The sequence below is a fragment of the Trichomycterus rosablanca genome, chromosome 24 (genome assembly GCF_030014385.1).
Source record: "Trichomycterus rosablanca isolate fTriRos1 chromosome 24, fTriRos1.hap1, whole genome shotgun sequence".
Taxonomy (NCBI): Eukaryota; Metazoa; Chordata; class Actinopteri; order Siluriformes; family Trichomycteridae; genus Trichomycterus; species Trichomycterus rosablanca.
This window is the reverse complement of record NC_086011.1, coordinates 12,147,086-12,435,443: the sequence shown is the minus strand read 5'-3', so window position 1 is coordinate 12,435,443 and position 288,358 is coordinate 12,147,086. Positions and strand designations below refer to the sequence as shown.

The 288,358-nt window shown below is 39.5% G+C and overlaps 2 protein-coding genes across 3 annotated transcripts; both read left to right on the top strand.

Annotated features, from left to right (window-relative positions):
* Positions 1 to 81,901: 81,901 nt before the first annotated feature.
* kaznb (kazrin, periplakin interacting protein b) lies at positions 81,902 to 247,479 on the top strand. 2 transcript variants are annotated; one of them, XM_062986213.1, is made up of 8 exons: positions 81,902 to 82,329; positions 182,191 to 182,298; positions 224,557 to 224,745; positions 233,833 to 233,969; positions 234,906 to 235,076; positions 237,607 to 237,787; positions 243,252 to 243,385; positions 246,333 to 247,479. In XM_062986213.1, exons 1-8 carry the CDS (start codon positions 82,167 to 82,169, stop codon positions 246,504 to 246,506), a joined length of 1,257 nt encoding a protein of 418 aa, XP_062842283.1. In that variant the 5' UTR covers positions 81,902 to 82,166; the 3' UTR covers positions 246,507 to 247,479. The 2 variants fall into 2 exon arrangements, with proteins under 2 accessions (XP_062842283.1, XP_062842284.1); XM_062986214.1 differs by lacking the exons at positions 81,902 to 82,329; positions 182,191 to 182,298 and adding an exon at positions 190,335 to 190,557.
* Positions 247,480 to 274,267: 26,788 nt separating this feature from the next.
* On the top strand, positions 274,268 to 276,858 carry tmem51b (transmembrane protein 51b). The gene is made up of 2 exons (XM_062987021.1): positions 274,268 to 274,659; positions 276,367 to 276,858. Exons 1-2 carry the CDS (start codon positions 274,268 to 274,270, stop codon positions 276,791 to 276,793), a joined length of 819 nt encoding a protein of 272 aa, XP_062843091.1. The 3' UTR covers positions 276,794 to 276,858.
* The last annotated feature ends 11,500 nt before the right edge of the window (positions 276,859 to 288,358 follow it).

Genomic DNA, 288,358 nt, shown 5'->3' with positions numbered 1-288,358 from the left:
GCTCCTCGGGGCCGTAACCTTCCCAATCCACCAGGTATTGGGTGCTACCCTGCACTCTCCTGCTATCCAGGAGGCGGCGAACCGTAAATGCAGGGGCACCCTGGATGATACGAGGGGCGGGAGGTTGTGGGAGGGGTAAAGCTCCCCCGCTCGCGAACGGGCGAAGTTGGGAGACGTGGAAGGTTGGATGCGCCTTCATCCTGGGAGGCAGCTCCAACCTATATGTCACCGGGTTAATCCGTCTGACTACCTTGAACGGACCAACGTACCTCGGTGCCAGCTTGTGAGTGGTACCTTTGACGGGGAGATCCCTCGTCGATACGAGGACACGTTGGCCCGGCCGGAACGTCAGAGCCGGCTGTCGCCTGCGGTCAGCATTGCGCTTCATGGAGCGCTGAGAGGTCAAAAGGGCCTGTCTTGCCTTCCGCCAGGCGACGCGGCAGCGACGGACATGTTGCTGCACAGACGGCACCGCCACCTCTTGTTCCTGATCAGGAAACAGTGGAGGGGGATAGCCGTACTGTGCCTCAAAAGGTGACATACCCAATGCGGCATGGTGCAGGGTATTGTGGGCAAATTCAGCCCACAATAATTTATCCGCCCAGGTGGCTGGATTCCCTGCGGTAAGGCACCGAAGCATCTTGCCTAGGTCTTGGATAACCCGCTCCGATTGCCCGTTGGACTCGGGGTGATAACCCGAGGATAAGCTGGCCGTCGCGCCCAGGAGTTGGCAAAAGGCTCGCCAGCACTGGCTGATAAACTGCGGGCCCCGATCCGACACAATGTCGGACGGAACCCCATGTGCTCTCACCACATGTTGCAGAACAGCCTGTGCTGTGGCCATCGCGGACGGGAGCTTGGGCATCGGGACGAAGAGGCAAGATTTAGTGAACCGGTCAACGATCACCAGCACCACCGTAAATCCCCTGGACCTTGGCAACCCTGTGACAAAGTCCAGAGCCAGGTGGGACCATGGTCTCGAAGGTACTGGTAATGGATGGAGGAGTCCACGCGGACGCTCTCTTGTGCTCTTGTTAGTAGCACAGACAGTGCAGGTTCGGACTAGGTCCTTGACCTGCTCCTCCATCCCCGGCCACCAGAATTTTCGGCGCAGTAACACCAGGGTCTTAGAGACTCCTGGATGTGCCGCAAATGGGGACGCGTGAGCCCATTCAAACACCTGACGGCGGACTGTTGATGGAACAAACAGCCGGTCAGGTGGACCTCCACCTGGGTCTGGGTCAACTATATGCGCGTCCCGAACTGTCTTAAATATACCCCACGTAATTGGGGCCGCAATCTGGCTCGGGGGGATAATAGGACCGGGCTCACCCACTGGTCTGGTTGAATCCCACTGCCTGGAAAGAGCATCAGGCTTGGTGTTCTTCGACCCTGGCCTATAGGACAGGGTGAAGTGGAACCGACCAAAGAATAGAGACCAGCGGGCCTGGCGAGAGTTCATCCGCTTCGCCTGCTGGATAAACGACAGATTCTTATGGTCTGTCCAAACAAGGAAGGGATGTTTCGCCCCCTCGAGCCAGTGTCGCCATTCATCAAGTGCCAACTTGATGGCCAAAAGTTCCTTGTCACCAACGGGGTAGTTGCGTTCGGCAGGGGTCAGCCGGTGGGAGAAGAAAGCACAAGGGTGGAGCTTCTTTTCCGGGCCCACTCTCTGGGACAAGATTGCCCCTACTCCGATATCTGAGGCGTCCACTTCAACTATGAAGGGCTCCTCGGGATCGGGCAACTGCAACACTGGGGCGGTTGTCAAGAGAGTTCTAAGCCTATCAAAGGCTTGTTGAGCTTGCACCGACCAAGTGAACGGACCCTTCCCCGTTAGTGCCGTCAAGGGGGCGGCGACCGTGCTAAAGTCCCGAATGAATCGCCTAAAAAAGTTTGCAAAGCCCAGAAATCTTTGCACCTGGCGAACGGAACTAGGAGTTGGCCAGTCCTCCACTGCCTTTATTTTAGCCGGAGCCATCTGCAGAGCACCTTGGGAAATTATGAACCCCAAAAAGGAGACTGATGGGGCGTGGAAGACGGACTTCTCCAGCTTGACGAATAGATGGTGATCGAGCAGAAGCTGGAGAACCCGACGGACGTGCCTGACATGTTCCTCGATGGATCGGCTAAAAATTAGGATATCGTCTAAGTAAACATAGACGTATCTGTCAAGGGCCTCCCGCAAGGCCTCATTGATAAAGCGTTGGAAGACCGCGGGGGCATTCATTAACCCAAAGGGCATCACCAGGTATTCATAGTGTCCCGTGGGCGTAATGAACGCAGTCTTCCATTCATCCCCTCGCCGGATACGGATCAAGTTATATGCGCTGCGTAGATCCAGCTTCGTAAAAATAGAAGCCCGCTGAAGAGCTTCAAAAGCTGTGGCCATCAGCGGCAGCGGATAACGATCCTTAACCGTTATAGCGTTCAGACCTCGATAATCGATACAGGGGCGCAGAGTTCCATCCTTCTTTCCCACAAAGAAGAATCCCGCCCCGGCAGGGGAGGACGAGGGTCGGATGAACCCCTGATCGAGCGCTCCCCTGACATACTCCTCCATAGCAATCCTCTCCGGTCCCGACAGGGAGAAGAGGCGCCCCCTAGGAGGAGAGATGCCGGGAAGCAAATTGATGGCGCAATCGAAAGGTCTGTGTGGGGGTAAATCCCGCGCCCGGGACTTACTAAATACCTCCTGTAGGTCATGGTACACGGGAGGCACCCGGGTCAAATCAGGGGTTGCCTCTACGGATGTTGCTGGGGCCGATGACATGCTTGCTGGCAACAAACAGGCATCTTGGCACCGCGTTCCCCAAGCAAAGATTGACCCGGTTTGCCAATCGATCTGGGGATTGTGCTTCTTAAGCCATGAGTGCCCCAGTACCACTAGGAGCTGAGGAACTTGGGTCACTAAGAAGGTGACCCGTTCCTCATGACTCCCCAAACGCATCATGAGAGGACACGTTTGAAACGTAATTGGACTACCGGCCACCGCCCGGTCGTCCACGGCGTGAACCGCAATGGGGACTCGCAATGGCTGGAGCTCAATCCCCAACCCATGCACCAAGTTATGGTCGATAAAGTTTTCCACCGCACCTGAATCAACACAGACTTTGAGATCGGTGGACCCGGACTCCCAGCGCAACGATGCGCTGAGGAATAGGCCTTGCCCAGGGATGGTTGCATGGCTCGCCCTCGACTCCCTGCCACGAGAACAGCCTACTCGTTTAACCGAGGGCGGACTCTCGTGGAGGGGTCGGATGGACGCTGGGCGGCCCCCCGGGTTGACCCAAGTTGCATGGGTTCCGGGTCCTGATCTCCCGACACGGCGCGGGGCTGACCTTGCGGCCGAAAAGAGGGTTGGTGGGGCCCTCGCTCTCGCGCACGTTGTCGGAGTCGGGTGTCAATGGAGGTAGCCAGGAGATAGAAGGCATTCAGAGAGGTGGGAAGCTCTCGAGTAGCCAGCTCGTCCTTAATCCTTTCTCCAAGACCGCGGTGGAAAATAGCAACTAATGCTCCCTCGTCCCAACCGCACTCAGCCGCCAGAGTGCGAAACTCGATTACAAAATCGGCGACAGAGCGCCCCCCCTGGGACAACTCGAGTAAGCGCGGACCCGCCTCTCTTCCCCCGGTGGGGTGAAAAAAGGTATCCTTGAGGGCTTCCCTGAAAGCGGACTCAGACGCACACTCAGGGGCGTTCTGCTCCCACAGGGCTGTAGCCCACTCCAAGGCCTTACCGGTGAGCAGAGAAATGATAAACGCCACCTTGGAGCGCTCGGAGGGGAAGCGGGACGGCTGTAGCTCGAATGTGAGGGAGCATTGTAGGAGGAAGCCTCGACATTTTTTCGCCTCCCCTGAAAAACGCTCGGGGGGCGAAATGGAGGTCTCAACTCCTACAGGGGGAGCTGGAGGAGGTGATGGTAGGGGAGGGGGGCTGGGAGGACGCGGACCAGCCACCAGGTTCGACAGCAGCTGGGCGATGTCGGCCACCCGCTGAGTCAACTCAGTTAACGCCAGCTCGTGCCTCCCTAGAGCAGCCCCCTGGTGACGGAGGGCGTCTACCAGGGGCGGGTTCTCCGCTGGGTCCATCGTGGTCGCACCTTTCTGTTATGAGTAGCGGAGAGGGAGGACCCAAGACGCGGAGATAAGAAAAAATAAAGATTCTTTATTTTAATAAATGACAACAAAACAAGAAATAACATAAAACAATTCGGGAACCCCGAACGCTGCCGAAGACTCTGGCTCTGAAAAGAAAAGAGAAACAAAAACCGGAACCAACTTGTAATGGGAGCGAGCCACGAACCCTGGTCGCTGGCACGCCGTCCCAAGACCGTAGCGCCTCGCTACGGCAAAGCTGCAGAAAGAAACCACGCCGGCGCTAAAACGAGGCACCGCGCTCAGCCGAGCTCGGGGAAAAACCCACGAGGCAAAAACCAAAACAAAGAAAAAGGAACGGAGAAACTAAACGGCTAAACGGTGCTGTCACCAGCGCAGCTGGGAAGTGACCGTATACAAAAAAACTAGTTCGCAATAACGTAGCGAACTCCAGACGCGAACCCTGGTCGCTCCGGTGGAGGCGCGGCTCATAAGGGAAGCGCCAATGACGCTACAAAGATCCCCGAGCCGGAAAGCGCTATAAAGCACGGGGAAGCGAATCCCCGGCGTTAGCTTTAGCCGACAGCTAGACGGCAAAAGCCGGAGAGAAAGTCCCAGCGTTAGGACTGCACCCAGTCGCACCAGCCACTTTACGCAAACCCTCTCTAGTACCTCGGGCCTCCTGACCCTACTCCTCCAACCGCCTACGGCGCCTGGAGGTACCCACTAAACTGAAGGAAAGAAAGCGGCTGGAGCAATGCAGCCAAACACCGGCATGAGAACAAAAGGTGCGACGCCGGCACACTGGCGACGCCCACTTATATAGTAAGCGCGCAGGTGCCGGTCGTTCGCCCTAATCAGCGGGCTTCCTATATGAAGCCACGCTGCTCTTTGTTCTGTAATGTCTGCGACGCCGAGGACAGGTGGTAAGTCCGTCAGACGCCGCAGACCCCCTAACAGTGCTCCTGCTAATTCTTTTCAGTGCTTTCAACCATTCGCCCTACATTACCCATAAAGAGTGCCCTTTTCTACTTGTTTTGTGGTAGTCTGGGAACACGCTTTATCACAAATGGTGGCAGCGGAACTTTTTTTTTTTTTTTTTTTTTAACCCACGGGGCACATAAATGACAACCAAGCAGAGAGCTCAGGGAGCCACTACAATGAGGTAATGGCTCCCAAGAAACCCCCAGTCACACAAGCTCATCCGGATAGCTGCAAGGAGGAGGAATGTGAACCGTCCTCAGCACAAGGACCCGACCGAAGTGCAACGGAGATCTCTAACCTGCGGCAAATGCTCCAGGACTTCATCGATATTTAGCATCGGAAAGATGGAGAGCAGCAGAAAGAAGCAACGAGGCAGGATCAGAGGTGGCGCTCGCTACAGCACCAGTTCGGGCTTCTACAGGAGGAGGTACGGAAAGTTCAAAGGGGAATGCAGCAGGAACCGGAAGCGCAACAATCCACAACAACAGCAGCAGCAGCGCGGACGAGGATATACAAACCCGTTGCAGCAGCGGAGTTTACATACGAAACGGAGGGAGAGCACATAAGAACAGCGCCGATGGCATGGCCAAGGCTCCCACAGCTGAAAGACACCGATGATATCGAACACTATTTTGTAATGTTCGAGCGGCTAGCACTAGCGGCTAGGTGGCCGAGAGCGGATTGGGCTTTCCATCTTGTCCCGCTGCTCGAGGGAAAAGCGAGAGCAGCGTATGTCGCTATGAGCACGGAAGACATAAATGACTTTAATGCAGTGAAAGAGGCTATTCTTAAGAAATTTGAAATTAACCCAGAAACTTACAGGCAGCGTTTCCGCAAGAACAGTGTTTTGAAGGGCGAAACACCAAAGGAACTTTTTACAAGACTTGCTGGACTGTACGAGAGGTGGATGCGGCCAACTGAAAAATCAAAAGAAGAAATAGGACAGGCCATCGTGCTGGAGCAGTTCCTGGACATGATCAATCCTGAACTGAAGAGCTGGATAATGGAACGCAGCCCGGCTTCACCTCGACAGGCAGTGGAAATGGCAGAAGCCTTTATTTCAGCTCGACGGGCAGACAGAGACTTTCACCTTGGAAAACCAGACTTCACCAAACAAGCCAGTAAGTTTGAAAAGCGTGATTATGGCGGTGGTTTGGGTCAGCATAGGTTATCTAACACGCAGTGGCGTAATAGCAGTAAAACTCCAGCCGAAAAGCCAAAAATCTGATGTTTTAGCTGCAACCAAATAGGGCACAGAAGTAGTGAATGCCAAAATCCACCTACTAGCTCTAGTCAACTTTGTTACGTCCCTAGGAAAGAAAATTTGTTCACTACACATGAGAATAGTGATGAAACTACAGTGCTGGTTAAAATAAAAGGCAAACAGTACAAAGCTTTGATAGACACTGGGGCAAGTCAAACTTTAGTTACCCAGTCATGCCTAGAAAGCCTCCAGTACAATCTGACAGGGAAATTAAGGGTTACATGCATTCATGGTGACGAACAGGTCTATCCAACAACAGAAATTAACATCTCAATTAAGGGACAAACTTACCTGGTAAAAGTAGGAATAATTCAGAATGCTCCGTATGCGGTGATACTAGGTAGAGATATTCCTATTCTGGTTGACCTGCTAAACAAAAAACAAACAAGCAAAGCTGAGGTTATGGTTGTAACTAGGCAGCAAGCTAAACGTACAACTAAAGAGACCGTCGAAATGCTAAAAGAACTACCCTATGCTGTAGCGCTTAAACAGAAAAAGTCCAAAACGGAGAAAAGAAAAGACAAAGTTATAGGAACTAAAGTAAGTGAAAATCTGCAACATCCAGCTATTGATAATATCAGCTTACCCACTAACTTTGAACAACTCCAGAGTCAGGATGAGACACTAAAACCACTTTTTACTAAAAGCAAACCTTACAGTGACAGCAGTGACGAAGGTTGCCACTTAGCTGTTAAAGAAAACAAATTGTACAGAGTCTCTGACCAGGGAGAGCAGCTTGTACTCCCACTAGGTCTTAGAGAAGAAGTACTCAAAATGGGTCATGCAGCTCCTTGGGCAGGTCATTTTGGCCAAGCCAGAACCTTTAGTCGAATTGCGCAAAGGTTCTACTGGCCAGGCCAGTACGGAGATGTGATCGAATTTTGCAAAAATTGCCCAGAATGTCAGCTTACATCAGCTCAAAAAAAGTCAGACAGGGTACCTATGGTGAATATGCCTATAATTGATGTACCTTTTTCACGCATAGCTATGGATGTGGTAGGGCCATTACCTAGAACCAAAAATGGCAACCGATATATCTTGGTTATAGTAGACTATGCTACAAAATATCCAGAGGCATTCGCACTCAAAAAAGTTAAAACTCGCCAGGTTGTCAATGCTCTAATCCAGCTAATTTCCAGGGTAGGCATCCCAAAAGAAATTTTGACAGATCAGGGCACAAATTTCACCTCAAAACAGATAAAAGATGTGTACAGCTTATTAGGCATTAAAGGTATCCATACCACCCCACAAACGGATGGCCTTGTAGAGCGCTTCAACAAGACACTGAAACAGACTCTGAAGAAATTTGTAAACAGCAATGGAACAGACTGGGACATGTGGTTACCCTATGTTCTGTTTGGGTATCGGGAGGTACCACAAGCTTCCACCGGCTTTTCCCCATTCGAGCTTCTTTATGGACGACAGGTTAGAGGCCCTCTGGACGTCTTAAAGGAAGCCTGGGAGGGAGAAAACAGAGAGCAGAAGCTGAACATTTTAACCTATGTTTTAAAGATGAGAGAGAAACTGAGCCAGCTGACTGAGACTGTCCATGCAAACATGGAGAAAGCACAAGAACAACAAAAGCACTGGTATGACAAGGTGGCGAGGAAAAGAGTTCTGCAGCCAGGACAGAAGGCACTGATCCTCCTACCCACCGGTGACACCGGACTTTTGGCCAAATGGCAGGGTCCATATGTTGTACACCGACGGATCGGAGAAACCACATATGAACTGCACACACCAGACCGGAGGAAGAAGTTCATGCGCTTCCACATAAACATGCTGAGGCCGTGGAGTGAACTGGATGCCACATGCTCAGAACAACTGTGGATAAGGGCGGTGGATGATGAAGAGGAGGTGATGGAGCAGTACTTCCCCACAGAAAGCGGAGGTGCAGTTCTCCCACTGGTATCTCACCTCACTGCGCGGCAGCAAAAAGAGCTACTTCAGGTAGTTCCAGCAAGGCTCTTCTCGGAGGAACCAGGGCGGACAACAGTGACCCAGCACAACATCAGACTCACCAAGGAGGAGCCGATTCGACAAACCACCTGCAGGGTGCCAGCGCGACTTGTTCCTAACCTGAAAAAGGAGGTAGAGGAGATGCTGAGGATGGGGGTCATTGAACCATCGGACAGTGAATGGTGCAGCCCTGTCGTCCTAGTTCCAAAGAAGGATGGAGCGCTACGTTTCTGCATAGATTTTTCAAAGCTAAATGCTGTGTCAGCATTCGATCCCTACCCTATGCCACGGGCAGATGAACTTATAGAGAGGTTGGGAAAGGCCAAGTTTTTGTCCACACTGGACCTGTGCAAAGGGTACTGGCAGGTGCCACTCAGCAAGTCCGCCATGAAATTGACAGCGTTCAGAACACCGTCCGGACTATACCATTTCCGTACAATGCCTTTTGGATTACATGGAGCCGCAGCAACCTTTCAGAGGTTGATGGACAAGGTCCTCAAGGACACTGAAAACTTCACGGCAGCCTATATCGACGATGTCGTTATTTTTAGTGCATCTTGGGAGGAACACCTGAAACATCTAAACGTCGTCCTGAAGAAGATCGATGAAGCTGGCCTTACTGCAAACCCAAATAAGTGTCATCTTGCCCAGAAGGAGGTCTCATACCTGGGTTACATCCTGGGTGGTGGACAAATACGGCCACAAGTTCACAAGGTGGAGGCTGTGAGAGCGACACCACAACCTACAACAAAGAGGAGGGTACGCTCGTTTTTGGGTCTTGTGGGATGGTACCGCAGGTTCATCCCCAATTTTTCGACCAAGGCAGCTCCACTGACAGACTTAACAAAGAAAGACATGCCACAGAGAATCAAGTGGACTGAGAACTGTGACCATGCTTTTAATGAACTTAAAAATGCAATGTGTGGGAAACCAGTTTTAGCCAGCCCAGACTTTGACAAACCCTGGGTTGTTCAGACGGATGCGTCAGGATTGGGGTTGGGCGCGGTCTTATTACAGGAGGAGGGCGAGGATCGGAGGCCCATCCTGTACATAAGCAGGAAGCTGTTTCCAAGAGAGGTCAGGTATTCCACCATAGAGAAAGAGGCCCTTGCCATCAAATGGGCCCTGGACTCGTTGAGGTATTACTTAATCGGGAAAGACTTTCTCTTAGAGACTGATCACAGGGCTTTGCAGTGGATCAGACGGATGAAAGATTCCAATGCCAGAATCACACGTTGGTACCTGTCACTACAGCCCTTTCGTTTTGACATTCAGTATAAAAAAGGTTCCCAAAATGTAACTGCTGATTTTCTGTCTCGCCACTGGGATGGTGTCGAGCTTATGGAGGGGGGTGTGTAATGATGTAAGGTACCCTGACACATTACCAACATGGACTGTAAAGTAAACACTCACCTGTTGTATTCTGGCACTGCTCACACTCACCAGTGGGGTCCTAAAAGAGTACTATGGGAAAACTCCCTAGCTTTACTTACCTGGGTGAGTCCATACTCTGTAGAAGGGGAGGGGTGAAGAACCTGTAAAAGAAAAGAAATGTTAGATAAGCATTTGCTGTAAATATTGGAAATGTTGTTACTGAATGGGTTTGAGTATTGTTTGTAACTCATAACATTTCGCCATATTTGATGCTCTGTGAACTAGATATTTATTTTTTATATATTTTGTCTTTACCTGTATGAGGTATGGTATGATCCAGGGGAGGAGCTACCTGTTTAAATACAGCTCTGGAAGAGGGGTAAGGGGGTTCTTTTTTTTTCCTGGAGAAAAGGCTAAAAGCTATGCTAGGCCTGTGACTTGTATACCTCAATGAATGGGACTGAAGTGACTTTGCAGTCACAAGTCTGTTTCCTCTGGTGGTAGAGGTTGAGTTTTCTTATTTTTTTTCTTTCATAGCGCGCTTGTAAATATTTTGATTGTTGTGGCTAAAAATAAAGGTGACGGGGGAAAAGAACAACTTCTGTGCTCCTGCTAATTCTTTTCAGTGCTTTCAACCATTCGCCCTACATTACCCATAAAGAGTGCCCTTTTCTACTTGTTTTGTGGTAGTCTGGGAACACGCTTTATCACAGGTGTTTTGCACTTGTATTCTGTGTTGCACCCTGGTCCTGAAGGAACGTTGTTTCGTTTCAGTATATACTTGTACAGTGGGGCCAAAAAGTATTTAGTCAGCCACTGATTGTGCAAGTTCTCCTACTTAGAAAGATCAGAGAGGTCTGTAATTTTCATCATAGGTACACTTCAACTATGAGAGACAAAATTAGAAAAAAAAATCCAGGAAATCACATTGTAGGATTTTTAAATAATTTATTTGTAAATTATGGTGGAAAATAAGTATTTGGTCAATAACAAAAGTTCAACTCAATACTTTGTAACATAACCTTTGTTGGCAATGACAGAGGTCAAACATTTCCTGTAAGTCTTCACCAGGTTTGCACACACTGTAGCTGGTATTTTGGCCCATTCCTCCATGCAGATCTCCTCTAGAGCAGTGATGTTTTGGGGCTGTCGCTGGGCAACACGGACTCCACAAATTTTCCCTGGGGTTGAGGTCTGGAGACTGGCTAGGCCACTCCAGGACCTTAAAATGCTTTTTACGGAGCCAATCCTTCGTTGCCCGAGCGGTGTGTTTGGGATCATTGTCATGCTGGAAGACCCAGCCACGTTCCATCTTCAATGCTCTCACTGATGGAAGGAGGTTTTGGCTTAAAATCTCACGATACATGGCCCCGTTCATTCTTCCCTTAACACGGATCAGTCGTCCTGTCCTCTTTGCAGAAAAACAGCCCCAAAGCATGATGTTTCCACCCCCATGCTTCACAGTAGGTATGGTGTTTACTCAGCATTTTTCTTCCTCTAAACACGACGAGTTGAGTTTTTACCAAAAAGTTCCATTTTGGTTTCATCTGACCACATTATATTCTCCCAATCCTCTTCTGGATCATCCATAAGCTCTCTGTCAAACTTCAGATGGGCCTGGACATGTACTGGCTTAAGCAGGGGGACACGCCTGGCACTGCAGGATTTGAGTCCCTCTCGGTGTAGTGTGTTACTGATGGTAGCCTTTGTTACTTTGGCCCCAGCTCTCTGCAGGTCATTCATCAGGTCCCTCCGTGTAGTTCTGGGATATTTTGCTCACAGTTCTAAGATCATTTTGACCCCACGGGATCCAGGGAGATTATCAATGGTCTTGTATGTCTTTCATTTTCTTACAATTGCTCCCACAGTTGATTTATTCACACCAACCTGCTTGCCTATTGTAGATTCACTCTTCCCAGCCTGGTGCAGGTCTACAATTTTCTTCCTGGTGTCCTTCGACAGCTCTTTGGTCTTGGCCATGGTTGACTGTTTGAGGCTGTGGACAGGTGTCTTGTATACAGATAACGATGTCAAACCGGTGCCATTAATACAGGTAATGAGTGGAGGACAGAAGAGCTTCTTAAAGAATAAGTTACAGGTCTGTGAGAGCCAGAAATCTTGCTTGTTTGTTATTGACCAAATACTTAAGTTACAGGTCTGTGAGAGCCAGAAATCTTGCTTGTTTGTTATTGACCAAATACTTATTTTCCACCATAATTTACAAATAAATTCTTTAAAAATCCTACAATGTGATGTTCTGGATTTTTTTTTCTCATTTTGTCTCTCATAGTTGAAGTGTACCTATGATGAAAATTACAGACCTCTCTCATCTTTCTAAGTAAGAGAACTTGCACAATCAGTGGCTGACTAAATACTTTTTGGCCCCACTGTATATGGATGAAGTGACAATAAAGCCTCTCTTGAATTCTTGAACAGTAGTATAACCTATACAATGTGTAGCATAGGAGAATGAACAATACAATTAGGTGAAGTTTATTATAAAACAAACATCAAACAGCCTAATTCCAAGGGTTCATTCAAAAACAATGTCAAGTATAAAGGCAAGGGTCAGTTTACTAGCGGTGGTAATAGCCAGACAACCAGTTCCAAAACTAGATCCAAATACACAGTCAAACAAACAGTCCAAGATCTACAGTATATGATATGTACACATATAACGCAAGGTAATAAGGCTCAGAACCTGCACAAAGTTGGCAGGTCTTCACAATGAGTATATGAACACATAGTCCTTTTATAGGAAGTATACAGGAGGTCATGTGTTCTGAATTAAATAAGCAGAAAAGCCAGGTATGACAGCCCACGTCACAAAATCATCATAGGGCTTGGTCACAATGGTTTCCAGTCTTGCCCTACATGAAATTCTCAGTATTCCTAAATCTTTTCACAGTATTATGTATAGTAGATGGTAAAAAGTCAACATTATCTGCAATTGTTAGTTGAGAAATTTTTTTATTCAACTGATTGATCATTGTCTTACAAATCTTGGCACAAAGTGGTAAGCCACAACCCATCTTTGCTTGCAAGGACTGAGCCTTTGCTGGATTCTCGCCTTTTATATACCAATTTACCTGTATATTGTAAGACTGAATATTTTATACACATTCTCTTTTATTTTGCCCCATCCTAATTTACCTCCCAATCGATTCGAATGGAGGAGCAAGACTGATGCATGCCCACTACGACACGTGTGCAGTAGCCAACTGCATCTTTTCACCTGCACAAAGCAAGTTCATGTGCAGATCAGCTTTGTGTACGGAGAGCCCAGTGGCGATTTCTCTAAGACTGCAAGGGAAGCTCAGCTTCCCCTAAAATGTCAAAAATTAAATGGTCAAATATGTACAGTTGTGTTAACATTTCATTGACTACAAATGCGTTAGAACATGTTCATCTCGAAGATGAGTTCGTTCAGAATCAGCTACTTATCACAAATCGACTGACTCGATTTTGTTAACTTCTCATACATTCCCGCAGCATCAATGCATTTGCCCGTAGAAGCTGAGCGTCTATTCACTTCAATGGGACTGCATGAAATTTTTTCATTGCTTCGAAACTCGCCGGTCATTGGATAAATGCCACGATTTTGTCCCGCCCCCGGACGCTGAGCGTCTCTGGAGGTGAATGGAGCTGTGGGAGGGTCTGGACGCTGAGCTTCTGCAAGATGATTGGAGGATCAGTCGAAAGGCTGAATCCCGTTTTGATTGACAGCTATTTTGAGATCTACACCATCACTGGGAGCTTCAGTCCCATCGCGGATTTTGCGAGTGAAGTCGAAAGACAAACTGCAACCCATTTCAGGCCATTTTCTTGAAAAGGAACGGAGGGCAGAATTTATGTATAAATAAATTGACAAATTTTATGATGTAAGCCGACAATGAGCTTCCCCTCTTTGAAAGACCAGCAGCCGCCACTGGGAGAGCCACACCCCGATCAATGCATTATTTCTCGACTCTGTGCAGGTGCCATCAATCAGCCAGCAGAGGTCGTAATCGCATCAGTTATGAGGAGTCTCTATCCGGCTTCCCACCCTGTATGAACAACAGCTAATCGTTGTTCATGTAGCCGCCCAGCCCAGCTGGATGGCAGAGCGGAGTTTCAAACCGACAAGTTCAAAATGCCAGCTCTGGTGTGCTAGCGTGTTTTACCGCTGCACCACCTGAGTGTCCCAGCTTTTTCAAGTGTGTTACAGGCATCAAATTTACAATTTGTTTACAACCCCAAATCAGAAAAAAGTTGGGACAGCATAGAAAATGCTAATAAAATATAAATATAAAAAAGTAAATGTAAGGAACACTGCATTTTTATTTTATTTGCATTTTCCATACTGTCCCGACCTTTTCTGATTTGGGGTTGTATATTTACACAATACAATCAAGTTTGACAGCCGAAACATAGTTTCAAAAGAATAACCAAATCACAGATTATTTTACTGCATTTTACAAAAAATTTACTAAAAATGTCTGTAGAAATAACCTCAGGTTGTACATCTTCCATTCAAGATTTTGCAGATAAAGATTTTATGTCATGTCTGTATAATTGAGCCATTTTTCTGTCCAAGTCCAATTAAAATCAGGTACTGGCTAAATTTTAAAGCTTAACAATGAAAAACACTATTTAAAGAAATGATCAGATGACAACACATATCCTTACTGTGCACTTAACAGAATCAAACCACATCGAGCAGTAGTAAACTACACAACAATTTGCATTAAGAATTTAGAAATAACCTAGCTTTTTTTTTTTCAACATGTCACTTTTTAATAAATGGTTTCTTATAAATACAGACTTAATTACAACATAGTGACCTACTAGTCTACTTGACAATAAACATATGTATTAAATTCATAGCTCATTATATTAATTTGTAGCATTTTAGTTGTGTTGCCTGATAAATGGTCTCAGTAATGAGACAAAGTGATCTAAGGTTCGTAATTATTTAGTCACATCACAGACGTGCTTGATTAATAACACGTCTTGTCTCTATTTTCAAAGAATGTTTCTGCCGACCAGCGTCATTGATTAAGGGAAAGAAAATTACTGAAAGGCTGTTGCTTTCAAGTGCTCTGAAATTGTTAGCTTGCAGTCAGCCTTTCTTTCAGATCTGAAATGGCTCATGCTGGTAATAACATGCATTTGTAAAAATATTTAAAGATGACACCAGAAAGCATTGATGGCATGAATCAAGTTGCTTATTATCTCACAAATTGGCTGATTTTTTCAGGAATATTAATCCTTCAGCAATTGCTGATAAAATAGAGTTTGCATGGAAATATGATTTTTAAAGAGAAAAATACTGATGGCTTTAAATACAGTATGAAAGCTAAATACAATGACAGAATGTTTTATATTTCTGCATGTTTATACACAGTCGACTATTATGACCACCAGCTAATGTCCAGGGTAACTGTCGTGTGCAGCACAGACAGCAGCTAGAAGGGGCTGGGAGTAACTCAATAAGGACCTGGTAGGTGGCCACAAGTATCTGGAGCCATGATGACTGCTGTGCATCCCACAGCTGCTGGAGGTTACGTGGGGGAGAATCCATAGAGCAAACACGAGGATCGAGGTGGTCCTACAGATGCTCAATTGGATTCAGATCTGGGGAATTAGGGGGCCATAGTCAGACATTTATAGCCGTGTGACATGTCGCATTGTCAGGCTGGAAGATTCTATCCGCCCCAGGGAATACAATTTTACCCATGACATCAATGAGGGATATACTGTATGTGCAGACAGCCTATCACACACCTTATATACCCACCAAGCCAGCTCACGAAACATGACCTCCTTCATGAGCTTCATGAGTCTAATGTAGGAAATGGTCATGATAATGTGACTCACTTTGTAGTTCTGCAATTATTGACTGAAGTCCAACGGTTTCTCTACATACTGTTTTAGCCTAATTTCGGCCTGTTCTTCTATGGTCAGGACCACCAGAGGACCACCACATAGCAGGTATTATTTGGGTGGTGGGTCATTCTCAGCACTGCAGTAACTGACATGGTGGTAGTGTGTTAGTGTGTGTTGTGCTGGTATTAGGGGATCAGACACAGCAGGGCTGCAGGAGTTTTTAAATATCGTGGTCCACCTTGTAGATGTAAAGTCAGAGACGATTGCTCATTTTGAGTTTGAGTTTGCTGTTTGAGTTGGTCATCTTCCAGACCTTCATCAGTGGTCACAGGACGCTGCCCACTGGGTGCTGTTTGCTGGATATTTTTGGTTGGTGGACTATTCTCAGTCCAGCAGTGACAGTGAGGTGTTTAAAAATTCCATCAGTGCTGCTGTGTCTGATCCACTCATACCAGCACAACACACACTAACACACCACCACCATGTCAGTGTCACTGCAGTGCTGAGAATGACCCATACCCAAATAAGCAGCATGAAAGAGGGCTAACAAAGCATGTAGAGAAACAGATGGACTACAGTCAGTAATTGTAGAACCACAAAGTGCTTCTATACGGTAAGTGGAGCTGATAATATGGACAGTGTGTGTAGAAACAAGGAGGTGGTTTTAATGTTATGGCTGATCGTGTATGTATACTAACATTATTAGTTATAATTAGTTATATAACATAATTTAACTCTGTGGCATTGATTCCTAACTGGTGATTTACTTATGTCTAGATAAATAAGGCTTGTTTGACTTCATCTATAAAAAAACATTGAACAGTGGTCTCTTAAGGTAAAGAAAAAAACCATGTCCTCTAATGCAAACAGAGAAGTTGACAGGATAGTCAGATAAAATCCAAGAAATACCATAAATGAACGAATTAATGAATTAATTAATGAATGACAAGTCTTCCATAAATTAGAGGCTGCTGGAACATGGGTAATACTGTCCACTGCCAGGTATATTTACATTGCCATGAGCCTAAAAGCCATGCAAAAACAAAGTTACATTATAATATACTTTTACCACTACAAAATTATCTATTATTATCTAAAATAATATTTTGTGTATACATTTTGATCAAGCATACATGCAGAAAATTCACAATAAATGTAATAATGTGAAGTATAAACCCCCTTTTTTCTTTTATTACATATTTGCTGCACTTCTTTGCTGCAATTTCTGGGTGGGAGCATTGGTAACTTGCACACCTGTGAATGCACCACTAATGCTGAGAGGTACATTTCTAAACAACATATGCTACTGTGCATAAAGTATCTTATTTAGGGAAATCCATATTAAATAATGATTTTATTAATGGGACACCAAGTCTTACTAAGATATTAGCTCCAATAGAGATGGCATGTCGTAGCATGTGGACTAATTGCATGCAATGCACATATTGTCTCTTTCGTAGCTGAGGAGGGACAGTACAAATGCCCTCTTAAAGTACAGTCAAACTTCGGTTTTTGTATGCCCCTATTTTCGTATGATTCGGTTTTCGTCGACTTTCGTCTGGTTTTTTCTACCTCGAGTTTCGAACTCTGACTCGGTTTTCGTTAAACCGTACCGATCGCGTTCGGCCATTTCCCATGTGACTCGGTACGGGCCAACCTAAACAAAGACTCGCGCAGCCATATCGGGGTATCCCTCTGCCTTCCTCGCCACCTTCCATACGCCAACAGGACTCCTCAATAAAGGTAAATGTGATGTTAAATGTTAATTTATCCATTTCATTACTTATTTATAATCATTTATCATTGTTTTCTGTATTTAAAACTACATTTATTCTCTATAAAATTTATTTTTTGTTAATATTTTTGCCTTTCAGGAACGCATTAACTGTATTTACTTTATTCCTTATGGGAATTATTGTTTCGGTTTTTGTATGTTTCGACTTTCGAACGGCCTTCTCGAACGGATTTTCGACGAAAACCGAGGTACCACTGTACTCATCATCAGTTGCAAAAGGCTAAAAATGCTGGAATTTGATAAATTGTTTGCAAATAAAAGACCTTCCAATTCCTTACTAGTTGCAGATCCATAGGAAAAACTACAGCATCATCCACCTTCCTCCCTATTTAAAACTATGTGTAGATGTGTAGGTGGCCATGCACCACTGGGGTTGTCAGAGTGGACCAGAGACTCTGCAGGAAACTATGAAGGAACAATATTCTTATCACTGTCTGTCAGATCCACAGTTCCCAGCAGTAAATTGCTCAGAAACACAACCTGCCTGAACTACAATACATGAAGAAAGCCTGAAGATACATGACTCCAAAGGCTTAGGAATACTGACCAGAGCCCATACCTAGTAGATCTTGGCAAATGAATGATGGTCCATTATCAATATTGAAAACGTACATAGGGTGAATGACATTTTTCCGAAGGTCAGTTCTGACCGCATTTTAGAAATAGGGGCTTGGTCCTGTGTATAACCGGTTAGATCAGGGGTGCCCAATACTTTGATCGCGATCAACCAGTTGATCGCACAGTGCATGCTGGAAGGTTGCGCCTCACTCAAACAGTCCAACGTGATTGACATAAAATAAGGCCACTGTTTTTTTCAATTTGCGGTTTGTTACTATAGCTACTCCTCAGCCCACCTAAAGCACTGCTAATCTAGAAAGTTTTCATTCATCAGTAGCCAGAATGTGGCTTTGAACAGCGCTTTCAAAATTTTTGTTTGCTTGATCCGATTGCAACAATCATGTGCTTTCCATTTGGTAATACAGCTGAAGCTGATGTGCTGGCTTAAAAAACTGCGCTGTTGTTTCATGTGGACCCATCTGCTCTTGAAGATGAAAGTTTAACCCTACAATCTGACATTCATATGATTAATAACATGACAATTTTGGAACTTGCTGGTTGAGGAAAAATATCCAAACATAAGAAAATGTGCCACATATTTGACAGCATTTTTTGAATCAACCTACTTGTGTGAATCAGCTTTTTTTGAAAATAATTACATCTAAATATTATTCCACCATTACTGATGAACACTTGGAACACTGCTTGAGAATTGGCAATAGCAGCTATTGTCCAGACTACATAAACCTGGCTGAAACAATTCAGTGCAAATCATCAGAATAAGGTTAGTGTGATTTTTCAGTTGCTTGCCCTGTTATGCTGAATATCAATATAGGCAACCGAAGCGCATTTAAAAAAGCTTCAAAGCTTTTTTGATAAATGATGAGGCCAACCTTTTATAAAATTAGATTGCGATGATGTGTCAAATGACAACAGTAGATCTCAAGCCACGAAAGTATGGACACCCCTGGGTTACATCACAAGTACATTCCTCAACCTTTAACCACTTGCCCACAAGGTTAGAAGCTTTGAACAGCTTCTTTGAACAGACTCTTAGAACACAAGGATATTTCAGCCCCAGTATCTAGCAGTGCTTTACAGGTTATTCTCCCTCAAGTGTAACATTAGTGTAAATCTTGTTAGCTTTCTTGTAGGGTTCTGAATTAGCAGAAGTTATAGGGTGGGACACTGTTTGTCCATTGTCCATTTCTCAAGGACTATTCTCCATACCAACTAACACTGTCGAATTTAGAAAAAGGAGAAATGGTATAAAGTGTGATGTCTCCTATCTTTTAACTCTACCTAATTGTTGCCTAACTGTCTGTCTGAACAGATTAGCCCAGTACTGCTTTGCATCTTGCCCCTTTTCTTTCTTTAGTTCGTACTTTGTCCTAATCCTTTTTTGCTTTAAAATTTTAAAATCTCTTCTACCCTTAAAATTCTTTTTCATTTCTGTAAAGAATTTACCATTTTTTAGTTTGCTGGCTGGTTAGGGTGAGTGCTATACAGTTGTCACAAAATGTCCTTAAATGTCCTGTTTCCTTTCTGAGGAGGGTTTTCTGGGGGAAGTTCTGCCCCTTCTAGTTGGAAACTATTAACTTGACATTGCTCATTGCTACCACTGTACCCTGTTGGACTTGGTTCATACTGGGTTTCCCATATCTTAGTAGCCAATTTTTTTGGAAGCTGGGCATTGACAAAAAGTGGGACAGGTACAAATTATTAAGAAAGGGATCCTTAAACCTGATATTTTACTCTATAACTGGGTAGTTCTGGCTGGCTAGACCTTCTTGAGCTGATCATAAAACACTAGTGGAGGCTCATATCTTGATGAATATGTAAGGCGGATGCAAATGCAGAGGCAGGGTGTTGAAATACAAAATATTCAGCCCTGAGGGCATGGCAGAGCAAATCATATGAACAGCATGATCTAAAAAATCATGCAGTCCTCTGATGTTTGTTTTACGGAGAAGGAGAATTTTGCTTGCTGTATCAGAAATCAGTGAGACAAAGCACAGTCCAGATCTTTAAGATAAAGCTCAATGTTGCTATTGGGGAACTCGGAGATGAAATGCTTTATATTGCAAAAGAGCTCTCGCAACTGATGCAGTACCTTATATGATGTCACACAAAAACTTGTGGGTTTGCGGTTTGGACTAGGCTCTTTATCCCATACAGAGCAAGTGAGGGATACTGCTTTGTTAGCAACCACTGCTGTAAACAAAAGGGGCTGGGAGGAATGTAGTGCTCACAGCTTCTGCCCCTGGCACTGTGATCCACTGATGGATTTGAATTTTCTTGTAATAGTTTCATCACTCTCTACTTTGGGTAAGCTTATTGTCCTGTGTGGTCCATACCTATAAAGCCTATCTTAAGCTAAAGATGTCTGTTCTGGGTACTACCAGTTGGGTGTTCTCCCTTTTTAGCTTTTTTAGCCTTCCTTAAACCTAGAATTTAATTCCGCTTTCTCCTGCTGTCATTCTTATGTAGCTGGTGACATTCTGCTAGATCCTACTCTAACTCCTGCACTGCATCACCCATTTGTTTTTTTAGTGAACTCATGTCTTCTTCCTACCTAGTCACAGCTTCCTGCAGCTGTAAAGAGGCAAACGTAACTACCTGATACCTGTTTTAAGTGTGCTAACTTCTCTTGTTGAAGCTAAGTTTGTTCCTTGAGCTGACTGACCTTTTCTTGAAACATTCTAGTAGTATCCTTCTTTTCTTGAACTTTTCTTATGACTTCATCTCTAGCCTTTTCAGCCCTGTTCAAAAGGTCATTTGTGTTCTCAAATTTCTTTAAAAACCTTAGCTGAGAAGCAAAACATAAAGCTGTACTTGACAGACGCTTAATAAGAGTTGATTCTTAAAGTTTCTGTTCAAAACACCTTAGTGATCAATTTATTAGTGATGGTGTTAATAGCATTAAAACCTAGCCCAGCAAGGATGTTCGTATAAACAGGGTCTGAATCAAGAGTCTAATCAATAACATCTGCGGTGAGGTCATTTGTAGTAAAATGACATTAACCCTACTTGCTATTACAATCAAATCAAATCAAGGTTTATTTGTCACATACATAGTCATACACAGTACAAATGGCAGTGAAATGCTTTTGTGACTGCTCCTCCACAGTAGTTAAAAAATCTACAAAATAGTTAAAATATATATTATACAAAAAAATATAGAATGTTTTTAAATGTAAGAATGTAGAAACATTAGAAAAATTAACAATATAATTAAAAAGAGCAATTAAAGTGAACAAGTGTGTAAAGTGACAAGTAGTGCAGAAACTGTGCAACATAATGCTATACAGATGTGATTAATACACAAATACCAATCTATACATATACATACATTTACGTATATATAAAAACTGTATACACGCATATACTTACATACACATACATATGTCCATATATATACACATATATATGCATATAAATTAGTGCAAGTTGTGTAAATTAGTCCTAAATGCTATTTTTGTTGAGGACTCGAATAGCTTGTGGGAAAAAGCTTCTTCTCATCCTCCCCAATTTGGCTTTTAAAACAAGAAAACGCTTCCCAGACCGTAACAAAGAAAACAGTCCATTACTGGGATGACTGAGGTCCTTTACTATCCTCCTGGCCCTTGTCCAGCACCGTTTCCTGTATATGGACTGCAGGTCAGGAAGCTCAGTCCGGATTATGCGCTCAGCTGAACGCACCACCCTCTGGAGAGCCTGCCTATCCTGCTTGGTGCTGTTTCCGAACCAGGTTGTGATGTTTCCCGTTATGATGGATTTAATGGTGCAGGTGTAGAAGTTACGAAGCACCTTGGATGGTAGTTTGAAGTCCCTTAAGCGTCTGAGGTGATAAAGACGCTGACGGGCCTTCTTTGCCAGCGCAGTGGTGTGGCAAGACCATGACAGTTCCTCAGAGATGTGAACTCCAAGGTACTTGAAACTGTCTACTTTTTTGACTGCGGTGCCACTGATCATAAAAGGGTGGTAGTTCCTCTCCTGCTTTATGCTGCAGTCCACTATCAGCTCCTTTGTCTTGCTGACGTGAAGGAGGAGATTGTTATCCTGGCACCAGTCCTCCAGGTGTTTAATCTCCTCTAGGTAGGCCCTCTCATCTTTGTTAGAGATCAGGCCCACCACAACAGTGTCGTCAGCAAACTTGACAATGGTGGTAGAGCTGGAAGTGGCCACACAGTCATATGTGTACAGTGAGTACAGCAGGAGGCTCAGGACACAGCCCTGGGGGGCGCCAGTGCTAAGGGTGAGTGTGGGTGAGATGTGTTTTTAACTGGTTAACCTATTAAACTCCTGAGCGATGTATTTGACAGTATTATTTAGTGAAGAACAAAACCCGACTCATTTTGTGTTTGTTTTGTGTACACACCCCGCTTGTCTCTGTCTCTTGTTTCTGATTTGTCACTATGTAATTACTCCAGCTGTTCCCCATGTCTGTTTTGATTAGCATGTTCATATATACCCCTGTGTTAATAACCTCCCTGGTTAATCATTAAATGTTTATGAATGTAAGTTATTGGTAGTATCTGTGAATTAGAACCTCTTTATGTTTATTCTGGCTCCTCTCATGATGATGCCTTGCTCTGCTTTGTTTGTTTGTGCTAACGTTGTCACTGTCCATGCTTGTTATGTCCAAGCTCTGCTGTCTGTTCTGTTCTAGCTTAGCATAGCCATATGCTTAGTTATTAGCATTTGTGTTAGCAGTTCTTGTTTGCCTAAGTTAGTAGTTAGATTAGTTTTAGTTGAGAGATCTGTTATATGTTTGGAGTTAGTTTACCATTTAGCCATTAGCATAGCATTAGCCTGGTCTTTGCTCTCCTGTTATTGTTTTAATAGTGTTTTGTTTTCTAGAACATCTCTAAATGTGTCTGACCCCATCCTTGTGCCCAGTGTTACAAGCTGGTGTTTCTGGGTTGAGCTACCAATCCAATCACTTTATTTTCCCCCAAAAAGAGACAACTGTGAAGACTTAACATCATAAACAGATCATGGTTGGGGTGTTTTGTACATTCACAAAACTTACATGTTTTAAGCATGTTATTACTGTACTTTTGACATGACCTAGTTGCTGGGCTCTTTGTGGCTTAAGGGCGTGTGTGGACCCAGAAACCCCAACTGGTCATCTGACCAATTAGTAGCTACTTACAAAGAAAGGTGCAACAAGGACTAAAGTTTCCCTTAGTATAAGATGAAACTTTAAGTTTCTGACTGTTCCCACATCAATCTCAGTTAATTGCATCATCAAACGTCAGGACTCGTACATCTTCTCTCAGTCCCTGACTAAGGACTCGTCTTGATAATGTAAATATAATGCTTTCAGCATATTTTTTGGCATCCTTTTGATGTTTGCATGGTAGTGTTTTGCTAAATGAAAATGTACAATTTGTACCATTTTAGTAGACAAATGCAGAACTCGGCAGAGAGGTTGTTCCAAACATCTTGGAGAATTAATTACAGATCTGTGGATGTTGACCTGCTCAGATCTTTGTCTCTTTATTTATTCTAGACGACTTTCTTTTTTTTTGCATTTTCCCCCAGTTTTCCTCCCAATCTAGTCATATCCAATTACTTGATTGCATTATGCTTCCTCTCTACTGATGTTGACCTCCACTCTGACTGAGGAGAGCCAGGACATCCCTCTCCGACGTGTGCAGTAGCCGACTTCATTTTTTCCCTTGCATGACGTAAGTGTGGAATTAAAGGACTTTGTGTACAGAGAGACACACCCTGAACACACATTATCCCTCGTCTCTGTGCAGGCGCCATCAATTAGCCAGCAGAGGTCATTTTTGCATCAGTTATAAGGAATCCCCTTTGGCAACAAGCCAATCATTGTTTGTGTAAACGCTCAGCCTGGCGGTAGTAGAGCTGAGCGCCAAACATGGTGTGCTAGCGTGTTTTACAGCTGGACCGCTTGAGAGCCACACCAAAACAGACTTGATGTTGGGGTCAGGGCTTTGTGGGGGCCATATTACTACTTTTGGGACTCCTTTATGCTGAAAACAGTTCTTAATCACATTGGCTGTATGTTTGAGGTTGTTCTTCCGCAGAATACGTTTGGAGCCAGTCATATGCCTCCCCTGATGGTATTGCGTGATGGATAAGTATCTACCTGTATTTCTCAGCATTGAGGACAGCATGAATCATGACCAAATCCCCAACTTAATTTGCTGAAATGCAGCCCCAAACAAACAAAAAACCTCCACCATGCGTCACTGCACTGTTATTGTACTACTCTCAAGCCCTTTGGCAAACAAACTGCCTTCTGTTACAGCCAAGTACTTCAAATTTTGACTCATCAATTCAGAGCACCTGCTGCCATTTTTTTTGCACCCCAGTTCCTTTGTTTTTGTGCATAGTTGAGTCGCTTGGCCTTGTTTTCATGTCAAAGTTATGTCTTTCTGGCCCCAGTTTTTCCATAAAGACCACTTCTGGCCAGACTTCTCAGAAGAGTAGATGGGTATAACTGGGTCCCACTGGTTTTTGCCACTTCTGAGCTGATGGCACTGCCAGATTTCAAAGGAAAGTAAACATGAGGTCAAGTTTTCCTCACTGCGTCTACAGTCCTCAGTGTTGCCTGTTTCTTTGTGCTTCTTCAAAAGAGCTTGAACAGCACATCAGTCTGCTTTGAAATCTTAGTCTAGGAGAGACCTTGTTGATGCAGTGTAACTACTTGTGTCTTGTTGCTGTGCTCAGTCCTGCCATGGTGTATGACCTGTGACATGAAACTGTTTTCCACAACCTCACTTTTGTAGCAGAGTTTGGCTGTTCCTCACCCAGTTTTAAGCTTCCTACACAGCTGTTTCTGTTTCAGTAAATGACTGTGTTTCAACCTACATATTAAAACGATCATTATCACCTGTTTGGTATAATTGGTTAATCATACACTTGACTATAATCCTACAAAATCCCTGACTCTGTGCAAGTGTACCTAAAATAATTGATGCTGTTTCGAAGGCAAAGATGGTCACACTAAATATTTATTTGATTTAATTTCTCTTTTGTTCATTCACTTTGCATTTTGTTTATTGACAACTACAAACACTTATTTTTCTATTTTATATATATTCTATGCAGCAAGTTAGGGAAAAAAATGCAAAAATCATTTTAAGCATCCAGGAAATGTCTAGTCCTTTATAAACAATGATAGGTTCAGACTTGCCACTTCAGAACCACTCACCGCATCAGTGAATAATCCAGTGATTTAAAAACAATGTTCAATGGTCGATTGTTATTTTTGGTATTTTAAGTTTTATTCTTCATAATGTCATTAAAATATGTAGGGAATCCAGAAAAAATCTTGGTGCATAAAGGACAAGACTTTAAAACTTTTGATGGCACTGCATTAAAAACCAACGCACTTCGAGGAGAAATTTGTACACTTAAACTTGATGTTCCCTTAAATTTGACGTGTTAAGCCTTAATTTTTTTAAATTTAATTTTAAATTAACAATAAACAGCCGCTTTGTTCAGTGCTTGACTTGAGCCGTGCGGTGAAACGTCATCAAAGACAAATAACAATCAAATCCACTCTGTGTTCCCTCTCTGTATCAACTTGTGTTATAGCGGGGGATTCTTAAAAATTGTGAGAATAAGCTTTTCTGGATCTAAAACACTTATCGTAAAATAATAATGCTTAACATGGATTAATGTATTAAAAGAACGACACAGGAACACTAAACTTCTCTTAATTATTACTGCTCATAAGTTCTCTTTACTAATACAATTCCTAGCTTGTTGTTTTAGTACACTAAGTCTATATATAACACTGAAATAACATTGAAAAACAGTTAAATATATAAAAATACGGGCCGCTCAGGTGGCGCAACTGTAAAAACACATGCTGGAACCAGAGCTGGGATCTCGAATACATCGTCAAAGTGCAGGTGATAAGATGCATACCGGTGCCCACGTGTTGAAGGCCCCGTGGGTTAGCTTCGTTCTCCTCAATCAGAGCAGGGATTGCATTGGTGGAGAGGAAGCATGACACAAGCGGGCAATTAGATGCGCTAAAAGGGAGAAAAAGGGGAGAAAATGCATAAACAAAAAAAATATATATAAAAAATATATACAAATACAATAAAACCTGCACTTTATCTCTACATTTCTTTATTGTTTTCTTACGCTTCTTAATCGTGGATGCTTGCCCTGGGAATACCGTATTCCGTTCAGTAAAGGAGCATTCACATGCGAAGCAGAAGTTATTTTGTTGCTTCTTATGTGAATGCGCCTTTACTGAACGGAGTACTGTATTCCAAGAGCAAGCATCCACGATTAGGAAGCATGAGAAAACAAATAAAGTAAAGGTAAAGTGCAGGTTGTGTTGTATTTTATATAGATTTTTACCTGTTTTTCAATTGTATTTTTGTGTTTTTTATATTATATTTGTGTTATTTTCAGTCTATAAGTGTCAAAAATAATCCCATTATTTACATTAGCCTAAAATATATGCAGGGACCATGGAACGCATTAACAGGTTTCCCATACATCCTTATGAGAAAAACAAAACCTTAAAACTCAACATCTTTTAAATTCAACGCCAGTCCCAGAACCAATTAACATCGAGTTTCAAGGTACCACTGTATTTGGCCAAACATTTGTTAAGACTAAGTTAAGCATTATGCACAGTTTAAGCCATATGATGGCAGGTTAATTAGAGCAACTAACATTGGCGTGTGTGTGTCTGTGTGTGTTTGCCCGTTTGTCCTGTGATGGACTGAGGACCTGCCTAGGGTGTTTCCTACCTTCACCCGTTGAATCGGACCCACTGCAACCCTGACTATAATGTAGTGTTAAAACACACTAAATGGAAGAAGCCTTATAACCACACCAGAAATGCTGCAGACTCATCTGGGCTTGAAATAGACTGATGCACAATGGGAAACATGTATTTTTGCCTGAAAATACCCTTTTTCTGATTGTATAATAATTAGGTGTTCTTCATGACACCATCAAGCTTCAAAACCCAGGGTCTGTCATGGTAAGAGGTTGTATTATTGCTTAACGCATGAGTATAAGAAAGATATGATGCATTTAGATTATGTATTTACCAGGGATGTCAATGCTTATTTCAACAAGACAATCCCAAGCCACGTTCTGCATGTGTAACCATTGCCACTTAATAGTTTGACACTCCATCAAGAATTGCAATTTGAAACTATATCACACAAAGAAAAAAAATACAGAGATTCTGTGCAGAAATGCCTCTGAGTTCTCTGGACCTAAACTCATCTATCTCAGTTGGACAGAAAGACATGAGAAAATGTGTGCTGTGGTCAGATGAGTTCATGTTTCAGCTTGTTTTTGGGGAAAAAAAGGACTACACTGTTATCAGTGCAAGACACCTGTTAAAGTATTGGGGGCATCAAGCTTTTTCTTTCACAGAAGTCCATGTTTTTTTTAGCAAGACAATGCCAAGACTCATTCTGCATTCACTACAACAGTGTGGCTTCAAAGAAAATACTAAATACAATTTTGTTAGTGAGAATATTGTACTGTTGTCAGTTAAAAAAAAGAAAGGAAATTGTTTGGAGAAAAATGGCTGTGTATATGAACCTTTATACTTCAAGGAAACACCAAAACCACCATGAAGTATGAAGGTTACTTTGGGGCATTGCAAATAATCAAAGAAATATACACCAGTCAGGCATAACATTAAGACACAGCAGTGCTGATGGAGTTTTTAAACACCTCACTGTCACTGCTGGACTGAGAATAGTCCACCAACCAAATATATCCAGCCAACAGCGCTCTGTGGGCAGCGTCCTGTGACCACTGATGAAGGTCTAGAAGATGACCAACTCAAACAGCAGCAATAGATGAGCGATCGTCTCTGACTTTACATCTACAAGGTGGACCAACTAGGTAGGAGTGTCTAATAGAGTGGACATTGAGTGGACACGGTATTTAAAAAAAAAAACTCCAGCAGCGCTGATGTGTCTGATCCACTCATACCAGCACAACACACACTAACACACCACCACCATGTCATTGTCACTGCAGTGCTGAGAATCATCCACCACCTAAATAATACCTGCTCTGTGGTGGTCCTGTGGGGGTCCTGACCATTGAAGAACAGGGTTAAAGCAGGACTAAAAAAGTATGTAAAGAAACAGATGGACTACAGTCAGTAATTGTAGAACTACAAAGTGCTTTTGTAGGTGGTTTTAATATTATGCCTGATCGGTGTATACAATACAAAGTGGATGGCACAGTGGCTCAGTGGGTAGCACTGTTGACCTGAACAGTTGCACACCTTTACTCATACTTTGGACCATTTTAATAGCTTTTTAATTGGCCTGACGGCATGTTTGTGGGCTTATGGGAGGTAACCACATGCAGACACAACGCAGAACAGACCCTGGCCGCTCGGCCTGGGAATCGAACCCAGGCTCTTTTTGCTGTGAGGCAACAGCACTACCCACTGTGTCAATGTGTTGCTCTTGTAAATGAAAACAAAAATAGATTTGCACTGTTTAGAAATGTTTTAGTCAATTAGTGAGCCGACGTGATGCCGAAGTGTTTTGTGTTTCATGTTTTTGTTTACTAATTACACTTACTAACACTGCTGACAGTTTCTTACAAGAGGGAAACAATGTTTCTCACAGAGAGAACAAAAATGTCATCCTGTGATATTTCTCACAATTGGCTTCACACATGCCATCTGGGATGTTAAGTGTGTGCTGCTACTATTACTGAAAATACTGTTGTTTTTAAATTATAGTTCAGGTCAAAAGTCATAGAAAGAAACTCAAACAACATTTTATGGCGCACTTGACATTTAAATAAATTTTGCAACTAATAATTTCAGTAACTATAGTCGCCTTGATTTGTCATATTTACATACACTGATCAGCCATAACATTAAAACCACCTCCTTGTTTCTACACTCACTGTCCATCTTATCAGCTCCACTTACCATATAGAAGCACTTTGTAGTTCTACAATTACTGACTGTAGTCCATCTGTTTCTCTACATACCTTTTTAGCCTGCTTTCACCCTGTTCTTCAGTGGTCAAGACCCCACAGGACCACCACAGAGTAGGTATTATTTAGGTGGTGGATGATTCTCAGCACTACAGTGACACTCACATGGTGGTGGTGTGTTAGTGTGTGTTGTGCTGGTATGAGTGGATCAGACACAGCAGCACTGCTGGAGTTTTTAAATACCGTGTCCACTCACCGTCCACTCTATTAGACACTCCTACCTAGTTGGTCCATCTTGTAGATGTAAAGTCAGAGACGATCGCTCATCTATTGCTGCTGTTTGAGTTGGTCATCTTCGAGACCTTCATCAGTGGCCACAGGACGCTGTTGGTTGAATATATTTTTGGTTGGTGGACTATTCTCAGTCCAGCAGTGACAGTGAGGTCAGCAGTGGAGGGTAGTATTGGTAGAGGTGAAGTGTAATGCAATCAAGGTGATTGGATATGACTAAAGTAGGGAGAAAAATTTGGGGGGAAATTGCAAAAAAAATAAAAATCTTAGCTTCGGACCAGGGTTTCTCTCAGCATAAGGTAATGTTTTGAGTCTAGTGGGTTAAAATCCAGGCTCTGTTATGCAGCCACTGTTGGGCCCTTGAGCAAGGTCCTTAATCCTCAATGGCTGACCCTGTGCTTTGATATGCGGAAATAGAAATTAATTGTACTGTACACATGTATATTTATGACAAATAAAGGTATTCTATTATATTCTTCTTTTTTAATAAGCATGATTTTATTAAGATTTCTATTTTGGACCCAGTATTTTTTTAGAATATTTTCACAATCAGCTTAAAAAATCACTTAAACTAAGTTAGGCAAAGAAACATGTGTTACAAGTATTTGGTCACAGATAAATAACTTAATGAAACATTTTGTCTTTAACTGTATTTCTTTTAACTAGAAGTCTGGCACAGCGCCATATAATATACGTGGATCTGGTGCCTCCCAGAAACGCAGGTTGCAGGACAGAAACAGCCTTGACAAGGCACAGTCAATTACTCACTCAAAAGTAGGAAGAATTTACAGCAACTGATTCACCCTCATGTGGCCATTGGAAAAGCATGCACCTGGCACAAATCCACCTACTGTAAAATTTTGGCAGGTGGAAGGAAATTCGTGTATCTGGAAGAAATCCATGAATTTCAGTAATAATTTCAGTAACTATAGTCGCCTTGATTTGTCATAGTTACATACACTGATCAGCCATAACATTAAAACCACCTTCTTGTTTCTACACTCACTGTCCATTTAATCAGCTCCACTTACCATATAGAAGCACTTTGTAGTTCTACAATTACTGACTGTAGTCCATCTGTTTCTCTTCATACTTTGTTAGCCCCCTTTCATGCTATTCTTTAAAGATCAGGACCACCACAGAGTAGGTATTATTTGGGTGGTGGATCATTCTTAGCACTGCAGTGACACTGACATGGTGGTGGTGTGTTAGTGTGTGTTGTGCTGGTATGAGTGGATCAGACACAGCAGTGCTGCTGGAGTTTTTAAATACTGTGTCCACTCACTGTCCACTCTATTAGACACTCCTACCTAGTTGGTCCACCTTGTATATGTAAAGTCAGAGACGATCGCTCATCTATTGCTGCAGTTTGAGTTGGTCATCTTCTAGACCTTCATCAGTGGTCATGAGACACTGCCCACAGGGCGCTGTTGGCTGGTTATTTTTGGTTGGTGGACTATTCTCAGTCCAGCAGTGACAGTGAGGTCTTTAAAAAACTCCTGGGGTCAGAGAACAGGGTCAGCCATTGTATGGCGCTTCTGGAGCCGAGAGCATTAAAGGCCTTGCTCAAGGGACCAACAGTGGCTGCATAGCAGAGCCAGGATTCAAACATACATTATTTCGAATGGTAATCCACACCTCTACCCACTAGGATATCACTGTCCCACTGTTCAATATTGTGAGAAAAATATGGCATAGCGACTGGTAAGCTGTGAAGTAGGGAGACCGGGTTTGCATTTTAAATTGCAATCCCACATTTGCTCATCCTGGAATTGCTTGTTGTGGCTTCGTAGCTATTGAATGAAGTTTTATGCAGACTTTGATTGAAGCACAAGCAGTTTCATTAACTCATTTCCCATTTTTTTTCTTCTCACGTCTTCAGATGATTATCATTGCCAGAGCTTTCTTATTTTACACTAAAATACATTTCAATGTGCATGTGAATACACTGACAATACTGCCAGTCAATATTGTCAATATTGTTTTTAAGTTTGCTGCTCAGTGGTTCAGTGTATCATGTGAATGGCATAAATGCCACAGTGAGCAGCAATATGCACCCATCCTCACAGTGAATAAAGTGTCACAAGTCATAACATTTAATCCTGAGTATTATTAAATATGGTTTGTTCCATTGCACATTATTGTTCTTAGTGTTGGTGGTCGTGCTTACTGACTTTAATCTGTCTGTACTATGCAGTGAGGTGCACTGAAGAGATGAACCTGTATGTTTACAACAGATATTTCAAGGGCCCAACAGTCACTGCATAACAGAGCCAGGATTCAAACCCACAACATTCAGAATGGTAATCCACAGCTCTACCCACTAGGATATCACTCTCCCACTTTTCCATTGCAACTGGTAAGCTGTGAAATATAAAGACCCGGTTTGCATTTTAAATTGCAATCCCACGTTTGCTCATCCTGGAATTGCTTGTTGTGGCTTCGTAGCTCTTGAATGAAATTTTATGCAGACTTTGATTGAAGCACAAGCAGTTTCATTAACTCATTTCCCATTTTTTTTCTTCTTAGTCTTCAAAGGATTATCATTGCCAGAGCTTTCTTATTTTACACTAAAATACATTTCAAAAATACTGCCAGTCAATATTGTCAATATTGTTTTTAAGTTTGCTGCTCAGTGGTTCAGTGTATCATGTGAAAGGCGTAAATGCCACAGTGAGCAGCAATATGCACATATCCTAACAGTGAATGAAGTGTAACAGGTCATAACATTAAATCCTGAACATTATTAAACAGCCCCGGTTCTGGACTGCTTTGCTTGGGGGGGCAGTAAAACCTAATGAGGGGGCATGTTGATAGTCATGTTTTTGAAGCCAGAAATATATTCAAGGCTTGATTTGTGCATGAATGATGACAGCCAAGCTATTGATACTGGCTTAAAGTGATGTATGAGGTAAAGAAATAAAAATGCATGTTTTCGAACTTAAACTTAAAACCCAATGATTAAAAAATACATGTTGATTATGTAAATGGAGAAAAAAGATTATCTAATTGTATTTCATTTTAATACGCCCCCTTAATTAAATTGCCATTACTAATAGAACAACTCTATTTCTTGAAAGGCTTTAATACAAATTTAAGTCAAAGCTGACAAATGTACCTACACACAGACTGAGAATATTCAAACGTGGAAATAGGAATGAGTGAGAATATTTATATTATTGGGAAATTAAAATATAAAGAAAACAAAAGAATACTAATTCTGTAAAAAAAAAGTGTTTACCAGTATACCTGCCTCTCGCTCACACTAACAGAACATATACTGCCGAACTGAACTGTTTGGGGCAGTCTGCCGATTTTTATATGACTCAAAGAGCCAATCAGGAATAAGCAAGGAAATATCTTCACACTGTAAAACAAAATGCATTTTTGTGATTGGTTCAGAGATAATTTTAAAAATAGCCGTTGCTTGCATTGTGCTTGGGGGGGCAAAGACACAATTTGGGGGGGCAATGCCCCCCTCACCCCCCCCCCCCCCCCCCTAGCGCCGGCCCTGTTATTAAATATGGTTTGTTCCATTGCACATTATTGTTCTTAGTGTTGTTAGTCACGCTTACTGCCATTTCTCTGTCTGTACTATGCAGTGAGGTGCACTGAAGAGATGAACCTGTAATGGACACAACACAGTAACTCCCCCCACCCCCAGCCTCTCTTCCCCCTGGACAGGATGTCAGTCTATTTGTAGTTGATTTAAAGTTTGAAGAAGTAGAAGTAAACTTGAATGGCAGTTGTTAGCCGAGTCCATTCCTTCGGTGATGTTGCAGACAGAAAACGAACACAATGCAGAGGACCACTGTTCCAGAGCACAAAACACTTATCTTGTGAAAGCAGCCTGATGAAGACAAATTATTTGGAAAGAACATCCAGTGCTTTGGTTTGCCATTTATAATTAGCTCTACATGACATTTAAATAGATGCATTATGCAAATGCAATTATCTTACATTATAGTATTTGTTAAACGCATTTAGAAAGAAAATATTGTATGTTTAGGATTGTGAGTATTTATTGGCTGTCACTAGCCCTGACAAATGCTGTAGCGCTCTTAAATATTGTACGCTTAGTCATCAGGCAGCAATGGTTTAAATGGGTCCACCTTAAAATAGTAATCAATCAATTCAAATAGTGATGCATGAGTATTTGCAAAAAATGTCTTTTAATTAAAAAAATTTTTTTTAATGAAGTAAGGGACTACTCCGGTGTTCAGTTTGCACAATTACTTGAGATATTGTGCAGAAAAAGCAACTTAAGTTGAATATGTTGTATATGAGTTTAAGTCCTGTATGCCGCCAGCAATTAAAGATTTATGCCACTTCTGCCTACTTAACAAAAACATTTGTTCTCAACCAGTGTTCAGTCTTGCTTTATTTTTTATTTATTATTATCTGTATCTAAAATTTTACCAGTTATCACACATATTTTTGCATGGTCTCATTGCTAAAAGCTCTATTCAAAACTGGATTCAAACCCTGGATTCCAGAGGTATCTAAATAATCTAAATATTTATCTAAATAAATAGATAGTTGGATGGATGGATGGATGGTTTCAATTTTATTGTCATTGCTAGCATTAACCAGAAGTGCAAATAGTAGTACTGAGCAAAAAATACAATAAGAAATAGCGATAAACTTAGTTATTTATGATTAATATGACAATTATATCTACAGTATATACATATATGGTGTTATGTTTATATAATTATAGGCAAATGTAAATAAGAATATGGACCATATAAAAATAATATGAATACTACCAATAATAAGTATGAATACATTTACATTTTCGGCATTTAGCAGATGCTCTTATCCAGAGCGACTTACAGAAGTGCTTCCATAGTAAACATTACCTTACTCTAGTTTAGGTAGACAACAGTCCAAGAATATAAATCTGCTGAAACCCTGTTAAAACCAATTTTTTAAAATAAGAGCATTAGTAAGTAAGTACATGTCAGTTTAGTAAGTAGGTGGGTTTTTAATTGTCTTTTGAAGACAGCAAGAGACTCAGATGTTCAGACAGACAGAGGAGGTTCATTCCACCACTTGGGTGCAAGTACAGAGAAAAGCCTTGATGCTTGTCCTCCTCAAGGATCAAGTCGAATGAGACTAGTGGCTCGGAGGTTGCATGGTGCAAAGCAGGGTTTGATTGGACCTCGAAGGTAGCTTGGGGCTGGTCCATTTTTGGCTTTGTAGGCGAGCATCTGTGTTTTAAACTGTATGCGTGCAGCTACAGGAAGCCAGTGAAGAGAACGCAGCAGTGGGATGATGTGGCAGTGTTTTGGCTGGTTAAAAACCAGGCGAGCAGCTGCATTTTGAATGAGTTGTAAGGGTTTAATAGTGGACATAGGAGCACCTGCCAGGAGGGAGTTGCAGTAGTCCAACTGTGAGATTACAAGTGACTGGACAAGAATCTTAGTGGCTTCCATGGAGAGAAATGGCTGAATCTTCCTGATGTTGTAAAGGAGGAATCGGCACGATCTTGTCATGTTGGCTACATGAGAAGAGAAAGTCAGCTGGTTATCCAGGACAACACCAAGGCTCCTTACATTATCAGACGGTCTGATTTGAGAGTCATTAAGAGAGATGACTAGGTCCTGAGTTGGAGATTGATCTCCAGGAATAAGTAACAGCTTGGTCTGGGATTAAGTTTTAGATGATGAGCTGACATCCATTGTGAGATATCTTGCAGACATGCTGATTTGTGTGTCTGAAGGAGGAATTGACAGAATGAGTTGAGTATCATCTGCATAGGAGTGGTAAGTAAAGTCATTGGAAGCTATGACCTTACCCAGAGAGCGGGTGTAGATAGAGAATAGAAGTGGGACAAGTACAGATCCCTGAGGAACACCGGTTGAGAGAGTGCATAGTAAATAAGTAAATGTAGAGTCAAAGTGTAAAATGTGCAAATATGTTTGAGGTATATACATTTCATTTTAAATTTAGAATCATAATTAGTCAGTCACTTATCTGTTTTCTTAGTGTGACAACTGGTAGTTAGGATGTTTAGTTTTCAGTAAAATGTAGTAAAGTTTGCTTATTTACAGAAACCAGTGGTGGTTGTAGCCTATGGTTAAGGTACTGGATTAGTAATCAGTAAGATTGCCACTATGGGCCCTTGAGAAAGAACCCTTTTACAGTTCTTTAGTCATAGGAAAATGTAACTGTAATGTAAAATTGATCACTATTAGAAAAGTTTACATTAGCAACATAAACCAAATACTGGGCAAAAATACAGGTACCACATTCAGATTACTCATTATTCAAATATGGCAGATTAAGATAATTAAAGTATGCTGTCTTCATGAGTATCTAGGTAATTAGAATACTGTGCTTACTGAATCAATTTCTGAAATACATGTAATAAATCTAACTAAATAGACCACTTTGTTCTGAATAAATAGAGGTGGCATTCATTTATTGTCTGTTGGACCATCTAAACTAGGCTTTAACCAATATAGGGCTGCGGCGGGTCTGATTCAGGCCAGTCAATTTTATTAAAATGTATGTTTATATTTAAACTTGGGCGGCACGGTGACTCGGTGGGTAGCACTGTCACCTCACAGCAAGAACGTCCTAGGTTCGATTCCTGGGAGGAGCGGTCTAGGTCCTTTCAGTGTGGAGTTTGCATGTTTTCCCAGTGTCCATCTGGATTTCCTCTGGGAGCTCTGCTTTTCTTCTCACAGTCCAAAGACATGCAGCAAGGTAAACTGGAGATACTATAATTGCCCTTAGACACACCGATCAGCCACAACATTAAAACCACCTCTTTGTTTCTACACTCACTGTCCATTTAATCAGCTCCACTTACCATATAGAAGCACTTTGAAGTTCTACAATTACAGGCTGTAGTCCATCTATTTCTCTACATACTTTCACCCTGTTCTTCAATGGTCAGGACCCCCACAGGACCACTACAGAGCAGGTATTATTTAGTTGGTGGATCATTCTCAGCACTGCAGTGACTCTGACATGGTGGTGGTGTGTTAATGTTTGTTGTGCTGGTATGGTGGATCAGACACAGCCGTGCTGATGGAGTTTTTAAATACTGTCCACTCACTGTCCACTCTATTAGACACTTCTACTTAGTTGGTCCACCTTGTAGATGTAAAGTCAGAGACAATCGCTCATCTATTGCTGCTGTTTGAGTTGGTCATCTTCTAGACCTTTATCGGTGGTCACAGGACGCTGCCTACAGGGCGCTGTTGGCTGGATATATTTTTGGTTGGTGGACTACTCTCAGTCAAGCAGTGACAGTGAGGTGTTTAAAAACTCCAGCAGCGCTGCTGTGTCTTATTCACTCATACCAGCACAACACACACTAACACAACACCACCATGTCAGTGTCACTGCAGTGCGGAGAATGATCCACCACACAAATAATACTTACTCTGTAGTGGTCCTGTGGGGGTCCTGACCATTGAAGAACAGCATGAAAGGGGGCTAACAAAGCATGCAGATAAACAGATGGACTTTAGTAATTGTATGGTCAGTAATTGTAGAACTACAAAGTGCTTCTATATGGTAAGTGGCGCTGATAAAATGGACAGTGAGTGTAGAAACTAGGAGGTGGTTTTAATGTTATGGCTGATAACATTAAAACCTGTGTCTGTTTTGTGATAGTATGTGTGTGTGTTAAGGTGTGAATATGTTTGTCTGTCTGTTTTGTAATAGACTGGCGCCCTCCCAGGGTGTTTCTGTGTGCCTTGCACCCATTGAGAGCTGGGATAGGCTCCAGCACCCCCTGTGACACTGATTAGGATAAGCGGCTTAGAGAGTGAGTGAGTGAGTGAGTGAGTGATAATTTGTCAGTATTAATTAAGCTTTTACAAAGTTTCATCCTAATAGTGCAGTTGTGCCCATGCCCTTGCTAAGTATTTCACAGATCAGTGGAATACAGTAATTTTTATGTTACTCAAAGTTAAGATCAGGGCTCTGACTGGGCTACTTAAGGACATCACATTTCTTCATTTTGAATCTATCCATTGTTGTTTTGTTAATGTTCTTTACCTGAGATCTCTCTGTACTGTGGGTTATTTGTGCATCAATCCTGATCAGGCTGCAAATCCATCACAATGTGCATTTGAGATGGTGTTATTGCTGATGTGCATTGATTGCTGCAATTTAGTGAGAGCTGGTGTCACAGTAGCTATTCTAACTGATTACACTTCTAGTTCAGGAAGTACATATACATGTGCTACATTATATATTGAATTTACCATTTTCCCCCACTTCTTTACGATGGACCAAAACTCCAGTGCCTTTGAACTGGTCCTAAATCCCTTTTCTTTTGTAGTCATGTTAAAAGTATTTCCATTCAAATAAAGCATTAAAGAACATTATTAAAAACAGCTCATCTACCTGATGTCTGGTACAAGTTCTCACTATCCACAAGGTACTTGGCAAGCTAATGTGTTGCATAATATAAAGCTAGACTTACAATCCCAAATCAGAAAAAGTTGGGACAGCATGGACAACGCAAATAATAAAAAAAAACACAGAGTTTCTTACATTGACTTTTATTTCATTACAGACAGGATGAACAAGAGATATTTCATGTTTTATCTGGTCAACTTAATTTCATTTATTAATAAACATCAATTCCTGCATTTCAGGCCTGTAACACATTCCAAAAAAAGTTGGAACAGTAAAGCATTTACCACTTTGTTATGTTGCCATTCCTTTTCACCACACTTAAAAAACGTTTTGGCACCGAGGATACTAAGCGATTTAGTGTTTTAGATTTTATTTTGTTTCAAAATTCTCCACTCATTCTCTATCGAGGACATTATCTTTCTTCCGCAGCCATGTCTTGAATGGAGGTATAATAACAAATAAAATGATATTGAGCAGACAAAACATAACATATGTTGGGTTCAAACTGTCTGAAATCAAATAAAAGTCAAAGTAAATGTAATGAACACTGCATTTTTATTTTATGTGCATTTTCCACACTGTCCCAACTTTTCCTAATTTGTGGTTGTACAATTACAAATAACATCCTGTGATAAATGGCTTCTGCGTTTTTCTGTAAATTGTATGTAGTACACATGGTTTTACAGAGCAGCTAAAAGAAACAAAACAAAAACAGAGACAATGAAATACAAAAATAGTCCAGGGGTCTGAGTACTGTTTTAAGGCACTTCATGTACCTGCATTTACAGAAGTGGTGTTATGTAGTTGTATTTGGTCAGGCACATTAACTCCTTTTTGAATTCCAAACAATGCAAAAAGGGATGTAGGTTATTATTCAGTTTGGTAAATTTGAAGTTGATTATGCAGTCATTTGATACTCCAAAAGTTCATTTAGCATTCAGCACTGATATGTAAACATCAGTTATGTGCATGCATTTAAAAAGTCATTAGAAAACTTTCATATCATTTGCTAGTCAGCAAGACCTCACCAAACAGCTTTATAATACCATATTTAATAGTTAGAAATCTACTCTGAGACACTGGTAAGCCAATAATAAAATATCCTATTACAATTCATACTCAGTATTACATAAGGTTTGAGCTCTATTTCTGACGAAATTTATTACTGCTGGTTGACAAGATCAGAGCAACTCCTTTTTTAGGGATTAAGAACATTTGCATAACTAGGATATTTACTTGTCTAAGTCTTAACAAATTGAATGTGATGGATGTACATTTTTATCTTTTAAAAGATTGAGCTAATCTCTCTGTGGTACTGATAATTAGTAAGTGAATTTTGGATAAGGTGTAAATAAATGGCTTTCTTCAAAAACCTAGGCAAGTCAAGTCAATTTTATTTGTATAGCACTTTTTACAATAGACATTGTCTCAAAGCAACTTTACAGACTCCAGGTCCTGTTGGTCCAACAGACCAAAAACCCTCTGTTGAGCAAGCCGAGGGTGACAGTGGCAAGAAAAAACTCCCTTAAAAATACAGGAATAAACCTTGAGAGGAACCAGACTCAGCAGGAACCCCCATCCTCCTTGGGCAGCCTGGAGGACAATTGAGCAGAATCAACACAAATCATACATACACAAAATTAAATTGAACTAAAAGTTATATCTAGTTCTTCATTATTCAGTCCAGTTTGTGATAAAGTCCGTAGAGAGTTCTTGACATTTTTTGGTGCAAACAAGCCATGTTCACGTCAAATCTAGCAGGAGCAGTATTGCTGGCACGGCAGTCTCGACAACCTCAGGTGGGTAAACAGGTTTCCTTCAAAACCACCTCAGGGTAAAACAACTGAAAACCTATTATCCCCACACACATAAACAAGAAAATTGTGTTATTTGCCATAATGTTAGTTTAATAATCATTTAATAATTATGATAACCCCTAGTAACTGCTTTAACAGATCAGGTTTGCTATGGTACTAACTAGCTCACTAGCACCAGTAAGCATTTTTAAAAGACTGCCACTTTCTTTTGATTTAAAGAGGTTTAGAATGCATTTAAATATTAATAAATATGTCATTTCATCAGAATACAGATACATTGTCATTGTACAAGGACAATGAGATTTAGTGTGCTCTACTTAGGAAATAGAATATATAGTGCAATGCTTCATTTTTACATATGGACAAGCATGAAAATATATAAGTGTGCAAATGAGAATATGAGGTAGTAATAAAGGATCCTTGTAATAGAAGGTTCCCGGTTTCCATATAAGGTGTCAGAATCAGAATCACTTTATTTTGCCAAGTATATTACACATACGAGGAACTTGTTTTGGTGATGTACATAATTATAATGTCCTGTGCAATAGTACCAAGACAATTAAGCAATGGCATTAGCAATGCCATCAACCATGTAGCTGCTCCGAATACTATTAAACTGAATAGCACAGACCAAGCAATCACACCAACGCCAAAGCACTACACTATGGGTACTACCAAACCACAGAAATCTGCTGCTCTCTAAAGCAAAATATATTTTATTTTAAATATATATTTTTAAAAGGTAATAATAAAGTCATGATAATACGTAGGTCAATGTTACTTCAGAAACCATCATTCCATAGCATAGGAGCAGTTATTTATAGCCATACAGGCTATTTATTTGAAATAGCCAATTTCTTTACTAAAAATAAATCCATTAATATGGTAGTTTTGGTGTGTTAGTAGCGGATTTTATGGCTAAATAATAGTAAACTACAGGCCAATGATGGTGAAATATGTGTACATGTGTTTACACAGAATAAGCAGCAAAAATTATTTGACAGAAGAGAGGAGACACTTGTGTAGCATTGGTAATCCTTTGATTTGGTCAAATCAAAGTCAGAACACAGGCAGGCATTTATCATGAGCAAATCCATGATCAGAGAAATCCAGAGAACATGAAATGGTCGAACTCAAAAACCCCATACAAAGAAAACAAAGAATCTAGACAGAAGGAACAGGGATTAGGCATCGGAACAGGCACAGAACATAGAAACTAGGAACACAGGTAAACAGATTGTATGCTTTATAATGGCATTACTCTAAACAAATGAAGAACAGGTGTAGACAATGAACAGGTGACAAACCAAAGACAAGTGGACGTGACTGGGCATGGAAACGAGCATAAAACTAAAACAAAATGAATGTGACTTGTTGCCATTCCCATAGGGGAGACCAGACAGGATGTTACAGAACCCCTCTATAATGTGCAGCTCCTGATGCACATGATGAATGAGATAATGAGGCCTCTGGGCATAATGTCTTTGCTGGCTAGGTAAAATAAAGGCAATTTTTGCCTCATAAACAACAAATTGACCTGAACAGCCAAAGTCAGCAATCACCAACTTGCTGTGTATTTTATGGGGCTGAATATTTAGAGAAAGCTGGCAAGCTGACAAATCTCAAGATCACAGTGTAGTAGTGTTCAGAACACAGGCAAAGAGGGTTATTAAGGGCAAATCCATAACTAAAGTCTAGAGACTTAGTGTCCAAATCAGACATGATACCAAGAAAACAAAGAAACAAAAATAAAAGTCACAGAAGCAAGGAACAGGAACTAGACAATGGAAGAGACACAGAAACTAAAGACACAGGTAAATGCTGTACGCTCTAGAATGACAATAGCCAGCCAAGAAAAACCAAAACCAAGGTCGTAGCCATGAATTAAACATTGGGGAGGACCAAATCTATTGGGATTGGGGGGAATGGGGGCACATTCTAAAACATTCCTGCCATATTAACAACTAATAAAAACACTGACAGATGCTATATATATACCGATCAGCCATAACATTAAAACCACCTCCTTGTTTCTACACACATTGTCTATTTTATCAGCTTCACTTACCATATAGAAGCACTTTGTAGTTTTACGGACTGTAGTCCATCTGTTTCTCTACATGCTTTGTTAGCCCCCTTTCATGCTGTTCTTCAATGGTCAGGACTCTCCCAGGACCACTACAGAGTAGGTATTATTTAGTAGGTGGGTCATTCTCAGCACTGCAGTGACACTGACATGGTGGTGGTGTGTTACTGCGTGTTTTGCTGGTATGAGTGGTTAAGACACAGCAGTGCTGATTGAGTTTTTAAACACCTCACTGTCCCTGCTCGACTGAGAATAGTCCACCAACCAAAAATATTCAGCCAACAGCGCCCCATGGGCAGCATTCTGTGACCACTGATGAAGGTCTAGAAGATGACCAACTCAAACAGATGCAGTAGATAAGCAATCGTATCTGACTTTACATCTACAGGGTGGTCCACCACCTAAATAATACCTGCTCTGTGGTGGTCCTGTGGGAGTCCTGATCATTAAAGAACAGGGTGAAAGCAGGCTAAAAAAGCATGCAGAGAAACAGATGGACTACAGTCAGTAATTGTAAGTGCTTCTATATGGTAAGTGGAGCTGATAAAATGGACAGTGAGTGTAGAAACAAGGAGGTGGTTTTAATGTTATGGCTGATCTATACAGTGTATCACAAAAGTGAGTACACCCCTCACATTTCTGCAAATATTTCATTATATCTTTTCATGGGACAACACTATAGACATGAAACTTGGATATAACTTAGAGTAGTCAGTGTACAGCTTGTATAGCAGTGTAGATTTACTGTCTTCTGAAAATAACTCAACACACAGCCATTAATGTCTAAATAGCTGGCAACATAAGTGAGTACACCCCACAGTGAACATGTCCAAATTGTGCCCAAATGTGTCGTTGTCCCTTCCTGGTGTCATATGTCAAGGTCCCAGGTGTAAATGGGGAGCAGGGCTGTTAAATTTGGTGTTTTGGGTACAATTCTCTCATACTGGCCACTGGATATTCAACATGGCACCTCATGGCAAAGAACTCTCTGAGGATGTGAGAAATAGAATTGTTGCTCTCCACAAAGATGGCCTGGGCTATAAGAAGATTGCTAACACCCTGAAACTGAGCTACAGCATGGTGGCCAAGGTCATACAGCGGTTTTCCAGGACAGGTTCCACTCGGAACAGGCTTCGCCAGGGTCGACCAAAGAAGTTGAGTCCACGTGTTCGGCGTCATATCCAGAGGTTGGCTTTAAAAAATAGACACATGAGTGCTGCCAGCATTGCTGCAGAGGTTGAAGACGTTGAAGGTCAGCCTGTCAGTGCTCAGACCATACGCTGCACACTGCATCAACTCGGTCTGCATGGTCGTCATCCCAGAAGGAAGCTGACGCACAAGAAAGCCCGCAAACAGTTTGCTGAAGACAAGCAGTCCAAGAACATGGATTACTGGAATGCCCTGTGGTCTGACGAGACCAAGATAAACTTGTTTGGCTCAGATGGTGTCCAGCATGTGTGGCGGCGCCCTGGTGAGAAGTACCAAGACAACTGTATCTTGCCTACAGTCAAGCATGGTGGTGGTAGCATCATGGTCTTGGGCTGCATGAGTGTTGCTGGCACTGGGGAGCTGCAGTTCATTGAGGGAAACATGAATTCCAACATGTACTGTGACATTCTGAAACAGAGCATGATCCCCTCCATTCGAAAACTGGGCCTCATGGCAGTTTTCCAACAGGATAACGACCCCAAACACAACCTCCAAGATGACAACTGCCTTGCTGAGGAAGCTGAAGGTAAAGGTGATGGACTAAACCCAATTGAGCACCTGTAGCGCATCCTCAAGTGGAAGGTGGAGGAGTTCAAGGTGTCTAACATCCACCAGCTCCGTGATGTCATCATGGAGGAGTGGAAGAGGATTCCAGTAGCAACCTGTGCAGCTCTGGTGAATTCCATGCCCAGGAGGGTTAAGGCAGTGCTGGATAATAATGGTGGTCACACAAACTATTGACACTTTGGGCACAATTTGGACATGTTCACTGTGGGGTGTACTCACTTATGTTGCCAGCCATTTAGACATTAATGGCTGTGTGTTGAGTTATTTTCAGAAGACAGTAAATCTACACTGCTATACAAGTTGTACACTGACTACTCTAAGTTATATCCAAGTTTTATTTCTATAGTGTTGTCCCATGAAAAGATATAATAAAATATTTGCAGAAATGTGAGGGGTGTACTCACTTTTGTGATACACTGTATATATATATATATATATATATATTGTGATTAAGGCCTTGACCAAAATGTACTTATACAAACACTTATCAGGAGAACAATAAGGAAATAGGGTGTGGACAATGAACAGATGAATAAAAGCAAGAAGCACTGAAAGGGCATGGGCACAGACTTGAAGACCAAAACAAAATGCATGTGGACTGTTGCTATGGTAATAGGGGTATAGAAGAAATAAATGAGGATGCTACAGAACTCCCTCTTAACGCATGGCTCTTTACGTGCATAATGAGATTGACTAAGGGGTTCTGGGGCAGAATGTCTTTGCCAGCCAGAACAACTAGACATGGAGATCAGGAACACAAAAACAATGCTATGTTACAAAAGTATTAATCATCACTGTCCACACCTCAGAAGAACAGCAAATTTGTCATCCATTTGTACATTTTGCCTCTCAAAGTGATTTGTTTATGAAATACTTTATAACATATACATATTTCTTGTCTTTAATAAAGCAGGGCATCACTGAAACACCTCCAGATTTGTAGTTTGAACTATAAATGATTAATTTGTATTTTCTAAAACCCTAAATCAGAAAAAGTTAGGACAGTAAGGAAGAAAATGCAGAGTTTCTTACATTTCATAGACTCTTATTTGATTGCAGACAGTATGAAGACAATATATTTTATGTTTTGTCTGGTCAGCTTAATTTCATTTGTTAACAACATTCATTCCTGCATTTCAGGCCTGCAACACATTTTATTCTTCTCCCAACACTTAAAAGATATTTTGGTACAGAGGATACTGAGCGATGAAGTGTTTTAGGTTTCACTTTGTTTCATTCTTCCTGCAAGCATGTTTTAAGATGTACAACAGGATTGCAGGCAGCACACGGAGTCCAAGACCTTGAATGCTGATTCATCTGATCACAATACACATTTCCACTGTGTGATGGTCCATCCTAGATGCCTCCAAGACCAGAGAAGACGACACCGCTTCTGGACATGGTTAACATAAGTTTTAAGTGGCATTTGTGCATGTAACTCTGTATTGTAGTGCTTGACAAAGGTTTGCCAAAGTAATCCTTTGCCCATGTGGTTATATCAGCTGTTGCTGAGTGGCGGTTCTTGATGCAGTGCCTCCTGAGGGATCGAAGATCACGGGCATTCAGCTTAAGCTTGCGCCCTTGACCTACTGGATACATAGATTTAGTTGTTTACTTCATTAATAGCCCTAAACTGCCACATCCCAACTTTACTTGAAGGTGTTGCAGACCTTAAATACAGAAATGGAGGTAAATTAACAAATGAAATGTTGACCAGTCAAAATATCTTGGGTTCATACTGTCTGCAATTAAATAAAATGTAAGAAACACTGCAGTTTTTATTTACTGTGCCAATTTTCTTCTGATTTACAGTTGTATTACAGTTTAGTCCTCAAATTCAGAGAGCTCTACAAATGTTTGTAGGAGGCAGTGACTGTGTAACTAAATGAAAGACCTGAATTCATTGATTAAAATGTGTTTCCTTTTTTTTGTTTAAATAGTGTTTCTTCTTACCAGAAATCATAAATTGAGATTAAACATTATACTATTTTATTAGACAGTTACAAGCTTTAGCTCCAGATCCACAAAGAATATTGTATTAAATACAATCCCACTAGAAGCATCAATGGTCAATACACAATCTAGTATTTTACAGTGTTGTGACGATATAAGAGTTGAAATGAAACTCACACCATTGTGCTCTCTCTCTTTTTCTCTTTCTCTCTCTCTCTTTTTCTTCCTCTCTTATGGAGCTTGTGAGGTGATAGACCAATGGTTGACTTGTTTGATACTTCATTTTTAGCTGCTGCATACTTGAGGAAGCATGGTGTCTGTAGTTGGTCATGTTGTTATTCTTCCCATCCTGAGGGAACTGAATGTTTCTTACACAATTTCTACTTCACCCACCACAGTAATCTTGGGAGGTCCCAGACCCACAAATGGGAGCCCACAAGAGCTGTGGCAAAGATGAAACAAGAGTTTATCAAAAGATTGGGATTATGGCTTTCTACCACAAATATGTTTGTTATGCAGAGTCCAGTTACAAACAAAGCCAAATGTTTGTGCAAAGAGTAACCAGAATAAAACAATGCTGTTTCTTACAAACATATTTGTGATTTCCTCAAAACTATGTGGACGGCCTAACATTACATCCATATGTGCTTGTTGATCTAATCTCATTTCGAAACTACAAGCATTAAAATAGAGTTTGTCACTCTTTGCTGCTATATAAACCTTAACTATTCTTTAGTGAGACTGGACACCAGTGGGCTGGAATTCCAGTTTTTTCCACACTGTTGTACTTTTTCTAAACCATTGTTATGAATCTTGATTTGTGTGTAGTAGATTGTCAGCCTAAATCAAGAAAGAGTTAAGTTGAAAAGTAAAGTAAACTTTTTCTAAATTATTACTACAAATTGTAAACACACAATTCTTCTACATATTATGGATGCTGTAGCTCAAAATTCTTCTTGATAAAAGCTAAGCAGCTTAGTCCAACCTATTAAAAAAGATGTAATTTATTTTTAAGCAATTGTGACTGTGACTGCCACTCCAGAATCTTCCAGAACTTCTTCTAAAACCTTTGAGGTCTTTGAAGTATGCTTGGGATCATTATCCTGTTGAAAGGTTCAATGACACCCAAGCTTCATCTTCCTCACAGAAGGCATGACTTTTGTTCTAGAATATCCTCATATTTGATTAAATCAATCTTGCCCTTCACACGCTGCAGATTTTCAGTGCCAGAGGAAGCAAAGCAGCCCCAAAGTATGACTGAGCCACTGGCAGTTTTACTGTAGGCAGGGTGTTCTTTTCAGCATATGCTTCATTCTATCTCCTCCAGACATACTGCTGATCCATTGATCAGTAGAGTTCTATTGTATCTATGTATTGGATTTTGGGCATGGACAACTTGTCTGCTGCTACCAAATCTTGCTTTTGAGGACTTTTGACCACCTGCCTCCTTAGGAGTTCTTTCTGTTACATTAATTCAGTACACTTGCTATCTCTTTGTATCCTTTTTGTTGTTGCAAGGCAATTATCTTTTCTCTTAACTTTTTAGACAACTCTCATGACTTACCTAAATTTCTAACACCTCTAAATTTTGCTGATAAACCTAATATGCAATGAGCCATAAAGGTAAGCTTTTTAAGCTGGTGTTTCTTTTCAAAATTAAAGGCTTCATCCTTCATTGTTCCCAGTCTGTTCATAATTATGCCCTACTGCTTAATGACTATGCTGTGGTTTTTCCTAATGGTTTTCACCTCACAGTAAATGCACTAAACAGTTGACCAGGGCAGTTCTCGTAGTGGATTTGCCTGAAATAAATACTAACTTTATTATCTGCTACTTGACCTTGTTCTTATGACCCCCCCCATCTTAAAAGTTTTAAGAATCAGGTTATTTTTGCATTTTAGAATGAATCCCTTTTTACTCACACAAAATACAACCCAATACAAAATTTTAAAAACAATGTACCTCAAAGAAAGATTGGAAGGGATTTGCATATTTCTCCCTCTACAGTGCATAATATCATTAAACGATTTAAGGAATCGGAAGGAATTTCAGTGCACAAAGGGCAAGATTGCAAGCTTAAGCTGAACGCCTGTAATCTTCGATTCCTCAGACGGCATTTCATCAAGAACCGCCACTCAACAATAGCTGATATAACCACATGGGCAAGGGATTACTTTGGAAAACCTTTGTCAAGCACTACAATATGGAGTTACATGCACAAATGCTACAAAAAATTTTACTGTGCAAAAAAAAGCCTTATGTTAACCATGTCCAGAAGCGGTGTCGACTTCTTTGGGCTCTGAGACATCTAGGATGGACCATCACACAGTGGAAACGTGTATTGTGGTCAGATGAATCAGCATTCTATTTTTTTTTTGGAAAAAATAGACGCCGTGTGCTCCAGACCAAAGACAAAAAGGACCATCCAGACTGTTATCAGCAACAAGTCCTAAAGCCAGGGTCTGTCATGGTATGGGGCTGTGTCAGCGCCCTTGGCAAAGGTCATTTACACTTCTGTGATGGCAGCATTTATGCAGAAACATACATTGAGATCTTAGAGCAACATATGCTGCCTTCAAAACGTCATCTTTTCCAAGGACGTTCGTGCGTTTTTCAAAAAGACAATGCAAAACCACATGCTGTACACAATACAAAGGCATGGCTGCGGAAGAAGAGGGTACAGGTACTGGACTGGCCTGCCTGCAGTCCTGACCTGTCCCCAATAGCAAATGTGTGGAGAATTTTGAAATAAAAAAAGCGACAACGACAACCCCGTACTGTTGCAGATCTTAACTCTGTTAACATCTTAATCTCTACACGTTAACTACATTAACATCTTAATCTCTACACGTTAACTACATTAACATCTTAATCTCTACATGTGTATGTAGGACGAATTTGACAAAATAAAACCTGAAACACTACATCGCTTGGTATCCTCGGTGCCAAAACATATTTTAAGTGTGGTGAAAAGGAATGGCAACATTACAAAGTGGTAAATGCTTTACTGTCTCAACTTTTTTTGGAATGTGTTGCAGGCCTGAAATGCAGGAATGGATGTTTATTAATAAATGAAGTTGAGCAGACAAAACATGAAATATCTCAGGTTCATCCTGTCTACAATCAAATAAAAGTCAAAGTAAATGTAAGAAAAGTATTTCTTTTCCACTCATTTGGCATGGCAATAGTTATTTTTTATTCCAGTTACTTTTTGACACCTAATGCAGTATGATAGTAATAAGAATAGTGTTTTTTATACTTTCTTAAATTATATTTTGTTTAAGTAATAATTCAGTACCTTGTTAGGTACAAGGTGTGCTTGTGTTGGGATTCAATAGACAATGGAATAGACTGGCTGCCATAAATGTAAAATATTATATTTAACATTTTAAAATTATTTTAAGATATTCTACAGTACATTTGAAATGTATCTGCCCTGAACTGCATATTTATTGATGTTGTTTTTCGTTGACCCCTAGGTTGAGAACCAGCAGGTATAACCTGCTAAATAATTAATGAGCTTTATATTTTGTGAATAATGCCAATGTTCAATATGTAAGCAACTGAGCAACTGTGGGCAAACAAATACCCACAAATACCACTACACATGCTCCGTTTATTTTGAGGAGTACCATATAGTACCAAGAGCACCATATTAGAAGAATTAGATTTTTCTTGAATAAAAAAAGTTGATTTTGATGTATGTGGTAACAATCTCCTGCTATATGAAGTAAAACACCATTTGAAATAAATTTGATAGAAGACATGATATTGTAGAACAGGGATGTTTACTTATGTTAGCTCACAGTGACAGAATTGATTACTGATTACTGAATGAATACATTTCTGTTAATGTAATGCTGATTAGCCTAATTCAGTATCCTCAGCAAGAGGACAACAATGCTCCAATCAGGCCTAATATACACTGATCAGCCATAATATTAAAACCACCTTCTTGTTTTTATACTCATTGTCCATTTTATCTGCTCCACTTACCATATCGAAGCACTTTGTAGTTCTACAATTACTGACTGTAGTCTATCTGTTTCTCTCCATGCTTTTTTAGCCTGCTTTCACCCTGTTCGTCAGGAACCCCACAGGACCACTACAGAGCAGGTATTATTTAGGTGGTTGATGATCTCAGCACTGCAAGTGGGTAGCACTGTTGCCCCACAGCAAGAAGGTCCTGGGTTCAATCCCCAGGTGGGGTGGTCCGGGTCCTTTCTGTGTGGAGTTTGCATGTTCTCCCCGTGTCCGCGTGGGTTTCCTCCGGGTGCTCCGGTTTCCTCCCACAATCCAAAGACATGCAAGGTGAATTGGAGATACTAAATTGTCCATGACTGTGTTTGATATAACCTTGTGAACTGATGAATCTTCTGTAATGAGTAACTACCGTTCCTGTCATGAATGTAACCAAAGTGTAAAACATGACGTTAAAATCCTAATAAACAAACAAACAAACAGCACTGCAGTGACAATGACATGATGGTGGTTTGTTAGTGTGTGTTGTGCTGGTATGAGTGGCTCAGACACAGCAGCGCTGCTGGAGTTTTTAAATACTGTGTCCACTCACTGTCCACTCTATTAGACACTCCTACCTAGTTGGTCCACCTTGTAGATGTAAAGTCAGAGACGATCGCTCATCTATTGCTGCTGTTTGAGTTGGTCATCTTCGAAGACCTTCATCAGTGGTCACAGGACGCTGCCCACGGGGTGGTGTTGGCTGGATATTTTTGGTTGGTGGACTATTCTCAGTCCAGCAGTGACAGTGAGGTGTTTAAAAACTCCATCAGCATTGCTGTGTCTGATCCACTCATACCAGCACAACACACACTAACACACCACCACCATGTCATTGTCACTGCAGTGCTGAGAATGATCCACCATGCAAATAATACCTTCTCTGTAGTGGTCCTGGGAGAGTCCTGACCATTAAAGAACAGCATGAAAGGGGGCTAACAAAGCATGCAGATAAACAGATGGACTACAGTCAGTAATTGTAGAACTACAAAGTGCTTCTATATGGTAAGTGGAGCTAATAAAATGGACAATGAGTGTAGAAACAAGGAGATGGTTTTAATGTTATGACTGATCAGTGTATTTATGGCATCCTACAGACCTGCAGTTTCTGCCACAAATTAAATTTTGTAATGTTTTCTGTATTTATACTGTACTGGTAAGTATTTCTATTCACCCTATTATACTTTCATCAACCACTCTATCCTGGTTGCGATGGGTCCAGTTCCACTGGGAAACATTGAATTTAAGAAAGGAATACCCCTGACAAGGCACTATCCATCAAAAGTCTTTAGCTATACCTTCCTTTCCCAGACATAGCCAATAATGTTTGTGTAAACGCTCAGCCGGTTGGTCGTTATGTCTGCGTAATAGACTGCTGCACCACACAAGTGTTTGAATTTCATAAAGTTAACAATTTGTCATTGTAATATATTTATAAATATACTTTAGTATAATTTAAAACGCAGAATAATGGTGCAATTTATATTAACAGATCCGTTTCTCAATATTTTTTACAAATCAGTTTTAATACATCTAGTCCTACAAGGTGTCATGGATTCAGCCCCTCTTTGCTCTGGAGCAGGTTCAGTGTCTAGGTGCCACGTCCCTCTCTCCGGGAGCACTCACAGTCTCCAGCCAATGTCCCTTTTTTATTGATTCCCTGCTAATCACCCAGAGACATATAAGGAGGCAACATTGGAAACATTCTTTGGAGACTATTTTGCTTTTGAACTTGGTTTGTCTGTCAGTTTGCCTGTTTGCTTTTGCCTTGTTTTTTTTGTTTATTTAGTTTGCCCTGTTTGCCCTGTTTGTTTTGTTTGTCCTGTCTGTCTTAGTCTAGTTCTAGTTTAGCTTTGTTCATGTTTGTTTAGTGATTATGTCTTGTACCGTGTTGTTAGCTTAGCTTAGGGTTTAGGTTCCTGTTTCGTGTTTAGCATTCAAATACATTTCAAATGATGATCATTAAGCAACATCACTATTATTCAAATCCAAATATTGTAATTGCTCATAGTCTGATGTGGCTATTCAGACACAATTAATTAAAAATTGGAATATACATTTAATCAATTCACTTATTAGAAGTTGAGGTTATGTTTCTTCTTAAATTTGCCTTAAGAAAAGATCTTTCACTTGTTCCTAAATTTTAAGGTCACATATGTTTTGTATTCTAACTGGATTGAACCCTGAGCTGATGGGATTTTGTAACTGAAGACAATAATTTGTCACCTAGTGCAGAACATCCACCACATGTCATCACACAGAGTGCTGTTAAAGTGCTGTCATTTGGCTTCAAGTCTTTTCTGACTTGTTTAACTGTCTATTTGTTCTCACTTGAAGGACAACTGACTGGCCACTATGACTCCACAATTGTCGTGTTCGTAAGATGCTCAGGCTGGATCTTCTGAATCAAGGGAGCTGAGTGCATAGATCAGTTTATAGTAATGTGTTCAAATGCAGTAATAGCAAACTGGTCAATAACATTCTAAAGTCCAAACACATTTACCCAATTAGGCAATTTAGAATGTGTATTACACATCCCCTATAGCAGAGGTGTCAAATTCAATCACAGAAGGGGCCAAAATTGAAAACATGGTCTATGTTGCAGGCCAAACAAAATAAACATTTATTCAACAATTTAAAACTTAAACAACAGACTACAATTGCTTCTCAAAAAATAAATTCAAAAATTTAAATAATAAAAATTAGCAAATAAAATATCATATAATGAAAAAATACAAATTTACATAATTGTGTTTTTCATTAACAATACCTTCCAGCAAATGACAATATTTCAAACATGAACAAGCTGATGAAAAATTGCAATTTTTCAAATTAATGAAAAGTGCAAAAAAGTGCAAAAAAAATGTAAACCAGGTTTTTGTACTTCTTATGTTATATTCTTTAATTACAGCCACATTAGCTCCGCAAACAAGGCACACCGGTTTACCTCCAACGTCAACAAACATGTACTCTGCTTCCCACCTGTTATTAAAGCCCCGGTTTTCAAAGTCCACTTTTCGTTTGGCCATTGTCTGGGGTGGCTATCTTAAATGTCACTGTATAGGAGCTGACCCATGCATTCACTGCTGAGAACTGTTGCGTGTGTGTCATTATAGCAACAGGGAGGAGGGGCTGGCGCTGCACGGCAAATGTTGCGGTGCTTTGTGGGATTTGTAGTATGAGTGGCGTGAGTGTGATTTACTGGCGGGCCATTGATAACAGACATTTGAAACTATCTCGTGAGCCGAACATACTTGTATCACGGGCCGCATGCGGCCAGCGGGCTTGAGTTTGACATGTCTGCCCTATAGGATTGCAGGAGAATGGTACATTCTCTGCTGGACATTCCAAGTAATAGAATTAATGTGGTCCCAGTTTACATCCTTGTTTTTCCTCCAAGACCCTGAAGGACTTCATAGCCATTTAGCATCAGATGTACTATAACATTATGGTTATATTACAGATTAAACTAATGATCATTCTCAGCACTGCAGTGACACTGGTGGTGTGTTAGTGTGCTGGTATGAGAGAATAAAAGTTTTTAAACACCTCACTGTCACTGCTGGACTGAGAATAGTCCACCAACCAAAAACATCCAGCCAACTGCGCCCCATGGGCAGTGTCCTGTGACCACTGATGAAGGTCTAGAAGATGACCAACTCAAACAGCAGCAATAGATGAGCGATCGTCTCTGACTTTACATCTACAAGGTGAAGCAACTTGGTAGGAGTGTCTAATAGAGTGGACAGTGAGTGGACACAGTATTGAAAAACTCCAGCAGTGCTGCTGTGTCTGATCCACTCATACCAGCACAACATGCACTAACACACAATCACCATGTCAGTGTCACTGCAGTGCTGAAAATGATCAGGTCAGGGCTTTGTAATGACCACTCCATCACCTTCACTTTGCCAATTTGCTACACTTTGGAAGTATTCTCGGTGTCATTGTGCTTTTGGAAGACCCATTTGCCCTCAAGTTTTAACTTCCTTGCTGATGTCATGCCATCTATTTTGTGAGGTGTACCAGTCCCCTTTGCAGTGAAGCACCCCCACAACATAAAGTTGCCACCCGTGCTACTTTTTCCTTCCTTCATGTGACCAAACGATGTGTTTCATCATTTTTGTGTCCCCATGTGCAGTTGCAGACTCTAACCTGGCTTTTTAATGGTGGTTTTGGAGCAGTAGCGTCTTCCTTACTGAACAGCCTTTCAGGTCATGTTAATATAGGACACATTTTATTGTTAGTATAGACATTTTCTCTATATTTCCTCATGTTCCCTCCAGCATTTTCTAAAAGGCCATTTGTTGTTGGTCCCACTGGGTTTAATCTTGCATAATATTGTTTGAACAGATAAATGTGGTACCTTCAGGCGTTTGCTCCCAAGGATGTACCAGATGTGTGAAGGTCCACAATTCTTTTTCTGATGTTTTTACTTCTCCCATGTTTTTACTTCTCCACTTTGTTCAGCGCTTGGCTTAAGCGGTGCGGTAAAATGCCATCAAAGTGCACCACGACACAAATATGCATTTGTGTGAAATAACCATTAAATCCACTCTGAAGGCATCCACATACATCTATGTTTAGCTGTATTGTCCTCACTGTTTCACTTTTAAATTTAGCTGGGGGTGCAAAGAAATGGTGAGAATCAGCTTTTCCGGAAAAGTCTAAAACACTTATTGTGAAAAATGCTTAATGTGTAGTAAAAGAATGACATAGGAACTCTGAACTTCTCTCAGTTATTACTGGTCATAAGTTCTGTTCTGTTTAAGTACAATAATTCACTGGGTCAAAGTTCAATCAGGTGAACTTTGAGCACCACTGGAAACCCAACACGGCAAAAGTGTGTGGTGCGCCCCACTATGGCACAGCAAGCACAAAAGCATTTTTGCTGCTTCTCATGTAAATGCACCCTAAGCTTTTTTGGATACACTATTATTAGTAGTAGTAGTATAGTGGTACCTTGAAACTCGACGTCAATTGGTTGTGGGAGTGGCGTCGAATTTTAAAGACATTGAGTTTCAAGGTATTTTTTCCCATAACGATGTTAATAAACCTGTTAATGAGTCTATAGTCAACATGGAACTGCTGTTATTTCCTGTGGAGTGTGACGTGCACAAAGCTTAATGTGACTTATTGTACTAAAATGAGCAAGAAATGTCATTAGTGGAGAGCACTTATGAGCCGTAATAATTAAGAGAAGTTTAGTGTTTCTAGGTCGTTCTTTTAATACATTAAGTCACATCAAGCTTTTAGACTCTGAAAGTGTGTTAGACTCTGAAAAGCTGATTCTCACAATCTCTCAGCACCCCGAGCTGTAGCACAAGTTTGAAAGTGAAACAGGAGGAAAATCCAGCTAAACACAGATACATGTGGAACTTTCAGAGTGAATTTGATGGTTATTGCGCACAAATGCAGATTCGTCTCATATTCGCACTTTGATGACGTATTACAGCACCGCTCAAGCTGAGCGCTGAACAAAACAGCGGTTCATTGTTAATTTAAAATTAAATAAATAAATAGAAAAAAAACTGAGCATGTTGAGTTTAAGGGTACAAATTTCTCCACAAAGTGCGTCGAGTTTTAAAGATTCCGAGTTTAGGGAATGTTGAGTTACAAGGTATATGGAGGTGGAGCAGGGTTCAAATCCCCAGCGGTGCTTTGGGCCAGTCAATAGCAATGCTTTACAAGCATACAGACATGATTGGCTGTGTCATGTCTTCAAGGCCCTGTAATAAATTGTCCTGTCCAAGGTGTGTTACTGCATTGTGCCCAGTGATTTTGGGAAAACCGGATCCATGCAATCCTGACCAGGATAAAGCAATGGTAAACATTAAAATATAAAACGGTTTACTTAAGTGACCCTTAATTGACATAAGGCTGGCATTTTTTCCATGACTCTACACTCGATCACTTAAAATTATAACAAGCCGACAATCTGCCGACGGATTGGCACATGACTCGGTTATGGAATCATGTCCTTCTGCCTTCTCAAACATGGATGCACAGATGATTGATGTATCAGTTCCTCTGCACCTTGTTGAGCATTCTTTAAATCTATGTGGTAGTATTTCTTTTTGTTTTCATTGCTCACTCACAGACTTGCCAGCTTATCGGCTGGCAACCTGCTTTTCTGAAATTGTGATGCCTGGTTTGGTCAAGTTCAGTTTTCTGCTGGCCTGGGGTTTGACTAAATTTTTTAAAGAATAAAAAAAAAAAAAAGCTAAAATTATGTTTTTACTTTGTCATTAAAAGTAATTAATTCACAACCTAATAAAGCTGAAACATTAAATCTATTGTTCTTATAATGTTTTTAATTTATAACTGATCAAAAAAGATTTGCAAATCGTTGCTGATGATTTATTATTTATGTTTTTTTCTTTTACTTTCATCTTGACTTGCTTGTTTGTATTTCATATCACCTTGTGGCATTAACCAAATAATATGATCTACTAAAAGGCGGCAAAAATCAAAACCAAAATAAATATTTTGGTCTTGTCAAAAACTATTTGCTCAGGTAGTGCAGCAGTAAAGCGCGCTAGCACACCAGAGCTGGGATTTCAAATACATTGTATAGAATCTCAGCTTTGCCATCTGGCTGGGCTGGGCGGCCACATGAACAATGATTGGCTGTTGTTCAGGGTGGGATGAGCCGGACCAGGGTTCCTCATAACTGGTGCAATTACGACCTCTGCTGGCTGATTGATGGTGTCTGCACAGAGACGAGGGATAATGTGGGCAGGGTGTGGCTCTCCGTGCACAAGGTTGATCTGCATCAACCTTGCAGTCGGCTGCCGCACACCTGTTGGAGGGGGCTTGTGTCAGTTCGCTCTCCTCAATCGGGGCGGGGGTCAGCACCAGTAGAGAGGAAGCATAATGCAATTGGGTAAAAATTGGACATGCTAAAAAAAAAAAAAAGGGAGAAAAAGCGAGAAAATGCATGAAAAAAACCTTTGATGCCTTTTTCTTCCTTTAAAGTGCAACAATTTTCTCTTTAATTTAAAATTAATATTCATGTTTTGTTTTTGTTTCAATGTTATTGTTTTTATGATCATATTAATTTCATTTTGGGTTGTGGTTTCTTTTAATCTTGTTTTAAGTATTGTCTCCAGTCTGTTTTACCCATGATTGATTATTTTAAATGTTTTTTTCTGAGTTTTATTCATGCACTAGCATGATTTTAAAAATGACCCTGAAGGATCAGTGTTCGAAATATCAAAAAACCCTTGCCTGGAGTAAAAGAGTATGTTTGGCCTAGCTTTAATTTTCACTTTGTAGAGTTTATGACGGGCGGCACGGTGGCTCGGTGGATCTCTCACAGCATGAAGGTCCAGACGGGGCGGTTTGCATGTTCTCCCCGTGTCTGCATGGGTGTCCTCTGGGAGCTCCCGTTTCCTTCCACAGTTTAAAAACATGCAGTCAGGTTAATTGGAGACTGCCTGGAGAATTGCCCTATAGGTGAATGTGTGTGTGTGTGTGTGTGTGTATGTGTGTCTGCCCTGCGATGGACTGGAGCCCCATCCAGAGTGTTACTGTGTGCCTTGCACCCATTGAAAAGCTGGCATAGGCTCAAGCACTCCAGACCCCCGCGACCACAGTTTTTCTTTAACTGTATTAAACCTAACAGAATATAAAAGACTGTAAAAAATAACACATATTCAAAAAACAATAACAAATATAAAGGTTAATAAGACAAATTTTGTGTAATACTATCCAGTTTTGGTTGTGGTAGAAATTCAAAAACAGTATGCCCCAATACAGGGGTTCACTTCTCATACTTTATTCCAACAGCATGTATACTTACAGGTTTCCATTCTTTATCTGGCCATCTTGGGTTCCCCTGGTATGCCTGGCCTGCTTATGACACCAACAGTGGGAGCGCTGTATTACATGATGCAGGACGCCCACAGCCGAAACCGTAATAAGGGTTAAAACAGGATTACTGGTTGAATTGTTTCAGTAGAGAGATGTGTTTGAAATGATGTGGCAAATATCGCATTTTGTGTTTGAGTCATAATGAGTTTGTAAAGTTATTATTTTCATTAAGTGTGTTGTTTATAGTGAACTTTGAGTTCATTTTCCTAATAAAAGGGCTAATTCCTCAAAAGTAAAAGAGTGTTATATTTCCTTACTCCACAATATACCATACTTAAGGTATGATCATTCATGCATGAGCTGTACTGTTTTCTTTGTACATTTTTTATTGTTTTTAGTTTAGCTTTCCACCACTATCTTTTTGGTTGCTTTTCTGATTGGGCTTACCTGTGTTTTTCTTGCAGTTCGTGTGTTTGAGGGAGTGAAGTACCCTTGTCTAGAAGCCATGCACCTTTGGTGCACTCCCCCTAGTGGTATAGGCACTGGCATCATAAATCATTCAAGTGTTCGTGCTTATTACAAAGAATATATCTATTTCCATCCAAATCTCCATATTACTGTCTTGCTCATAACTCACTGTTGCTATTTGTATTTTTAATGTAAAGGTTTATGTAAAGGTTTAAAAATTTAAACTAACTTATTACATTGTTTTGTATTTATTACAAATGCTATTTTTATTTTAGACAAAGAATAAAAAATAAAAAATAAAAAATAGTTTTTTCAGACATGGCAACACCTACTTTTTTTTTTTTACTAATAGGAGCTACAAAATATATAATATTTTCAAAAACATTACCAGGAAGCATCTGGTCTATAATATGGCTGACATCCATAATGAATCCTGCTCTTCTTGAGCTTTTAAATGCTATATAACTTGCCCTGATTGGACTGCTGCAACAGTATTCTTCTCCCTGCTGCCCTATAGAGAAGTGTTCAGAGAGCTCCTTTCTCATTCATCACTTCTACAAGACTTTAAACGGTCTTTATTGCTAAGCACTCCTTAAAAACTGTTGATCAAAAACCATAAAAATGTGATGTCTAGCTAATTAAGAACGCGTGTAACATTTTACCTATTGTGTGTGTGTGTGTGTGTGTGTGTGTGTTTACTGCTTTAAGAATAAATATATTTCATGATAATTCAATGATTTAACTTTGTCTGGTTAAAGGCTTGTATCATTTTTATTGAAGCCATGCATAATGTCTAATATTGTGAATACTGTATTTTTAAAAAGGGTAAAAACTGGCAGGTTTAAACTGTTGCACTAAAGAAGTAAGCTTTTATTTTCTAGTCTTGTATCTCTTTTGTAGTTTTTCTTAGCCGGTGTTGCTAGTTTATTTATATGTTACATTTACCAGGCAACACAATGCGCAGTGGTCAGCTAGAAGGGCTAGTTTTGCAGCCAGGGTCCTATCTGTGTGGAGTTCAAGTCCAAAGACATGCAGTCAGTCCAAGTGGAGCTATTAAAAATGGTCCTAAATCTGAGTGTGTATGTGTGTGTGTCCTTCCTGTGATGTACTGGCAACCTGGCGACCTTTTCTGACTTTTGCCCAATAAATCAGACCCATGGCGACCCTTACCATAAAGCTGTAGCAAAGTAAACAGTGAATGACTGGTAGTGACCATGATTTTTTTCTACTACTACTAAGAATAATAATAATCATCATCATCATATTGCTGACTATATTTTCTGTAAATTTCAAATGGCAATATGTCTTAACAGTACATTTATGTATAAACAATAACAATTCCCCCAGATAAAAATCATGTAATATTATTTATTTATAATTTAAGATTATTGTTTAATTATTTTTAACCACCATTTTTAAAAATGAGATTAAAAATAGACTAACCAGGGTTTTATTTATCAACTTAATTTATTTTAAGCATTCATGTCAACAACTCCAGACTTGACTCTTAGGTCTATCTGGAAATCAGGGAATAATCTTGTCGCAGTGGGTTCAAATTACCAGACAAAAGGTAGAAAACATCCCGGACAGGTCGCCAGTCCATCACAGGGCAAACACACACTTACAAAAGGCAATTTTAGTAGCACTTATTAGCCTGACTGCATGACTCCTCACAGAAAAGACCCAGACCACTCCACCTGGGAAATGAACCCAGGACCTTCTTGCTGTGAGGTGACAGTGCTACACACCGAGCCACTGTGCCTCCCCCAAACTAAAGTGGAGGACTTCAATAAAACATTGAAACTGTAGACGTTCAGAAAATAAAGCCATGTAGCATTTATTAAGCAGCTTTGCAACCAAGTTAATAAAATATTTCTTATAGCTTCTTATAGCAACACTGTTTATATCCAAGTGTCAATATATTAATTAACAAGTAATAATTAAGATCTTCTTACCATCAGTACTGCTTTTTCTATAATTCTATGCTTTAATGTAAATCTTATTGTTGGTTGCTTTTTAATTTAGTTTTGTTTTTGTATCTAAATGGTGCTTTGAACTGAATTTCTAAATGTATTCAACATGTATATGTATGTATAGTTTAAATAAAAACATGCAGAAATAATATAAATAGGCATAAATATGAGTTGCCACTTATCATTTTATCATTTTGTTTACTAGTCAAGTCAAGTCAACTTTATTTATATAGCGCTTTTTACAATAGACATTGTCTCAAAGCAACTTTACAAAATCCAGGACCAACAGATACAAAAAACCCCTGTTGAGCAAGCCGAGGGCGACTGTGGCAAGGAAAAACTCCCTGAAAATTACAGGAAGAAACCTTGAGAGGAACCAGACTCAGCAGGGCCCATCCTTCTTGGGTGGCCAGGAGGATACTTTAAATAAATACACGATTTACACAGAGCATACGAACACAGAATTAAATGATCTAAAAGTTATAACTGGTAATAAATAGATAAATAATAATAGAGTTGTTCTTCGGTGTAGTCTTCAATAATGTCTGTAGTGATTTCTTGTCATTCTTGGTGCAATTACTCCAGACCAGTCACATCCAGCAGGAGCAGCATAGTTGTCACGGCAGTCTCGACTTTAATCCTTAACCTCGGCGGGTAAACAGGTTTCCATCAGAACACCTTTGGAGTAAAACAACAAAGAATGTAGTTAATAATGTACAATGCTAGTTGAGTAAAACAGTTTTACAGAGAGTTTTAGACTCCGGCAGCCCTAATTATTACAGCATAACTAAAAGGGAGAGCGAGCAGGTAACAAGGTCATGAAGGCTTTCACAGGACATCAGCGCCCACCTCTCCTACCCAAACCGGAGTGATTGGACAAGAGAGGCAGAACGACAGCAACCCAACATCCCTGATCACCACAAGTTTCTATGACCAAGAACCCCCAAGCTCTGCGCCTTTGTCTATACTAATCAAAAGCCTGAGAAAATAAATATGTTTTCAGTCTAGACTTAAACATTGAGACTGTGTCCGAATCCCGAATAGAGGCAGGAAGATTATTCCAGAGTTGTGGAGCTTTGTAAGAAAATGCTCTTCCACCAGCTGTGGTCTTTTTAATTTTAGGAACTATAAGTAACCCTGCATCTTGTAAACGAAGTGGACGCGCTGGATTGTAGTGATTAATAAGTTCACTCAGATACTGTGGAGCCAGACCATGTAGCGCTTTATAGGTTAGTAAAAGTATTTTGTAATCAATGCGTAATTTAACTGGCAGCCAGTGTAGAGATGATAGAACAGGACTGATATGATCAAATTTTTTAGTTCTAGTTAGCACTCGAGCTGCTGCATTTTGAACTAACTGGAGTTTGTTTATGGATCTACCAGAGCATCCAGTTAGAAGAGCATTACAATATAATAAAGTTATAAACGCATGGATCAGTTTTTCAGCGTCATTAACAGATAGTATATTTTTTATTTTAGAGATATTACGCAAATGATAGAAAGCAACTCTAGTAATATTATTAATGTGTGTATCAAAGGAAAGATCTGAATCTATTGTGACACCCAAGTTTTTTACATCTGGGCTAGGAGTAACAGAGAAAGTGTTTAGGTTTAGCACCAGGTTAGACAACTTGTCTCTTGCAGCTTTAGAGCCAACAAGTAAAACTTCAGTTTTATCTGAATTAAGTAAAAGAAAATTACACGACATCCAGTTTTTTATGTCGTTTACACAATCTTCTATCTTACTGATTGTGTCAGTATCATTTGGTTTGGCTGATATATACAGCTGTGTGTCATCTGCATAGCAGTGAAATTTTATGCCATGTTTATGAATAATTTCACCTAGTGGAAGCATATAGAGTGTAAATAATAGCGGTCCAAGTACCGACCCCTGTGGAACACCACACTTTACTTTTGTAGTTTCCGAGCATTTATTATTTACATAAACAAATTGCGAGCGGTCAGTCAGATATGATTGAAACCAAGAGAGTGCGAGTCCTTTAACACCTACTGTATTTTCTAGCCTCTCCAGTAAAATGTTATGATCGACCGTATCAAACGCTGCGCTAAGATCTAATAGAACAAGAAAAGAGACACATCCATTATCAGAAGACATTAACAACTCGTTAACTACTCTAATTAATGCGGTTTCGGTACTATGATTGGGTCTAAATCCTGATTGAAATTTTTCATGAATACAATTTTCATTCAAATAAGAGCATAACTGTTTGGAAACGACTTTTTCTAATATTTTAGAGACAAAAGGAAGGTTTGAAATTGGCCTATAATTAGCTAGTACATGTGGATCAAGATTAGGTTTTTTAATCAGGGGTTTAATAACGACACTTTTAAACAATTTAGGTACGTACCCAAGGCTAAGGGATGCATTATTGATTAATGTAAGCAGGGGCTCTACAATAGCTGGGAGTAAATCTTTAAGTAAACGAGTTGGAACAGGATCGAGTATACACGATGATGACTTCGATGATTTAATCAACATAGTTAGTTCATTTTGGGAGATTGGATTAAAGGAATTTAGTTGGATTAACTTGTTACTATTATCACCAATGCTGCTCGGAGTGAGTCCATACTTAACATTGGCAAGTGACACACTTTGACTCTGAAGTCGTATTTTTTCTATCTTGTCATTAAAGAATTTTTAAAAATCATCGCTGGTACAGTCAGGCGGTATATTAGATTCAGTTTCATTGACGTTTTTAGTTAATTTGGACACTGTCTCGAAAAGGAATCTGGGATTGTTTTTATTTTTCTCTATTAGGGACGAATAATATAAAGATTTAGCTTTTATAAGGGCATGTTTATACTCAGTTAGAGCATCTTTCCAAGCAATCTTATACACCTCCAGTGTAGTGTGACGCCACTTGCCTCCCACGTGGGGTGTTTACCATCCCGCTTCAAAAGACCAGGCCTTCCCTCAAAGGTGGACCAGTTATCTACAAAATCAATGCAGTTTTCTGAGCACCATTTAGACATCCAGCGGTTCAGCGACAACAACCTGCTGTAGGTTTCGCCACTGGGTCGAATCGGTAAGGGGCCAGAGCACACTACTGCCTCAGACATCGACCTAGCTAACTCACACACCTCTTTAACATTACTCTTAGTAACCTCAGACTGCCGTAAACGAACATCATTAGTGCCGACGTGGATAACAATCTTCGAAAATCTACGATTAGCATTAGCCAGCACTTTCAGATTTGCTCTGATGTCAGGCGCCCTGGCCCCCGGAATACAAGTGACTATGGTTGCTGGTGTCTCTATGGGGGTTGCAATACGCACGTGTCGGAGCTGAGAATCTCCTATAACCAGAGCACTTACATTAACAGGCTTCTCAGCGGGTGGCTCACTGAGTGGGGAAAACCTGTTGGACACGTGCAACTGAGATGTCGGTGCTTTGCCCTACGACTATGTCGCCGAGATGTCACCCAGTCGCCCCGCTGTGAGGGCTCTAATGCCGGAGTCTGGGGTTCTATACCTGAACTGCTGGCATTCGGGACTGCTACAGCTGAATCTAAGCCCTCACTAGTAGTAGTCTGTTCTAAAGCCCGAATGCACCCTTCTAACACTGAGATCTTCTCCGTCAGACTAACAACTAATCTACACTTATCACATATAAAGTTATCACTAAACACGGAGAAGGAATAACTGAACATGTTGCACTCGGAACATGGATATAAAGCTCCTGCTGGGGCCATAATAACAGAGAAATGTACTTAGCTTTAGAAGATGAGTTGAAGTTGATGAGTTGATGTTTATGTTGGTTTCACCGGCGCTTCTGCTGGTAGTCACAGAAAACCGGCTTTAATTCCGGACGAAACAGGCGATGATGAGCTGGAATACAAAAACCAACAACCAAACAACACAAACGCGCTTCGTTCGGATAAAACGGCTGTAATTCTAAAGGAAAACGGTGTTTATGCGCTCATGTACAAAACAAATAAACAAAACGCGGTTCCTACAGACAGAAAACGGTTTTAACTCCCCACAAAACAAAGATGTTTAAGCGCTGAACTACAAAAACAAACAAACACAAACGCGCTTTGTTTCCGACAAAACCGGCTGTAATTCTAAAGGAAAACGGTGTTTATGCGCTGGTGTACAAAACAAATAAACAGAACGCGCTTCCTACGAACAGAAAACGGCTTTAACTCTCCACAAAGTAAATATGTTTAAGATATACAAAATATCTAAAATACAAAAACAAACACAAACGTGCTTCGTGCGGACAGAAAGAGGTTTTAATTCTGGATGAATAATATGTTTATGCGCTGAATTACAAAACAAACTAAAACCGGCTTCGTTCGGATGCCGGTAGCAGAAGTTTTCACAAGCACGGATTTACGTTAGTAAACAAGCGTAAACACAAGCGCTTTTTTACGATAGACAAAATAACACTCTATATCAACTACACGCGAAAGATTAACGTTTAAAACATACGTATATAAAAAGTTATTTAGCTAATGGCTAACTATTGCACTTAATGCGTTAGCTAGCTAACAAACCTGAAAAATAGCGAACTCTTAGATAGTTTTCTGACAAGTACTCTAACATTAACTACGCTGGTTAAAGCACAAAGCAATGTTAAAATTTACTGTAATAACGCTGCTCATCACGGCTGCAAGGCGTTTCACCATGTTGCTGGCGTGAAACCATAACTCTGCTTTGTAGTGTCTGCGTACTACATGCACCACTTAGAGAAATATAAATTCTTCATTTTTTTAAGTTCTTTGCAGCTGTGGCCAACAACTAGATTAATTGAAGATTATTAGTAGAACTATAATATAATATTATACACTGAATGATCACTGGATTAGGAACACCCGGCAGGTGGCATATGATCACTGATAAAATGCCCCCAATTGGTGGTTATGTCACAATCAGCTCTCATATAAGGTGTTGAGCTGTTAACTGCACTGCAGAAAGCAATATTTACCAGCTACTAGCAAATGGAGCGACTTGAGTGACTTTGACCACGAACAGATAGTGCCAAAGCTTCAGCAACAGCTGCGCTAGTGGGCTGTTCCCATACTGTGGTATTAAGGGTGTACCAAGAGTGAAGCACCCGTCAACAAACATCAAGCCGAAGGTCACACAGCGGCCGACCAACTAGGGTTAATCTGGGAGGAAGTGTCAAGACTGGTATCACAGCAACAGTGCCACAGTGGAACAGCTCACACAAGTGCGTATGGAGGATGTTCGCCACCTTAAGGAGTCTGTTCGCCACCATAAGGAGTCTCTTCCCTGACATCTACATGCTGTAATTAATCAAAAAGGTGGACCAACTCGTTAATAGCCAGGTGTTCCTAATTCAGTGATCGTTCAGTGTAATAAACACCAATCAGCCATAACATTAAAACCACCTCCTTGTTTCTACACTCACTGTTCATTTTATCAGCTCCACTTACCACATAGAAGCACTTTGTAGCTCTACAATTACTGACTGTATTCCATCTGTTTCTCTACATACCTTTTTAGCCTGCTCTCACCCTGTTCTTCAATGGTCAGAACACCCACAGAGCAGGTATTATTTAGGTGGTGGATCATTCTCAGCACTGCAGTGACACTGACATGGTGGTGGTGTGTTAGTGTGTGTTGTGCTGGTATGAGTGGCTCAGACACAGCAGCGCTGCTGGAGTTTTTAAATACCGTGTCCACTCACTGTCCACTCTATTAGACTACCTAGTTGCTTCACCTTGTAGATGTAAAGTCAGAGACAATCGGTTGTCTGTTGCTGCTGTTTGAGTTGGTCATCTTCTAGCCCTTCATCAGTGGTCACAGGACGCTGCCCATGGGGCGCTGTTGGCTGGATATTTTTGGTTGGTGGACTATTCTCAGCTCAGCAGTGACAGTGAGGTGTTTAAAAACTCCATCAGCATTGCTGTGTCTTATCCACTCACACCAGCACAACACACACTAACACACCACCACCATGTCAGTGTCACTGCAGTGCTGAGAATGATCCACCACCTAAATAATACCTACTCTGTAGTGGTCCTGGGACAGTCCTGGCCACTGAAGAACAGGGTGAAAGCAGGCTAAAAAAGTATGTAAAAAAAGTAACTGATGGACTACAGTCAGTAATTGTAGAACTACAAAGTGCTCCTATATAGTAAGTTGAGCTGATAATATGGACAGTAACTGTAAAAACATGGAGGTGGTCATAATGTTGTGCCTAATAAGATCATAAATCAAACATAGAAAATGTTGAGCCACAACAGATGTAGTGTTATTATGAAATGCAGGAGAAACTAAGAGATTTACTTAGTTCTGCTTCATCGCATTTAGCAATCTTCAGGTCTTCAGTCAACATCTGTCTTTTTTCCCTTTTTCAGTCTTTATACTGAAACTTTTCAGCACTTCGGATGAACCCAATCTAAGAGGCTAGAGCTCCTTGTCCATCCTCTTTATCACAGAAGACCAATTACTCATGTCAGTGGCAGTAATAGCTTTGAGTTCCCATGTGAATCTGGCAGAGGGAGAATATTACTGGTGCATTCAGTCTTTTCAAATGTTCTTAACCAGCTCACAGCCCATTATAACCCACCTGTCATCTGCATCCCATATCACACTAAACCTGGCTGCCTGCTGTCTTACTGACGGCACAGAAAATCGAAAAGATTTATGTGCTATTACTCCAGCTTGAGCATTTGGCTTTGGAGCCATAATGCCAAGAGCTTACAAATGGCATTCTATATTTAATTAAACATCCAGTAGAGGGCAAACCAAACAGTAATGTGCCATTTAAAGCAGTGTTTGGTTTGTAAATCAAGTTTTGACTGATTGAATGAAATGGCAGAATCTGCATGAATGCAAGTTGTTTTGCCAAGTAAGAGGCTGCTGATCTGTATACCTTCTCAAATTAAAATCAGTTAGCATTTATATGGAGGATTTAATCAGAGTGATGGTTCGGGTTTGTAAATGCCAACAGGCTTCACGAAGTGAAAGTGTTCCTTGCAGACTTTCCTCCCAGGTGCTTCCAGCTGCGGTAGATTGTCGTGATACTTAAGTTTCCAGTATCTGATCCTGATAAAGTGCACAGCATATCATGCATTTGAGAAGTAAGAATGATAGAAAGCCACAATCCAGTCACTATTATCAGACAGCTATACCACCCCCTGTTAAGCAGCACAAAGACTGAAGATACGAAAGGTGAAGCAGAAGTTCCATATTAAACTACAGTTCCAAATCAGAAAAAGTTGGGACAGCATGGAAAATGCAAATAATACATTTAAATTTTTTACATTTACTTTTATTTTATTGCAGACGAACCTGAGATATTTCATGTTTTGTCTGGTCAACTTTATTACATCCATTCCTGCATTTCAGACCTGCAACACATTCCAAAAAAGTTGGGACAGTAAAGCATGTACCACTTTGTAATGTTGCCATTCCTTTTTTACCACACTTAAGACATTTTTTTCCAAAAAAGACCTGGAATGCTGATTCATCTGACCACAATACACGTTTCCACTGTGTGATGGTCCATCCTAGATGCCTCCGAGCCCAGAGAAGTCGACACGACTTCTGGACGTGGTTAACATAAAGCTTTTTTTTTGCACAGTAAAGTTTTAAGTGGCATTTGTGCATGTAACTCTGTATTGTAGTGCTTGACAAAGGTTTACCAAAGTAATCCCTCAACCATGTGGTTACATCAGCTATTGTTGAGTGGCGGTTCTTGATGCAGTGCCGTCTGAGGGATCGAAGATCATGGGCGTTCAGCTTAAGCATGTGCCCTTGGCCTTTATGCACTGAAATTCTTCCTGATTCCTTGAACGGTTTAATGATATTATGCATTGTAGAGGGAGAAATATGCAATTCCTTTACAATTTTTCTTTGAGGTTCATTGTTTTTTAACATTACATTAATTTTTTCACACATTTGTTGACAAACTGGAGATCCTCTGGCCATCTTTGCTCATCAAAGACTCAGCCTTTCCTGGATGCTGCTTTTTACTGTCATCTGTTGACATCACATGTTTGGGATCACATTATTATTTAGTTCTTTCACCTCATTACTAGCCCTAAAATGCCTCGGTCCCAACTTTTTTTGGAATGTGTTGCAGGTCTGAAATGCAGGAATGGAGGTATATTAACAAATGAAATGAAGTTGAGCAGATACAACATGAAATAAATATATATGAAGTAAATGTAATGAACACTGCATTTCTATTTTGTTTGCATTTTCCATACTGTCCCAACTTTTTCTGATTTGGGGTTGTAAATGTTTGGTTCTGATTTTAATTGTGTCTAAAACATACTGTACATTGTAATAATATTCAATATTTTTCCCTAAAGCAATGTTTAAGTTTACCTATACTAATATTTTATTTAGAGTGAAATCAAAACGTATTTAGACCCCTCGACATTTTGCCATTTTAAAATCATTATATTTAATCACAATTAAATTAAAAACCTGTGTATTTACAAAAGTATGCTGACCCTTTATTGAATACTTTGTAGAGAACACTTACAGCTGCAAGTCTTTTTGGATTTGTCTCCACTAGCTTTGCAAACCTGAAAACTGGGCTGTTTAACCCATTCTAAGAACCCTCTCAGGCTCTGTCAGAGTGTATGGTATGCATCAGTGAACTGCCATTTTTGGTATCTTTACAGATGTTTAATGGGTTTTAAGTCTGGGGTTTGGGTGGACTGTTTCACATTCAGACACTTGTACCAAAGCTATTGTTGAGTTGTTTTTGCTGTATGCTTCAGGTCATTGTCATGCTGGAAGGTGAACTGTTCCCCATTCAAAGTTTGTTTCAGAAATGGTATAGTAGCAGCCAGATGATATGCAGTGCCAGATTTTTTTGCCAGAAATAGTCCTTGCTGTTCAACTGTCATTGCATCAGCCCAGATAATCTATCCCCTATACACCGATCAGCCATAACATTAAAACCACCTCCTTGTTTCTACACCACTGTCCATTTTATCAGCTCCACTTACCATATAGAAGCACTTTAAAGTTCTACAATTACTGACTGTAGTCCATCAGTTTCTCTACATACTTTTTTAGCCTGCTTTCACCCTGTTCTTCAATGGTCAGGACCCCCACAGGACCACCACAGAGCATGTATTATTTAGGTGGTGGATCATTCTCAGCACTGCAGTGATGGTGGTGTGTTAGTGTGTGTTGTGCTGGTATGAGTGGATCAGACACAGCAGCACTGCTGGAGTTTTTAAATACCATGTCCACTCTAGTTGGTCCACCTTGTAGATGTAAAGTCAAAGACGATCGCTCATCTATTGCTGCTGTTTGAGTTGGTCTTCTAGACCTTTATCAGTGTTCACAGGACGCTGCCCATGGGGCACTGTTGGCTGGATGTTTTTGGTTGGTGGACTATTCTCAGTCCAGCAGTGACAGTGAGGTGTTTAAAAACTCCATCAGCACTGCTGTGTCTTATCCACTCATACCAGCACAACACACACTAACACACCACCACCATGTCAGTGTCACTGCAGTGCTGAGAATGATCCACCACCTAAATAATACCTGCTCTGTAGTGGTCCTGGGAGAGTCCTGACCATTGAAGAACAGCATGAAAGGAGGCTAACAAAGCATGCAGAAAAACAGATGGACTACAGTCAGTAATTGTAGAACTACAAAGTGCTTTTATATGGTAAGTGGAGCTGATAAAATGGACAGTGAGTGTAGAAACAAGGAAGTGGTTTTAATGTTATGGCTGATCGGTATATGTTGCCAGAGTCCTTTACATGCCATTTAACAAACTCCAAGTGGGCTGTCATATGCCTTTTACTCAACAGTAGTTTTCCTCTTGCCACTATGCCATAAAAACATGATTTATAGAGTGCTGCATTGATGGTTGTTTGCCAAGGCCTTCTTGCCTAGATGTCCAATTTGGTTTGACAGCTTATTCTAGAAAGGTTCAAGGTTGTGCCAAGCTTTATTCATTTCAAATTTCATTGTTGAGGCCACTGTGGTCCAGGAAACACTCAAAGTGATTGTTTGGATATTGTTTTATATTCATGCCTTGATGTAATGCCTTACCACAGTATGATCACATGGATCCACAGGGAGTTCTTTGTGCTTAAATTGTGTTCCAACAATGCAGTGTTAATTTTAGACACAGATGTGTACCTTTACAGACTGTGTCCAATGAATTTTAATTGTAAGACTAGTTGAGTTCTATACATATTTTAAGTAAAATTCAAACAAATACATAGCAGCTGATCACAATTTACAGTAAAGTGTTTAATTATGTTTGTAAACATACAATTTCAGTTTCACTTTTTTATGCATTTTGTCCCTTTTTCTTCCGATTTTAGCACATCCAATTTTACCCAATTTTGTTATGCTTACTCTCCTCTGTAGCTGACCCCTGCCCTGATTGAGAAGAGCGAGACTTGTCACACACCCTCTCCGACATGTGCGCAGTAGCCGACTGCATCTTTTCACCTGCACGAGGAGAGTTCATATGCCGATCAGCTTTGTGCACGGAGAGCCACAACCTGATCAACGCATTATTCCTCGACTCTGTGCAGACGCCATCAACCAGCCAGTAGAGGTCGCTATTGCATCAGTTATGAGAAGTCCCTATCCAGCTTATTCTACTCTTTGAACAACAGCCAATCTTTGTTCATGCATCCGCCCAGCCCAGCCGAATGGCAGAGCTGAGTTTCGATACGATGTATTTGAAATCCCAGCTCTGATGTGCTAGCATGTTTTACCGCTGTGCCACCTGAGCGGCATAGTTTTTGCTTTTTAATACATTTGATTTATTATTATTTATTAGGATTTTAACGTTATGTTTTACTCTTTTGGTTACATTCATGACAAAAACAAAGTTACTCGTTACACAAGATTCATAAGTTCAAGTTTAATGTCAAACACAGTCATGGACAATTTTGTATCTCTAATTCACCTCACTTTCATGTTTTTGGACTGTGGGAGGAAACCGGAGCTCCCAGAGAAAATCCACACAGACACGGGGAGAACATGCAAACTCCACACAGAAAGGACCCGGACTGCCCCACCCCCCAGGACCTTCTTGCTGTGAGGCGACAGTGCTACCCACTGAGCCGCATAATACATTTTTACATTGTCATTATTGTTGGTGAAGTGTGGCTTGATGGGTAAAAATGACATTTAGGTTGTAACCCATTGGTGGACTGTGTAGCTGGGGGGGGGGGGGGGGGGGTGCTTTCTTATTAAGTCTGTACCTGGGGTTTTTGTGTTTACAGTCTTGTATAGTGCACTGATTCTGCTCCAGTGAGGCATTCACTGGTCTTTCATATTTCTGAGCCATGCTTTGGGCTGTGGGTTATGGATTGGTTTGGTTTTATTACTTTTAAAGAAGTAAATTACTTCTAAGGTATTTCAGGTGTGGGGTTACACCTCTCACCTCTGTCTCGTGGTGCTCACCACCCCCTGACATGTTTAAGTAGGAATGTGTTGTAGGTATTAGATTACAATTGAAAAAATCTGTATGAAGAATTACTTAAAACATGTTTTTATCTTTCTTTTTTAATTACACACCTGTTTTTTTGTTTGCATTGGAACGGCACATGGGTAGCACTGTCGTTTCACAGCAAGAAGGTCCTGGGTTCAGTTCCCAGATGAAGTGTCTTAGGTCATTTCTGTGTGAAATTTGCTTTTCCTCCTGTGTATTTGTGGATTTCCTCTAGAACAGGGGCGCCCACACTTTCGAGATCTACTATTTCAGTCAACAGGTCTTTGCGATCTACTTTTAAAAAATGTTGGCCTCATCATTTTTCAAAAAAGCTTTGACACTTTTTTAAATGCGCTTCAGTTGTCTGTATTGATATTCAGCATTTACAGGGCAAGCGAATGGAAAATCACACTAACCTTATTCTGATGGTTTGCACTGAATGGTTTCAGAATCAGAATCAGAATACTTTATTGATCCCAGAGGGAAATTGCAGTTCGTACAGTAGCACCCATTTATGTAGAAAGAATAAACACTCTACTAGCTTAAAACAAAGAAAAAAGAAGAAAAATTGCAAATAGAAGTTAAAAAGTTATTTACACATGATTAAATAATTAACAAGCTTGCATTATTAGTATTGCACATATGAATACTGAATATTGCACTGAATATTGCACAGGTGAACCATAGTGTCACACATTAAGGGAGGAATTATAGAGTTTGATGGCCACAGGTAGAAAAGACTTCCGCCAGGTTTATGTAGTCTGGACAATAGCTGCTGATGCCAATTCTCAGGCAGGCTTCCAAGTGTTCATCAGTAAGGGTGGACCCATATTTAGACTTAATTATTTTCATGTGGGAAAAGGCTGATTCACACAAGTAGGTTGATCCAAAAATGCTGTCAAATATGTGGCACATATTTATGTTTGGATATTTTTCCTCAACCAGCAAGTTCCAAAATTGTCCAGCAGAGGCTCTTGACTTCATATGAATGTCAGATTGTAGGGTTAAAATGGTCTTGCCCGAATCGAACTGTTTTTGTTTTTTGTGCTTGGTTGCGTACTCATCTTCACAAACAGTGTTGGTTACAAAAGGAAAAATGCAAAAAAGGCACAAACAGGCTACTGATGAGTGAAAACTTTCTAGATTAGCAGTGCTTTAGGTGGGCTGAGGCATAGCTGTGGTAACAAGTAGCAAATTAAACAAACAGTGACCACGATTTGACCTGTTGACCTGTTTGAATGAGATGCGATCTACCAGCGTGCAGATCGCAATCGACGTATTGGGAACCCCTGCTCTAGAAGCTCCGGTTCCTCCTGCCGTGGAGATTGGCGGCGTGGCTTTGGTTATGTCCGTCTACCTTCCCAAATTGGTCTAGCAGATGGGGCATTAATTTGCTCTAGGTGGGACTGTTTTTATTCATCACGGTTTGTCCCTAACAGATTTGCCGGCTCCTTTGTCAGCAACCTGCTTACTCTGGTTATTCGGTTGTCTCTTTCTGAATACTCAGTTTGCATTGCACCACCCTAAATGAGCAAGCTGCCCCAGAGTCACGTGAGGGTATCTTTAGAGTGGGGTTACCTTTAGGGTTTCCTCTTTCTCAGAGAACAGGGTTGTGTCACACATGGCTGAAGTAGCCATGTGTGTCATGACTTGACAACCAGTTGCCAGTTCTTTTCTATCCTTTTTCTCAGTTGCAGGCTGTGGATGGTTTGTGTCATTCATATATTACTATGTTATTGTTATTTTGACCACCTCCTTAATTTTCCTTAGCCCCATTTTCTGTTAGTAGATTTTTAACTACAGTATTATTCTTTCTTGGTTACTTGGTGCTTCGGTGGCAAGGCGCAACCCACCCTATTACAGTAACATAAACAGATGTGTGTTCTTCCTTGTCGCTCAGGCAATGCTTTGATGAATTGCCATGATGATGCAGAGTCATGGTAGCAAGTCAGAGGAGGAAGCAGTGTTTTTGCACCCTCTGTGAACACATTAGCTTGTTTCTAGGAAACCCTACTATACAGAGGATTTGAGGGTAATTATCCACCTGCTTATCTGAACATTTATTTGAGCATTTACAAACAGTAGCTTACAAAAAAATAGAATTTTTTATGTTATTTAATTCCCAAAAAGTAGTATGCTAAACACATATGCACAGAGAAATTTTAAAATGTTATTTTTTTTAGAAGTTGGGACTGTATGGAAAATATATTATTTTATTCCTTTATGTTTATTTAGTCAAAACTTTATTTGTTAATATAAATTCATTCCTATATGTATATATTTTAATAGAGAGACTGAGAAATATTTACAACCCCAAATCAGGAAAAAGTTGGGACAGTATAGAAAATGCAAATAAAATAAAAATGCTCCTTACATTTACTTTGGCTTTTATTTAATCGCAGATTGTTTGAACTCAAGATATTTCATGTTTTGTCTGCTTAATTTCTTTTCATTTGTTAATATACCTCCATTCCTGCATTTCAGGCCTGCAAACATTCCAAAAACGTTTGAATGGGATCCATTTAGGGCTGGTAATTAGGTGGAAAAACTAAATAATGATGTGATTCCAAACAGGTGATGTCAACAAGTGATTGTAATCATGGTTTGGTACAAAAGCAGCATCCAGGAAAGGCTGAGTCTTTGATAAGCTAAGATGGCAAGAGGATCTCCAGTTTGTCAACAGATGCATGAGAAAATTATTGAAATGTTTATAAACGGATTTGCATATTTCTCCCTCTACAGTGCATAATATCATTAAATGATTCAAGGAATCGGGAGGAATTTCAATGCGTAAAGGGCAAAGGTGCAAGCTTAAGCTGAACGCCTGTGATCTTCGATCCCTCAGAGGACATAGATCAAGAACCGCCACTCAACAATAGCTGATATAACCACATGGGTGAGGGATTACATGCACAAATGCAACTTACAACTTTACTGTGCAAAAAAGAAGCCTTATGTTACCTATGTCCAGAAGCAGCGTCGACTTCTCTGGGCTCAGAGGCATCTAGGATGGACCATCACACAGTGGAAATGTGTGGTCAGATGAATCAGCATTCCAGGTCTTTTTTGGAAAAAATGGATGCCGTGTACTCCGGACCAAAGAAGAAAAGGACCATCCAGACTGCTATCAGCAACAACTCCAAAAGCCAGGGTCTGTCATGGTATGGGGCTGTGTCAGTGCCCTTGGCAAAGGTAATTTACACTTCTGTGATGGCGGCATTAATGTAGAAAAGTACATTGAGATCTTAGAGCAACATATGCTGCCTTCAAGATGTCATCTTTTCCAGGGACGACCATGCATTTTTCAACAAGACAATGCAAAACCACATGCTGCACACATTACAAAGGCATGGCTGCGGAAAAAGAGGGTACAGGTACTGGACTGACCTGCCTGCAGTCCTGACCTGTCCCCAATAGAGAATTTTGAAATGAAAAATGCGACAACGACGACCCCGTACTGTTGCACATCTTAAGACATGTTTGCAGGAAGAATGGGACAAAATAAAACCTGAAACACTAAATCACTTGGTCTCCTCGGTGCCAAAACGTCTTTTAAGTGTAGTGAAAAGGAATGGCAACATTACAAAGTGGTAAAACTTTTTTGGGAATTTTTCTGAAATGCAGGAATGAATGTTTATTAATAAATTAAATGAAGTTGAGCAAATAAAACATAAAATATCTCAGGTTCATCCTGTCTGCAATCAAATAAAAGTCAAAGTAAATGTAAGAAACTCTGTTTTTTTATTATTTGCATTTTCCATGCTTTCCCAACTTCTTCTAATTTGGGGTTGTATATATGATCATTTTCCCAAAATAGAAACAACAATAACTAATTACTAGGAGGCCTACTGCTGGAGTTTGGGTCACTAGGCGTGTACCTTGGATTGTTGCATTGCTGCATTTAGTACTGCTTAACCTGACTAAACCTTCCTTTTTATTACTTGGTTTTTTAAAACTTGATAAGGCCTCTTGCACTATTTATATTTTATATACTGTAGCTTTATTATACAGTATATCTAATGTCTAGAGTCAGTATGATATATAGCAGTCCAACTACTAAAGAGTAACATTTCTCTGTGTACAACTGCAAGGAAATTAGGGATTTACCCATCTGCATTACATAACATTTATAAAAGATTCACATAATCGCGAGAGCAAAGAGCAAAGCCAAAAATCAATATGAGATGCCCATCACCTGCAATCCCTCAGGTGGCACTGCATTTAAAGCTGTTGTGCTTCTGTAATAAATATAACCCTTCGAAAAACCCTGGTCAGTAAACACAGCTTGTCACTGCATTAACAAACACAATTCAAGAATCTACTACACAAAATACACACATATAAACAACATCCACTGCAAATGTTTCTGGTCTGAAGCTCATCTGAGGACTGATTAAAAGTTGAAACGTGTCCTGTGGTCTGGCAAGTTTCAAAAGACGGTGTATGCCATGGTATGAGGGTATGTTAGCGCCAGTCATATCGTAACTAGGCATCTGTAAAGCATCATTAATGCTGATGGGTAAAAACACATTTGGAACAACATATGCTGCAATCTAGACAACATCTTTTTATGAACATCCCTGGTTGTTTTAGCATGACAATGCACATGTTGCAACAGAGAGTGTGGATGCTAAACTGGCTTTACTGCGGTTTAGACCTGTATCCCACTGAAAACATAATGTGCATTAAAACATGATACACCGATCAGCCATAACATTGAAACCACCTCCTTGTTTCTACACACTGACCATTTTATCAGCTCCACTTACCATATAAAAGCACTTTGTAGTTCTACAATTACTGACTGTAGTCCATCTGTTTCTCTACATACTTTTTTTAGCCTGTTTTCATCCTGACTCTCTCAGGACCACTTTTAAATACCGTGTCCACTCACCGTCCACTCTATTAGACACTCCTACCTAGTTGGTCCACCTTGTAGATATAAAGTTATCTATTGCTGCTGTTTGAGTTGGTCATCTTCTAGACCTTCATCAGTGGTCACAAGACGCTGCCCACGGGACGCTGTTGGCTGGATATTTTTGGTTGGTGGACTATTCTCAGTCCAGCAGTGACAGTGAGAAACTCCATCAGCACCTGGTGTCTAGTGTCTTATCCACTCATACCAGCACAACACCCTACTCTGTGGTCCTGTGGGGGTTCTGACCATTGAAGAACAGGGTGAAAGGGGGCTAACAAAGCATGCAGAGAAACAGCTGGACTACAGTCAGTAATTAAGCACCCAGACTATTTAGCAGGTTAATTGTTATTTTTTAAAATAATGGGAAAAATGTTTATGACTTTAACAAATATTGTCCCGAAATACAAATAGTGTTCCCAAACTAGAATGTTCTTGAAATGAAAGAGTGGGTGGAGCAGTCCGGGTACTTTAATTGTGGAGTTTGCATGTTCTCCACATGTCTGTGTGGGTTTCCTCTGGGAGCTCCGGTTTCCTCCCAAGGTATACTGAAGTCCCCCTTAGTATGTGTGGTATCTCTTTGCACTACACATTCAAAAGCTAAGGTATAAGAGAAAGAAAATTATGGAATGTCATTCTACAAATTATTTATTTCAAATTTGTGGTGATGGCTCTTAAACAGGTATTTACCATGACAATGCCTCTGTGTAAAAAGCAATGTAAATAAAATATGGTATCCTGAGTTAACTAGGTAGCTAACGCCCTTGAAACTTTCTGCTTGCTTTTCTACATTTAGCCACTACAGTACAGTACAGTGTATAACTGAAGTTTGTGGGAAAAGCCCTTTGTTCAACACATGCCTGCAGCTTTATACTCTAAAACACCACAAACACCCACTGTCTCCAACATGTGAGGAGGCCAAGTTGGCAGAAAAATGATTTTCTCACAGTCTGGAGATAAAAAACTTATAAACAGTAGGCCATTGCTATTACATCATCATTTATATGCATGGATCAGTGGACAAAACAGATTTTAGTTTACCATGGATGAGTCAATATTTAATTAACCCACCCGGTCATAGTGACAGTTTATCAATATGCTGTTTTGAGTGCACATATGGAGCCTTTTTTAATTATAGCCTTTTCATACAGAATCAGTGACTAAACCAACAAATTACAACAAACATGTTAAGGATTAGCCAGTATGAGACAAAGAAGTGACTGTTCGATTTATGCTGTTATTTAAAACTACTGTATATCCAACAGCTAATAGTTGATTTTACTTGTGAGTGGAGCTACAGATATGGGTGCTGATTTCTTATTCACCCTAACCCACCCATAGTGCGCATGTGGCAGTTTTGTTTACAGATGCATCCAGAAAATTTGCAGACCTAGTTAATTATGTGTAATACTAGTAAATCTAGATATTTCAGCTACATTTAATGGTAACTGCTACATACTAAAAGACATACACTGATCAGCCATAACATTAAAACCACCTCCTTGTTTCTACACTCACTGTTCATTTTATCAGCTCCACTTATCATATAGGAGCACTTTGTAGCTCTACAATTACTGACTGTAGTCCATCTGTTTCTCTACATATCTTTTTTACCTGCTTTCACAGGACCACCACAGAGCAGGTATTATTTGGGTGGTGGATCATTCTCAGCACTGCAGTGACAATGACATGGTGCTGCTGTGTTAGTGTGTGTTGTGCTGGTATGAGTGGATCAGACACAGCAGCGCTGCTGGAGTTTTTAAATAGTGTCCACTCACTGTCCACTCTATTAGACACTCCTACCTAGTTGGTCCACCTTGTAGATGTAAAGTCAGAGACGATCACTCATATATTGCTGCTGTTTGAGTTGGTCAACTTCTAGACCTTCATCAGTGGTCACAGGATGCTGCCCATGGAGCGCTGTTGGCTGGATATTTTTGGTTGGTGGACTATTCTCAGCTCAGCAGTGACAGTGATGTGTTTAAAAACTCCATCAGCACTGCTGTGTCTTATCCACTCATACCAGCACAACACACACTAACACACCACCACCATATCAGTGTCACTGCAGTGCTGAGAATGACCCACCGCCCAAATAATACCTACTCTGTGATGGTCCTGTGGGGGTCCTGACCATTGAAGAACAATGTAAAAGGGGGCTAACAAAGCATGCAGAGAAACAGATGAACTACAGTCAGAAATTGTAGAACTACAAAGTGCTTCTATATGGTAAGTGGAGCTGATAAAATAAACATTGAGTGTAGAAACAATGAGGTGGTTTTAATGTTATGGCTGATCAGTGTATTCTCAGTATAGTCTAGCCTTGACAGTGCAATGGGTCATACTAACCACTTGTTGTAATGTTACCATTCCCTCTCACAACACTTAAAAGACGTTTTGGCACAGAGGATACCAAGCAATAAAGTGTTTCAGGTGTTATTTTGTCCCATTCTAACTGCAAACATGTCTTAAAGTGTGTAACAGTACAGGGTTGTAGTCTCAATTGTTTTAAAATTCTCCACACTTTCTTTAAGGACAGGTCAGGATTGCAGGCAGGCCAGTCCGGTACCCGTACCCTCTTCTTCCTCAATCATGCCTTTGTAATGTGTGCAGCATGTGGTTTTGCATTGTCTTGTTAAAAAAATGCATGGGCATCCTTGGAAAAGATGACGTCTTGAAGGCAGCACATGTTGCTCTTAAATCTCAATGTACTTTCCTGCATTAATGCTGCCATCACAGAAGTGTAAATGACCTTTGCCAAGGGCACTGACATAACACCATACAATAACAGACCCTGGCTCTGGATTTGTTGCTGACAACAGTCTGAATGGTACTTTCTGTCTTTGGTCCTGAGCACTCAGCGTCCATTTTTTCCAAAAAAGACCTGTAATGCTGATTCATCAGACCACAGTACATGTTTCCACTGTGTGATGATCCATTTTAGATGCCTCTGAGCCCAGAGAAAACGGGCGTTCAGCTTAAGCTTGCACCCTTGGCCTTTATGCACTGAAATTCCTCCAGATTCTTTGAATCAATTAATGATATTATGCACTGTAGAGGGAGAAATATGCAAATCTTTCTTCAAGGTACATTGTTTTTAAACATTTCAAGGCAGCACATGTTGCTCATAAATTGCAATGTACTTTCCTACATTAATGCTGCCATCACAGAAGTGTAAATTACTATTGCCAAGGGCACTGGCACAACCCCATACCATAACAGACTCTGGCTATTGGATTTGTTGCTGACAACAGTCTGGATGGTCCTTTTTATCTTTGGTTCAGAGCACAAAAATGGTCTAGATGGAATACTGATTTGTCTTCCATAGATACTTCTTTTGTACCAAATCATACTTACTTGTTGACATCACCTGTTTAAAATTACATAATTATTTAGTGTTTTTTAAAGTCATTGCTAGACCTAAATTGCCCTGTCCCAACTTTTTTTGAAAAGTGTTGCAGACAAAACATGAAACATCATTGATGCTGTCTGCAATGAAATAAAAGTCAAAGTAAATGTAAGAAACACTATTACTGTCCCAACTTTATTTGATTTGAAGTTAAACAAAGTACAAGTTGATTGGTTAAAGCATTGGGGTTCTTTTCTTTGAACTTTTGTCAGTTAAATAAAGATTCAAGATAATTTACAAATCATTGATTCTTTTTTACTGCATTTCACTAAACATCACAACTTTTCTGGAAATTGTGTTTGTAGATGGTTTAGTTCCAGTAAAGGGAAAAGCAGGAAGCAATGTCACATAAGAAAACAGCTTGCTAAGATAAAAAAAAGTGATGAACTGGATTGCCTGCAAGCTAGAGTTTATTGACCCACATTAGTGGTGCCCTTCATTAATGCTCTCTGAGCTAAAGGAAAGCAAATATCTGTGGTAATGTTTTAAAATGTAATGTGAATCATTCATAGAATAGGTTGTATAACAGTAAAGGGGATCAGCTTCATCTTAATGCCTGTGGTTTTAAAACTAAACTGTCACCAATGTAAAAATATGATCTGACCATATAGGATACTCAATGCTGCTATTTTTAGCTTCACATTTATACCGTTAAATCAAAACGTGCTTTATTGGTCTTACATTTGTTAAATGGGAAGGCTATTAAAATACAATGTACTCAATGTCCTGTTTACGGGATCAGTTTGCGTTTTTATTTTACAATCCCCCAAAAAGTTGGGACAGTATGGAAAATGCAAATAAAACAAAAAAGGCAGTTTTTATTACATTTACTTTTACTTTTATTTGATTGCAGACAGTTTGAACCCAAGATATTTCATGTGTTGTCTGCTCAGCTTAATTTCATTTATTAATATACCTACATTCCTGCATTTCAGGCCTGCAACACATTCCAAAAAAAGTTGGGACGGGGACAATTTAGAGCTAGTAATGAGGTGAAAAAACTAAATAATTATGTGATTTCAAACAGGTGATGTCAACAGGTGATTGTAATCATAGTTTGGTACAAAAACAGCATCCAGGAAAGGCTGAGTCTTTGATGAGCAAACATGGCCGGAGCATCTCCAGTTTGTCAACAAATGTGTGTGAAAATGATTGTATTGATGATGATAGTATTAGTTTAAAAACAACGTACATCAAAGAAAGATTGGATGGGATTTGCATATTTCTCTGTCTACAGTGCATATTGTGCATACTGGACTGGCCTGCCTGCAGTCCTGACCTGTCTCCAATAGAGAAGGTGTGGAGAATTAAAAAATCGTCTTTTAAGTGTGGTGAAAAGGAATGGTAGCATTACAAAGTGGTAAATGCTTTACTGTCCCAACTTTTTCTAGAATGTGTTGCAGGCCTGAAATGCAGGAATGGATGTTTATTAATAAATGAAATGAAGTTGAGCAGACAAAACATGAAATATCTCAGGTTCATCCTGTCTGCAATCAAATAAAAGTCAAAGTAAATTTGTATTTGCATTTTCCATGCTGTCCCAACTTTTTTTGGGGTTGTATTTTTTACCCAATATAATTATTATATGAGCAAGCTTAGAGAGCACACACAAATGACTTTTAGTCGTCACTTTTAGATACATTGAACGGTTTGTATATGAGGCTTTATTCTCTGAATACAGATAAAATATCCTTAGTGCTGGAATATGATAAGCTGTTTACTCATCTTGTAGCGTGATGGCAAAATTTGCCCCACTGTCTCATCTTGCTGTACTCACCAGGGAACGACAAAGCCCATTTCCCACAGTTTGCAGCCTGGTGAGTGTAACAAGCATTGAAGTATAAACAGCCACTGTTGAGTTGTGTCTGCATATGAGGGAGAATTTTTATGGATGATTTCATGGTCTGAAATGTTTTCATTACAAAGCGTGGAAGTGGAATATTCTCACAGATAAAGTGAATAGTAAAGTAAAGCATTTGTAGCTAGAAGGGGTCTAGATATGCAGTGTTTGAGCGTGCTTGAAAAGGAAAAGCTTTAAACATTTTACCCTGTAGAGATTGATTAGTTGCAATATAATTGTCTTAACATCCTGTCTCTATAGAGCTGTTCCAAAAGGCAGCTGCTGTGTCCACTGCAGTGTTTATACTGTACGTCCTTTCTTTCTCTCTGTCTCTCTCCCCCTTTCTCTTTTTCTTTTTTTTTCTTCTTTTTTTTGTTTCCCTGACCAACCCACCCCCATCCCAAACCTCCGGAGTGGGGGAGTATTTTCCGGGGACAAAGAGACTGAATATATAATGAACAGTGAGGCAAAAGGGTCAGAGTAAACGTTGTTTGTGAACACAAATAAGGGAATTTAACCTAACCAATAATAGACATGCCATTCTGACAGCTGTTTGGCACAGAGATTTTTGTTGCAGCTTAGCTCTTTAATTACAACAGATAACTACATGAGAAATCTGGCCTCATTCTCTTCCCCTGAGCAGATTACTTGTGCTGTACAAACTGTTTAGGGATCTGGAAAGCAAAGTCAAAGGTTTGGCAAGTTTTAGGCATGCTGAATGTTAGTTTCCTCCCCCTTTCCCCCCTTCAGCTTTGGAGCACATGGTATGTTCCGTTTAAGAGCAAGCATGTCATCTAATACTGCACTAGGTCCCCTTCAGAGCAGCTGCTGAAAAGGGAGCTGGAACTCTCGATCTCTCTCTGGTTCTGTCTCTCGGGTTCTGGCTATTTTTTCTCACGCACACTTTTTCTTCTCATGCGCAATTTCTCAGCCATTACACACACATTAACACACTCACACACACATGCACAACAGGTAGAAGCCGGCTGTTTTACCCAGGCAGAACACAGCAAGGAAAAGAGAAAGCTTTCTCCTGGAATTGTCTGACTGCGCTTTAAACGGCAAGAAGGGGGGAAAGGGGCACTTTGTCGCCCCTGCTGCATTTGACACCATGCTTCTCTGTGTGGACTGGCTGTTCTTCAGGGCAAGATCTTGAAGATGATGGAGGACAATAAACAGCTGGCACAGCGCATAGACGGTGCCGTCAACTCGGCCAGCCAGGAGGTGACGAACTTACGCTCGGAGCTTACAGCCACCAGTCGCAGACTTGCTGAGCTCGGAGCAAACAGCACTAGTGGAGTCAAAAACAACCACCAGCACGGTAAGGCTGCTTTAACTTCTTTAAGATGCACAGTGTGTAAAGTTTAGGAGCTAAAAGGAGGTGTCATGTGCCCAGTAACATTTTAAAGTGTGGAATAATTAATCTTGCCGTGTTTCCTGGGTTACCTGTAGGGGAAAGGCAGTATGCAGCAGTGCTTTGGGGATAAACAGAGAAATTGAATCTAGCCAGCCAGGGATTTATAGATTTGTTATCACTTTACTGACTCTGCAGAGGAAGATTAAAAACATGTGCATAAGTTTAGAACATCCTGCTAGTCTTGTTGTACCAGAAGCTGTTGTTAGTTTTTTTCTACTGTTACAAGTGTTATAAGGTTGCATGTGCATCTACATGTAATTCATCTCTAAATCAATTTAAATAATGTGTGTCTCTCTGCTTCCATTCTTGTATTGTTAATGAACTGTTTAGTGTGTGAAACACATCTTTACTTACTTAACTGCTGGTTTTGGCAGCTAATGGCATGTGTTAAGTCCCTTGAGCCTTCGCCTCACAGACCTGAGTGTTTAAGTATGTTGACAGCGTGAGAAACCTGCAGGTGTCATTAGCAGTGCCTCTGAATTGGATAGTGTGTGCTTTTAGCCCTCTCTTACTTTACGCAGACTTGTTTGGTTCTTTTACTTATTATTTCGTTTCATTTTGACCACTTTAATTTGTAATTCTTGTAATATTCAAATATTTTTCAATTTTCATTTGCCAATTCACCCACCATTAATCCATCTGTTAAGGGAAGACACCAGAGTTAGAGTTACATCTTTTACACCTGGGGCCAAATTAAAACTGTAAAATTAATTTTAATAAAATACTAATGGTTTTTACAAAACCTACTCTTATGTGTTATATTTTAGCCATTATCTAATTAAAATTGTTAATTTTTAATGTTTAAACTATATTATAATTAGACTCCCCAACCTCTTGAATACGTACACCTATCCTGTAGGTGCATTCGTTGGCTGCACTATTTGAATTGGTGTCATTGGACTTTTATCCACCCATTGATCTACCATTAATCCATCTGTTAAGGGAAGACACTCTAGGTAGACTTACATCTTTTAGAACTGAAGCCAAATTAAAATTGTAAAATTAATTCCAATAAAATTCCAATGTTTTAAAAGTTTAACAAAAAGTATTTTTGTGTTACATTTTGGCCATTATCTAATTAAAATTGTAAATGTTTAATATTTAAAACTATATTATAATTCTTGAACATGTACATTTATCCTGTAGGTGCATTTATTGGCCATTCTCTGAGCTGCAACTACCCTCTTTACCCCATATGGGACACCCTAGGGTCTACAGAAAGAGAGAGGCTGCACTGTTTAAATTGTTGTCATTAACATTTTTACAACTGGAATCAAAAATTATAATCAAAATTATAATTTTTAATATTTACAACTATAATTATTCAAATTAGACTCACCAACCACTTGAATATGTATATTTATCCTGTAGGTGCATTCGTTGGCCATTCTCTGAGCTACAATTTCCCTCTTTACCCCATCTGAGACACCCTAGGGTCTACAGAAAGAGAGAGGCTGCACTGTTTAAATTGGTGTCATTAGCAGCTCAGCTCAGCTTCCCCTAAAATGTCAAAAATTAAATGGTCAAATATGTACAGCTGTGTTTACATTTCACTGACTACAAATGCGTTAGAACACGTTCATCTCGAAGACGAGTTTGTTCAGAATCAGCTACTTATCACAAATCGACTGACTCGAACTTCTCATACATTCCCGTAGCTCAATGCATTTGCCCGCAGAAGCTGAGCGTCTCTTCACTTCTATGGGGCTGCATGGGAGGGTTTTTTTCATTGCTTCGAAACTCGTCGGTCATTGGATAAATGCCACGATTTTGTCCCGCCCCCGGACGCTGAGCGTCTCTGGGGGTGAATGGAGCTGTGGGTGGGTCTGGATGCTGAGCTTATGCAAGATGATTGGAGGATCAGTCGAAAGGCTGAATCCCGTTTTTGATTGACAGCTATCACTTGAAGCTTCAGTCCCATCGCGGATTTTGCGAGTGAAGTCGAAAGACAAACTGCAACCCATTTCAGGCCATTTTCTTGAAAAGGAACAGAGGGCAGAATTTATATATAAATAAATTGACAAATCTTATGATGTAAGCCGACACTGAGCTTCCCCTGTTTGAAAGACCAGCAGCCGCCACTGCATCTGGGAACCTTCTAGGATGCTAGGATATATGTTCGGACCATTCTCAGCATTTCATGGACACTTGGTAGTAGTGTGTACACTAACTCGGTAGTAGATTTACACTAACTGGAAACTCTGGAAGCACTTACTCTGTAAGCACACGTCATAGGTGTTTAGTTAAAGACTGCAGCTTTTTTCTTCATACAAAGTGTGTACAACCTGTACTAACCTTTTAGTGGACAGTTTTCGTTCAAATTACATTGTTGGCTTTATTTTTTAGTTGGAAATCTATCTTCCTCCCATCATGACACTTACGTTTTTATATTCCCAGTGATTCAATTGTACCTAATACTCAACATTGGCAACCTGACAGAAGTTGGGCTTCAACCAGCAAACTTCCAATTACTAATACAGTGGCTTATGTGCTGAGCTACAGCTGCCCTAGTGCATCACACACCATGTCAAATAATATTGCATCATCACACCAACACCACTATATCTGACTGTACATTGTAGGTTCATATTCTGGAATGTTGTATTATGGAGTTATTATTATATTAGCTTTGCATTAAATGCAATGAAATCCATGTTGTCCAAAAAGTTCTACCTTATATTCATCAGTGTACAGCACAGAACATTATTCCAAATGCTTGGGGTCATCAATGTGTTTTACTTCATTGTGCACAAAATTTGACCCACTCTTCTTACCAATATTGCTTCAGTGCATTGATGACATTAGCTTTTGCACATCTAACTTAAGATCTCACTGCAGCATCTCAGTGGGGTTATTTTACTCATAGACAATTTACTTTTTTTCTTCTGTAGCCATTGAGATATTTATTTTCTGATCATTGTCCTGTTGCATGACCCAGTTTCAGCTAAGCTCAAACTGTTGAAAAAAATTGTCTCATATTTGTCGCAATTCAGGTATAAAGTTACTGCAAAAAAAAGCCGAAATTATCTACAGGTGATTTATTAGCATGATGTAACCCATATTTTATCCATTGAGGTTCACATACGTTGGTGAGGACTACACAATTGCTTTTTAGGCTGTGATAAATAACAGCATGTTATTGAAGTGCCCTTTTCCCCTATAAATATATATACTGATCAGCCATAACCTTAAAACCACCTCCTTGTTTCTACACTCACTGTGCATTTTATCAGCTCCACTTACCATATAGAAGCACTTTGTAGTTCTATGACTACTGACTGTAGTCCATCTGTTTCTCTGCATGTTTTTTTTTTTTTTAGCTTTCACCTTGTTCTTCAATGGTCAGGACCCCCACAGAGCAGGTATTATTTAGGTGGTGGATCATTCTCAGCACTGCAGTGACAATGACATGGTGGTGGTGTGTTAGTGTGTGTTGTGCTGGTATGAGTTGATCAGACACAGCAGCGCTGATTAAGTTTTTAAATTCCATGTCCACTCACTGTTCACTCTATTAGACACTCCTACCTAGTTGGTCCACCTTGTAGATGTAAAGTCAGAGACGATCACTCATCTGTTGCTGTTGTATGATTTGATCCACCACCCAAATAATACCTACTCTGTAGTGGTCCTGGGAGAGTCCTGACCATTGAAGAACAGGGTGAAAGGGAGCTAACTAAGCATGCAGAGAAACAGATTGACTGCAGTCAGTAATTGTAGAGCTACAAAGTGCTTCTATATCGTAAGTGGAGCTGATAAAATGGACAGTGAGTGTAGAAACAAGGAGGTGGTTTTAATGTTATGGCTGATCAGTGTATGGTTCTGACTCCTGAAAATCCACACATTTAATTATTCCTCCTACAACCTGATAATTTCTAATTTCATTTCATTTTCATGCTTTGTCCTGGTTATGGTTACACTGGTCGTGTTCGACTGGAAAACACCGGGAGCCTGGCAGAAATCCCCTTGACAGGGCACCAATCCATCGTAGGGCTTCAGCCAAAGTCGACATTGCCAATTATGTCTATGCAGATGCTCGGCTGGCCAAAAGCTCTGCTAAGATTTGTATCCAGATCTCAGCAGTGGTAAGCTAGTGTAAGACACTGCTGCACCACTCAAGCAGTAGATAATGATATCTCATAACACATGCAAAGCCTGCGAGACTGTAGGTAATGGATAGTGATATACAAGCAGGAATAAAGCTTGAAGAGAAATATGATTGTACCAGGTGTGGTGGCAAGTTGTTTATTTTTATATTTTCATAATGGCTTGTTGAAGAAGGATTATAAAAAGAATGTAATAGATGCAATTTATCTAAAACATCTGGAGAATGTCGGACATCAGGAAAATAGTAAGTTTTGTCTGTACTGCCTTACCCTAATGAAACAGTTACTGTATATTAATATATTAATACAGTCTATGTGAGATGCTTTTGGACAGTGTTGCAGCCCAGATGTTTGTTTGTTTATTAGGATTTTAACATGTTTTACACTCTTTGGTTACATTCATGACAGGAACAGTAGTTACTCATTACACAAGATTCATCAGTTCACAAGGTTATATTGAACACAGTCATGGACAATTTTGTAACTCCAATTCACCTCACTTGCATGTCTTTGGACTGTGGGAGGAAACCGGAGCACCCCAGGGAAAACCCACACAGACACGGGGAGAACATGCAAACTCCATACAGAAAGGACTAGGACCTCCCCACCTGGGGGTCGAACCCAGGACCTTCTTGCTGTGAGTCGACAGTGCTACCCCAGCCCAGATGATTAAATGGTTTAGAACCACTGCGTTATTGATAAGTGTTTTCAGAACTTGAAGTTAACACCTGTTTGCCCCCAACTTAAATAGAATTTGGCACAGGTATGTAACTGTTAGTTGCTCTTCAACAAAAACAAAGCATGTGTATTAGTATTAATATCATATAAATGTTATAAATGTGCAAATGTAACCAAATAGTCATCATCTATAGCCTTCTGCTCAGAAAAAAAAAAAAAATCTGAGCCATTTCAGTTGCCAGGTTGCCAAGAGCCAGAGAATGCTCTTGCTAGATCTGTTTAAACTAACAAAATAAGCTTTATTTACATATGGTTAATTACATTTGTTAGTGTCTGTGGCTCTATGGGTAGCACTGTGTAGTTTGCATGTTCTCCTCATGTCTGTGTGGGTTTCCTACCACAGTCCAAAGACAGGCAGGTTAACTGAAGCTACTAAAATTGTTAATGTGTTTGTTTTTTTCCCACTTGATGGACTGGCAACCTGACTGGAGTGTTTTCTACCTTTTATATAACATATATAACATAACACAGGGGCAAAATATGGATAAAAAATGAAAAGGTTTGAGAATATTGAAGTTACACTTTATTAAATCATTTCACAATAAGATGAGTTGGTTACCGGTGAGTGTATTATGGTTTGTTTTAGTATTTGCAAGCAAAGATGGATCATGGCTCATCACTGGGTGCCAAATAGTGTTAGAGACTTGTTAATCAATTCAAAAAGGGATTGTAAATAATTTAAACATTGTTATAGTTTGTTTTCTCAAAAAAAATATGTTGTGTTTACTGTGCCAAAAGTGCAAAGGTCAGCATCTGTCATGATTGACACCTCCACCACTGACATTGAGGCGTATACTGGGATTTTAGAGAGACAAATGCTGCCATCAAGGCGACATCTTCTCCCAGAAAGTCCATAATTATTTTCAGAAAGACAATGCCAGACCTTATTCTGAATGCTCTACAACAGCATGGCTGATATACACAGAGTGTGAGTGCTCGACAGGCCTGTCTGCAGTCCAGTGGCGCATCATGAAGAAATAATCAGACCGTGGTGACTACAGACTGTTGAGCAGCTGAAGTCTTGTATAGAACTGTAATAGGCAGCTTGCAAACCTACAACAATTAGTATTCTCAGTTCCCAAATTATAAAAAAAAAAGTCTATAGAATAGAAAATGTTATGTAACACAGTAGCATCTTTGAGGGTGTTGCAGGTGTCAAATTCTGAATTTGTTTATATTTACAAATAAGTTGGTTAGCGAAAACATTAGAGATAATTAACAAATCAATAAATACTTACTTTGTATCGCATCTAAAATGTGCAAACCTTTCCAGAAATGGTGTTTGTTATGCATTTTTATGATGCTGTATTGCATTTACATACTACTTCTACTAAGTGTCTACATATGTGTGTGTGGGGGGAGTTTTTTATTTTTTTTTGTCATGTAGCACAGCAGAGAGCAATTTATACCTAGAGAACTAGTGTGCACAAAACCATGGAATTTCTAGCTAATGCAAATTGACTTTTTAGCTTGTAATCAATTCTTTTTTTAAGCTTAGGGGAGTGCACACAATGTGATCAGTTGCCAAGGAGGGGTCACACAGCTGCTAGTGACCACAACAAATCGGGGGTATTCAACAAGGATTGTATAGCGCTTTTTACAACTGACATTCTCTCAAAGCAACTTTACAGAATCCAGGTCCGACAGATCCAAAACTCATGGAGCAAACCAAGGGCGACAAAGGCAAGAAAAAAGAGAACTCCCTTAAAATTACAGGAAGAAACCTCAGCAGGGACCCTCATCCTCCTTGAGTGGTCTGGAGAATAATTGGGCACCTTAATGTTTAATGTTATCTCATCACTCATAACTTATCAAATCACAAAAATGTATAACTCAATCAAAAGGTGCAACAAAAATAAGGTGTAAACAGCTTCATCAAGATATACTTTATTGCCCAAAGTATTTAGACACCCCTCCAAGTTATTGATTTAGGTTATTTAAACACATTCATTGGTGGCAACAGTTTGGGGTTAGGCCCATAAGAGATATGGTGTGATAAGTCTTGACCCTAACCCTACTGAACTTTAAATGTTGATTGTGATTAAGACTTTCTTGTCCATTTAGCTCTTCACTTCTCAAATGCTCTTTTGACTGAGCAAGCTCACTTTCCCAGAAGAGGAGGGCTGTTATAGTGGCGACAAGTTGGCAACCCTATACTAATGACCATAATTTTGGAATTGAATGTTTACGTAAAAACTTATGTTTACATAAAATTGGCCATTGATTGTTAGTGAGTTGTTGTGTGTAAGCTATTGTTTGCCTCAAGCCTTACCATAAAATGTGTTCTTAAACTGATTATGGTTTACATTAATTTCATTTCACGACTGTCAGTAGTAATTCAAATAAATTAAAAGCCCAGTATAGATAAAGGGGTGCACTGTTAGCTGTTGCAGCCAAACATTTTAATGTCCTTAATAGTGCCAAAAAGGATGTTTCTTTCTAGATTAAGTAGCATTTGAAGCTAATGCTAATGCTAACTCTTCTAACAGTGACTGAAAACTGTACAGGCTCATACAAATGGATCATTCCACTTATGATCATGTAATATATTTTGAGCTAATAATAAATATATTTACTAAATGTCTTATTGTAAAAAAATGAACAACAATAAATTGACTTATTTCTTTATTGTTTATAATTTGAAATGCATAGTGTGTTTACATGCAGATTAGTGAGGTTTTGCTTTAGGTAACTGGTTACAAAACACTGGCTGGTAATCCCTGCATGTTTCCCAGTTAACACTCTAGTTGCTTAGATGTAATAATCTAATGCATCTTTCTTACATGGGACACACTGGCCTGGTCGAGTTAGTGCTGCTGGCCAAGAGTTCAGAACATAATTAAACATGCATTCCTGCCAGAGGGTGTCCATGGGAGCTGCTGTCATAGTATAAACAGCAAGTCTGCCTGCCCTTTTCTAATAAACAGCATTCCACTGGTCATTCCATTGAACAACATAAACTGCCACTATTAATTGGACAGTTTTTTTTTCTTTTTCCTTTTTTGGGTAAAAGAATGTAACATGATGCAATAGTGTGATGTGCAATAAAGTGAAGTTTTCACCCCTTAGTGGCCTGTTTACAAGCTCTTTGTTAGAGTCTTTTTTTAATGTCTTTTGTTCTCTTCTATAAATTAAAAAATATATATATGAATTCTCACCCATAAAAGAATGTATGCATTATATGGAATTAATACTACACTTGATCCTCAGACAGGCTTATAAAGGTTTCCAAAGTTTATACAGTCACAACATTAACACGGTGGTACCAGCTTAGTGCAAAAGAAATATATACTTTTTTATATACTTTACTAGCTAAAAAAGCCAGAATTCTTCACGTTTACCTCTTACAGACCTTAGTAACCTGAGCTAGATTAATAGTAAAGCCACCTCCTAGAATCCTCTACATATTTTCATGTTGATGTCTTTGTCTTTGGGGCACCCCTGCCGGTTCAACTGCTTTTACAATGACATATTTCAATTAAAACCATATGTAGGAATGAGCACTAAAAATATGAGGTATGTTTGTTAAATGGATTATTATAGATGTTTGATCTTGGGGTGAAGGTTTCTTAGGTCATACAGTCCATAATTTTTTGTACTGTATGTTAGACCCATAGACCATAGTAAATGTACTACATTATACTAAGGGAAGTTGTTTAAGTAACTAGTCTTCTCTTGATATTTGCGGGGGCTAGGGGCGCATCCCTTGTGGATGCAGATAACTGTGAATTAGTCTAAGCTTCTTCTAACCCTTCATAGCTCAGTGCTCAACACCCTTCTCCTGATATAACTCTCATTCCTTCTCTGCACATGCCCAAACTCTGGCACGGTGGCTCGGTGGGTAGCACTGTTACCTTACAGTAAGAAGGTCCTGGGTCCGATTCCCAGATGGAGCGGTCCAGGTCCTTTATGCCAATTATGCCCCCTAGATGGCGCCCAGCTGATCGGTGGCAACGCCGAGTTTCGGCACGGTGGCACAGTGGGTAGCACTGTCGCCTCACAGCAAGAAGGTCCGGGTCCTTTCTGTGTGGAGTTTGCATGTCCTCCCCGTGTCTGCATGGATTTCCTCCGGGAGCTCCGGTTTCCTTCCACAATCCAAGAACAGGCAATTGAGGTGAATTGGAGATACTAAATTGTCCGTGACTCTGTTTGACATTAAAATCTTGTGAACTGATGAATCTTTTGTAACCAGTAATTACCTGTTCTGTCATGAATGTAACCAAAGTGTAAAAACATGAGGTTAAAATCCTAATAAATAATTAAGCTGAAGTTTAAATACATATATAAAATGCTTTGGTAAAAACTGAAGTATGTGTGCAATTTTTCACTTTTTAATTAAAAGTTAGGAAATATTCTCACTTATTGACACATTGTGACAAAGTGAAATTTTAAACAGTATTTTCTCAGTGATTAATATTAATCCAGTAAAGAACCATTTTACTGAATTCTGCCCTTTAAATCATATTGTGGTTTAGCATGAGATCATGGTGGCACAGCTGTTTGCATGTTCTCTCTGTGTTTGTCAATGATAGCGTCAAATTTGTTTATAGAGCACATTTAAAACAGCTGTTCACCAAAGTGCTGTACAGTTAACATAGCAAAACCCATAAAACAGGCAATAAAACATCAAAACCAGTTTACCCAAAGGACAAACATCTCTCAAACTGGATCAAAAGCTAAAGAAAAAAAAATGCTTTTTGAGACGGGATTTATAAACAGCCGACTTACAGCTAGTGTAGGGGCCAGCCTAATATACAGAGGCAAGTCATTCCAGAGTTTGGGGGCTGTAACTGAAAAAGCATAATCCCCCTTCTTTTCCAGCCTTGATTTAGTGATAGCCAAAGAGAGCTGGTCAACAGACCTAAGTAATTTTGATTGAATGTATAGTTATAATAGGTCTAAAACATAAGTTGGCGCTAGCCTATTTAACAAACTAAACAATAGAATCTCAAAGATTACCCTGGAATTTACAGGGAGTTATTAAACACATTGCGATAGACAAGTCTGGCCAAAATAAAAGTGTGTATAACCCTTATAAAATCATAGCAAGACCGCAGATAGGAGCCTTAGTTGAAAAAAAATCTAAGTTTGATCACTGAGTTTATCTGTCTTAACATAATATAAAATCACTATTCGTTATCACACCTATATTTTTTTGAGTAGGTGTTACATAGGTGTCCAGAGAATGCAGGGCCATATGATATTTGCATATCATCTGCTTAACAATTAAAGAAAATGCCATATTTTCTAAAAATGGACCCCAATAGGAAAAGAATAAAAAGACAATAAGATTGGCCCAGGAATTGAGCCCTGGGGGAGGTAGGTGCTGAGGCGGATACAAAATTGCCAAGGCTGACAAGGCCCATTTTAACTAAAAGAACTCTGGTTTTTGAACTGGTTTTGTTCTTAGAACCTCTGTGCTTTTTAAAGTGCCAACCCACGTTTCCACCAGTTTTTGGGAGCCAAGGATGCTTTATCAATGGTGGTTGTTGGAGCTGTGTATTCTGACACCTTTCTATCAGAACCAGCATTAACTCCTTCAGCAATTTGAGCTACAGTAGCTCGCCTGTTGGATCGGACCACTCGAGCCAGCCTTCACTGCCCACGTGCATCAATGAACCTGGCCACCCATGACTCTGTCGCCAGTTTCCCACTGTTCCTTCCTTGGACCACTTTTGATAGATATTGACCACTGCGGACCGGGAACACCCCACAAGAGCTGCAGTTTTTGAGATGCTCTGACCCTGTCGTCTAGCTATCATAATTTGGCCCTTGTGAAACTCACTCAAATCCTTACACTTGCCCATTTTTCCTGCTTCTAACACATCAATTTTGAGGATAAAATGTTCACTTGCTGCCTAATATATCCCACCCACTAACAGGTGCTGTAATGAAGAGATAATCATTGTTATTCACTTCACCTGTCAGTGGTCATAATGTTATGCCTGGTTGGTGTAATTAGTGTATAGTTTGTCAGTATTTGAATATGCACACAAAAAGGACATTTATTTAAAACTTTATTTATGTATTTTATGTTGTAAACTTTACAGCCAGTGTTGCTTTCTCTATCCTTTAAAACATAACATGCCCAGGAATGAGGGCACAGTCTGAGCTGAAATATCTAGTATTCTTTGGTTCCATCTGCAAACGAACATTCACAGTTTGGAGGCTTTTTTGTGGAAACGTGCTGAACTGGTTCAAAATCAAATTTGCCAACCGGAACAGAGCCCATTCTACGTCCGCCGAAAAAGGGATAATATCAGAACCATTCAGTGCTCAAGGAGAGAAAAGAGTGTTTAGTGTTTTGTTGTTTTTTTAAGTATATGTTAAGTAATAATTGATAATTAAAGTTTTAGTGCTTTATCATACATTTATTTCCAAACACAGACAAATCCCCCTTTTTCTGAATAGCCATCTATTGTTCTCGGGCTAATGCTGATAACCTGACCTTATCATGCAGGTTCCTTCTCTTTGATCCTCAGAGGATTGGATCATTTCTCTTCATGGATGCCATTCAGGTTCTTGTCCAGTTTTCAGTCATCTAGCTTCATTCTAGTCAGGTCTTTCCATGTCCCCTTTAGACCTCTGCAACTGATTTAAAATGCAGCCTTATGCTTGATTTTCAATTCACCCAATCACTCCACTGCTGCACTTCCTGTACTGGCTTCCTGCAGCTTCCTGCATTAAATTTGTAACAATTATGCTTGTCTACAAATCTAAAAATGTATCAGCTCCTCCTACGTTAAAACACTTGATAAACACCATTCTGATTCTGAGCCTCTTACCCATTGACCTGGACATTGTATGACCCTTTGGCTGTACCTGACTGACAGGACAGTCAGTAGTGATCAGGAATTAAACATAAATAAGTGTATATAATACAACTGCACTGTTTTTTATTTTGTATGTAAGTTCACATGTGCAATGTGAGTTAGCTGTTAGCTGTCACAAATGTCAGCTCACATAAAAAAGACTAAAATGTAAAGTTTTTACCAAGATGTTGACTTTTAAGTATTTATTTAGTAAAGTTTGTGGACAAAATGCTGTGTTTAAGTAATACAATTTACATCTCCATAACGAGACTAAACATGCAAAGCAATACAGGAACTTGACTAATGCAGAGCAGGCACAGACATCTTAAACTTTGCTAGCTAACCTGCAAAAGCAACAAGGACTTTTTACCAAGCTTTACACACAGAAGAAGCTGTCAGGACCAGCTATGTCATAACTAGACTATAAAAAAAGTGCTACTGCCTGTTGCTATTTTGTTCTAAGTTAATTTACTGCTTTTAAAATAAGTTTTTGTTACAACTGCTTCACAATTTTATTGCTTAATTGTAACATTTAATCCTACCAGTAACAGTAAAAAAGTAAAAATAATATTAAGTCGAATTAAATTCACCTTTTTGCTCTGGCCTTTCGCGACAGTCCTAGTTTCTCACATGGCACCTTGAAAAAAACTTAATTGCCCATTGCTGCCCTAGACCTATAAGGCTGGCACATCTTGACCCTCCCCTCTGGAATTAAAATGAACTTTCAAAACAAAGTCTACAAAACAAAGGTCCTGGTCCTTTCTGTGTGGTGTTTGCATGTTGTCCCCGTGTCTGCATGGGTTTCATCCAGGTGCTTAGGTTTTTTCCCACAGTCCAAAAACATGCAGTCAGGTTAATTGGAAATATTGAAGTTCCCCTGTGTGTGTGTGTGTGTGTGTGTGTGTAAATGTGTTTTCCCTGTGATGGACTGGTGTCCTGTTCGGGGTGTTTTCTGCCTTTTGCCCAGTGAATTGTACCCACCGCAACCCTTACTAGGATAAAGTAGTGGTAAAACAGACGACGAATGAATGAACATCTACTGTACTTACTTGTTTTTGCTTATACTGTTTCCTAACAGGGTGCTAGCAGAATTGTGTTGTTGGACTTCTTTCCTATATATAGTAGAATAAAAAAAATTATATTTAAAATGTACTAAAAACACTTTGGGTAAGCATAAGAAAGTGTTAATAGAGAAAAACACAAAGATCATTTGTAACCAGCTATAGATGAGCTGCTAAATGCTGTCAGTGTAAATAAGATTTGGTGGTGAAGGTACTGGACTAGTAAGCAGAAGGTAGCTGGTTCAAGCCTCACAGCTGCCAGGTTGCTGCTGTTGGGCCCTTGAGCAAGGCCCTTAACCCTCAATTGCTCAGACTGTATACTGTAACTGTAATGTAAGTCGCTTTGGATAAAGGCATCTGCTAAATGCCGAAAATGTAAATGTAAATTTCAATTACTTGATAGGGTACACATTTTAATGTGCCGATAGAGGTGTGATGGTAGAGAAGCATCTCTAGTCTGTTAATATTAGAAGTCTGTCCTGGTATGTTATCAGATACCTATGCAGTTCTAAAGTTACGCAAGCACACCTTTCACAGATTTGTTAACAAGTTGTTTTAAGTTTACCTACTAAAAAACATCTGCTATTTTAAAAAGTAACTGGAAATCCAGCACTAGCTACTTTATTAAGCTGGTGTAAAGTGGGTAAACTTGTTATTACCTGACTCTTGTTGTTCTACTTTTTATATGATTTTACATTTACATTTTCAGCATTTAGCAGACGCTCTTATCCAGAGCGACTTACAGAAGTGCTTCTATAGTGAACATTTCATTTCTCAAGTTTAGGTAAACAACAGTCGAAGAACATAAATCTGCTAAAACCTGTTAGAACCAAAGTGCCTTTTTTTTTTTTTTTTGGAAATGGAAAAGAATGGAACAAAATGTTAGTAAATAAGTACAAGTCAGCCTAAGTGATTAGTAAAAAGGTGGGTTTTTAATCGTTTTTTAAAGACAGCAAGAGACTCAGATGTTCGGACAGACAGAGGAAGTTCATTCCACCACTTCGGCGCTAGAACAGAGAACAGCCTTGATGCTTGTCTTCCTCGAGTCCTGGGTGGAGGATCAAGTCGAGCGAGACTAGAGGCTCGGAGGTTGCGTGGTACAGAGCGGGGTTTGATTAGGCCACGAAGGTAGCTTGGGGCTGGTCCATTTTTGGCTTTGTAGGCGAGCGTCAGTGTTTTAAACTGAATGCGTGCAGCTACAGGAAGCCAGTGAAGAGAACGTAGCAGTGGGGTGATGTGGCAGTGTTTGGGCTGGTTAAAAACCAGACGTGCAGCTGCATTTTGAATGAGCTGCAAGGGTTTAATAGTGGACATGGGCGCTCCAGCCAGAAGGGAGTTGCAGTAGTCCAACCGTGAGATTACAAGTGATTGCACCAGAATCTGGGTAGCTTCCCTGGAGAGAAATGGACGAATCTTCCTGATGTTGTACAGGAGGAACCGGCACGATCTTGTCATGTTGGCTATATGAGGAGAGAATGTCAGCTGGTTATCAAGGACAACACCAAGACTTCTTACCTTATCAGATGGTCTGATCTGGGAGTCATCCAGAGAAATGACTAGGTCCTGGGTTGGAGACTGATCTCCAGGAATGAGCAACATCTCTGTCTTGCTGGGATTAAGTTTTAGATGATGAGCCGACATCCATTGTGAGATATCTTGCAGACATGCTGAGATGCGAGCTGAGACTTGCGTGTCTGAAGGAGGAAATGACAGAACGAGCTGAGTGTCATCTGCATAGGAGTGGTAGGAGAAGCCATGGGAGACCTTGCCCAGAGAGCGGGTGTAGATAGAGAAAAGAAGTGGGCCAAGTACAGAGCCCTGAGGAACACCGGTTGAGAGAGTGCATGGGGGAGATATGGATCCCCTCCATGACACTTGGTAGGAGCACCCTTCCAGGTAGGAGGCCATCCATTGCCATGCTGAACCTGTTACTCCAAGGTTGGAGAGAGTGGTCAGGAGAATGCTGTGATTCACTGTGTCGAAGGCTGCAGAGAGGTCAAGAAGAATAAGGACAGATGACAGTTTGGCTGCTTTGGCTGCATGAAGCTTCTTAGTAACAGCTACAAGAGCTGTTTCTGTAGAATGCGCTGCCTTGAAGCCAGACTGGTACGGATCGTGGAGGTCATTCTGAGTGAGAAAGGCAGATAGTTGGTTATAGACAGCACGTTCAAGAATTTTGGATAGAAAAGAGAGGAGTGAGACAGGTCTGTAGTTGTTCATGTCTGTATGTCCCCACCTACCACCACTGTTTGAGACTGTTGCAACAGTTGGGGGTAGATGAGGTTGCTGGCGTTGCTGTTCCTATAATGTGCCCTCTGATGTCTGCAGGGTCTGTGAGATATAAGCACAGGAATGTTTGAGTAGCACATGCTGAGAAAAAAGTTTGATAGATTGAACAATGTCAGAGACTGATAGTACTTACCCAGGTTAGTTTAGATTAGTAGAAAAAAACCTAGTGATAGAGAAGACCAGCCGTCTGTAGCGGAGATTTAATTTTATACTAAGCTTAGCCCTGCCCCTCAATTCACACCTAGGCCTCCAACAATAGGCACCTGAAGCCACTTTAACCAATCAGCAAAACACAGATTAATGCATCAACAGACAATAGTTAAATGCTACTTCAATTCTAGCAATGTTAATAATCAAAGTTACAAAGATAAGAGTCTAGAACAAGTTACAGCAAAAAATATACACTTTAACCAGAAGCTTACCTTACCCAGGAATACAAATGAACACTATAAAAGTTACAAGCACTGATTTTGCTGTAATAAGCCTGTTTAATTGTAAGCTTGTTTTATATATATTTAGAGACAGTGGTAGCCTAGTGGGTAGAGCTTTGGGCTATCAATCGCAAGATTGTTGAGCCCTTGAGCAAGGCCCTTAACCCTGTCTGCTTCAGGGGCGCTTCTTTTTCCACAGATTGAGATCTGGGTTTGAATTTCGACTGGCCAGGCATCTACAGAAACATGATGGCTATGTCTAAAGAGAGAAGCCAAAGTTTCTTTGTGAAACTGAGCCCACTGTGACTCTGACCAGGATAAAGAGTTTGATAAAAATGAAATGAGTAATAGTAATACATCTGGGTACTCGGCTGGTGCAGGGGATAATTATGATAGCCCACTTCCGCTGGAATCCAGGGTTCGAATTATTCTGCTGGTGTAAGTAACGTTTTTAAAAATGTATGAAGTAGAAGGTATTGAAAAAGGTAGAAGGTATTGAAAAATTACCAATATGAATAGTTTGTCTCACCTCTGGACAAGGGTAAAAATAAATAAAAGAGATAAAAGAAATAAGCCTGTTGATACTAAATAAGAATATTATTATATTAGCAAAAAAAGAAAGTATATGAGAAGCTTTAAAACTACGGTTTGTGTGCTTGACCAATTGGCACCACTGAAAGAGAGATGAAAAAGACAGCCAGGTTGGCATCTGTCTCTGTAAAAACTGCTGGCAATAGGAGCCTGTATTGCAAGCAACAGGCTGCTGAGAAAGCATGGGCGCATTATCGCTCCATCTTATTGACAAATTAATCTGCTTACAGACTGTCAATGTTATTTACAAATAAAGTAACTTACTTTCTTTCAACACTGATAATGTAGCAGAATTTTATTGTATATGATGTATAACACTTGAAGGCAGTGTGGAGCCATGTAGCAGAAACCCTTTAATACTTCGTTTACCTGGGAAAAACAAGCTGGCGTCTGGGTTGGCAGATAAGAAAAATTACTGGACTGAGGACTAGTACAAGTTTTTATGTCAAGTTATGTTAAGACCTTTTAAAGCAAGTGAATTAGGTGCCTTCCTGAGGAATCACAAATAATTTTGATCAGAATGAACAAATGGGTGTGGCACGGTGGCTCGGTGGGTAGCACTGTCACCTCACAGCAAGAAGGTCCTGGGTTCAATCCCCAGGCGGGGCGGTCCGGCTCCTTTATGTGTGGAGTTTGCATGTTCTCCCCGTGTCTGCATGGGTTTCCTCCGGGAGCTCCGGTTTCCTCCCACAGTCCAAAAACATGCAGTCAGGTTAAATGGAGACACTGAATTACCCTATAGGTGAATGGGTGTGTGTCTTGTGTGTCTGCCCTGCGATGGACTGACGTCCCGTCCAGGGTGTTACTGTGTGCCTTGCGCCCATTGAAAAGCTGGGATAGGCTCCAGCACCCCCATACAAATGTGACCCTAATTGGATAAGCAGTAGTTAGTGAGTGAACAAACGGATGCATTACTTACATATAAAGTCTTGTCACACATTTTTTTAGCACCAGACTATACTGCTTGGGTTTTAAAGGCTAAATAAGCTTGGTCAGTGAAAGCCTGTACCTCCTGAACAAGAAGAATATGACATTGTGAAGAGGTTGAAATTGAAAAATCTACTACTGTGTTACTCTGGTATGAATCATGGTGGGTCTGAAGTTTATCCTGGAAACCGGGCAGGAATGCAGCCTGGACAGCGTTTACAGTCCACTGTTTTGCACCACCCATGCACTTGCCTTGCTCACATGTAAGGGCAGTTTAAATACTAAATCTACGCTGCCATATATTTTTAGGGGCTGTGAGGCACCTTCAGTAATCACTGCACTGTCCCACTACTACATTTCTTTCATTTTTTTTTACCTGAAAGTTCAGTTTTTCTCGGCTTTCAGAGATTTATTAACATTAAATAACAGTTTATTCTGGTATAGGTTGTTGTGGGTCTGGTGCCTATTCCTAAAACTTTGTGTTTAACTCAGTAATACACTTTAGACAGGGTGGTAGTTATTATTCACACTTATGGACACTTTGTAGCCAAGCTTAATTATTTAATTATAGTTAGTACTAGTAGTAGTAGTTAAAAGTACTAGTTAAAAGCACCACTAGCACACCAGAGCTGACATCTCAATCTCACAAGTTTGAATCACAGCTCTGCTACCGGCAGGATGGGTGCCTACACGGACAATTATTGGCTTGTCTGTTGGGTTTGATGCCGGAGGGGATTCCTCATAAGCAGTGCAGTTATGTCCTCTGCTGGCTGATCGATCGCGCCTGCACAGAGACGGGGGATAATGGGGATCAGTGCGTGACCCTCTTTACACGAGACCAAGCCCCATATAAACTCGTCTTGTGCAGGTGAAAGGATGCAGTCGGCTACTGCACCCGTCTCGGAGGGGGCGTGTGTTAGTCACGACTCGCCTCAGTCAGTTTAATTTTTACCCAGTTGCATTATGCTTCCTCTCTACTGGTGCTGACCCCTGCCCCAATTGAGGAGAGTGAACTGGCACACGCCCCCTCCGACATGTGTGCAGTAGCTGACTGCAACTTACACCTGCACGAGGCAAATTCATATGCGGATCAGCTTTGTGTACAGAGAGACACACCCTAATCGCATTAACCCTCGACTCTGTGCAGGCGCCATCAATCAGCCAGCAGAGGTTGTAATTGCATCAGTTATGAGGTCCCTATACGACTTTTCCCTCCCTGTATGAACCAATTGTTGTCCATATAGCCACCCAGCCCAGTCGGATGGCAGAGCTGAGTTTCGAACCGATGAGTTCGAAATGTCAGCTCTGGTGTGCTAGCATGTTTTACCGCTGCACCACCTGAGCGGCTTGATTTTTAAAACGACATTTTTATTATTATTATTTAGCACAACCTGGATCTCTGCATTTTTCTGTTTTTATCTGTTACCTTATTTGCATAACATTTTATTAAACATGGTTGGCCTTGTGTAAACGTGGAACACTTTTTGAGCAGAGGTTTGGCAAAAGCATCCAGGGTCAGTTAGGTTTTTGGAGATAATTCCACAGTTGAATCAGCATTTAAAGTCATGGTTAATTATGGGATTTGTTAATTATAGGAAAATGTTCAGTACAGATTCGCAGAGTTCTGCAAAATGGGACAGCCACACTGAATGGTTTACATTGTTTGCTTGCTTGAATGAATGATGAAAGTTCCCACTGCTCTTTCCTGAAAGTCTGTGGCTTTCTCTGCATGCTTTAAAAATGAGAATGCAGTGGTGGGCTCTCAGAAGAAAAATACTGACTGGAAGGCCATCTTGCCTTTGGTATGAGATTAAAGTAGACTAAATTATTTACTGTAGAGGCTTTACCCGCTAAAAATAAGTTGGTCAAATTATATGACTGTTGTGTCATTTCAAATAGAGTTGTAAAGAGATTTTTCAGGTTGAGGAGAGCTGTGAGAGATAGCGGTATGAATAGAGAGAAGGGGAATAAGTGTTAGCTTGGAGGAAGTTTCAAGCAGTTGAGGGGATGAAAGTGGACAAGTTTGAATAAATGGGGTCGAGCATGCATTGCAATGGAAAGTGTGGTCTGCTATGTTATATGGCTTGGGGGCAGTGGCACTGACTAAAAGACAGGAGAGGGAGCTGGAGGTGGCAGAGATGCACACATGACCACAATACAAGTTTCCACTGTGTGATGGTCCATCCTAGATGCCTCCGAGCCCAGAGAAGTTGACGCCGCTTCTGTAACATGAGGCTTCTTTTTTGCACAGTGAAGTTTTAAGTCGCATTTGTGCATGTAACTCTGTATTGTAGTGCTTGACAAAGGTTGGCCAAAGTAATCCCTTACCCATGTGGTTATATCAGATATTGTTGAGTGGCGCTTCTTGATGCAGTGCCGTCTGAGGGATTGAAGCTCACGAGCGTTTAGCTTAAACTTGCACCCTTGGCCTTTATGCACTGTCCCAACTTTTTCTGATTTGGGGTTGTATTTGCTGAACATCCTTTTGCTGCCCATTTACTGTAACAGTAAAGCTATTTCTTTTGAGTATGTAATATGACATTTGACAAGAATGAGCTGAAATATTTCAATACAGCTCATACACCCACTTCCTCAATAATGTTTAAAATGCTCTTCAGTTCTAGGCTCAAGTGGGATTCGGTTCATTTAAAAAAGGTGAAAACTTTAAAACTGGGAATATTAAGACAGAGATCATTATTATATTGGATTTGAATTATGTATTAAATTATATTATTTTTACCCCTCACTGAGAGAGGCAGCATGTGGGAGAAAAAGAATAAGAACTTCTAGTTTCATTGTTCTCTCCTTAAGATTACTTATTCTGCTATAAAGTTCCCCTTAAATAATTAAAAAGGATTATTTAATGGTTAAAATTTTAAGCCAATCACATCCAACATGCAAATTATTATTAGAGGATGATTATAAACTGGTCATTGTCGTTGCGCAATAACCATAGTGTCTGCACTGTCTTTCTCTCTTTGTCTCAGCTCTGCTACCGGTCGGCTGGTAGCAATTGGCCACTAGTCTTCTGGGTGCAAAAAGACAGGATTAAAAAAGGGGGTGGGGTCTTTGATGCAGTGTAAGGACTCTGGTTAGTAGCATGAGGCGTCTGTGCAGAACTGAAGGGGCGCAGAGATCAGTACGTGACTCTCCGTGAGTGAGACTGGCCACATGCACGAATCCACGGAAGCATTTGTGTCAGGCAAATATACCCCTCTCAGACGCGATCAGGGTCCCGAGCACCCTTGGGGAAACCCTCATAGACACAGGGAGACCATGCAAACTCCACACAGAAAGGACCTGGACTGCTCTATCTGGGAATTGAACCAAGGACCTTCTTGCTGTGAGGCGACAGTGCTACCCACGAGCCATTGTGTTGCTCAAAATAGTAAAAAATGAATTGACAACTTCGACAAACATTGACAGAAAACCTAAACACCTCGGAAACTACAGACCTCACTTACTTCGTATCGAATCTCAGCTCTGCCATCCGGCTGGGCGGCTGCATGAACAACGATTGCCTGTTGTTCATAGAGTAGGATAAAGCCAAATAGGGACCTCATAACTGATGCAATTCCAACCTCTGCTGGCTGGTTGATGCCGTCTGCACGGGGTCGAGGAATAATGCTGATCAGGGTGTGGCTCGCCATACACAAAGCTGATCTGCATATGAACTCGCCTTGTGCAGGTGAAAAGATGCAGTCGGCTACTGTACACGTGTGACAGTCTCGCTCTCCTCTATCAGGGTCGGGGGTCCTCTGCAGTAGAGAGGAAGCATAATGCAATTGGGTAAAGATTGGATGAGCTAAAATCGGGAGAAAAAGGGGCAAAATGTATTAAAAAAAGGTCAGTGTTTGTGATTTCAGGAATAGAAAGGCATTCGTTGAAAAGCCTTTGCCCCGAACCCTATTTGGAATAAGGTTAACTGACGTGTTAGAAGACATGGCTCAAGATACATATGGTGCAAAGTCTACACTGCAGTTAACCATGAGAAAATTATACAAACAGTCGAACATAGTGGTGGTAGTGTGATGATGTCTGGATACTTACCATATAGAAGCACTTTGTAGTTCTACAATTACTGACTGTAGTCCATCTGTTTCTCTACATACTTTTTAGTCTGCTTTCACCCTGTTATTCAATGGTCAGGACCCCCACAGGACCACCACAGAGCAGATATTATTTGGGTGCTGGATTATTCTCAGCACTGCAGTGACACTGACATGGTGGTGGTGTGTTAGTGTGTGTTGTGCTGGTATGAGTGGATAAGACACAGCAGCGCTGATGGAGTTTTTAAACACCTCACTGTCACTGCTGAACTGAGAATAGTCCACCAACCAAAAATATCCAGCCAACAGCGCTCCATGGGCAGCGTCCTGTGACCACTGATGAAGGTCTAGAAGATGACCAACTCAAACCACAGCAACAGATAAGCGATCGTCTCTGACTTTACATCTACAAGGTGGACTAACAAGGTAGGAGTGTCTAATAGAGTGGACAGTAAGTGGACACAGTATTTAAAAACTCCAGCAGTGCTGCTGTGTCTGATCCACTTATAAGAGCACAACACACAGTAACACACCACCACCATGTCATTGTAACTGCTGTGCTGAGAATGATCCAACACCCAAATAAAACCTACTCTGTGGTGGTCCTGTGGGGGGTTCTGTCCATTGAAGAACAGGGTGAAAGCAGGTTAAAAAAGTATGTAGAGAAATAGATGGACTACAGTCAGTAATTGTAGAACTACAAAGTGCTTTTATATGGTAAGTGGAGCTGATAAAATGGACAGTGAAGGTAGAAACAAGGAGGTGGTTTTAATGTTATGGCTGATCAGTGTAGGTGCACAACTTAAATAAAACGATCACAGCATTACTGCATCAGTTAGCCTTGCTTGAACTTGAAATATGAAAGCTGGGGTCAGCTGTGATCCAGACAGTTTATCCCTCACATGTGGAGAGCAACTCAATCTGTTCACTAACATTTTATTAACCTTGGATGGACTCCAGACACACTGCAGTGTTAATCTGTCTTCCACCAAAAATTATTTCTCTTAGCTCAGCCATTTCTTTTCAGACATGAGATGTTCGAGGTGGAGACAGGAAATTCTATTTTACTCTCCTCAAAATTTGTGTATAATGCCTGACATATGGACTCAATAAACCCCCAGGTGCCCAGCAAGTCTCAGAAATTAGCTGCAGAATGCAAAGTGTCTTGTGTGACTCTAGTCCTCCGAAAAATATGCAGCGTGTCACTCCTTGTTGTTTTATGATGAGGAAGTCCAGGTAGGGAGGCAAGAAAACAGACAGCGGCTCAGTGGGCTATAAAGAGTAGCAAAAAAGGGGTGCACTGTGCACTAAAGTGAGTGAGGGGTGAAAAACAGAAAAACAATTGTCACGCCTCAGCAGCCACTTACACATAATTTATAGATTTATTGGCTGATTGTCTAAAGTCTTTTTTGTGTTGAGTTTACATGTTCTCCCTAATAGATTATATAACATTGGGCTTTAAGAGATTGTCCAACAATAGATTGTTTAACATAGGGATTAAAAATATAATGGATTTTTGAGGGGTTGTGAATTTAAGAAAGAGGACTTCGTTCATGCCTTGTGAGGCTATTCTAGGATCCAAGATTTTTGAGCTGCAATCCATAAACATGAATGTGGAGTATCGGACACGCATTCCATTTTACCCCAGAATTTATATAGTATTTAGTAGATCCTTTAGTACTATCTGCTGGGAATAAATAGTTGAAAGTAATTCTTTAGGGGTGGAAGGCAGTGGGAAATCTTTCTATTTAGGAATAGACTGCAAAGTTGGGTAAAAGAAACTGCCATATAAGTTGTTTGGAAGATCTAATGTGTATAGAGGCAAGTGAGGCATATACACTGATCAGCCATAACATTAAAACCACCTCCTTGTTTCTACACTCACTGTCCATTTTATCAGCTCCACTTACCATATAGAAGCACTTTGTAGTTCTACAATTACTGACTGTAGTCCATCTGTTTCTCTGCGTGCTTTGTTAGCTCCTTTCATGCTGTTCTTCAATGGTCAGGACCCCCAAAGGACCACCACAGAGCAGGTATTATTTAGGTGGTGGATCATTCTCAGCACTGCAGTGACACTGACATGCTGGTGTTGTGTTAGTGTGTGTTGTGCTGGTATAAATGGATAAGACACAGCAGCGATGCTGGAGTTTTTAAACACCTCACTGTCACTGCTGGACTGAGAATAGTCCACCAACCAAAAATATATCCAGCCAACAGCACCCCGTGGGCAGCTTCATGTGACCACTGATGAAGATCTCAAAGATGACCAACTCAAACAGCAGCAATAGATCGTCTCTGACTTTACATCTACAAGGTGGACCAACTAAGTAGGTAATAGAGTGGACAGTGAGTGGACACAATATTTAAAAACTTTGATCCACTCATACCAGCACAACATACACTAACACACCACCACCATGTCATTGTCACTGCAGCGCTGAGAATGATCCACCACCTAAATCCACCACCTAAATAAATGTTTTAAATGTTAATATAAATGCTTTACACTATAGCCCTATAGGTATGCCAACCATTATGTTTTTTCCCCTGGATGCCCTTCATTCATTCATTCACTGATTGTCTAGGGTGTCCCAAAATTCACGCAAGAAGTAATTTTGATAGAGAACACAGGTTTTTAATTAAAAATTGTAAATTTTTAATTGATTCATAAAGTATACAGTATAGGGTTATGTATGGAATAGCATATCGGGTAAATGGCCTCCACGGCTTTGCTGGCACATACGCACTCTTTTGTCGAAATTTTCCATGACCGCTTTGCATAAATGTGGCTGAATTTCGTTGATACAGCGCTCAATTTCCTCCTTCAAGGCGTGGGTGGTCGTGGGCTTGATGGCATAAACCTTAGACTTCAAAAAACCCCATAGAAAAAAGTCCAACGGCGTTAAATCGCATGATCTGGGCGGCCAATTCTGATCACCAAAACGGGAAATTACACGACCAGGAAATGACTCATGCAGTAATTGAATTGTTTCTCGGGCTGTATGGCATGTGGCACCGTCTTGTTGAAACCACATGTCGTCCACATCCATATCTTGCAATTTAGGCACAAAAAACTGGATTATCATGTCGCGATAGCGAGCACCATTAACTGTTATTGCCTGACCAGACGCATTTTCGAAGAAGAATGGTCCGATGATGCCTCCAGCCCAAAATCCGCACCAAACAGTGACACGTTGTGGATGCATTTGTTTCTCAACAATCACTCGTGGATTTTCTGAACCCCAAATGCGACAATTTTGACAATTAATGAAGCCATCAAGATGAAAATGAGCCTCATCGCTGAAGATGACTCTGTTCGAAAAATCGGCATCCACTTGTTGTTGTTCCAAAATCCATTCAACAAACTCTCTTCGCTGTGCGTGGTCAGTAGGCTTCAGTTCTTGACTCAATTGAACTTTGTAAGCATGAAGATTCAAATCTTTCGTGAGAATACGCTGTAGAGAGCTTCTGGAAATGTTCAATTCTTGACCACGGTGCCGAATTGATGTTCCTGGACTCTCAGCAACACTCTCACGAACTGCTTCGATGTTTTGTGTTGAACGACTTGTTGAAGGACGGCCAGAGTGTCTAAGATCACTAATTGATCCAGTCTCCCTGAATTTTTTTTATTAATCTCTTCACAGTTGATGAAGTTAAATCACTATTCCGACTATATTTTGTACGAAAATTGCGAACTGTAGCTGCCAAACCTTCATTATTTTTAAAATATTGCTCAACAATGAAAACGCGTTGTTCTTTCGTGTAGCGCTCCATTTTTAATAACCCTGAACTGTGAGCTGTCACGCTGTCTTTTTTTTTTGTTGGCAACACTGTACCGCACAAATGGCGCCAAATTCAAATCTTGCGTGAATTTTGGGACACCCTTTACTAAGGTTGGTCCAATTCACGATGGGTCCAGTTTTCTGGGCAAAAGACAGGAACACCCTGAACAGGTTGCCAGTCAGGGCCGGCGCTAGGGGGGGGCTGAGGGGGGCATTGCCCGCCCAAATTGTGTCTTTGCCCCCCCAAGCACAATGCAAGCAACGGCTATTTTTTAAATTATCTCTGAACCAATCACAAAAATGCATTTTGTTTTACAGTGTGAAGATATTTCCTTGCTTATTCCTGATTGGCTCTTTGAGTCATATAAAAATCGGCAGACTGCCCCAAACAGTTCAGTTCGGCAGTATATGTTCTGTTAGTGTGAGCGAGAGGCAGGTATACTGGTAAACACTTTTTTTTTACAGAATTAGTATTCTTTTGTTTTCTTTATATTTTAATTTCCCAATAATATAAATATTCTCACTCATTCCTATTTCCACGTTTGAATATTCTCAGTCTGTGTGTAGGTACATTTGTCAGCTTTGACTTAAATTTGTATTAAAGCCTTTCAAGAAATAGAGTTGTTCTATTAGTAATGGCAATTTAATTAAGGGGGCGTATTAAAATGAAATACAATTAGATAATCTTTTTTCTCCATTTACATAATCAACATGTATTTTTTAATCATTGGGTTTTAAGTTTAAGTTCGAAAACATGCATTTTTATTTCTTTACCTCATACATCACTTTAAGCCAGTATCAATAGCTTGGCTGTCATCATTCATGCACAAATCAAGCCTTGAATATATTTCTGGCTTCAAAAACATGACTATCAACATGCCCCCTCATTAGGTTTTACTGCCCCCCCCAAGCAAAGCAGTCCAGAACCGGGGCTGTTGCCAGTCCATTTATTTATTTATTTTCCTTTTCCCTTCCAATCTAGTTTACTCCAGTTACTCAATTGCATTACGCTTCCTCTTTACTGATTCTGACTTGCTGTTATGAGTAATCCCCTCTGGCACCTTACAAACGAGCCAATTATTGTTTGTGTATGCACCCAGCCTGCCGGTAGCATAACTGAGATTCGAACTCACAAGTTTGAGATGTCGTCTCTGTTTTTTAGTTTATTATTGTTATATCAATGATAAATGCTTGCTTTTGACTCTTTAAACATACAGTAGTAAGCATCAAAATTTAATATTACTGAACATATATTGTAACAGTTTTAGATTTGGTACCTGTACACCTATAGGTAAGCACAAATCTTTAGGTAGAAAGGGCAAGGAGTGTGGACAATTGAAGCCTTACTATAAAAAAAAGTCAATAAAGCATAGTACTGCTTTTAACACAGACTGGATTAAAAACAGGCAGTATGCCAAATGGCTAAAACTAAAGTGTGATCTACTTTTTTTTGTGTTGTATGTCCATCTAGAAAAGTCATTAAACTTGAGTGTAAAGAAGCACTGATTGACACAGATGTAGAGAAGGCAAAACAATAACATGGCAATCATGGCTGTAAATGCACTAATTTGTAATGATCAATTACAAAATTAGAGAAAAAGCTAATAGCTAGTCTAGTGCACACTATGCTTTATTCTTACATTTCTTACTTCTCCACCAGTCCACTTCTTTGCACAGAAAACCTCAACTATTTCTCTCTACTCTGCTTGACTTGTTATCTGCAGCCAAGTCCTGCATTATTACTGCCACTATCACTGCCCTTACTACTAGCTGTGAGGGCTATTGCATCCCTGAGGTCTTTTAGAGGGCAAAGGTCAATGATGAAGATTGATGGTACAGCCCAAATCAATACATGATACACACAGATCCCCCTGTTGTGTTTTCTAATGATGATGCAAACTTCTGCCAAACGAATAACACCATCACACAATGAAAACAAATCTTATATTGTATTCTAATTATTCTAATTATTATTAACAATACAAATGTTAATTAAATGGATGGAGTTTAAAAATATTTAAGTGTAAAAAGCATGTACTGTAGTACTGTAGAGACCTAACTTTGCCTCTGGTTTCTGTCTGAAGTGAAGTTTAGCATGTTCTAAGTGTGTGGGTTTGCTTTGTATAGTCTATTGTCCAGAAGGGGAATTGAGTGATTGGGTAGTAAATGTGTGATGGAGTGAATGTTTGTTGAAGTATGATGGACTGGTGTGGATGGATGAAGCTGTGAGTGCTTATTATTGAATAAATTAATGATTTATAATAAATCATCCACCCTGATTAATACTAATGTATTACTTTTTCTGCTGCAGGCAGTGTCACTTATATTAAAGCAGCTTCTTTTTTCAGCTCTAATTTTGTCAATTCTGGGATTACAAATTTCCTTTAAGCTTTAGATGATAGTTAGGGTTTTCTTAACAACTTTGGCAACTTTGGTGGTGGTTAAGGATGCAGTACAATCCAGTCTTTCCTGCTCCAGTATGTTTATTTATGTTCTTCATACATTTCAATTAAATGTTTAAGTGAATCGTTTTGTTTCCTTAAGACATGTATTAAAATGTAATGTTTTTTTTACCTTTACTGTGTAATTGAATTCCTTGCACAAACTAAATATTCTATGTGTGTGAGCTGCAATTTCCCCCACATATATTATTAGAAAAGAACCCAAGTGCAAAAAGCTTGACCGAGCTACAACTATACCGTGACTAATTAGCCACTAACAAAAACATGGAATAATCATAAATAAATAAGGTGGCCAAAATAACAAAAACAAAGTAACAAATGAAGGCACAAAAACATCTGCAACGCAGTAGAGAAAGTGGACAGACAAAGGACAGCACAGATCTGAGAACTGATTGTTACAATATGACTGGCTGCTCTGGCCATCTGCGACATCCCAGTTCTCAGAAAAAAGGAAGGCTAGAGAACCCTAACTGCAATCTAGCTAAACATGAGAGGTCAACCCACTACCATCGAATTGACAAATACATTAACACAAGTAAATACGACAGAATACCAGTCAGTAAAAGTAAAGGTTTTAAAAATTGGTCCCAAGATATTTGTTATTCAAGTTCAAGTTAGAACTCTGAATAAAACATGAAAGAGGGAAATTAAATTACTTGTTTTGATTAATAACTGCTAGCTCTTCTATTTTATTTATGCATTTTCTCCCATTTTCTCCCAATTTAGCATAGTCAATTTGTCTTCCTCTCTGATTGCAGTTAAGGTGGGTCTGTTGCTGCTCACGCCTCCTCCGATCCCTGCGCAACCCTTAGCGGAACACTTTTTCACCTATGCACTCTGCACAGGCACCTCTCTATCTGCCAGTCAGGGTCCTTACACAGCATTTATAGACCCCACCCACATAGTCCGGTCATCCCACCCTAGCAGAACCGTGTCTGCTGTAGGCACTGCTAATTATGCCCTCTAGATGATGCCCAGCCGACCGGTGGCAACGCCGAGTTTCGAACTGAGGAGTTCAGAATCTCAGCGCTGGTGTGCTAGTGGAATATCCCGCTGCGCCACCTGGGCGCCCGCTTTTAAAATAAAAAAGGATTGTTCATTTTTGCATAAATACAAACAATAACCACTTCATAAAAATTTTCTAAATTATGACACTTAAAATTAGAAGTGCTAGAAGACAAAATAATGAACTATGGAGGGCAGGGGGCTCAGAATTTTAAAACACTGGGTATACAACCACCACTACTCCAACACTGACATGAGTAAATCTAATAGATTGAAAAAAAACATGCATTTTTGTAACTAAATACTCATCACAAGAGACGAGAGTGGACAAACACACAGAGATGTTACACATAATTTATTCATCATTACAATAAACAAGACAAAGTTTCACAGGACATAAGACTCACAAACACATGACTTATGCTAACTGCTACTCTAATAACGCCTTTCCACCAAAAGAACTTTGTTCGAGTTTCTTTGAACCTTGGTGTTTTTTAGAGAACCGACCCGCGTTTCTACCAGTTTTTTGTAGCCAAGCATGAAGGTAAAGAGTGTAGATTACCTGTGAGCATTTGTACTGTTGTTACAAATTTTTATTTTTATGGAAAAAGCATGGAAATATTAACTATTGGTAGTAAGATGTTTGTTTTATTGGGATTTTTAACGTCATGTTTTAGTAATAAGAAGATGTAGAGGACAACTGCGTCCCTCGTGTTTGTCGGCATTGTTGCTTTCTTTAGTGCATTCACGTGAGGAGCATTTTGCGCTTTGCTCACTGAGACCCTAGGCGCAACCTGTGCTCAGCGCTTGGCTTGTGCGGTGCGATAAAACAGCACTAAAATGTTCCACGACACGAACATCCATGTGTGAAATAACCATCACGTCCACTTTAAAAGCATCCACATATATCCATGTTTAGCTGTATGTACTTGTGTTGGTTTTACTTGTGTTAAACTTGTGTTATGCAGCTCAGTGTGCTGAGAATCAGCTTCTCGGAAGAGGCGAAGAAGCTTAATGTAGTAAAAGTTGACATAGGAACAATTTTCTCAGTTATTACTGGTTATAAGTGCTTTGTACTGTCTCAATTCCATGGTCGTTGTTGTTGTACAACAAGCAGAGTTCAGCTTTATTTTTCATGTTAAGTGTTGTTCGTACTGTCTGGGTCGCTATGTCATATCAAACAGTTCATCTCATTTGAGGTGCTTTGAAAATATCAGTGGCATACTAGCTCAAAATTAAATCAGGTTAACTTGAAGAAAAGGAAGTGCAGTGTCAAGCTCCATTGGAAACAACGACACAGCAGTGCAAAAGCGGTTTTGCAGCTTCTCTGGTAAAAGCACCCAAATCTCTACAACTTGACATGTCCACAGATGGCATCACGGTTCATGCTGAAAAACCTAGTATTCTGTGGTGTCAGCTGTGAATGCATGTTCTCAGTCTGGAAGCTCTTTTTTGTTGTTGTTGGAAACAGGCTGAACCGGTTCAAAATCAAGTTCACGAACCGGAACGGAGCCCGTTCCGCATCGGTGGAAAAGGGGTATAACCTATGCTAATGCTAATCTAAACACACATGAAACATGACTATCCCTAACCCTTAGCTAAGCCAAACCCCGAAAGCTAACACAAATGCTAATGCTAAACATAAACTAGGCTACAACATAACACTTAATTTTAAGCATGACTCCTAAGCAAGATACTAGACAAGATTCTCTAAACAATATGCAGGATGGGTGATCACTAAACCATCGCTAAACAAGAAACTTACAAAATAGCCTTTATATACTTAGAGCATTTATCCTACCATTAGGTTCAGCTGTGGATCATTAGCTCATCCATCCAATTATCATGAAGGGGCGTCCAAACCACAGAGAGGCTGGATTCGTGACAATTTTACTCGGTCCTTTCCACACTTTAGTCCTACAGCCCTGTTCATTACAAGTCATGGTCACATCTGTATTGCTACTGGGAAACAAAAAAAACTCCATGAACAATAGATGAATTACTAAGAATATATTTATGAACACGACTACTTATCAGCTGTGACTGAATAAGCTAAACAACACTGAACACACTGCTGTTTCTGCATAGCTTTAGGGTTCAGGAGGCTTATGGCTCAATAGATTTGTGAAACCACTGAGATGGGTAATTACAGATAAAGATTTAAAGATGGGGGAAAAGTGTGTTTGGCCGACATTTTGGGGGAGAGATCCGATACTTTGCACTGTAGAAGCAGGGATCAGAGGTCTCAAGTGCTTCCCATGGAAACAGCTCTCTCTTCCCAAACATTCCTTAACTCACAGTTGCTGATAGAACCCCAAGGGGAGAGCTTTTGTGTGTTTCTTGGTAATTAGGCCTCTTGCTTATGCTGAAGCCCACCTCAGGGCTATTGTTTGGACACACAGCTCCACTTACGTTGTGTTGACCACAGGCAGGGTGTGGTTTAGAGAGGCTAAGGATCTGGGTTGAAGATTGTACAGACCTTCTCTGTACAGGGAGAACTGACAGAAAGACCAATAGGTTCAGCAGAGAAAAAAAGAGATGTCTTGTGTGGGTTAGATCTAAAAAGATCTAACAAGAGAGCCTGTGCTTCTTTTTTACTTCCAATCAATATCAAACTCCAGAACTGAGAATATTAAGGACTTTATGTATGTCCAGTTTTTTGACTTGTCAAAAAACCTGCAGTAATTAAATTTAAACAACACACACAAGCACTGCCTTCAAAATTTAAAAGTTTTAGATGGGAAACATTTCTACCACTACCACTACAACTACTACTGTTACTACTACTACTACTACTAATAATAATAATAATAATTATTATTATTATAGTACTGTATTAACTAAAGTTAAATTTGAATTATGCAAAAATCCACAAGTGAAAACCCAGTCCAATAGCAAAATGAATAAATAAATAAAATATATCTAAAACTAACAAATATTGTGTATGTTGCTCCATGATGACTTGGGTAAAACTAAAAAAGGTAATAGAAAATGTGTTTATAGATAAGTACTTAAATCCCACACTGGAAATATGAGAGAATTCTAATAAAATGCATCAAAATACTATAAAAATATATATGTTTTCAAATAAAGCAGTGGGTCACACATATTTGCACCTTTATAAATATTTGATCAAAACTTAATTAAAACGTGTTTTATATTTACATTTAGATTTTCTCTTACTCTTTTCATACACTAGTTTAAATAAACAATATACTGTATATATATACAGTGTATCACAAAAGTGAGTACACCCCTCACATTTCTGCAGATATTTAAGTATATCTTTTCATGGGACAACACTGACAAAATGACACTTTGACACAATGAAAAGTAGTCTGTGTGCAGCTTATATAACAGTGTAAATTTATTCTTCCCTCAAAATAACTCAATATACAGCCATTAATGTCTAAACCACCGGCAACAAAAGTGAGTACACCCCTTAGTGAAAGTTCCTGAAGTGTCAATATTTTGTGTGGCCACCATTATTTCCCAGAACTGTCTTAACTCTCCTGAGCATGGAGTTTACCAGAGCTTCACAGGTTGCCACTGGAATGCTTTTCCATGACGACATCACGGAGCTGGCGGATATTCGAGACTTTGCGCTCCTCCACCTTCCGCTTGAGGATGCCCCAAAGATGTTCTATTGGGTTTAGGTCTGGAGACATGCTTGGCCAGTCCATCACCTTTACCCTCAGCCTCTTCAATAAAGCAGTGGTCGTCTTAGAGGTGTGTTTGGGGTCATTATCATGCTGGAACACTGCCCTGCGACCCAGTTTCCGGAAGGAGGGGATCATGCTCTGCTTCAGTATTTCACAGTACATATTGGAGTTCATGTGTCCCTCAATGAAATGTAACTCCCCAACACCTGCTGCACTCATGCAGCCCCAGACCATGGCATTCCCACCACCATGCTTGACTGTAGGCATGACACACTTATCTTTGTACTCCTCACCTGATTGCCGCCACACATGCTTGAGACCATCTGAACCAAACAAATTAATCTTGGTCTCATCAGACCATAGGACATGGTTCCAGTAATCCATGTCCTTTGTTGACATGTCTTCAGCAAACTGTTTGCGGGCTTTCTTGTGTAGAGACTTCAGAAGAGGCTTCCTTCTGGGGTGACAGCCATGCAGACCAATTTGATGTAGTGTGCGGCGTATGGTCTGAGCACTGACAGGCTGACCCCCCACCTTTTCAATCTCTGCAGCAATGCTGACAGCACTCCTGCGCCTATCTTTCAAAGACAGCAGTTGGATGTGACGCTGAGCATGTGCACTCAGCTTCTTTGGACGACCAACGCAAGGTCTATTCTGAGTGGACCCTGCTCTTTTAAAACGCTGGATGATCTTGGCCACTGTGCTGCAGCTCAGTTTCAGGGTGTTGGCAATCTTCTTGTAGCCATGGCCATCTTCATGTAGCGCAACAATTCATCTTTTAAGATCCTCAGAGAGTTCTTTGCCATGAGGTGCCATGTTGGAACTTTCAGTGACCAGTATGAGAGTGTGAGAGAGCTGTACTACTAAATTGAACACACCTGCTCCCTATGCACACCTGAGACCTAGTAACACTAACAAATCACATGACATTTTGGAGGGAAAATGACAAGCAGTGCTCAATTTGGACATTTAGGGGTGTAGTCTCTTAGGGGTGTACTCACTTTTGTTGCCGGTGGTTTAGACATTAATGGCTGTATATTGAGTTATTTTGAGGGAAGAATAAATTTACACTGTTATATAAGCTGCACACAGACTACTTTTCATTGTGTCAAAGTGTCATTTTGTCAGTGTTGTCCCATGAAAAGATATACTTAAATATCTGCAGAAATGTGAGGGGTGTACTCACTTTTGTGATACACTGTATATATTCTCAGCCTAAGTGCTTAGTAAAGTGGTGAGTCTCTAATCATCTTTTTTTGTACATTTTCTTTCACTTTTCCTCCCAATTTAGTCATATCAAATCACGCGATTGCATTACGCTTCCTCTCTACTAATGTTGGTCTCCACTTTGACTGAGGAGAGCCATGACTAACACATGCCCCCTCTGACACGTGTGCAGTAGCCGACTGCATTTTTTTACCTGCACATGGCGAGTTCATCTGTGAATCAGCTTTGTGTACGGAAAGCCACACCCTGATCCTCATTCTCCCTCGACTGTGTGCAGGCGCCATCAATCCGCCAGCAGAGGTCAGTTATGAGGAGTTTGCATCAGTTATGAGGAATCTTCTCCAGCACCCCCCTTTAAACATCAAGATAATTGTTGTTGCTAAGATTTAAACTGACAAGTTCAAGACGTCAGCTCTGGTGTGCTAGCGTGTTTTACTGCTGCACCACCTGAGTGCCCTCTTTAATCATCTTTTGCAAATGGTGTTAGACTTAGTTTAAGTTAGTTACACCACTTGGGTTCCAGTACAGAAAAGAACCTTGATGCTTGTCTTCCTCAAGTTCTGGGTTGAGGGTCAAGTCGAGCAAGACAATTGGCTCAAATGTTGCGTGGTACAGAGTGGGGTGTAATGAGTTCTGTAAGGTAGCTTGGGATTGGTCTGTTTTTGACTTTGTAGGCGAGCATCATTGTTTTAAATTAAATGCGGGCAACTAAAGAAAGCCAGTAAAAAGAACACAGTAGTGGGGTGAAGAGACAGTGTTTAGGTTGTTTAAAAACAAGGCGAGCAGCTGCATTTTTGAGTTGTTAATGGTTTTATAGTGGACATAGAAGCACCTGTCAGGATGGAGGTGCAGTAGTCCAGCCGTGAGATTACAAGTGACTGGACAAGAATCTGAGTGGCTTCCATGGAGAGAAATGGGCAAATCTTCCTTATGTTTTAGAGGAGGAACCGGCATGCTCTTGTCATGTTGGCCCGTCATGCATATTTATATATAAATCCTATTCTTTCAAATTATTCTCCAGGCCACCCAATTTTAAGGGAGTTCTTCCTTGCCACTGTTGCCCTTGGCTTGCTCAACAGGGGTTTTTGGTCCTGGATTCTGTAAAGTTGCTTTGAGACAATATCCATTGTAGAAAGCGCAATACAAATAAAAAGAACAGAAAAAGAAAGGAGAATAGAAAAGATGCTTGTCTTCCTCTAGTTCTGGATGGAGGATCAAGTCGAGCAAAACAATTGGCTCGAATGTTGCATGGTACAGAGCGGGGTGTAATGAGTTCTCTAAGGTAGCTTGGAATTGGTCAGTTTTTGGCTTTGTAGGCGAGCATCAGTGTTTTAAATTTAATGCATGCAGCTACAGGAAGCCAGTGAAGAGAACGCAGCAGTGGGGTGATGTGGCAGCAGTTAGTTAGACTTGTGAAGGGAAGGGGTCAGATTTCTTTACTCATTTATTAACACATAGAATACACAAATAAATACGTAAATCAGGCAAAAATGTCCACATCTGTTTTTAAACTCTTGGGTTTTTTGTTATTTTTTAAACTATATCGTAACTATTTTCTAATTGAGATTACAAAGTAATTGTATACAAGATTTTAAATATGTCATGGACCAGTATTTTATTTTGTTATTCTGAATACACTCACTCACTCCCTTTCTTAACCGCTTATCCAATTAGGTGTGGCGGAGGGGTGCTGGAGCCTATCCCAACTTTTCAATGAGTGCAAGGCACACAGTAACACCCCGGACCGGGCGCCAGTCCATCGCAGGGCAGACACACACACACACACCCATTTACCTATAGGGCAATTAAGTGTCTCCAATTAACCCGACTGCATGTCTTTGGACTGTGTGAGGAAACCGGAGCTTTCAGAGGAAACCCACGCAGACACAGGGAGAACATGCAAACTTCGTACAGAAAGGACCCAGACTGCCCAGCCTGGGGATTGAACCCAGGACCTTCTTGCTGTGAGGTGACAGTGCTACCCACCGAGCCACAGAACCGTCCTATTCTGAATACATATTGTTTATATCTGTTTATATCTGTGCATGCAGATTTGTGCCATAACTTGAAAATAATTAAACCACAAAGAACCACTGTATAACACAGAAGTACTTGCCACAGTTTTTGTAATACACTACAGAACTCACAGAGATTGATGAAAGAAAGGAGAAGGAGATACATTTCCCCATAATTCATGTGTGGCATGAATCATTAAGAACTTTAAAAGGTAATGTCTGCCCTGGGGCGCTAAATGACCTTTGTAAAATCTCCACTCGAGTAAAGCATTGTGGTCAGAAACAGTTAGTGGAAGTTTTTGGTTTTGCTCTACCAGATTAGGAACAGAGCTTCAGATTCAGTATATTTAGCCGTGATCAGTGGTCATGCTTGACCTTTACTGTACATTTAATGCAGGGCATTTAACACAGTAATCTTCACGGTACATGAGCAGGCAGTCAAGCTTGTTGGTATGACATTTACTGAAGTTAATTTCAACTTGCATTAAGAATAAGAATGAGTATGATTAACACTGGGGTACCCATGCAATGCAGGTAATTGTATTTGGTGATTGGCAGGTGATTGGCAGTCAGTCTGATGTTATCATATGCAAATCTCTCACTGACAGGTTGAAGGATTGCTCAGGTGCTGTGCCGGTCTGGGTAAAAAACAGAGACATCCCAACATGAGAAAAAATAATGTTTGGTAAAAAGATTTGTGGAAGTTTTAGATTCATTGCGTTGTGTTTTCACAAGCACTACACTATATCACTGACTATATTTTACAGAATCAGCTGCACTACATTATTTATCTTTTACAGGATGCTAGGGCCCATTGTTTGCCATACAGTGAGGTAAAATCTGTCATAAACGCATAGAAGAAATACATTTATATACTGATGATAATAAGCTAGACTGCAAGTTTGTAAAGGAGCAGTGCTAATATGAATTGACTACCATAAAAATAGAAAATAAAAATACATTAAAGGTGCTTTTAGTTATTACAAATAGCTAAACATCAAAGTCCTTCTTTGGATTCAGAATTACTGCTGGAACTTATTAAAGCACAAACAATAGACACAATAGACATTTCTGGTTTGATTTTGCATTTCCTCTTACTGTAAAAGACAGTTAACCAATTTAATGTTCTTTAATTTTCATTTTACTTAATGTGATTGTTAAACAATGTTTGTATGGAAAAGCTGGACAATAAAGGCAGGAAGAATATTGATGGCTTCAAACTTGATGGCGAGGGTTCCTTGGGTGATAATAATAATAAGCTATACACCAACCAGGCATAACATTATGACCCCATGACAGTTGACGTAAATCACCATGGCACCTGTTAGTGGGTGGGATATATTAGGCAGCAAGTGAACATTTTATCCTCAAAGTTGATGTGTTAGAAGCAAGCAAAATGAACAAGCGTAAGGATTTGAGCGAGTTTGACGAGGGCCAAATTGTGATGGCTAGACGACTGGGTCAGAGCATCTCCAAAACTGCAGCTCTTGTGGGGTGTTTCCAGTCTGCAGTGGTCAGTATCTATCAAAAGTGGTCCAAGGAAGGAACAGTGGTAAACCGGAGACAGGGTCATGGCTCATTGATGCACGTGGGAAGCGAAGGCTGGTCCGTGTGGTTCTATCCAACAGACGAGCTACTGTAGCTCAATTTGCTAAAGAAGTTAATGCTGGTTTTGATAGAAAGGTGTCAAAATACACAGTGCCTCACAGTTTGTTGCATATGGGGCAGCAAAAGGGGGACTAATACAATATTAGGAAGGTGGTCATAATGTTATTGGTGTATTTATTCAAACTACATTTTACAACATACTTTACAAATAACAGCAATAAAATACAAATTTAGAAATAAGCAATTAAAAGACAAAATAAACTAGAAACATTTAAAAGTGCAAATGCAACATTAAAAGCAGTAAAAACAATACAACTACTTTAAAAGTGCTGTGTTATGTGCGGTGCATGTGTTAAATTTATATTTTTCATAATGATAAGCTAGACTGTAAGTTTGTAAATGAGCAGTGCTAATATGAATTACCTGTTATAAAAATAGAAAATAAAAATGTAAAACAAAAATACACTGATGTGCTTTTAGTTACTGCAAATAGATGAATATGACAGTCCTTCTTTGGCTCCAGAATTACTGCTGGAACTTATTCAAGTACAAACAATGGACATTTCTGGTTTGGTTTGGCATTTATCCTAACTTTAACTTAACACATTACTCTCTTTAATTCTCATTTTACTTAATGTGGTTGTGAAACAATGTTTGTATGGGAAAGCTGGGCAATAAAAAGTGTGACAGGAAGAATATTGATGGCTTTAAACTTTGGTGCTGGTGAAGACTATTTAGGGTACCTTGGATGATAATAATAATAATAAGCTATATTTAGTTTACTTTACTTGCTTTACAAATGACAAGAAATTAAAAAAAGTTTTCTGATATAAGCAATTAATAGACAAAATAAAACGGAAGCATTTAAAAGTGCAAATGCAACATTAAAAGAAGTAAAAGCTAAGAAAAGAACCATTTTAAAACTGCAGTAGAAAATAAAAATGTAAAAACAAAAATACATTAAGTTGCTATTACAAATAGCCAAACATCAATGTCCTCCTTTGGTTTCAGAATTTCTGCTGGAACTTATTCAAGCACAAACAATAGAGAAAATAATCATTTCTCGTTTAATTTTGCATTTTCCCCAACTGTAAAAGACAGTTATCCAAATTAATATTCTTTAATTTTCATTTTACTTAATGTGGTTGTAAAACAATGTTTGGATGGAAAAGCTGGACAATAAAAAGTGTGACAGGAAGAATATTGATGACTTTAAACTTCTGGTACCTTGAATGATTATAATAATAATAATAATAACAACAATAATAATAATAATAATAATGATAATAATAGTAAGCTACATTTAGTTTGACAAAGTGCTTTACAAATGACAAGAATTAAAATAAAAATGTCTGATATATGCAATTAATAGACAAAATAAAATGGAAATATTTAAAGTGCAAATGCAACATTAAAAGAAGTGAAAGCTAAGAAAAAAACATTGTGCAGGTGCATGTGTTAAAATGATATTTTTTTGATAATAAGCTAAACTGCAAGTTTGTAAAGGTGCAGTGATAATATGGAATAACTACCATGACAAAAATAGAAAATAAAATATGTAAAATGGTCACAAAAGAATAAAAACCACAAAAATACATTGAGTTGGATTCAGTTACTAGGAACAGCCAAACATGACAGACCCTTGTTACTAGAATTACTGCTGGAACTTATTCAAGTACAAACAATGGACATTTCTGGTTTGGTTTGGCATTTAACCTAACTGTAACAGACAGTTAACACATTACTCTCTTTAATTTTCATTTTACTTAATGTGGTTGTGAAACAATGTTTGGATGGGAAAGCTGGACAGTAAAAAGTGTGACAGGAAGAATATTTATGGCTTCAAACTTTGGCACTGGCGAAGACTATTTAGGGTACTTTGGATGATAATGATAATGAATAGTAATAATAATAATAATAATAATAATATAATTTGCTTTACAAATGACAAGAATTAAAATATTTTTTTCAATATAAGCAATAAATAGACAAATTAAAATCAAAACATTACAAGTGCAAATGCAACATTTAAAAGAAGTAAACGCTAAAAAATAAAGAACCATTTTAAAAGTGCAGGTGCACATGTTAAAATTATATATTTTTTTTATAGTAAGCTAGACTGCAAGTTTGTAAAGGGGCAGTGATAATATAAAGCAACTACCATGACAAAAATAGAAAAATACATTGAGGTGGATTCAGTTTCTTGTTGGCTTGAACTTATTCAAGTAAATACAATAGACATTTCTGGTTTGGTTTTGTGTTTCTCCTGACCGTAGAATACAGTTAACGAATTCCCCTTTTTAATTTTAATTTTACTTAATGTGGTTGTGAAACAATGTTTGGATGGGAAAGCTGGACAATAAAAATTGTGACAGGAAGTGTAACAAACTTTGGTGCTGGCGAAGACTATTGAGGGAACATTGGGGGCTGATAATAATAATAATAATAAAGAAAAGTGCACCATTGTAATTGCTGGTGCACGTGATAAAATTATATTGTTCAGAATGATAAGCTGCAGGTTTTTAAAAGAACTGTGCTAATATGAATTAACTATCAAACACAAAAATACATTGAGGTGCATTCTGTTACTACAAACATGACAGTCCTTCTTTGGCTTCAGAATAACTGCTGGAACTCATTCAGGCATAAACAATGGACATTCTTGATATCAACCTTTGCCACGCTACTCCTGTTAAAAGCTTTGGACTTCTCTAGGTTTTTCCAGTCTGAGCGGAATCATGAGTCACATTTTGTCATTTTCTATTGATTAATTAATTGTTTTACAGTTTGGACCTAATTAAATATTTTAATATTAGGCCAGGGTGAATTCCATATTGGCATTATAATACATTATAATAATGTGCAAAAGGCTCATAAATTGGCATTAAAATATACAATATAATAAGAGAGATTAACCAACAGCCATCTGGTGGGGAAACAGACAGTGATTGTAAATGATGTTGGCTTTGTTAAATTTTGAATTTCTCTTGTGGTTTACTTTTGCTCTTTTTTTTTTTTAAAAGCAGACAACATGCTAGCCAATTTGAGGGCCAGTTTTTGAGAAATGTGAGTAACTGGAGGACCCAAAGGAATCTCATACAGTATGTACACAGAAAAACACGCCTGTGTGTTCATTCTATAAAATGTGCTGTGTACAGTGAAAGTGAAATAAAAATGTTCATGCATCAGGCTATTATCTATTTTTCATTAGGACACAGGTTCTAAAATACAGGCCCAATGCCCTTGTTTAGGAGACAAAACCTTCTCTCACACACCTGATCCAATTTATCAAGGACTTAATTATCTCATGGACTAAATCTGTTTCTTTGGGAGTAGTGAAAGCTTTAGTGTAATTATGACTGTGCTCTTATCACTCTGAAGGTTACACTGTACACATCAAGGACTCTTTGGGGGGTTTCATGTAATGGCTATTTGTGATGCAGACTCTGTCTAATAAGTGACTTTAGGGCCTTGCTGCCTTCAGTGAGGCCCACAGCTAATCTATGGTTATTAAGGGGGAAAAGTGGAAAGCATGTTTTTTTGTTATTTTTTGCTGTGTTAATGTTATTGTACTATCATTACATTTACAAAATCAGTTGTTTATCAAGATATGGAATATTGGGACTTGTTATACATTTTCAATTATTAGTAACTAATAGTAAATGAAGCCACACGGCTTGTAACATGTTGAATGTGGCCTTGTATTGTTTTGCTGAAACAAGCTGGGGTCTTTGGGGTCTGGCTATGTGGTTAGCACTGTCGCCTCACAGCAAGAAGGTCCTGGGTTCGATCCCCAGGTGGGGCGGTCCGGGTCCTTTCTGTGTGGAGTATGCATGTTCTCCCCGTGTCTGAGTGGGTTTCCTCCGGGAGCTCCGGTTTCCTCCCACAGTCCAAAGACATGCAAGTGAGGTGAATTGGAGATACAATATTGTCCATGACCGTGTTTGACATTAAAAACGAGTAACTACCATTTCTGTCATGAATGTAACCAAAGTGTTAAACATGACGTTAAATTCTTAATAAAACAAATGAACAAACAAACTAATATTAGGCTTCTCACAAGACTTTAAATGATGTCTTTGGGAATGTGTGTCAAATTCAGTCAGAATAACATTTGTATGGCTGGGGAGTGATGAGGGGTCAAGGAAGCCTCAATTTATGTTCTTATTTATTCCAAAGCTGTTCAGTGACAGTGAGGTCAGGGCTCTGTGCAGTCCACTGGAGCGTCTTTAAATCAAGCTTTTCTTTATGTTTTTATAGAGTTTTCTTTGTACACAAGGGCGCAGTAATGCTGGACCAGAAAAGAGCCTTTCCTAAACTGTTGCTGCAAAGTTGGTAGCATATAATGAATGATTTTGTTACACCTATTAGCAATTGTTTTGGCTGAAACACAAGAATTCCGTAATTAGAAGGGGTGTCCCAATACTTTTGTCGATATAGTGTAGATGATTTCAGCTTTGCATAGTCCAGTCTTAACTTGCATTTGTAAATATAATGACAAACTGTTTTTATTGAAAAGGATTATTCAAAGTTACATGGGTTACATGGCCAGGTTACATGGGCTGCTCGGCCACCAGGCGCTTGCTGTCAGACACCATCCCCAGGCTCCAGGGGTAGGTCCTGGTAACCCTCTCCTAGGCAAAGTACACATTGTTCTTTTCTTAGAGTTCATACGGGTGATTATGACTCATGTTTGTCTGGATCTTCACTTCAAACCTGTTCGTCTTGGGTGACCCTACTGGGAGCTCAATGCTCCCGAAGACCTGGAGGTCATTAGACCACACAAGCCTTTCCGCCTCAACAAGAACCAAATCCTGGAAAGTACCCAGAACTTGCTGGAAGGATTCCATGTCCTGGCCTGGGAATGCCTGGGAATCCCACTAGTAGCTGGTTGAAGCTGCAAGGGATAGAGATGCCTGGGAGGCTTTGCTTGCCCTGTTCTAATAATTCTAAATGACACTGGTAACCAATGTCACTGTTTGAGGACAGGTGCGATATGATCCCTTATTTTTGTGTGTGTCAGGGTTTCCGCTGCAGCATTTTGCATTTCCTGCAAGCTGTAAATAGAGCTCTTTGGTAAGTCAGAGAGGAGAGCATTGCAGTAATCTAGACATGAGGACACTAAAGCATGTATACGTTTCTCACCATCAGCCAGTAAGAGCATGTTACAGATTAAAAAATTCTGTTTTACAGATCACTGTCAAAAGTGACACCTAGGTGTTTTCCAAGCTTTGAAAGACAGGGCTTTTAAGTAAGCCAGCACCTCTGCTTTTTGATCAACATTTTCACTGATGAACCATTAGTGGGTGGCAAAGAAGAAAAGAGAATGGGTTTCTGACCAAATCTAACCCTAACCTCTTATTTGAACATCAGATAACCAAGGAGTTCTCTTATTTTAGACACATTATCAGAAGAATCGTTTCATTGAAACAATGACAATTATGCTTAGGAAGTCTTCCTACAAGAGGACGAGGACAGCCAGCAAAGAGATGCATGGATACAATTAGAGGAACAGTGAATAAGGCCATGGGGGGGACTATCGTCACCAGTAGTCAGAATTGACTTGATAGCATTTATCTATTTATAAATGTCCTATCCACAAGCACTTCAGTATAATACAAACTACATATAAAAAATTTTGGATTCCTAATCCAAGTTTTTTGTAATACATCAAAGGCAAATGTTTGTGTTGCCAATGTTTTTATTTCCCATTAAATTGTACAGATTTACCTTGTGTTTATCCTGAGCTACTTACAGTTATGACTGAATACAATTTAAGCAATTGAGGATTTTGCTCAGGGACCCAACAGTGGCAACTTGGTGGTGGTGGGGCTTGAACCAGCAACCTTCTGATTACTAGTCCAGTACCTCAACCACTGAGCTACCAGATGCTGCATTTTGTATAAGATTAACATCAGCATGGGTCTTTTTATCCAAGTTTGTAAAGGATCAACATCACATGTGAATTGAATAATTAAATACCTCATTTATCAGGATTGAAAACATTTGCACTTGAGTGAACATAAGCACTAAATGCAGAACAGAACACTTTAGAAGTTTTTATTAATGGTGCATTTTGCACTGAAGTCATAGAGCTACAGTATATTGGGAAACCTTAGTTGAGATGAGATGTCATCTGCTGACATTTTTGCGTTTTTTTTTTGTGAACATTGACACTCAAAAGCTCTTTATACATCAACTTCACACAGCCAGATGTGACAGGACCCCTTTAAAGGCATTTTGGCATTGTCAAGGCTAAGAGTGGCTGATGTGAACAGCACATAGTGTCCCAGAACTCCTCAGAGACATTTTATGGAACATTTAAACAATCCAGCTAACTTTCACCAGCTACTTTACAAACAATGAACAATTGCACTTCCTTTTCCCAACTGGAAGTACAGCACACACTGGATGTTGAAATACAGAGGTCATGTGGATATGCCTTTTGCCACTAAGCTGCACTGTTATAATGTCCTATCAAACTAAAATGCTGTATAGCCAGAATGAAAAGCTTGTATGCTATACTACTACAACGCTTACTATTCAAAGCACTGTGAGTCAGTGTCAGGATATGTTGTGTAAATCCATTCTTAATCAAATATACTATAAGATCTACACCACTTCTGACTGGCTACTGCAATTGTGAGCTGACAGAGACACAATGTCAGTAAATATTTCACTCTGTCATGTTCCAATATGGCTGTGTTTGGTCTAGAGGGTATGAAAGGAAAAATATGGCCTGATAATTTACAGCTGCAAGCAGAAAAAATGTTTTTCAGAGGCTATGCTTCTGTGCGTGTCATGAAGTGCACTGAACCTTGCCTCGATATGCACACAAAGTATGTAAATACATTCCACTAAGTAGTAGGTTGAGCCATTTTAGTCACAACTACTGCTAACCGGTACAGTTTTAATCAGAAATATGCACCCCCTTATAAATTTTAAATATTTATAGTATTTATAAGTATTATATATTATAGTATTATATATTATATATCAGTTCAATGATACAGCAATTGAACCAAGAATCAAAATATTTATCATGAGTTTAATATAATATTATAACTTTAATATAATGTTATAACTATTGGGAACTCATAACTATTGGTAACTCATTTACCTTGACCTTAAACATGTATTAAAACACCATTGGGGGTACTGGTCAAAAGTTCCAAATGTATGGTGGAGCAGAAAACCTGCCTGGCCATGAAAGAAATTGCAAAATTTCATCCAGAGGCCTTAGAGATCTCATCAGGACAGATAAGAACCTGGGACATAGTTCTATTGAGTGACAAATCAAAACTGAAACTGACTTGTCATCTGGAGCACAAAAGGAGAGGCTTATCAGAAAAATACTATCCCCATGATAAAGCATGAAGATACTGTAGATCAGCAATGATGTGGGGATGTTTTTCTGGGTTCATAGAAATACTAAGGCATTTTAAAGAGAAATGTTATGCCTTCTGTGGTTAAATTGAACCTTGGTGATAATTGACCTTTTTAATAAGACAATAAATCCAAGTGCACTTTTAAATCAACCAAAGCTTGGTTAAGGAATCAGTTATGGAATATCCTGAATTGGCCTTCTCTGTGCTCATTTTTAAATCCCATAGAAAATCTTTGGTGGGATTTAAATAAAGCAGTTGCTGCACAAAAGCCATCAAACCTCAATGAGCTGGAAACGTTTACACAAGATGAATGGGCAGAGAATCCACAAGAGAGGTGCCAGAAGATTGTTGGCACTTAACCAAAATGGGTTATCAAGGCAAAAGGATGTTCCAAGTACAGAGGCTGGGGGTTGAATAAGGCTGAATTCACAGGATAAGCATTTTGCGCTTCTTTCACTGTGAGGCTGGGAGTATATTGCTGCTTATTGAAGTGTTTAAGCCTTTCACTTGATGCAAGGCAAAACCATTTTCTGCCATTTTACTCAGCGGCAAGCTTAAAAACAACATGTACTTTATGTATTTAAAACGAAAAATGTCTGCCAATGGGTGTCATTTGGAAAAGAGTTTATCTGGTATAATGTACAATATACACCGATCAGTCATAATATTAAAACCACCTTCTTGTTTCTACACTCACTGTCCATCTTATCGGCTTCACTTACCATATAGGAGCACTTTGTGGTTCTACAGTTACTGACTGTAGTACATCTGTTTCTCTACATACTTATTTTAGCCTGCTTTCACCCTGTTCATTAATGGTCAGGACTCTCCCAGGACCACCACAGAGCAGGTATTATTTAGGTGGTGGATCATTCTCAGCACTGCAGGGACAATTACATTTTGGTGGTGTGTTAGTGTCTGTTGTGCTGTTATGAGTGGATAAGACACAGCAATGCTGATGGAGTTTTTAAACACCTCACTGTTACTGCTGGACTGAGAATAGGCCACCAACCAAAAATATCCATCTAACAGCGCCCCGTGGGCAGCGCCCTCTGACCACTGATGAAGGTCTAGAAGATGACCAACTCAAACAGCAGCAATAGATGAGCGATCATCTCTGACTTTACATCTACAGGGTGGATCAACAAGGTAGGAGTGTCTAATAGAGTGGACAGTGAGTGGACGTGGTATTTAAAAACTCCAGCAGCGCTGCTGTGTCTGATCCACTTATACCAGCACAACACACACTAACACCACCACCACCATGTCATTGTCACTGCAGTGCTGAGAATCATCTACCACCTGAATAATACCTGCTCTGGGGTGGTCCTGACCATTGAAGAACAGGGTGAAACCAGGCTAAAAAGGTATGTAGAGAAACAGATGGACTACAGTCAGTAATTGTAGAACTACAAAGTGCTTATATATGGTAAGTGGAGCTGATAAAATGGACAGTGAGTGTAGAAACCAGCTACCGCCTTCTCATGTGAATCCGACACTTTGGTTGGTTGTTGTGTTGAGTTGAGCAGCTGAATCCAGACTGATGTGTCCCATTCGTCGTTGCCAACCCCAGCCACTGCACAGGACAACAATCTATTGGTTGTGAAACCTGTCGCAGAAGTAACACAATACCAAAGCAATATGCCGGTTTAGTGGCGTAACACTATGCAGACTCTATAGACATTGGTGGTAAGTGGGCTGCGCCAAAAAGCTGAGTTACATCCCATGTGAAAATGTCTTGTGAGAACAACTGTATTGCTAGAACCAACCTGGCCAATTTAAATGTTATTATTATGAAGTGGAACTATCTAGTAAAAATATCTAGGAACAATTTATTGCTCCTAGATTTATTGCTTCTATCGAGGAGTAATTTATTACTCAGTAATAAATCACTAGATCACAATCTCACAGAACAGGGACACCAAATGTCAAAGCATGTAGGTTGTAAAAATGGCCGGCCTGTTGAAGCATTTGCTGATATATGCAGAACGTTACACTACTGAAATGTATTTTCTTAGATTCTTTATTTTGAAAAAAAAAAATCCAATAGTTTAACTCACTACAGAATAACAAATTGTTGGATCGGATTTTCAAAGCTGAGCAACTGCAATCAAGCCAAAAACCATCATGTGCAATGTCAAGGTTGTGGAAGGTTTTAACTAGTGTGGTCTAGAGCACACTATTATGGGACTGTTTAAAACTAATTTATAGTAAGCATGTTTCTTACTACAGGCTTCCGAACTGCCTCAGGATGCAACCGTATGTGTTGTGATCTTAATTTAATGTGTTTTATGGCCAACTGCAAACAAGTATAAAGCATCTATGCACAAAGCCAAAACTATGGCTAACTAATTTGGTTTAAAGCACACCATCATTAGACTCTGGAACAGTGGTAATGCAGTTTGTGAAGTGATCATGTGAGAACCATGCACAGCATCTGGCAGTTTGGTTGGCTCTATAGAACTGTCATACATTTACATTTACATTTTCAGCATTTAGCAGACGCTTTTATCCAAAGCGACTTACACAGTGAGTGGAACACAACGAGCAATTGAGGGTTAAGGGCCTTGCTCAGGGACCCAACAGTGGCAACTTGGTGGTGGCGGGGCTTGAACCGGCAACCTTCTGTTTACTAGTCCAGTACCTTAACCACTGAGCTATCACTGGCCCCATACATAGTTTCAGATGTTGTTTGGTAAAAGAAGAAAAAATGCTAACCATTTTTATGATTTGGATCGAGTTGCTGAATTCCATTAAAGGAAAACTTAATGCTAAGCTTACAGACATTAAAAGTATTGTGTGCTATCAGCTTTGTGGCAGGTTCCTGCTTGTTTTAGTATGAGTGGTCTATTCACTACTTTTGTACAGATAGATGTCTATGGTTTGGTGTCCATACATGTTTTACAATATTGTTTGTTTTGAGCCATGGACATACATGTTCATTTTTTTGCCTGCTTGATCAGTTCTTAGCTTCACACAGGATAGTTTGTTATGAATACACTATAGACATAACTGATCAGTCATAACATTAAAACCACCTCCTTGTTTCTACACTCACTGTCTATCAGCTCCACTTTTCATATAGAAGCAGCGCTGCTGGAGTTTTTAAATACCGTGTCTACTCACTGTCCACTCTATTAGACACTCCTACCTAGTTGGTTCACCTTGTAGATGTAAAGTCAGAGACGATCGCTCATCCATTGCTGCTGTTTGAGTTGGTCATCTTCTAGACCTTCATCGGTGGTCACAAAACGCTGCCCACAGGGCAGGATGTTTTTGGTTGGTGGTCTATTCTCAGTCCAGCAGTGACAGTGAGGTGTTTAAAAGGTGTTCAGTGTCACTGCTGTGCTGAGAATGACCCACCACCCAGACAATACACGCTCTGTGGTGGTCCTGTGGGTGTCCTGACCATTGAATAACAGCATGAAAGAGAAACAGATGGACTACAGTCAGTAATTGTAGAACTACAAAGCGCTTCTATATGGTAAGTGGAACTGATAAAATGGACAGTGAGTAGAAACAAGGAGGTGTTTTTAATGTTATGGCTGATCAGTGTAATATCTCGGATTAACACAATTAATCAACAGATGTGTAATAAGGAAGAAAGCATACTCACTTATTTATTCAATTCCCTTGTGTTTAATGTATTTTATTTTCTAATTGCAGTTTCCTGCCATTTCCTGATCCTTGTCATGTGCAGATAGATTGTGCTAAGTTAAATGGGAAAATGTTTTTGGCTGTGGGCCATCTTATTTTGACGGTATGGAAGGAAGAAGGTGTGGCATGAAGAGGAGCAGGGTCAAAAAGAGCAGTGGAGAGAGTGAGTCTCACTATTAAAGATAAATGATCTTCTGTTGTGGATACAGTTATATTTAAATACAACCCCAAATCAGAAAAAGTTGGGACAGTATGGAAATGCAAATAAAAAAAAGAACACAGTGTTCCTTACATTTACTTTGACTTTTATTTGATTGCAGACAGTTTGAACCCAAGATATTTCATGTTTTGTCTGCTCAACTTAATTTCATTTGTTAATATACCTCCATTTCAGGCCTGCAACACATTCCAAATAAAACGTTGGGACGGGGGCAATTTAGGGCTAGCAAGCATCCAGGAAAGGAGTCTTTGATGAACAAAGATGGCCTGAGGATCTCCAGTTTGTCAACAAATGTGTGAGAAAATTATTGAAATGTTTAAAAGCAATGTACCTCAAAGGAAGGGATTGCATATTTCTCCTTCTACAGTGAATAATATCATTAAACTATTCAAGGAATCGGGAGGAATTTCAGTGCAGAAAGGCCAAGGGCGCAAGCTTAAGCCGAACGCCCGTGATCTTTGATCCCTCAGACGGCACTGCATCAAGAACCGCCACTCAATAATAGCTGATATACCCACATGGGTAAGGGATTACTTTGGCAAACTTTTGTCAAGCACTACAATATGGAGTTACACGCACAAATGCCGCTTAAAACTTTACTGTGCAGAAAAAGAAGCAATTATGTTAACCCTGTCCATAAACAATGCAAAACCACATGCTGCACACATTACAAAGGCATGGCTTTGGAAGAAGAGGGTACGGGTACTGGACTGGCCTGCCTGCAGTCCTGACCTGTCCCCAATAGAGAATGTGTGGAGAATTTTGAAATGAAAAATGCGACAACCACGACCGTTGGTATCCTCGGTGCCAAAACGTCTTTTAAGTGTGGTGAAAACGAATGGCAACATTACAAAATGCTTTACTGTTCCAACATTTTTTGGAATGTGTTGCAGACCTGAAATGCAGGAATGGATGTTTATTAATAAATGAAATAAAGTTGACCAGACAAAACATGAAATATCTCAGGTTCATCCTGTCTGCAATCAAATAAAAGTCAAAGTAAATGTAAGAAGATGTAAATAACTGTGAGTTTTTTATTATTTGCATTTTCCATACTGTCCCAACTTTTTCTGATTTGGGTTGTACATGTTACTGTATTAAGCATAATTAAGATTTATTTAAAGCTTAATAATATAAAACATGATTATTTGTATGAGATGTTTGCCTACACAGTTTGTCTTTTCAAAATTAATAGTTGGCATTTTTTAGCATTAGGAGAAACTTTTGTCGATTAAGCTTTTTCTACTCTGTTGACCTCTGTATCCTGGTTCCTGTTTGCAAATGTTTGTGTCCAGCTAAAACCGGATGCTGGTCTTTTTTGTATCAATAGCTGTCAGTAGAGCAAAGAGTGTGTCAGAATCTCCTCTTTCTCCCTTACACACACACACACACACACACACACACACAGAGTTTGATGCATAACATGATGCATAATGTGGAGTGTGCAGCTTGCATAATGGGTGCCACACAGCAACTTTGGCCCAAAGTTCAACTTTGTCTGCTTGTTCTTTCATTATGTACTCTGGTTTTCACCACCTACCCAAAACACATGTAAAATGGGCTGGCTACTTCAAAATATGTAAGGCTGTAATGAGTTGGCACCCTGGCCAGGGTGCATTACAGCACCCAGTGTTGTTGAGTGGAACCATACCTATCCTGAGTAGGATAAAATAAGATACATTAGTTCACTGTCCACCAGGCTCTATTCATCATCAATACTGTCACTATAAAGAATTTTTATTATAGATTAAGTTATAAACCCTATTTCCAAAAAAGTTGTGATGTTATATAAAAAGTCTCCTTAATTTTTATTTAACTGACAAAAGTAGAAAGTAAAGAGTTACATGTTTTCACTGATCAACTTTATTGTATTTTGTAAATACAAACACATTTATAATTTGATGCCTGCAACACACTTCAAAAAGTTGGGATGGAGGCAAAATCAGATCAGTGTATATCATATTCAAGTTACAGTGCTTAACAATCAGGTGTTGAACTGGTAACAGGTGAGAAAATCATAATTGTGAATAAAATAAGGATTTACCAGACCAACCACTGTTGAATGTGCATGACCTTTTAGCTCTACGACAGCATTGTATGAGAAACCCTCATGCTGTTGTGATAATGATAGCCACATGGACAATCCTGCAGCATCAAGAAATACAATCTAGAAGAGAAAAAAAGCTGTACATCAGACCGAGCTCATCTCAGATGGACTGCAAGACAGTGGAAATGAAATGTGCTGTGGTCAGATGAGTCTGTGGTACAGCTAGTTGTCAGGAAAAAAGGAATCAAGTTCTCTGTGCCAATAATGAAAAGGACCATCCAGACTATTATCAGAGAAAGGCAGGGGTGTGTTTATGGGTGGGCTAGGGTAGGCATTGTCCATTCAGAGTTAGCAACTCGCACTTGAGTTTGCATACAAATAAACTTTAAATCTGACTTTCAACTCATCCCTAATGACTCCTGACTCAGTTTAAATTTGTCAAAAATAACTTGTGATCCATGAGTGCTTGCATTATCATCCAGGCAGTAGTTCCTGATGTGATGGGTGGGACCAAGTTACCTTGTGACAGCACTTAATATTAGTATGTCAGATAAAAACAGCCGTAGTATGGTTGCCCCTATTTAGAAGTGCATTGCTCTTTGTAGAAATGATTTTTTTAGTTGCAATGAACAGCTTTTAATCTTTGGAGATGACCTGTTTTAACATTGTTATGTGTCCCAATTCTATGGGAGATGTGTTGTGGAGCTGGATATTGCAGTTGTTTAAAATAAATTGATGTTTGCTTGGATTGAGCGTTTTATACTGATTTATTTTGTACTTTTGTGAATAAAGCATAGCCTATTGGTGTGCTTTAAACAGTAAATACTCACCTATATGTTTTGGTTTAACAAACAGCTAGGCCTTGCACATGGAATGGTTTATTAGCATATCTTGCCCTTTTTGGCAGGTGCTAATGGGTGGTATTTTACAGGATCCTGCAGGTTGCTGAGCAAAATCAATCACTGTTTTCTTCTCCTCTACTGTTTTTATGTTTTATTAGTTATCATTTATAATAGGTTTTAAGTAAAATGAGCGAGGTGGTATAAATCAATGTGTATGATTGTTTAATAAAGCAATAAGCCACGAGAGGCCGTACGTTACTGTGATTTTAGCACGGGGATGACGTTTTTGGCACGACGCGAAGCGGAGTGCCTAAAACTTCTTTCCCCGTGCTAAAATCGTAACAGTAACGTACGGTCTCGAGTGGCTTATTGCTTTTATAAAACGGCGGTCAACATAAAATATAATAAATACAACAACGTTTAATTCATAAATGTATTTATTGTGTATAAACTTACAATAAAGCGTTCTTCCGCGACGCAAAATAGTTCGATTAACAGTGTTGCTAGGCAACATGAGGGCGAAAATAACATTAACTTTTCTATTCAGTGGCGTATTAATATGGAATGATGTGAGGTGGTCCTAGGTGTGAGTTTATCAGGGATTTTACAACGGCTTCGAACGCGGCTCAGCCAATCAGATTTTAGAATCGGAACTATCCGTTTTATAATAATGTTTATGAGCAGCAAATGAACCATTAGGACTTAGCCAGAGTGGTGGGGTCGATAGTCATAGTTGGGCTATATCAGTAAGGTGTGTCACCGTAGTCCTGGCCACTATTTTGGCTTGGATTGATGTGTAGTGAATTGCTTTATGTATTTGGGTTAGAGATTTGCTTAGATTGGTAGTTTTCCTGGTTACCAGACCATCAGACCACCATAGATGAATTAATCCCTTTTATTTCCTTACCCACCACCCCATGCTCTGTCCTTTATCCTGAGGCCTATCCAAATTCTACTGCTCTTCTAATCTATTGGTCACTGGCTGTATTTGTTTTGAAGAAAGCACATGTAAGAGCAATTCTATTTAAGGTATTGTGTATTTCATGTACCACATTTGTAATAAACCATTTTTACATTAATTTGCAGTCCTCCAAAATTACTGGCAGAGTGCCTGTGTGAGCGGGGAACCTCTTTTTTGGCCATTCACTAGATCCACATTTCTTTTATTCCCTCTTCTTTAACTGATGGGGATGTAGTAGGCTACAACCCAAAACCTGGTTTTGTCCAGTGCAGTAAGATAAATGTAACATGGCTCTAGCAGTCAAGTCTTTGAGCTTATATCTACTTATATATTAATATCTTATATTAATATTAATATAATAATAAAATAACACTAATAATTATACAAGGTTTTGAGCTGGATATTTTTTGCTGGACCCTTATTACCAATCTATGTCACCTCTTTACACATGAAGTACCGACTTGACTAAATGAACTGCTAAACTTGTTTGGAGCTAGCTGCTCTCAGCAATCCCAGTAAAACTGTTCATATAAGTTAGTATTCTTGTGTAGTTTTACAATGGAGTTGCTCATTTTGCAAACTGCGGGTTTCTTTTAAGTACCAGCTCACTTGCCACTGGTTTAGTGATTAGCCAGCTTGCTAGCCACCTCAAGGATAGTTAAATCTGATTTGTTGCTAGTCGCTGTAGTTGTTTTGCTGGGAAGTTCTAAAATCATTTCTACAGAAGGCTTATGGAATGGAAAGGTGGCTCTGAACACCCCTGAAAACTTGATGCTATAATTGTACTTCTATTGCCCTCTTTTCAGAATTAAACTACGCCCTTGTTTACATAACCTATTTAGGAAAAGCAACATTTTGATATCCTAGTCTTAGCCTCTGGTAAAAGGTACAAGAGCTAACATGTCATCTTATGGGGTGCATCAGTGATTGAAATGTGTGTAAAGTTAGCACAGAGGCATTTATTGGGATTTTAGAGAGACTAAAATGACATGCTGCCATCAAGGTGACGTTATTTTCCAGGAGGGCCATTATTATTTCACTAATATGTTGCCGGATCTCATTCTGTACGCACTACAAAGATGTTGCTTTGTAAACACTGAATGTGTGTGCTTGACTGGCCTGCCTGCAGTCAAGATCTGTCTCCTATTGATGCAGCATACAAAGGAGAATTAGATTATGGTGAACAGGCTGTTGAGCAGCTGATGTCTTGTGTCAAGCAAGAATGGAGAAAAATTCTACTGCTACAATTAGTGTTCTCAGTTCCCAAACCGGGTGGCACGGTGGCTCTGTGGGTAGCACTGTTGCCTCACAGCAAGAAGGTCCTGGGTTCAATCCCCAGACGGGGCGGTCCGGGACTTTTCTGTGCTGAGTTTGCATGTTCTCCCCATGTCTGCTTGGGTTTCCTCCGGGAGCTCCGATTTCCTCCCACAGTCCAAAAAATGTGCAGTCAGGTTAATTGGAGTGAATTGCCCTAAAAGTGTATGTATATGTGTGTGTCTGCCCTGCGATGGACTGGTGCCCTGTCCAGGGTGTTACTGTGTGCCTTGAGCCCATTGAAAAGCTGCCCCCGCTACCCTAATTGGATAAGCAGTTAAGAAAATGACTGAGTGAGTTCCCAAACCATGAAAACAACAACACACCTCTGTCTGAACTTTATTGGAGTGTATTGCAGGCATCAAATTCTAAATGTGTTTATATTTACAAAATACTTTTTAATTGTGTCAGTTTAATAAAGATTCGAGAGAAGTAACAAATCACAGATTCTTTTTTTATTAAATTTTTTTAATTTAAAATTTAGTTTTTAAAATGTACATTAATTTGAATTTATGCATAGTTATTTTATTCAATATAATTTTTTTATTTTTTATTTTTTTGTTTTTTAAATATTTTTTTTCCCAATTTTCATACCAATTACCAGATTGAACTTCGCCTCTACTGCTGCAGGCCTCATTTTGCACTGGCTACAACAGCATGGCCTTATAGACTAAAAATTGCACTGGGCAAACATTATTAATGCCCTAACAAAATTGACAGTGACAGTGATGGGAGTGACATTTGATTAAACTCAATTTGTAAAGACTCCCTCCTAGCAATTTCAGTGAGGTGGTCATGTTCATAAATGGTCTGTAAAGTGCAGGATGACAGAGAAGAGAAAGCAAATCATTGTTCCATTTGACTTTAAAACACGTCTGTGTAATTGTGCAGGTCTTTTAGCTATTCTTACATCTCATACGTTGTGATTTAGATACAGTCAAGCCGGAAAGTCTGCACACCCCTTTCATCTTCTTTTTATTACGTTACGTTACAGACTCATTCTATAATAGATTGAGTTCTTTTTTTACCTCACACATCTACACACAATCACTTCTTCTTCTTCTTTCGGCTTTTCCCTTTTCAGGGGTTGCCACAGTGAGTCATCCTCCTCCATCTCACTCTGTCCACTGCGTCCTCTGTCCTCACCCCAACTACTTCCATGTCCTCTCTAACTGCATCCATATACCTCCTCTTTGGTCTTCCTCTTTGTCTTTTTCCTGGCAGCTGCATATCTAACATCCTTCTACCAATATACCCACTGTCCCTCCTCTGGACATGTCCAAACCATCTCAGTCTGGCCTCTCTAACTTTATCTCCTAGTTGTTTAACCTGTGCTGTACCTCTGATTATCTCATTCCTAACCTTATCCATCCTTGTCACTCCCAAGGAGAACCTCAACATCTTCATTTCTGCCACTTCCAGTTCTTTCTCCTGTCTTTTTGTCAATGCCACTGTCTCCAAACCATACAACATAGCTGGTCTCACCACTGTCTTGTAAACTTTTCCTTTGACCTTTGCTGTCACCCTTTTGTCACAAATCACTCCTGAAACTTTTCTCCATCCACTCCATCCTGCCTGAACTCTCTTCTTGACCTCTTTACCACACTCCCCATTTTCCTGGACAGTCGACCCTAAGTACTTGAAGTCATTCACCTTTGTGACTTCTGCTCCTTGTAGCCTCACTGTTCCACCTGTCTCTCTCCCATTCACACACATGTACTCTGTCTTGCTACGGCTGACTTTCATTCCTCTTCTTTCAAGTGCATATCTCCACCTCTCCAAGTTATCTTCCACCTGTTCCCTGTTCTCACCACAGATCACAATATCATCTGCAAACATCATAGTCCATGGGGATTCCTGCCTGACCTCATCTGTTAGTCGGTCCATCACCAAAGCAAACAAGAAGGGGCTCAGAGCCGATCCTTGATGTAGTCCCACCTCCACCTTGAAGCTATCTGTCACTCCTACAGCACATCTCACCACTGTCCTGCTGTCCTCATACATGTCCTGTACCAGTCTGACATACTTCTCTACTACTCCAGATTTCCTCATACAACACCACAGCTCCTCCCTTGGCACTCTGTCATATGCTTTTTCTAAATCAACAAAGACACAATGAAGTTCTTTCTGACCCTCTCTGTACTTCTCCATCAGCATCCTCAAAGCAAAGATGGCATCTGTGGTACTCTTTCTTGGCATGAAACCATACTGCTGCTCACAAATAGTTACCTCTTGTCTAAGTCTAGCTTCCACAACTCTCTCCCAGATCTTCATTGTGTGGCTCATCAACTTAATTCCCCTGTAGTTGTTACAACTCTGTACATCACCCTTGTTCTTAAAAATGGGCACCAGCACATTTCTCCTCCATTCCTCTGGCATTTTCTCACTCTCAACAATGCCATTGAATAATTGAGTCAAAAACCTCACTGCCATCTCACCTAGACATTTCCATACTTCCACTGGTATGTTATCAGGTCCAACTGCCTTCCCTTTCTTCATCCTCTTCAAAGCTTTCCGAACTTCATTCTCATTGATCTTTCCTACTTCCTGATCCACCGTTCCTATGACCTCTACTCTTCTTTCCCTTTCATTCTCTTCATTCATTAGCTCCTCAAAGTACTCCTTCCATCTTCCCATCACACTCTCCTCACTTGTTAGAACATTACCATTCCTATCTTTGACAAGTCTAACCTGTTGCACATCCTTTCCAGCCTGATTCCTCTGTCTCGCCAATCTATACAAGTCCTTCTCTCCTTCCTTAGTGTCCAACCTCTCATACAACTCCTCATATGCCTTCTGCTTTGCCTTTGCTACCTCTCTTTTTGCCTTACGTTTCATCTCCTTATATTCCTGTCTACTTTCGGCAGTCCTGTCAATGTCCCATTTCTTCTTGGCTAACCTCTTTCTTTGAATCACTTCCTGCACTTCACTATTCCACCACCAGGTTTCCTTATCATCTTTTCTCTGTCCAGATGCCACACCAAGTACCTTCCTACCTGTCTCTCTAATCACTGTTGCTGTAGTAGCCCAGTCATCTGGAAGCTCTTTCTTACCACCCAGAGCCTTTAACAGCTCCTCTCTGAACTCTTCACCACATTCCTCCTTCCTCAGCTTCCACCATTTGGTCTTCTTCTCTGATTTGACACTTTTTCTCTTCTTCATTACAACAGTCATTCTACACACCACCATCCGATGCTGTCTGGCCACACTCTCCCCTGCCACGACCTTACAGTCCCCAATCTCTGTCAGGTTTCCTCTTCTACACAGAATGTAGTCTACTTGTGAACTCCTTCCTCCACTCTTATAGGTCACCCTATGTTCCTCCCGTTTTTGGAAATAAGTGTTGACTACAGCCATTTCCATCCTCTTGGCAAAATCCACCACCATCTGTCCTTCCTGGTTCCTTTCCTTGACACCAAACCTACCCATCACTTCCTCATCTCCTCTGTTTCCTTCACCAACATGTCCATTTAGGTCTGCTCCTATCACCACTCTCTCCTCCCTGGGAATACTCTCTATCACTTCATCTAGATCCTTCCAGAACTTTTCTTTTTCCTCTTTCTCACAACCAACCTGCGGAGCATAGCCACTGACAACATTCAACATCAGACCTTCTACCTCTACCTTCAGACCCATCACCCTATCTGACACTCTTTTCACCTCTACTACGTTCTTTGCTAACTCCTCTTTCAAGACCACCCCTACTCCATTTCTCTTTCTATCCACACCATGGTAAAACAGTTTAAACCCTGCTCCAATGCTGTAAGCCTTGCTGCCCTTCCACTTGGTCTCTTGAACACATAAAACATCTACCTTCCTTCTCTGCATCATGTCAGCCAGCTCTCTACCTTTGCCTGTCATTGTCCCCACATTTAGAGTTGCCACCCTCAGTCCTACACTCTTGACTTTCCTCCTCTCTTTCTGTCTCCTGACACGTTTCCCTCCTCGTGGTCTTCGACTAACAGTAGCACAATTTCCACCGGCACCCTGTTTGTCAACAGCACCAGTGGCGGTCGTTGTTAACCCGGGCCTCGACCGATCCGGTATGGTATCTCTTAGATGAACTCGCATGTTAGTTTTGGCAAGTGTTTTACGTCGGATGCCCTTCCTGACACAACCCTCACCATTTACCCGGGCTTGGGACCGGTTTAAAAGATACACTGGCATGTGTTCCCTAGTGGCTGGTTTCTACACACAATCACTAATAATGTTTAAGTGAAAACAGGGTTTAGAAAATATGCAATTTTATTTTACTGACAAAAATGGTTTATTTAGAGGTTACATATCTGTACACACCCTTAGTATAATACTTGGTTGATGCACCTTTGGCAGCAATTACAGCTTCAAGGCATCTTGGGAAAGAAGCTATGAGCTTGGCACACTTGTTTCTGGACATTTTCACCCATTCCTCTTGACATATTCTTGCAAGCTCCGTCAGGTTGGATGGGGAGCGTCGGTACACAGCCATTTTCAGCTCCTTCTACAGATGTTTGATTGGATTCAGGTCTGGGCTCTGGCTGGGCCACTCAAGGACATTCACAGACTTTCTCCGAAGCCACTCCTTTGTTCTCTTGGCTGTGTGATTCGGGTTGTTGTCATGTTGTAAGGTAAACCTTCGCCCCAGTCTGAGGTCAAGAGCGCTCTGGAGCAGGTTTTCTTAAAGGATCTCGGTGTACTTTCTTAAAGGATCTCGGTGTACTTAGCTGCATTCATCTTTCCCTCTACCAGGACAAGTCGCCCTGGTCCTGCTGCAAAAAAACATCCCCACATCATGATGCTGCCACCACCATGCTTCACTGTAGAGATGGCATTAGCCAGGTGATGAGCGGTGCCTGGTTTCCTCCAGACATGACGCTCGGTATTCAGGCCGAAAAGATTAATTTTGGTTTCATCAGACCTTCTTTCATCACAGAATCTTGTTTCTCATGGTTTGAGAGTCCTCTAGGTGCCTTTTGGAAAAATCCAAGTGGGCTGTCATGTGCCTTTTACTAAGGAGTGGGTTCCGTCTGGCCACTCTACCATAAAGGCGTGATTTGTGGAGTGCTGCCTGGATGGTTGATCTTCTGATAGCTTCTCCCATCTCCACAAGGATACGCTGGAGCTCTGTCAGAGTGATCCTCAGGTTCCTGCTCACCTCCCTGGCCAAGGCCCATCTTCCCAGATCGCTCAGTTTTGCTGGGCGGCCAGGTCCAGGAAGATTTTTGGTGCAATTTTTCTGTATCCTTCTTCAGATCTATGCCTTGACACAATTCTGTTTCTGAGGTCTGCAGATAATTCCTTTGACCCCATGGCTTGAAGTTTGCTCTGATATGCACTGTCAACTGTGGGACCTTATATAGGCAGGTTATTGCAATCCCCAATCCCCTCAGGTGGACTCCAATTAAATTGTAGAAACAACTTAAGCAGTATCATTGAAAACAAAATGCACCTCAGCTCACTTTTGGGTGTCATATCAAAGGGTGTGCACACTTGTGTGCATATATTTCACATTTTGATTTTTAATAAATTAGCACAAATGTCTAAAAAGCTGCTTTCACCTTGTCATTGTGGCTATTTTGTGTAGAATTGTGTGACAAAAAATTAACTCTATTATAGAAAGAGTCTGTAATGTAATAAAACGTGGAGAAGGTGAAAGGGGTATGCAGACTTTCCGGCTTGACTGTATGAATACTGGTTAGAAAGTGTGAACTGTGTGTTTAGGGAAATTCAAATTAAACGAAATTTTAATCCCTGATTTATTTTAAATAGCCTTGGGTTATGCATAGCCTGGTTTTGGATACAAAGCAGATTTTTATTAAATCAGATGTCAGATCTGCTAAATTCACACATGAAGTGTTACCTGACCCAACACAGATCTTGCACGATAATCTAAAAAAGTGGTTTTTAAAGTTTTATGCCTGTGAAGTTTAACTGATTACTCAGCTATTGTCTATATAACGTTGTACCTGGAATCAGCAAATTAAATCGTCATATTGACATCAGAAACACTGGAGTCAGTTATTTCCTAAAACCATAGGAATTAGTGCCTTCACTAACCAAGTTTTCAGCCAGTGAGTTGAGGCAGAAAAATATCTAGGCTAGTGAGAGAGAAGGTGGAGGAAAGCAGTGCATCTGCCATATGCCAGGCTAGGAAATGCTGCAGTCAGTAAAGAGGTAGGGGAGGGGAGGAGAACAAGTCAGATGCAGGATGCAGGACAGAGGATGGATACAGAACAGCAGGCGGATCACTGTTGAGCTGATGCTGGTATAAACGATTGAGCATTCTGTAGTAAGCCACGTGTGACAGCAGGACTCACTTAGCAGCTATAAAGAAGGGTGAAAAAGATGGAGTCTTCTTGGTCCTGGAGCTCTAGCTGCATGCCCTGGCAAATGGATGAGATTGATCTGGTGCATGGTAATTCAAGTTGCTGTTTTCCAATTCTTGTAGTTACAATAAGAAAGCTTGCAATGTTAGCATTAGCATTAGTTGTAATTCATGGAGTTCATGCCACTGGATGTGCATTGTTCAGTTTAAACTTAGACTGATTTAAATTAGACTTAGTGCTGGACTTTTCTGTCTTTTGGTATACGCACAAGACTATGCAATAGGGGCAAGAAATTGGACTTTCTGGTGTGTTCCTGTAACTCCCCAGATTAGAGCTTTCAGACAGTTATGTGAAGCTGTACTTGGTGTATACAATATTGGTGCATTGCTGGAGTGGGGAGAATGAGATTATGTTTAGATGTCACCTTGAGCATGACTTCCTGGCTTCAAGTGTGTACACTACAGACTGGTACTTATCTGCAGATACTGAAGTTGGTATTTAAGGCGGTATGTGTTGTGATGTTCAGGTTAAACACATCTTTATTTTATTTAAAGTATTTCAACTGCATGAAATGTCCTCTTTAGCAATGTTATACAATCTTAACTTATGTCTGCGCCAAGTGATTGAAAAATTATTATACAACCCCAAATCAGAAAAAGTTGGGACAGTATGGAAAATGCAGCTAAAAAAAGGAAGTGTTCCTTACATTTACTTTGACATTTATTTGATTGCAGACAGGATGAATCTGAGATAGTTCATGTTTCGTCTGCTCAACATTTCATTTATTAAGAAACATCCATTCCTGCATTTTAGGCCTGCAACACATTCCAAAAAAAGTTGGGACCGGGGCAGTTTAGTGCTAGTAATGAGGTGAAAAAACTAAATAATGATGTGATTCCAAACAGGTGATGTCAACTGGTGATTGTAATCATGGTTTGTTACAAAAGCAGCATCCAGAAAAGGCTGAGTCTTTGATGAGCAAAGATGATCAGAGGATCTCCAGTTTGTCAACAAATGCGTGAGAAAATGATTGAAATGGTTAAAAACAATATACCTCAAAGAAAGATTGGAAGGGATTTGCATATTTCTCCCTCTACAGTGCATAATATCATTAAACCATTCAATGAATCGGGAGGAATTTAAAGTAAAGGCCAAGGGCGCAAGCTTAAGTTGAAGGCCCGTAATCTTCGATCCCTCAGACGACACTGCATCAAGAACCGCCACTCAACAATAGCTGTTATAACCACATGGGCAAGGAATTACTTTGTCAAACCTTTGTCAAGCACATGCACAAATGCCACTTAAAACTTTACTGTGCAAAAAAGAAGCCTTATGTTAACCATGTCCAGAAGCTGTGACGACTTCTCTGGGCTCAGAGGCATCTAGGATGGACCATCACACAGTGAAAACATGTATTGTGGTCAGATGAATCAGCATTCCAGGTCTTTTTTGGAAAAAATGGATGCTGTGTGCCCCGGACCAAAGACAGAAAGGACCATCCAGACTGTTATCAGCAACTAGTCCAAAAGCCAGGGTCTGTCATGGTATGGGACTGTGTCAGTACCCTTGGCAAAGGTCATTTACACTTCTGTGATGGCAGCATTAATGCAAAAAAGTACATTGAGATCTTAGAGCAACATGTGCTGCCTTCAAGACGTCATCTTTTCCAGGGACATCCATGCATTTTTCAACAAGACAATGCAAAACCACATGCTGCACACATTACAAAGTTATGACTGTGGAAGAAGAGGGTACAGGTACTGGACTGGCCTGCCTGCAGTCCTGACCTGTCCCCAATAAAGACTGTGTGGAGAATTCTGAAAGGAAAAATGCAACGACGACGACCCCATACTGTTGCACATCTTAAGACACATCGTGTTTGCAGGAAGAATGGAACAAAATAAAAGCTGAAACACTAAATCGCTTGGTATCCTCAGTGCCAAAAGTGTGGTGAAAAGGAATGGCTACATTACAAAGTGGAAAATGCTCTACTGTCCCAACTTTTTTGGAATGTGGTGCAGGCCTGAAATGCAGGAATGGATGCTTATCAATAAATGACATGAAGTTGACCAGAGAAAACATGAAATATCTCAGGTTCATCCTGTCTGCAATCAAATAAAAGCCAAAACAAATGTAAGAAACTCTGTGTTTTTATTATTTGCATTTTCCATACTGTCCCAACTTTTTCTGATTTGGGGTTGTATTTTATATTTTATTTGACTACGATGGTATTGGCACTTCTAGGCCAAAAATATTAATAATAATATGTTTTTTGTTAGTAATTATACTAGTCTCAAGACAGAAATATCCAGGACAGGGTGTCAATCTATCGCAGGACTTTGGCACCATCTTTAAAGTTCTCTATCTCTCTAACATGTGTGATTGTAATTTCATATTTAATTCAGTGGACTTAACCTGAGTTTATATTATTCTCCAGATCTGTGCACCTTATAATTGGATCCTAAACTAGTTTTTATGCTTTTTGACTTTATTCTGCTGTGCTTGGTGTATGTAGAAAGCTTATTAAAAATAGCTGATTCATAAATTTACTACACTTGAATGGTAAGAGGGATCTTGAGATCGACTGTAGGTTAGGATGAGCGTCAGCAATAATGTGATCGCATCCTGTTGGATGTATACCAGGCACATGAGGAGGCCCTGAAATCAACCCATGACCTGTTGGAGGGATTGTATCTTCCAGCTGGCCTGGGAACAATAAGGGATATAATAAGGAATAACCGTGACCCAGACATGGATTACATCAGTAATCAGAAGGTTGCTGGTTCAAGCCCCACCACTGCAAAGTCACCACTGTTGGGCCCCTGAGCAAGGCCCTTAACCCCAATTGCTTGCATTATATTCAGTCACAATTGTAAGTCGCTTTGGATAAAAGCATCTGCTTAATGCTGCAAATGTAAATGTTATTTTGGGGGGGTTGGGGGGGGGGGGGGGGTGGCACCAGTGAGTTTGTTGGCCTGCCACCTCTCTATACAGCCTCTGTATTTAACTTTGTTTTGGGTTTTACTGTTGTTTAACTGTGCTCCACTATTATTTGTTCACGAAACGCTACTCAACATTTGTACCTCTAAAAGATTTCTGGGACTGGAATCCTGAGGTGCAGAGTAGCTTTCATTCCCGGCTTCTGTCTCCCTGGTCCAGTGAGGTTTGTCATGATCCCTGCTTTGTTCACAGAATTAAGGGCTGTAGAAAGAGGGGAAAACAAGGAGGCTGTCTAGTGAGGTTAAAGATAATAATAATTTGAGGTTTCCCAGCTTTTGCCATTTGGTTACAATGGTCACAAATCCTGAGCAGTATCTCTTTCCATACCTCAAACCAGTCCACAGCTGGCTTGTACCTGCATCGGGATCCACTGGATCCACTACACAGCTTCAATTACAGCTAAGATTATGTGCCAGAAATAGAGAAGTTAATCCTTGTAATCGTAGAGCGTTGGAGCACACACTGTTACATCAGTTCTGTTCACAATAAGACATTCATATTAAATTACTTTTTTATTTCTTATGATCTGGACCTTCTGTTTTTAACTGAGACCTGTATTACAGCTGGTGACTGTGGAACTTTGGAACTCTGGACCTTTGCCAACAGACTTTGATTTCCTTTTTTATACAGAATACGGGTCAAGTCAGGAGAAGTTGCAGTGGTTTTTAAACAGCGTTTTAGATACATTGGGATGTTTAAAAGTTTTAAGGCTCTGGTTTTTAAAACCTCTGAAACCACATTGAAATTTTAATCACTGAATTTGCTGACTGCTTTGAATGTACCGATGTCTGACAGTTTTACTAATGGGTGATTTTTAATATTTATGTTTGCTGCCCTGCTAAACATCGGGATAATGTTTTTATTCAGCTTTGAATTCTTTTAATTTTATTCAACATATTCATAGACCCACTTATGCAAGGTCATACTTGAGTTGGTGTTTTCAACTAGTTTTGATATCAGCAAATTAGAAACCAAAAAGGTTGGTTATATTCCTTCTTCTGGCTTTTGTGTTTTTAAACTTGTTTAACTTTATTCTTGGTAAAACTGAGAGAATTGGGCCTCATATTTCTTCAGTTACTTTTTCCACAAGGACTGTACTTGGGCCTGTCCTAGGGCAAATTATTAGAAAGTATAGTGTCAGCTTTCATTGTTGTGCTGATGACAATACAGCTCTACCTCCCTATTAGACCCAATGACAAAGCTTCTTTAATGTACCTCAGCAATTGTTTTAAGAACAGTAAGCAGTAGATAGTTGGCAGTGTAACTTGTCACCTACTAACTGGTTTGGAGGGTAAAGAAAAACCTCAGTACACTTTTACAGCAGATATCTTGATGCTCTTAGAGGTGGTCTATTTGAAAATCAGAATTTTTAATTCTGCATTTAGAAATTAAAAAGGTAAAACTGTAGTTAAGGTTTTTAAAATATAGTGGCTATGCTTCTCTTCAGTTGTTATTCAAGTTAACAAACCAGAAAAAGTGATCCCTGAAATGCACTAAAACCTGTAGTAACATATAGGGATGTAACAATGCACCACAAGGCAGTTAAAAATTGGTGCACATGTGCCACGATTTGAATTGGTAATTTATGTAAAATGAATTGATATTCACTTTAAACAGCAGAGGGCACTGGCACTATTCACCTCGCCTGGTTGACATCACTACACAGAGTCGTATGGGATTTTCCAGCCAAATTTATTTATGTGAGGATACTTTCTTTATTTGTATTATTCATTTATTTATATAATGTGGGATTTGTTTTAAAATTTCATTTCAGGTTTTTTACACAAAAAGGGAAATGTGCAGCATTGTTTTGCATAGTTTGTACCTACCTCAGAAATAAAAGTGCATTAATTATTTAGATAAATAAAAGATTTTATTTTATTTTTTAAAGAGAAATAATAAAAGTAAACTTTGTTATAATTTGTCTTCAATTTCATTTTTAAAAAATTGGGAAATTTTTTTATTGTGAGCCCAGTATCGTGAATCGTATCGCATCATGGGTAGAGTGTATCGTTACATCCCTAGTAACATATAGATATAAGGATTACAACAGGTTACCTTTTTCTTATTTAAAGCTAAGAACTGTTTTATCCACAACATAGATTAATAAATTAAATACCGCTTTTGGATACACTTAAGAATTCAAATGAAGCAATTATCAAAGCTGCACAAATGCTTAAATGATGAAGTCTTTTTTAATTATTATTGACTGTAGTGATGTCAGAAAATAATGATTTTCTACTGTTTTAACACTATTTACTTGTATGCTCTAGTAAGTACGTTTCAGATATAGTTCTACCATAGATTTACCATTCTGTTCCATACAGTTAAATACAGTTTATAATTCTGTATTTGCCTAAAGCTCTACTCACACCTTTACCACGTGTCCACAGTAATGACACAGTGAACTCATTTTATACCGTCAACAAGTAAGACGTAAATTTCATTTAATAAAGACGTTTTAATGCGTTTCTGCCCTCTAGTGGTTACATTATTAATTTCTTTAGGAACTCATATCGGTCTTGTTGGTGTTAAGCTTGGGGCGATGAGCTGGCATCCATGATCTGCCAGACATGCCAAGATGTGAGCTAAAACCTAAATGTCGTCAGCATAAATAGGGTGGGAGAAGTAAAAAACAAAATGCAAACTAGTCAGGAAAAAGGAATACAAAATTTAAAACACTGTCAGGACATGAATAACGGCACCCGTTGTTCAGAAATCAGACTAACCTCTAATTAATTAGAAATGAGACTCACCTATCTCCACCTTGTTGGTACTTACATGGATTTAATTAGCCTGTTAATGGTGTCTTTAATGCTTAAAAAGCTAGTCTTGTTCCCTGTTCCCAACAGCAAATACAAGAGCTGTAGGAGCAGTACATAAATGCTATTAGACAGACACAAGCAGTCTAAAGGGTACAAGACATTTCCAAGACAGTTCTTTTAACAGAAAGAAGCTATGTGGAATCGTTACAAACCAAACCTTCCAGCATGTGGTGGAAAGAAGAAAATTAATTAGAGAAACTTACTTAGAAACCACATACAATATCCAAAAAACTTCAGGCTGAACTAGAGACATTTGGAGTGATGGTTTTATATGCTGCACACCAAACAAAACAGGGCTCTGTGGGCGAAGGCCAATGACCCCACTGTTTAAAAAAGGCATAAACAGAGCAACTGAACTCTGACAAATTTTACATAAACAAACCACAATCCTTCTGGAAAAATGTTTTATGGACAGATTAAACAAAACTAGAGCCCTTTGGCAATGCATATCAGCTATACCAGATATAAAGTGCACCCTTCTTACAGTGAAACATGGTGGACGATCTATAATGTTGTGGGGCCACGAAAGCATGGGTACCCCTGCTCTAAGACATTTAAAAAGGATGTCCCTCCAGGTATGAAGCTAGCCACTGCCATGCTTAGTCAGAAATGATGATAGTTGCCTGCTGTGGAGGCAAAAAGCTTTTTAATAACATACACAAGGGCAGTTTTTTAAGGAGCAAACTGGTTCTGATCTTGTTCCAATCTTGGATGTCATATTAATGCTAATAGCTCATAGTCATATACTATTGGCCATAAAGTGTGTCTACACAAAACAAGCATCAAGCATATTTTCAGACTGGGAATGGATCTTTGGCGTTCATGTAGAAAAATGTCACATCAAATTAATGTAAGTTTTCATTGCCATTCAGTCCTTGGCAAGGGTAAGTGGGTAACAGATATCAAATCACAATCAAATCACCCACACACCTTTATTATGCATTAATTAGATCAGCTCTACATTATGGCAACATGGTGTGTGGGTCAGCAATTGAGTAACGGCTGAATCATTTATAAAGGGTTCAGACACAAGCACTCAAACTATACTGTGTATACTTCTGTGCATTTGCCAACAGGTCCATATTAATGCAATATAACTAAAGATAAAGCATTGTGAACTGGCATTAGTGTGTTGGGTCTTAGGAGTATCGAGGGAATGTAACAGGCCTGTCAGTGGCCATAACAAGTCACATGCAGAGTATGTGTGTATGTGTGTATGCCTCTGGTTATTATTAAACATCAGAATCCTACTGGTAAAGTATGCAATTACAATATTGAAGTGTAGTTTTGCAGTGTGATAAAGCAGCAATGCATACAGTAGATATAAAAAGTCGTTTACACATCCCTGTTAAAATGCCAGGCTTTTGTGATGTAAAAACAAGACCAAGATTAATAATTTTAGAACTTTTTTCACCTTTAATGTGATTTATAATCTGTACAATTTAATAAAAACATGAACTGCAATCTTGTAGAGGGAAAATAGAACTAAAACCTTGCTATACAGCACACGCTTTACTAATACTCTATTGAAGCACCTTGTGATTTTATGACACCATTCATCTTTTTATAGCAGTTGTAGCCTAGCAGTTAAGGTATTACACTAGTAATCAAAAGGTTGCTGGTTCAAACCACACCACTGCCCGGTTGCTGCTGTTGGGCCATTGAGCAACGCCCTTAACCCTCAATTGCTCAGACTGTATAATGCTGAAAATGAAAATAGAAATATTTTAAGGGCATGGCCCATCTTGACTTGGCAACTTTTACTTGCAAAAGTGCTCCAAATCTGTTAGATTGCAAGGGCATCTTCTGTGCACAGCCCTCTTTAAGGCCCCCCACAGATTTTAAATTGTATTCAGGTCTGGGCTTTGGCTGGGCCATTCTAAAACTTTGATCTTTTTCTGTTAAAGCCATTCTTTAGTTGATGTTGAGGTATGCTGTGGCTCATTGTTGTTCTCAAAAGGTGAAATTCCTTTTTATCTTCAGCTTTTTAGCAAAGGCCTGAAGGTTTTGTGCCGAAAATAACTGATATTTAAAACTCTTAATAATTCCCTCCACCTTGCCTAAAGACCCAGTTTGAGCTGAGGAAAAACAACCCCAAAGCATAATGCTGCCACCACCATGCTTTATGGGGATGTGGCGTTGTTTTGGTGATGCACAGTGTAGCTTTTGTGCCAAACACAGCTTTTTGAATGATGTTCAACCTTAAATTATGTGGACTCATCAGACCACAAAAAATTTTTCCACATGTTTGATGTTGGTTTTTGCAAAATGTAGCCCGGCTTGGATGTTTTTCTTTGTAAAAACAAAGCTTCTGTCTTGCTACCTTACAGCCCAGACATACCGTATGTAGAATACAGGTTATTGTCTTCACATGTAGCAGACAATCAGTACTTGCGAGAAATCCATGCAGATCGTTTATTGTTGCTGTATGCCTCTTGGCAGCCTTCTGGACTAGTTTTCTTGTCTTTTCATTATTTTTAGAGAAATGTCCAGTTCCTGGTAATTTCACTGTTGTGCCATATTTGTTTCAACAATGAGATCCCTTTGATGCTTAGTGATTTTTTTGCAGTCCATGGTTCTGCTGTTGGATGCAAAAAAAATATCAGGAAAATCTGACTAAAACAGCTCAACTTTTACACTGATCAGCCATAACATTAAAACCACCTCCTTGTTTCTACACTCACTGTCCATTTTATCAGCCAAAAATATCCAGCCAACAGCGCCCCGTGGGCAGCGTCCTGTGACCACTGATTAAGGTCTAGAAGGTGACCAACTCAAACAGCAGCAATAGATGAGCGATCGTCTCTGACTTTACATCTACAAGGTGGACCAACTAGGTAGGAGTGTCTAATAGAGAACAGGGTGGAAGCAGGCAAAAAAAGTATGTAGAGAAATAGATGGACTACAGTCAGTAATTGTAGAACTACAAAGTACTTCTATTTGGTAAGTGGAGTTGATAAAATGGACAGTGAGTGTAGAAACAAGGAGGTGGTTTTAATGTTATGGCTGATCAGTGTATATGGTTTTAATCAGTCACTTGATTGATTTAAATGTGATTGGTTAATTTTCACATCCTCAATTTTAATACTTTTTTTCAATACTTTAAACTGTTCAGCAATTAGCAAATAAGTGCCTTAAAAGAAAAAATAACATGATCTAAATTACACAAAAAGGATTTTCAGTGCTTGAAGTTCATGAGATTACTACCAAAGATAGAAAGCCAAAGGAATTTATAACATTTCAAAAGAAATATTTTATGATTATTGAAACTGATGACCAAATTATGCCAACAAATCTGGAACACCAGAGGCTGGCAGTTTAGAAGAGGTTAGTGTATATCTCATTACCAAAGAAAAGAAACAAGAAGTATGCAAACTATTATAAACTATTTACTATTGTAAACTATTAACTGCCGCAAGGCTTTTGAACGCTTATTATTCTAATAAGTAATCTTAACATTGATCAAGCCACAGTTATGACACAAAATGTACAATCAGACTGAATCCACATTGGCAAAGTAATTAGACAAAGCTGCATCCTGTAACCATTCCTGTTCAACCCAGATGTTGAACAGTTGATAAAAGAAGCAGCAGTGCAGGAAAATGGTCAAGGATTTAAGATTAGTGAAAGGAACATCAATTGCCTTCGATATGTGAATGACAACACTCAAAGGTGGAGAAGTTGTCAAAGTGGTGGACAGCTTTTGCCTACTTGGATCAATTATTAACAGCAAAGGATCCAGCAGTCAGAAAATACAACACAGACTGGCACTTGCAGAGCAAGAATGAATGAACTGGAAAAGATTTTCAGACGTAAAGATTTATCCTTTCAGACAAAGAGTAGGATTATCCAGTGAAAGTTACAGGCAAAGAATATAAGTTAAAGTCAAAGAACAGCAGAGACAGCTGAAACTTGCCAATTCAAATGTCTAAACAATGGGTCTGTATGAAAACCTAGTGAGCTCGCTACATAGACAATATTTTACGCCATCCTACACTCCAGAGATGGCTTTCTGAATTCTTAGATACCTTAAAATGCTGCTTACTGAGGTGTAGGGCTTAAACGATTCCTCGAGAAACTCGAGTAATTCGATTTCTAAAAATCATTGATGCAAATTTTTTGCATCGAAGCGTTGTTTAATCCATACAACTATATACATCTCACAGTGTTTCGCCGGATGACTTTTGCACAACGCGTTCGCGCTATAGGCAGGTGACGTGAAGAAGCCGAGGGTTTAATGAATACTACGTATTTGGATGCGCTCGCCGCTCCCACGTACTGTTCAGTAAAGAAGTATGCGATTTGATCGCGTGGACTGGAAAATGTAGAAACAGAGAGAAAATTGCGAGGGGCAAACATAGGAGACTGGACAGAGAAAATGATAGAAAGTTTTAGATCATTTTAAGCTGAAAACAATGAAAACTCAGTACAACATCCACACCATCAGAGCGTCTTGTTGATACGCTGACTTTTCTTCATTACAACCACCACATGCTTTTTTGATGACTTAGGCAAACACATGTACACGCACACACACGCTAAATCCACCTCATCTGACGGATACAATCCTGACAGAACCTTTTTTTGTGTCGTACAAATTCCACAAAGCATCCCGACAAAACATTAAAGGTTGATGTATTATTGTTTATTATTATTTATGCCTTAGTTTCAGGTTGCCTGTATACATTTTAAAAGTAATTTAAATTTTGATTTATTTGTTTTTGCATTTCAAAAATGTTCTTTTTAAACTGTACAAGGAATAAAAATTTGCAGTTTGTTTTAAGAGACATGTTTTATTTTATCTTTTGTATTTATTTTTGCTCTTTATTAAAGCAAAAGTATTTCTTATCCGATTACTCGATTCATCGCTGGAATAATCGGTAGAATACTTGATTACAAAAATAATCAATAGCTGCAGCCCTACTGAGGTGCCTTAATTCTAAGTGATAATCTGACTGAAAAATGAGGCAGCATCCAAGTCATCCTTAGCGATGAAGGCAATCCCAGCATTTAGAGCAACACAACTTTTTTTACAGAAAAAATAAAAGATACAAATATGCACAGCAACGAACGCAGTTCTTTTCTAATGTAAATTAATTCTTATTGATTTTTAATTTGTATAAAGGTGTACTAGGGTTAGCGGGTTGTCTCGCCTCAGCCCATTGCTTTGAATGGGTCTAAATAATCTGCTTTATAAGTTTAATGTCTTATTAGAATTCTCTCTACTTAGGCAGCTCACTAGGTTTTCAGACAGACCCAATTAAACTGGCGAGACAGGTAGGACTTCAGCAGAAGAATTAAAGATTTTATTACCAGGCCATTGTAATTAATATGTCAACCATCCATAGCATTTAATAAAGTAAGCAGTAATAAGGCTTACTGTCCTGGAATAAACCCCAGAACCTCTCGTATTTTAGCTTGAGACAGTGTGTTGTTTCGAGTGTATACCTGCTTTTCACTCAGGGTATAGAGAAGACCACTTGGTAGATATACACTGACTCGTTTCATTTGAAGAAATGATCGCCCAGTAAAAATAAAGATTTGTTGGTTATGACAGTTCACCGGAGATGCCCTCGGATCCATCATCTTAAAAAGTTTGGCATATACTCTTTAATTTACTGACTCAGACACTCTGTGGAAAGAGGATTAAAATTTAAGCCTATGTACTGTCATTGCGTGCAACTGTTGCTTAGCAACTACAGAGTGGTGTTATAGAGCTGCAGTGTGAAGTGGCATTAGAAACAATGAAGGCTCTTGCTGAATAGGTCAGATTATAGGAAAATATTTTTCGACACTCCATAAAGTATGATTGGCTGTCAAAAGATTCATTCCTTTCTAGTTTCCATTCCTGAACACAACTTTTTAATTTTGTGCTTAATGTGCTGAATCATTTTTGCTATTGTTTAAGTGACATGGTATGAATATGCAGTTTCAATGTGTCTGGTAACTTTCATGATAAATGGACCACATGGTGTTCTGTGGTGTTCATTTCACCCTAATTAACATACTAGGATTTCTAAGTAGTCATAAAAATTGGTCACACTTATCGTTTGTCTTATAAACTATGTTAGCTTACATTTGTTGCAGAAAGCAGCTCTCCAGACAGCTGACATGCCAATCGCTAATAAAATGTCTTGCATTTGTCACAGGTACAAACAAGTGAGATTGTAGTATCAGACTTCTGACTGTGCATATGCACTATATGTCCAAAACTAGTGTAGCATCTTTCACTGGTGTATAGCCTTGGCGTCCTCTTCTTGTTATGATGCAGAGTGAGATCAGTGAGAGATTAGCCAGGCTTGAGCTACTAGACTCTCCTTGGTCATCTTGTGATGGTGTAGACTGACTGAGATTGACATGGGGTCAGGCAGAGGTTAAGTCAAAGACATGACACTGAAGTTTGCGATCCATGGTCTTGGAATGGCCGTCAAATTCTCAACCCACAGATTTTTGTGAGATTTCCAAATGTATACTTCTACTGAATAAAGCGTTTTTAAACCTCCCTTTTTACACTTCCTAAACAGGGCAAATGAAGCAATACTCCAAATCAGAAATAGTTGGGACAGTGTACAGTTTCTTCCAAAAAAGATCTGAAATAGTGATTTGTCTGACCACAATACAAGTTACCACTGTGTGATGGTCCATACCAGATGCCTCAGAGCCCAGAGAACTTAAACCCCACTTCTGAACATTGCTAATATAAGGCTTTTTTTTGCACAGTAATGTTTTAAGTGGCATTTGTGCATGTAACTCTGTATTGTAGTGCTTGACAAAGTTTTGCCAAAGTAATCCCTGGCCCATGTGGTTATATCAGCTATTGATGAATGATGATTCTTCATGCAGTGCCACAGGTATTTAGCTTAGACTTGTGCCCTTGCCCTTTACATACTAAAATTTATCCATTCCTTAAATTGTTTAAAGATATTATACACTGTAGAAAGAGAAATATGCAAATCCTTTCCAATCCTTCTTTGAGGACCATTGTTTTTAAACATTTTATTAATTTTCTCACACCTTTTACAGATCCTCTGTCCATCTATTTTTCAGTAAGACTCAGCCTCTTTTCCTGGATGCTGCTTTTGTTCCAATCAAGATTACAATCACCTGTTGACATTACCTGTTTAAAATCACATCATTAGTTGGTTGTTCACCTTATTACTAGGCCTAGGTAGCCCTCATCCAAACTTTTTTGGAATGTGTTTGCAATAAAATAACAGTCAATGTGAGAAGCACTGCAGTTAAATTAGCATTTTTCATACTGTCCCAACTTTTTCTGATTTGGGGTTGTATAAATGTGGCACAGTGTACACTTAAAAACCTGTGTTAACAGTCATATAAATTACATATTATAAAGCACAGAGCCTTATGAATGTCATGTGAAGTTTGTAGATTGAGATGTATACATTAAAGTGTCTTGGTTCTTTTTTAGCACATTTCTTTTTTTTTTCTATTAGGACTTGGATATTATCACTTCTTCTAAAATGTAGAGAACCCTGCCTTTACGACAGGACACAATAAAGTAGTGATGGTCGAAAAACCTAGGGCATCTGGATAAATCAAGTTGGGTGCACTGGGTGCGTTGGGTGCTTGTTGTACATTCCATTTCAAAACCAAGGGTGTTTTTATAAACCCACTACCCCCATGTGACTACAATGATCCCCAATCTCTCCTTTTCTGGGAAGGCTTTGGGAGTGTGTCTGTTGGATTTCGTTCCATTTCAGTCAATTGTGAATTCAGGCAGTGTTAAATTATATGATGGTTCTTCAAAAAACTCTATTTATTAAGAATTTCAAAAACAAATGACATAACTTTTCTACAGTCACCTTCCGATGCATTTTTCCCAGCGTCGTACAAACTTTTTAATGCCATCAGCAAAAAATGTTTTTGGTTGAGTGCGTAGCCACTGATGCACTGCTGCTTTCACATCATCACATAAAAATCTTCTTCCCCTTAAAGCTTCTTTAAGCAGTACAAAAAGGTGGAACTCAGATGCGATAAATCCGAACTATAAGCTCTCTTCTAGCCAACAAAAATATAAAAGTGTGGAAACTTTTTGAAGATTCCTCGTATGTTCTTGCTTGCAATCAGCCTTCCAATTTACCTGAGGTTGCCTAACAGAATGAACCTTGATTTGGTTACAAGTAGAAAGCTTTGGAATGTGTAAGCCTTTTATGAGTGTGTGATTATCAGCTGTGATTTTAACATCATTATGAAGGAACATGATACAAATTTATTTCATTGTTAGTACTTAAAAGCTTGTGTTGTAAATGCGATAGTTATTTTAATCCCAAAACTGTCCATGTTATTCAAGAGGTGTAAACTGAATGATGTATAATTAATAATAAATAACTTAAGAATGAAGGTGTTGTTTTCTGAAACACCCAGATTTGCATTTGACCTTTTCAGAATATATTTACATATTGCATCATGGACGAAGTGCCTGAGTTGCTTGTCACTCTTTGGAGGGCACATTGATTGTAGGTTTTGAAAGGAGCCATTTTCTGAGGTCTATTAAATGAAATATTCATCCAGGTTTGAGCTTTGCCAGATGCTCTGATGGTCAGTTGTACTGATTAAATCTTGTTTAAATAAAATAGATGCTGAGACCTCTGTAATTAAAGGTGCGCCACTGTTAATTTTAACCAATCACAGCATAACATGGGGCTATTAGTTTTTTTTAATCAAATTAAAATGAAAAATTTTGAAATGTTTTTGTGACTTATCAGCCACATTAGTAATTAAAGAGAAAAAATACTTAAGAATAGACATATAAAAAGTGTAGAAAATTAGAAAATGTAAAATATTTATTACAACCCCAAATCAGAAAAAGTTGGGACAGCATGGAAAATCAAATAAAATGTAGTGTGCCTTACATTTACTTTGACTTTTATTTGATTGCAGACAGTGTCCTCTTCCTGTTATGATATTTCATGTTTTGTCTGCTCAACTTCATTTCATTTGTTAATATACCTCCATTTTAGGCCTGCAACACATTCCAAAAAAAATTAGGTCGGGGGCAATTTAAGGCTAGTAATGAGGTGAAAAAACTAAATAATGTGTATATTAATGTGATTTCAAACAGGTGATGTCAACAGGTGATTGTAATCATGGTTTGGTACAAAAGCAGCATCCAGGAAAGTCTTTGATGAGCAAAGATGACTAGAGGATCTCCAGTTTGTCAACAAATGTGTGAGAAAATTATTGAAATGTTTAAAAACAATGGCCAAAATTGTGAGGACACCTGAGTAATACACGAGTTTGTTGGACATCCAGTTTAAAACAATAATACAGTATATGGACCATTATGTAGACTGCCAGCCCCACATGTTTATTAGCAGCTTTATAATCCTCCACTCTCCTACCTATATGTTTCACAACTCTGTAAGGTGTGACTGTGGGAATGTATTCACATTTAGTTGAGAGCATTTGTAAGGTCAGACTTTCATCTTGGATGACTATTAATCCTAAAGGTGTTTAGAAAGGTTACGGTCAGTGCTCTGTGCTTTACACTAAACTTGACAAAACATGCATTTATGTACATTGATTGTTGCATAAGGCCACTGTTACTACAAAGTTGAAAGCATAAAATGTGTTTTAAATGATTGATTTCATACATGATAACAATGCGTGTGGCCTAAATACAGAAACTCAACAATTACAATACATTTTTGTTGTTTATTCTTTGTTTGAAATCTAGTCCTACTTTCAGTGTTTTAGGTTTTATTAAATGGACCAGTGATTGATGATTTCATCATCTGTTCCTGTCATGTTCTCCCTGTGTCTGTATGGGTTTCCTCAAAGAAATCCACAGCCCAGAGTTCCCCTGTCCATGTGTTTCCTACGTTTTGCACGGTGAATTGTACTCACCCTGACCCTGAATTGGATACAGGGGCTGAAGTCAGGGCTCTGTGCAGGCCACTGAAGCTTTTCTTTATGATTTTATAGAGCTTTCTTTGTGCACAGGGGCACAAGAACGGAAATCATGCTGGAACAGGAATTGGCATTCCCTAAATTGTTGGTGCAAAGGTGGAGGCATATAATTGTTTTAATATAATTGATTTATTATACATGTTAGCAACTGTTGTGGCTGAAACTGTTGTGGTGTCCCAATACTTTTGTCCATATAGTGAATGATTTCTTGTAATTTTGGCTATGTTATTGTTGTGCCTTAAATACGTGATCTTTACATGACAAGTGTGCAGGCACAATCTTTCTTCTCCTTCCATAATGGTGGATCTAATTACTTTTTAATTCTGTCATTAATATACATTGGTCAGTTTTATTGCTTGCTGCTTAACAGACCTTTTTGCAGTGTACCTTCCTTCCGATTGCTTTCATCAATCAAAATGAGTACATCTTTACAAGTGAACACCAGTCATCTCTCTAAGAGATTTTAAACCAAATCCAGGATAGAGGTTGTGTGGGAGATTTATTCTGAGAGATGTATTGTGAAATAAATATTTTAAGAGAGGTATTCACGGTGAGAATGTCCAAGAGAAGTAGTCTGGAAAAGTAGTCTGAGTGAGACAGTCAAAGCTGGTATGAGACAGACTGTATTAAATGCAGTCTGTGATAGACAGTATAAGGGAGGCTGTCTGAAAGACAGTCAAAGAAAGGCAGTCAAGAAGTGGTAGTCAAAAATTGCCAGTCTTAGAAAGTTGTACAGTGGCAGTCTGAGAGAGGAGGTTTAAACAATAAGACAGTAAAACAAAGGCTATCTAAAGTGATCTGAGAGAAGCATGATAAGAGAAAGGGTGAGGAAGATATAATCTAAAAGTGTAATTAAAGCGAGTCTAAGCAAAGCAGTTTTGGAGACACAGGGTCTGTCTGAAAACCTAGTGAACTGCCATTCTGCCCACTGCATACCTAGAAGATTCTAACTGACATCAAACTTTAGAAGGCAGATTATTTAAAAATAATCAAAATAAGGCATCATGGTATGCAGCATTTTTCCCCTTTTTTTCTCCAACCCCCCCCCCCCCCCCCCCCATGTTCTCCCCTAATTTAGTTAATCCAGTTACCCTGATTGCGTTACGCTTCACCTCTACCGATACAACCATTCACTGCTGACTGAGGAGCTTCGCAACTGACACACGCCCCCTCCGCACGGACAGCCACACCCTGATCAGCATTATTCCTCTATTATTCCTAATGTATTAAAAGAACGACACAGGAACACTAAACTTCTCTTAATTATTACTGCTCATGAGTTCTCTCCACTAATGAAAATTTCTCGCTCATTGTTTTAGTACAGTAAGTTTATGTAAAACACTCTAATACAATTGAAAAATGGGTAAAATTAATATAAAAATACAATAGAGCCTACACTTTACCTTTACTTCTATATTGTTTATTTGCGCTTTGTGGATGCTTGCTCTTGGAATACCGTATTCCGTTCAGTAAAGGCGCATTCACAAGGCACAAAACTTATCGTGGAAAAAAATGGAAAAGCGCAAAAGTAACCAAGCATCCACGATTAGGAAGCAAGAAAACAATAAAGAAGTAAAGCTAAAGTGCAGGTTTATTATATGTATTTTTTTATATATATATTTTCTTTATGCATTTTCTCCTCTTTTTTCTCCCCTTTTAAGCGCGTCCAAATGCCCCATTGCGTCATGCTTCCTCTCCACCAATGCCGATCTCTGCTCTGATTGAGGGGAACGAAGCTAACCCATGCCCCCTCCGACACGTGGGCAGCATGCCACATGCATCTTATCACCTACACTTTGATGAGTGCAGTGCAGCCTAAGGGACACACCCTGAGAGCACTCTTTTCTCATCTCTGTGCAGGCGCCAACAATCAGCCAGCAGAGGTCGTAATTGCACCGGTCATGAGAGAGAGACCCTATCCGGCTTAGCCCCGCCCATATGAACAACAGGCCAATCGTTGTTCATGTGGCCGCTCAGCCTCAGCCGGCAAGGCAGAGCTGAGATTCGATACAATGTATTCGAGATCCCAGCTCTTGTTCCAGCGTGTGTTTTTATTGCTATGCCACCTGAGCGGCCAGGTTTATTATATTTTTAACTGTTTTTCAATTGTATTTCAGTGTTTTTATATTATACTTGTGTTATTTTCAGTGTATAAGTGTCAAAAACAACCTCATTATTTTACATTAGTCTAAAATATATGCAGTTCCACAGGACCATGGAACGCATTAACAGGTTTCTTATACATCCTTATGGGAAAAAATACCTCGAAACTCAACGTCTTTTAAACTCAATGCCACTCCCAGAACCAATTAATGTCAAGTTTCAAGGTACCACTGTAGAAGCATTTCTGTTCTTTTATGCTGTGTCATTACTGTACAATTACTGTGTTGGTATTGTTTTTGAAAATGTAAATATGTGCAGGTTAAGGAATTAAATGTGTAAAACTACAAATACAATACCAACATGCTAGGTCAGCTAAAGTACAGTTCCAGTTTTCCAAATTTCCAAAATTTATGTTGCAACTTGTTGTCTTTGTACTTTAATGTGTAAAACAGACTAAATGCACCTGTGCTGTTTTTAGATATAAACTCTCCATAGTTCACATATGACCCTAATTTTTTAAATATGTATTTTTCTCTTATTTTTGACAATTCTGACAATACTTTTTGCAAGAAATGTGTTAATGCGGACGCATTTAAATCAAGCTTAAAGCCACCCTTTTTTTTTTCTTTTTTTTTTACTGAATCGAAAACACTAGTAGAGCTGCAAATTGCTGCAGGTTTGTTCCTATCACGTTTCCTGATTCACACATTGATCAGGGAGCGATATGTTGCTTTCCCCACAGGCTGTTCTAACTAGGGCCATGCTTAATGTCATCAAAGCACTCCATTAAGCCAGGAATGGGAGAAAGATGGTCAGTGATGCAGCCCTTGAGAGTGCTATTGTCACATTTTCAGCAGCCTGTACTTCCACTGGGAGACTGAAAAACAAACAGCTTGGCCTCAGGGCTCTTGTCAGAGTAGATGACTCCTCTTGTCTTCTAAATGCGGCTGATTCTGCAGCTGTAAGGACACTTACAGCATCTCATGGCTACCCTGATGAGCATGTTCTGTTAAATCTGAGATTTCATCCTGAGATGTTCTGTTCTTTTATCTGGTGCCAGTTTACTTTGTCATGTACTTAAATGTTAAAGCTGCCCCCATGTGTAACAACTAACTCTTAATTAGGTGCAGAGAATGCTTTTGAAGTGCAGTTTATGTCACCCTGCACTTTTACCCCCACTAATGGCTAGCTTGGGCACATAAGGAGGGCACATGACAGTACTTTTTCTCATTCTGTTTTTATACCCAGTACTTTCTGTGCCAGTTTACTTAGGTCATGTGCTTAAATGTTAAAGCTGCCCCCATGTGTAACAAGTAACTCTTGATTAGGTGCAGAGAATGCTTTTTAAGTGCAGTTTGTCAATCTGCGCTTTTACCCCCCACTAATGGCTAGCTTGTGCACATAATGAGGGCACATTATAGTACCCTTTGCCATTCTGTTTCTGTTCCTAGTACCTTTTGTGCCAGTTTACTTTGGTCATTTACTTAAATGTTAAAGCTGCCCCCAGGTGTTACAAGTAACTCTTGATTAGGTGCAGAGACTTCTTTTGAGGTGAAGAGAATGCTTTTTATCGAAAGAATACCCTTTAATCTTATACATCTAAACCAATTACCACTGTAAAAAGTCATCAGGGAGGCTGCTATCATACTTCCAGCATGAGAGAGACAGCACAAGGACTATCACGACCACTGCTTTAGCCACAGACATAAGCTGCCTCATCATACAGGCTGCGGATGTAACACGCAAACTCCGTAATATAAATATACAGTAAGCAGCTGGTCCGGATGGCATTACAGGACGGGTTCTTAGAGACTGTGCTGTGGAATTAACTGAGGTATTTACAAACATTTTTAGCCTGTCCTTAACACTGTGCACTGTACTTTCTGTTTTTAAGCAGTGTGTAATAACCAGCCTCAATGACTACAGGCTAGTGGCTCCTACACCAATAACCATTAAGTGCCCAGAGAGACTGGTCCTTAATTTCATTAAGGACGCTCTACCACCAGCAGGTCCACAGATGACGCCATCTTCATTGCCCTTCACACTGTACTGCACCACCTGGAATAACAATGAGATTATGCACAGTTGCTTTGTAGATTTCAGCTCTGTATTTAACACAATCATCCTCAGATGATTGATCATGCCATCTGCCTGTAGATAGTGGACTTGTTAGGAAACTGACCACAATCAAGTAGGATGGACCCTTACTGCTCTATCATCATCTCACTTAGCACAGTTACCCCACAGGGCTGTGATTTAAGCCCTTTCCTGTTCTCTCTGTACACAAATGACATTATACCATGTCATAACACAAACACTGACAGGTGTAACCCCGCACCTGCAATGTTAAAGAGCTAAATCCATTCCCAGAGGATTAACCAAGGCAGAGCAATAAAAAAATATAACTAAAGGAATGCAGAAAATAATAATAATAAGAAGAAGATTAAAAATAATAAAACTTGAGCGATACAAAAGCAAACCAAAGCTGCAGCCCACTACGAAAATACGCAGATGTTTTAATAATTAATTTAAATTTGTTTCATTCCTACACTTGATTTTTAGTGTTGCACTTCGCAAGGTTTGTAGACATATTGGCATATCTTAGTAGTGGGTGTGATTGAAATGTCAAACCCAGGTGACCTTTCTCTCAGATCCTCTGTTTGTGCTCCTGACCCTTAAAGACCAGCTTGAATCATTAGCATCCAGCTGAGCACTGAATAACATTTAGCTCTGTCTCTATATTTAGTGGCTGAGACAGTAAAATGTGGAGAATCATTTAGAACTGGGGGGGGGGGGGGGGGGCATGATTCATAATAGCTTTGTTTTGAAACAGGGACTTGGACAGTTTATGGAGTTTTGGTTTACCAACAGAGGATTGTAGAACATCCAAGTGGGTATAAGTGTGATATAGAGAATTTTTGTTTTTAAAATGTTTTTATATATTTATAAAAGTTGGTGAATCACTCTTTTTTTTGTGTTCTTTTTTAGCATCCAATTTTTTACCCAATTGCGTTAGGCTTTCTCTCTACTGGTGCTGACCCCTGCCCCTGATTGAGGAGAGTAAACTGACACATGTCCCCTCCGATACGTGAGCAGTAGCCGACTAAATTTTTTCACCTGCACCAGCCGAGTTCATATGCGAGTCAACCTTGTGCACAGAGAGCCACACCCTGATCAGCATTATTCCTCTACTCTGTGCAGACGCCATTAACCAGCCAGCAGAGGTTGTAACTGTATCAATTAGGAGGTCCCTATCTGGCTCTCTAACCCTGTATGAACAACAGCCGCCCAGCCCAGCCGGATGGCAGAGCTAAGATTCAATACGAAGTATTGCTATTATTATTGTTATTAGGTGCCAACTTAAATATTCTTTTTTCTTTTTCTTTTGCCCATTGTTTCCAGGTAAAACAGACCCATAATCATGACCCTAACCAGAATAAAAGCAGTGGTAAAAATAAAACTAAAATTGAATGGAAATGGGAATCATTTATTGTAGTTTTGTTAGTTAAATAAAGGTAAAAGCAAATCAAAAAATCACATTCTTCCTTTTACTGCATTCTAAAAAATCTTCTTTGAAAATTTTTATATTGTATAGGTATCCCTAATAAAGTGCTTGATGAGTGCATATACCCAAAATGTATATACATAAAAAGATATACTATTACAGTTATAAGCCAAAACACTATAAACACCCTTTTAATCTGCTATCAGGATGTTATCAGTATGTTCTCTGCCCTGTTATCTTGCGAGGTGGATTTTCCTATAGTGCAACCCTATGCCATCTCTTCCCATTGAAAAAGTACCTTTTTTAGGTGTTAACATGAGTATTTTTTTCTATTTTATTTATGCGTTTTCTCCCATTTTCTCCCAATTTAGCATAGTCAATTGTCTTCCGCTGCTGGGGGATCCCTGATTGCAGTCGAGGTGGGTATATTGCTGCTCACGCCTCCTCCGACCCGCGTGCAGCCCTTAGCCGAACCCTTTTTCACCCATGCATTCTACACAGGCGCCTTTTTATCTGCCAATCAGGGTCCTTACATAGCATTTGAAGACCCCACCCAGATAGTCCGGTCATCCCACCCTAGCAGAAACGTGTCTGCTGCAGGCACTGCCAATTATGCCCCCTAGATGGCGCTCAGCCGTCCGAGGAGTTCTGAATCTCAGCGCTGGTGTGCTAGCGGACTATCCAGGTGTGCTACCTGGGCCACAACATGAGTACTTTTGAAAAGCATATATGCACTGTGTTTCAAAACATACCCCTATCATCATACCACCATTTAATTATATGTCATTGGAGCCACAGTAGCCCTTCTGTTGGTCTTTAACACATGTGATAGCCTTTGTTATTCTCTGTCTGTACACACTGTTGGTCAATTACTGCCTGCTTACTGTGGCCGTCTGTAACCCCCCATAATAAACAATTACTAACAAATCATTTAAATGACATGAATTGACATTGTGTTTGAAAGTTAATGAATCATATAAATCCCCTGGGAATTGTATTTTACAACTTGATTCTTTGAAATGATGGGTTTATTTAATTAAGTGTCTATGTGATTGAAACATGGCTTTTTGAAAGAACACTAACGCTAGATTTTGCTCTACGTCTTAAAAAGTAACTGAATCAGGGGTAAGTAAGTAAAGGAATGGCACCAGACCCATAACAATCCTGACCAGGATGAAGCAGATGAACACAATTCATTTAATCCTAGTTTACTGTTCACTATAATGACAGGTAGGATAGATTGTAGTATGTCATGAACATGAAAGCTTCTGCTTCTGAGTTAACTAGCTGGAACTAGCTTAATTCTCCTCAGCTTTATTTGTGTTCAAGGCTCCCCAGTAAAAGTGCAATGTTATTGCTATTCATTAGTTTGAGTGTTCATTTATATGGCTACATCATGATGATGTATCTGTGGTTTTGCTGATAAGATGTTTAACAGGAGTGTGTCTCTCTGTGTTGGTAAATGATATAGTGTGTGATAAAGTGTGTGTTTTGTGTGTGTGCCAGTAAACTAATTAGCTTATTAACATTCCTTAAAATGATCTAAAGCTTTTTGAAGTTATCTGATGAGCTAATCACATTTTTACGGCACAAACGCAATAAGCCAAGCGTAAAAAAATCAATTTACTTAATTTCATGAAGTAGTTTATTTTTCTGATATAATAATGATTTACTGTAGGTAATAGTGTTACAGCTGAGAGGTTCGGGGATTTATAAGATGTGTCTGTACAGCACATTTGTACCTATAAATCATCTTAAGAGCAGGGTTGGTTGTCTTATGCTTAATAGTGTTTGTAATCATTCTCCTGACAGCTGCATGACTAAAATCACTTTCTACTACACCGATCAACCATAACATTAAAACCACCTCCTTGTTTCTACACTCACTGTTCATTTTATCAGCTCCACTTACCATATAGAAGCACTTTGTAGTTCTACAATTACTGACTGTAGTCCATCTGTTTCTCTGCATGCTTTGTTAGCCCCCTTTCATGCTGTTCTTCAATGGTCAGGACCGCCACAAGACCATCACAGAGCAGGTATTATTTAGGTGGTGGATGATTCTCAGCACTGCAGTGACAATGACATGGTGGTGGTGTGTTAGTGTGTGTTGTGCTGGTATGAGTGGATCAGACACAGCAGCGCTGCTGGAGTTTTTAAATACCATGTCCACTCACTGTCCACTCTATTAGACACTCCTACCTGGTTGGTTCACCTTGTAGATGTAAAGTCAGAGACAATCACTCATCTATTGATGCTGTTTGAGTTGGTCATCTTAGAGACCTTCATCAGTGGTCACAGGGCGCTGTTGGCTGGATATTTTTGGTCGGTGGACTATTTTCAGTTCAGCAGGGACAGTGAGATGTTTAAAAACTTCATCAGCATTGCTGTGTCACCATGTCAGTGTCACTGCAGTGCTGAAAATGATCAACCACCCAAATATTTGATCCTGGGAGAGGTCCTGGGAGAGGTCCTGGGAGAGTCCTGACCATTGAAGAACAGCATGAAAGTAGGCTAACAAAGCATGCAGAGAAACAGATGGACTACCATCAGTAATTGTAGAACTACAAGGAGGTGGTTTTAATGTTATAGCTGATCGGTGTATATAGTTTTTGACTGGCTTAAGGACATGCTGTAAATTTATTTCCACCTACTGTATGTCAGAATATGACCATTAGTGTACAATCTTAATGATCCAGTAACATGTACAGTCACATGTACAAAGGTGTACAGTGTATCACAAAAGTGAGTACACCCCTCACATTTCTGCAGATATTTAAGTATATCTTTTCATGGGACAACACTGACAAAATTACACTTTGACACAATGAAAAGTAGTCTGTGTGCAGCTTATATAACAGTGTAAATTTATTCTTCCCTCAAAATAACTCAATATACAGCCATTAATGTCTAAACCACCGGCAACAAAAGTGAGTACACCCCTAAGAGACTACACCCCTAAATGTCCAAATTGAGCACTGCTTGTCATTTTCCCTCCAAAATGTCATGTGATTTGTTAGTGTTACTAGGTCTCAGGTGTGCATAGGGAGCAGGTGTGTTCAATTTAGTAGTACAGCTCTCACACTCTCTCATACTGGTCACTGAAAGTTCCAACATGGCACCTCATGGCAAAGAACTCTCTGAGGATCTTAAAAAACGAATTGTTGCGCTACATGACGATGGCCAAGGCTACAAGAAGATTGCCAACACCCTGAAACTGAGCTGCAGCACAGTGGCCAAGATCATCCAGCGTTTTAAAAGAGCAGGGTCCACTCAGAACAGACCTCGCGTTGGTCGTCCAAAGAAGCTGAGTGCACGTGCTCAGCGTCACATCCAACTGCTGTCTTTGAAAGATAGGCGCAGGAGTGCTGTCAGCATTGCTGCAGAGATTGAAAAGGTGGGGGGTCAGCCTGTCAGTGCTCAGACCATACGCCACACACTACATCAAATTGGTCTGCATGGCTGTCACCCCAGAAGGAAGCCTTTTCCGAAGTCTCTACACAAGAAAGCCCGCAAACAGTTTGCTGAAGTCATGTCAACAAAGGACATGGATTACTGGAACCATGTCCTATGGTCTAATGAGACCAAGATTAATTTGTTTGGTTCAGATGGTCTCAAGCATGTGTGGCGGCAATCAGGTGAGGAGTACAAAGATAAGTGTGTCATGCCTACAGTCAAGCATGGTGGTGGGAATGCCATGGTCTGGGGCTGCATGAGTGCAGCAGGTGTTGGGGAGTTACATTTCATTGAGGGACACATGAACTCCAATATGTACTGTGAAATACTGAAGCAGAGCATGATCCCCTCCCTCCGGAAACTGGGTCGCAGGGCAGTGTTCCAGCATGATAATGACCCCAAACACACCTCTAAGACGACCACTGCTTCATTGAAGAGGCTGAAGGTAAAGGTGATGGACTGGCCAAGCATGTCTCCAGACCTAAACCCAATAGAACATCTTTGGGGCATCCTCAAGCGGAAGGTGGAGGAGCGCAAAGTCTCGAATATCCGCCAGCTCCGTGATGTCGTCATGGAAGAGTGGAAAAGCATTCCAGTGGCAACCTGTGAAGCTCTGGTAAACTCCATGCCCAGGAGAGTTAAGGCAGTTCTGGGAAATAATGGTGGCCACACAAAATATTGACACTTCAGGAACTTTCACTAAGGGGTGTACTCACTTTTGTTGCTGGTGGTTTAGACATTAATGGCTGTATATTGAGTTATTTTGAGGGAAGAATACATTTACACTGTTATATAAGCTGCACACAGACTACTTTTCATTGTGTCAAAGTGTCATTTTGTCAGTGTTGTCCCATGAAAAGATATACTTAAATATCTGCAGAAATGTGAGGGGTGTACTCACTTTTGTGATACACTGTATGTTAGGATTTTAGAGAGACAAATGTTGCCATCAGGCAGACGTCTTTTGCCTGGGCACCATGCTTATTGCAAAAACACAATGCCAACAGTGTGGCTTTGTAGACACAGAGTGCATATGCTGAACTGTATCCAGTTGAAAATGTATGGTACAATATGAAAAGGGGAATCAGGCACAGACTGTTGAGCAGCTGAGGTCTTGTATCAAGCAAGAATGGACAACAATTCCAATATACCCATTCACATTCATGGTACCTTCACACATATGTGATAATAGTCTAAAATTTCTTCTCTTTAGCTCACCCCACAGGTTTTCTGTTAGGTTTAGATCATGGGACTTAGATTGCCTTGGTAGGAGATTGATTTGTTTTGTTCAGTAAACCACTGTTGTGTTGATAGACATATGTTTTGGATAATTGTTCTCCTTGTAGATCAAATTTTTAAATAACATGATTTTAAATGTCCTGGCATTTCATGAAGTCTATGATGTCATGTATTCTTACAAGGTTCTTGGAGCCTTTGGAGAAAAACAACATTAAACTGTCCACTATATTAACATTAGGCATCAGATTCCACTTAGTTTTCCATTTTACACCAAACTCACCTAGAGTGGTTGGGTCCTTGTCCAGGCAAGTTTGTCACTGTTCCAGTTAATTGAAACTTTTGAAAAATATTTTTCTCCCAATTTTCCTGCCAATCTAGTCGTATCCAATTACCCAATTGCTAATGCTGACTTTTATTCCTGCCGAGACTAACACACGCCCCCCCCTCTGACACATGTGCAGTAGCTGACTGCATCTTTTCACCTGCACCAGGCCGGTTCATATGGGGCTCAGTTTGGCGCATGAAGAGTCACACACTAATCCCATTATCCCTTGTCTTTGTACAGGTGCTATCAATTAGCTGACATCCACCCTACGAACAAGCCAATCATTGTTTGTGTAGGTGCCCAGCCTGACTACTATAGCTGAGGTTCGAACTCACGAGTATGAGATGTCAGCTCTGGTGTGCTAGCGTGTTTTACCGCTGCGCCACCTAAGCGCCAGTTGGAACTTTGTAATTATTGATTTAAATTAAATAATTAAAAATGTTGATCTCTTTATGTAAGTAGGTTTGGTATTTATTTATTTGAATGATGTGTTCTCTTGTCTTTCCCATGTTAAAAAGTGAAGAAGAAAATTTGTCTATACCCAGTAAAAAAGGAAACACTAGATACTGCCATTAACTTAGTAAAGTAGAATTATATTTTAAAAAACCAACATGTGCCATAATTATTGATACATCTAAAAATTCTTAGAAACAAAATGTATCTGACGCATTTTTTATTTATTTCTTAATGAGTTTTTTTGTATTAATTAATCTGTCAGTGTAAGATTAAGCTAATTCACCAAAAATAACTTTTTAAAACCCTTTTACTCAGCTTTACCAGTGGCACAAATAAGTGTGGATGGGTACTCAAACTTGTAGTCATTTATGTGTGCTGATCAGTTGTATACATAACGCTGACTGACAGCACAAGACTCATTACAGACTTGTTCCTGCTGCTGCTCCCTGCCAGGTCGCTCCACACTGCTTAATTACTGACCTTTATGCTTCCACACATGTTCTATCAAACTCTCTAATGAGCTGATACATTAGCACCTTTCGTGTCTCTGGACAGATTCAGTGTTCTAAAATCCTAAAACTATATAAATGCATACTTCTAGAAAATGATCTTTTAGGACTTTTTTTACAACAACATTGCCTAATTAAATGAGTGAATTAAATATATTTAATGATGAAAATACACTCTTTATTTAGTATGCCACATACAGTCATCGCCAACAATGGTTCTTACCATTAGGCCACACAATTTCACAAAAGGACAAAACTATTTAACACTACAGAACCATAGTATGCGTTCTTAACATCCCTGTCAATGGAACCACAAGTAATTGTGCCAGGTGAACCATGTTTGTTTGTTTGTTTTATTAGGATTTTAACATCATGTTTTACACCCTTCGGTTACATCCACGACAGAAACGGTAGTAACTCGTTACACAAGATTCATCAGTTTACAAGTTTAATGTCAAACACAGTCATGGACAATTTTGTATCTCCACTTCATCTCACTTGCACGTCTTTGGACTGTGGGAGGAAACCGGGGCACCCGGAGTAAATCCACGCAGACATGGGGAGAACATGCAAACTCCACACAGAAAAGACCCGGACCGCCCCGCCAAGGGATCGAACCCAGGACCTTCTTGCTGTGAGGCAACAGTGCAACACACTTAGCCACCGTGTTGCTAGGTGAACCATGTAACATTTTTACATTCTCCCACACTTATAATTAAAATGTTGGAGAGAAGCCAGGAGAAATTCAAAAGAGTTGATGGATGACCTGAAAGCAGCAGAAACAATATGCAGTTAATTGCAGCACAGATGTTTCTGCTCCTACACACTACAAATATTGTTTGTTAAAGAAGAAGCACATAAATGCACTTAGAATTTGCACACAAGCGATTAAACAAATTAGAACATTTTTTAAAAGAACTCTGGTAAGACTAATGATTAGAAATGGTTTTGTTTACCATGTTTGGAAGGTTTAAAAAAGGTTTGCGTTTATACAGTACTTTATGAAGTATGGAGGTGGAAGAATAAAATGAGGCAACTTTACTGCAAATAGTACTAAGCATTACAATTTAAAAAATGGACTTTTTTTAATGCAAACCTTTGATTGGAGAATTCAATCTTACTAACCAAGACCAGGACATTTTAACAAAACGTATGAATTAAATTACAGTATAACAAGACCGCTCAGGTGGCACAGTGGTAAAACACGCTAGCACACCAGAGCTGGAATTTCGACTACATTGTATTGAATCTCAGCTCTGCTATCCGGTGTATGCAGTGGCGTAACTACAGGGGGTGCAGGTTGAACTCAACCACCCACCTCACTGCCCCCCCATTGGCTGCACCTATTATGCATGTATTATGGCAAGCCAAACAGGAAATATATAGCAAACACTAATATATATGGAATAAAACTGATGACAATGACCAGCTAATGATGGCAGGCATGTAAAATGCACTGCACAAGTTAAAGTTCTGTGAACATTTTTAAGCTCATTTAGAGTTAGGCTAAAATAAATGATGTGGTGTTCTGGCAAACAAGTGTGTGTAAATTAACAGTTGCTATGGAAACAATAAAGGTAATTAAGGTGTCAGTTTTGAAGCGGAAAAAAGAAAGCGGGGCTTTCTTCTTGCATTGCCGCCTCAAAGCCCATGTTAACGTAAAGTCTCAGGTTTCTGTGGACAGTGTCCCTCATTCCAAGTTTCTTATTTATAATAGATCTGCTTTTAAAGGTTCCTGCATTATATCTGGCATCTCCGTTTGAACTAAATTTTTGGGGTTTCTCTCTGAGCTTGGCAAGAAACCACTGCTCCATGTACTTTTAATGGGTGCAGTAAAACTGACTCTGTTTTTATAGTTAAAGCCACAAGCAAAAATTAGAAGGCAATACCACAATGTATCAGAACTTATAAAAACTGATGTTTGACCCAGCAGATTTTCAGACACATTTACATGTATTTAAATGTACCGTATGACCACATACAGGACTGCAACCAATATTTCATATATTTGATACTATTGCTTATAAAAAGATTCAAAAATTATTATTAAATAATAATTTAGAAAAAAAAAAAATTAAATTGTAGGTGTCATTTTGTCCCAATCTAGCTGCAAATACATCTTAAGGTGGGCAACAGTACAAGGTTGTTCGTTTAAAAATTTTACCCACATTTTCTATTGGGGACAGTTCAGGACTGCAGACAGGCCAGTCTAGTACCTGTATTTTTTTCTTCTGCAGCCATGTCTTTGTAATATGTGCAGCATATGGTTTTGCATTATCTTGATGACAAATGCATGGACGTCCCTGGAAAAGATGACGTCTTGAAGGCAGGAAAGGTTGCTCTAAGATCTCAATGTACTTTTCTGCATTAATGCTGCCATCACAGAACTAAAAGTTACTTTTGCCTACAAAACTCCGTATTGTAGTGCTTGACAAAGGTTTGCCAAAGTAATCCCTTGCACATGTGGTTATATCAGCTACTGATAAATGATGGTTCTTGATGAAGTGCTGTTTGATAGATCGGAGATCACGAGTGTTCGGCTTTCGATCCTTGCCCTTTACACACTAAAATTCCTCCAGATATTATGAATCATTCAATGACATTATGCACTGTAGAGGCAAAAATATGCAAATCCTTTACGATTTTTGTTTGAGAAACATTGTTTTTAAACATTTCAATAATTTTTTTTTCACATTTGTTGACAAATTGGAGATCCTCTGGCCATCTTTGCCCCTTAAAGACTTAACCTTTTAGAAATAATCATAATCATAATCACAATCACCTATTTGAAATCACATTATGAATTTTTTTTTTTTCCCCTCAATACTAGCCCTAAATTGCCCCTGACCCAATTGTTTTTTGTTTGTTGGAGACTGAAATTTGGGAAAGGAGGTATGTTAACCAATAAAATAAAGTAAACAAGAAATATATTGGGTTCATACAGTCTGCAATGAAATAAAAGTCAATTTCAGCACATTTTCCATACTGTCTCAACTTTTTTGATTTGGGGTTATACATGTTTTATAAGCCATTTACAGCATTTACGTGCTTGATTTATTACATGCCTGAAGCAGCCCTGAAAAGAGCACAAAACACAGATCAGTGCACTACAGCAGGTCGAGCAGGGCCATTAAAATAAAAGCAGGCCAAATGTGCTGAAGTTAAAAGCCAGGAGGTAGGTGCAGTAATAACAGGGCCTTAATAAGTGATAGTCTCTTCAGTTGCATTTTTGTCATGCGGTACCTTTTCTTTTGTGTGTGTGTGTGAAGCGTTCAGACAGCATTCACATGAGGACAGTGAATGAGCAAGTGCTAGTAGTTCATTCAGCACTAATGCGCTGAGCGCAGTGCCTATTGATTGTGTCCACTGTCCCCAGCCATAAATACCTATTAATAAACAGTATTTTTTCAGCTAGCAGAGCAGAATCCACAAAGACAGATCACACTGCACCATATTTTATGACAGTGCTGAGGAGGTGATGAAAGCAGGTCGATGGACTGCAAACGTTTTTCATCATCGCTGAACCCAATTAAGACCCTTTTAAAAACATGATTGGCACTCTGTCTGACCAATGCTGTTTCTTAATGCTAGAGTTCTGTAATTTCAGTCCATACTGAGGTGGTTGAGCTCAGCATTACCCTGCATTTTCTTTGGAGACCTGTTCTGATGTGCTTTGCGCCAACATGAGTCACACTCCAGCACAGCCTTCTTTAACTCTCTGACTGGAAACAGAGGTGAGATTCTATTGCTTAAGAAGTGGACATGACAATGACTCATACACTCATACAAGAAGATGACACTGACAGTACTAGTGTGCTACTGTTTATATCTCTCAAGGAAATTACAACCCCAAATCAGAAAAAGTTGGGACAGCATGGAAAATGCAAATAATAAAAAAAAACACAGAGTTCCTTACATTTACTTTGACTTATTTCATTGCAGACTGTATGAACCTGATGTATTTTATGTTTTGTCTGGTCAACTTCATTTCATTTATTAATAAACATCCATTCCTGCATTTCAGATCACAAATTAGCACAAACATGGGTTTTGAATACTTCTTTAGCTTCAATAAATGGAATGGTCAGTTTAATGCTGTACTTTGTGCACTCACTTAAATTAACAATATTCAGCATTATTAAAACCTAGCATGTATCAGTGCACGCCTGTTCCAAGCCTGGTAAGTAGGAAGGGGTTGTGTCAGGAAGGGCATGCAGTATAAAAACTGACAAATCAGATACGTGAATCAAACTTCTACATACCATATCTACATACTGTATTAGTTAAGCCCGGGTTAACAATCCACTTCCAGCACTGTTGGGAGTGGATGGCGTAAAGTGGCAGGAGTGATTTGTGTAGAAGGGTATCTGCCAGAGTAAAAGAGAAAGTTTACAAGACAGCAGTGAGGCCTGCTGTGTTATATGCTTGGGGGCAGTGGCACTGACTAAAAGACAGGAGAGACAGCTGGATTTGGCAGTGATGAGGGTGCTGCGATTCTTGTTGACAAGGATGGACAAGATTAGGAATGAGTTTATTAGACAGACAGTGCAGGTAGGATGTTTTGGAGGAAAAGTTATGGAGCAGTGATTGAGATGGTTTAGGCATGTGCAGAGGAGGGATGAGAGTTATATTGGGAGAAGTTTGCTGAGGATGAAGCGGTGAGTGACAGAAAATGTTCAGTAAATGTGCAAGATGGAGACGAATGATCCGTTTAGGTGACCTAACGGGAACAGCCAAAGTAAAAAGAGGATCCAGCATTATTAAAACAAACACTATTTGTAAAATCTGGTATGCGAAGTCGTTGACATTTAAAAGCTATACTTGCCCAATGGATAAACTTCTGGGTATAGTCTTTACATTTTTTTTTACCTCTCTACCTCGAAAGCCTCCATAGGACCGCCACTGACCAGGTGATGTTTGGGTGGTGGATCATTCTCAGCACTCCACTAACACTATAATGACATGGTAGTGTGTGATGTTCTGGTATAAGTGTATCAGGTGCAGCAGTGTTGTTGGGATTTTAAAATCAATGGGAGGAGAATAGCGCTCCTGATAAAAGACTAGAGGAAGATGTCCACCTACTGTCCACCTACAACCAGCGCTAACAGGGTCTTTGTTTCTAATAAAAAGGCTAGTGTGTTTAAACAGTATTTAGAAATCCCAACAACGTTACTGCACCTGCTACAGTCTTTCTAGAACAACACACCCTTACATCATTACCATGGTAGCATCAGTGCAGAGAATGGTCCACCACCCAAACATCATCTGGTCAGTGCAGGTCCTATAGGAGTTGATTAATACAGATCCAGGGGGAGGTAACAGATGGGCTACAGCCAGTGATTGTATACCCACAAAGTGTATCTGTACAGATTAGCTTATAGAATAATGAATGAATGTTTGTGGCAGATAGGTGTTCCTTATAAAGTGCTTAGTAAGTGAAGGTCTTTCACCGAGTATTTATGAAATAGGTTATATACCCACCATGACCCTGACTTTGATAAAGTGGTTATTAAATAAATACCATTGTAATAAATTATTATAATAAGTACAGAGCCTTTTCTTTAGTTTTGTTCAAAATAGCCTCTGTTAATCCCTTTCCTTTTTGTACTTCAAAGTACAACCAGTGGGCCAAAATGTGAAAGAGCTGAATGTGTTGATGTCGAGCGGATTGGTGAGGCTTGTGTATGCGAGTTGGATAGCTGTGACATTAATAAGGCTGTCAGGAGAGAGGGAGAACTTCTGATTGGCAGTTTAATGCCGGTGAAGCTGACTTCATCCACCTCTCACATACCCTTCAACCAGTTTGTTTTTGTGTGTGTATGTGTGTGTGTGTGTGGAATGACTTTTATGACTCATAACAGTCTGTGGCTTGCATTGGCATTGGGCTTGAGTATACAGGTCCTTCTCAAAAAATTAGCATATTGTGATAAAGTTCATTATTTTCCATAATGTAATGATAAAAATTAAACTTTCATATATTTTAGATTCATTGCACACCAACTGAAATATTTCAGGTCTTTTATTGTTTTAATACTGATGATTTTGGCATACAGCTCATGAAAACCCAAAATCTCAAAAAATTAGCATATCATGAAAAGGTTCTCTAAACGAGCTATTAACCTAATCATCTGAATCAACGAATTAACTCTAAACACCTGCAAACGATTCCTGAGGCTTTTAAAAACTCCCAGCCTGGTTCATTACTCAAAACTGCAATCATGGGTAAGACTGCCGACCTGACTGCTGTCCAGAAGGCCATCATTGACACCCTCAAGCAAGAGGGTAAGACACAGAAAGAAATTTCTGAACGAATAGGCTGTTCCCAGAGTGCTGTATCAAGGCACCTCAGTGGGAAGTCTGTGGGAAGGAAAAAGTGTGGCAGAAAACGCTGCACAACGAGAAGAGGTGACCGGACCCTGAGGAAGATTGTGGAGAAGGGCCGATTCCAGACCTTGGGGGACCTGCGGAAGCAGTGGACTGAGTCTGGAGTAGAAACATCCAGAGCCACCGTGCACAGGCGTGTGCAGGAAATGGGCTACAGGTGCCGCATTCCCCAGGTCAAGCCACTTTTGAACCAGAAACAGCAGCACTGGACTGTTGCTCAGTGGTCCAAAGTACTGTTTTCGGATGAAAGCAAATTTTGCATGTCATTCGGAAATCAAGGTGCCAGAGTCTGGAGGAAGACTGGGGAGAAGGAAATGCCAAAATGCCTGAAGTCCAGTGTCAAGTACCCACAGTCAGTGATGGTCTGGGGTGCCATGTCAGCTGCTGGTGTTGGTCCACTGTGTTTTATCAAGGGCAGGGTCAATGCAGCTAGCTATCAGGAGATTTTGGAGCACTTCATGCTTCCATCTGCTGAAAAGCTTTATGGAGATGAAGATTTCATTTTTCAGCACGACCTGGCACCTGCTCACAGTGCCAAAACCACTGGTGAATGGTTTACTGACCATGGTATTACTGTGCTCAATTGGCCTGCCAACTCTCCTGACCTGAACCCCATAGAGAATCTGTGGGATATTGTGAAGAGAAAGTTGAGAGACACAAGACCCAACACTCTGGATGAGCTTAAGGCCGCTATCGAAGCATCCTGGGCCTCCATAACACCTCAGCAGTGCCACAGGCTGATTGCCTCCATGCCACGCCGCATTGAAGCAGTCATTTCTGCAAAAGGATTCCCGACCAAGTATTGAGTGCATAACTGAACATAATTATTTGAAGGTTGACTTTTTTTGTATTAAAAACACTTTTCTTTTATTGGTCGGATGAAATATGCTAATTTTTTGAGATAGGAATTTTGGGTTTTCATGAGCTGTATGCCAAAATCATCAGTATTAAAACAATAAAAGACCTGAAATATTTCAGTTGGTGTGCAATGAATCTAAAATATATGAAAGTTTAATTTTTATCATTACATTATGGAAAATAATGAACTTTATCACAATATGCTAATTTTTTGAGAAGGACCTGTATATATGTAATGGAAGTATTACATGTATTACATGTATTAAATTCAAAATAAATGTAGAATTTGCATTTGCACTGTTGGGCAGTTGTAGCCTAGCGGTTAAGGTACTGGACTAGTAATCAGAAGGTTGCTGGTTCAAACCCCACCACTGACAGGTTACCACTGTTGAGCCCTTGAGCAAGGCCCTTAACCCTAATAAAAGCGTCTGCTAAATGCTGAAAAAGTAAATGTCTGTATATACAGAAGAGTTGAAGTCGTAAGTTTAAATACACCTTGGCTATTCATGTAAACACAGTTTTTCACAATTCTGGACATTTAACCTTAGTACACATTTCCTCTCTTTGGTCAGTTAAGATCACTACTACATTTTAGGAATGTGAAATGTCAGAATAATAATAGATACATATCTCACAATATGATGCTGGAATTTTGGTCCATTACTCGTGACAGAACTGGTGTAACTGAGTCAGGTTTGTAGGCCTCCTTGCTCACACACACTTTTTCAGTTATTCCCATAAATTGTCTGTGGGACTGAGGTCAGGGCTTTGTGATGACCACACCATTATCTTCACTTGTTTTTAAGTCCTTAAGCCATTTTGCAACTTAGGCTCATCCATTGTCTATTCAATGTCCATTTTGAAGACCCATTTGCACCCTAGCTTTAACTTTCTGGCTTATGTATTTAATATGTCCACGTAATTTTTCCTTCATCTATTTTGTGAAGTGCACCAGCTACTTCTGCAGCAAAGTACCCCCACAACATGCTGCTGCTACCCCTGTGCTTCATGATTGGGATTTTTTTTTTTATAATTATTTTTATATAGATTTTTTTTCCTCCATACATAACGATGGTCATTACAGCCAAACAATTCCATTTTTGTTTCATCAGACCAGAGGACATTTCTCCAAAAATGTAAATCTTTATCTCCATGTGCAGTTCATGGAGGTTGTGGTACAGTTGCTGAGCTGACAATGTAAGACACATTTTATTGTTGGTTTAGATATTTTTGTACATGTTTTTTTTTTTCAGAATCTTCCCAGGGTTGTTTGCGGGTGTTCTTGGACTGATTTGTATTTTTATAATCAAAGTATGATCATCTCTAGGGAAAAGAAGGCATCTCTCTTATACAGTATGATGGCTGCAAGTGTTTAACTTGGATATGATCATTGGAACAGATAAATGTGATACCCTCGGGTATTTGTAATTTGCTCCTAAGTATGTGCCAGACTTGTGGAGGTCCATAATGCTTTTTCTGATGTCTTGGCTGATTTCTTTTTTTGTCATGATTTTAGGCAAAGATGCAAGAAAGCTCTTGTAAAATCAAATAAATAACCAAGATACATAAGCAATATAAATAAAAAAACACACAGCCCAAAGAAATAAGGGAGAGCTGGGTGGCCAGTGTGCCAGCTAGTCGATCCCTCAAGAAGTAACAATCGAACTCTCAACAGAAAACTGAGAAATAGACAGAAAAACTCAGTAAACCAACTAAAATAAAACTGCCATGCCGCTATTTGGCACATCTTGCATCCAGATTGGGTCTCATGTGCCAGCCACACATCAGTCACTAGAAATGACAGGAACGTACCACGTAACTAGCGTTTTCAGAAATCAGATCAAATGGACACCATCAAAACAGGCCTGCTGGAGAAGCTGGAGACTAATGTGCAGAAATAAGATAGCAAAATGCTGCATTTGATAGCAACAACATTTTAAGAAGATTTAAGAAGGCGCTTAGGTGGCGCAGCTGTAAAACACGCTAGCACACCAGAGGTGACATTTCAAGCTCATCGGTTCGAAACTCAGCTCTGCCATCTGGCTGGGCTGGGTGCCAACATGAACAACGATTGGCTTGTTGTTCATACAGTGTGGGAGCCGGATAGGGACTCTCTCATAACTGAGGCAGTTAGGACCTCTGCTGGCTGATTGATGGCGCCTGCACAGAGTCCATACACAAAGCTGATCTGCATATGAACTCTCCACGTGCAGGTGAAAAGATGCAGTCGGCTACTACACACGTCAGAGGGGGGCATGCGTCAGTCTAGCTCTCCTTAATCAGGGCAGTAATCGGCATTAGTAGAGAGGAAGTGTAATGCAATTGGGTAATTGGATACGCTAAAAAGTAGTCGAGAGAAAAAGGGGAGAAAATGCATAAACAAATATATATACCATATAGAAGCACTTTAAAGTTCTACAATTACTGACTGTAGTCCATCTGTTTTTCTACATACTTTTTTAGCTTTCTTTCACCCTGTTCTTCAATGGTCAGGACCTCCACAGGACCACTACAGAGTAGGTATTATTTAGGTGGTGGATTATTCTCAGCACTGCAGTGACAATGACATGGTGGTGGTGTGTTAGTGTGTGTTGTGCTGGTATGAGTGGATCAGACACAGCAGCGCTGATGGAGTTTTTAAATACCGTGTCCACTCACTGTCCACTCTATTAGACACTCCTACCTAGTTGGCCCACCTTGTAGATGTAAAGTCAGAGACGATCGCTCATCTATTGCTGCTGTTTGAGTTGGTCATCTTCTAGACCTTCATCAGTGGTCACAGGATGCTGCCCACTGGGCGCTGTTGGCTGAATATATTTTTGGTTGGTGGACTATTCTCAGTCCAGCAGTGACAGTGAGGTGTCTTATCCACTCATACCAGCACAACACACAGTAACACACCACCACCATGTCAGTGTCACTGCAGTGTTGAGAATGATCCACCACCCAAATAATACCTACTCTGTAGGGGTCTGTGGGGTCCTGACCATTGAAGAACAGGGTGAAAGCAGGCTAAAAAAAAAGCATGCAGAGAAACAGGTGGACTAGAGTCAGTAATTGTAGAACTACAAAGTGCTTCTATATGGTAAGTGGAGCTGATAAAATGGACAGTGAGTGTAGAAACAAGGAGGTGGTCATAATGTTATGCTTTATCGGTGTGTATATATATATACATATTAAAGATTAGGAAGATGTTCTACTTTTGTATTTCTTTATTTGTGTCTATCTGACTCCTAACCTTGTTAAGTTATTGGGATGCAACAGACTGCATCCATGCATTAATATGAATTATTACTGTGACATAACCAACAAACAGTGCTGCTAGGCCAGCATCCAAGTACCATTAGGTTTTGTTGGTGCTAATTCCAAACTAAAGCCCTTGTTACTTGGCTAGTGGCCAGAGGAAAAAGCACAGTTCCACTTTACTGACACTGTTAAGTGCTTTTACCAGTGCAAAAGGACCATTTATGTGTTTTAATATAGAACTTTTATCTGCAGCAATTAGAGACACTATAAAGCAGTAAAACCTAAAAACCTTTTTAGTTTTTTCCCTGTTTTGTAGAGATGGGACGATCGATCAACTACGAATCGGTATCGGCCGATTTTTAATCAAAATATGCGATCGGCGATATTTCCTAAAAGTAGCCGATCCGATCGTGTGATATATAAAGACCATGTTAAGTTAACAGCTCAGTGGATTGATCCAGACTTTGAGCTACGAAGCACCAACCATCACATCACCATTCATCAACAATCGTACAGAAACCATCGTGAAAGCTCTTACGATGTAATTTTGCTGATTGTAATATTTACTTTAAAAAGATAATTCAACCCGGTCACATCTGAGTCGATTCTATCAGCACGTTGTATAAACTCCTGGTTCACTTTGGTAAATCGTAAGCTGTTCTTACTTGTGATGTAGATGAGAACAGAAGACGTTACAGAGCCAATCCGAGGCAAAAGTTTATTCATTACCAAATTCGTTAGTTCAGGATCATCTGCTGAACTTTTAGAAAACTTTTAGCTCCTTAGACGGAACGAGTCTGACTCGGTTACAGATCTGTGGTAATAGCAGTTTAATTAAGCTTTTTAATTAAGCTTTTTAATGTAAGAGAGTCACACAAAATGTTCTGTAGTAGCTGGTGTTTATTTAAAACCACGACATTTAATTAATAACAGTAAACACGGAGAGATAACTGAGAAGAGAAACTTACGCTTCACATAAAAACGAATCAACTCATGAATCAATGAATCACTTATAGCGATACTGTGAACAAAGCGTCTCTTCTAAAGGCACAAACACACACACACACACACACACACGCGCGCGCTGCTCCGGTTTATCTTTACTGTGAGGCTCTTTTTAAGTTTATTTACTGCTAACCCCCCCCGATCGGAATCGGCTATCGGCCGATGTCCCTGAAAGGAGATCGGAATCGGTGCCAAAAACCCCGATCGGTCCATCTCTACTATTTTGGTCACCTGCAACTGGCCCTAACAAAGCAGGTATATCTCCAAAAATGTAATTCTGGATAGGCCATTGGATGAAAGAAAGTAAAGATTGAGCACGGTAAAGGAGGAAACTGGAAGAAAAGAAGGTGGAGGATGAATAGGATAGAATTAACCAGCAACTGATTTAGCATAGGATGTTTTGGCACTGCCATCTGTGCATATCAAATCGCATTAATGCATCTGCAGCACAAATACACAAATGTGGAGGCGTACAAGCTTTAGGGTAATGGTTGAGGCTTTAAATGCATTTAATAATAATTTAAACACCCACTATTTTAAGCACTGTACTGCAAATTGTGCTGTTACTGACTGCCTACCTTAGCTTATCCTTGCATTTAAGTAACGTAAGACAGTTCTACAGTAGTGCAAAGTTCCAACTTGAGGCAGAGGAGACAGAACAGGTGGTTTAAAAACGCTTATACAGACATGACAAAAGCCTTTTAGTTTCCACACCTTTAGGTTGATGATACCTTGTCCACAGTTTCTCCAGGAAGATGCATCCCATCTTTAGCTGTTCGGTGGTGTAATGTGTAGATCTTGACGTTGGAGTGATGCATTATGCTGATATGCGTTTAATGTTATAATAGGTTATATTTAGATGGCATTGTCGGTTGATTTCTGTGTTGTAAATCTTCGTCCCCATCTTCAGTAGCATTTATAGTTTAGAATTTTTGTTCTTTTTTTAATCACGATAAGCGAAACGATTAGAAACTGGTGCTTGCTAGTGCCTTATTAGAATTTTCATTCGGTGCTTTATGACTAAGCGAAATTGCTAGTCGTCACAGTTAATGAACAATGATTGCAGTTCCAGTGTGGGCTGTGAGTATTTATCCGTGAAGGCTATTTGCTGGATGTGCTGTATTCTTTGCTCTGTGTCTCTGTAACAGAGTTAATTACAGTTGAACAATAATAGATTGGAGATGCTAGCAAGTGACTCACATGTCAGAGCTCTCCAATGCTTACTCCTATTTTTCCTGTCCGCCTACCATAGCTCTGTCATGGCCTTTATTACATTTGCTTCAGAAATGCACTCCATTGCGAATTTAAACACAGTGGTTTTGATGATAATTACATGTTTCAGATTGCTTAAACTCTTATCATTAACCACATGATGTGATGTGTTAATATCACCTCTGGTCACAAAATGTGTCATTTTCTTCACAGATCCATCAGTCCACCATAGGCAGAAGGCAGTGGTATCTGATATCTGTTTCCAGACAGATATGACGAGCCTTATGGACTTTAACATGCCAGACACATCTTTGGACAAAGGTAGGATGTTACACAAGTTGCTGGGATTTATTGGGTGAAATACAAAACAACAACAAATCTTTTCTAAGCATACATGTGACATGTAGGCAATGTAAAGTAGTATCATGCTACATTATTCAATAAAATGTATTTAAATATTTTCTCATAAAATATGTTCAATAAGGTATACTTTTACCTATATTGAGGTAAACATACAGAGATAAACTAGTGATACTATCTGCTCTGACTGTCCAAGTCCAAGAAATGATGTGCTTATTTAGATTCAAATGCATTTACAACCCCAATCAGAAAAAGTTGGGACAGTATGGAAAATGCAAATAAAATAAAAATGCAGTGTTCCTTACATTTACTTTGACTTTTATTTGATTGCAGAAAGTTTGAACCCAAGATATTTCATGTTTTGTCTGCTCCAGTTCATTTCATTTGTTAATATACCTTCATTCCTGCATTTCAGGCCTGCAACACATTCCAAAAAAGTTGGGATAGGGGCAATTTAGGGCTAGTAATGAGGTGAAAAAACTAAATAATGATGTAATTCCAAACAGGTGATTGTAATCATGGTTTGGTACAAAAGCCGCATCCAGGAAAGGCTGAGTCTTTGATGAGCAAAATCAGGGTCTGTCATGGTATGGGGCTGTGTCAGTTAGACTCTTGCATTAAAAACAATTGTGTAACACCCGTCGTTAATACATTTATAATATTGTCAATATTTACAGCACTTACAATTAACAATTACAACATATGACTTACAACTGTGATCTTATAAAGTCCATGCAATTAAGCAGTTAATGTTCTTGTTCAAGGGCCAAATAGTTTCTACCTAGCAGATGTGGGGCTTAAACCAGAAACCTTCTAATTACTAGTACAGTTTCTTAACCACTGAGGTATTACTGCCCTACTTACTATGAAGTCACACTGTTTTAACATGTGCATAATGTTTCTTGGTGTTGTCTTACTAAAACAATCAGGGGTTACACCAAAATCTGTAAGTACTGGTCAGAATCAGTGGTGTTCTTCACAGTACTAGTAACTAACACACGCATACCATGATAGATGCTGACTTGTGAACTTTGCATTGGTTACAGTTAGGATGGTCCTTTTCCTTCTTGGTCTGGAAAACATCTGTTTAAGTCCAAAACCAATTTGATAGGTGCAGTTGTCAGACCACAGCATATGTATCCACTTTGCATCTGTCCATCTAAAATAAAGACAAAGATAAAAGATAAATATTCCTTCAGGGCAGCAGATCAAACAGATGGTGTACAGGGTGAAACAGACCTTTGAGTATATTGTTTGCTCTGGAAGTCCTTCAGAGAATGCAGTAAGAAGCCGATGACTTTTTGGGCAGTACCGATGACCCTCTGAAGGACTCTCCTATCTGCTGCTGAGCAGCTTGTGTACCACACAAGGATACAGTAGGTCAGCACACTCTCAGTAGAGAGTAGTACGACAACAACAGCTTCGCCTGCCGATTGTTTTTTCTGAGTGTAAGTTTGAGCTCTGGTTTTGGAACTGCTCCACTTCTTGATGTTGATCACATATGGCTTACAGTTTGCATTGTAATGTTTTTACTTAGATTTGTAGATGCGGTGATAAACTGATTGGTGACAAGAGTTTTCCAACGTGCTCTTAAGGCCATGTGGTTCTATTTATTACAGAATCATATCATTTTTAAAAGCAGTACAACACACATTACCATGTTCGTGTCATTGTAGTGCTGAAAATGGACCAAATAACATCTGGTCATTGTACAGGGCAGAGCAATTGATGGTCTATAGTCAGTAACTGAATACCTACAGTATATATAGTAGATGTAAGTTCTCAATGAGTGAGCATACACACACACATTCCTGGGTAAAAAAAATGGGCTAACTCCACACATGCACATTATATTATATATAATGTATATATACAGTACATTAGACGAGCCTTCTTGATTTCCTGGAACCTTATGATGGCCTTGAGTTTCCACCAGCAAATTTTCTCATTCAGTGCCATCTGTATTCTAGGAGGAGCTAGAAGGTGTGGTTTGTGTTGGCCAGGTTGACAGACACAGCACATAAGTAGGTGGAGCAACTACAGTATGGTGACACAAGTGCCCCAAGATTGCCACTATTAAGGACCTTGAATACTTCCTAGGGCAATGGTTCCACAACACAGAAGGGAACACATTTGAGTAACTTCAGCAGTTACTTAACATGAACTGCTGCAGTGGTGCTTTTGGGACTGGCACCCCTGTGTAATCATCAATGCAGCTTCACCACTGCTATCCTGTTATGATACAGAGGACTCAGCTCTTCGTCCTGTTGTCTTGATTCTTCTTCCAGTGTCTGCAGGGAGCGCTTCTTGGATGCCACTTGATTTAATCAAACGCTCACTGAACCCTTATACTTGTGTCTTGCCTTACCTTGTCATTTCTTACAAGTATTGATTATAAGTTGTTGTAAGTTTAGCTATTTGCAAGACATTTTTCCAGCTTCTCGCATATTTAGGAGTCACCACAGCGGATCATTCTGGTCCGCATAGCTGGTGTGGCACAGTGTGGGACCAGCACTGAGAGTGCACTGACGAATGCAACTCCTGATGACTAGGCTGTTTCAGGCACTTGTTTGTGTATCTGTGTGCATTTTTCTATTTTCTAGAATGTTTGTGTATTTGGCTGCATTTATTCGCCCCTCAATTCCTACCAGTCTTTCTGTCACTGCCACGAAGAAGCATCCTCATAGTATGATGCTGTCACTGCCATATTCCAGTATATGGATGGTATAAGACAGGTATTAGCTTGTTTTTCACCTGTCCAATTAATTAAAATGCAAGACGAATTTGGATGGACCGGATGCACCACGATTTCGGATGCCACAGCCAAGTGGCAAAATACTTTTGTGAATAATTATTTTTTACTATCTTATTCATGCATTTTCTCCCAATTTAGCATAGCCAGTTTTTTTTTTTTTCTGCTGGGTATCCTGATCATGGGGCATGTGCACAGTCCACCGACCTATTCTTATTTGCCCATACTTCAATGGATTTGCGCGTGAGACGGAGAATCTCCGCAGTCCTCGACTTCTGTACAGGCATCTCGGGTTACTAACCAGGGTCCTTATACAGCGTCAGGACCCAGCCCTTTTTTTTAGTCAGTTCTGCAGGCACTGCCAATTGTGCCTGCTAAGGGGTGCCCGGCCGACCGGTAACAGAGCTGAGATTCACATTCAGAGAGATCAGCATCCCAGCACTAGTGTGCTAGTGGAATATCCCACTGTGCCAAAAAAGCGCCAGTCTGTGAATTTAAAAAAAACATCTTTAAAAAATGTTACTTTATTATTGTGTAAGGGTGCTTGATGAGTAAATGTGCCAATTATGTCAATTTAAAATGAAATTTAATACACAATTAAGTAAAAAAAATAACACTGAAAACTTTATAAACTTTTAACCATACAGTTTATTAGATGTATTAAATTAGATGTCTTAAGGTAAATAAAGTCACAAAATAGGGAAAATTCATTAAAGTAAAAATAAAAAAATATATTTGTAACTTATTTTTATTGCTTGTTTTCCATTTGCATAAAATTAATGCACACAGGTTGAAAGACAAACAATTCAGACCTTTATAATGGCATGAGATTTTTATTTAAGACTAGAAATAATATTACATGTATGAGTTTGTGTGTGTGTGTGTGTGTGTGTGTGTGTGTGTGTGTGTGTGTGTGTGTGCGCGTGTGCATGTGTGTGTACTCGAGGGTTTTGTTGAGAACTGAGCACGCTAAGTGGTTCAGCTGCTACACATAGCCTTGGTCGCCAGGCAGCTTAGTGGAAAGGTGGATTAAAAAACATTGATAAGTCAGAGCTAAGAGCATTATAACTCTGTCATCATGTCTGTGCTGTATCTACACTCCACTGCAGGATGACGCCCCTGCTGGAAGCTGGGTGTGAGTCAGTCAGTACTGGTTTGCTTTGCTTTGTGAAGGTTTCCACAGATCTGGACTTTTATCTGACTTCATGTCCGAGCATGTTTCTCTGTGCAGCTCACAGTACTGCGATTCACGGCCTGGTGGGTAGAGAGTGTTATCAGGGCCTCAAGAGAAATTCAGGTGTGATACTTTACAGATAATGATAAAGAGAAAGTAACTTTGGTAAGAAAAAGGGAGGAAAAGAAGATTGTACCTGCTGGTGCAGGTGGCTTTTTATGGTAGATAATGAAAGGATGTAGGGCAACAGAAGGTGACTTAGTGTGTTTCTGGCCAATAGATGGAGCAAGAGATCTTGGGAAATGTGATGCACCAAATATTAACATTGAGAAAGGACATTATTTGTAAGGGAGATAACTGATGACCTAAAATATTCATAGGATAACAAGTAATGCTCAATATGGCAGGGTATTACAGGATGACCCACCCTTTAATAACAACCACTAATCACCTTCGGTCAAGTTGAAGGCCAGACCTGTCATATTCTTACAGTAATACACACACAGATTTGAAGTACTAGTTTCAGCTTGTTGTCCACTTTGACACAGACTTTAAATGCTAATAAAGAGATATTTTAATTTGTTTTAGATAGATAGATAGATAGATAGATAGATAGATAGATAGATAGATAGATAGATAGATAGATAGATAGATTCATTCAGCTTTATTGTCATTGCTCAGTACAAGGCAATGAAATACAGTAAGCATCTACCAGAAGTGCAATTAATAGCACTGTGGGGAACAAAAATCCGTAAACTTAAATATCTATATTTGGAATTAGGTCTACATTATATACAATATATAATAACAATAATAATAATAACAGAGATGTTCACAGGTGTTCACAAAATACGAGTCCAAGTCAAGTCACGAGTCTTTAAGCGAGTCAATATAATATAAACAAAACATATATTGGAAATGTAGCGTAGAAATAAACAAATAATATGTATGTTCAGATAAAAAACAACAGATTAGCAACTGTATTTTGCCGTTTTACTTAGTGCCTTTACTTTCATAGTCATTGTGCAAATGAATGTAATTTCCGTAACAAGAAGGTACCAGTGAAAAGCTTGAACTGATACGTTTTGTTTTCATTGCAAAACTTAAGCGCACGATATATCACTGCACAGAGGCCAAAATCCAAAAGACTGCAAAAAAAATCATAACCACTGCTTACCTTAGCTTGTTGTCCCATTAGGAATATAATCCGTTATTTTGTAAATGTGTAAATAATAACCTCCAAACTTTTCCCGGTTGTGAAGTAAAACACTAACTCGTTAGAAAACCAATCAAACATTTCATTGACACATCATCTGTGTGACGCAAACTGAATAAATGCAAATAACAGCATTTTTTACAAAAAATTTAAATCAGAAGGTCTGATTGGTTCAGAAAGCGGTCTTTCAACCATTAACGCTAATTCTGTAGGAGCGTTCCATTTACCCCAGTTGTTCCTGTGAAGTGCACTACGTAGGGTATTCCACCATTTTAAATGAGATTCCAATCCAAAGGTAACGAAAAACTTGCTGATGCTAGGGACTCTTGTTGTTTACGAGTCATTTTTTGCGAGTCATGAGTCAAGTCTGATTAATTTGAAACGAGTCTGAGTCGAGTCTGAAGTCGCTGTGTGTCGAGTCCCTACCTCTCAATAATAATAATAATAATAATAATAATATGAAGAAGTAGAAAAATAAGAAGAATATATATATGTAAAATAAATTTCTATACATAGGGTCTTATTCAGTATATTATACCCATATAATACCCATATGCAGTGGGGCCAAAAAGTATTTAGTCAACCACTGATTGTGCAAGTTCTCCTACTTAGAAAGATGAGAGAGGTCTGTAATTTTCATCATAGGTACACTTTAACTATGAGAGACAAAATGAGAAAAAGAATTTATTTGTAAATTATGGTGGAAAATAAGTATTTGGTCACCCACAAACAAGCAAGATTTCTGGCTCTCACAGACCTGTAACTTCTTCTTTAAGAAGCTCTTCTGTCCTCCACTCGTTACCTGTATTAATGGCACCTGTTTGACCTCGTTATCTGTATAAAAGACACCTGTCCACAGCCTCAAACAGTCAGACTCCAAACTCAACAATGGCCTAGACCAAAGAGCTGTCGAAGGACACCAGGAAGAAAATTGTAGACCTGCACCAGGCTGGGAAGAGTGAATCTACAATAGGCAAGCAGGTTGGTGTGAATAAATCAACTGTGGGAGCAATTGTAAGAAAATGGAAGACATACAAGACCATTGATAATCTCCCTCGATCTGGGGCCCCACGCAAGATCTCATCCCGTGGGGTCAAAAGGATCATGAGAACGGTGAGCAAAAATCCCAGAACTACACGGAGGGACCTGATGAATGACCTGCAGAGAGCTGGGACCAAAGTAACAAAGGCTACCATCAGTAACACACTACGCCGAGAGGGACTCAAGTCTTGCAGTGCCAGGCGTGTCCCCCTGCTTAAGCCAGTACATGTCCAGGCCTGTCTGAAGTTTGCCAGAGAGCATATGGATGATCCAGAAGAGGATTGGGAGAATATCATGTGGTCAGATGAAACCAAAATGGAACTTTTTGGTAAAAACTCAACTCATCGTGTTTGGAGGAAGAAGAATGCTGAGTTGCATCCCAAGAACACCATACCTACTGTAAAGCATGGGGGTGGAAACATCAGGCTTTTGGGCTGTTTTTCTGCAAAGGGGACAGGACGACTGATCCGTGTTAAGGGAAGAATGAACGGGGCCATGTATCATGAGATTTTAAGCCAAAACCTCCTTCCATCAGTGAGAGCATTGAAGATGGAACGTGGCTGGGTCTTCCAGCATGACAATGATCCCAAACACACCGCTCGGGCAACGAAGGAGTGGCTCTGTAAAAAGCATTTCAAGGTCCTGGAGTGGCCTAGCCAGTCTCCAGACCTCAACCCCATAGAAAATTTGTGGAGTCCGTGTTGCCCAGCGACAGCCCCAAAACATCACTGCTCTAGAGGAGATCTGCATGGAGGAATGGGCCAAAATACCAGCTACAGTGTGTGCAAACCTGGTGAAGACTTACAGGAAACGTTTGACCTCTGTCATTGCCAACAAAGGTTATGTTAAAAAGTATTGAGTTGAACTTTTGTTATTGACCAAATACTTATTTTCCACCATAATTTACAAATAAATTCTTTAAAAATCCTACAATGTGATTTCCTGGATTTTTTTTTTCTCATTTTGTCTCTCATAGTTGAAGTGTACCTATGGTGAAAACCTCTCTCATCTTTCTAAGTAGGAGAACTTGCACAATCAGTGGCTGACTAAATACTTTTTGGCCCCACTGTACTGTGTATCTTAATTCCAGAGAAAATCTTTGCATGTTTTACAATGTCACCTTTTTTGGATTGGTGTTAATATATACTCATTATCTGATGCCCTCTAAACACAATTTCCGAAGAAAAACATATCAAAGAGGTGACACAACCATGTGTGGGTATAAAAGGCTATATGATCTTTTAAAAAGCAAATAATTTACTGTGTGAGTGAGTGAAATATGTTATTAAACTATCTTTTGCTATTTGTGTCAGGTTTGTGAATCTTAAATTAATAGAAGCCTGGTCTTTTAAAACTGTACATGGGTTTGTTAATAATTAATCAAAAAAGAGGAACCCACCTAACTTGTTCTGCTGGTATAGTTTTCATGTTCTCCTCAGGTATTGAGTTATAATAGCTATAATAGTACTTCACTCGCCCCTTCCTGTACTGAAACCCACCTGACGCATTTCCGGAAGTTCATTCAACTCAGTGGCTCTCGGCTTTCTAATCCGCGGCCTCTCTGGATGCACCTGCCTTCTTACCTGAGAACGTTTTCCCTCCCCCACCCCTGTGAATATAAGGGCGTGTGATTGACACAACAATGCCAGGAGAAATAGTGTTGACTCCCCCTCGCTCTCTACCCCTGTAGCTGTGAGACGGGGAGGAGTGCGAGTGTGCAAACAGGTTGTGGAGGGGGGAGAGGAAAAAATCATCCCAAAGAAGCTTCCAGAGCAGGTACAACAACTCATAGAGCAAGAGAGGGAGCAACCATGATTGTACACAAAAGCAACTCCTCCTTAGTAACCTGGCAGGGAGGAGTCTGTGCGCAGGGCCTTGTGGGAGCCGTGTGTGTGTGTGAGTGTGTGCATGTGTGAGTGTGTGAAGCTTGGAGGTCAACCAGAGTTGGCTTGCTATGAGAACACTAAGCAACCCTGGAGCACGTTGGATCCAGAGCTGTTGGGGTCATGAGGTCTGAGAAAGAGGAGCCTAGACCAGGTAAGAGTCTGACACAGATCAGACTTACTGACTCACTTATTTAACTAACCCAAAGACATTTGATCTACATGTGCACGGCTCTCCGTATGGCCCCTGTGCTAGGGTGTGTTTAATTGAATGTTGGCATCTGATCCTCCAAGCTATTTACACACAACACAAGCTTTATCATGTCCTTCATAAACCATTTAGCCTTTAGCTATGAATTCTCCCGGTGTAAGGTTTCCTGTGCTACATCTGACCAGCTTATAACCATAACGCTTAGCTTCACACTTTATTTTATGCTGTCATGTTGCTTTTTAGCTTGACGTAACTCAAGTTGAGTTGGCCATGACTCACCACCTCACGTGTAACCAGAATATAGTGTCATCTACTGAAATTCAAAATACTTTAGCAGAATTATATAGCTGCAGTCAAATGTTCAGCATTGTCATGACCCAAATGCGTATGAACTGTATATGACATTTGTGATACACTGAAAATGTTCCTCGGTGTAAATGCTGACCAGACTGACTCTCATATTTATGTACTGTCTCAGTGTTTCTGCTTGAGGTTTCAGCAGTCGGCCAAATGTGTACTTAGTATGTAACTTGTTTATTTATGCACACAACTACTTGTTAAGAGCTCAAGGCTGCAAAGACACCTGAGGTAACAAGGACTGTGACACCTCTTGAGGATCTCGTAAAGCTTGTAACTGTAAACAGACTTGATGACGAACCTGAATAACAGATTTTTACCAGAACACAACGTCTTATAATATACACACCTATCAAATAGAATGCCTTGATTTGTCATATATACGTACATATACAGGTGTACAGCACAATGAAATTATTTTGTTGCATATGCCAGCTTGTTTGGAAGCTGGGGTCAGAGCTCAGTGTCAGCCATTGTATGGCGCCCCTGGAGCCAAGAGGGTTAAGGGCCTTGCTTAAGGACCCAACATTGGCTGCATGGTAGAGCTGGGTGTCGAAATCTCAACCTTTCATTTGATAGCCCAAAGCTGTACCCACTAGACTATCACTTAGGATGCTGCTTAATGTCAAAACAGCCCTGACCCGCTGAGACAAGACCTATTAAGTTTATACACGTGGTTAGTTTTCAGTAGCATTGCATTTAGCATTTAAATTGTTTTCCTTGGGTCAAGCGTTTTGGGTAGCCTTCCACAAGGTATTTTCTTCTGCCCATAAGTTCTTCATAGAATTTAGGTCAGGGCTTTGTGATGATCACTCTTTGCTTTGTTGTCCATAGGGACACTTACTTTGGAAGTCTGCTTGAAATCACTGTCCATTTAGAAGACCAATTTGCACCCAAGCTTTAACTTCCTGGCTCATGTCCTGAGATGGTTCAATATCTCAACATAATTTTCCTTCCTCATGATGCCATCTGTGTTCTGAAGTGCACCAGTCCCTCCTGCAGCAAAGCAGCCCTACAACATGATGCTACCACCCTCTTGCTTCATAGTTGGGATGATGGTCTTTTTCCTCTATACAGTACATGATGATGGTCATTATGGCCAAACAATTCCATTTTTTTGTTTTATTAGACCAGAGGACATTTCTCATGAATGTAAAACTTTTGTACCCATGTGCAGTTGCAAACTGTAACCTGGCTTTTTTATGGTGGTTCTTGAGCAGTGGCATCTTTCTTGCTGAGCAGCTTTTCAGGTCATGTCAGTATAGGACACATTTACTGTTGATGTAGGTACTTTTGTACCTGTTTCCTCCAGCATCTTGACACGGTTGTTTGAAGTGGTAGCACAATGTTTTTTTTCTTAAGAGGAACAACCCACAAAACCACTTCATGCTCGGTAGGCACCGGTGGTTGTGTAGGGGTTCCGTTAATTCATAGCCAAGCAAGCAGGTTCTGACAGTTATCTGTTCTATTTTTGAGGTAAGCCAGAGCGGCAAATTCTTTCATGACATCCTGTTTCTGTGCTATTCCTGTTCTATCCATTTTATTCATTGCAGATTGCAGATGTTTATTATTTGTTACTTTGTTTTAACTAATTTAGCCACTTTATGTGATTGTCACCTTCTTCTTGTATTGTTCTACCTTGATTAAATATCTACTCTTGGGTTCCATCTGGGACTCTGTCTCACATGCGGATATTTAATCAAGGTAGAACAATACTGTGTCTTAATTATATAATTATAATTGTGACATGGCACAATTAATAAAATGCCCTGCTACTCCAAAATACTGTGTCATTTTCTTGGTTTATTTGATGTAGCATTCAACAGATTAATACTTAAAGCAATATCTAGCTTTGCAGAAAACTTTAGAGTTATAAATCCTTATTAATTTTGGGGGTTAAGGGCGGCACAGTGGCTCGGGTACCACTGTTGTCTCACAGCAAAATGGTCTTGGGTTTGATTCCCAGGTGGAGCAGTCCGGGTCATTTTTGTGTGGAGGTTGCATGTTCTCCCCGTGTCTATGGGTTCCTCTGGGTGCTCCAGTTACTTCCCAAGGTCCAAAGACATGGACCCACATGTAGCGACCCTGAATTGAATGGTGGGGGAGTTAAACATTTTTGACTTCAACTGAATATTATTTAAAATGAAATCCACCACACCTGAATACTTACTGAATCTACTTTATATCATTATTTCTATAACTTATACCTATTGCTGTTTAATGAATCTTTAAAAATAAAATGTAATGAATTTTTGACAGATTTACTGCCATAGTAAAAATCTTTTAGATGTAGCCTAGACCCACTTTATTAGAAAAAAAGGCACCTAAGGTGTTTGTTTAGCTTTCCAGTGTATAATCAGTGTCTTATGCAACTGAGAAACAGGACATAACAGCAAAACAAACTCACCACCACATGCCTAAAAACACACAAAACAGAAATTGTGGACACTCGCACAGAGCCACACAATAGTGTGTTTTTGACAGGAAGTTGTAGAGGATTTTCAGGAGGCTTTAGTTTTATGCTGATATTTGAAACTGCACAGAATCTTTATTCAGATTATCATGAAGCAAGAATGCTTCCCATAGCTCTAAAGGCTGCTGTTAGATATAGGGTGTGCCCTATGCCTTAGGCAATGGCAAGCCTGGTGCCATTCAAAACTGACCCGTGACCAATAAGGCCATGTTTGCTCCTGCCTATAATGTCCAGGAAAGAGCTCCTGTTCTTTTTTACGCCCCTCTGAATCAACACATTAAAGCTCTTCCAGCAATACACTCCTTCTTTTAATTCCTAATGCAAGCCAGATCAGCTCATGTTCCCGCATTTCTACGCACAACATTAGGATTAAGTAAAGTAAATGTCTATCCAATGTTAATATACAAGAAAAGTAATAAATAGATCGTGCCAACACAGATAGCTGCCAAATCTAATTTCAACGTAATTTATTATTACTGGTGTGATCTCTTACTATGGTCATGCAACAAATAGTTTTATTAAAGTTTTGTTTTTAATCTTGAAAAAGTAAGATGATAAAAAATAATACTGTCTACTCTGTGTACATAACTTGCTTTTGAACATAGGAGTGTCTTATAGAGGGCAAAAGAATCAGGGCTAAAATGGCTAAAATTATTATTTTGTTCAATATTAAAATCAAAATAATTTTATACTTTTTATTCGTAAATCTTTGCATCACAGTAAACACATTAGAGATTTGTTACATTAGCCATATCTTGGCGGCATCGGTGGGCTCGGTGGGTAACACTGTTGCCTCACAGCAAGAAGGGAGGCAACTGCTCCAGTTGTCTCCCACAGTCCAGTGTGTGTATGTGTTTGCCCTGTGATGGACTGGCAACCTGTCCCGGGTGCTTCCTACCTTTCACCTTAGTGAATTATACCCACCTGGGGGCGGCACGGTGGCTAAGTGGGTAGCACTGTCACCTCACAGAAAAAAGGTCCTGGGTTCAATCCCCAGGTGGGTCGGTCTGGGTCCTTTCTGTGTGGAGTTTGCATGTTCTCCCCGTGTCTGCATGGGTTTCCTCCGGGTGCTCCGGTTTCCTCCCACAGTCCAGAGACATGCAAGTGAGGTGAATTGAAGATACTAAATTGTCCATGACTGTGTTTGATATAACCTTGTGAACTGATGAATCTTGTGTAATGAGTAACTACCATTTCTGTCATGAATGTAACCAAAGAGTGTAAAACGTGATGTTAAAATCCTAATAAACAAACAGACCCACCAGGACCCTAAATAGGATTAATCAAAATGAATTGTCATACCTATTCATTCACAAAAGTTAAACATTAAAATGACAGAAAAAGAAAAAAAGTACATGGCATTTGACATAATGACAAAAAATGGAATATACCTGTATCTTTTTTATTGTACTTGTGTCAAGCTGTGGTTCTGAAGAACCAACAAAAACGTATACATGACATATTATTTTATATATCCCCTGAACATCACCTTTAAAACCAGTGGTGTTAACATGGAGTTGGCTCTCAGTTGAGGTTGCACATTGTTGTTGAGCAGTAAAACTTTTAGATGGGGTTAAAGTCCAAGCTCTGTGTACACCGTCCAGGTTCCTTTACACCCCACATGAAAAGCTTTTCTATATGGACCTTGCTTTGTACATAGAGACATGCCAACTGGGAAACAGGGAAAAGGTCTTCCTCAAACTGTTGTACATTAAGCTCTAAATTATTATTATTATGTACTGTAGCATCAAGATTTTTCTTAAATGAAACTAAGGAGCTCTGGCCAAACTGTCAGAAACAGAACAGAACCATTGTTCTTTTTCCTTTAACAAATTTTAAGGTAATATTAGAGTTACCATCTATAACATACTGTTTTTTATTTTGGTACTTTCTCACTATTTTGGTACTTGGTATTTATTTTGGTACATTTATTTTTGGCAACCTCACCACCTGCTTGGCCTGCTTTCCTAGAAATTGCAGCTAAAGGATCATGAGCATGTTTTATGTATCCGTTAGTTGTATAGGGTGTCCCAAAATTCACGCAAGAAGTAATTTTGATAGAGAACACAGGTTTTTAATTAAAAATTGTAAATGTTTTATTGATTCATAAAGTATACAGTATAGGGTTATGTATGGAATAGCATATCGGGTAAATGGCCTCCACGGCTTTGCTGGCACATACGCACTCTTTTGTCGAAATGAAGTTAAGTCACTATTCTGACCATATTTTGTACGAAAATTGCGAACTGTAGCTGTCAAACCTTCATTATTTTTAAAATATTGCTCAATGAAAACGCGTTGTTCTTTCGTGTAGCGCTCCATTTTTAATAACCCTGAACTGTGAGCTGTCACGCTGTCTTTTTTTTTCGTTGGCAACACTTTACCTCACAAATGGCGCCAAATTCAAATCTTGCATGAATTTTGGGACACCCTTTATATCAGACAGGAACCATCAGGGCCCTCTATTATTATAAAAATGATATATTATAATAAGTAAATAATATCTAATAATAAGTAAGCGGTTCTAGTTTTATTTTATCTATACGTAATTTGACAATCAGCATTTTAACAAATACAGATCTAAGCAAATATATCCCTTTTACATGCCTGTTAGATGTAGGTTAGATTTAAAAAGTGCCCTTGTCGTCTTCCGCTGTTGGTAGACAAAACATTCCTCCAGCTATAAATTCTCAGCAGGCTTGGCAGTGGTTTTCCTAAGAAAGACCAACTTCAAATGACAGTAAAATTGACCAATCACATCTTTTCTCTTAACCCTGTGGCACAATAATTATGATAGCCTTAGTCAGGATTTTTTCCTATGTGTTTTTATTTTAGCAAGGCATGAAAAAAGCAATTATAATTTTATTTTTTTAACAAACATTTTTTCATGAAGTTTTTTATATGTTCACTCTAGTGGACTGCATGCACTAGAATCTGAACTTAAAGCATCATGTATTCAACAGACTAATGAATTATGTGGAAAATATGAATATCTACATGCTAAAAAAGTACCCAGGGCACACAGCCACACAACACTGCATACAGATATACTACATAAAGTATACAGACATACAGTATACAAAAGTGAGTACACCCATGTGCAGTATTACTTAAATGTCAAATAATTCAAAATTATATTACCTTACAGTAATTACATTACTTCTAAGTTAAATAGTAGGGTATTTGCTTTTATGTAAAATTAAAAACTAACAGTTTAGATTTACTATATTAAAAATACAGGCCCCACAGTTAGAACTCACTGCAACAAACGTCAGTACGCCTTTCATTACTGAGATTTAAATTTTAAATATTTTTAAATACTGTGTCCACCTTTAATTTTGATGACAGACTCAATCCAACTCAGCATGGAGGATACCAGTGTTGCACAAATATCTGGAGAGATTTTTTCATGGGTTTTTTTCCGTGGACACCGTCCATAGAGGATGTTATGCAATGTCCTTCCCATCTTCTGAGTTGTTGATTGATTGTCTACTTTGAGGCCTGTATTTTCAACATAGTCTTTCTAAAGTATTTATTTTTGGTTGTTTGTAAGAGGGAATACTCTACTTGTCGACTTGGAAACAATGCAATTATTAAAACAATGGCAAAATAAGAATTTTTCAGAATTTTTGCTAAAGGGTGTTCAACAGAAGGGTAGCAACCTCCTCGTGTTAAAATGAGGACAGAGTACAGAGTCTACATTTATTTTTCTTGCAGAATGCTTGTTTTTCTTCCTCTCAGTAGTGGAAACGGTCTAATCACAGGATGCTGTTGTCTTATATTTGCTTGAAGCACTATTCTCTTCTCAACATTGATAATGAGATGTTTAAAACAGCAGTGATGCACCTGATACACTTAAAACAATTCAACACATACTAGCATGTCATTACCATGTTAATGTAGACTGTAGTTAATGTGAGAATAGTACCACCCAAATAACAGTGAGGATCTTATAGGGACTCTTTTGACTAATAAGTTGGGTACAGGGGATGTACAGAGCAAAAGATGCGCTACAGTCAGTAAGTGTATACCTATAAAGCTCATCTGTCTGGTGGGTAGAGGTTTTAAAAATAATTAATGAATAATCAACAACTGCAAGTTTTAGGATGGGCTTTTCACGTTCCAACATGACTGCATTCTATGAAAGTCCACAAAGAAAAGTTTGGCATGAATGAATTCTAGTGGCATGCACAGAGAACTGACCTCAACTCTTCCATCTCTCACGGACATTTTTAACACCCGCTGCATCCGCAAAGCTCTCAGCATTGTGGACGATCCAACACATCCATCACATGGACTTTTTACTTTGCTCCCGTCTGGGAGATGATACCGCAGCATCCGGACTAACACAACCAGACTGTGTAACAGTTTTATCCCTCAAGCAATCAGACTCCTAAACTCAGTACTGTAACAATTTCCTCCGGAAATTTTCTGCTGCCACACACTGATCTGTATTGACTATGTTACTTGTATTTTTGCACACCTCCTGGAAATGCACAATAATTTCTGCACCTTACTTGTATTTTGCACCTTATTTACTTTTTAGGCACCTTATCTGCATTGCCAATTTTACGCTGCTAATGTACAACATGTCACTACCTCATGAACCATTGTACCATCTATTCACCATCATGTACTAACACTTGTCTTTAGTCCTGTCTTCTAATTACTTGTTTAGATTAGGGATAATTAGGAATATCTTTTGTAGTTATTTATTATAGGATTTTTTGTATTATTGTTGTATTTGCACTGTTTTGTATTGTCTTGCACTTTTTGTACCGTGTTACACCGTGATCCTAGAGGAACGCTGTTTCGTTTCAATATGTACTTGTATGTAGCTGAAATGACAATAAAACCTCTCTGACTCTCTGACTCTGAACACTATTAAACAACTTCTTGTTAAATTTTGAGTTGATTGGGAGCCATACCCTTTTCCAACATCAGTGGAGATAAGGTTCAACGTCAATGCATTTGACTTAACTGGCACAAATACCAAATCTACTGGCGGCAAATTGGTACCTTTCTTTGTTTGCTAGCTTCATGAACGGTTTCCTAATTGGTCAGGTGATAAAAAAAAGCAATTAGCTCTTTTTTTTTTTCTTTTGAAATTGCTCCTCTCAGCTCCTCTTAGTAAAAAAAATTCAATCAGATAACATGTAAACCAGTGGTGTCTTTTAAATAAATCCTAGTTTAGCTGTTTGACAATATTGCCTACTAGACAATTTAATCTTATATTAAATTGCTCTACAGTGACACATCTGGTGGGGCCAGGCACAGAGACACGTCTGGACAAAAACATAATAAAAATGATGATGGAAGTATTTGCTTGTCTGTGCCACAGGGTTTGTGTTCTTTTCATGAAGTATTACCAAATAGCAGGTGGATCTGTTCCATTTTCTTATTTATCTTTTCATTTCAGACCAGGCCTTCTTTTATGTTTACTTTGTAAGTGTGTGTGTGTGTGTGTGTGTGTGTGTGTGTGTTTGTTTATGTATGCTTGTGCTTGTACTGATTTCATCATAATAGAATACCCTTGTGGGTCTGTGTGTGTATTCATTACTACTCTAAGTGTGTTTGTTTGTGTGTATAGCACTTGGGTGGTGCAGCAGACTAACCACTGTGCAGACCTGGCTTTAAAACCCAGCGGTGCCACTGATATTTGTTGGTTGCATTCACATTAAAATGGAGTGGGTGTAGCAGCATCCATTCTTTTCAAAAAGCTTAGCACAATGTTTTGAAGTGTATCTGTTGGAATTCGTGCTCATTTAATCAAAAGAGCATTTGTGAAGTCAAATAGTAATGTTTGACAAGAGGAATTAATACAAAAGTTGTTCAGTGGGGTTGAGGTTAGGGCTTTGTGCAGGCCACAGGATATCCTTTACACCAATTTGTTAAGCTGTGTCTGCGGAAATTGCTCTGTGCACAGGGATACAGTCTTTCTGGAAAAAGAAACTGCCACAAGTTTGAAGCACATTTATTACTATTTAAAATAAAATAACGGTAAAAATGGAAAGCTTTTCTTTTTACTTTAGTCAGTTAAATAAAGATTAAAGAAAATGAATAAAAAAGTTATTGTTATTATTGTACTTTACAAAACATCCAAACTTTTTTGGAAATGGGGTTGTGCAGCAGTACAATGTGTTAACCTACCACCTTGTTTTTTTGTATATATGATGGCTGCAGCACATTCCATAGATTTTGGGACAGCGGCATGTTTACCACTGCATTGCCTTTCTATTTAACAATGTTCTGTAATCTTATATATAGACTAAGGACAACAATTTTTGTAGCTGTAGCTTTTGTAGCTGATTTCTCCCATTCTTGCTTAATCCATATAACACTTCAACTTTTCTGGAAATGGGTTTTGTAGAACAAAATGAAGGTAAATTGGTTAATCAGTTAAAACACGAAAATGTTTCTGCTCTAGTCTATATAGGTTGAGGACATTTGGGGCATTTGACAGATGGTCTTGCACACTAAGCTTTTTCTCCCAATGCTATAACTGTACACCTACAAGAGGCCTGAGTACTGCACAGTGCAGTTATTATTTTTAATCAGGTCATTGCATTTAGTTTCATGGGAGTTTTATAGGGCAATAAACTCCTCCTGGCTGTCAATGTTTTGTAACAGGACACCCAGGAATATCTTACAGTTTTGGAAACAATTCTATAGGATTTTAGTGTTGGCAGACAGCACTGTTGTGAACATTTTAAAAGGATCACTTGTTTTCCTAATTTCATGTTATGATGCCATGTTATCATGTTATAAATTACCTTGAACGATTACTAGCTACACACCGTCCTATAGATTGTTTCCTACATGGCTAAAAAACAAATGCTTGTTGGCTCAGTCGAAAATCAAAACCATCAGCATTAATATAAACTTTGTTCTTCTGCCTTCTAGCTTTCCATAGATTTTGAAACATGACGGTATTTACTTTAAATATACATGTATTAATCGTCCATTTCGCCACATTAGCATGGTATTAATGTTGAATGATAAAACCTTTCTTGTAGCATTCTATTTAATTCCAAATGTCGGGGACGGGGTTAATGTTTGGGCTCTATGCAGGCCAATTAACTTCTCTCACCAAACAACTTCTTTATTTATGTTGTGCTTCCACAGACTGTTGCCTCATAGTTGAAAGGGATGCTGTTTTCTAAAGAAATTAGAAAGAATTTACATTAAGACTGTCAAAGTTTTTAAGCTATATTAAACAGTTCCTGGACTATTATTCCTACTCCAACAAACTTGTCAACTGTAGTGTTCACCTGTAATCTGCCAACACAGGTTTGTCTATCTGGTTGCCAGACAGTGAACCATGATTCTTTACTCATAATTAGCACATAGCATGTTGCAACTGTTGAGTCCAGTTGTGGTATGATTATACCACTCAAGCTGACACTTTAAACATGGTCATCTTAAGCTCCTTTTACTCCCAACAGCCATGCGAATATTGGATTACCTCTACCCCTGTCATATATAGATTGTTCACAGAATGTTCATGGCAATTTACCAGGTACAACCTTCACATATAAATGACCTGGTACATGCTGTAAGTCTGGTGGAATTAGAGTTCATATTTACTCAGCTGAACAATCCATTATCAAATTTATTCACTCACAAATGATTCCACCAATGGCGTCTTTTGCACATAAAGCCTGATGGGGCACAATAAATTCTATATGGGCGCTGTCCCATTCGGCAGGATCTGACTCGTCAGTAAAACTACACACAAACTTACTTGCCTAATGAATGCAAACACAAACGCACCTCATTAATAAAGTCATAAATGCACATATTAATGTAAAGCAGGACTGAGTAGAAGTGAAGACCAGAATATGAGTGACATCACCAATAACGGCATTTGATCTCACATAACTGGTATATTACCTTCTTATAGAGCAGGGGTGTCAAACTCACGGCCCGCGGGCCAGATCCGGTCCGCCACGTCATTTTATGTGGCCCGCGAGAGGTTTAACGACTGTACGATTGTTGTGATGGTTCGAGTCGTTACAGAGACGGGCTTATAATTTAACGGGACTCCTGCGCCTTTAAGAGACAACCGTGACATCGTAGTCATGGCAACTAACTTTAACCTTCACTAAGAAGCCATGTGACTTTTACGGCAAAGAGAACGCGGGGTAGCGTAGTCAGTAATGTAAACAATAATAAATAAATACAAATAATTATCTTTCAGTATAATACCAAAGCCTCGTCTGTAAGTAGTGGCGTTTATATTCTCAGTTGTTAGTGAATGTTTAGTGAGTATATCACAGCGTTTTAGTTACAAATTTACCGTAATTAAATACTGTTGTTACCGTTACTATAGCAATTAGTATCTTTATACAAAATTTTACCTTGTTAGCGCTATTTTACGTTTGGTTAAATCTCATATTGTACCAGATGTAACACTTGACTACAGCTGTGTGCCTTTACTGTATTAAGTTCTTTATTGTTTTTATTGTTTGTATTTTTACTTCATTTTGATGCACACAGTGTATCACACAGCTGGGAAGCAAATAAACCGACTGTATTCTGAAGGGAGCTGTCTGTCTATCTGTCTGTCTGTCTAGCTGGGAAAGGGGGATAAACTATTAGTGAGGGCAGAATGATTGTCTTAAAAATACACTGTAAAATCCTAAACAAACTGCTCTTTCAAAATGCATGCTGATTTTGTGACCTGCAAAGTGACACAGCCCGCCAGTAGATGATGTTACACATATTTACACATGATCCTAAAATGTACAAGAATGTACAATCACTTTAGGACACGGTACAATCGGCCCTTTGAGGGCCACCATAATGCTGGTGTGGCCCTCGGTGAAAATGAGTTTGACACCCCTGTTATAGAGCATCACATCCCAATTCCAAAGCAGTAATAATCATTGTGGTCTGCAGCTGTAATAATTCATCCAAAGCAACATTTTAGAGCAGCGCAACCCAATGCTCTCAGTGCCTTAACCTACAGCCAAAAACACACCTTGTATCATGCTAAACACACTCATCACTGACGTTCATTGCTTGAAAAGAAAAGACATATGATGATGTTTTGGGCAAACTTGTCGATAACCTTTACTGACTTTCCCTATGAGATTAATAGAGTGATCTATCTATCTATCTATCTATCTATCTATCTATCTATCTATCTATCTATCTATCTATCTATCTATCTATCTATCTATCTATCTATCTATCTATCTATCTATCTATCTATCTATCTATCTATCTATCTATCTATCTATCTTTCTGTCAAAGTCCACTAGTCCATGAATGAATTCATTTTTAATAAATAGAATTGATTAATTTTATTGCCTTGCTATTAGTTAACAGAACTGTGATAAGTAGCTGATACCATAAACAATGTTTACTAAACATCATGACGTATGTAAATCTATTTTTTGGCTGCTCTCAGTGTGTTGAACATCCGCACAAGTGTTTTCAACTCACTTGGTTAGACGAACACTTACGGACAGGCCCCATACTCTCATTCTAAAACTGCTAGCAGAAGTACTGGCCATTACTGGTTTCCAACAGTGGTTTTTTTATTATTATTATACATTTACACATTGTACTGTTGGAAATTGATTTTACATAGCAAGGGGGGTAACCATATATTATATTGGGATTTTAAATCTCATTTTATACTGTCAGTAAATTAACTGCATGCTCTGTGTCCTTGAGGATTATTGTTATGGCCACTTGTTTCTTGGTAATATAGTTTCTGTGTGACCCGACATGTTCGGGATTTTCCAAATCACATGGAAGTAGGTTTTTGTGATTTGTCCGAGGAATAGAGAAACTTTGATGAGGGAGATTTAAAACCCTGTAACAGTTGTGTATACTGTGTTTTCACATAAATAATAACATACTGTATAATGTACCGCACATTTGGTATTACTTTAAAGTTCTTCAGTTATATTACTGTACTGGTACAGAACAGATAAGGTTTTTGTTTTAAACCTGTTGCCTCTGTATCTCTTTTACATGGGCGTGTATCAATGTTGTTAACATAAATTAAACCAATATTTACCTGGCTATTGTACTTTATCTTGATAAATTGTCAATTTACTTGCCATTCTGACTGCTTTTACACTTAGCAGACTTGTTAAATTGACAGTTAAAACCCATCTTGCATGCATTAGCTTTATTTATTTATTAATTGTGGCTGCTTTGCAATCAGTGAAGAACAGTTCCTATGTTATCAATGCTTTTAAAGCTATTTTGAAACTCTGTTGTGTTGCAAAAAAGAACAAACCTTTATTTGCATTATATGTGCTTTAGTACTTGGCTGTCCTAAACTCGTCTGGTCTGTTTGCTTTAGGGAAATTACAGTTGACCAATGCAACTCTAGCAGGGCAGAAATACAAAATCTTTATTTATTATTATATTAAGGCACTCGCATGGCACAGGGGTACATTTCACTAGCCCACTACCAATGGGATCCAGAGTTCAAATCACCAGCTGTGCTATTGGCCAGTCTGGCATTTACATACAGCCATGACTGGCTCTGTCTGGGAAGATTTACATCCTGTCTGGGATGTGCTGCTGCATTTCGTGTATGAGCAACGTAAGAGACTTCTGTCATTTTCTTAACCCACCTTTATTCATGTCACACTGCATTTATAGGCAAATGCAGTGTCTAGTATTCACCTTTAAAATGACATGTAAGCCTTATGTTAGGCTGCTTAAGGTTTAAAGCTTATATTTTACCTATTATGATCTGCATTTTTTTCATACATTTTCCTCCCGATTTGGCACACTCAAATTGTCTTCCGCTGCTGAGGATACCAGATTGCATCAGAGGAGAGCATGTTGCTGCACACGCCTCTTCCGACACGTGCACAGCCCTCCTCTTCTCGCCCCTGCATTCTGCACAGGCCTCTCTTCCGCCAATCAGGGTCCTTACACAGCATATGAAGACCCACCCACACACACATAGTCCGACCCCCACCCTGCAGATACAGTGGCCAGTTAGTATCTGATGCAGGCACTGCCAATTATGCCAGCTAGATGGCGGCCAGTCAACCGGAGGCAACGCCGAGTTTCGAACCGAGGAGTTCAGAATCTCACCGTTTGTGTGCTAGTGGAATATTCTGCTGCGCCACCTCGGTGCCGTACCTGCAGTTTTAAAAGTTTTGTCCAGGATTTGGCTACATACAATAGATGTCAGTTCTGCCTAGCTACACCCACTCAATTACAATTAACCAAAGGGCAGTTTCTGACCACTTAAACAATAAAGTTTTTATACTGCTGGTAGGCTGATTAACAAGGGCTGTGTTTACTGTTTCTTTCTGCATCATTAATAAAAAAAAATGCATTATTGTTATTGTTAGTATTACCATCAATAATGTTTTTTTATTACTAGTGGCATGACAATGATAATAGCATGCTTGACTGGCCTGCTTGCAGACCAGATCTGTCGCCTATTGAAAATGTATGGTGTGTTATAAAGATGATAATTAGATTATGGTGATCATGGACTGTTAAGCAGCTGAAATCTCTCAAGCCTGTCAAGCAAGAGTGAAGAAAATTTTCACTTGCAAAACTGCAACAATTTATGTCTTTAGTTACCAAACAATTAAAAGGTCTCATTAATAGGAAGGGTGATGGAACAAATATGCCTTTGTCACAGCTTTTTTTAAGTGTGTTGCAGGCATCAAATTCTAATTTCTAAACATCTTTTTTACTTGTGTCAATTACATAAAGATTCAAGAGAATAAAATTTTCTGGAACTGGGGTTTGTACGTTAACCTTTCTTGCCTCATAAACTGATTTTCCTGCACATCTGAATCGAAGGATCCTGGAGCTGAAATGGAAATGTGTGTTTGTTCAGAGTGTATAGGAAATCTTCTTCTAGAGGCCTAAAACTATAACACCCAGCAGAAACATGTTGTCACATGGCTGAATCCATTGGACTGATTGTGTAATTTTCACAGAAAGATTTATGCTAACCCCAGCACAAATCTCTGAAGAATACTTGTAAGACGTGTGCAGGAAACACAGCAGATACAACTTCTGTGTTTGTTTTGAGCCCAAGCTCCAGGGCTGGTCTTTTTTTAATGGTTTCTGTTTTTGATGATGATGTTGAAACATTCCTTTTGTACTTTATCAAAAAGGAAAGCAATATAAAAGGCTGAATGAAAGGGGATTGTAATCATGTATTGTGATGATTTTCTGTTTGGTGCATTATGGCTTTACCTTACAACCACAAAGGTTTCTTTTGTTCTGAGCTTTTTAGAACGGCCCCTGTTTTAAAGTTGTCTAGTACACACACACACACACACTAAAGATAATCTAGGGAAGATTGAATGCCTTTATTTTTTATATACACGTATACAGTACAAATGAAATTTTTTATTCGCATTTCCCAGCTTCTTAGAAAGCAGCAGTCATTGTACGGCGCCTTTGGAGCTGAGTGGGCTGTACCAAGATACATTAAAAAGCAGCATTAAGGAGACTTTAACTAGTGAGCGAACAGTCTAAAATATACAAAATACAATAGCAGCACAATAAGCAATCACTGGTAAAAGCTTGCTAGCACTGTAATTTATGATTTTTGGGATATGGTTGGCACTGTTGTGCTATAAAAGCTGTTCTTACATTTTGATGGGGTGTTCTTACCACAGAACTACATAGTGTATAGCCTTGGTGGGAATGACAGTTGTTTTCTGTCCTTCACAGCACCATATACTATAGAAATGAATCTAAACATGACACCCAAACTAGATAGCAATAAAAATATGTTTAAAATATATTTAGTTGCAGGTGCCCAGGTGGCGCAGCGGGATATTCCGTTAGCACACCAGCGCAGAGATTCTGAACTCCTCGGTTCGAAGCTGAAACTAGCTCAAAATCTAGGGTGTCACAGACATTCGAAGAAAACAGGCTATAAATGGCAGAAGAACTACCAGTGTAATCTCACTTTGTTTGCAAATTTATATTCTAATTTATACTTTTTGTTTACTAATTACTTGCTATTTTTATATTATTTTAATATTATTAATATTATATTAAGATCATTCTTATTATCTTTTACAATAATTCCATTCAGAAACATTTAATAGTAACACAATTAACACTAAAAGGACTGAAATTGACTTGTACTCACTCTTTTCTGTTTTGTCCTCACCTGTACTCTCTTTCCCCCACTGATTCTCTTTGTTAACAATTTTGTTTGTTCATTTGCTTATGATTTCTGCCATTTCAAGTTACACAAAAAGCTACTTTTTTTTTTAACAGTCTTTTCCATGTGTTTTCTACAGTAAGCTTAAGAGTACATACAATTTTGCTTGTTTGCTATTTTCTGTTGTCATGACTTTTGCTCTGTCATGACTTTTCAGGACTTTTCATGACTTTTTGTTTTACTGCCTTGCTGTGCATCTTTCTTTTCATTAAGAACTTTTTACAGTCTTAGAACTTTTTTTGTATACATTTGTGCTCTTATCCTCGTCATTCACAAGGCAATTCCTTTTGATTTTATACGGTTTGTAATAAAAGCTTTTTGAAGATCCAGTAAACTCTCCCTCAAAACCCCCTCAAGTGATTGGGTATTCACTAGGGCAGCCAGCCCCACTGATTGTTTTACTGATGTTAAGCTCCTGCCCTCAAAAATGCTAATTGGGTATTTGTTTGCTCCACTAATTGGTCACTGATGTTAGAAGTTAAATCCAGGACAAAGTGAGATCTGTCCTTTGTTACTTTCCAGGGTTCACGAGCTGCTCGGTTATAGAGCTTTTATAATAAAAGTTAATGGTAGGTTTTGGAAGGTCGAACCTCCCTACAGTAATTTTGAATGTGGTAGGGGGTACTGTTGGTATTTTAACACAGGGAGACCATTTGTGTGACTTCAAAGAGGTAAATATTATTAGCAGATTTACATTAGCAGTATTTATTTTTCTTTGAAACTTTAAGAAGGCAGCTTGTCCATAAGAAAAGGGGGTGTTTGTGTGTGTGTGTGTGTGTGTGTGTGTGTGTGTGTGTGTGTGTGTGTGTGTGTGTACTAGACACTAGAGCTAATAGCTAGAGCTATTTAGACAAAAGTATTGGTACACCTCCACACCTACAGGAGCTTTTATGACATCCCATTCTAAATCCATAGGCAGTCATTTGGAGGATATGCATATATTTTGTTTATGCATTTTCTCCCGATTTTTAGCACGTCCAGCAGCAGCCGTGTGCATTTTGTCACCTACACTAGACGAGATCAGCTGCAGATCAGCTCTGTGTACAGAGAGACACACCCTGATCAATGCACTCCTTCCCCACCCCTGTGCAGGCGCCATCAACCAGCCAGCAGAGGTCATAGTTGCATCAGTCATGAGAGAGTCTCTATCTAACTTAATGCTCTACCCTTATAAGAACAACAGGCCAGTCATTGTTCATGTGGCTGCTCAGCCCAGCCGACAGGCAGTGCTGAGACTCGATACAATGTAGTCGAGATCCCAGCTCTGGTGTGCTAGTGTGTGTTTTTACCTGATCGGCCAGAAGAGCATTTGTGAGGTCAGATTGATGTTGGACGGCAGGGCCCGGCTTGCAATCTCTGTTCTAGTTCATTCAAAAGGTGTTAAGGTCAGGGCTCTGTGCAGACCAGTCACATTCTTCCAAACCAAACACATTCAACCACACCTTTATGAACCTTGCTTTGTGCCCTGAAGCACAGTTATACTGGGACAGAAAAGGGTCTTTCCCAAACTGTTCCAACAAAGTTGGAAGCATACAAGTGTCTGGAGCATTTTGGTATGCTGAAGCATCACAATTTCCTAACTAGGGAACTAGGGAGCCTAGGCCAACCCCTAAAAAACAACCCCACAGCAGTATCCCCCCTCCACCAAACTTCTTTCTACAGTTGGCACAATGCAGTCAGGCAGGTAACATTCTCCTGCCATTTGCCAAACCCAAACTATCAGACTGCCAGATAGAGAAGCGTGATTTGTCAGTCCACAGAAAATGTTTTCGCTGCTCTAAAGTCGAGCAACAGACAGCAGAGTAAGCTGTTTGTTGAGAGATTTTAGCCTACATCACATAGCTGGAAAGCTTGGAAATAATGTCTCACGGTGTCTTTGTTGTATATGAAAAACAATAACAAGAGTAACAAATATGAAAGAATATACACTGATCAGCTCCACTTACCATATAGAAGCACTTTGAAGTTCTACAATTACTGACTGTAATCCATCTATTTCTCTACATACCTTTTTAGCTTGTTTTCACCCTGTTCTTCAATGGTCAGGACCCCCACAGGACCACCACAGAGCAGGTATTATTTAGGTGGTGGATCATTCTTAGCACTGCAGTGTAGACATAAAGTCAGAGGCAATTGCTCATCTATTGCTGCTGTTTGAGTTGGTCATCTTCAAGACCTTCATCAGTGGTCACAGGACGCTGCCTACGTGGCACTGTTGGCTGGATATTTTTGGTTTGTGGACTACTCTCATTCCAGCAGTGACAGTGAGGTGTTTAAAAACTCTGAGAATGACCCACCACCTCAATAATACCTGCTCTGTGGTGGTCCTGTGGGGGTCCTGACCATTGAAGAACAGCATGAAAGGGGGCTAACAAAGCATGCAGAAAAATAAAAGGACTACAGTCAGTAATTGTAGAACTACAAAGTGCTTCTATATGATAAGTGGAGCTGATAAAATGGACAGTGAGGTGTTTAAAAACTCCAGCAGCACTGCTGTGTCTTATCCACTCATACCAGCACAACACACACTAACACACCACCACCATGTCAGTGTCACTGCAGTGCTGAGAATGACCCACCACCTCAATAATACCTGCTCTGTGGTGGTCCTGTGGGGGTCCTGATCATTGAAGGGGGGCTAACAAAGCATGCAGAGAAACAAAAGGACTACAGTCAGTAATTGTAGAACTACAAAGTGCTTCTATATGATAAGTGGAGCTGATAAAATGGACAGTGAGTATAGAAACAAGGAGGTGGTTTTAATGTTATGGCTGATCGGTGTTTATTTTCATGACAAAAACTAAAATCTCTCATTCATTAAAGTGAAAAAACTCCCTGCTGTTGTCAGGTGCATTTCAAATTTTGCTCAGGTGCATCCTGTTTGCTCTAATTATCCTTGACACTTTTAAACTGTTTGACATAGTTTGGAAAGTCACACATCTGCGTCTGTATTGGCACACAATTTACACTGCATTATCAGAATTAAAACCAAGGCATGAAAAGATCTGTCCCTGATCACATTGCGTCATGGTATAGAAGGCACAGTAAAAATATAAAACAATATCTAAGGCTTTAAGTGTTCCCAGGACCAATCATTTTGAAATGGAAAAAGCACAACCTTTATCTTTACCCTTGTTAAAGTTGGCCATCTGGCCAAATAGGGCATTTGGCCAAATTAAAAGTAGTAGGAGTAGAACTTGTGAATCCACTGTATATAACACCATGTTTATAACAAAATGCTGGTGTTAATATTGTACAATAATAAGATCTTTGAATTTTTATTTTCATCAACTACTTTATCCTGGTCAGGCTCGCAGCAGTTCTGGTGGAGGCACTATGCGCAAGGCCGGAGTCCATTGCTGGGCTTTTGTCACCCCCTTCCAGCCCAAAGGCTTAGCCAATCATGTCTGTGTAGAAGTCTGACTGGTAATTTATCACTAGTGTAATATATCACTGACCACAGAGGCACAGCTGTCTTTTAGGAAAACCACTGTCCGAGCAGTGCATAGGTCTGTATAGCCTGACAACTTACTTATATTTTTCAGTACATATAATTTGTAACACAATAAATATTTATTTATTTATCTATTTATTTATGCATTTCCCCCCATTTTTCTCCCCATTTTTCTCCCGATTTAGCGTAGTCTTTTGCTGCTGGGGATTGATTGCATTCGAGGAAGGTATATTTCCTGCTCACGCCTCCTCCGACCCGTGCGCAGTCCTTAGCGGACCCCTTCAATATCAATATCCCGCTGCGCCACCTGGGCACCAATATTTTGTAACACCATTAGTCACAGACATTCAAATGTCTGCCTTACCTTGTCATTTTTTCAGGAAGATATCGTTCAGTTATGTTTTTCTTCATGGCACTATAAACAGGTATTAACATATACAAGCCAATTCTTGACTCTTCTGGATGGTGAGGCTGGCTTAGTCTTGCTTTGATTTGTGTCTGGGTTGTGAGGCTAAGAAGCACTAAGAAGTGCTAAGAAGTGGTTGGATGATCACTGTGGCATTTGAGATGATACATGTGTGAGGGTGGGAGTGAAAATCGATTGAAATATGTATTTGAGGGAATTATGGGTCTGATTGCTTTTGTGTGAATCAGTTCTCACTAGAGATATGGTCTCATTTGATATTTCTCACTATAATTGAGTTTTTCATCTCATCACACAACAGGACGTCACAGTGGGACCTGTAAACTAATGCTGTAACATAAACCAGCCTCAGTAACTGTCAGGCAGTCATACTGGGATTTAGTACATTAGTGTGAGTATCACTCACTTTCTTGCATCATTTAGGAATTCCAATTTTGTTTTGGCAATATCACTAAAATGTTTGTCAGTGAAATGTTACAAATTTCTAACACCACAAAAAGCGCTAAACCTGATTAGCCTACAGAAGGAAGAGATTTGGGGTTTTTTTGGGGAGCGGGAGGGGTTGTTTTTAAACATAAACTCAAAATTTTGTTGTGAGTATAGTCAAGTCAAATTTATTTATATAGCGCTTTTCACAATAGACATTGTCTCAAAGCAACTTTACAAAATCCAGGACCAACAGATACAACTCAACAGAACCCTGTTGAGCAAGCCGAGGGCGACTGTGGCAAGGAAAAACTCCCTGAAAATTACAGGAAGAAACCTTGAGAGGAACCAGACTCAGCAGGGCCCATCCTTCTTGGGTGGTCTGGAGGATACTTTAAATAAATAGGATTTACACAAATCATACAAACACAGAATTAAATGAACTAAAAGTTATAACTGGCAGTAAATAAATAAATAAATAATAATAGAGTTGTTATTCGGTCTAGTCTTCAATAATGTCTGTAGTGATTTCTTGTCATTCTTGGTGCAATTACTCCAGACCCGTCACATCCGGCAGGAGCAGCATTGTTGGCACTGCAGTCTCGACTTTAATCCTTAACCTCGCGGGTAAACAGGTTTCCATCAGAACGCCCTCGGGGTAAAACAACAGAGAATGTAGTAAATAATGCACAATGCTAGTTGAGTAAAAACAGTTTTACAGAGAGTTTTAGACTCCGGCAGCCCTAATTATTACAGCATAACTAAAAGGGAGAGCAAGCAGGTAACAAGGTCATGAAGGCTTTCATAGGACATCAGCGTCCACCTCCCCTACCCAAACCTGAGTGATCGGACAAGAGAGGCAGAACGACAGCAACCCCTGATCACCACAAGTTTCTATGACCAAGAACCCCCAAGCTCTGCACCTTTGTCTATACTAATCAGAAGCCTGAGAAAATAAATATGTTTTCAGTCTAGACTTAAACATTGAGACTGTGTCCGAATCCCGAACAGAGGCAGGAAGATTATTCCAAAGTTGTGGAGCTTTGTAAGAAAATGCTTTTCCACCAGCCGTGATCTTTTTAATTCTAGGAACTATAAGTAACCCTGCATCTTGTGAGCGAAGTGGACGCGCTGGGTTGTAGTGATTAATATGTTCACTCAGATACTGTGGAGCCAGACCATGTAGCGCTTTATAGGTTAGTAAAAGTATTTTGTAATCAATGCAGAATTGAACTGGCAGCCAGTGTAGAGATGATAGAACAGGACTGATATGATCAAATTTTCTAGTTCTAGTTAGCACTCGAGCTGCTGCATTTTGAACTAACTGGAGTTTGTGTATGGATCTACCAGAGCATCCAGTTAGAAGAGCATTACAATAATCTAAACGAGAAGTTATAAACGCATGGATCAGTTTTTCGGCATCATTAACAGATAGTATATTTCTTATTTTAGAAATATTACGCAAATGATAGAAAGCAACTCTAGTAATATTATTGACGTGTGTATCAAAGGATAGATCTGAATCTATTGTGACACCTAAGTTTTTTACATCTGGGCTGGGAGTAACAGAGAAAGAGTTTAGGTTTAGCACCAGGTTAGACAACTTGTCTCTTGCAGCTTTAGAGCCAACAAGTAAAACCTCTGTTTTATCTGAATTAAGTAAAAAAAAATTACACGACATCCAGTTTTTTATGTCGTTTACACAATCTTCTATCTTACTGATTGTGTCAGTATCATTTGGTTTGGCTAATATATACAGCTGTGTGTCATCTGCATAGCAGTGAAAATTATGTTTATGAATAATTTCACCTAGTGGAAGCATATAGAGTGTAAATAATAGCGGTCCCAGTACCGACCCCTGTGGAACACCACACTTTACTTTTGTAGTTTCCGAGCATTTATTATTTACATAAACAAATTGAGAGCGGTCAGTCAAATATGATTTGAACCAAGAGAGTGCGAGTCCTTTAACACCTACTGTATTTTCTAGCCTATCCAGTAAAATGTTATGATCGACCGTATCAAACGCTGCACTAAGATCTAATAGAACAAGAAAAGAGACACATCCATTATCAGAAGGCATTAACAACTCGTTAACTACTCTAATTAATGCGGTTTCTGTACTATGGTTGGGTCTAAATCCAGATTTAAATTTTTCATGAATACAATTTTCATTCAAATAAGAACATAGCTGTTTGGAAACGACTTTTTCTAATATCCTAGAGACAAAAGGAAGGTTTGAAATTGGCCTATAATTAGATAGTACATGTGGATCAAGATTAGGTTTTTTAATCAGGGGTTTAATAATGGCACTTTTAAACAATTTAGGTACATACCCAAGGCTAAGGGATGCATTGATTAATGTAAGCAGGGGCTCTACAATAGCTGGGAGTAAATCTTTAAGTAAACGAGTTGGAACAGGATCGAGTATACACGATGATGACTTTGATGATTTAATCAACGCAGTTAGTTCATTTTGGGAGATTGGATTAAAGGAATTTAGTTGAATTACCTTGTTACTATTATCATCACTATTATCACCAATGCTGCTCAGAGTGAGTTTATACTTAACATTGGCAGGTGACACACTCTGACTCTGAAGTCGTATTTTTTCTATCTTATCATTAAAGAATTTTAAAAAATCATCGCTGGTACAGTCGGGTGGTATATTAGATTCAGTTTCATTGACGTTTTTAGTTAATTTGGACACTGTCTCGAAAAGGAATCTAGGATTGTTCTTATTTTTCTCTATTAGGGATGAATAATATAAAGATTTAGCTTTTATAAGGGCATGTTTATACTCAGTTAGAGCATCTTTCCAAGCAATCTTATACACTTCCAGTGTAGTGTGACGCCACTTGCGTTCTAATTTCCGTGCTGCTTGTTTAAGTGCACGTGTGGTCATTGTACCATGGAGCAAGTTTTTCTCCCTAATCAGTTTAGTTTTGAGTGGGGCTACGTTGTGCGCAATACAGACTCTAGGTGTTGAGTTGCCTGATCTAGTTCTTTAGGTTCTGATGCTGATATATTTGATAATTCTGGTAGGCAGTTTATGAACGCTGCTGCAGTTGCAGATGTAATAGTGCGCTTACATTTAAAACAATGTGGTTGCTGTATATTATTGGACAGGGACACTTTATAAATTAGTAGGGAGTGATCAGAAATTAAGTCATTCTGTGGTACAATTTCCAGGTTGTCTATGTTCATACCATAAGTAAGTATTAAATCTAAGGTATGTTTACAGTGGTGAGTGGGTCCTGTTACATTTTGGGTGATGCCTAAAGATTCTAAAATAGAGTCAAACGCAATTTTGAGTGGATTACACTTATCCTTATAATGAATATTTAAGTCACCAACAATTAAAGCTTTTTTAGTTGATAAGACTAATTTAGAAAGAAAATCGGCAAATTCGTTAAGAAATTCTGAGTAAGGACCAGGGGGTCGATAAACAGTAACCAGCTTAAACATACTAGTTTTATCAGATGAACATTTATTAGCTATGTCAGAGATAAGAACTTCAAACGAGTTTGTTATGGGAGATGATTTTACAGTAAGACCTATGTCTTTGTCATAAATTGTGGCTATTCCTCCACCACGACCGCTAAGACGTGGCTTATGTTCATAACTGTAACCCGGAGGAGATGCTTCATTTAAACCTACTGTAGATACTCATCAGGTCTAGCCCAGGTCTCAGTTAAACAAAGTGCGCTAAGACAATTATCTGTGATCATTTCATTTACAATTACTGTTTTGCATGCAAGTGACCTGATGTTTAGAAGTCCTAACTTTAGTATAGCTATTTTAACTATTGCTAACAAGGGGATGAATCAACTTTAAGGCACATTACTCTGCAATGTCCATAGACCGTTTAACATGTCTGTCCTGTTAAAGCCTTGATTAAAAGTTACTTTAAATGCAAGTTCTGTTATTGTTAAATGGTAATGCCTTAGAGTACCAAAGGCTCAGCTCAAAGGAGTAGGTCAGACAAGCTCACAAAACGATTGAACTGTTTACCATTTATAGGGTAAAAAGTAATTTGTCTATGGCTGTAACACTTTTTACTAAGTTCCAGTCTGCCAATAGATTATATATGATGATAAATACTGTTTGCTAGTACCATTATAAATTAGGCTTCCATGATCAAGCACTGCACACAGACCTAACATTGCCATGTGCAATGACAAGCATGGAGTGATATTATTATCACCACTGGACTCTGGCACAGTGGAAACATTTTTGGGGTAACAAATCAAGCATATTACACATTCCCTCACCTATTGCAATTTTAAGGCCAAAATATGGATTACAGAAAGAAATAATAATAATTAAATAAACAAATTTCAACAGGCACATAAACATTAAAGAAACTTGTACACGAACGCCCCTTGTGCAGGCTTTACGTTACATCTTATAAACCACAGTGGTTCACTCATTAATGACTTATTTTTCATTCTGTGTTTAGTAAAACTTGCAAAGTAAGATGTATTGCTTGTATTGTCTGGGTCGCGGTAAAAAAATCATGGCCAAAATGTGGGTCATCTGATCTATTGGAAAGCTATTCCAACTTCTTATTCATAACCATAACATTGTATGTGATGTTTTTGGTGATGGAAATATTTGACCAAGTAATCTGGCCTGAAAATGGAGGAATTCTGGTATATCAGCCCATAAAGGGTAAACTCTGAGCTAAACCAATGAGTAAGCAGCTTTAGACTGCAGAGCAACACTGTAAAATTTAAAAGCTTTTCACAATACAATTCAGGCTTTAGAACATTAAAAATAACCCACATCATTTCTTAGATTTACTCACTGGTATAACCAGTGAATCTCTTTTTGGGATTGATATTATATTATGAGACCTAAAAAAAGTGGAAGCCAAATATCAACATCCAAAAATGCCACCTGAGCTTCAGGTTATCTGAGATGGACTGGCACGATGGAAACAATTTCACATTTTAATGGGTTTTTGGAAGTAATGGATACTATGTTTTCTAGACCAAAAGGGAAAAAACAATCACCCGAGTTGTTAATAAGGTTAATAATAAATTAAACAGTCAGTTTCACTTTCACCACTACAAGAGTTGGTTTTCTTACTTTAAAAATTATTATTCAAAAGTATTAATAGAAGATGTTGTTTTACTCAGTGATCATGCCCTATTTGTAGTCAAAATGTCTCTTTTTTGCATGTGTGAGTTGCAAATCAGTTCCTAACACTTGTTGAACCTGTTATTTCTTAGTTTTCAGTTGTTTCATGCAAAACAGTCCTACTTTTATCCTTGGTAACATTCATGTTACATACAAGAGTAGTAATTTATATATGGATGCATGAATATTGATCAACTTATGCATTTAATGCATCATGAAACATTATACAGTAGTGTTCAAAAAAATAGTGAATAAAAAGTGAATAAAGCACAAAATCATTATAACTTTTATTTCCATAAATGCAAATGCACTGAAAATACTACACTTTTAATTCTAAATCAAAACATTAACAACATTTAGCCAGTTTGTGTTAATCCTTTACAGAAAGTTAAGAAAAATGAATATTAGGCTGTTCAAAAAATCCAGCATTTTTCTTTAAAAACTCAAAAAATGTATCTATAAACTGAAAATGTTTGAGGTTTCACTTTACTTTAAATTACTGAACTAATATTTAGTGGCATAACAATTGTTTCCAAGATCTGTGTTGCATGGAGTCGACCAACTTCTGGCACCTCTGAACAGGTATTCCAGTCCAGGATGATTAGACGACATTCCACAGTTCTTCTGCAATTTTGGGTTTTGCCTCAAAAAAACGCGTTTCAGATATCAGCCCACAAGTTCTCTATGGGATTGAAGTCAGGGGATTGGGCTGGCCACTCTATTACCTCAATCTTGTTTGTCTGTAACCAAGATGTTTTGGGTCATTGTCATGTTAAAACACCCATTTTAAGGGCATTTCTTCTTCGACATAGGGCAACATGATCTCCTCAAGTATTCTGATATATTTAAACTGATCCATGATCCCTCGTATGTGATAAATAGACGTAACACCATGGTATGAAAAACATCCTCATATCATAGTTTTGTACCACCATGCTTTACTGTCTTCACAGTGTACTTTGGCTCGAATTCAGTGCTCGAGGGTCATCTGACATACTGTCTATGGCCACTTGACCCAAAAAGAACAATTTTGCTTTCACCAGTCCACAAAATGTTGAGCCATTTCTCTTTGGACCAGTCAATGTGTTCTTTGGGAAATTTGAAACCATTCAGGACGTGTCTTTTTCTTAACAACGGGACTTTGCAAGGAGTTCTTGCTGGTAAATTGGCTTCACTTAATCATCTTCTGTACTCACTGGGAACTTCAGATGTTCCTTGATCTTTCTGGAGGTGATCACTGGCTGAACCTTTGCCATTCTGGCTATTCTTTGATCCATTCAAACAGTAGTTCCATGCTTCCTTCTGCATCTTTCAGGTTTTGGTTGTCACTTTAAGGCATTTGAGATCATTTTAGCTGAGCAGCCTATCATTTGCTGCACTTCTCTGTATGTTTTTTCCCTCTAAAATCTACTTTTTAATCAAAGTACACTGTTCATCAGAACAATGTCTGGAACAACCCATTTTACCCATTGCTGCCCTGCTGACTGAATAGCTGTACGTGTGCTTTATGCACATATTATGGAATTGGCTGAAATAGCCATAAGAAGAGGCTTACAAATGTTTGTCTGTATAGTGAATTCATGATTAAAATGTATGTATTTATGATAAATATTGTTGTTTTAAGCTCTAATCCAAAGCTTTATGTTCTATAATGTGGAAATAAGAACTTAACCATACAATAGGTGCCATATTTTTTGCCACAGAGCCTGTTTGAGGACATACAGAATCTGCCAGGGGTCTCAGAATAGATAAAGGGTGTGTCTTTTAAAACCTACATGACTGAATTCTTTCCTATTGTTTATGCGCATACAGGAAAAATGCAAGGGACTTCAGACAGACTTCACAAAGCACAAAAGTTATTTCAGCTCATATTCTCATATTTCAGCTGTGAACACGGCACAATACACTGCAGGCTAGCAGATAAAAGGCATAAGACTACCACCAAAAATCCCACCAAACATTGCACACTAATAACATTTGCATGCAAAATTTTGTGCAATTTATTAAAAAAAAAACTAGCTCTAGATTTTAGCTGAAGAATACTATTAAAGTGAAATCAAGCAGTTTCTACGCAAGATCTGCTTTAGCAATGTAACATTCATGGCACAAATCGATTCCATTTTTACTTAGCCCTGCAATGAACAGAGTTTATTCGTTCCAGTTACAAAAATAATATATGATTGGTTTTTGATTCAGTCCATTGTTGCTATTGTTATAAAGACGCAGAGATTACATTTTTTCGTCAATCGTTTGTCCTGCATATTTACCGTTTAATTTATTCAGCTGAACTTGCAAACTATTAGTCTAGACCAGTGGTTCTCAAACTATGGTACGCGTACCACTGGTGGTACGTGAAGCAGCACTTGGTGGTACGCCAGATAATCTTGGAAAAGTAATTACATGCACCGAAAAAATAAATAATTGAATAATTATTTTTAAAAAAAGAAACAAAATGTGTAAATTACCAATAAAATCTGTTTCAAAGTTCTTATGATTCTGTTTTAATAAAATCAGTTTAATTACAATGACGGTGTTTTTAGAAATATTCGGGGCTATGTAGACACCGTACTTTATTACGTCTATACTTCACGTTTGCGGTTTCCATCTCGAAATTTTCGAAACGTTATCAGTAAAGTTATCAGTAGCTCTCTCACTTTTGTCAGAGCCAGATCTGCTTTTGAAGCTCACTGATCTCGTTCCTGACATCACAAGGCTGCTCCGCTAAACAGGCGCACCCCTCTCACTCACATGCTCAGTGGTAACTGCATATACAGTGTATCACAAAAGTGAGTACACCCCTCACATTTCTGCAGATATTTAAGTATATCTTTTCAAGGGACAACACTGACAAAATGACACTTTGACACAATGAAAAGTAGTCTGTGTGCAGCTTATATAACAGTGTAAATTTATTCTTCCCTCAAAATAACTCAATATACAGCCATTAATGTCTAAACCACCGGCAACAAAAGTGAGTACACCCCTTAGTGAAAGTTCCTGAAGTGTCAATATTTTGTGTGGCCACCATTATTTCCCAGAACTGCCTTAACTCTCCTGGGCATGGAGTTTACCAGAGCTTCACAGGTTGCCACTGGAATGCTTTTCCACTCCTCCATGACGACATCACGGAGCTGGCGGATATTCGAGACTTTGCGCTCCTCCACCTTCCGCTTGAGGATGCCCCAAAGATGTTCTATTGGGTTTAGGTCTGGAGACATGCTTGGCCAGTCCATCACCTTTACCCTCAGCCTCTTCAATAAAGCAGTGGTCGTCTTAGAGGTGTGTTTGGGGTCATTATCATGCTGGAACACTGCCCTGCGACCCAGTTTCCGGAGGGAGGGGATCATGCTCTGCTTCAGTATTTCACAGTACATATTGGAGTTCATGTGTCCCTCAATGAAATGTAACTCCCCAACACCTGCTGCACTCATGCAGCCCCAGACCATGGCATTCCCACCACCATGCTTGACTGTAGGCATGACACACTTATCTTTGTACTCCTCACCTGATTGCCGCCACACATGCTTGAGACCATCTGAACCAAACAAATTAATCTTGGTCTCATCAGACCATAGGACATGGTTCCAGTAATCCATGTCCTTTGTTGACATGTCTTCAGCAAACTGTTTGTGGGCTTTCTTGTATAGAGACTTCAGAAGAGGCTTCCTTCTGGGGTGACAGCCATGCAGACCAATTTGATGTAGTGTGCGGCGTATGGTCTGAGCACTGACAGGCTGACCCCCCACCTTTTCAATCTCTGCAGCAATGCTGACAGCACTCCTGCGCCTATCTTTCAAAGACAGCAGTTGGATGTGACGCTGAGCACGTGCACTCAGCTTCTTTGGATGACCAACACGAGGTCTGTTCTGAGTGGACCCTGCTCTTTTAAAACGCTGGATGATCTTGGCCACTGTGCTGCAGCTCAGTTTCAGGGTGTTGGCAATCTTCATGTAGCGCAACAATTCGTCTTTTAAGATCCTCAGAGAGTTATTTGCCATGAGGTGCCATGTTGGAACTTTCAGTGACAAGTATGAGAGAGTGTGAGAGCTGTACTACTAAATTGAACACACCTGCTCCCTATGCACACCTGAGACCTAGTAACACTAACGAGTCACATGACATTTTGCAGGGAAAATGACAAGCAGTGCTCAATTTGGACATTTAGGGGTGTAGTCTCTTAGGGGTGTACTCACTTTTGTTGCCGGTGGTTTAGACATTAATGGCTGTATATTGAGTTATTTTGAGGGAAGAATAAATTTACACTGTTATATAAGCTGCACACAGACTACTTTTCATTGTGTCAAAGTGTCATTTTGTCAGTGTTGTCCCATGAAAAGATATACTTAAATATCTGCAGAAATGTGAGGGGTGTACTCACTTTTGTGATACACTGTATACTAGTGATGGGTCGCTCGCGAATGATCCGATTCTATTGAACGCATCTTTGAAATGAACAAAAGGAACCGAGTCTTTTATTTCTACTCGTAATAAAAGCTGTTTATTGTCGATATTCAAAACCGAAAACACTTTCAGTATCACGGAGAGTGAGCAACACACACACACACACACACACACACACACACTCATACACAAACTTACATTCACATACACTAACACCACACACATACACTAACACCACACACATAAACACACACTCGCACTCATGCATACTCATACACACACACACAGAGCTAGTAGTATAATGATAAATAATTGAGAAATAAACTATACACTTGTTTAATTGTGTTAAATCTGGTTGTTTCATTGTGCTTATGTTTTAAAGCAGAAACAAACACAGTCACAGGATTTTTCTGAAACTTAATGCATTGCAACCACAGTGTGTCTCTTCCCTGTAGTTTTTTTTTTCCTTTTAAAAATAAATCTTTTTTTTCTCGTTTAAGTGTTGTTTGAATTAGGAATACATTTAAGGCAAGGTAGCAAAATTTGATATTAATATCGGGGGTGTCCTATAGTTTACCTAGTAGCGCCTCTCAAAGAACGAAGAGCCACTTTTTTGAACGGCTCTTTAAAAGGAACCGAGCCAAAAGATCCGACTCCCTTCAAGAAGCCATAATTCCCATCACTAATATATACACATACACACCTAAATAATGTGTGGCATATGTGGTTCTGTGATGAGAAACATAGGTGGTACTTGGAACTTTTGGTTTGATAATGGGTGGTACTCGGTCTAAAAAGTTTGAGAACCACTGGTCTAGACCATATCCTGAGTACCTCAACATTTTAGCAAAAATACACAAGGCTGGTGTAATTTATGCTTTCTGCACTATATCAGTAATGAATTAATTGCAGAATTAGGTGTTAAAAGGCCATTGTAAGTTTTTGGCTGTAAACTGGTTTGGAATCAGTCAGCTGTTTTTAGTACAAGGGTAAAATACAGCATGTTTTATGTCAAACCAAATGTAGCTGCTCCTCCACAAGTGTATATATTTAGCTGCCAGGGGTTGGATCCGGTCTTGTAATAGTGTGTGACTGGTGGTGGTGGTTTGTAACTTTTACAGTACCACTTCACCTTTACTGTAATTCATTATTAATATTTCCCAATATTAAGATAGCTGAATACATCATAATGTTTCTTAAATCTGATAAACAGATAATGCACAAGTTTGGGCACCTATCGTCAAATGATATGTATATTTTGTGTAAAAGTTTGGGCTGCCTTCCATTTGTAAAGTCTTATAATTTACAACCCCAAATCAGAAGAAGTGCAGTGTTCCTTACATTTACATTTATTGACTTTTATTTGATTGCAGACAGTTTGAACCTGAGAAATTTCATGTTTTTTCTGCTCAACTTCATTTCATTTATTAATAAACATCCATTCCTGCATTTACGACCTGCAACACATTCCAAAAAAGTTGGGATGGAGGCAATTTAGGGCTAGTAATGAGGTGAAAAATAAATAAATAATGATGTGATTCCAAACAGGTGATTGTAATCAAGGTTTGGTACAAAAGCAGCATCCAGAAAAGGTTGAGTCACTGATGAGCAAAGATGGCCAGAGGATCTCCAATTTGTCAACAAATGTGTGAGAAAATTATTGAAATGTTTAAAAACAATGTACCTCAAAGAAAGATTGGAAGAGATTTGCATATTTCTTCCTCTACAGTGCATAATGGACCATCACACCATGGAAACGTGTATTGTGGTCAGATAATTCAGCATTCCAGGTCTTTTTTTGGAAAAAATGGATGCTGTGTGCTCCAGAACATCCAAAGACGAAATGAACTATCCAGACTGTTATCAGCAACAAGTCTAAAAGCCAGGGTCTGTCATGGTATGGGGCTGTGTCAGTGGCAAAGGTCATTTACACTTCTGTGATGGCAGCATTAATGCAGAAAAGTACATTGAGATCTTAGAGCAACATGTGCTGCCTTCAAGACGTCATCTTTTCCAGGGACGTCTATGCATTTTTTTAACAAGACAATGCAAAACCACATGCTGCACTCACTATAAAGACATGGCTGCGGAAGAAGAGGGTACGGGTACTGGACTGGCCTGCCTGCAGTACTGACCTGTCCCCAGTAGAGAATTTTGAAACGAAAAATAAGACGTCTTAAGACGTGTTTGCAGGAAGAATGGGACAAAATTAAACCTGAAACACTAAATCGCTTGGAATCCTCGGTGTCCACAGTGTGGTGAAAAGGAATGGCAACTTTACAAAGTGGTAAATGCTTTACTGTCCCAAGTTTTTTTGGAATGTGTTGCAGGCCTGAAATGCAGGAATGGATATTTATTAATAAATGAAATAAAGTTGAGCAGACTCAACATGAAATATCTTAGGTTCATCCTGTCTGCAATCAAATAAAAGTCCAAGTAAATGTAAGAAACTCTGTGTTTTTTATTTTTTGCATTTTCCATGCCGTCCAAACTTTTTCTGATTTAGGGTTGTCCATATCAGGCAATTATTGACTTACAACTTTAAATTACCAGAGTGTAATATGTTTCCTGACTCTTTAAACTTTGCTAATAGGTTGCTAATACCCCATGGGTTCCTCTAAGCAGTTAATCTAAGTATCTAAAAGTTAAGATATCTGATACCTATAAAGCAGAGGAAAGCTATAAAAAGATAATCAAATACATATCAAAACACATTTAACCTGTAATTTGCACTATTTAATTCAATGTAATTCAAAATGCCAGTTAATGTAAATAGTGGAAAATCTTTGTAGTAAAATGCTTGTATGCTGCCCTGTAAAATGAAAATGATTCCTATATGAGTTGCAGTAAGGACTAGTTTACACAAGAGTGCTTTGCTTGAATTAGAAGAACACATTGTTTAAGACCTCAGCATAAAAGTCGATTCTGCACAAATAACACCTAGATAAGCCGGAGGCTTTCTGGAAACAAATGCTGTTGACAAATTGAACACTGGCAATTATCACTAAGGGTGTGTTTAAAAGAAAATGGGTAGCATTTGTTGTAAAGAACACTTTGCCAAATTGCAAATTTAAAATCTGTGGAGGATCTGCTGTGCATGCAAGAGGACCAGGGGTGTCTAGAATTAGAAGAGGTCTGCAAAGGAGAGGTTACAAAATAAAAAGGCTCATGGCCAGCCATAATTACTTAAATAAAAAATAGGATACTAAAACCCAACCACTAACTAAATTATCAAATATATAATTTTTTGAAATTATGAAAATGATTAAGGATGATAATAGTAAATAAAGTATAATACATAATTTATGAAATTTTATTTGAAATGTATTTAATTGAATGTAACAATAATTCAATAAAATTATTCAACACTGGGGTGCTCAGGTGGCGCTAGCACCAGTGCCGAGATTCTGAACTCCTCGGTTCGAAACTCGGCGTTGTCACCGGTCGGCTGGGCACCATCTAGCGGGCACAATTGGCAGTGTCTGCAGCAGACACACTTCTGCTAGGGCGGGTTCCACAAAGGGCTGCGCGCAGGTCGGAGGAGGTGTGAGCAGCAATTAACCCACCTAAACTGCAATTAGGGATCCCCCAGCAGCGGAAGACAAAATTGACTAACGCTAAATTGGGAGAAAACGGGAGAAAATGCATTAAAAAAAATGATTCAACATTTACATCACTTTCTTACTCAAAGATGACAATATCAGTAAATGTAATGTGTAATTTGTTAAAAACCAAAAAGTTTGTTCTGCACTTTTGTTAAGACAAGCCTTTTCAGAGGCAATGAGGCCACAAATTCTGCACACAAAAAGTACTGCATGAGCACTGAATTATTTTGGGTGATATGCATCTAACCTTTGTACATCCAGCTCATACACAAACACAACTTCAAACCTCTGTATTTAATAATATATTTATTATACTAAATGTATTAATACGCAACATTTGTTTGTTTTTTTCTTTCTCTGGTCTCTACTTTCCTGTCTTTCTCATACTGTCTGCTCTGGCTTTTTCATTCCCTTTATTTCTTGCTATAATTCTCTGTCTCTTCCTCTTTTTATTTTGTTCTCTTTCTCCAGTGCTGCTGAGGGAGGAGGTGGCTCAGCTGCAGGAGGAAGTGCACCTACTTAGGCAGATGAAGGAGATGTTAAGTAAGGACCTGGAGGAGTCGCAGGGCTGCTCAGCCAACACGCTGTCCACCACTGAGCTTCGCTTGCAGCTTACAGAAAAAGAGCATGAGCTGGACCGAGCAAAAGAGGCTTTACAAGGTCTGGGCATAACCTACACAGACATGTTTGTTGTAGAGGCAGTAAAATTCCTTGTGTCGCATTAATAAATCACAGCTAGATGAGTGCAGTGTGAGAAATATCAAGCAGCATTTAGAAAGTAGTGCAGTCAGTCACTAGTGCAATAGTGCTCTACTGTTATTGTTTAAAAAGGTCATGTGTTGTGACCTTTATAGATCTTTATAACTTTTGTGACAAAAGTTTTTCATTTCATTTTCATCAAACACTATCCTGATCAGGGTTGTGAGTGGTCCACTACTACCGGGAAACACTAGGCACATGGCAGAAATACCCTGGACAGAGTGCCAATCCAGTTATGTGTGTGGCACCCAGCTTGTTGATAGCACAGCTGAGATATGAACCCGGATGTTCAGCAGTGGTGGGTTAATGTAATACACAGCTGCACCACCCAAGTACCGACAAATGTTCTTAAGACACATTTTTGTTATTATGGGCAACTAAGATTAATCACTTTATAAGCTTCTGTAATATGCAGAATACACATTGTATTAAGTGCTTACCAAACCAAGTCTGCCATCAGACAAACAGTTTCTGTGCTGTTGTTGTATCTATTGCTTTAAAACCAAGTTGTATTTTTACTTTGTAGTTTCCTATTTGCAATAACAGCACTTATGGGGCTTGACATACTGTTTTGTAAGAAAGGTTGCATCCTATGAGCACAACACATGAAGTGATTTATCTCTATGGTACAATATACACTATATGGCCAAAAGTATGTGAACCTCACCAATAGCTTGGTAGGCTATATCTATAAAAGACTTGTTGAAACACCTAAACTCAATAATTAAAAGGGATGTCCACTAAATTTTGGCCATACAGTGTGCTATTCCACTGCCAGTGTTTGTAGATTGTATGGTATCATGTATGTGATCATATGTACTTGATACCAGGGTTGAGATATAAGCCACATGTTCTCTTGTTTTAAAAGCACTAATTATACAGAATGGTTGTTAGTTTGAAAACTGTTAGCAAAACAGCAATTGCTAGGATTGCATGTTGATAGTAATCCAGATTCCCTAGAGGGGAGTAACAGGTTTCAGAGATAAGTGTGATACTAATCTCTCAGGTGACACCTCTAGCTGAGCTCCTGACAAGAGAATTAGCAGCAGCTTTGTTGTATGTGTGAAAGCTATATGCTTATCTCATCAAACAGCATTATCTACTTCTACTTGTGAAGCGTTTTTGGAAAGAGGATTCAAAGTAGAGATGTGAAAGTAACTGTAGGAATCAATCATCTTATCTCTAGTATTAGCATGCTTAGCTTAGGGTTCTTTAGACTAAAGTTTAAATGTTTTAACTATGATACTGTCATTGGCATGCACACGTGCCATCTAATCATGAATGGAATTTTAGGTTATCTGATTTAAGTGGTCATGTAAAATACAGCACATACTTTTATAACGTAAACCAGACAATAGCCAGTTTACAATTTGTAGAAATCAGGCCAGATGTGTTTTAGCATTTCAGTGTTTTAGCACATTGATCGTAAACAGCCCCGGTTCTGGACTGCTTTGCTTGGGGGGGCAAAGACACAATTTGGGGGGGCAATGCCCCCCTCAGCCCCCCCCTAGCCCCGGTTCTGGACTGCTTTGCTTGGGGGGGCAAAGACACAATTTGGGGGGGCAATGCCCCCCTCAGCCCCCCCTTTAGCGCCGGCCCTGATCGTAAAGCATATTTGGCTATTTTATTTACGCTTTTTTCTCTACCATCTTAGCGTAGCCAATTAGTCTTCCGCTGCTGAAGACCTCGATCACGTTGGAGGAGGGTATATCTGCCTGAAACACATTTCCTCCATCACAGTCCAGCGACCTATTCTCTTATGCCTATACTTTGGTGGGTTCGCGTGTAGAGCTATTTTCGCGCACGGAGAGTAACACAAAATCTCCACATTCCTCCACTTCTGTACATGCGGCTTGATCTACTAACCAGGGTCCTTACACAGTGTCAAAGACCGCGGCCTCTTTATTTATTTATATATATATATATATATATATATATATATATACAGTGTATCACAAAAGTGAGTACACCCCTCACATTTCTGCAAATATTTCATTATACCTTTTATGGGACAACACTATAGACATGAAACTTGGATATAACTTAGAGTAGTCAGTGTACAACTTGTATAGCAGTGTAGATTTACTGTCTTCTGAAAATAACTCAACACACAGCCATTAATGTCTAAATAGCTGGCAACATAAGTGAGTACACCCCACAGTGAACATGTCCAAATTGTGCCCAAATGTGTCGTTGTCCCTCCCTGGTGTCATGTGTCAAGGTCCCAGGTGTAAATGGGGAGCAGGGCTGTTAAATTTGGTGTTTTGGGTACAATTCTCTCATACTGGCCACTGGATATTCAACATGGCACCTCATGGCAAAGAACTCTCTGAGGATGTGAGAAATAGAATTGTTGCTCTCCACAAAGATGGCCTGGGCTATAAGAAGATTGCTAACACCCTGAAACTGAGCTACAGCATGGTGGCCAAGGTCATACAGCGGTTTTCTAGGACAGGTTCCACTCGGAACAGGCTTCGCCAGGGTCGACCAAAGAAGTTGAGTCCACGTGTTCGGCGTCATATCCAGAGGTTGGCTTTAAAAAATAGACACATGAGTGCTGCCAGCATTGCTGCAGAGGTTGAAGACGTGGGAGGTCAGCCTGTCAGTGCTCAGACCATACGCCGCACACTGCATCAACTCGGTCTGCATGGTCGTCATCCCAGAAGGAAGCTGACGCACAAGAAAGCCCGCAAACAGTTTGCTGAAGACAAGCAGTCCAAGAACATGGATTACTGGAATGCCCTGTGGTCTGACGAGACCAAGATAAACTTGTTTGGCTCAGATGGTGTCCAGCATGTGTGGCGGCGCCCTGGTGAGAAGTACCAAGACAACTGTATCTTGCCTACAGTCAAGCATGGTGGTGGTAGCATCATGGTCTTGGGCTGCATGAGTGTTGCTGGCACTGGGGAGCTGCAGTTCATTGAGGGAAACATGAATTCCAACATGTACTGTGACATTCTGAAACAGAGCATGATCCCCTCCCTTCGAAAACTGGGCCTCATGGCAGTTTTCCAACAGGATAACGACCCCAAACACAACCTCCAAGATGACAACTGCCTTGCTGAGGAAGCTGAAGGTAAAGGTGATGGACTAAACCCAATTGAGCACCTGTGGCGCATCCTCAAGTGGAAGGTGGAGGAGTTCAAGGTGTCTAACATCCACCAGCTCCGTGATGTCATCATGGAGGAGTGGAAGAGGATTCCAGTAGCAACCTGTGCAGCTCTGGTGAATTCCATGCCCAGGAGGGTTAAGGCAGTGCTGGATAATAATGGTGGTCACACAAAATATTGACACTTTGGGCACAATTTGGACATGTTCACTGTGGGGTGTACTCACTTATGTTGCCAGCCATTTAGACATTAATGGCTGTGTGTTGAGTTATTTTCAGAAGACAGTAAATCTACACTGCTATACAAGTTGTACACTGACTACTCTAAGTTATATCCAAGTTTTATTTCTATAGTGTTGTCCCATGAAAAGATATAATAAAATATTTGCAGAAATGTGAGGGGTGTACTCACTTTTGTGATACACTGTATATATATATATATCTTGGAGGTTGTGTTTGGGGTCGTTATCCTGTTGGAAAACTGCCATGAGGCCCAGTTTTCGAAGGGAGGGGATCATGCTCTGTTTCAGAATGTCACAGTACATGTTGGAATTCATGTTTCCCTCAATGAACTGCAGCTCCCCAGTGCCAGCAACACTCATGCAGCCCAAGACCATGATGCTACCACCACCATGCTTGACTGTAGGCAAGATACAGTTGTCTTGGTACTTCTCACCAGGGCACCGCCACACATGCTGGACACCATCTGAGCCAAACAAGTTTATCTTGGTCTCGTCAGACCACAGGGCATTCCAGTAATCCATGTTCTTGGACTGCTTGTCTTCAGCAAACTGTTTGCTGGCTTTCTTGTGCGTCAGCTTCCTTCTGGGATGAGGACCATGCAGACCGAGTTGATGCAGTGTGCGGCGTATGGTCTGAGCACTGACAGGCTGACCTCCCACGTCTTCAACCTCTGCAGCAATGCTGGCAGCACTCATGTGTCTATTTTTTAAAGCCAACCTCTGGATATGACGCCGAACACGTGGACTCAACTTCTTTGGTCGACCCTGGCGAAGCCTGTTCCGAGTGGAACCTGTCCTAGAAAACCGCTGTATGACCTTGGCCACCATGCTGTAGCTCAGTTTCAGGGTGTTAGCAATCTTCTTATAGCCCAGGCCATCTTTGTGGAGAGCAACAATTCTATTTCTCACATCCTCAGAGAGTTCTTTGCCATGAGGTGCCATGTTGAATATCCAGTGGCCAGTATGAGAGAATTGTACCCAAAACACCAAATTTTACAGCCCTGCTCCCCATTTACACCTGGGACCTTGACACATGACACCAGGGAGGGACAATGACACATTTGGGCACAATTTGGACATGTTCACTGTGGGGTGTACTCACTTATGTTGCCAGCTATTTAGACATTAATGGCTGTGTGTTGAGTTCTTTTCAGAAGACAGTAAATCTACACTGCTATACAAGTTGTACACTGACTACTCTAAGTTATATCCAAGTTTCATGTCTATAGTGTTGTCCCATGAAAAGATATAATGAAATATTTGCAGAAATGTGAGGGGTGTACTCACTTTTGTGATACACTGTATATACAGTATATATTGTCTCCACCATTATATGAAAATTATGGAATTAAAACAATAGATTCACTACATAACATAGATGCTCCTGAAAGATGAAAGTGTAGACCTTAAGTTTCCTGGTATTGGAAGTTCAGGCATTAGTAGAATTCAACATAAGCATCTACCACATAAAATCCAAAAATGTTATTATTGTCAGATTACTGTAGTCCATGTAACCTCAATAATTAGATTATTCCTATATTTCAAGCCCCACCAGTCAAAGTTTACTGGAGTACTGCATTGTAAGCAGATATAATTATTAACTAATCCATTTATTCATTGTCCTATTCTTTATCCTATTCGGGGTCGGGCCCCCTTCGGTTTGCCTCTGTTTTTGCATGTTATTTTAACTAGATGATTTCATGTGTTAATACAAAATATTAAACATAATTTGTAATATTTAATGGTATTAAGAAAATTTGGAAAATAATAAATCTCAAAACATGTTTTTTTTTTTTAATGATTATTTTGCTAATATTTGGTTTGGCAAAACACCTATATTTACTTTTTTCTGCATTTAGCAGACACCTTTATCTAAAGCGACTTACATTACAGTTGCAGTATACAGTCTGAGCAATTGAGGGTTAAGGACCTTGCTCAAGGGCCCAACAGCAGCAACCTGGCAGTGGTGGGGCTTGAACCAGCGACCTTCCGATTAAAGAAAAATTATTGCTCTATTAATCTAATACAGTAGACCCTTGACTTACGAATTTAATTGGTTCTGAAGGGCTGTTCGTTAGTTAAACCTATTTTTCCCATAAGAAATAATGTAAACAGAATTAATCCGTACCAGACCTCCCAAACCACCCCCTTACCTAACCTTTCTAATGTCTTAAATTGTCTTTTTTGTTATACATACAAGTATTTTTTACCTTAAATCTTAAATTATAGAAGGTCACGTGTTTCGCGAATTTCGGTTCGTAATCCGAAATTTGTTTGTATGTTAAGTTGAAAAAGATCGTTCGTAGCCTGAAATGTTCGTATGGTAAACCGTTTGTAACCCAAGGGTCCACTGTAACTGGTTGTGCCATCTTTGATAGCAAGAATTGCATTAAACTTCCACTAACTGGAAATCATATAAGCTGTGAAAGAATGTTGTTTGCTTTGCAGAATTGTTTTTGTTTAGCCACATTAATGGGCTTTTTAAGCATGAAGTGGATTATTGTGAACTTTAAGTCATTCTTCTTCTAAATGTTTTATTAGAGAGCAAAGCTCATGGTTCTGTCAGTTATGGCAGGTCACCCAGAGTTTCTGCACTACTTCCATGTTAGACTGTTGGTATAATGTTCTTATTATGAAATGCTGTGCTTGCTTTGTAGCATCTGTAAAAAGACCCATGTCTTTCAAAAAGTTGCAACTTATCAGTCCATAGAAAATGATTCCAAAGGCTTGTCGGTAATCAATGTGTTTTTCTGGAATTTGTGCTTTGGGTAAAAATCTGACACTTTGCAAAACAGCCCATGCTCACTGTTGAATAAAAGCAAATCTGTCCTGCTATGACCTTTTATAAGCCTGTTTCAGCAGATCAATAACATGTCTTATTCGTCCTCTGAATTGTATTCTAGCTCTGTATCAGCTAAAGATATTATATGCCTGTTAGAGTTGCTTTGTTTAGTACTTTTAAACCTCAGGGATGATGTCAAAATGTAGCTTTCAATTTCTTCTCTTTTTTATGCAGCAATCAGCCACAACATTAAACTCACTGTCAGGTAAAGTAAATGGCATTGACTTTACATTACCACGGCACCCATCAGGGGTGGGATATACTATTAACATGACAAGAGTTCATGGTGTTGTCTTGGTTTCCAAGTTCCCCAGATCTTAATCCAGCTGAGCATCTGTGGGATGTGCTGGACAAACAAGTCAGATCTTTAGAGGCCCCACCTCGCAACTAACAGGACTTAAAGGATTTGCTGTTTTTCCACTCACGACACCCTGGCTCTAAATCAGGTCAATTAGAGGACCAAGATGGTGTTTTAGTTGTGTAGACATGTTTAAGGTTTTTCTTAGGAAATCTACGGGCAGTGTCATAAAACAGTCAACAAAGCTATTTTTACTTATGGATCAAAAACTGCAATTTATTGACAGTTGGGTGTATGTGGGTAGGAGGAGGAAAACACAGGTTGTGGCCAATTACAACTAACCAAGAAATGCAGTCATTTTCGATGGATTTGCCGTGGGGAAGTGGGCCACTGAGCAATACAAATTGGTTTGTGTCAAATCTAATCTTAGAATCTGATGTTCTGGCTGTTCCACTCCCCAACACTCCTCTGAAACCATTTCAGAAAAATCCAAGCGGTTTGTGATGGCAGTGACATGCAGACAGATATCTAACTGCAATTCGGAACTTTCTGATAAACACAACAAGACATTCAGGAACATTTCTGTTATCAAATTGACAACCAAAACTACTTCAGAACATATTAAAAAGTTAACTTTTTCAGTATTGAACCAGCTGACTGTGTAGGTTAGCCAACATAAAGAAACACGGATTTACATGGATGAAGACATTAGGGCATTCAAGAAGGAAAACAATGTACTAAGAGCAGCAGTAGGTAAATTTATACGTTACAGCTGGAATTGTGCTTTGAAGTTGAATGGGCTGAAAGAAGAGTACAATGAGGACATCAGAAATGTTGACGTTGAAAAATTTGCTCCTGAAATCCATAATAATTTAAAGGATGCGGTTGACATCATTTATCGTGGCTCAGGAAGAAACGATGGTTCCTATAGATCCATCTGTTTTTCTGTTTGCATTACGTCTCCTGCGCAATGCCATATGGATGGTTGCCAGGGGTTCCCAATTCTACAAGTCAATAAGCTAAATTTATCAGACATCTTGTCACCAGAGGACAGAGCAGCAAGAATAAAAAATTTGGCCTCTATTGAAAAATGCTAGAAAAGAAAAAAAAGATGTTCTTCCATGGTTTATATGAAGTTATTTATGGAAAGAAATTTGATTATTGAATGTTGGATAAACCACAACTCATTCCCAGCTATTTTAAGTTGTTTGTCTCTATTCTTAAAACAAACATGACAGTTTATTTTACTCATAATCATAATTAGCATGACCTTCCTTTAAAAGTGGGCTTTTCTTTGTAATAAACAAACAAACAAACAATTACAATGATACTCTAATAGATAATATTCCAGTCAACAACAAAGGACCTTTGCATCTTTTAGATAGACAGCATTAAAATTTATCAGATAGATTTTATCTTAGGCTGGACTAAGATCAATTGTATCTTGTATTTTTTTATTTCATATTTTATCGTCATCAAAGTTATGGTTTATCATTAATATTGAAATGCTGTTATCTCCCAAATAAACTCCCAATATCTCTCTCTCTCACTCTCTCTCTCTCTCTCTCTCTCTCTCTCTCGCTCTCTCTCTCTCTCTCTCTCTCTCTCTCTCTCTACATTTTATGAACAAACTCTTTTGCTTTGAAGTTGTTTTGACCCAAAATATTTTACTGCATAGAACACTCCTGTGGGATAACGCAGACATAACAATTAGGGAAAATCCTTATTTCTTTCCTAAAAGATTTCAGAGGTAGATTAACAATATTTATCTGTAGTCGATGAGACATCCTACAGATGTCTTTGTATGGTTGTAGGTGTTATTCCACAAATTAATATTTTGTACAAAAATATTCAGTAAATTGTAATGACAGTTATATAGTATATCCTGACGTATATAGTGTATATATTTTGTATATACATTTTTTCACTGTTCAATTTAAAAGAAAATACTGTTCTTATCTTGGTGCCAGATACCACAGGACACCTATAAATGTCATTTCAATCCTCAACAGGTTTGTTTATACAGCATGAGGGACACCTACTCGATGTTAGGTTTGACTGTTATGGCTGATCAGTGTATCAATCATTTAATGCATGTGCTGTTACATAGAAGGTGTGAGTCATGTATTATGTCCTGTAAATGTTAAAGATACACTACATATACCTCGTAAAATAATTAATAATAAAAGTTCAACTGAGATACCCTTAAATGTTTCATGTCAGGAAACAAATATAAATTTTATTTCTCACCCATGTTGTTTGCAATATTTTGATCCATAGTGCACTCTGGCGGATGATTAGTATACTGCACAAAGTTCAAAACTGAGGAATACTTCATGTGTCATTTTAGGCGTGTATTTAACTCCACAGTCGGTTATTCCCAAAAGTAAGTGGTTGTGTTTAGAGGATGAAAATTTTTTATTAAAAAACTACGTGTGTGTGTGTGTGTGTGTGTGTGTGTGTGTGTGTGTGTGTGTGTGTGTGTGTGTGTGTGTAGCTATGAAATGCGACCGTAAGAGATTAAAGGCAGAGAAAGCTGACCTGGTGAACCAGATGCAGCAGCTGTACACTACACTGGAGAGTCGAGAGGAGCAACTCAGAGACTTTATCAGAAACTACGATCAGCACAGAAAGGTCAGAAAGCTGTTAAATTTAACTTCTACTTTACAGCATTAAGCAGAAGAAATACATTGCAGTTGATTATATGTACAGTATTTAAACTATTGTTATAATAGATAGGGTACAGTTTTGGAACTGCTGTGTTTGATGAAAAAACCTTGTTGTTAAGAAAGTTATGAAAACGACTGGTCTGTTCATAACTAAAGGTTTGGAAATTTTCCTGGTGATCTTTTGAGAATATCAGACGAGCACAGATATTTATTTGGGTACGAGGAGGTTTTCTATTAATTAATCATAGTTTTGTTTTTTATACTGAGTTACCAAACACTTTGCTGAGGCTAGAAATGTCTACATTTCTTGAGATGTTTTTCTGGGATTTGTCAAGGAGCTTTTGGAGAAATTTCAACAGAATAATAATAATAGATCGACTACTACTTTGAGTTTTATCCATCTGGAGATAATAGTTCTCTGTGGTTTGGTGAAATTCTAAAGCCTAAGACAGTTGTGAAAGCTTTTTCAGACTGAAATATTTTAGCAACATATTCTTGAATCACTTCAGAGTGTTCTTGTAGAAACTATGGTGAGTTATCCTTATTCAAATGGAAGTAGTAACGTCATAAAGTAGTCAATATAATTACACAATTGGGTTTGAATCCTGGGCTGGGCTCACAAATACAGAAGGTGCATGTTGTAATGTGAACCTAGCCTTTGGGAGAATGCGTATTAGTGCTAGGGCCTGGCAAGGCTTCCCCTCAATCATGTCAATATAGATGCCTGGCCGGCCGATAGGTCATCATGGGTTAGCATAATAGACCGCTGCACCACCTAAACGCCAAAATGAACATTTATTTTATTTATTATACATGTTTATTTAACTCTACTTGGTTTTAATTTTTTCTGCACATACTACAAAACACAGTATTATTGCAATGATTCAATTTGTTTGTTTAGGATAGCGAGGATGCAGTGAAGGCCCTTGCAAAGGAGAAGGACATGCTAGAAAGAGAGAAGTGGGACCTGCGCAGACAGACCAAAGAAGCCACAGAACACGCCAGCCTCTTGCGCTCTCAGATCGACATGAAGGAGAACAGAATCAAAGAGCTGGAGGCCGAGCTAACAATGGTGTGCAATCTCTTACATCACACTCTCACTTAACTGTATGCTCACAGTAATCATTTTCCTCATACTTGTTTTTCTTATCCTGCAGTCAGAGTGACCTGAAGCTGTTCAAGTGCCTCTCATACATTTGAGATACTTCTTTTTCCATAAATGTGAATCTGAGATCTTTTTTAAGTAATTACAATGTTTAAAAAAAGGCTAGGTCAGGCAACTGGGGCTTTGGGGTACACACGGGCACAGTCATGCTGGTACAAGAAAAGGCCATCATCAAACTGTTGCCACAAAGTCCAAGACATATAATTTATTTGTATAATTGAATTTATATACCTCCTAGCAACAGGGGTGGCTCAACACCTAAACTTAATTTGAATATTTGGCTCGCCTTGGCCAAAAAGGGAAAAATGAAGAAAAAAAAATCCTAAATAATTATTTTATGCAGACAAAACATTTGTCCAGATTGTCATGTGTATTTCTAAATGCACCAAAAGAAACAGGAATGCATTTGATTAAAATTTGCTGGAACATGTAACACTTCCCACAGTCAAACTAGCTTTACATCACCATGGGCTTAGAGTCTGCTGTGCAAGAAACCCCTGCTCCTGCTTTCTCTTTGTTTATATACTTAGCAACAAACTTGAGTCAAACTTTAACTTTAATTTTGAAGCCAAGATTTCGTACTTGCCTTTTATCCCAGCTCTCAGTGGGCGCAAGGCACACAGAAACACCAAGGACAGGGTGCTAGTCCTCCGCAGGGCAGACACACAAACACATTCACACCTTAACACACACACACCCACACTCTTCTTGAAGTTAGTCTTAGCACTTTTATAAGTGCTTCTAGAAACACACTTCTATTTCTTTATATACCCCAGTTTATACCCATATCTGGCCTTCTCTTTCTTAAACACAGTCAAATGTTAGTTATGCACCCGGTTAGGCAGGTGGCTCCACCAAGATTGCAAGACCAAGCTTATTAGACTCCTGCTTTCCTGTTGCTGGGGTATTTTTTTCCTTTAGTAAAATGAGCTTGTTAAGCATCGTTTTCGAAATCATAGTCATTGATATGTAGTTACCCTTATGCAGCTATAACAATCACCACTCTTCTGTGAAGGTTTCTTACAAGGCTTTAGAGTGTCTGTGGGCATTTGTGCCCACTCAGTACAAAGAGCATCATCAGGCACTAATGTTGGACAGGAAGGCCTGGCCTGGAATCAACATTCCAATTGATTTCAAAGGTGTTGTGACACATTTACCTTATCACCAATTTTAAAATTATATGCAATTCTGACCATTTTAGCTCTTATTATGGTGCCTATTAAACACCATGGTCTCTATATGGCTAACAGTAAGTAAACACTAGACCATTCGTTGGACATCTAATTACAAAACAACATGCATTCATTTGAAGTTTGTTGCCCTAAGAGCCCCCACTTCTTTGTTTTCACAAGGTTTTCTTGTGTGTCTATGGAAATGTGTGCTCATTCTGTCAAAAGAGCATATGTTGGGTAAGAGATTGATATCAAACAAGAAGGCAATTCTTAAGGTGCTCAATATGGTTGTGGTCAAAGCTTTCCCCAACTCTGAACTAATCAAAACACATATGTATGGTGTAATAATTTAAGTCTACTATACATAATATTGTGAAAAGATTCAGGTCCATCTTGAGCAAGGCCAGGAGGAACCAGATGTTTGGAAAGACATATGCTTTCATCAAAGTGATGCCTTTTTTGGAAAGTCCATGATCATTTTAGCAAGACAATGACAAGTTTTATTGGCACAGAGTATGTGTGCTATACTTGCCAACGGTCCAGATCTGTCTCCTGTTGAAAGTGTGTGGTGCATTATAAATAGGAGAATCAGACAAGGACCACAGACTGTTGAGCAGCTGAGGTCTTATTTGAGCAAAAATAAAGCTTTATTAAAGCCTGAAAAACTCCAGCAATTCATATTCGGAGTTTGCTCCAGAAAAGGGATGCCATGCCGCCTCTGGGGCAATTTGCTTTCCAAGGAGGAGGTGTAATAGAGGCTACAGCTCTTGGAAAAAAGCTGTTCCTCAATCTGTTTGTTCGAGTCTTAATTGTCCTGTATCTTTTTCCCGATGGGAGGGGGACAAACAGTGTGTGATCTGGGTGGGTTGAGTCTTTGGTAATGTTCTTAGCCCTCTTATGTAGGCGGCTAGCATAAACTGTGTCCAGTTTTGGGAGCTTGGCACCCACAATCCTCTGTGCAGTCCTAACTATACGGTCCAAGTGCCTCCTGTTCTCGGCCGTATAGCTGGTGTACCACACTGTCACACAGTAATGAGCTCTCATTTTTCCCTATGAATAAATGTAAGGCAACTTTTCTGATATGTCACAATAGTAAAGTTTCAGATATAAAACTTTTTGGAAAATATTACAAAGTACAATTGTCTAATTACACGTTTGATGTTTTTTTGTTATATTAAAAGCAAAAACAAATTCTGATGCATGTTGTGTGTGTGTGTGTGTGTGTGTGTGTGTGTGCGTGCGTGCGTGCATGCATGCTTATCTAGGCGAAGCTGTCTCTGGCCACCCTCACCAAGGATGTTCCAAAGAGGCACTCTGTCGCAATGCCCTCAGAGCCAGTGGTTAATGGGAGTCAGGAGTGGGTGATGCAGGCTGAGCTTCCTCTCACTGCAGCCATTAGACAGAGCCAGCAGACCCTGTACCACTCTCACCCTTCAGATAGACAAGGTACAACACACATACCATATCAGCAAACACCACACACACCTTTTTGTATTCTGTATAATAAGCTTTTTTAAGTTATGCTTAGGTTATTGGCACTGGAGAAATACGTGAATATTTTCTATAGACAGGTTTTTAGGAATAGATTAATATGGCAAAGTTCCAGATTTGCAGTGTGCTTGCTCTGTTGCCTAGCAGTCAGCAGGAATTACTTTATTTTTGACTGCATTCTTTTTTTAATTAGTTTAACAAAAGGCTTCAGGTAAAGCAGGTAAATCATATTATAGAAAGTCAATTATCTAGCAGTCAAATTTAAGTCTAAACATAAATATCTGTCAATCTTTTTACTGAACAGAATGCACTGGCTTCCTACCATTTAATCTGTAACTCAAGTCAATTTTATTTGTATAGCACTTTTTACAATGGACATTGTCTTAAAGCAACTTTACAGACTCCAGGACCAACAGACCAAAAACCCCTGTTGAGCAAGCCGAAATAAATGTTATAGCTAGCAAAAAAATAATTGTTCTTCATTATTCAGTTCAGTCCGTAGTGAGTTCTTGACATTTTTGGTGCAAACACACCAGGTTCCCGTCAAATCTAGCAGGAGCAGTATTGTTGGCTTGGCAGTGTATCCCACTTTGTGTGTTATTTAAACTACATACTTATTTTACTACATGTCTTTTTTATTACAAACCATATAATCAGCGTGACAGTTTTAGTCAATATTTGAAAAATCTTCATTAATTTAAAAATTCTTTATTTTTGTATGGCCTATTAGCACTGGAATTCTGAACTCTCTGAGTTTGAATCTCAGCTCTGCTACCTGTCGGCTGGGCGTCCCCTAGCAGGCACAATTGGCAGACAGATGTAGCCACTAGTCTGCTGGCTGAGAAAAGGCCTGACTGAAAAGGAAGTGGGTGGGGTCTTCGACTCTATTTAAGGACCCTGGTTAGTAACCCGAGGTGCCTGTACAGAAGTGGAGGAACATAGAGACCAGTGCGTGACTCTCTGTGCATGAGCTTATTTATTAAATTAAATGAGCCTGCGCGGACCAGCTAGCACCGGTGGTCACGGTGATCTTTAACCTGTCCCTGACCCAGTGCATCGTACCAGCGTGCTTCAAACAGTCCGTCATCGTTCCAGTCCCGAAGAAGAACCAGCCAGCCTGCCTTAATGACTTTCGCCCAGTGGCCCTGACATCAGTCGTGATGAAGTGCTTCGAGAGGATCATCAGAGACTTCATCACCTCATCACTTCCGGACTCTGTGGACCCTTTACAGTTTGCATACCGCAACAACCGTTCCATAGACGATGCCATCACCTACCTCCTTCACACTACACTATCACACCTGGACGCTGGGAGGGGTAATTATGTTAAAATGCTGTTTGTTGACTACAGCTCAGCATTTAACACGATTATCCCCTCTACACTAACCATCAAGTTGGAGAACCTGGGACTTCATCCATCCTTGTGTCACTGGATCTCTAACTTTTTGACGGACAGAACACAAGCTGTGCGGGTAGGAAAACACATCTCACCCACACTCACCCTTAGCACTGGCGCCCCCCAGGGCTGTGTCCTGAGCCCCCTGCTGTACTCACTGTACACATATGACTGTGTGGCCACTTCCAGCTCTACCACCATTGTCAAGTTTGCTGACGACACTGTTGTGGTGGGCCTGATCTCTAACAACGATGAGAGGGCCTACCTAGAGGAGATTAAACACCTGAAGGACTGGTGCCAGGACAACAATCTCTAATTTCCTTCGGGATCAATAAAGTATCTATCTATCTATCTATCTATCTATCTATCTATCTATCTATCTATCTATCTATCCTTAACGTCAGCAAGACAAAGGAGCTGATAGTGGACTGCAGCATAAAGCAGGAGAGGAACTATCACCCCGTTATGATCAGTGGCACCGCAGTGGAAAGAGTAGACAGTTTCAAGTACCTTGGAGTTCACATCTCTGAGGACCTGTCATGGTCTTGCCACACCACTGCGCTGGCAAAGAAGGCCCGTCAGCGTCTTTATCACCTCAGACGCTTAAGGGACTTCAAACTACCATCCAAGGTGCTTCGTAACTTCTACACCTGCACCATTGAATCCATCATAACGGGAAACATCACAACCTGGTTCGGAAACAGCACCAAGCAGGATAGGCAGGCTCTACAGAGGGTGGTGCGTTCAGCTGAGCGCATAATCCGGACTGAGCTTCCTGACCTGCAGTCCATATACAGGAAACGGTGCTGGACAAGGGCCAGGAGGATAGTAAAGGACCCCAGTCATCGCAGTAATGGACTGTTTTCTTTGTTATGTTCTGGGAAGCGTTTTCGTGCTCTAAAAGCCAAAACGGAGAGGATGAGAAGAAGCTTTTTCCCACAAGCTATTCGAGTCCTCAACGAAAATAGCATTTAGGACAAAATTTACACAACGTGCACAATCTAATTTATATGTATTTGTATGTGTATATACAGGGGTTGGACAAAATAACTGAAACACCTGTCATTTTAGTGTGGGAGGTTTCATGGCTAAATTGGACCAGTCTGGTGGCCAATCTTGATTAATTGCACATTGCACCAGTAAGAGCAGAGTGTGAAGGTTCAATTAGCAGGGTAAGAGCACAGTTTTGCTCAAAATATTGCAATGCACACAACATTATGGGTGACATACCAGAGTTCAAAAGAGGACAAATTGTTGGTGCACGTCTTGCTGGCGCATCTGTGACCGAGACAGCAAGTCTTTGGGATGTATCAAGAGCCACGGTATCCAGGGTAATGTCAGCATACCACCAAGAAGGACAAACCACATCCAACAGGATTAACTGTGGACGCAAGAGGAAGCTGTCTGAAAGGGATGTTCGGGTGCTAACCCGGATTGTATCCAAAAAACATAAAACCACGGCTGCCCAAATCACGGCAGAATTAAATGTGCACCTCAACTCTCCTGTTTCCACCAGAACTGTACGTCGGGAGCTCCACAGGGTCAATATACACGGCCCGGCTGCTATAGCCAAACCTTTGGTCACTCGTGCCGATGCCAAACGTCGGTTTTAATGGTGCAAGGAGCGCAAATCTTGGGCTGTGGACAATGTGAAACATGTATTGTTCTCTGATGAGTCCACCTTTACTGTTTTCCCCACATCCGGGAGAGTTACGGTGTGGAGAAGCCCCAAAGAAGCGTACCACCCAGACTGTTGCATGCCCAGAGTGAAGCATGGGGGTGGATCAGTGATGGTTTGGGCTGCCATATCATGGCATTCCCTTGGCCCAATACTTGTGCTAGATGGGCGCGTCACTGCCAAGGACTACCGAACCATTCTGGAGGACCATGTGCATCCAATGGCGGTGCCGTGTATCAGGATGACAATGCACCAATACACACAGCAAGACTGGTGAAAGATTGGTTTGATGAACATGAAAGTGAAGTTGAACATCTCCCATGGCCTGCACAGTCACCAGATCTAAATTTTATTGAGCCACTTTGGGGTGTTTTGGAGAAGCGAGTCAGGAAACGTTTTCCTCCACCAGCATCACGTAGTGACCTGGCCACTATCCTGCAAGAAGAATGGCTTAAAATCCCTCTGACCACTGTGCAGGACTTGTATATGTAATTTCCAAGACGAATTTTTGCTGTATTGGCCGCAAAAGGAGGCCCTACACCATACTAATAAATTATTGTGGTCTAAAACCAGGTGTTTCAGTTATTTTGTCCAACCCCTGTATGTGGACATATGTATGTGTATATAAGTATATGCATGTATACTGTTTTATATGTATATGTATGTATATGTATAGATTAGTATTTGTGTATTTATTATTTATCACATCTGTATAGCATTATGTAGCATTATGTTCTGCACTACTGTCACTTTACACACTTGTTCACTTTAAATTGCCCTTTGTAATTACATTGTTAATTCTTCTAATGTTCACTTTACTTTAAATTGCTCTTTTTAATTATATTGTTAATTTTTCTAATGTTTCTAAGTTCTTACTTTTAAAAACATTCTATATTTTCGGTATAATATATTTTTTAATTATTTTGTAGTTTTTGTAATTACTGTGGCGGAGCAGTCACTAAAGCATTTCACTGCCAGTTGTACTGTGTATGACTATGTATGTGACAAATAAACCTTGATTTGATTTGGTTTGATTTGATTTGATTTGAAATGAGCTTCTATTGAGATTAAATTCACCTGCTCAAAGTCATCTGAGCATGTGCTTCAATGAAAACAGAACCTGAAACGATCTGACATTTTACAAATGTGCTAATTTGCTATAAGCTGATGTCAAAAGCATTTGTCCCTTACTTGATTTCTTCTGTTTTTGCTCATTTTAAATAAAGCAAACACAAGTTTTGCAACTTTAGCAAGTTTTCTGCAGCGTTGCTAGCAATGCAGCTTTTAAATGATTATTCAATTTATTAAATATAAGATTCATTTGAAACCTGTAACACCCAATGTGAAAAAGTAATTTCTTTCATCATTGTGGAGGAATGGGGGTGACATGGTGGCTCAGTGGGTAGCACTGTCACCTCACAGCAAAAAGGTCCTGGTCCCGTGTCTGCGTGGGTTACCTCTGGGAGCTCCCGTTTCCTCCCACAGTCCAAAGATAGAATAGATAGAATGCCTTTATTTGTCATATATACATATACAGACATACAGTACAATGAAATTCTTTCTTAGCGTATCCCAGCTTGTTTGGAAGCTGGGGTCAGAGCGCAGGGTCAGCCATTGTACGGCGCCACTGGAGCAGAGAGGGTTAAGCCTTGCTCAAGGGCCCAACAGTGGCTGCATGGCAGAGCTGGCCCACAGCTCTACCTACTAGGCTACCACCGTCCCTAGACATGCAAGTGAGGTGAATTGGAGATACAAAATTGTCCATGACTGTGTTTAAGATTAAAACTTGTGAACTGATGAATCTTGTGTAATGAGTAACTATTGTTTTTGTCATGAATGTAACCAAAGTGTGTAAACCATGACGTTAAAATCCTAAAAATAAATAAATTGTGGAGGAATGGAGGCCCACTCTTCTTAGCAGAATTGTTTTAACTTGGATTTATGAAAGTGTTTTTGAGCATAAACTGCCCTTTTTAGGTTTTGCCACAGCATTTCAGAGGTGGACTTGCTTGTGTTCCTCGAATTGTTGTCGTGCTCCATAAGCCAACTGTACTTGAGCTTTAGGTCACAAACTGATGGATGTACATTCTCCTTTAGAATTTTTCAAGAGAAAGCAGAGTTTATGGTTCCATCAGTTATGACAAGTCATCAAGGTCCTGGGGAAGCAAAGCAGCCCCAGAGCATAACACTTCCACCACCATGTTTAACTGTTGGTATGGTATTATTATGGTGGAATGCGCTGTAAGCTTTAAGCTAGATGTACTGGGACCCATGTCTTACAAAAAGACTTAGTGTCAGGTATCAAACAAATTTAATGAATTAATCTACATTTTTTTTTTTTCAAGCTGCATTGCGGATCAGCCCATGTCACTCCCGCCAGCCTTCCATCCTCTCAGACACATCAGCAGCAGACGGTGATCGTTCGTCAACTCCCAGCGACATAAACTCGCCCCGTCACCGGACTCACTCCCTCTGCAATGTAAGAGCTGCCTGGCACCCTCGACCAAGTAATCAGCCCTCCCAACTTCTCTCTTTATCTTCTCTGTCTCTTTTTCATTCACAGCTCAGCTCAGCAGCAGGACTTCAAGATTCAGCCTTAGAACTTGAATAGCACATAATAGTGTAGGCACATAAAGAAAGAGTTTATTAAAATAATTCAAAACGTAATTAAGTAGGGCATACAGGTCTAAGATCTTTTAAAAACAGATCTTTTTGGGCAGGTGGCACCATGATCTATTACGCAGGCTCACTACTGAAAATGTTGGAGCTCTTGAGTTTGAATCGCAGCATTGCTATAGACCTGGCCATGTGTGGGAGGGAAGGTTGAATGGAGTTTCTCGACTGACACAAGTGGTGGGGGATTTACATAGAGCGTAGCATGACTTTCAATAAGTGATACAACTCTGTGTGTTCCTGACACTGTATGGTAACTGTATGGATTTTTCAGAGAAATAATTGTTGATATGTATTCATTCTTTTTTTGACTAACTGCTTTATCCTGCTCAGTGTCTTTGTGAGTGCCACTCATAAATACTGGGTGCAAGGCATTTATACACCCTGGTGACAGGTTACAGATGCATGAAATGGGAAAGGGCTTCAAAAGCGTTTCTAAAAACCTGGGTGTTGATCAGCTGACTATAAGACATATTCTGTACAAATAAAGAATATTCAGTATGTTGTCAAATGAATATATATTAACGCTCTTAATACAATGTTGAATTTATTAATTCCTTAACATATATATATATATATACAGTGTATCACAAAAGTGAGTACACCCCTCACATTTCTGCAAATATTTCATTATATCTTTTCATGGGACAACACTATAGACATGAAACTTGGATATAACTTAGAGTAGTCAGTGTACAGCTTGTATAGCAGTGTAGATTTACTGTCTTCTGAAAATAACTCAACACACAGCCATTAATGTCTAAATAGCTGGCAACATAAGTGAGTACACCCCACAGTGAACATGTCCAAATTGTGCCCAAATGTGTCGTTGTCCCTCCCTGGTGTCATGTGTCAAGGTCCCAGGTGTAAATGGGGAGCAGGGCTGTTAAATTTGGTGTTTTGGGTACAATTCTCTCATACTGGCCACTGGATATTCAACATGGCACCTCATGGCAAAGAACTCTCTGAGGATGTGAGAAATAGAATTGTTGCTCTCCACAAAGATGGCCTGGGCTATAAGAAGATTGCTAACACCCTGAAACTGAGCTACAGCATGGTGGCCAAGGTCATACAGCGGTTTTCCAGGACAGGTTCCACTCGGAACAGGCTTCGCCAGGGTCGACCAAAGAAGTTGAGTCTACGTGTTCGGCGTCATATCCAGAGGTTGGCTTTAAAAAATAGACACATGAGTGCTGCCAGCATTGCTGCAGAGGTTGAAGACGTGGGAGGTCAGCCTGTCAGTGCTCAGACCATACGCCGCACACTGCATCAACTCGGTCTGCATGGTCGTCATCCCAGAAGGAAGCTGACGCACAAGAAAGCCTGCAAACAGTTTGCTGAAGACAAGCAGTCCAAGAACATGGATTACTGGAATGCCCTGTGGTCTGACAAGACCAAGATAAACTTGTTTGGCTCAGATGGTGTCCAGCATGTGTGGCGGCGCCCTGGTGAGAAGTACCAAGACAACTGTATCTTGCCTACAGTCAAGCATGGTGGTGGTAGCATCATGGTCTTGGGCTGCATGAGTGTTGCTGGCACTGGGGAGCTGCAGTTCATTGAGGGAAACATGAATTCCAACATGTACTGTGACATTCTGAAACAGAGCATGATCCCCTCCCTTCGAAAACTGGGCCTCATGGCAGTTTTCCAACAGGATAACGACCCCAAACACAACCTCCAAGATGACAACGGCCTTGCTGAGGAAGCTGAAGGTAAAGGTGATGGACTAAACCCAATTGAGCACCGGCGCATCCTCAAGTGGAAGGTGGAGGAGTTCAAGGTGTCTAACATCCACCAGCTCCATGATGTCATCATGGAGGAGTGGAAGAGGATTCCAGTAGCAACCTGTGCAGCTCTGGTGAATTCCATGCCCAGGAGGGTTAAGGCAGTGCTGGATAATAATGGTGGTCACACAAAATATTGACACTTTGGGCACAATTTGGACATGTTCACTGTGGGGTGTACTCACTTATGTTGCCAGCTATTTAGACATTAATGGCTGTGTGTTGAGTTCTTTTCAGAAGACAGTAAATCTACACTGCTATACAAGTTGTACACTGACTACTCTAAGTTATATCCAAGTTTCATGTCTATAGTGTTGTCCCATGAAAAGATATAATGAAATATTTGCAGAAATGTGACAGGTGTACTCACTTTTGTGATACACTGTATATGTACTGAGGAATTAATAAATTCAACATTGTATTAAGAGCGTTGAAGGCTCTCAGGTGGTTCGAATCTCCGCTCTGCCACCTGGCAGGCTGGGTGACTACACGAACAACAATTGGGATGTTTCGGAGAAGGGTGCAAGAGGGAATTCCACATAACTGATGCAATTGTGACCTCTGCACAGAGACAAGGGATAATGTGGACAGGATCCAAATATGAACATGAAGTTAAGTATGAAAGATGCAGTCGGTTATTGCACATGTGTCGGAAGGGGCGTGTGTAAGTCACGGCTCTCCTCAGTCAGAGTGGGGGTCAACAACAGTAGAGAGGAAGCGTAATGCAATTGGGTAATTGGATATGACTAGATTGGGAGGAAAATTGAGGGGAAAAATGCATACGACAAGAATAAGCAGAGGTTAAGCAAGAGAGTAAGCAGAGATAAGGCTGAAATCCTGGAACCCTGTTTGTGTTGAGACATTCATTATTATCTGCTGAACTGCATGCTGAATTTTACTAACCTAGCCATGTGTGTTTTTTTTCACCCACTTTCTCCCTTCCTTCTTGTTTTGTTTTTGTTGACACAGTCCATGGAGGACCTCGAGGACCAGAAGCGTAAGAAAAAGAAAGAGAAGATGAGTCTGGGCTCGCTCTCGCGAGTATTTGCCCGGGGCAAATCCCAACGCAAGTCTATGGACTCTGGTCTGTTTGATGGTACTTCCACACCTGATTATTATATAGAGGAGGATGCTGACTGGTGATAAACCTGTGTGAGTGTGGGCCTGTGGATGCGTACTGGACAAATCCTGAGCACATAGAAAAGAGAAAAACCTGCTGCCTCCTTGAAATGTACAGACAACAAGATAATGTGTATATATACTCATTTGTGTGTGAATAGGTTTATTCTGTTTATGCTGTATAACCCATTAATTTGTGAGAATCTGTCTGGGGTTTTTTTTATTAACTGGACACTTGAAATACTGATGTGCATATGTAAATAGGAATTCTTGTGCACCTTAAATTTTGTTTGGCCCAAATGTCTCTTCTTCATGCTTGGGTTACTTTTTTATTTCCTAGCTCCATATTCCATGCAGACAATTTTGCTGCACTCTAATTGGAAAAGTTTTTTAAATGTTCTATTTATTTGATTACGATTATTTAGATGTGGGGAGTTATCATTACTTAAAAACCATATGCTAAGATTTCTGACTGTATAGAACCTTACAGTTTACATATAGCTATCATATGCAGGTTTGTTAGACCTACAAATGTGATATAGTGTATTTACATACACACCAATAATAATGTAATTGTCATATTTTTATTTACATATTTTAATAATTTGTTTATTTTAGTGTTTATGTGAGCAGCAAACTAAATGTCCAAAAACACATACTATTAACATAATGTGTAAAAATAGAAAACATGTAAAAGTCATGTACTAACTAGATCATTTAATCTAGTGCAGTACCACAAGGTTGGGAACAGAGCATGGGTGATATGAATTCTATGCAATTTGCATAAAAAATACAATTAATTAAAAACTAATTTATACCGTGCCTATAGAAATCTTCATACCCCTTTTAAATAGACGTCTTACAGCCTGAATTCATAACACTCTCTATATAATAACATAATATCTCTCTAGCTTTGTTTACACGTTTTGCCTTACAACATTCAAGTAATGAGAAAAAAGGGAAACTATTTATTAAAAGGCTAATTAAACAAGAAGAACAGAGTTGGACAAATTATTATTTTTCTGATTCAGTATTTTGCAGATCCACCTTTTGCTTAAATTTACACCAGCATTCTTTTTGGATTTATCCTTAACAGCATTGCACCTAGGTTGGGGAATTTTTTCCTATTTCTCATTGCAGGATTGTTTGGATTTACATGAGGGCCTAGACTTGGCCACTGAGAGACTTTTACCTTTCTATCCATAAGCCACTGATTTGTTGTTTTGGTTTTTTTTGGAGATGAGTTTAAGGTCATTAATGTGCTGTAAGGTAAACCTCCTGCCCAGCTGTCTAGCAGAGGGTCTCATGCTTTTCTCAAGAATTTGGATGTACTTGGAGGCATCAATTTTCCTTTTAATCCTGAACAATTTCCCAGTTTCTGCCTAAGAGAGACTTCCACATAACCATTATGTTGCCACCACCATGCTTTATGATTAAGTATGGTGTATTTTCAGTGGTGTGCTGTGTTGGGTTTTCTCCTAACATGCCGCTTGGGGTTCAGTCCTACCAGTTCAATCTTGGTGTCATCTGACCATAAAACCTTTTGCCACATGGTCGTACAATCTTCCAAATCTTTCAGAATGGTCCTTTTTAGGAGCAGCTTCTTTCTTGCCAAGCTGCCACACTAGCCAGCTTTGTGTAGCTTGTAAGGTTGTCATCGATCTCAGCCATATAGACTTCTTATACCTTCAAAGTTACCATTGTCTTCTTGGTAGCATCCTTGATCAATATCCTCATTGTTTGGTCATGTAGTTTGGAGGGACGGCCCGATCTTGCAAGCTGGTGGCGGTGCTGGTTTTATTTTGAAGTAACCAAAACCATCACAATTGATGTCAGATATTGATCAATTAGACTGGTGTATGATATGAAAGATGAGCAAGTTTATAAAGGGCTGATTACTATTCATACCAGGTATTTTACTAATTAAATTATAACATTTTATCTGAATTTTAATTAGATAAAATTATTATTTTACCCCCTTTGATTAGGGGTATAATGTGTCAACACAACTGGAAAAAATTTGACTTTATTTATTTTAATTTTACATGGTATAATGTGACAAACGGTAGGGTATGATGATTTTCTTTAGGGACTGTATGCAACCAAACACTACTACTTTATTACAAAGTAAAATAAAGATTTAATAAGCAATTCAATTAAATGTATATTTCTATAACTAATTTAGTTTACATTAAAACTAAGTGTTTTAAAAATATATTAAAAGAAGTTTTTGTTTTTCATATTACCAGATATGTTAAATTTAAAATAAAGATAAAAAACAGTTGTAACATTGTGTTATCGACAAGAATTTAATTTCAGTACAAAACTAAGCTGTAAATTAAATCATGATCCAAATGTTAAATTCAACACATTTACTTGTTAATATTTTTAACAGTCCCCAATTCAAATCCAATCTAAGCTTGCAAGCGCTCCTACATTTACACTCTTATATTTATGCTCTTATATTTCACTGACCACTTTGTTAGGTACCCCTACTTAATATGTACACATCTTGCCCAACAAAACATTGTGGGCCTTCTCATTCAACGTCAGTGCCTAACCTCACAACTGCTCTTTTGACTGAATCAACACAAAGTCACACTCAACAACTGTTTGGAAAGCCTTCACAGAAGCTTAAGGTATGTTATAGTTGTAGAGTTAGATCAGGGTATCTCCATGTTGTAAGTTGTTCTAAAACCATGATTGTCCTGTGGTATCTGACACCAGGACATTACCAGCAGGTACATTCTGGTGCCATCTCTTTCATGGGTAAAGGATGCACACATGCCCAGGCGTTCAGTATTAAATCTGTCTGCATCTTGAGCCACAGAGGCCCTTCTGTTGGTCTGTACCAGATACCATAGACTTCAACTATGGTTAACAACTGTTTTTGATTCATGGTTTGTGTCTCTTCAGACCCCTTTCAGTGGGAACTCACTGTGAGATACTTCAACTCTGGTCAAGCTGTAATGATTTGGGACTTGTTAAAGTTACTCAGAGCTTTATGCCTGCCCATATCTGCTGCATTTAACAAGTGTTCTACTAGTCACTACCAAAATCCCAACATTTAACATATTCCTGACCATGACACGCACAAATGTTACAAAATAGGCATTGCCATGATCAATTTTGGGGGGTGGTGCTCATCAGAGCTTATTCAAGTTAATTTATGCTTGTTACATAAAACATTACATTTAGTTTAAGCAAAATGGTTAAACAGAAACATGTTTCAGATGATTGTATTTTAAGAGGATGTCTTATTTTCCTCTTAAAGAAAACAAACAAAAAAAAAACATACAGTTTTAAAAGCCTAGGGAATTTAGCTCTGGCATGTAGTCTGTTAAATGTACAGAATGACTGCTAAACCTTGAAATCTATAAATCCATAAAAAAGTGCCAAAGGTTTTTTTTTTAATTAAGGGAACCCTGTTAACATTCTTAACTTGGATAAAATGCTATTCTTGAGTATAATAATTTTTATTAAAGGGTTCACTTTGTGGAGAAAAAGCAAAAACATCAACCAAAAGAGTTACATGCATTTCCCTGTAAGGCTTGCTTAATAACTGTTTATATAATCTGTGATGTTCTTTTCTCCTCTGGCATTCCGCACCCTGCTTTTTTCAACAAGCATGTTTGTTACTTTTTATTTCGGTTGTTGTTTGGGGGTAGTTTGTTATTTTCATTCATCATGCTTCTATGAGTTTTTATGTTGTAATGTTTGTAATGTAGATTATGTTAAATATAAGAGTAAATCTATTAAAATTGTTTATTTAAATACTAGGAACAAACTATTTCAGTAAAGCAAGACTATCATTCATTTTACAAACAGACGAATAAAGAGGTTTTAACGTTGTAAAACAGAAATTATTAAGATATTAAAATAAAAGATTATTTTAAATAAAATGTACCCTTGACTTGATGCTCCTTTCTACTTGAATCTGTGTAAATTTGTCTGTGTTTTTCATTTAATAGATTCTACCAACATTCTTACTCCCTGGAGCTATGTGTTTTAAAATAAACTTCCACTATATGTCTTTTGTAAAAATCCACCCCCCTTGCTAACATTATTACTTTTTCAATTTTCTATTTATGCCTTTTTCCCTAATTTTCCTCCCAATCTAGTTGTTTCCAATTACTCAAATTATACTACCACCTCTACTGCTGTCACAAACCTCCTTCGACACTTGTGCAATACCGACTGCTTCTTTTTACCTGCACGAGGCAAGTTTACATGACACTCAGTATCTCATATGGAGAGTCATGCACTGATCTCCATTATCCCCCATCTTATTGTGCAGGTGCCATCAATCAGCCAGCAGAGGCCGCAATTAAAGCAGTTATGAGGAACCCAGTTGTTGCCCATATAGGTGCATGAGATTTCTTACAGGCGAGCTAAGATTCAAACTCACAAATTATTAGCAAGATATCAACTCTGGTGTGCTAGGGTGTCTTACCGCTGCACCACTGCGAACATTATTTTACCTTGGATAAGAATGCAGCCAACATCACTGCGTTCATAGTCTACATGAAGTAATGATACCTGCAGACACCATATCAGATGCACACATCAGCACTGTACAACTAAATGGCACTACATAAATAAACAGAATCTTATAACAAAAACAATTCCAAATAATTAAGACAATAGGAAAAACACTGAAATAAAAACGTACAGCAATTGTTTGCATTTGTTTTTAAATGCCAACCTGATATGCATTACAAACCTTGTAGTAAGGTGTCTGCTGTGTCAGCCTCTTTTGGCCCAAAGAACATGCAAAACACAGCCCCCATTTCCACTTTGCATCAGTACATCTTAAAAGTCAGGACATTTCTGGATGTTGTTAATATATAGTCTTTGTTTTGCATGTTTCCTTTTCCTTTTTTCTCTTAATCTAGTCATACCCAATTACCAAGTTGTATCTCTACTGCTGCAGACCCCTACCTTGTTCAACTATGGTCATATCTAACACATGACCCCTCTGACATATGTGCAATAGCCAGCCACTTCTTTGTCACTTGCATAAGGCGGCTTCACACAGTCACGCAATGAAGGTGCCTAGATGGCCGACAGCAGACCTGAGATTCAAATTCGAGAGCTTGAGAAAGTTACTAAAAAGGGTTTTCAAAGCATTCCTAGGCTCATGTTGTTACATTTATTACTATAGCATGCAGGTTTTAAATTCAGTTCTATCTTAGTAATTAAAGGTCACAGGCACAGAAGTGGTTTTAGGCCCTGCCCTATGTCTAGACATACAAGAAAACATGAAGGGTGGCGTGGTGGGTAGCACTGTCACCTCACAGGTCCTGGGTTTGATTCTCAGGTGGAGTGGTCCGGGTCCTTTCTGTGTGGAGTTTGCATGTTCTCCCTGTGTCTGCGTGGGTTTCCTCCGGGAGCTCCGGGTAATCAAATGTATGCCCTGCTGAAGCTTTGGTTAAATGTTAGTTCTATTACTGTAAAGTAAAAAAGGTCAGCAGTAAAGTAAATAAATATCTTAGTGGTTGCAACACTTACTAAAGAGTTTCATGGAGGACTCCAATTGCTTATTTATTCTTTTGGTTAATTATAACTTTTAGTTTAAAATAATTTTGTGTATGTATGGTTTGTGTAAATTCTATTCATTCAAATTATTCTCCAAATCACCCAAGGAGGATGGGTCCCTGCTAAGTCTGGTTCCTCTCAAGGTGTTCTTCTGTCATATTTTTCCTTGCCACTGTCGTCCTTGGTTTGCAGTGGTTTTTGGTCTGTCGGTCTGTAAATTCTGTAAAGCTGACTTGACATGACTGTCTTGGGAAGCTAAATAAGCACTGTTAGAACTGTTTATAAGGAGCTTCATAGATGGGTTTTATTGGCAGAGCAGTTATGAAAAAGATCACCATGCATAATGTTATTATATAACAAGATATTTTTCTGTAGTTATAAATCACACTTCACAATCTGGCAGTTTGACACATTCATCTTGTTTACTGAGTTTGGCATATGCCAGGAGTGCAAAACATTGGCTGAATAATGAATCTGTTCATTTTAGAGCAAAATAAATATCAGTCTGAGATCCTTAGTTGCACTGGAGATAAATCTTTTAGCAACAGCTTTAGATGTTAAAGAATTTTATGCTCATAACTTTGTAGTGATATAGATCATACTCATGATACATTATATGGCCAAATGTTGTAGATAATCCTACTTATTAGTGATTTCAGGTGTTTTAGCCACATGCTGCTAACTGGTGTATAAAATGAATTATATAAAATAAATTATGTGCTTTCTTTGTGGTTTTCATTTGGAAGGGATCATTCCTGTTTCAGCATGACTGTGTCCCTATGCAAAAAAAGTAAGATCATAAAGACATGGTTTGATGAGTTTGGTGTGGACACATTCCAGAAGCCTGCATAAAGCCCTAACTTGGAATGTTAAATTGGAATGTTGAGTGTGAACCGGGACAACATCAGGCACAAATTCCTACAAAAACACACTAAAATATTGTGAAAAGACTTAACAGAAAATTCGAGGTGCATTGTGGGACCAATTCTATATTAAAGCACATGGATGAAATGGGATGTCTAACAAGCTCATCATCACTTTCTGCCATAAATAGCTGCAATCAAAATTATTCAACCCCCATTGAAAATTTGGTTTATTAGCACGTTTACAAACTTTCAGCAGTTTGCAGTAAACCAGTCAAAGAAGAACAATTTTAAAAGGTCAACACAACTAATTGTCTCCAAGCTTAACCCAAAATATTATTTCTAAAGACTATTGCAGTCTCAGAATCATTTAACCCCCTAAATAGAATCACTTATAAGAGTAACTTTCATGAGAGGCTTTACTGTCATTTCAGCCATATACAAATACATATTGAAACAAAACAACGTTTCTTCAGGGCCAGAGTACAACACAAAACACAAGTTCAAAACAACACAATACACACAGTGCAAATAAAAAGAATACAATAAACAAGACCTACAATAAATACAGTAGGTATGAATAGAGTAAGGAGCAAAAAAATGCAATATTGTGCAAACTGCAATATTGGCATATAGGCTGTGTCTCAATGGCTTTATAAGTTGGATATGCAAATGGTGTGCTTCAGGTAAAACACATTTGCATTTTTTAATATTATTTATGTATTTTCTCCCCTTTTTCTCCCAGTTTAGCTTAACCAATTTGTCTTCCGCTGCTGAAAACCCTGATCACATCCGAATGGGGTACACTTGCCTTGACACACATTCCGTCCAACACTTTCTTGATTGCCCATACATTGGTGAATTCCTGCATGAGGTTGGGTGCATACAGGCACTTCGGGCTATTAACCAGGGTCCTTACACAGCTTTGAAGACTCCATCCCTTTTTAGTCTCGTCTTTTCCCACACAGCAGACTTTAGTGGCCAATTTTGTCTGCTGCAGGCACTGCCAGTTGTGCTCTCTAGGGGGCGCCTATTCTACTGGTAGTAGATCCGAGACTCGGAGTTCAGAATTCCCACGGTGGTGTGCTAGAGGAAAATCCTGCTGCGCCACCTGGGTGCCCAGCTAAAGTTTTTTCCTGTAAAGTTTGATTGCATGTTAGAAATGTGGCAAGTCAAGAAAGTTGTTCACAAAGTTAAGAGATAATTGTCTTGCACAAACAAGGAAAAGGAACTGAATGTTCCTAGAGATAAAGTTAAAAGCATAGTGCAGGTTCAAAATTAAAGGAACACTGGCTACACTACTTGGACTTGGCAGAAAAAGGAAGCTTTTACCAGCTAAGATTCCTCAGGAACGCTGCCAGAAGCTGGTGTGTGGCTATGCATCACGTTTGCAGCTGGTCAAAACAGCAATAGGGTGCTCTACTTTGTACTAAAAACGCTTGTCATTGAGGGGTTAAATAATTCTTAGAGTGCTATAGTAATTAAAGTGGCATTTTGTGTTGAATTTGGAAGACTCTCCTGCAAATGAGATTGTAAATCTCAGTGAGATTAATTTCCTGGTTAAATAAAAAAAATAAAAAATAAAATAAAATGTTGCAACCAAAAACATACTACACCGCTGGTTTTGGCATTTGGGATGGGAGTTGGTATGGGAGGTTAGCTACATGTAGGCTGTCAATTGTAAAAGACTAATACTGCTGGTCTGAGTGATCCAGCAGATGGGAGTATAACTACATTTTTACATTAGTTCACTGTCGGTTTAGTATGAAGCGAGTATGATGTAGTGGTAGCTTAAAGTACTGAATGATCAGAAGACTGCTCGTTCAATCCCCACCACCACCAAGATATCTCCTTATTCCTGAAAGTTACCAGTTATGGGTGTCTGAGTGAGGCCCTTAATTTAAATTTCTTGCATTTCAGTAATAACTGAAAGTCACTTTGGATAAAAATGTAGATTTGTTAAGTATAACCATAACAATAGAATTATTCAAGGGATTGAAACAAAGCCTGTTTGTTCAATGTGAGTGTGCTGCAAGTAAATGTAAGTGCATGCACAGCAGTAAGAAATGGGGGAAGTGGTAAGGGTTGGTAAAGTGCATGTGGATGTGGTTAGGAACCAGAATAAAATCTGTGGTGAATTAGCAGCTGTGATTACACAAGCTAACATTTGGCCGCAGCAGACACAGACACACTACTCAAGAATGACTGACTTCCTACCTTTTGTTATGACTCAAATGTCAAATTACTAATACACAAAAGCAATGTAATGTATCCAAGCCAAATACTAAAAAACAAAAACTATTAGTGATATTTCTGTGATTTGGTGTTAACTTTAAAGCATAAAGCTTGTCCACTTGTTATCTCTCTTAACCTTTTCAACTATTTATTCTGCTCCTGTCTTCCTTGTCAATTCTGTATTAGATATGCTCCTAAGTCTGATGCACCCAAGCCTTTCAGACTGTAAGAAGCACAATAAAGCAGCAGCCAAGGCAAGGCTTATTACAAGAATAATGTAACAGGCAGTGTTGACCATGTGACCGGCATCACAGATTCACAGAAATACCAAGGCCTTTTAAGGGGGAGTTTTATGTCTTCTGTGGTGAAATTAAACTTTAATGATAATTGGACCTTCCATCAAGATAAGGTATTTGATGAGTTTCTCGAAGCACTTTATCACCACAGAAATCAGCACTTCAGGTCGGTAGTCATTTAGGCAGACTGGGTTGGTCTTTATGGGGATTAGGATGATGGTGGACTTGTTAAGGCATCAAGGGAAAACAGAATGGGCTGGGGATATGTTTAAAACTGAGGTAAACACTGGGGTTAGCTGGTCAGAACATGATTTTAGCTCCCTCCCAGGGATACCATCAACGGCGAATGCCTTCCTTCTGTTAAAACATCTCAGCACTTTTCTCATGTCATGCTCTGAGATGGAGAGTGGGCAGATCTCAATGATCTGGTCACTACAGTTGCGCTAATGCTAGTTGCGATGCTATTAGTATTAGCGCTACTTACTTTGAAGTGTGTAACAAATGTGCTTAAGTCTTCAACCAGTGAGGGATCCATATCACTCAAGGTAATTGTCCAAAAGATGTGCCACATGTGTCCTTTGCACAGTTTAGTCTTTCGTTGTATGCAGCAGTTCATGCTTTCATGGCCTCACAGATTGTTCTGTCAACTCACAGTTTCTAATCAGGAAGGACCTTTACAGTCACCATGGCAACAATATCATCAAAACCACTTCAATAAACTCACTGAGGTCATCAGAACATATCCCACTCCCATTTGTCACTCAACACGTCCTTGGTAGCTAGTCCAGTATTTCATCCACTGAGCAACCAATAGCAAAGCATCCCTGCACTATCACTTTTTTTATGGAATGCCAAATTACCTTCATGCCAGCTGTGTTCCAAAATGACCCCTGTCTTCCAAAATATTTTACTACATCAGGCCACTGAACCTTCTTAGAACCCTATTTCAATAGGTTTGGAGTCATTAAGGTGTTTTTGGCAATTTTTCAAGAGCCTTTATGTTCCTTTTGGTAAGCTATGATTTTTACTATGCTCATGCTTTGCTCATTACCCTAACTGAGGTGTGTAAGACTTACAGTTCCCTAAATGCTTGTCTGGGCTTTTTGTGACTGGATAAGTTGTTGATGCAATTCTGGAACTTTCTTGGTAGGCCACCACCTCTGGGAAGAATATGAATCCAAATTTTTTTCTATTTTTTTTTATATTGAATAATTGTGGTTTGCTAAAGTACTACTTTCCTAAAAAGCTTTCCAGACTAATGTATATGCTGATATACAGGTCCTTCTCAAAAAATTAGCATATTGTGATAAAGTTCATTATTTTCCATAATGTAATGATAAAAATTAAACTTTCATATATTTTAGATTCATTGCACACCAACTGAAATATTTCAGGTCTTTTATTGTTTTAATACTGATGATTTTGGCATACAGCTCATGAAAACCCAAAATTCCTATCTAAAAAAATTAGCATATTTCATCCGACCAATAAAAGAAAAGTGTTTTTAATACAAAAAAAGTCAACCTTCAAATAATTATGTTCAGTTATGCACTCAATACTTGGTCGGGAATCCTTTTGCAGAAATGACTGCTTCAATGCGGCGTGGCATGGAGGCAATCAGCCTGTGGCACTGCTGAGGTGTTATGGAGGCCCAGGATGCTTCGATAGCGGCCTTAAGCTCATCCAGAGTGTTGGGTCTTGTGTCTCTCAACTTTCTCTTCACAATATCCCACAGATTCTCTATGGGGTTCAGGTCAGGAGAGTTGGCAGGCCAATTTCGCACAGTAAAACCATGGTCAGTAAACCATTCACCAGTGGTTTTGGCACTGTAAGCAGGTGCCAGGTCGTGCTGAAAAATGAAATCTTCATCTCCATAAAGCTTTTCAGCAGATGGAAGCATGAAGTGCTCCAAAATCTGCATTGACCCTGCCCTTGATAAAACACAGTGGACCAACACCAGCAGCTGACATGGCACCCCAGACCATCACTGACTGTGGGTACTTGACACTGGACTTCAGGCATTTTGGCATTTCCTTCTCCCCAGTCTTCCTCCAGACTCTGGCACCTTGATTTCCGAAAACAGTACTTTGGACCACTGAGCAACAGTCCAGTGCTGCTTCTCTGTAGCCCAGGTCAGGCACTTCTGCCGCTGTTTCTGGTTCAAAAGTGGCTTGACCTGGGGAATGCGGCACCTGTAGCCCATTTCCTGTACACGCCTGTGCACGGTGGCTCTGGATGTTTCTACTCCAGACTCAGTCCACTGCTTCCGCAGGTCCCCCAAGGTCTGGAATCGGCCCTTCTCCACAATCTTCCTCAGGGTCCGGTCACCTCTTCTCGTTGTGCAGCGTTTTCTGCCACACTTTTTCCTTCCCACAGACTTCCCACTGAGGTGCCTTGATACAGCACTCTGGGAACAGCCTATTCGTTCAGAAATTTCTTTCTGTGTCTTACCCTCTTGCTTGAGGGTGTCAATGATGGCCTTCTGGACAGCAGTCAGGTCGGCAGTCTTACCCATGATTGCAGTTTTGAGTAATGAACCAGGCTGGGAGTTTTTAAAAGCCTCAGGAATCTTTTGCAGGTGTTTAGAGTTAATTCGTTGATTCAGATGATTAGGTTAATAGCTCGTTTAGAGAACCTTTTCATGATATGCTAATTTTTTGAGATAGGAATTTTGGGTTTTCATGAGCTGTATGCCAAAATCATCAGTATTAAAACAATAAAAGACCTGAAATATTTCAGTTGGTGTGCAATGAATCTAAAATATATGAAAGTTTAATTTTTATCATTACATTATGGAAAATAATGAACTTTATCACAATATGCTAATTTTTTGAGAAGGACCTGTATATGTAGATATATATATCCAAATCAGCAGTGGTTTAGAGAGTTTATTCAGATCAGCAGTGGTTTACGCCTTGCAAATTTTTAATACAAAATTTGTTTATTTTGTCAGATGCCTCGCACAAAATACATTACTCTCAGAAGAGATTAGATGCTGTTAGCCAACAAGCACATTTCCATCCTCAGACAATGGGCAGATAAACATATTACTAAGACTAAAAAACAAAATATACTACAAAAATAAAATTTCTAAGACAAAACACATTAATTCATTAAAAAACCCGAATCAATTAAATATGTGACCAACTCACAAAGGCGTTTGAGATCCACCACTACTAAAATCTTGATTTAATTCTCAGTGGTGCTATCTGCCGGCAGAGAAATGATTGGTTATGTCTGACGGAGGAGCAGGGCTAACCGAAGCCCTGCCTCAAATGCAGTATTTTCCAGTAAAGCCAGAACTGCTGCAACCATGACCAGGATAAGGCAGTTGATAAAAATGAAATTCAAAAAATCACACCACTAACCAACCCAGATACATACAGATCCCTCTTCTGCCATCACCAATACAATATCTCCCATTCTTGTTATAAAAAACAATGCAAGCATAATTTATTTCTTATAATAATTTTTTATTTCACAGAAAAAACACATTTTAAAATCAGTAGGTAGCACTACTGAAAATAAACCGATGAAAATTGAAGACTGCCTTTAATGTTGATATCTGTTAAGATGTGTATTCTTTTAAAGCCCACTTTAAAACACGATTTACAAAAGTGGAAGCCACATCACTGATTATATGAGCATAAGGAAGCTCACACTAAAACCTACACTGCTTTCTTCTGTCTCTAATTTACTTGATATGTAAATTGAGTTTACTCACAAGACTGGAAAGTGTAAATAATAAAATTACTGTTTTCTGTTTCCTCCATTCAACATTCTTTCAACTCAAAACTTTAACCATTTACCAATACAAGAATACAGTTGCAAAATGTTGAACATCTAAAGTTAACTAAATCTGTACATTACTTATTCATTAGCAAAATGGTTAGATATCATCTAATAATAAACAATACATTACACTTGGGGTAATAAGACAACTTTTAATATCCATATAGATCAAACTGATTAATCGTTTACAATCCAGGCTGAAAAAAGTATGTAAAGTGGGCATGCATAGTCTGGGTCCGTTTTTCTTAAAAAAATATTGGGCTAAATTTATCTAAATCATGCAATAATTAAAACAAACACCAGATAACCTTAAAGATTTGTAGAAATGCACAAAGCTTGTAATGCATGATGGATGGTAGTTTGGGCTGCTTTGCTGCATTGGGGCATGGACAGCTGGAAATCACTGGAGTAACAATGAATCCAAAAAAGTTAAAAAGAATGTTTTTACAGAAGAATTTCAGGATAGCTCATCACTTTAGGCATAAAATACTTCGACTAATGTAAAAAAGGAATACCGTAAAATATGAAAATTTAAAACAAAATTAAGTTTTGAAATGAAAAAAAAAGAGTCCAAATCCAGACTCTCTTTCTCTGTCTATTTCTCTGTATGGTGGGTAGAACTGTTGGTAGGTCCTGGGTTCAATTTCCAGTCCTGGGTGCTCCAGTATGTGTGCCTGACAGTTTGTGTGACCCAGCATCGGACCCACCACGTCCCTGAACAGGGTGGTGGTAAAACATACAATGAATGAATAAAGATCATATCACACATTATGGGTAGCTAATGCGAAAAGGTTTTTTAATGACAAAGTTTGGGTTTCCACTATATGCAAGGAAGAGAACAATATGGTATACACCCCCATGATATACTGCATACAAACATTCTCAAGCACTCCCTCCAACTGAGCCTAAGGCCAGTCAAAGACAAACAGGTCTATCAACTAATGCAGTTATAACTAGTCCTTATCCAGAGTGTTCACTGATTTCACAATAAATTAATACTTTTGTTTTTAAACACTGGATGGTTTAACAGTGCTTCTGCTTACAGATACATTTTGTAAACTTGCAAACTGTTATGTTCCTACAAAAAGTATCAGCATTTGTGCTGGATGCATATTGTGCTGGATGCATATTTTTATATAATTGTACGTATGTTATTAAAGAGAAAAAAATACTTGTGGGTTTTAAAAGGTTAGATAATATTGGTTCTGCTTAGCAAAAGCAGTCTTGTAGTGAAGACTTGTTTTGGTCTCAGTCCAGACCAAAACAAAACCTTACCCCCTTACCAGGCAAATACAAGACCAGGACTTTGACAAGGCTAAAAAAAAAAATGTGTTGGAGACCTGTAAGGGACTGTCTGTGATCAGAGAAAGACTAATTTTAAAAACTAAAACCCAGAAGGTGGCAGTTGTAACAACAGCATGTAAAGTTTGTCCCTCTACAAAATGTATTTTTCTATGCTACAGGTGAACTGGGTAATAATAAATAGGACATTAGAAAGACGAGATGCCATGAGGTGTTCTCATTGAAATTTTTTTTTCTCTTCAAATGTTTTCACTTGTTACTTGAAGCGTGTCTGAAAAAATAAATGACACACTGGCAGAGAAGAAAATCAAGTTGCAATCCTCATGTGATTTTTAGAGATTGTGTGTAACTGAATCAGATTAGTTATTGCAGTAATTAAATTTGAAACCCATTTACCGCACAACATTTAAGACATGCAGACAATGTGTCTCCTTCTGTTCTGCAAGAAAAAAGCATGAAAAGAGCATATCATGTTGTAATTTATATACCGTATCTGTGTTATATATACACTGATCAGCCATAACATTAAAACCACCTCCTGGTTTCACACACACACTGTCCATTTTATCAGCTCCACTTACCATATAGCAGCACTTTGTAGTTCTACAATTACTGACAGTAGTCCATTTATTTCTTTACATACCTTTTTACCCTGCTTTCACCCTGTTCTTCAATGGTCAGGACCCCCACAGAGCAGGTATTATTTAGGTGGTGGATCATTCTCAGCACTGCAGTGACAATGACATGGTGGTGCTGTGTTAGTGTGTGTTGTGCTGGTATTAGTGGAGCAGACACAGCAGCGAAGCTGGATTTTTAAATACCGTGTCCACTCACTGTCTATCTATTAGACACTCCTAACTAGTTGGTCCACCTTGTAGATGTAAAGTCAGAGACGATCGCTCACCTATTGCTGCTGTTTGAGTTGGTCATCTTCTAGACCTTCAACAGTGGTCACAGGACGCTGCCCACGGGGCGCTGTTGACTGGATATATTTTTGGTTGGTGGTCTATTCTCAGTCCAGCAGTGACAGCAAGGTATTTAAAAGCTCCATCAGCGTTGCTGTGACTGATCCACTCATACCAGCACAACACACACTAACACACCACCACCATGTCAGTGTCACTGCAGTGCTGAGAATGATCCACCACCCAAATAATACCTACTCTGTAGTGGTCCTGGGAGAGTCCTGACCATTAAAGAACAGCATGAAAGTAGCATGAAACAAAGCATGCAGAGAAACAGATGGACTAAAGTAAGTAATTGTAGAACTACAAAGTGCTTCTATATGGTAAGTGAAGCTGATAAAATGGACAGTGAGTGTAGAAACAAGGAGGTGGGTTTAATGTTATGGCTGATTGGTGTATATATAATTGCATATGTGTGTGTGTGTTATATATCAAAGGTATGTCATATACAATAATATTAAATATTGTTGTAGCCACTCATTCATTTGTTGTCCCAGGGTTGTTTTGGGTTTCCTTTCTTCACTCTTTTACTAAGAACCTGGTTGTTGCAGGCAGCTGGAGCAGCTTGCCATAGGGTGACAAACAGTTTTTATTTCTACTCTATCCACACTCTCTGTTGCGAGCTGTGGAGTTTTCTTTGTCTTTCATTTGTTACTTTGTTTTTGTAATTTTGGCAACCTCCGGTATTTTTCCATGAGCAGTGAGCCATACTCTTTTCTTGCATAGACTGAATCTTTGAGGAGCCTACCTTAAAAGCAAGCCATAATAACCACACCCATTTAAAAACAATGTAAATTAGAAATTTTACATTAGACTTTTTATTGTGTTAAGGGCACTAAATTCTTGCACACTTTCTTTAGTGGATTTGATTCTGAATGGATATAACCGCCATTTGTAGCCATTAAGTTTTTTTTAGTTTTTAAAATATGAATTACAAATCAAAAGTGTAATCACTTATTATCCAGACCCTTTGTTCTGCCACAAAAACTTGTAGTTATTTCTTGAGTCCATATGGGTGAATGGTCAATAAAGCATCATGGTTCGGGGATGCTTTGTAACTTCAGACATCTGACATGCTTGAAAAAGTTAATGAAATTGTTAAATTAAATTTGCATTAAGGAATTATGAAAATGTCATAAAGAAATTAAGAATTGTCTGGTAGCAGTCCTTAATCTGAAGATGGATCTAACAAGATGATAACAGTGAATCAAAACACATATGTAAATTAACACAACTTTGAAACAGTATAACTGGAAATCAGAGTCCAGAGCTAAGCCAAGTGTTTTAATATAGACATACCAGTATAGTTTTCATGTTTTGGCATAGGCCTGTGTGGAATGTGCCTGCATTAGGGCTGGACGATATGGCTAAAATTTATTTCACGATATAACTCCTAATTTCGGTCGATACGATATAATTCCGATATTGATATGAATAACACAAATGTCAGAAAAACTGCCAAAAACACCAAAATTGGATGGCTGTACCTGCAAACCTCTTTTCTGGTTTCTGGCAAGAAATACAAGCTGAATACACCACTGAATTAGTTCTTCATCTCTTATCAGCTATTTCGTCTCCTTCTTTTTCAACTGTGGACAGTGGCAAAGCCAGACAATTTCCATAGGGGTGGCCAGACTGAGACCATTGCTCACACAGGGGTGGCACAGAAACTGTCTGATACCTTATTTTTGTATGTGGCTAGTAGCTGTTGATCTAGTAGTGTTTTGGTCACTCACTCGTTTACCTATACAGGCAGTGAGTGCCATGTAGAATTACATCAAGCCTAGCATAATAAGCTTTTTATTTTTTCTCATTTTTCCTGACAAGTGAAAAACTAAAATATAGCCTATAACCTTAACAGAATTTCAAAGATATTCCTTTGCAATACTTGATCATTTGATTGCAAACGTGTGTGTACTGATGAGACTCATCTGAACCCCAGAACATGCCAGTGTGAATGCATGGAAAACAAATTTAAATTTTCTTTCAAGAATATGATACATTCTGACCAACACTATTAAGCCAAATCAGCATTGAAAATTTACTTTACTTTTAATAGCCTTCTACAATGCTGGGGCTTCTTAAAACTGAATATTCTCTTTTCAATAGAAGTGTTATTTAAATGCTATTAAATTGTTTTTTAGGAGGAAAACAGCCCAATCTGGCAACAGTGGAACGCGAATATCCCGTTGGTGCCTTTATTCGTAGTACTCAGTACTAGTACTTTTTCTGTAATAGTGTTGGTGGTTGACATTTATGTTGAGTGTGTAACTGCACTGTTTTGATGGAGAACTACTCGCTTGAGGTGCGCTGTTGAATTGCGTCCCTGTGGGAACCTGCGTACAGAAATGCTTCCGCAAAAAAGTAACACGGGCAAAGCGCACAGACGTAATGCATATCAATCGAATTTGTTTAAAAATCATATCACCGTTATTGAAACATTTTCTATCGCGATATATATCGATATCAAATTATTGTCCAGCACTAGCCTGCATTGTCATTCTGTCAAGACTTTATCTTTAATTATTACAGAAAGAAAACATAATAACAAAAAGTCATGGTTTTACTGAATCTGGTGTGGAGGAACTTGCTGCCTTAACAGAGCCCTGTTTAAGACCTTTCATCCAGCAAGTGCCTGACTTTATAAATGGAGGGGCACAAATTGCCAATGCTTCTTCTTAATGTAAATGCTTCTAAAATAAGATGTTCAGCAACCTCTGATGTCCAAAGACTTTTGGTCCTATAAAGTATTTCCAATAATTTGGAACTTTTATTGCAACTTTATCTACACTCAATTAAATACATGCCTATAATACATTAGCCGCTGTTAGTATGACATACGTTGGTATACAAATGAACGTACGAAAAAAAGATAAACAAAAGAGCTAGCAGTAAAGAGAAAGACGAGACTTAAGGTTGCGGCGCATATTACAGTACTTAACCTATACTATCACAGAAAACTACATACTACAATCACGCACCCATACATACTGCACAAAAGCAGAGTATTACAGTACTACTTCTTCTAATGTTTCTATACTAAAACCTAATGCTACTGTACTAAACAGGAAGTAATCACTCGGAGTTTTGGATCCACAAATCCAGTACATTTGAATGGTGAGATCCAAAAATCTGACGTACTTAGAGACCAAACGGTAAAGGTAGCACACTGGGCAGGAATTGGCCATGCCCCGAGCTCATTTGAATTCTCCTAGTTTAGTTTTTCCACAAAAAGAAGTAACAAACCTAGAAGAAAAGATCAGTAATCGATACAAAAATACTGTTTTTCCTTACGGAGTGAATTAAAGGCGCTCTTCCTGTTTCGAAGAAGCACACCTGGCTCAGGTAATTTGGTAAGACTACAAGGGCGTCGAGTCCAAACCACGCACATTAAGGTAATGCTTTTTATTTTAATTTAAAGATGAACTGTTACATTTTTAGTAAATATAACATGCATTTAATACGATTACAAGTAATACAAAGTTAATTTGAGTCAAGTCGCAAAAAAGTTGCTACTCCTGGGAGTTGAGACAGGTGGTAAAGAGCTGACATGCGTATTTGTGTTTTTTGTCAGTAAAACACAATTTTCCGTAATCCATTAGATGGGTTTACTTCTTGTTTTGGCAATGATATGTAATTTGTAAGTTTGGCTATCTAGTTCGCTATAAATGGGAGGGGTGCAAACAGCTGTGACTTCCACAGCCAAAATTACACTTGTTATTCTAAAGTCACCTTTCAGTAGCCACTAACATTGCTAGATGCTACAGGTAAAACTTTACAAAAATGTTTCTTTTTTCATTACATCTTTTATATTGCATTTCTGAAAGAAAAATATTTCAACCAAAGTCAGCATTTTAATAAGACTCATAAAGCAAAGGTATGGATTGCAGTATTTGGAAAATTATGTGCTGACCAGATATTTCTGATCAGATTTTCATTCATTCATTCATTCATACACACACACACTCATTCTTTTACACACACCATGTCTTTTGAATTTGTATTTTTAAATATGAAGAAAGTGTAAATATAAGCAAAATGCAGGCAGCTAATCAGACCTCCCACTATATGTGGTAATATTGTTACTTTGTTGCAAAACGCTGTTGACAATTACTGTTTATGGAAAGAAATAATTTGCTTTTTGTCGCATTGTGGTTGCATTTTTACCCAGTTATCTGCGATAGATTGGCAATCTGACCAGGATAAAGTGAATGAAAATTAATTGAAACTAAAATGAAGAAAAATCGTCAATTACCCACTGTTACGAGTTTTCATTAGATGCACTTACAATTTCTCCATAAATTTTACGATTCAAGTAATACCATACAAGAACCTTCAGCCCACTACACCCCTTGTTTTTAATTATTAAACCATTTGTACCGACAATTATGTTTAAGGTGTTTGCAAAAGCTCTGTAGCTTTTTCTTTACAGTTGTTTAATTATTATGTCTCTGAAACCGTTAAACATACTTGTTGTAATGGGTGGCACAGTGGCTCCGTGGGTAGCACTGTCACCTCACAGCAAGAAGGTCCTGGGTTCGATCCCTAGGTGGGGCGGTCCGGGTCCTTTCTGTGTGGAGTTTGCATGTTCTTCCCGTGTCTGCGGTTTCCTCTGGGAGCTCTGGTTTCCCCCCACAGTCCAAAGACATGCAAGTGAGGTGAATTGTCCAGGACTGTGTTCAATATAACCTTGTGAACTAAAGAACCTTGTGTAATGAGTATATACCATTTCTGTCATGAATGTAACCAAAGTGTAAAACATGACGTTAAAATCCCAGTGAAACAAACGAACCTGTTTTGTCATGAATGTAACCAAAGTGTTTGTTTATTTACGTTAAAATCCAAATAAACAAACAAACAAACAACTTGTTGGAATAGCTATGACTGCTGCTTTTGATACAGTATGCCATGTCTTACTCTTGCAATGACTCATAAAAGTATTAAGCATTTTTGATGTCCTCCACAGGTTTCAAATATCTGACAGACAGCATTTTTTTTTTTTTATAAATAGGTTTAAGTCAGATTTGGGCTCGGTTCTTGGCCCACTGTAATTTATTATTTACAGTTTTCTCCACAATTATTGGCACACCTGGGAAAAAAAGAGTTAGATCTCACACTGACAAGATCAGAAAAAAACATTTGAAGTATTTTTTTTTTTCTGTAAAAAAGAGAAAATCCCTCATCATAAATTTAACAAAACCACATGTGCCACAGTTTTTGCTACTCCTGCATTGCACCTAATGCTTTCTTTAGGGTGGCATGGTGGCTCTGTGGGTAGCACTGTCACCTCACAGTAAGAAAATCCTGTGTTCAGTTTCCAGGTTGAGCAATCTGGGTACATTCTGTGTGGAGTTTGCATGTTCTTGTAGGTTTTCTCCCACAGTCCAAAGACATGTATGTTAGGTGAATTGGTGATACAAAATTGCCTGCAACTGTGTTTGACATTGAACTTGAACTGATGAGTCATGTATAACCTGTAACTGCCTGTCCTGTCCTGAATGTAGCCAAGGTGTAAAGCATGACATTAAAATCCTAAGAAATAAATAAACAATATTTTTTTTAACCTCACTTAGCTGGGCGGCACGGTGGCTAAGTGGGTAGCACTGTCGCCTCACAGCAAGAAGGTCCTGGGTTTGATCCCCAGGTGGTGCGGTCTGGGTCCTTTCTGTGTAGAGTTTGCATATTCTCCCCATGTCTGCGTGGGTTTACTCTGGGTGCTCCTGTTTCCTCCCACAGTTCAAAAACATGCAAGTGAAGTGAAGTGGAGACACTAAATTGTCCATGACTGTGTTCGATGTAACCTTGTGAACTAATGAACCTTGTGTGAAGAGTAACTACTGTTTCCTGTCATGAATGTAACCAAAAGTGTAAAACATGACATTAAAATCCTAATAAGCAAACAAATAAACCTCACTTAGCTAAAAAAAAAGAACGCAGCACTTACTCTTTGAAACCATAAGGTTGAAAAATACAAAGCAGGAAATTTGAGATATTTTTTACACAATCTTTCTCGATTGTTCAGGTCCCTGGGACTCTCTTGTGCCACCTTATTAGCTCAGTTCACAGGTTTTCTATCGAATTTAAATTAGAGAACTGAGATGTCAATAGCAAAGTTTGATTTGTGTTCAGTAAACCCATTTTGTGTTGATCTGTACCTGTTTTGGATCATTGTTCTGCTGGAAGATACGATGACCTTTTTTTAGTTTCATGGAGTCTGACAGACTTTTAAAATGTCCTGGTATTTTAAGGAGTCCATGATGCCATGTGCCCTAACAAGATTCTCTTTCTGGGAAAAAACAACCCCACAACATCACAGACCCTCCACCATACTTAACAGTGGGCATCAGGTTCTTCTTAGTGTAGTCAACCAATTTCTTTTACACCAAACCCAAAGCTTTTTTGCCAGAAAGCTCAAATTTTTGTTTTGTCTGACTATAGAACATTCCAGTTCCATATAGAACAGTCCAGTTCCAGCCCCAGTAGCGTACACTCGTACGTTTGTGGTTAAATAACAGGAAAGGCTTTTTCCTGGTGAGATTTCCAAGCTTACTTAAATTGTGTGTACTCTTGTCGAAAAATGACTAAGTGAACTTGACCTCTCTGCTGTGTGTGTGTGTGTGTGTGTGTGTGTGTGTGTGTGTGTGTGTGTGTGTGTGTGTGTGTGTGTGTGTGTGTGTGTATATGTGTATATATGTATACAGAGAGAGAGAGAGAGAGAGAGGCAGGTAAAACAGGGAGTCATTAAATACTGATTGAAAGTTCCCACACACACTAATCAGCTTAAAGTAAATTCTAAATAGAAAAAAAATGCTTGTTACATTTAGTGTTTTGAAATTTCAAGCGTTTCTCAGTCACTTTTTTTTATTTATCTGAATACATTTATCTAAATTAAAGCCTGGTCTTTTAAGTATGAGATTAAGCTAATTTGGCAAAAGCTAAATTTTCTTTAACCCTTCTTTAACCCCCCAGATGGTCAGTAATACACATTTATTACTGACCATCCTAATCTTTATAACTTCTACAATTACTGACTGTAGTCCATCTGTTTCTCTACATATCTTTTTTACCTGCTTTCACCCTGTTCTTCAGTGGTCAGGACCCCCACAGGACCACCACAGAGCAGATATTATTTGGGTGTTGGATCATACTCAGCACTGCAGTGACACTGACATGGTGGTGGTGGTGTGTTAGTGTGTGTTGTGCTGGTATGAGTGAATAAGACACAGCAGTGCTGCTGGAGTTTTTAAACACCTCACTTCACTGCTGGACTGAGAAAAGTCCACCAACCAAAAATATCCTGCCAACAGTGCCCCATGGGCAGCGTCCTGTGACCACTGATAAAACTAGAAGATGACCAACTCAAACAGCAGCAATACATCTACAAGGTGAACCAACTAGGTAGGAGTGTGTAATAGAGTGGACAGTGAGTGGACATGGTATTCAAAAACTCCAGCAGTGCTGCTGTGTCTGATCCACTTATACCAGCACAACACACACTAACACACCACCACCATGTCATTGTCACTGTAGTGCTGAGAATCATCCACCACCCAAATATTACCTGCTCTGTGGTGGTCCTGTGGGAGTCCTGACCATTGAAGAACGGGTGAAAGCAGGCTAAAAAAGCATGCAGAGAAACAGATGGACTACAGTCAGTAATTGTAGAACTATAAAGTGCTTCTATATGTAAGTGGAGCTGATAAAATGGACAGTGTGTGTAGAAACCAGGAGGTGGTTTTAATGTTATGGCTGATCAGTGTATATGTGCGTGTGTGTACATATGAGAAATGCAAAGAACTGCAAAAGGAATAAACTCCCCTCCAAAGGAAAATAGGGATTCATAACCTAATGTTTCTGAATAGCTAGTGCTTGCTTTAATGAAAGTCTTTATAAGTTGAAAGATACAGCAAATAAAGAAAATGAATGATATAGTATTTCAGAGAACCAGGATATTTTAATGCTGCTATGTCACAACTATTCAATCCGTACATATTATTGCCTATACAACTTATTGCTAGTCTGTTTGACATAAATTTGAATTAAAACATGATTGAACCCCTGGGAAATCAATAACGACCCTTATTTTGCTGTGATGAATTATTTAAACAGTTGTGTTTGAGGTGTGTTACAACCATGGTGAAAACTAAGGAGATGTCACAAAAAGCTGGGAGATGAGATCATTTGATTGCACTAAAAGGTCAGTGGGTATAAGAATATATCCAAGATCTTGAACATTCCTAGAGACATTGTCTGAAAGTTCCAAACCTATGATGCAGCAGCAATCCTGCCTGGCAGTGGGAGGATACCAGAAATTTTATCCAGATGAAAACTCAGGATGACGTGATGAAGGCTTGGTCAAATGTGTAAATGTCAATCATAAGATCATCACTTAACAACCAAGCACTGGAAGGCTTGCCTGGAATATACCACATGGAAACTGGACAAGCCTGTGTTAAAATGGAAATGTGGGGGTCTTTCTCTCCTTAACAACAAAATGTGTAATCCTGGACATAATACTGTTAAGGAGTGTTTTTCTAGCCTGCACATTGAACGGTGGGTTTGCACTTGTATTATTTGTCAAGGGAATTTTTAGTATGCCATTGTTCCTATTGTTTACATTCCTCCTTCCTCCCCACTTGAGTTATGTGTATGTGTGACCACATACACTTCATTATTGCCAGGCTACAAACCAAATGCATTTCTGGCTATATCGGGGAACTTTAATCATGGCTTTCTCATCTACTCTGTCTACATTTCACCAGTTTGTCAACTGCTTTACCAGAGAGAACAAGACACTGGTGTTACTGTATGCAAATGTTAAAAATGCAAACAAACTCTGTGCTATTCTTCCATTAAACAGATCAGATCATAATCTGGTTCTGCTTACTTCATTCTACACACCAGTAATCCACCAAAATCCAGTTCTGACAAGGACAGTAAGAAAATGGACACATTAAGCAGTAGAGACTTTAAAACACCTGGGCAGTGTACGAGAAGCTAAGAGGTATACATGTGGGTACAGAACCATAATCAATAGCTTTGTTGAGTGGTGTGGAAAGAACAATCTCCGGCTCAAAGTGGCAAAAATGTAATATAGTAAAGGTGGCAGTAATGTAGAACAGTTATGCCTAGTTTACATTACACGATTTTTGCCCTGATTTTCGCTCGCCCGACTGGTCGACGCTATATTTGCCGGCTCAGGAGCAACTCAGTGTTTGCTCGCCGATCGAAACTCGTCTCTCAATCGCTATGTGTGAACTACCCAACAACTCTATCTGAGTGCTTGCCGACCGAAGTGAGATTTCTAGCATGTCAGATATCTAGATCTAAGTTGCCCGACTGGACCTTATCATTTTCTACTATACAGTGTATCACAAAAGTGAGTACACCCCTCACATTTCTGCAAATATTTCATTATATCTTTTCATGGGACAACACTATAGACATGAAACTTGGATATAACTTCGAGTAGTCAGTGTACAACTTGTATAGCAGTGTAGATTTACTGTCTTCTGAAAATAACTCAACACACAGCCAATAATGTCTAAATAGCTGGCAACATAAGTGAGTACACCCCACAGTGAACATGTCCAAATTGTGCCCAAATGTGTCGTTGTCCCTCCCTGGTGTCATGTGTCAAGGTCCCAGGTGTAAATGGGGAGCAGGGCTGTTAAATTTGGTGTTTTGGGTACAATTTTCTCATACTGGCCACTGGATATTCAACATGGCACCTCATGGCAAAGAACTCTCTGAGGATGTGAGAAATAGAATTGTTGCTCTCCACAAAGATGGCCTGGGCTATAAGAAGATTGCTAACACCCTGAAACTGAGCTACAGCATGGTGGCCAAGGTCATACAGCGGTTTTCCAGGACAGGTTCCACTCGGAACAGGCTTCGCCAGGGTCGAGCAAAGAAGTTGAGTCCACGTGTTCGGCGTCATATCCAGAGGTTGGCTTTAAAAAATAGACACATGAGTGCTGCCAGCATTGCTGCAGAGGTTGAAGACGTGGGAGGTCAGCCTGTCAGTGCTCAGACCATACGCCGCACACTGCATCAACTCGGTCTGCATGGTCGTCATCCCAGAAGGAAGCTGACGCACAAGAAAGCCCGCAAACAGTTTGCTGAAGACAAGCAGTCCAAGAACATGGATTACTGGAATGCCCTGTGGTCTGACGAGACCAAGATAAACTTGTTTGGCTCAGATGGTGTCCAGCATGTGTGGCGGCGCCCTGGTGAGAAGTGCCAAGACAACTGTATCTTGCCTACAGTCAAGCATGGTGGTGGTAGCATCATGGTCTTAGGCTGCATGAGTGTTGCTGGCACTGGGGAGCTGCAGTTCATTGAGGGAAACATGAATTCCAACATGTACTGTGACATTCTGAAACAGAGCATGATCCCCTCCCTTAGAAAACTGGGCCTCATGGCAGTTTTCCAACAGGATAACGACCCCAAACACAACCTCCAAGATGACAACTGCCTTGCTGAGGAAGCTGAAGGTAAAGGTGATGGACTAAACCCAATTGAGCACCTGTGGCGCATCCTCAAGTGGAAGGTGGAGGAGTTCAAGGTGTCTAACATCCACCAGCTCCGTGATGTCATCATGGAGGAGTGGAAGAGGATTCCAGTAGCAACCTGTGCAGCTCTGGTGAATTCCATGCCCAAGAGGGTTAAGGCAGTGCTGGATAATAATGGTGGTCACACAAAATATTGACACTTTGGGCACAATTTGGACATGTTCACTGTGGGGTGTACTCACTTATGTTGCCAGCCATTTAGACATTAATGGCTGTGTGTTGAGTTATTTTCAGAAGACAGTAAATCTATACTGCTATACAAGCTGTACACTGACTACTCTAAGTTATATCCAAGTTTTATTTCTATAGTGTTGTCCCATGAAAAGATATAATAAAATATTTGCAGAAATGTGAGGGGTGTACTCACTTTTGTGATACACTGTACATAACACCAACGTTGCATTGCAAACAATATTTATTAACCTCCAACTCACTATAGAACAGTGGCGATTTCTCTAAGACTGCAAGGGAAGCTCAGCTTCCCCTAAAATGTCAAAAATTAAATGGTCAAATATGTACAGTTGTGTTAACATTTCATTGACTACTAATGTGTTAGAACACGTTCATCTCGAAGACGAGTTCGTTCAGAATCAGCTACTTATCATACTTTCCCTTAGCGTCAATGCATTTGCCCGCAGAAGCTGAGCGTCTCTTCACTTCTATGGGGCTGCATGGGTTTTTTTTTTTCATTGCTTCGAAACTCGCCGGTCATTGGATAAATGCCGTGATTTTGTCCCGCCCCCGTACGCCGAGCGTCTCTGGGGGTGAATGGAGCTGTGGGCGGGTCTGGACGCTGAGCTTCTGCAAGATGATTGGAGGATCAGTCGAAAGGCTGAATCCCGTTTTGATTGACAGCTATCACTTGGAGCTTCAGTCCCATCGCGGATTTTGCGAGTGAAGTCGAAAGACAAACTGCAATTCATTTCAGGACATTTTCTTGAAAAGGAACGGAGGGCAGAATTTATGTATAAATAAATTGACAAATTTTACAATGTAAGCCGACAATGAGCTTCCCCTCTTTGAAAGACCAGCAGCTGCCACTCCTATAGAACAATCCAAACCAAATCCACTCAGATTCATTTATTTTTCCTCCTTGATTTAACGCTGCACATCAGCGCATTAACAACTTTGCTCGCTCGCTACTTGTTGACATGCATTTTTGGACGTGGTATCATTAAACCCCTCGTCACTTCTCGTGTTTGTTTTTGTGACAAAACGTAGTTTGGGAGACCAGAGAAGCTTGCCTGCGATTCCAGTTGGTGATAGATCGTGTAGTGTGAAACCCCCTATCGCCGATAAGTCGTGTAGTGTGAAATACACACCGACTTAACAGAATCCCAATTACAAGAGATCCAGTTGTGTAGTGTGAACTGTACAGCGACCTGACGACTTGGAAAGTCGTGTAGTGTGAACTTGGCATAAGATGGACATAAACACTGAGCAGAAACATTTTAACGACAACATTAATCAAACAATGACTTATTTGTCAGTTATTGGTTAACTCTTCAATCATTGGGATTCCTACTTCATCTCAGTTGCAAATAATTTACACTCAGACAATTAAGGTTTTTCAGCTCTTTTGAAATGTAATTACATTGTGACAGTTTTCCAGGAGAAACTTTAAGGGGATCACTTGATTTTTTGTGAGGTTTAAGATAAGTTAGTTCTGTATTCTGCAGGGCTGGCTGAAATCAAGCCTGGATGTTTTTAATTAGCCAAGTTGGCATGGCAATGTGAATTTGGTAAACTGGTTAATTAGTAACATAGGGGGCAATTGTTTAAACAAGGGTAATACACGTGGGGGGGGGGCAGTTTTTGTTTCCTATGTTATGTTTTACAAAATGTGGTGTAGGTGTAGTATGTTTTAAGCTGGTCAGAAATGAGGCAGTTAGTTCTTTACACCACTGTAGAATAGGGTGGTTGGTGCATTTTAACAATGGTATTAAATTGTCCAATGATATCACATGAGCACCAAGTGCTGTTTTAATTGAGAAAGCACCTGTTTTAGCCTAGAACTCCCTGATTATAGGTGGACACAGAGCTTAAACTTTTGCAATTATTTTTCTGTTAATGTTTTTGAACTCTCAATAGTTATATTACTCAACAAGACATCTAAAAATTTGTTTGCTTTTTACCTCTAGATTTGGACTGCATTTAAAAAAAAAAAAATTTACCTCGAAGACTGCAGTGTGAGGAAGTCTGTGAAGTTGTCCTGGTGCCATGTGTTCTAGCGGGCAGCGTCTGTGCTCGGGCAGCAGGCCTTCACGTCCTAGATCCTCTAGCAGTCACGGAAACAGCTCAAGCTCACAGTATGCATTGTGTGCCCTGGGGGTGGGCTTGGTGGCCCTTGGTGTTGTCATGATCGTGTGGACAGTGGTACCACTGGAAGGGCGTCGGAACAACACGGGCACGCAACAGGGTGGTATTACCAGTAATGAAATGAAGCAGAAGACCTCCTCTGTGGCATTTGTGTTGGTAGGGGCTGGGCTGGCCATGCTGCTGCTGGCTGTGTGCCTGGGCTTGAGAGACAAGCACAGAAGGAGGACAAGTGGAATGACTACAACTGCGGGTGTTCAGTACACAGACAATGTACAAGGAGAACCAGTAGAAATGTAGGTACCATTTTACACTTTTCATTAAATTGACTTGTGCAATAGGTTGGTGTATACTGATTATCATTAAACTAAGTGGAGGAGAGAAAATTGACCATATATACAAACCCAATTTCTGGAATGTTGGGACATTTTGTCAAATGCAATAATAACTAGAATCTTTTTAATTCTCTTGAACTCTTATTGCACTGACAAAAATACAGATAAACTTTCCTGTTTTTGCTTAATTGTAGTTTGTAAATATAAACCAATATAAACCAATGCTGAATTTATCATGATTGGGTAAATAAGGAGGATCCACCAAGACTTGCAAGCAAAGTTGGGTCACTTTGTGCTAAACTTTGTGGGAGACTTGTTAACTATTATGCAAAGTTTCAGGGAATCTGGATAGCTTTCTGGTATAGGGCATGGCCGGAAATCACTCTTGAATGTGAATGGCCTTTAAGCTCTTAGCATTGCATGATAAACGGTCATGCTGTGATCAGATGAGTCCACATTTTTACTTGTTTTGGGGAAAGACAGACAAGTTATCTGTCTTGTCTTCTGTCTTATGGCAAGTTATCCATGCCATAAAGCAAAAAGCAGCATTCAGTCTATTATCAGCAAAAAGTGCAAAAGCTAGCATCTCTAATGATGAGGGGATACATCAGACGTCTAAAAGTAAGGCCACTTGCAATTCCTTTTAGCCCATTTATATAATCAGTTACACTTCTAAAGTTCTATAGTAGACTCAGACTCAGCCAAAATTGAGTTGTTAATTTGCTAACAGGTGTAAAATCTAGTAAATGCTTCCACCTTTTGCTTCCACTTCTTTGAAAAATGCTCTTTCTCTCTATATGCTATTTTGAGTAAATAAACACCCCACTCCAAAATCTTCTGAAAGACCAAAAGGAAGCCAGTATAGACAAAATTAGGTGGGCACATTTATATTATGGTTTTACCATGGAATGTCCAACTCTCATGGTCAGGTGTCCACATACTTTTTCCCCATGCAGTATATGTTACAATTCTACAATCTTATCCATATTATTATTATCTTAACTGGAACATTTTTAGCCTAAATGTTTACTTCACCTAAATTGTGATAATGTTTTACAATTGCTAGTGTTGTGCAATGTTTGTCTATTATGACTCAAATTAGTAAGTAATTGAATCAAACTGTAAGTAATGCATACATCCACATCATTCCAGATTAGTTCACAAAACTGTATTTGTGTTTAATTATCTGGACATGTTCAAACGTGTGAGGTGGCAGCAGTGACTACTAAAAGGCAACCGTTGTTATATAAAAATATATAAAAAAAGACACATCATTTGTACCATTACTGCTATGACCCTTTAAATATGTTGTAGCTATAGATAAATATATGGGACATGCATGAACGTGACTACTGCAGGGCATTTAAAAGATTCGAAATAAGGTTAAAGCAACTATCCTACATTTTTTTTGCTAGTTTTATAACTTGTCGGGGACTATTTTAAAGTCAAAAATCATCCTAATTTTTCACACCTTTCAGTATGTTAATACAAAACCAAAGTGTAAATTATTTACATAGTGTTAAAACTAAAATATTTCAATAGCACATTATACCCTGCCAACTGCCATTTTCAAAGTACACCCCAAAAAACAAATGCTGCAAAGAAAAACGATAAAATCTTTTTAAAATACCGTTTAACTTTTTTTTTTTTGCTGTATTTGCACTGCAGTGATACACCGGCCCCTACCTATGATGTGCCCAGCTACGATGAAGCTGTAACTAGCGGACGCTACCCAATCAGTCAGAGCAACCTGAGACGAAACTCCTCACAGCTCCCATCCTACGAGGATTTGATTGCTGCAGTAGAGAATGAGGGAAATGGACCAGGTGCTGGCAGAGGCCAAAATACATCTAGGGATCAAAACACCCCCCTGGCAGCCAGCACAAACCCCCAGCCAGCCCGCAGCAGCAGTCGAGCCAGCCGCATCCTCAGACCACTTCGCGTTCGCAGGATTAAGTCTGAGAAACTCCATGTTAAAGACATCAGGCTGAACATCCAGAGCCCCTCACAGGAGGGACGAGTGACCATAGAGCCCCTGACACCCCCACCACAGTATGAGGACAAAGTGCCTGAGTTTCCTGTAGAGCCAGTTTGATTTAAAATGATCAGTACAAACACTGCCCTGGATATGTCTCTCTTTTTGTGCTGTGTGACACTGAGTGGTGCATGTAGTGTTAATAGTCATAAAAGAACCTGCTTTATTAATACAATAAAACACTTTATTATAGATTCGGGTTTTCTCCCACATTTCAAAACAAAACAGGGCAGCTGTAGCCTAGGTGCTGGTCCAGTAATCAGAAGGTTGCCGGTTCAAACCTCACAACTGCCAGGTTGCTGTTGGGCCCCTGAGCAAGGCCCTTAACCCTCAGTTGCTTAGATTGTGTAGTACTGTAAGTCATTTGGATAAAAGCATCTGCTAAGTGCTGAAAATGTAAAGAATGACAGTAGCTGGATCACTACTCTAGGTGTAAGTAAATGGGTATGTGTCTCCCGCTGTTTAATGACCCACTGCAAGCTGAAGCAGTGATTAAAGATGAATAATGTTTACCCAGTGTAATTATTTTCAGGGAGATTAATGTGTGACTGTTTCTTCCCATTTATTTATCTATTTATTTTCAGTAACTGCTTTAACTGGTCAGGGCCCCAGTGGATCTGAAGCCCAGGGAATACACCTTGAACATCCATTACTCCATTGCAGGGCATCACATACCTACTTACACCTAAGGCGAGTTTAGAGAAGCCGAAGTAACCACATATTTGTAGAATCTGATAAAAAAGGACAGAGAAAAAAAAACTAATAATGACATAAAAAAAGAACATGTTAAACTACACATACAAGAAATGTAGAAATCAAACCTGGGCTATTCAAGCTATGCAATACCAACAGCACCTGCACTCTTTATGCTGCCCTTCATTTCATGTCATCAGAAGAGCTTCAAATGTTGTGAACTGAATCAACACCCTGCATTTACTCATCATTCTTTTAAAGTGAACTTTAAAAGAACAGCTTGAATAAACATGCTAATGTGCTATACAATGAATAAGCTGTTAGCATGGTGTATTTACATAATGCTAATTGGTAGCTATTCACTTTCAGCAGTTGGTAGCAACATTAGCATTTTAATTTAGTAATTCATTAAATGAAAACTAGACAGCATTACTCAAATGTATGATGTTGTAAGCCACTTTTTGTTGATATTCTATCATTTACATTTTCAGCATTTAGCAGACACTTTTATCCAAAGCGACTTACACGATGAGCAATTGAGGGTTAAGGGCCTTGCTCAGGGACCCAACAGTGGCAAATTGGTGGTGGCGGGGCTTGAACCGGCAACCTTCTGTTTACTAGTCCAGTACCTTAACCACTGAGCTATCACTGGTTCAATCAATGTATACTATCAGAACGGAGACTTGATATGACCGACCTGATGTGCTTCTCGTGTTTCTCATAAAGGACTTTAAGGTAATTAATGTATTGCCTCATGTATGGCCTAGTGTTGGTGTGTCTAAATATCACTGTTTAATGAAACACATAATACTGCTGTAATTTTAAGATTTTTAATGGCTAACATTTAGATTACAAAGATGTGTTAATTACATTTAGAAGTTTGGTAATGAATTGTATTAAATATTAATATAGCATTGTTGTTTTGTTGTGATTGTTTTGAAATAGAAAAGTAATGATGTCATTTTTTTATTTTAATGTTTTAGTTTTTGTTTGTACAAATAAAGGCATATTTTCCTACACTGTCTTTTAAACTACAAATTAAATGTATACAAATACTCAAAATTGTTTAAAATCTGATATTTTAGAATTAAATTGTTATTTACTGTTATTCAGAAAAAGTTGGGAAAGTATGTAAAATGCAAAAAACAAAAAATACAGACAGGCCAGTTGAGTACCCATACCCTCTTCTTCTGAAGCCATGTCTTCAGAGTGTGTGCAGCATGTGGTTTTGTATCGTCGTGTTAAATGGTGCTTGGGTGTTCCTGAAATTGTCATCTTAAAGGCAGAAAATGTTGCTCTAAAATCTCAATGTACTCTTCTGCATTAATGCTGCCATCACAAGAGTGTAAATTACCATTGCTAAGGGCACTGACACAACCCCATACCATGACAGACCCTGCTTTTGGACTTGCTGCTGATACTAGTCTAAATGGCACTTTTTGTTTTTTGGTCTATAGCATGTGGCATCTACGTACATGTTTTCACTGTGTGATGGTCCATCCCAGATGCCTCAAAGCCCAAATAACTATACGCCACTTCCGATTTACACTGAATGGTGCCTGTCTGCCGGGTTTGTAGTCTGGACAGCAGCTGCTAATGTGGGTGGATCGATTTAAGAGACCTTTTAACTTTGGGGAATTGAGGAGGGATAGACTTAATGCAAAAAAAACAAAAAATGCAAAACTTACAGCTCTTCATTAGGTAAGCAACACAGATGCACCCAGTCATCCACATAATGCAAAAATTGTGAATTATCATATTAGGTCACCATATTACATTGATCCTTGGTCCAGTTCTGATGCTTAATTATCTCTCTGTCCGCAGTGCACAGGGGTAATCATGGATACCCTTGACTGGTCTGTGTCCAAGACAACTCCATATTCAGCAAGTTGTAGACCTGACAGTCTAGTCTTCGCTAACTCAAGAGGTAACAATGAGCCTGGAGCACCCATGTTGCTGGTGCACCAATTGTCCTCCCTGGGATCACTTTTGGTAAGTATTAGCCACTGCATGACCATGGTTTTGGAATGGGCTGTCCAACAAGCTGTAAGTGCTGTAAGGTGTCTGGATACTTGTAGTCACAGTGTATATGAAGGAGTTCTGTAATGTACTGGAATAAGCCATTCCCAGCAGGTCCTTCAACTTGATGGAGCGTCCTTCAGTAGATCTTGGTGCCATCTCTTCAGTGAGTAATGATGAACATTTTTACTGTTGGACCTACCTCACAATCTACAGAAGTTTAAGGACGGCAGGTCCTTAAACTTCTGTAGATTGTGAGGTAGGTCCAACAGTGCATCTAGCATGATTTAAGCCACTTTGGATAAGTGTCTGTTAAATGTCATATGCCTAAATGTTGTAATTAACTCAAGTAAAAATGTTTTAGGGCAGATGTTGCACAGTAAAGCATCATGAAGAGGGCACCAATCCAGTGCAGGGCACTATATAAGCACTACTTTCTTTCCCACACTATGCTTCAAACATCCATGCTTCTGAACCCTCTACAGTCCCAGAATACAAGTCCCCTCTCCACCCTCTCAGCATCTTAGCCCAGACTTCTACAAGCTTCAAAGATTTAAATACTAAAGATTCGCCTCACCCACTCCGCTCCTAAAGCAAAATCCTTTTCCACGCATTTTAAAGCTCACGAAAGAAAAAAAACAAACCACCATTTTTCAGATGATTGTGATGGTGTCAATGTGTTGAAATCAGCAAGTAGACACTCCATCTCAGCAGAACTCCACCCACAGATGCCTCCAGCGATAATGTCACCTCTTCAACAGCATGAAGCCTCCACCCAGGAATTTTCACAGCATCTAAGCCATCCTTCACTACAGCTCCACACCATGTATTAATCAGTACTAATAAAGAGACAATGTCAAATTCTATTAATCCAACCTCCTTCCCATTCATCCCACCTACTTTAATCTAATCACCCCAACTCCACCCTTGTTCATCCCAACTTCCATTTCCTATTTATCCCACCCTCCACCCCCAATTGTAAGGAGTAAGAGGATGGCCAGTAACAGTTAGATGGAAAAAGTCGGAAAATAAATGAGCTAGTTAGAAGTCTTTACAACTTCAACAGCCTTACAATGCTATGACACTTCAACCCATACTGTCCAACAGCACATTTTACCCCACTCAACCCTCTTCTGCTCAGATGCCCGTCTATTAAAATATCTCTACATCACGTTAATTCGATCATGCCTAGACTATGGTAGTGCTGACTATGGAGGAACAAGGCCTTCCTACCTGAAACCACTCAACACCATACACCATCAAGGACTTAGACTGACCCTGGGAGCATACAAAATATCACCTGTAGAAAGCCTCTACGTAGAAGCAGATGAACCACCTCTACATATCTGGAGACTATGAATAAGCCTACAGTATGCCATAAAGAACCAAGGGAATAAAGAAAACCCAGCCCACCAATCTCTCTTCAAAAACCAATACCACCACCTATATGAGACCAAAGGAAACCTCATCAAACCACTAGGACTCCGTATCAAAACCTTCCTAGACGCTCTTAGCACCTCGGTAAAGCCCACCAAATGTCCTCTGATACCTCCATGGAAAGTTAAAAAACCTAATCTTCAAACTAGCTGGATATGCAAAACAGGATACCCTCCCTACAACCTACCTGAGTAAATTCATGACATGCACCCAAATCACCAAATCATCTACACTGACTGAACTTATACATCTGACTAGCAACGCAGCATATGCCTCCCCCAATACAGCAATCAAAATCGTGCTTACAAGCGCTGCTATCCCTCCAAACGGATCACCCAGTTATCTTCGAGCTCTTAGCTACAGAGAAAGAACTTAGAAAACGCGGAGTCCACATCACGTATTGTTGGATCCCCAGCCACTGCAATATCACAGGCAACGAAAAAGCAGACGACCTGGCAAAGAAAGCTGCAGAAAAACAGATTACCTGGTGCTATGTCCCACCCACCGATGCCCTCCACACAGTCAAATTACTTTGTAAAAACACATGGCAGGAGGAATGGAATCGTAACACAGCTAACAAACTGTACGAAATCAAGCCACGACTCGACAGGACTTCTACCCAGTATCTAATAAAAAGACACGACCAAACAGTGTTAACGAGATGCCGTATAGGACATTCAGCCCTGACACACAGACACCTTCTCTTGGGGGAAGATGCGCCAAACTGCCAGTACTGTGGATCACAATTGTCAATAAAACATATCCTGACAGAATGCCAAGCCATCGAAGATACTAGAAAAATATTTTACAGAGACACAAATATGAAAGACCTCTTCGAACACAATAACCCACAAAAAATCCTGAATTTGTTGAATTACCTAAAGATTAAAAAGCCAAATATAGTACATTAACTTTTACTTAGCTTAAACTTGGTTTTGAACCCACCTCTAATGCCAAACAAACAAACAAACAATCATCTCCTAAACCATGTACACATTAAAAGAGCTCAACGATTATCCATGAACTACCATAGACCAGGCTGTTTCTCTAGCAGCACCAAATCTTTCAAACACCCAAACTCTTCACACCCTGCAGCTCCACCTTTAATTATGAAACCCAGCCATATACCTTCTCGGTAACTACACAAAATGCAAAACTTCATTGCTTCATGCTAGATGCTTTGCATCATAATGCAAACTTCTGTCACACATGTCTATACTGTTGCCACACCCACACATCACAAAGCACCCCACAACACTGCAAAGATGGCTGTTTCCTTCATACGTGGAAGAAGCTGGCAAAGAATATTCAGATCTCATGTTACATACAGATGTCAGATAGCTTAGTAGAGGCAAATTCTGCAGAGATTTCAGGATCTTTTACCTGATATCAAAGAGTTTCTTCACGTCTTGAACAGTAGAGAATACGTCCAGCTGGATGACAAACAGCAGCTCTTAGAGCTGGCATTCATGACTGATCTAACCAACATGTTGAATAAGCTTAATTTAGAGCTGCAAGGCAAAGACAAATGTGTGGTGGACATGATGAGTTCTGTGAACACTTTCAAATGAAAACTGGAGTTAGTGTCCTCAAAGTTGCAGCGTCACAACTTACGGAACTTCCAAATCATGTCATCGGAGCTGAAAAAGCAGGGGGCATCTTGCATACAACTGAATAGTGCGTGGTACATTGAACAAATTCAGAATGTGATCGAGACTTTGAACAGCACTTTCGAGATTTTAGTTAGCTTGAGCTGATTGCAACAACCATGTGCTTTTCATTTGGTGGTACAGCTGAAGCTGATGTGCTGGTTTTAAAAAACTGCATCGTGGACCCATCTGCTCGAAGATGACATTTTAACCCTACAATCTGACATTCATATGAAGTCAATTTTGGAACTTGCTGGCTGAAAAAAATATCCAAACATAAGAATGTGCCAAATATTTTGCCAGGGTTTTTTTGTATCTGTTGGTCCTGGATTTTGTAAAGTTGCTTTGAGACAATGTTTATTGTAAAAAGCGCTATATAAATAAAGTTGACTTGACATATTTGACAGCATTTTTGGATCAACCTACTTGTTTGAATCAGCCTTTTCCCATATGAAAATAATTAAGTCTAAATATCGGTCCACCCTTACTGATAAAGAGGGCCTGCTTGAAAATTGGCATCAGCAGCTATTGTCCAGACTACATAAACCTGGCTGAAACCATTAATTAGAATAAGATTAGTGTGATTTTTCAGTTGCTTGGCCTGTAATGCTGAATATCAACATAGGCAACTAAAGCGCATTTTAAAAAAGCTTTAAAGCTTTTTTGAAAAATGATAAGGCCAACATTGAGATCTACTTCTAAATAGTAGATCTCCAGCTGCAAAAGTATGGGCACCCCTGCTGTAATATATCTCCCAGTCAGCCCTGTTCATTCTACTGGGAAGTTACCATCTAATTTCTGTTTAATCTGGACAACCTAATAACCAAATTATCAGCGACACTTAAAAAACCTAAACTGCACCTTATTGCTTCACCTTCACATTACTTTATGTCCCATGCAGATCCTCATACACACCAGCCTATTCATTACTAATTACTAATTTCCAAATAATATAATTATACTAGAATTACTTATCCTATTACTTCAAGTAAAACCACACCCTACTTCTCTACCTCCTTCTTTTATGCTCTTTCTAATAAATTCTGCAGCTCTCCAAATGCTAACATCAAACTATTTTTGCAGCACCCTCTTCCCACCTGGTTCAGACTGAAGCACCTCCATTATTCACACAAACTGTCTCCCATCAGCTGAGCAGCATTTCAGTAATCACAGCATTTAGATCCATCTGTATTATCAAATACTACTGCTAGCACTTCCAGGATGCTTGTTCTTTCAGCCTTCCATTTACATTACCTACTGGATATTTATCCTCCTTTCCAACTATGGCCACAGCCCTAAGCTAGCATTTTACTTTGAATGTCCAAATACTTGATCATCTTGCCCAGAAACAAAAATTCCACACACTGTCCACACCTCTTAAATTTCACAAGGCCAAACAAGGACACTCAGTCTTCACAAAAGAATGATCAAGACGCACTTACCCACAGAAACAAACTCTACCAAACTAGCCACAACCCACACAGGCAACACACAGTTTGCAGTCAACACTTCCTCTTCCTAAGTTGCAACCCCTTAAAACTATCCTTTTGTTATTCACCCAGGCTTTAAGCAGCATCCAGATACGGACTATAAAACTACATCGGTCATCATAAGCATACCACTGCTACAGAACACTGATTCAAGGTAAGTTACAATCCTATCTAGACAGCCCAATGCTACAGCATCAAAAACCCTGCTGTGGCTACTTACAGTGGTGTTCAAAAAAATAGCAGTACAACACCATTAACCTGATAAATCACTGTTTTTAGTAGAAATGCTGTTTCTACATAGCAAAAAATTTACTTGAAAGTGTAGTAGAGTAATGAAAACAAAACAAACCCAACAATTAGAACATGCATGCCACTCATTCTGAGTAATCGAAGCATTAATTGAAAGGGGGTTGTTCAAAAATTATTTTGTGAAAATTATTTTGAACAACCCCCTTTCAATTAATGCTTCGATTACTCAGAATGAGTGGCATGCATGTTCAATGCAGTGAGCAGTGAGGAGTTCAATTGGTGAAGTCATTCATTCTGCAGAGGAACGGGTGTCAATTTTGGCCCTTATTTAAGGTAGGAGGGTGGCAAATGTTGCACAGGTTGGTCAAAGCACATTTCCTTCTGAAATACTGGGTAAAATGGGTTGTTCCAGACATTGTTCTGATGAACAGCATACTTTGATTAAAAAGTTGATTGTAGAGGGAAAAACATACAGAGAAGTGCAGCAAATTATAGGCTGCTCAGCTAAAATGATCTCAGATGCTTTGAAGTGAAAACCAAAACCTGAAAGATGCGGAAGGAAGCGTGGAACTACTGTTCGAAAGGATCGAAGAAAAGCCAAAATGGCAAAGGCTCAGCCAATGATCACCTCCAGAAAGTTCAAGGAACATCTGAAGTTACCAGTGAGTACAGAAGATGATTAAGTGAAGCCAATTTACCAGCAGGAACTCCTTACAACTCCCGTTGTTAAGAAAATGACGTGTCCTGAATGGGTTACAATTTGCCAAAGAACACATTGACTGGTCCAAAGAGAAATGGCTCAACATTTTGTGGACTGGTGAAAGCAAAATTGTTCTTTTTGGGTCTAGTGGCCGTAGACAGTATGACAGACGACCCCCAAGCACTGAATTCAAGCCAGAGTACACTGTGAAGACAGTAAAGCATGGTGGTACAAAATGATGATATGGGGATGTTTTTCATACCATGGTGTTACGCCTATTTATCACATACGAGGGATCATGGATCACTTTAAATATATCAGAATACTTGAGGAGATCATGTTGCCCTATGTCGAAGAAGAAATGTCCTTAAAACGGGTGTTTCAACATGACAGTGACCCAAAAGATCTTGGTTACAGACAAACAAGATTGAGGTAATAGAGTGGCCAGCCCAATCTCCTGACTTCAATCCCATAGAGAACTTGTGGGCTGATAGCTGAAACTTGCTTTTTTGAGGCAAAACCAAAATTGCAGAAGAACTGTGGAATGTAGTCTAATCATCCTGGACTGGAATACCTGGTCAGACGTGCCAGAAGTTGGTCGACTCCATGCAACACAGATCTCAGAAACAATTGTTATGCCACTAAATATTACTTCGGTAATTTAAAGTAAAGTGGAACCTCAAACATTTTTTTCAGTTTATACATACATTTTTTAAGTTTTTAAAGAAAAATGCTGGCACTGCTATTATTTTGAACAGCCTAATATTCATTTTTCTTAACTTTCTGTAAAGGATTAACACAAACTGGCTAAATTTTGTTAATGTTTTGATTTAGAAATGAAAGTGTAGTATTTTCAGTGCATTTGCATTTATGGAAATAAAAGTTATTATAATGATTTTGTGCTTTATTCGCTTTTTTTAAATCACTGCTATTTTTTTGAACACTACTGTATAAACAGCAACTCAACTAACCTCATTCACTAATTAGGTCTTAGCTGCACACGATCTGCCCATATCTGCTACTTCAAGTTACAACCCCAAATCAGAAAAAGTTGAGGAGGTAAGGAAAACGCTAATGAAAAAATGCAGTTTCCTACATTTACTTTAACTTTTATTAAGTTGTAGATAGTATGAACCCAATAAATTTTATGTTTAGTCTGATTAACTTGCAACACATTGCAATTTAGGCTGAACCTTTAAGGAGCAAAGATAAGAAGATGACCTACAGTTTGTCAGCAAATGTGAGAGAAAATTATTAAAATGTTTAAATAACATTCCTCAAAGAAAGACTGGAAGGAATTTGCATAATTCCTCAGATGGCATTGCAAGAACCGTCATTCGTCAATTGCTGATATAACCACATGGGCAAAATATTACTTTGGCAAACCTTTGTCAGTCACTTCGATATGGATTTACATCTACAAACGCTATTTAAAACTTTACTGTGCAAAAAAGAAGCCTAAAACTTTTTTTTTAGACAAAAAGAAAAACATCTAGCTGTTATCAGCAACAGCCAAGTCCAAAAGCCAGGGTCTGTCATAGTATGGGGTTGTGTCAGTACCCTTGGGAAAGGTAATTTACTGTTCTGTAATGTCAGCATTAATGCAGAAAAGTACATTGAGATTTTAGAGCAACATTTGCTGCTTCAAGATGACATTTTTTCCAGGGACGTCCATGCATTTTTTTAACAAGACAATGCAACAAACACGCTGCACACATTACAAGGGCATGGCTGTGGAAGAAAAGGGTACGTGTACTGGACTGGCCTGCCTGCCGTCCTGACCTGTCCCCAATGAGTGTGAAATTTGAAATGAAAAATGTGACAATGACAACCTTATTCTGTTGACGTGCTTGCAGGAAGAATAACAAAAATAACACCTGAAACACTTCATTTCTTTGTGCCACACTTTTAAATGTAAAATGAAGTTGATCAGACAAAACATGAAATATCTTGGGGTCATACTGTCTGAAATAAAAAATTTTAAATGAAGAAAAGAAACACTGCATTTTTTATTTGCATTTTTTATTTGCATTTTTCATACGGTCACAACTTTTTTTTTATTTGGGGTTGTATTTATCCATATACATATTACATTTTCCAGTCCCTTAGCTTTATAGCCGTACAACCCTAATGTTACCAACTGCCTGGCATTAACCAGAAGAGAATGAGTTCCCTTTTGAGTTTGGTTTCTCTCAAGGTTTCTTTCTCAAGCAAATAAGGAAGTTTTTTTTTTTGCTACAATCACATCTGGTTTGTTTATTTAGGGTTTACACCAAGGATTAGACATATATTTTTGCCAAATCATCTAAGACATCTGTCACATGAAGCACCATAAATAAATTAACCTTGCTCAAATTAAACCAAACAATCCTATCAAGTCCACCTATTCACAGACAAGACCCATACATCAATACCCCAGCCAACTAATCTCCATCTACCCAGCCAGACCAACAACTACAGTGGAAGATTCTGCTCACTCGTATTCTTGCCTTCCATGGGGGCCTCATCTCACCTCAGAAAGGTACCTGTGAACACCCAGTACTAATTCAGCTGGAGTTTGTGGGGGTATGGCTGCCCAGCACAAAGAGGGAGAAACATTCTCAGAGCTCCCCTTTCTTGCCTAACAGCCTCATAATTACTCTTCATAAAATGGAGTTATGAAATAACTTATGGTTGGGAGAACACAAAGCTGAAACTCCTCCCATCTCCTAATTGATGGCCTATATACAGTAGTGTTCAAAATAATAGCAGTCCAACACCATTAACCTGATAAATCACTGTTTTTAGTAGAAATGCTATTTCTACATAGCAAAAAATTTACTTGAAAGTGTAGTAGAGTAATGAAAACAAAACAAACCCAACAATTAGGACATGCATGCTGCTCATTCTGAGTAATCGAAGCATTGATTGAAAGGGGGTTGTTCAAAATAATAGCAGTGAGGAGTTCAATTGGTGAAGTCATTCATTCTGCAGAAGAACCGGTGTCAGTTTTGGCCCTTATTTAATGTAGGGGGGTGGCAAATGTTGCACAGGTTGGTCATAGCACATTTCCTTTTGAAATACTGGGTAAAATGGGTTGTTCCAGACATTGTTCTGATGAACAGAGTACTTTGATTAAAAAGTTGATTGTAGAGAGAAAAAACATACAGAGAAGTGCAGCAAATTATAGGCTGCTCAGCTAAAAAGATCTCAAATGCCTTGAAGTGACAACCAAAACCTGAAAGATACGGAAGGAAGCGTGGAACTACTGTTCAATTGGATCGAAGATTAGCCAAAATAGCAAATACTCAGTCAATGATCACCTCCAGAAAGATCAAGGAACATCTAAATTTACCAGTGAGTACAGAAGATGATTAGGTGAAGCCAATTTACCAGCAAGAACTCCTTG

Bases quoted from the DNA above. Each gene is read 5' to 3' on its own strand.
- kaznb (XM_062986213.1), top strand. From the start codon at position 82,167: ATGATGGAGGACAATAAACAGCTGGCACAGCGCATAGACGGTGCCGTC. The intron at 82,330-182,190 runs GTAAGGCTGCTT...TTTTCTTCACAG, and splicing joins CAAAAACAACCACCAGCACG to ATCCATCAGTCCACCATAGG. The intron at 235,077-237,606 runs GTGTGCAATCTC...ATGCTTATCTAG, and splicing joins TGGAGGCCGAGCTAACAATG to GCGAAGCTGTCTCTGGCCAC.
- tmem51b (XM_062987021.1), top strand. From the start codon at position 274,268: ATGTGTTCTAGCGGGCAGCGTCTGTGCTCGGGCAGCAGGCCTTCACGT. The intron at 274,660-276,366 runs GTAGGTACCATT...TTTGCACTGCAG, and splicing joins CAAGGAGAACCAGTAGAAAT to TGATACACCGGCCCCTACCT.